Raw genomic sequence first — 243,793 nt, 5'->3', positions numbered from 1 at the left:
GTGAACACAAACCAGTCGAGCAGGGGGCACCCATGTTTTGGTTTGAGTATTGAGGGAGTGCCCTTTTTGAGGCCCCTGTGATATCAGTATCATACCCAGGCTAATGTGCATTGAAACCAGATTATGAAGTGTTAACTTTCCTGCAAACTTCTGCCTGTGTGTGTCTCTCTGTAACATTTTCCAACTTTTCTCATACCTGTTTGTCAGCTCTTGTTTATTCCTTCCTTCCAAGGCTAATGAAGCACACACATTCCAGAACAGTCCAAATTAGGGAGTTGAGCCTCATAAATCCTGGCTATGACCCATAGCTGCTTAACCATGTGTGCAAACTCTCAATATCGGTCAGCCATTCCAATTGCAAATCAAACACTGTTATCAAAGTAAGTTGTTCTTGTCTCTGCATGAGTCCACAACCCAGTGAAATACAACGGAGTCTTTAATAGTTGCCCAATGTGTCCTGTGCCAAATTCATTCACGTCTGGATGTCCTGAAGCGAGCAATTATCCTTCAGATTTCTACTACCCAATTAAAACTAATGTTGGGCCCTCTAATGGATCGGGGGCATTTTATATAAATAATTATTCCCTCCGGAGTGGAAACGGGCCCTTCAGCCCAATAAGTCCACACTGACGCTCCGAAGAGCAACCCACCCAGACCCATTCCCCTACATTCACCCCTGACGAATGCACCTACACTACAGGGCAATTAAGCATGGCAAATTCACCTAACCTGCAATTCTTTGGACTGTGGGAGGAAACCCGCTCAGACACTGGGAGAACGTGCAAATGCCGCACAGTTGCCCGAAGCGGGAATTGAACCCAAATCACTCCAAAAGTTACTGCTTCCAAAAATAGATTAAGTCTTTTCCCTGGGGTCGGGGAGTCCAGAACTAGAGGGCGTAGGTTTAGGGTGAGAGGGGAAAGATATAAAAGAGACCTAAGGGGAAACTTTTTTATGCAGAGGGCGGTACGTGTATGGAATGAGCTACCAGAGGAAGTGGTGGAGGCTGGTACAATTGCAACATTTAAAAGGCATTTGGATGAGTACATGAATAGGAAGGGTTTGGAGGGATATGGGCCAGGTGCTGGCAGATGGGTTTGGGTTGGGATATCTGGTCGGCATGGACAGGTTGGACCGAAGGGTCTGTTTCCATGCTTATGTCTCATGACACTCCAAAGGTTACTGCTTCCAGAGAAGCCTGTTGGACTACAACCTGGAGTTGTAATTTTAACTTTTATCCAAGTTAAGGTGGATTGGCCATGCTAAATTCCCCATAGTGCCCAGGGATGTGCAGGTTAGGGTGGAATGGCCATGCTAAATTCCCCATAGTGCCCAGGGATATGCAGGTTAGGGTGGAATGGCCGTGCTAAATTCCCCATAGTGCCCCAGGGATTAGATTAGATACCCTACAGTGTGGAAACAGGCCCTTCAGCCCAACCAGACCACACCAACCCTCCGAAGGGTAACCCACCCAGACCCATCTCCCTCTGACTAATGTACCTATGGGCAATTTAGCATGGCCAATTCATCTAATCTGCACATCTTTGGACTGTAGGAGGAAACCGGAGCACCCAGTGGAAACCCATGCAGACACTGGAAGAATGTCTGTATGGAGTTTGCACAGTCACTCAAGGCTGGAATTTGACATCCATCTTGGGTCAAATATTGTTTAACAAGGCTCCCGAGAAGTAATTTGGGATGGTTTATGTTAAAAGCACTACATAAATACAAGTTGGCCATGCTGTTGGCCCTCTTTAATGCACCAATGCTATTTACCTCAACTACAGAATGTTACATTCTAACCATAATCAGAGGAATAAGTTACTTCTATATTCCTCATGAGATTTATTAATGACATATTTACATCCTCCAGTTTTGGACTCCCTCATGAATAGAATCATCCCAATATCTAACCTATAAAATCACTTATTTGTTTTAAAGACCCAACCTATTCACCTACTTTTAAAAACCTGTGTCTGTGCAGGTTAGGGTGGAATGGCCGTGCTAAATTAGGCATAATGTACAGGTAAGATGCATGACTCAGGGTTAAATGTAGAGCAATGGGGATAGGGATGTGGGTGTGGGAGGGTCGGTGAGGCCGAGTGACCTGCTTCCACACTGTGGGGATTCTCTGAAGGGAGGGGGCTTTTGGAAAGTGTGTTCTCCTGCCCTACGCCCCAAGGAGCAGCGCATGCGCAGTGCAGCGTCCCGCAGTCGGTCTTGCCCCGCCCCCTCAAACTCCACTTTTCCTCGCCCCGCCTCCTGTACCGTAACGTTTCCTCGCCCCGCCCCTAGTTCCTTTGTGACGTCACAACGCGGAAGTGGCCCTGTCCGTTTCAAAGTGAATCTCCCTCCCTCTGGGCGACTCTTCATCCTGGGAGGGAGACAGAGATGGGAGGAGGGGAAATTGGTCACTTGTAGCAACTGGAGTGAATCCAGGGAGGGAGCAGACTCCGCAAACTCAGGTATGTGTCTTAGTTACCCGGGTGAGGAGGGACTGAAAGATAGAGATTGGGAAGGGGGAGGGCTGGATATCTTTTCTGTTTTGATGTTTAAAATGCACCCGATTCCCACCAGCAACTGCAACAGGTACAAGTACAGCACATGCAATATTCCTCATTGCAGCTTCAAGCCGGTTTTGCATCCTCTGTTCTTCCTCCACCCTGGCTCCAGCACATTCAGCTTCCTTCCCTCATTCCCATCCCCCCGCCCTGATGTTCCAAGCTGACCCGCAAAAGATCGGTTTATCCCTCCATTCTTTTTGTTGGTTTTGAAAACTTTCCCAATGCTCTTCTTATAAAAGTTGTGAAGTTATGTTGTAGCTGCACCAGACATTGGTTAGGCCACTTTTGGAATGTTGTGTGCAGTTCTGGTATCTCTGCTAGAGGAAGGATGTTGTGAAACTTGAAAGGATTCAGAGAATAAGGTCATTGAATATATCCAAGGCTGGTTTCATCTGATTTTTGAACAACAAAGAAGTGGATGTTTGTGGGGGAAGGCAAGAACACATCTGTCGTCTGCAAGGTGTTGGAAAGGATTCTGAGGGATAGGATTTATGACCATCTTGTGATTGTGAAGGCTGGACTTTCAGAGCATGTTTTGCCCTGACTGGAAGCAGAAGAGTTTGACTGAAGTGCGTCGGTGTTAATGCCTTGATGTCTCATTTTGCTCCCACCTTCCCGGGGTCATTAACCATTTTGTGTATGGTCCTTCCTCAAGAAGCTGCATTGCAGGTTCACCCTGAATTGACACTTTTTTTTTATGCTTCCCAAAATCAGACCTGCTCACTCTCAGCAGGATCCCAGTGTCGTGAAAGATATTCACATTCAGGTGGTATTATCCAAAATTCAGGGAGATGTCAGTCTTGGATGTTTTTGCTTTTTCTGCCCCTGTAAGATCCTGAATCAGCACCTTTAGGGGAATTAGTTATATCGGAGTGAGAACAGAGAGTGGGATGATGCTTTCAATTTTGTGGAGTAACAAAAGACCAGAATATTCCACAGAAAGTAGAATTGCTTGTTCTGAATTTTTACCCTGCCCTGGCAGTGATGACTTTTGTAATCTCTTTATAAACAGTGTACTTGAAGATTTGAAGATAGAAGCTTCAAAATCAACGCATGAAGTCCTTACACCCGAAACATTGACTCTCCTGCTCCTCGGATGCTGCCTGACCTGCGCTTTTTCAGTGCCACACATTTTGACACTGACTCTCCAGCGTCTGCAGTCCTCACTTTGACGTCAATGTCTGACAGTCGCTCAATCCATCGGGACAGGAAACAATTTTCAACTGAGTCTGTGAGAAGCAGCAAAGCGTTTTGGTTCCTGTTTGAGTACGTTTTCAGCATCAGTGGGACTGGATGAGAGACCCTACTGTTGCAGTGCACTGAGTGTGGGGTGTGTAGAAGCATCTACAGCCTGGAAAGAGGAATTGACGGCAGGGAGGGGCTGGAAACGTGTGTGTGTGCGCGCAGCTGAAACTTCGGCCATGGAGAAACCTGAGGAATCCTGCCCCGTGGAGAAACGGTGGAAGTGTGCTGATGGCGGAAAAAGCTTCCATTTCCCGTCTGCCCCGGAGATTCATCAGCGCATCCACACAGGGGAGGGGCCGTTCTCCTGCCCCGAGTGTGGGAAGGCCTTCAGCAAATGCTCCGACCTTCTGAGGCACCAGCGCTCCCACACGAGAGAGAGGCCCTTCAACTGCCCCAAGTGCGGGAAGAGATTTACCCGGGCCTCCCACCTGCTGAGACACCAGCTGGCCCACACAGGGGAGAGGCCGTTCTCCTGCCCTGAATGTGGGAAGAGATTTGCCCAGGCCTACAACCTGTTGACCCACCGGAGGGTCCACACCGGGGAGAGGCCCTTCAGCTGCCCCGAGTGCGGGAAGGCCTTCAGCAGTTCCCCCACCCTGCTGAGACACCAACGTGTTCACACGGGGGAGAGGCCCTTCAGCTGCCCCGAGTGCGGGAAGGCCTTCAACAATTCCTCTTCTCTGCTGACCCACCAGCGCGTCCACACGGGGGAGAGGCCCTTCAGCTGCCCCGAGTGCGGGAAGGCCTTCAGCAATTCCTCCAACCTGCTGACCCACCAGCGGATCCACACGGGGGAGAGGCCCTTCAGCTGCCCCGAGTGCGGGAAGGCCTTCAACAATTCCTCCACCCTGCTGAGACACCAACGTGTCCATACGGGGGACAGGCCCTTCAGCTGCCCCGAGTGCGGGAAGGCCTTCAACAATTCCTCCACCCTGCTGAGACACCAACGTGTCCACACGGGGGAGAGGCCGTTCCCCTGCGCTGACTGCGGGAAGGCCTTCAGCAATTCCTCCCACCTGCTGACCCATCGGCGGGTCCACACGGGGGAGAGGCCCTTCAGATGCCCCGAGTGCGGAAAGGACTTCACGCGCTCCTCCCACCTTCAGAGGCACCAGCGAGTTCACGTACCACCGCAGGGGGGATTGAAGGAATGATGGCTGAGTGCCATTATCAACTGGACTATTAACCCAATTCCAGGGATCCCGGGTTTGAATCCCGCTGCGGCAGATGGTGCGATACAGGGTATGGGTTGAAATTGTCGAGTGAGGCAATAATTCCTCCAGGTTAAGGCTGTACCAAGGATCCAGTTACAAAGGGACATCTTGATGGTGACCAACAGTAAAGAAAGTGATGGGGGATGGGGGGGGGGGGGGGGGGGGGGGTTGGGGGGGTGTGTGCGCTTTGACTTTGAGCTGTTTAAAAAGCAACTGCTTTTTCTCTGCCATTTTGCTGAGGGGGTTTGAAGCTGTAACAAAGTTGGGTCGCAATAAAGGTTACCTGAACTTGCTGCTGTGCTCAGACTCTTATTGAAAGCTTTGAGCTCCAAGAGTTTTTGTTTTAAAGCTGTCATTTCTTTCAGCCTCCTGCACTAAATTTCCAATGTCGCATATCAGTTGGAGTCGTGAATGAGCAGCCAGTATCGTGAGAACTTGTCAATTTTTCAGGAATGCAAAGTTTCCTGGAAGCATCAGGAGGTGTGGGCAGTGTTCACGAGAAATTATGTGGAGAGGCCGATGTTGGACTGGGCTGGATAAAGTTAAAAATCACACAACACCAGGTTATAGTCCGACAGGTTTATTTGGAAGGATGAGCTTTTGGAGCGCTGCTCCTTCATCATGTAACTGTGGAGCAGGATCATAAGACCCAAATTTTATAGCAAAAGATCAGTGTCATGTAACTGAAATGACATATTGAACACACCAAGATTGCTGTTCAGTCTTTCACCTTTTCGACTGAGTTTCAGGTTTCAGTTCATTAACCTGTAAATCCCAGAATTACTATTAATTCACATTCTCGAGATGACTTAAGGTTTTTTTTTAAAAAAGTGACATCTCAGCCCAGACAATGCATTAAAGGTGTGAGGTTCGAGTCTGTCATACCCCAATCTTGGATCAGACTGGTTCTATTTCCAAAGTAGGAATTTATAAAATATTACATGGATTGACTGCCTGCAGACTGTGCACTTTTTGAGCAAAGTAGAATGTGTCTGCAAACATATTTCTGCCAATACAAGTTTGCCCAAAAAGTGATGAGTTTGTGCATGAGAGTGCAAGTAAGTGTCTGCGCATGTTTGGTAAAGTGAGTGCGTGATGGAGTATACGCTGAGAGAGTGTTGGGGGCGTGTATGTGTGGGTGTCTGGAGAGAAAGCGTGTGTATGAGTGAGCTATCAAAAGCGAGGGCTTGCGTTTGGCTAAAACAAGGAAGGGAAGCCCATGAACAATTTAAGGGTCCAACCCTTTGTCGTGCTGTAAAAGAGAGACAGGGTGGGGTTCAGGTACACAGTTCTTTGAAAGTTGCATCGCTGCTCGACAGGGTGGTCAAGAAGACATTAAGCATACTTGCCTTCATTGTTCACCCCACTGAGTCTCGGAGTTGGGACATCATGTTGAGGTTGTACAGGATGTTGGTGAGGCCACTTGTAGAGTACGGAGTACGATTCTGGTGACCCTGTAAGAGAATTCTTCCGATGAGAGGGTTCGGTAAAGATTTACCAGGATGTTGCCAAGACTAGATGGTTTGAGTTATAAGAAGAGATTTGGACTTTATTTATTGGAGCACAGGAGGTTGAGGAGTGACATTATTGAGGTTGATAAAATCATGAGGAATGGAGGTAAGGTGAATAGCGAAGGGCTCTTCCTTAGTGTAGGGGAAGTCAAGGCTCAGGGGCATATATCTTTAAAGTGAGAGGAGAGAGATTTAAAAGGAACCTGAGGGACAATGTTTTGACAGAGGGTGGTTTGCATGTGGAATTTGGATGAGTATATGCATAGAAAGGTTTAGAGGGATATGGGCCAAACACAGGCAAGTGGGACTAGTTTAGTTTGGGAATCCTGATCGGCATGGATGAATTGAACCAATGGGTCTGTTTCTGTGCTGTCTACCTCTCTGAACCAGAAGTGATCTTATTGAAACCAGTAGAATTCTGAAAGGGGCTTGACAGGATAGATGCCGATAAAATGCTCCTTTGTTGGGATTCTATGACTCCCCCAACAATGTGGAAGCAGGCCATTCAGCCCATTTATTTTATTCTGGCCCTCTGAAGAGTTTCACCCATATCCATTCCCATCCTCTGTATTTCCCGTGGACAATCCACCCTAAATTGCGCATCCCTGGTCACTATGGGTAATTCAGCACAGCCAATCCACCCAAACCTCTACACCCTAATCTAGAAATTACCTCCTCAAAAATGAAATTTAAATGCAGAGCTTTTCTCTCAGATAAATGTCACTCTGAATCAATATTCAGACGCAGACAGAATTCACACCTATTGTTAGAAAAGCTCTACATTTGAATGATATTCTTGAGAAGGTAATTAAAATCAAATTCTGGGATTAACATAGCAAAGAACAGAAACCCATTCGAAAGGTGAAAGATTTAATCTAAAATTGGTTGATGTGTCATATTTCCGTGACGCTAGACTCCTTTGGATATAAATTGTGATCATGATCTCATTCTCCACAACCACCTGATGAAGGAGCGGTGCTCCGAAAGCTAGTGCTTCCAAACAAACCTGTTGAATTATAACCTGGTGTTGGGTGATGTTTAACTTTGTCCATGGGAAACACATGAGTTGTGGGACTGGTAACAGTTCTTATTTTGTGATCTATTCCAAGTGAAATTTCTCCTCTGTGCAGGCACGGGTGAACAGTTTGTTTTTTGTACTTTGTGCGAGATCGGGCGAGCAGCTTTTAAATCCTTACGTTAAGCAGTTCAAGTAAACTGTCAATCAGCAATTGTATTCAGAGAGTGGTACTTCCAGCTCTGGTAATCCTGTTGCATCAACACAGAGAGGGAGAGGATGTCACATCTAAAGAGCAGACAGAAAAGTTATTTCGCTTGTTCAGTCAGTTCCTCACTCAGATGAGACTGGATACTGCTTTTAATGGATCATAATTAAATGCTACAATGGAACACCTTAAATTCGAGGAATTTTGAAAGGGCAAACGAACAGTAACTTTGAAGAGAGATGTTCTTCTATTTTTAACCTTGGGTGACCTATATGAGGCATTTTTATTGATAGCTCCATAATCATCTTCCTGCTGGATATTTTTCAGGGCAAACAATTTCTGGTGGGAGAAATTCTGTATCCTGGGAAGGCAGGGAAATGAAAATAAAAACAGGCTGTTAAAAGCATGTGAACTATGGGTCCACGAGCTCTCGTGGGAGCAGTGCATTTGCCAAAAACATTTCTGAGGAATTCTGTCTTAACTGTTGGACTGAAAGTAGTTTCCCTACTGAACATTAAACAGGTATTGAGAACGTCGTGCATTATAGAGTGTGTTCCTGAGGACCGGAGGAGGATTGAACTTGCCAACGTGAACCATACTTTGCAGAGAGAGGAAATTTCTCCGGATGGAAGAGGTTGATGGAAGTCAACAATTGTCAGATTATTTCATGAAAATAACAGCTGGTATGGGGATTCCAGAAGAGGGGAGTCTGTAATGACACACAGAAACAAACCCTTCAGTCCAGGCCAACCAGATATCCTAAATTAATCTAGTGACCCATTTGGCCCATATCCCTCCTGAATGTTTCCTATTCATGTCCCCATCCAGATATATGTTTTTCTTCGAAGAATACTTAGGTGAGAGCCGAGATATGCTATTACTCAGCCTTTCCCCACTGAGCTTCACCTTTCCTTCGTGCTAATCGTAGCTGGAGAAGGCTGAAAGCTGTAAAGGATTTCCTGGGGAAAAAAAAACGTTTATTCCAGATTGGGCTCAGTGATGGATTTTCTAAAGCTTGGTTATTGTAGATTTCAATCAGACAAAAAAAAAACTTTCAGTTGTCCTTGTCCAAGGCAGAGTAGATATTCTTTTAAGGTACAATTGAGATATCTACATTCTTTACAATGTTTTTTCCATCATTACCAGTGATTGTCCATCATTTGGTTTATTGAGCATCATCTTCTTGTGATTCACCAGAGATGATTTGAAGTGAATTCTGTAAGATGCTTTTCTATTTTATTTAACTTTACTTGGCTCTTTAAGGCAAAGATTTCCTTTTCATGTGATTAGTATTAAAATATCTCAATGTATAATAATGAAGCAGCTCATTTATTCTGAAATTATTTCAATTAGGTGGTCAATTGCCAAATAATACCTGCACAACTGTTGTCAACATTGATACCCAGGAAAGCTATTTTGTTTAATATATTTCCTTTGTAAAGATCTTATCCAAATTATAAAATGATTGTATTTTCATATGAAATACAGTTTGCAGTGTTTTATTAAACAGTTGAAAGTAACTTTGCACTTAATTGCAATGTTTGGGATTAAACATTGTGACTTTGATAAAAGTGATCTTTCACAATTTATGGTGAGTCTATTAACAAACAAATGTTGCCATTTGCTCTTGAATTACCACAAATTCAATTTGAAATTCTTGAATGAGTTGGATAAGGGGTTAAAAAGTGAATATTTATTGCACTTTTTCTGAAATTCTCTGCACTGCCATTGTATTTGGTTAAGTGTATGTAACCCTCTTCATAACTTTGTATTTCTTTGATATTGCATTTGTCACTTTTACTGCCCAAATAGCCTAAAAAAAATGTTTTGGCAGTTGGTGAAGTTGTGAATTTTTAGTCTAGTAACATTGTTTCACAATTGAATAATCTGAAGATTAATTTAGGCACCTACAAGAACGTCAAAGAGATTGTGATGATAGAAAGTCAACATGTAGAATTGCCAAAGAAATGTCAACTGTGGCTGCTCTTAATTTGGTACAGACTAAGTAGAGATAATGGCATTGTACACAAACTGTGTGTCGTGTGAGTTCAGAATTTTTCTCTTCCTTTTAATTCTGGCACATGCAGTGATAGCAGCACCATAATCTGTTTTATTTGTTCGTGGAATGTGAGCATCACTGGCAGAGCCAGAATTTGACTGCTAAGAACACAGATATGAATATTCGGTGAGCTTGAGTTGCAAGGTCTACTATGGCAAAACAAATGGTACTGGCTTGCACTGTACTCTGAAAAGACAGAGACATTGATGCTCCTATTTATATCTCTCAAAAGGAGAGTGTTTGGTCCAAAAATATTAATAATGGCTCTTTTGTTGAATTATTTCCCTGCATCCGCATATATCTGGAATCGTTTTCTTTTCAAGAATTTTGCAATTACCTTTGCCATTTACTGGTTACATCACCCCTTCACGATCATTTCAAATCGTAATAATTTCCTATTTTCTTAAAAATTAACTATCTCAAGGTCACCTCAAACCCCTTTTTTCAAAGTGGCTGCACTATTTCCAATATGGTCATGCTTTGTAAATATTACCATATACCATTAATTATGTCCAAGTCTCCTTAGATTTCAATGTATCGTTTTAAATATAAAAATGCCCCGTTACTTGTAGCTCAGCCCTTTAAATGTGTTATGTGTTCTCCCCCCGCAGCTGCAGAGTGAGACAGGAGAGTTTGTTTTTGTGAATGAACAGTTGTAGCGCGAGGTGGCTGTGACTTGGTGACGGTGAGGCTCCCCGGCCCCGCACATCCCCAACCCCGGCCCCGCCCACACACACACCCCCCGGCCCCGCCCACCCCTCCCCCGGCCCCGCCCACACACACACCCCCCGGCCCCGCCCACCCCTCCCCCGGCCCCGCCCACACCCGTGTGGAGATCCTGTACAACCTGAACATGATGTCCCAACCCTTGTACTCAATGGTGTGAACAATGAAGGCAATGGTGCTAAATGCCTTCTTAACCACCCTGTCTACCAGTGATGCAACTTCCAAAGAACGATGTAACTGAACCCCCCCCCCCCCCCCCCCCCACACACACACACACACACACACACACCTCTCTATTGCACAACATGAGCCGGGGCCCTATCATTCTGTGCAAGTCCTGCCCTTCCCTGTTTTAGCAGAATACAACCCCTCGCTTTGATTCATACCTTGCTCATACACATCTGCTCTCTCGAACCACACACACACACCCACTCTCTCTCTGACACACACAGGCTCATACTCCATTACACTCATTGTACCAAGCATACACTCAACACATGCACACACATGCTCTCTCATGCATGCATGTGCACAGACACAACTCAATGGGGTGAGTTTGTATTGGCAGAATTGTATTTGCATATATATTCAACTTTGTGCACTTTTTGAGCAATCTGCAGAAAATCAATCCATGTAATGTTTTATAAATTCCTACTTTGGAAATAGAACTGGTCTGATTGAAGATTGGGATACAGATTCAATGTTCACACCTTTAATGCAACATCTGAACCCAGATGTCACCTATTTTAGAAGACCTTATGTCACCTTGAGAATGTGAATTTAAAAAAGCTCTGGGATTAAGTATTAATGTACCAAAACCCACAACTCATTCTAAAAGATGAAAGACTTAACAGCTATCTAGGTCTGTTCAATATATCATATCAGTTGAATGATACTGTGATCATTTGCTGTACATTTTGTTTTTATACAGCTACCCGATGAAGCAGTAGTGCACTGAAAGGTAGTGCTTCCAAATAAACCTGTTGGACTATAACCTGGTGTTGTATGATTTTTAACTTTGTCAACTCCAGTCCCACACTGGCACTCCACATCGTTTCCAGTCAACGCAGCACCGGGTGCTGCCAGTAAACTTTAAAAAGCCAATAAAACACAGTACCTGCATGCCTGAAAAACTTACAATTTCTATGATACGAGTATTCACTGCTCCATCTGATACATTACATTGGAAGCTTAGTGCAAGAGGCTGAAAGAAAGGAGCAGCTTTAAAACAAAAACCACTTGGAGCTCAAAGCTTTCAAATCAGAGTTTGAGCCTGGTGGTAAGTTCAGGTAACCTTTATTGTGACCTAACTTTGTTACAGCTTCAGATCCCCCCAGCAAAAAGGCAGAGAAAAAGTACCTGCTTTTTAAACAGCTCAAGGTCAAAGCGCGCACACTACCCTCCCACCTGACCTCACTTCCTTTACTATTGGTCAGCACCAAGTCGTCCCTTTGTAATTGGATCCTTGGTAAAGCCGTAATCCGGAGGAAGTATTGCCTCACTCAGCAATTTTAACCCATACCCTGTCTCCAAGTAAGTGTCTCCCTGCCCATCTGCCAGGAGGTGGGGGTTGGGGCATCTGTGTAGAGTCAACCACACTGATGTGGGTCTGGGGTCACACATAGGCCAGACTGGGATGACTGAGTCAATCTATTCACAAAATGGCAGTTTCCTTCCCTAAAAAAAAGACGTGAGTGAATCAGATGGGGGTTTTCCCACCCCCACCAAAAAATGGTTTCACCGTTAGATTCTGAACTCCAGATTTCTGACCCAATTCCAATTCCACCATCTGCCACAGCGGGATTCAAATCCGGGATCCCCGGAACTTGGTTGATAGTCCAGTCGATATTGGCACTCGGCCGTCGCTCCTACAATCCCCCTGCGATAGCTCATGAACTTGCTGGTGGCTCTGCAGGTGGGGGGAGTGGGTGAAGGTCTTGCCGCACTTGGAGGCAGGGGAATGGTCCCTCCCTCATGTGGACCCGCCAGTGCCTCAACAGGTTGGACGAATTGTTGAAGGCCTTCCCGCACTCAGGGCAGCTGAAAGGCCTCTCCCCCGTGTGGACCCGCTGGTGCCTCAACAGGGACGGTGAACTGTTGAAGGCCTTCCCCCACTCGGGGCAGGGGAATGGTCCCTCCCCCGTGTGGACCCATCGGTGCCTCAGCAGGGAAGAGGAATCGCTGAAGGCCTTCCTACATTCGGGGCAGCTGAAAGGCCTTTCCCCCATGTGGATCTTGCTGGTGGGTCAGCAGGGCAGAGGCCTGGGTAAAGCCTTTTCTGCACTTGGGGCAACTGAAGGGTCTTTCCCCCACCCCCCCCCCCCCCCAGTATGGCTACGCTGATGAGTCTCCAGGGCAGATGGAACACGAAAGCCTTTCCCACAGTTGGCACACTTCCACGGTTTCTCCAAAGAGTGGCATTCCTCTGGTTTCTCCATGGCCAAAACTTCAGTGACATACAAACGTGTGTACAGGCCCTCTCTGCCGTGAATTCCTCTTTCCAGGCCGAAAAGTTGTTACACGCTCCACACACACACACTGCACTGCAATGGTAGGGTCTCTCATCCAGTCCCACTGATACTGAAAATATACTTAAATGGGACCCAAAAACCTTTGCTCCTTCTCACAGATCATAGTTAAAAATTGTTGCGGTCCCGATGGATTGAGTGACTGTCAGATATTGATGTCAAAGTGAGAACTGCAGACGCTGGAGAGTCCATGTTTCCGGCGTAAGGTCTTCATCTGTTGGTTTCGAAGCTTCCTCCTTCAGATCCTCAAATATTCTGCAAAAACAGATTACAAACGTCCTCACTGTCAGCGCAGGGTAGAAATTCTGAACAAGCAATTCGACTTTCTGCAGAATATGCTTTTCTTTTGTTATTCCACAAAATTGAAAGCACCATCCCACTCTCTGTCCCCCTCTGTTCTCACTCCGCTCTAACTAATCCTCCTGCATGTTCTGATTCAGGATTGTACAGAAGCAGAAGAGCATTTTGGATAACTCTGCCTGAAAGTTAATATCACAGAATCATAGCTGAAAATCGTTACAGTCCCAATGAATTGAGTGACTCAGGCAGTGACCACTACAGACATTGGAGAGTCAGTGCTGAAAAGTGTAGCGCTGGAAAAGCACAGGAGGTCAGGCAGCATCCGAGGTGCAGAAGAGTCAACATTTTGGGCGTAGGCCTTTCATCTGTTGATTTTGAAACTTCAGTCTTCAGATCTTCAAGTACTCTTAAAAAGAGATCACAAAAGTCCTCCCTGTCTGTGCAGGGTAGAAATTCAGAACAAGCGATTCAGCGGAATGTTCTTTTGTTATTCCATGAAATTGAAAGCACCACTCCGCTCTCTCTCATTCTCTTGAAGGTGTTGATTCAGGATCTTATAGGGACAGAAAAGCAAAAATATCACTACTCTGAATGTTGAATATCTACATCTGAAAGTTAATATCTTTCACAGCATTCGGATACTGCCGAGAGAGTGAGCAGGTCAGATTTTGGGAAACAAAATAAACTGTTATTTCAGGGTGAGCCTGCGATGCAGCTTCTTGAGGAACAACTTTAGCATGAAATGGTTAACGTACATGGGAAGTTGGGGGAAAGGCACCATCAAGACATTACTTCCCTGGGCACGATGGGTAACTTAGCACGGTCAATCCATTCTCACCTGGACAAAGTTGAACAAGCCTGGTTGTTAAGTCTTTCATCGTTTAGTACAGGTTTCAGGTATCAATAATATGTAAATCCCAGAACTTGGTGTCAGCCATCTTCTCAAGATAAATTAAGGTTTTATAACAAAAAGTGACATCTCAGCTCAGAAAATGCATTAAAGGATTGAGGCCAGAGTCTGTCTGTATCCCAATCTTGAGTCAAACAGGATCCACTTCCAAAGTGGAATTTACAAAATATTACGTGTACCGACTGCTTACAGATTTTGCGCAAAAATGCACAATAAAATGTATCTGCAAACACGATTCTGCAAATACACATTCAACCCCTATTGAACATGTGTGCGCATGCGTGCGTGAGGGAGAGAAAATGTCTGTATTGGTGCTGTATATATCTACGTCTATTTGGTAACAGATGCTTCACTTCTGTTGGTGTAAATATTGTTGTAAATCATAGCTGGGTGCAAATGGTTAGATGTAAGGGAGAGATAATTCGTCAAGTAGAGCAGTCTTAAAATCCTGGGAGACCCCTATTTCTGCTTTGCTTCCTAATGAACAAACATTAAGCCTGAGCATCGATATGTTTTTAATTTTGTTTCATTTTTCTTGTTTGATTCCATGCTATGATTACGGTCTGTGCCTGGTCGGTTGACAGGCTGGGGGATTGTGGGTTGGGGCTTGATTGACTGAATGTTTTATTGTTCCGGAAGGTGTAAAGGGGGGGTCAAAGCTTCAGCAGAAATTCAGCAGAGCTGAGAACAGACCAACATCTTACTCTGTGGGAACAGGGAGATCAGAGGACAGAGAAATCAGGATCTGAAATCCGAGCTGACACCAGACTACCCTGTGATCAGTGCTTTGATTAGCAGTGCCAACTCTCTGCCTTTACCTAGCTTCCCATTTGACTATCCCCTCGATATTCAGGATCCAATCCTTGTCATCCTGAAACCATGTCTCTGTAAGGAGTCTCAGATCATAATTATTCACTTCAGTGTGTGCAGTCAATTCATTCACTTTAGTTACAATGCAGCACACAATCAGACAACGTTTTAGTTTCAACTTTTGTGCTCTTTAGAATCCAGTTTTGATCGCTGAAATATTTACTCTCCTCGTCCCTTTCTATCGTTCTCTGATGCTCATTTTCCACATCACGACATTGCTCACTGGCCTCGATTTGGATTGGCCAGTCATTCACTATGATCATGGCTGATCTATTCATCATCTGAGATCCTCCTCCTTGCATTCAAAGCAGCTTTCAAAGGTGTTTTGCCCTTACAGGAAGCAGAAGAAGTTACAATGAAAGCTTTCATTTGTGAGGCAGCAACTGAGTGAGTGAGTACGTCTTGGGAAGTGGGAATTCATTGCACTGTGGGGATGAAACCCTACCTTGTCCAGTCATTTCTGCTGGTGGATGAGACTAGGCCTTAAGATTAGGGGAAGAGTAGATTTAGGACAGAGATGAGGAGGAACTACTTTTCCTGGAGAGTAGTGAATCGACAGAATTTTCTGCCTAAGGAAGCAGTAGAGACAGCTTCATTAAGTATATTCAAGACACAGTTGGATGGGTTTTTGCATGGTAGGGGATTGAAGGGTAGTTGGGACAATGAAGGGAGGAGGAGCTGAGACAATGATAGATCAGCCATGACCTTAATGAATGGTGGAGCAGGCTGGATGGGCCAAATGGCCTCCTCCTGCTTCGATTACTATGAAACTATAACCCTGCATTTCCCATGACAAACCCACCTAACCTGCACATCCCTGGACACCATGGGCAATTTAACATGGCCAATCCAAATCAAGGCCAGCGAGCAATGTAGAAAATGAGCATCAGAGAATGATAGAAAGGGACAAGGAGAGTAAATATTTCAGCGATCAAAACTGGATTCTAAAGATCACGAAAGTTGAAACGAAAAATGTTGTCTGATTGTGTGCTGCATTGTAACAAAAGCGAGCGAATTGACTGCACACATTGAAGAGAATAATTATGATCTGAGACTCCTTACAGAGACATGCTGGATTTCTGCTGAAGCTTTAACACCCCCCCCCCTCCCCCTTTACACCTTCCAGAACAAAATATTCAGTCAATCAAGCCCCAACCCACAATCTCCCAGCCTGTCAACCGACCAGACACAGAGCTTAGACATAGCGGGGAATTAATCAAGAAAAATGAAACCAAATATTAAATTAATTGTTGCTCATGTTTAAATGTGAACGAGGAAGTAAACCAGAAATAGGGGTCTCCCAGGATTCTTATAGTGCCCAACTTGAGGAATTCTCTTTCCCTTACATCTAACTATTCATACCCAGCTATGATTTACAACAATATTTACACCAACAGAAATAAAGCATCTGTTATCGAATAGACAGAGATATACAGCACGGAAATAATCGTTTTCGCTATCTCATGCATGTAAGCACACACAAGTCCTTGGGGGTGAATTTGCATTTGCAGAATTATATTTTCAGATGCATTCTATTTTGCTCAAAAACACACAATCTGCAAGCAGTCAGAACATGTAGTATTTTATAAATTCATACTTTGGAAATGGAACCAGTTTGATTCAAGATTGGGATACTGACAGACTCTGACCTCACACCTTTAACACATTGTCTGAGCTGAGACGAGATTAGATTCCCTCCAGTATGGAAACAGGTCCTTTGGCCCAACAAGTCCACACCGACTCTCCGAAGAGCAACCCACCCAGATCCATTCCCCATATTTACCCCTGATGAATGCACCTCACACTACGGGCAATATAGCATAGCCAATTCACCTAACTTGCACATTTTTGGATTGAGAGAGGAAACTGGAGCACGGGGAGGAAACCCTTGCAGACACAGGGAGAAGGTGCAAACTCCACACAGGCATTCGTCCGAGACTGGACTCGAACCCAGGTCCCTGACGCTGTGAGGCAGCAGTGCGAAACAATGAGCCACTATCCTGCCCAGAGGTTATCTTTTGTGATAAAACCTTAAGTAATCTCAAGATTTCCATATGAATAATACCTGCAGCCCATTGTAAAAGATGAGAGAGGTAACAATCCAGGTTTGTTCAATATGTCATTTCAGTGGCAGGACACGGTCATGTCTTTCCCTTTGGTCCAATTCATCTGATCAGATATCCTAAACTAATTTAGTCTCATTTGTCTGCATGTACCCCATATCCCTCCGAACCCTTCCTATTCATATCCCCATCCGGATGCTTTTTAAATGTTGTAATTGTACCAACCACCACCACTCCCTCTGGCAGCTCGTTCCATACATGCACCACTCTCTGTGTGAAGTTGCCCCTCAGGTCCCTTTGAAATCATTCCCCTCTCACCTCAAACATCTGCCCTCGAGCTTTGGACTCCCTTACCCTGGGGAAAAGACCTTGGGTATTCACCATATCCATGCCTCTTACAAACGTTTATCAGGTCACCCCTCAGACTCTGATGCTTCAGGTGAGGATCTAAAATTTGAATTTAGGTTATCGTCAGACTCAACAAGTATATGTAGGTTTTTACTAACCACAAAATGGCTTTTCAATTTAAAATAATACACAAAATGGCTGAGAATAATGATTGAACTCTGTGAACTTGTCCTGCTGTTTTGCAGAATTAAGCTAAAATCCAAAGATAAGAGGACAATGGAGTTTGTTTAAAATGAACACGGACACATTAATTGACCATTTGAACTAACCTTGAGCTGCTACCATGGCATGATGATTTATGTAATTAAGACCCCTTCCCCAGGAAATATCATTGGATTAACCTGCTCTAAATCATGTCACCTTATTACATTTGATTGGTCTTTTCTTGTAATTAAGGCTGTACTGTCTCTTAAAAAACCTAAATAAATAACGTGTAATTTTCAAATGTAATTGCACAACTTCACCATGGAACACAGAAGCTTTAATCACTGTGTTGTTGGACAGAATTGGGTCAAGATGCCTTATTAAACTGATAACCTTGCTTTGTACAGACTGCATTTCATTGATTCTTTCGACCAATTGCGAACCGAAAGGGCCCTTAAGAGGGGTCTAGATCTTCACTCTGGATAGTTTGACCTGGCCAATTAACCCTAACCTGCACATTCCTGGGAACTATAGGTAATTTAGCATGGCCAATCCATTCTAAGCTGCGCATCTCTGGACACTATGTGTAATTTAGCACAGCCAATTCACACAAACCTGCACCTCCCTGGGCACTGTGAGCACTTTAGCATGGTCAATCCAACCTAACCTGGACAATGTTAAAAAAAAATCACACACACCCAGGTTATTGTCCAACAGGTTTATTTGGAAGGACCAGCATTTGGAGTGCTGCTCCTTCATCAGGTGGTTGTGGAGAAGAAGATCATAAGGTACAGAATTTATAGAAAAACATTACGGTGTCCTGCCACTGAAATGATATATTGAACAAACCTGGATTGTTAAGCCTTTCATATTTCAGAATGGGTTGCAGGTATCATTAATATGGAAATCCCAGAACTTCCTGTAAGACACTTTTTTGAGATAACAAGGTTTTATAACAAAAAGGTTCCAAACCATCCCGATTCCTGTACCCAGCCAGATGCATTTTAAATATAATCGTACCAGCCTCCACCAATTCCTCTGGCAGCTCGTTCCACGCATGTACAACTGTCTATGTGAAAATGTTGTCCTTCACGTCTCTTTTAAATCATTCCCCTCTTACCTCAAACATATGTCCTCTAGCTTTGGACTCCCCGACCCTGGGGAAATTCCTGATGAAGGGCTTTTGCCCGAAGCATCGATTTTCCTGCTCCTCGGATGCTGCCTGACCTGCTGTGCTTTTCCAGCACCACTCTGATCTAAACTCTGGTTTCCAGCATCTGCAGTCCTCCCTTTTGCCTAGGTTGAACCCTCTACCTGTCTACATCTATCCCCACTTCACCAACCAGCACACCCTTTATCTGCATCGCCCCCTACACCCATCCCCAATCCTGAAGAAGGGTTACACCCGAAACATTGACTTCTCCACCTCCTGATACTGCCTGACTTGTTGTGTTCTTCCAGCCTCCTACCTATGTATCTTGCCAATTGAGACACAGACCTGGAGCAACGTTTCCAGAGTCTGTCCCCATCCCGACACACTCCCTTTCCTTTTAGTTGCTGCAAGTCAACAACTGAATCCCAGAATGAAAAAAATAAATGGAAAAGGTGACAAGAGAAGAGAGTGCCGTACTCCCAGATAATGGACAGAGGGAGGAATTTGCAGTCTGGGATGAAGCTCAATGTTCATTCAGACACGAGCAGCAGCAGCTTCAGAACCTCATGGTCCAACTTCGGCATTCAGACAATGGGGTGACTCTGATTGGCAGGAGGACCAATGTCCTTTCGGTCCTCCTGTGCTCCCTATTGGTCAATCAAAAGAAGGTCCCGCGCCATATTTGCCGATAGCGATTATCATGCGCAGTATTTTTTGCTGACACCAGCGAGCATGCGCACCGCGTTGCTGACACCGGCAAACATGCGCAGTATGCTCTTTGAGGCTGCTGCTGTTATTGACAGATTTGAAGTGTCCAAATGCCAACAGGGAAAAAAGGGGTAGAGCCACAATTTTTTTTTCCCCTGTGGTTCGACATTTTATTGCTTCTGCGTTTTGTCTGGTTACTCCACTTTTGTATGTCTTTTGTCCTTGTTGAGAGAGAGTGTGCCCCAGTGAGCTGTCTGTGGGATCGAGCTGTAACCAGTTACACAGACTGAAGTAACATTATAGTCGTCGCAGCAGGGAGTAACTGCACACATTTCCTGAGTGTGATCACAGTTTCAATTGTTCATCAGAAACAGGGAGCCAAAAGGACACCAGAACGACAGAGAAGTCGTAGAAATGCGGGGACTGTGCTAACGGATTCCATTCCCTGTCGGTACATGAGATTTATCAGCTCAGTCACAGGTGGGAGAGGCAGTTCTTCAAAACATTATTACAACATTATTTCCCATTGACAAAAACACATTCACGCTGCCTGATTACCTTGAACTTGTACAAGTGTCCTGTCATCACATCTTTAATCATAGCTTTGAACATTTTCCCAATGGCATATGTTAAAGTAAATGGTCTGCAGTGTCCTGTTCTCGGTCTCCCTTTTTGAAGAAAGGAGTTTTCCAATCTACAGAAACCTTCCCTGAAACTAATGACGTTTGGAAAATTAAAACCAATGCATTAACTATATCACCAGTTAGTTTTTCTTTAAGGGTCTAGAATGAAATCCTTTGGACCCCTGGGACTTGTGAGCTTGTAGTTCCAACAGTTTACTCAGTACTACTTCCCTGGTCATTGTAATTGTCTTCAGTTCCTCCTTCCCTTTCAATTCCTGATTTCCAGCTAGTTCCGGGCTGTTACTTGTATCCTCTCTAGTGAAGACAGATTCAAGCTCTTTTTAATTCATCTGCCATCTCTTTATCCTCCGTTATTGAATCCCCAGACTCATTTTTTACAGAACCAACACTTAGCTTTTGATAAAAAAGTTAACAAAGTGATGAAACTTTCCTTCCTGTTTTTATATTTTTGGCTAACTTTCTAACTCTAATTGCTGTGCTCCTGCCTCCATTATTACTGATGTTTGCCCCAGCTCTCAACTCTCACATCAACCTTTCTGCATATTCTATAGAACTGACCTTGGTTAAATGTTGCAAAACACACAAGGGCAAATTTTTCATCTCCAGAAAGTCTTAATACTGAACACGATAACATTCACTTTGAAATATTGTTCATTCAAACTTCACAAGCACACCCTCCAGATTCAAAATCCCACAATGACACCCAGTTTTGTTATGATCTTTAATTTTGAAGAGAAATTTGAATATCCAGTGATTAACTGGAAGAACTGTTCACGAGGTTTTCACATTTTTAAACAAAAACAAATCAACTGGATTAATTTAGCAGAATAGCACGTATGGCTTTAAATTGTAAATTTAGTTTTGTTTTGAGTGACGGAGCAGGTCCACACCAGATGAGGATCTAATACCTAGATTTAGGCTGTTGTCAGGAGCTTTTCTTAACCACAAAATGGCATGTCAATGTAAAGTAATAGAACAACATGGCTTCAGGCTGCAAATTATCATTGTGTTTAAAATGGCTAAAAACTGCATTTCTGCATTCCTGAGCTAACTGAATTACAGATTAAGCAAACAATGCCTTCTTCATGGTATGGATTTAATTAAGCTAGATAGGACATTACTGACCATCCTAGCTAACCTTGAAGCACAGGTATGAGGAGATAATGCGTGTGAAACAACATTATTTCCCAGGAAATGTCATTGAGTTAACCTGTTTCCATTGTGTAATTTTATAACATTTTATTGGATTATTCTAGAATTAAGGCTGTATGGTCTCTTAAGAAACATATGAAAATTGATATTTTATTCCACATTAATCACACAGTTTCTCCAAGGAACACAGAATCTTTTAATATCTGTGTTGCTGGACAAATCTTTGCCCGGCCATTACAAATTAAAGTGTGAAACCTTGCTGAAGCAGACCATAATCCTAGTGTTCATTTGACCGATCTCGGAACTGAGAGACCCCTCCCGGGGGTTGAGCTCTTCAACTCTCACTGTGCTTTTGGTGTGACCCATGATTACAGAGACTTGTGGGAACGGAGAGGATTTTTAACCCCCATGGGGCAGACGAACAGTAATGCTGTTTTGTCCGATCAATCTGGCAGCTAGCAAGATGTTCAGCTCATGCTGAGGCAATGGACACAGTCTCCAAAGGAATGAGCAGATGGATGCTGCTGCCAAGCAGGCAGCCTGACACCCCAAACCTCTGGTCCCATTGGGTCCCCAGCAAAACCCCGACAGAGACAATATGGGGATAGAAATGCCAGGCCTGGGTATGGGACTGAAATCACAGGGTGCGCCCCCTGCTGAGCAGCACAAACTATGGCCTCAAATAGGGTACTCCCTCGATACTCAAACCGAAATGTGGGTGACCCCTGATGGACTACTTTGTGTTCCTTCTTTGCTGCTGCCTTTTTCAATTGATTATGTGCAGTATTGTACACACGTGGGCAAGGAGGGAATGGTTAATACTGTATTACAAACCTGGTGTCACCCAGATTTCCAGAAAGCAGATAGGAAAAGAGCTGAAGCATGTTTAATTTGTAAACAAACTAGATGCATGGTTTAAGAGGGATGCCCTAAGGTTGTTAACCACCTCCTGCCTGGTGGGCCTTTTTACTTGTCTACAACTTGCTTTTAGAGTCATAGAGATGTACAGCATAGAAACAGACCCTTTGGTCCAACCCGTCCATGCCGACCAGATATCCCAATCGAATCTAGTCCCACCTGCCAGCACCCGGCCCATATCCTTCCAAACCCTTCCTATTCATATACCCATCCAAATGCCTTTTAAATGTTGCAATTGTACCAGCCTCCACCACATCCTCTGGCAGCTCATTCCATACACGTACCACCCTCTGCATAAAAATGTAGCCCGTTAGGTCTCTTTTATATCTTTCCCCTCTCACCCTAAACCTATGCCCTCTAGTTCTGGACTCCCCGACCCCAGGGAAAAGACTTAGTTTATTTATCCTATCCATGCCCCTCATAATTTTATAAACCTCTATAAGGTCACCCCTCAGCCTCCGACGCTGCAGGGAAAACAGCCCCAGCCTGTTCAGCCTCTCCCTGTACCTCAGATCCTCCAACCCTGGCAACATCCTTGTAAATCTTTTCTGAACACTTTCAAGTTTCACAACATCTTTCCGATAGGAAGGAGACCAGAATTGCATGCAATATTCTAACAGTGGCCTACCAATGTCCTGTACAGCCGCAACATGACCTCTTGACTCCTGTACTCAATACTCTGACCAATAAAGGAAAGCATACCAAACGGTGCCTTCACAATCCTATCTATCTGCGACTCCACTTTCAAGGAGCTATGAACCTGCAGTCTGTGTTCAGCAATACTCCCTAGGACCTTACCATTAAGTGTATAAGTCCTGCTAAGATTTGCTTTCCCAAAATGCAGCACCTCGCATTTATCTGAATTAAACTCCATCTGCCACTTCTCAGCCCATTGGCCAATCTGGTCCAGGTCCTGTTGTAATCTGAGGTAACCCTCTTCACTGTCCACGACACCTCCAATTTTGGTGTCATCTGCAAATTTACTAACCGTACCTCTTAATGCTCGCATCCAAATCATTTATGTAAATGACAAAAAGTAGAGGGCCCAGCACCGATCCTTGTGACACTCCACTGGTCACAGGCCTCCAGTCTGAAAAACAACCCTCCCCCACCATCCTCTGTCTTCTACCTTTGAGCCAGTTCTGTATCCAAATGGCTAGTTCACCCTGTATTCCATGAGATCTAACCTAGCTAATCAGTCTCCCATGGGGAACCTTGTTGAATGCCTTACTGAAGTCCATATAGATCACATCTACAGTTCTGCCCTCATCTATCCTCTTTGTTCCTTCTTCAGAAAAACTCAATCAAGTTTGTGAGACATGATATCCCACGCACAGTGTCATGTTGACTATCCCGAATCAGTCCTTGCCTTTCCAAATACATGTACATCCTGTCCCTCAGGACTCCCTCCAACAACTTGCCCACCAATGCCATCAGGCTTACTGGACTACCACCCTTCTTAAACAGTGGAACCATGTTAGCCAAGCTCCAGTCTTCCGGCACCTCACCCGTGACTATTGATGATAATATCTCAGCAAGAGGCCCAGCAATCACTTCTCTAGCTTCCCACAGAGCTCTAGGCTACACCAGATCAGGTCCTGGGGATTTATCCACCTTTATGTTTCAAGACATCCAACACTTCCTCTTCTGTATTTTAGGGTGTAGCTTAGGGTGGATTGGCAGTGCTAACTTACCCATAGTGTCCTGGGATGTGCAAGTTAGGATAGATTAGCCATGGGAAATACAGAGAAAGGGGTTAGGTATGGGTGGGATGCTCTTCAGAGGGCCAGTGTGGAATAGATGGGCTGAATGGCCTGCTTCCACATTGTTGGGATTCTATGACCCTCCCCACAAAGGAGCATTTTATCGGCATCTATCCTGTCAAGCCCCTTTTAGAAATCTATTGGTTTCAATAAGATCACTTCTGGTTCAGAGAGGTAGACAGCACAGAAACAGACCCTTCGGTTCAACTCGTCCATGCCGACCAGGATTCCCAAACTAAACTAGCCCCACTTACTTATATTTGGCCCATATCCCTCTAAACCTTTCTATTCATGTACCCATCCGAATGTCGTTTCAATGTTGTAACTGTCCCCGCATCTACCACTTCCTCAGCAAGTTAATTCCATATGCAAACCACCCTGTACCAAAATGTTTGTCCCTCAGGCTCCTTTTAAATCTCTCTCCCCTCACTTTAAAAAAATATACCTCCTCGTTTTGAGCACCTCTACACTAAGGAAGAGCCCTTTGCTATTCACCTTACCTCCACTCTTCATGATTTTATAAATCTCAATGACATCACCACTCAACCTCCTGCACTTCAGTGAAAAGTGTCCCAGTCTCTCCTTATAACTCAAACCCTCCAGTCCTGGCAATGTCCTGGTAAATCTTTATTAAACCCTCTCTAATAGTATTCTTCCTATTACAGGGCCACCAGAACTGTACTCAGTCCTCTCCAAGTGGCCTCACCAACATCCTGTACAACCTGAACATGATGTCCCAACCCCGATACTCAATGGGGTGAACAATGAAGGCAAGTGTGTTAAACACCTTCTTGACCACCCTGTCTCCCAGTGATGCAGCTATGCACCTGAATCCTCCCATGTCTCTGTTCTCCAACAAGACTCAAGGCCCTACCACTACCTGTATAGGTCCACCCTTCCTTGTTTCAGCAAAATGCAACCCCTTGCTTTTATTCATACCTCTCTCATACATATACACACACATACACCCCCCCAACACTCTCACAGGCTTATACTCTTTACCAAGCATGCACACAAACTCACATGCACACACACAAGTAACTCTAAGAAGTGAATTTGAATTGGCAGAATTATTTGCAGATACATTCTACTTTGCTCAAAATGTGCAGAAACTGCAGGCAGTCAATCAGTGTAATATTTTATAAATTCCTACTTTGGAACTGGAACCAGTCTGATCCAAGATTGGGGTATGACAGGCTCGAACCTCACACCTTTAATGCATTGTCTGAGCTGTCAGCCTTTTTAAAAATAAAACCTTAAGTCATCTCAAGAACGTAACTTAAAAGATGTTCTGGGATTTACATATAAATGAACCAAAACCTGCAATCCATTCTCAAAGATGGAAGACTTAACAGCAATCTAGGTTTGTTCAATATATCCTATCAGTTGCATGACACTGTGAGCTTTTGCTATCAATTCTGTGTCTTTTGATCCGGCTCCACAGTTACCCGGTGAAGGAGCAGCGCTCCGAAAGCTAGTGCTTCCAAATAAACCTGTTGGACTATAACCTGGTGTTGTGGGATTTTTATCTTCATCCAGGCCAGTCCCCCACCGGCTCCTCCACCTCGTTTCCATTGAACACAGCCCACACCTCCCGATGCTGCCAGGAAACTTTACAATGACGATGAAATGATGCACTCTACAATCCTGAAAAACTTACAATTTCGAATGGTACTGGCTCCTCATTCACTGCTCCATCTGATAGACAGCATTGGAAGCTTAGTGCAGGAGGCTGAAAGAACTGATCAGCTTTAAAACAAAAACCTCTTGGAGCTCAAAGCTTTCAATGAGAGTCTGAGCCAGGGGGTAAATTCAGGTAACCTTTATTGCGACCCAACTTTGTTCCATCTTCAGATCCCCTCCTGCAAAAAGGCAGAGAGAAAGTAGCTGCTTTTTAAACATCTCAAGGTCAAAGTACATACACTCCCCCCGCCAAACCCCCCACACCACCTCACATTCTTTACTATTGGTTAGCCCCCAGTCGTCCCTTTGTAATTGGATCCTTGGTATAGCTGTAACCAGGAGGATGTGTTGCCTCACTCAGCAATTTCAATCCATACTCTGTCTCCAAGTAAGTTTCTCCCCTCTCATTTGCCGAGCAAGGAGGGTTGGGGCAGTGTAGAGTCAACCACACTGCTGTGGACCTGGAGTCATGTGTAGGCCAGACCGAGTAAAGGATGCAACTTGGCCATCACAGTTTCAATTCCCCTCCAGGTGAACTCGCTGGTGCCTCCGCAGGGCAGAGGAGCAGGTGTAAGCCTTCTTGCACTGACAGCAGGTGAACGGCCTCTCCCCTGTGTGGACCCGTTGGTAGGTCAGCAGGGCGGAGGAATTGCTGAAGGCCTTCCCGCACTCGGGGCAGGGGAATGGCCTCTCCCCGGTGTGGCTGCGCTGATGAGAGTCCAGGGTAGATGGGAAACAGAAGCTTTTCCCACAGTCATCACACTTCCATCGTTTCTCCAAAAGGTGGGATTCCTCGGGTTTCTCCATGGCCAACGCTTCAGTTACACACAAACTCGCATACAGCCCCACCCTGCCGTCAATTCCCCTTTCCAGGCTGTATAACGGTTACATGGTCCACACTCAGTGCGCTGCAACAGTAGGGTCTCTCATCCAGTCCCACTGACGCTGAAAACGTACCCAAACAGGAACCAAAAAGCTTTGCTCCTTCTCACAGAATCATAGTTGAAAATTGTTGCGGTCCGACTGCACTGAGTGACTGTCAGACATTGACTCAAAGTGAGGACTGCAGACACTGGAGAGTCAGTGTCGAAATGTGTGGCATTGGAGAAATCACAGCAGGTCAGGCAGCATCCGAGGAACGGGAGAGTCAACGTTTCGGGCATAAGGCCTTCATTTGTTGATTTTGAATCTTCTGACTTCAGATTTTCAAATACTCTGCAAAAAGAGATTACAAAAGTCATCACTATCAGTGCAGGATAGAAATTCAAAACAGGCAATTCTACTTTCTGCAGAATATTCTTTTGTTGTTCCACAAAATTGAAAGCACCATCCCACTCTCCCTTCCCCTCTGTTCTCATTCCGCTCTAACTAATTCCCCTGAAGTTGCTGATTCAGGATCTTACAGGGGCAGAAAAAGCAAAAACATCAAGACTGACATCTCTCTGAATTTTGGATACCTCCACCTGAAAGTTAATATCTTTCACAACACTGGGATCCTGCTGAGAATGAGCAGGTCTGATTTTGGGAAGCAAAAAGATAGTGTGTCAATTCAGGGTGAACCTGCAATGCAGCTTCTTGAGGAAGAACCAGACACAAAATGGTTAATGACCCCGGGAAGGTGGGAGCAAAATGAGACATCAAGGCATTAACACCGACACACTTCAGTCAAACTCTTCTGCTTCCAGTCAGTGCAGAACATGCTCTGAAAGTCCAGCCTTCACAACCACACTTCTGCTTTCACTGAAGACAATTTGAGTCACACAGCGCAGAAACAGACTCTTTGGCCCAACCTGCCCAGATATCCTAAATTAATCTAGTCACGTTTGCCATCACTTGGCCCCTATATGGGCAGGGTGCTGACAGCTGGGACTAAATTGGGTTGGCTCTCTTGTCAACAAGGACGGAGTTGGATCGAAGGGTCTGTTTCTGTGCTGTACATCTCTATGACGCCAGTCGCATTTACCATCACTTGGCCCTGACCCATCTGAACCCTTTGTATTCATACACCTATCCAGATGCCTTTTAACTGTTGGAATTCTACCAGCCCCCACCACTTCCTCTGGCAGCTCATTCCATAAAAGCACCACCCTCTTCATGATAAAGTTGCCCCTGAGGTCTCTTTGACATTTCCCCACTGCCCTCACCCTGAACCTATGACCCTCCAGTTCGGGACGCCCCCATCCCAATGGAAAGACCTTGTCTATTTACCCTATCCATACCCCTCATGATTTTATCAAAGTCTCAGACTCTGGCGCGATGGGGAAAACAGCTCCACCCCATCCTTCTATCCCTCCTCACCCGGGTATTTAAGACACATACCTGAGTTTGCAGAGTCTGCTGCCTCCTTGGATTCACTCCAGTTGGCACAAGTGAACAGATTCCCCCCACACACTCCCAGGACGAAGAATTGCCGAGAGGGAGGGAGTTTCATGCAAACTGACAGGGCCACTTCCGCGTTGTGACGCCTTCAATGGGTCAGGGGTGGGGTAGGGAATGGGAAAAGGGGCGAGAGGAAGGGGTGGGGCGCGGCCGGCCGGCTGGCTAGCCTGCACTGCCCTGCACAGTTTGCAGGAATTCCTTCCCTTCACAGAATCCCCACAGTGTGGAAGCAGGCCACTCGGCCCAACGAGTCCACACTGACCCTCTAAAGGGTAACCCACCCACATCCATTCCCCTGCACCTCTTGCTCTACTCTCTGACTATCACACCTAACCTGCACATCCCTGGGCACTATGGGTAATTTAGCATAGCAATTTCCCCCCCTAACCACTTTGCACCAAAACCTCACTCAGTTGCTGTCTCACAAATGCAAGATTTCGTTGTAACTTTTTCTGCTCCCATTAAGGGCAAACATCTTTGAAAGCTCCTCCTAAACTCCAACCTTCACAACCACACTTCTGCTCTCACCGAAGATGATTAGAGTCATACAGCACAGAATCAGACCCTTTGTCCATCCACACATCATTCCTGATGAAGTGCTCGGGACTAAAATGTCAACTCTCAAGGTCCCTCAGATGTTGCCTGACCTACTGCCTTTTTCTTGCACCACACTTTGCCTCTGATCTCCAGCATCTGCAGTTCTCACTTTCTCCACATCCCAAAGTATCACCATTTAAATAATACACTGTCTTTCTGCTTTTTTTTTCCATAGCAAAGGCTATAACTTCACATTGAGATACTGCATTTGCCACGTGTTTGTAAATTGTGGTCTTCTCGACTTCGGGGAGACTGAGCGTAAACTTGGGGAACGGATTGGTGAGCATCACAGCTGGGTCCGAGAGACTGACCAGACCTCCCAGTCACCATCGATTTTAATTCCCCTTCCCACTCCCTTTCTGACAAGAACATCTTAGCCTTCCTTTATTACCACAACGAACCAAAACGCAAATTAGGGAACAAACCCTATCTTCCGCCCGGGCAGCCTACAGCCTACAGGACCCAACATCGAGTTCTCCAATTTCAAATAACCTCCCTTTCCATCCCCCGACTCCCTTCTCAGCCCCGTGCCCCTCACTACCACTCCTTCCTGTCACCAACCTGATTTCTTCCACCCAATGATTAATCAGGCCGGACCCTCTCCCTATCTTCACCTATCCCCACTTTAGCCCCAGCCCCAGCCCCAGCCCCAGCACCAGCCCCAACCCCAGTCCTGAAGAAGGGTTACACCCGAAATATCGACTTCTACACCTCGTGATGCTGCCTGGTTTGCTGTGTCCTTCCAGCCTCCTGTCTGTCTATTTTGCCAATTGGGACACAGACCTGGACCACGTTTCCAGAGTCTGTTCCCTCCCTGGGTTCACCCCCTTTCCTTTCAGTTGCAGCAAGTCAACAATTGAACTCCGGAAAGAAGTAGAAATGGCAAAGGGGGCGAGAAAAGAGAGTGCCGTACTCACAGATCTGAGACAGAGGAAGGAATTTGCGGTCTGAGTGAAGCTCAATGTTGATTCAGAAAGAGAGGAGCAGGAGGAGCAGCTTCAGAAACTCATGGTCCAACTTCCGCATTCAGACAATGGGGTGGCTCTGATTGGCAGGAGGACCAGTTTTGTTCTGGTCCTCCACGGTTCCCTATTGGGCCATCAAAGCAAGGTCGCGCGCCTTTTTTTGCGGAAAGCAATGAGCATGCCCAGAGTTTTGCTGACACCGGTGGGCATGTGCACTGCGTTGATGACACCGGGAAACATGCGCAGTATGCTCATTGGGGGATGCTGGTGTTTCTTGGAGAAAGTGAGGACTGCAGATGCTGGAGACCAGAGTTGAAAATTCTGGCATAAAATTCCTGAAGAAGGGCTTATGCGCGAAACGTCGATTCTCCTGCTCCTCGGATGCTGCCTGGTCTACTGTGTTTTTCCAGCACCACACTTTTCAATGCTGGTGTTTCTGTCAGATGTTAAGTATCCAAATGCCAATAGGAAAAAAAAAGGGGGAGAGCCACAATTTGTTTTTCCCTGTGATTCGACATTGCATTCTGTCTGGCTTGTCCCCAGCTTTTCCCCGAGTCCAGAACTGGAGGGCATGGGTTTAGGGTGAGGGGGAAAGGTTTCTGAGGGGCAACCTTTTTGCACAGACGCTGGTGCTTGTCAGCCAGAGGGAGTGGTGGAGGCTAGTACAATGATAATATTTAAAATGCATCTGGATGGGGATACGAATAGGACAGATTCAGAGGGATAAGGAGCCAAATACTGGCAAATGGGTCACTAGATTAATTTAGGATATCTGGTCGGCATAGTCCGAAGGGTATGTTTCTGTGCTGTGTTATGCTATTTCTAGCTAGTTGGGACCAACTTCACAAGACTAGGACTAGGCCATTCACCCCTTACATTCAAGATCAGAGTGGTGTTGGAAATCACAGCAGGTCAGGCAGCATCCAAGGAGCAGGAACATTGACGTTTCAGACAAAAGTCTCGAATGCTGCCTGACCGGCTGTGCTTTTCCAGCACCACTCTAATCTTGACTCTAATCTCCTGTATCTGCAGTGCTCACTTTCGCCCATTCACCCCTTCCAGCCTGTCCTGAGCGGTGGCCTGACTGCGGTTATTTCAGTGAAAGAATCAGATAGATTTCAGCAGCTCTTTTAAAAAAACTTGAACGCGCTTTCTGACTTTAATGATGTTTCTGAAGATATTATTTTAGGTATTCTCAATTTTGAAGATCAGCCATTTCTCACCCCTCCCGACTCCCAGGTAGAGTCATCACCATCCATTATCTCTCTCTCTCTCTCTCTGTCCTTTGAAGGGCTTGATACAGCGGTCAAAAATGGTTCGAGGCTCTAGAAAGGACGGTGTGGTGGGGGCTGGGGAGAAAAGAGATAGAAAGGATGGGGACAGAGAGAGAAAATGGACGAGGGGGCAGAGTGTGGGGGTAGAGAGAGACTAGGTACAGAGAGAGAGAAAGAGAATGAGTGGGGTTGGTAGAGAAATTGAGCGGGGGAGAGAGAGTGGGCGTGGTGGAGAAGTGGGAGATGGCACAGGGCAGGGTGATACTGGGCACACAGACACACAAGATGGTCACTGAGCCATCAGTTGGCCAACTTGACACACAAGATGGCCTCTGGATCACAATATGGAGAGAAACAGCAGAGCAGATACAGACACTGTCTGGGGCCACCACAATGGACTCACAACCCAGGTGATTAGTTTAAGGCGGGTGGGGGAGAGAATATTCATGAGTAATGAACACTGCCCGCCGAAGTGTCTGGGTCCAGCCAACACCTCTTATAGAAGTGCCAACAGCATGATACAGACTCAATACCAAATGCTAATAGCCAGGGCTGCAGGAATCCTCCTTCTCAGGGAGAGCAATTAGCGCCCATTACAACAACAATGGATTTCCATGGAGACATTGAAATGGACAATGTCTGCACTGAAACTGACAACGACTGTGTGGAAATTAACAAAGGTTGTGCTGGAACTGACAATGATTGTATCAACTATCAACGATTCTGCAAGGATTACCATAAACAAATCATGTTACAAAAACAATAATCTCATCCCTGACCGATTGTATCACAAAATGTATAAAAGTTTCTTGACGTGTGCTCCGGGTCGAGAGAAGTCTCGGAGCTGACACTGTGCTGTTGGTGTCTTTCTCTCCCCGGAGCCCCGGTATTTCCTTGTGCAATAAACTCTGTCATTGAACCCCAATTCTGACTCCGAGCCTGGTGTATTTCAGGGGAGAGAGAATGGGGCGGGTGGCAGATGGTGGGGGGAGGGGAGAGAGAGAGAGAATGGATGGTGGGGGCTGGAAGAATGGACATGGGACAGAGGGTGGGATGAGAGAGAATAGATGGGTGTAGAAGGTGGGGAGACGGACTGGACAGGGCCTGAGGAATGAAACGACAGGGGTACAGAGGGTGGCGTGAGAGAGAGTGGACAGGGTGTTTGGAGTATAGAGGGAGAACGGGCAAGAACCTGGGGATGGAGAGAGAATGGACAAGGGGCGCTGTGGTTGGCGGTGGAATGGACAGTGGGAGCTGTGGGTGGTGGGAGGAAAGAACGGGGGTGCTGTGAGTGGTGAGGGAGAATGGATAGGGGGCGCTGGAGTGCCGGGGTAGAAATGGACAGGGAGCGCTGGAGTGGCGGGGGCTAATGGACAGGGGGCGCTGTGTGTGGCCAAGATCAAAAAGGTTGATGACAGTCAACACTTATCAGATGGTTTCCCGAACAGAAAACCTTGCACTGGAGACTCCCAGAAGAGGGGTGTTTCATCTGTATTCCTTCAATTAGTTTTGAAATATTGTTGTGTATCTGAATTGTTCAGGGATACCTGGGACAGAGAGAGATGGCTTTGGTTGTTGGAGGTCAGTCATCTCAGTTCCAGGACGTCTCTGCAGGAATTCATAGGGTCGTGACTTCTTAGGCTCAACCATCTTCATCAGTGACCTTCCTCCATCATAAGGTCAGAGGTGGAGATATTCACCAATAATTGCACAATGTTCGGCACGATTCACAACTCCTCACAAACTGAAGCAGTTCAGTTTGAAATGCAACAAGATCTTAACAATATCCAATGGGCTCAGGAGTGCAAGTGACATATATGCCATGCCAATGACAAACAATGACTCATCCCCAAAAGAGATAATCTGACCACTGCCCCGTGATATTCAACAGTGTTACTGTCACTAAACACCCCACTATCAACGTTCTTGGGGTTTATCATTGACCAGAAACTCAACTAGACTAATCACAAACACAATGGCAACAAGAGCAGGCAACAGGTCAGGCATACTGTGACTCCCCAAACCCTGTCCATCTTCTACAAATCACAAGTCAGCAGTGTAATGGAATACTCTCCCAACAGCTTGGATGGGTGCAGCTTCAACAGCATCCAAAAAGCTTGATACCATCCAGGACAAAGTCGCCTGCTTGATTGGCACCATCTCCACATACATCCACTCCCTCTACCCCACTGTTCAGAAGCAGGAATGTGTACGATCTACAAGATACAACACAGAAATTCACCAAAGATACTTAGAAAATACCTTCCAAACCAACAACCACTTCCTCTAGAACGACCAGGGCCACAGATACTTGGGAACACAACCTCTTGCAAGTACCCCTCCAATCCACTCACCATCTTGATTTGGAAACACATTGCTGTTCCTTCAGTGTTGCTGGGTCTAAATCCTGGAATTCTCTCCCTCAGGACATTGTGGGTCACCGTACAGCGTGTGGACTACAGCAGTTGAAGAAGGCGGGTCACCACCACCTTCTCAAGGGGAACTAAATGCTGGCCAGCCAGTGATGCCCATGTACCACGAGTAACTTTTAATAAATGATTGAAACGGAGGGTTGGAACCTGCAAACTAAACAAAAATCAACGTTCAGGTGGAACAGACGTCGTGCTTTAATTCGGTCCTTATGTGAGGACAGATAAAGAGCGATATACTGACACTGAACTGGAAATAGAGAGTTAAACCCCTGTAGGTGTATCAATTGAAAATCGATTCAAGATTAGCTCTTGATATATACGCCCCCAATACATGAAAAAGGACGGTTAAGAAGGCATATGGGACTCTTCCTTTCATCTCTTTAATGGCTGATGTAGTACCCACAATCCCATGCGATCCAGACACCGCTCTATTGGCCGTGAGCAGTGTTCATGGTGCGCATGTGTGAGATCGACATAGGGCCCCACCCCTCGTCGTTCTGATGGACGGGGAGACCAATCTTTGGGAAACCCTCTAGGACCGGAAGGGGCCTGGTCCTCCTGCCAATCAGAACCTCCGCCACTGTCTGAATGCGGAAGGTCGACCATGAGCTTCTGAAGTTGCTGTTGCTCCTCTCTCTCTGAATGAAGATTGAGCTTCAGTCCAGACTGTAACTTCCTTCCTCTGTTTAACATCTGGGAGGACCACACTCTCTTTTCTCGCCCTCTTTCCCATTTCTTTTCTCATCCTTGGGTTCAGCTGTTGGTTTGTAGGAGCTGAGGGGAAAAAGAAAGTCAATCGAGGTGAAGGGACAGACTATGGAAAAGGTTGGTCTAGATCTGTGCCTGTTAATGTTTGACAGGCTTTGTTTCCTGAGCTTGAGACATTTACTTGTCTGGCAAAAAAAGGATGGTGTCTTGATCCATGTTGGGGATGGAAGTGGATTATGCTGTGGGTGACTTGCTCGTAGTAGTCCAATAAGTATTAGATAAGTAATCATGACACACAAACCTTGGGTTATTGACTGTTTATTCGGAGCTCACGGGGAGAGCCAAGTCGACCTCATGGTCACAAGTCACTCTGACGAGAAACAGAGAGTTGTATGATTATATAGGTTACAATCATTTAACAATTAGCAAACTGTTAATTGCAGGAATTTGAGCAACCTAAGTCACTTTGCCCAACAACGCAGTGTCTGGATAGTGTTGGTTAGTAGCTGATAAGTATACAATAGGTCCTTGCAAAGAGAAGGATACTTCCATGCAAGACAAGAATTTGTTTATCAGGTAACAGTACAGCTGCAAGGCCGAGTGTCTCTGTTGAGTCTGGGAATTAAGGGTAGTTGGGACAAAGCAGGGAGGAGGAGCTCAGACAATGGATAGATCAGCCATGATCTTAATGTAGGCTGGAAGGGCCAAATGGCCTACTCCTGCTTCTATTACTATGAAACTATAACCCTGCATTTCCCATGCCTAACCCACCTAACCTGCACATCCCTGGGCACTGTAAGTAATTTAGCATGGCCAATCCAAATCAAGGCCGGTGAGCAGTGTAGTGATGTGGAAAATGAACATCAGAGAACAATAGAAAGGGACAAGGAGAGTAAATATACCAGCAATCAAAACTGGATTCTAAAGATCACAAAAATTGAAATGATACATGGTGAATCTGAATGTGTGCCACATTGTAACAAAAGTGAATGAATTCACTGCACTCATTGAAATGAATAATTATGGTCTGAGACTCCTCACAGAGACATGGCTTCAGGATGGCAAGAATTGGATCCTGAATATTGAGGGGGGAGTCAGATGGGAAGCGAGGTAAAGGCAGAGAGGGTTGGCACTGCTAATCAAAGCACTGATCACAGGGTAGTCTGGTGTCAGCTTGGGTTTCAGGGCCTGATCTCTCTGTCCTCTGATCTCCCTGTTCCCACAGAGTAAGATGTTGGTCTGTCCTCACCTTTGCTGGACTTCTGCTGAAGCTTTCACGCCTCTTTTACAGCTTCCAGAACAAGAAAACATTCAGTCAATCGAAAGCCAACCCACAATCTCAGCCTGTCACTTTTCCAGACACAGAGTGTAGTCATAGCAGGGAATCAAACAAGAAAAGTGAAACAAAATCAAAAATAAATAAATGCCTAATGTTTGTTCATTAGGAAGTAAACCAGAAATAGGGCTGTCCCAGGATTCTGATAGTGCCCTACTTGAGGAATTCTCTCTCCCTTCGATGTAACTATTAGTACTGTTGGAGCAAAGTAACTCGTGTGTCAAATTGTTTAAAGTAAAGTAGTCAGGAGAGGAGACCTTGAGCAATTAACTAGCTTTATTCGTTGCCATTGGGGAATACCTCTTAGTTCAAAATAAAGTCTGACGTAATCCAATAAAATACAGAATGTTACAAGTTTTATGTAAAACACAAGCCCCACTCTCCATTAATTATGCAACTGAGGGGCAGTCGTAAGGTTCACATACATTGTCCATACCTACATTTCTTCATGTCTACAAAACTGAATGTTATCTTATACTGCAGGTTCAGCTCGGCTCTAATTACTGATAAGGGACAGAGAGAACCAATCCATCATTTTATGAAGCAGCACAGTCTAATGGCCTGAGGAGCAGAGACAGCCTGCAGCTGCAAGGTCAGGCTATCAAAACAGAATTCCTTAGCCAGGGCTCAGACAGCATTCTGTTAACAGGCTACATTTTACTGCAAACATTGCTTTGTGACAATATGGCTTCCATGCAGTTTTGTCAATTTTGATCACATTCTCCCACAATCCCTCCTTTTTTATTAAAATGAGGAGATTGGGGGTGTCAGCAAAAGGGGGATTATACCCAGAGCCAGGGGGATTGTCAGGGGTTGGTGCCTGGAGATCGGACTGATAGTCCTCGGGTTCAGTAAGGACAGGGGCAGAAGGCGCCAGGGATTGGGAATCATCATCAGGGGTTTCATCAGGAATGGGAAATCTCGGCATCTGGGAGATCGCTGGAGAGGAGGGCCGCAACAGTGAACTGAGCCGAGCACAGGATTGTCTGCGGGGTGACTTTGATTTCCAGTCGAGCAGTTCCAAAGGCAGGGGGAAAGAAAGCTGCAAGTTGCTCAAACACCATAAGGGCTCGCTTTTGGTACGAGTTCAGGACGGATGGGGATATGGGCACATACCTAGCAGCTAGAGTGGTTGACATTCTGTGCAAAAAAAAATGTTTTAAACTGTAATTCCTGTTTATTAGAGGTTATCAGGCCAAATCAAACATAGTCAGTGAAAGAAAGATAAGGAAGAGTGCAGTGAAAGGCAGAATGATCAGGCTGAACCATTCACGATGAAGACTGAAGATGTCTCTCTGACGGGGGTCTTCTGGTGTTCCTCCAGGAGGTGGCGCTCGTTTTCATTGTGTTGTGTGTGTGTCCATGCGGCCTCCCCATGACCTTGACTGTTGACCGGGGAACCCCAGCAGGGACTAGGAACGGGCCTTTCCATCTCAGCCCCAATATGCCCCGGTCCTAATGCTGAGGCTTGGCGTTCCCGTGAATGTAAACTCTGAAGAGCTTTGGTTCACTGATGCAATTATTTCCCACTTGTCCAACACGAGAGTGTCCGCTGTTTCAGCCATTGGGGTGGTTTAGATTCATCTACTAAATACATCTACTCTTATTAGACAATATTCATAACAATGTACGTGAGGTGATTCTATAAAAGCAAGTTGTCGACAGGGAAAAAGGCTGACCAGGCAAGGAGGTGGTTAACAAACACACTCTCTCTGCCTGCACCCCTCTCTCTCTCTGTGTAACACTCTTCAACTTTCTACATGTCTCAGTTTGTCAGCTTTGATTATTCCTTCCTTCCAAGGGTAATGAGGCACTCACATACCAGAACAGCCCAAGTTAAGGAGTTGAGCCTCATAAATCCTGACACATTGCTGCTTAGCCAAGTGTGCAAACTCTAAATCCCTCTCAGCTGTTCCATTTGTAAGTTGAACACTATTTCCAAAGCAAGTTGTTCATGTCTCTGCATGAGTCCACAACTCGGGGGAAGTACAACGGAGTCTTTCATAGTTGCCCCAATGTGTCCTGTATGTCGAATTCATTCAAGTCAGGACATCCTGAAGCGAGCGATTATACTTACTGCAGATTTCTACTCACCAATTAAAACTAATATTGGGCACTCGAACAGATCGGGGGCAACTTGAAGCATGGCACGGACCTCAGTGTGGGTCCAGGGCTTATCAAATAGGGTTTCACCTCTCAAAGCCCTGGGGCAAGCAAATTCATTATTACTAACTTTGTAAAGCACAAGTGCTCTCAGCAACATTACGTCCAGACGCTAGGACCCTGTTGAGTTCTCTCACTAGTATCTTGTGGCTGAGTAGGGAGAATTGTATCAACATTTCTAACAGCATTTTTGTCCCTGGCCAGCTTTCCTCTTTATTTTGGACACAACAAAAGCAGCAACCACCCTCTATATTTCATCTCTCAAAGGATATCGGCCGGTGACCTGAGAGGACCAGGGTATCTCCTGCCTGACTCGCCAACTGTGGGGGATGGAAATAAAGCCCCATGTCAGAAAAGAATTTGTTTATCAGGAAGCAGTAAAGCTGCAAGGCCAACCGTCTCCGCTGAGCCTGGGAAACACAAGCTTTAGCAAGCAGGCACTAAGCTGAGATTCAAAATGGTTTCCAGGCTTTAATATGTGACAAAATGGCTGACCCAAATCTAATAATTGTCCCACATCATCGCAGGGAATTAAACAAGAGAAATGAAACAAAATGAGAAATAAACACATGTTTGTGTTTACTGTATGTTTATGAGGAAGAAAACCAGAAGGAGGGATCTCACAGGTTTCTCCTCATGCCCAACTTGAGGAATTCTCTCTCTCGCTTACATTTAACTATTCGTATGCAGCTTGGATTTACATCACTAGAAATAAAGCATCTGTTATCAAATACGCATAGAGATAGACAGCACTGATTTAGACTTTTTCTCTCCCTCATGCACATACACACACATAGAAGTCCATGCCAGTGAATGTGTATCTGCAGAATTATATTTGCAGATACATTCTATTTTGCTCAAAAAATGCAAAATCTGCAGGCACTCAATACGTGCAATATTTTCTGAATTCCACTTTGGAAATAGAATCAGTCTGACCCAAGATCGGGACACAGAAGACTCTGACCTCACACCTTTATTGCATTGTCTGAGCTGAGATGTCACATTTTGCTATGAAACCTTGAGTTATCTTGAGAAGGTGACAGACTACAAGATGTCATGATACCTGCAACCCATTCGAAAAGATAAAAACTTAACAATCCCAGGTTTGTTCAATATATCATTTCAGTGGCAGGACACGGGAATGTTTTGCTATAAATTCTGTGTCTTATGATATTATTCTCCACAACCACCTGATGGAGGAGCAGCACTCCGAAAGCTACTGGTTCCAAAGAAGCCTGTTGGACAAAACCTGGCGTTGTGTGGTTTTTAACTTTGTCCAGATTAGGGTGGGTTGACCATGTTAAATCACCCATTGTGCCCAGAGATGTGCACATCAGGGTGGATCGGTCCTGCTAAATTACCCATAGTGCCCAGGGATGTGCAGGTTCGGGTGGATTGGTCATGCTAAATTACCCATAGTGCCCAGAGATGTGCAGGTTCGGGTGGATTGGTCATGCTAAATTACCCATAGTGCCCAGAGATGTGCACATTAGGGTGGATTGGTCATGCTAAATTACCCATAGTGCCCAGAGATGTGCAGGTTCGGGTGGATTGGTCATGCTAAATTACCCATTGTGCCCAGGGATGTGCAGGTTAGGGTGGATTGGCCGTGCTAAATTACCCATAGTGCCCAGGGATGTGCAGGTTTGGGTGGATTGGTCATGCTAAATTACCCCTAGTGCCCAGAGATGTGCACATTAGGGTGGATTGGCCGTGCTAAATTACCCATAGTGCCCAGGGATGTGCAGGTTAAGGTAGATTGGCCATGCTAAATTACCCATAGTGCCCAGGGATGTGCAGGTTCGGGTAGATTGGTTATGCCAAATTCCGCATAATATCCAGGGATGTGCAGGTTCGGTGTATTATTCAGGGTTAAATGTAGAGCAGTGGGGGTGAGGGAATGGGTTACCCTTGGGAGGGTCAGTGGGGCAGTGTGGCCTGCTTCCACACTGTGGGGATTCCCTGAAGGGAAGGGATTCTCCTCCCCTTCTGCTGCAGGGCCGCGCAGGTGCAGTGAGGGGCCCCCGCTGTCCACCTCGCCCCGCCCCCTTCACTGTCACCTTACCCCGCCCCTTTAATGACGTCAGAATGCGGAAGTGGCCCCGTCAGTTTGAGTGACACTCCCTCCCTCTGCGCATCCCCTCATCCTGGGAGGGCCGGGGAGGCGGGGAAGTCTGTTCCCTTGGAGCAACTGGAGTGAATCCAGGGAGGGAGCAGTCTCCACAAACTCAGGTATGTGTCTTAGTTACCCGGGTGAGGAGGGACTGAAGGATAGAGATTGGGAAGGGGGAGGGCTGGATATCTTTTCTGTTTTGATGTTTAAAATGCACCCGATTCCCACCAGTAACTGCAACAGGTACAAGTACAGCACATGCAATATTCCTCATTGCAGCTTCAAGCCGGTTTTGCATCCTCTGTTCTTCCTCCACCTTGGCTCCAGCACATTCAGCTTCCTTCCCTCATTCCCATCCTCCCGCCCTGATGTTCCAAGCTGACCCGCAAAAGTTCCTCCAGTGTCTTTTGTGGGTTTTGAGAACTTTCTCAATCCTTTTAATTGAGTAGATGAGTTGGGAAGTTATGTTGTAGCTGCACCAGACATTGGTTAGGCCACTTTTGGAATGTTGTGTGCAATTCTGGTCTCTCTGCTAGAGGAAGGATGTTGTGAAACCTGAAAGGATTCAGAAAAGATTGACAAGGATGTTGTCAGGGTTTGAGCTGAACAGGGTTGGGCTGTTTTCCTTGGAGTGCTAGAGGCTGAGGGGTAACCCTACAGATTTCTATAAAATCATGAGGGGCATGGATAGGGTAAAAAGACAAGGTGTTTTCCCTGGGATGGGTGAGTCCAGAACTACAGGTTTAGGGTGAGAGTGGGGGGAAGATTTAAAAGGGACCTTTGGGGCAATTCCTATATTGAGGGCAGTGCATCTAAGGAATGAGCTGCCAGAGGAAGTGGTGGAGGCTGGTACAATTACAACATTTAAAAGGCATCTGGATGTATATATGACTAGGAAGGGTTTTACAGGGATATGGGCCAAGTGTTGGCAAATGGGACCAGATAGATTTAGGATATCTTGCCAACATGGACAAGTTGGACCAAAGGGCCTGTTTCTGTGCTGTACATCTGGTAGACAGTGGTCCTCAGAATTCTGTTCCCATTAAGCTCTCCCTTAACTCAATTGCAAGCGGTCTTGGTGACAGTATGAGATTCTGAAAAGAAAAAGGACCCCATAAAGGGAAGGATTCTGTCCTGGGTCCCTACATGGAGATGGGTATAGTTACTTATGCCGCGTAAGGCCTGCTGTATCCCAGCCAGTGGAACACAAGCTGTTTGTCTATACGGGCAGGAGGTATATGGCCCCTTTGTCTTACACGAGTGGGTGAGACAAGTCTCAAATAGGCAGGAGATGTTATGTAGAACATGAACAATTGCACACCCATAGCTGGTACCATTAAAGCAATTCTCATATGACCCGGCAGTAGAGTTAAAAGACTTCAGCAAACAGGTGGCAGGAGGAAAACCTATCCTTAACCATTTGACTAAAATGTTTAATTTTGAATAATATAACACATTTGCTGCACAATAGAAAATAGGCAGGGAGAGTAAGACAATTAAGAACGTTTGCCTGAACATCAGTGAACCTGTATAAACAGGACACCGAGTGATAACATTCACGGCTGTCCCTTTGTGAAATTAATAACAATGTTTGATTCTGACCTCAAAATGAAACTCGCTATCAATTGACTTCTCCCTTGAATTATTGTCCTTCACTATTATCTGTCTAGTTCAGAACATGCAGTGCTTTTGTTAACTTTTTTGTGTTTGTGACAGTATAGCCTTTGCAAACTTGTGGATAAAGATAGTCTGTTTGTGATAGTACAACAGAGTAGCCTGCCAGGGCTCTTGAAGGGAGAACAATGTCCTACTCTCCTGGGTTATTAGAATCCAGTTAGCCTGGCTTATAGGTATCAGTGTTAGGTTGTACTAATAGCATCACTGTTACATGAAGGGGATGATTAAAATTAAACTAAAACTGTCTGCAAGAGCTTTTTTTAAAATTCCAGACTACCAAAGGTACGATCTCCGGGATGAGCCAAGAGAGGCTTACAAGTTCATAAGGAATTCCTTAGGCCTTCTCAAATCTGTACTTTATCGAGAGTTCTTCATTACTATTACCAACAAAGTGCGGTCCATTGTCCGAGCGAATGCACGCAGGTATACCGAAGCGGGGGAGTCATTTCCTTAAGCAAAATCTTCACCACAGTCTCAGCAGTAGTGTTAGGAGTAGGGTAGGCTTCAATCCACTTAGAAAAGACATCAACAATAAGCGAAACATATTTATAGCACTGACATTTCTGCAACTCAATGAAGTCCAGTTGAAGTGTCTCAAAGGGACCCTCTGCCAAGGGAGTTCTACCCGGAGTACAAGGCAAGCCTTTTCCAGGGTTATGTTCCTGACAAATAAGACACCGGCCGCTAACCCTTTGAGCTCGTTGTTGGAGGCGGGGGACGCCACCAAGCCGTCAGGAGAAAGTCAGTGACCGAACGGGCACCACCGTGAGTTGCATAATGTACACAGTCAATAACCCATAGAGCAAGATCATCAGACATACAAGTTTTACCCACGGGAGGAGTCCAGAGTTGGAATTGTCCTCCTGCCTATCAGAGCCCCCCCATTGTCTAAATACAGAAGTTGGACCATGAGCTTCTGAAGCTCCTGCTCCTCTCTCTCTCTCTGAATGAAGATTAAGCTTCACCCCAGACCGCAATGCCCTTCCCTTGTCCAACATCTCTGAGTACGGTACTCTCTTTTCTCACCCCCTTTTTCCAGAGTGGTGAAGGGAGGTGATTTGAAATTGGAGAACTCCGTGTTGATCCTCAGGGCTGCAGGCTGCCCGGGCAGAAGGTGGGTTGTTCCTCCAATTTGCAGTGTGCTTTGTTGTGACAATGGAAGAGGCCAAAGATGGTCATATTGGGAAGGGGAATTAAAATGGGTGGTGACTGGGAGGTCCAGTCGGCTTCTGTGGACCCAGCTGCGATGCTCGGTGAACCGTTCCCCAAGTTTATGCTCAGGGTCCCCCATGTCGAGAAGACCACCATTGGCAAACACATGGCAAATGGAGTGCCACAATGTAAAGTTACAGCCTTTACTGTGGGGGGAAAGAAACGCAGAAAGGAGGTGAATTTCCGATGCTGGAGATCAGAGTCGAAAAGTGTGGTGCTGGAAAAGCACAGCTGCTCTGACATCATCCGAGGAGCAGGAGAGTTGATGTTTCGGGCACCAGCCCTTCATCAGGAATGATGTGTGGATGTGCAAAGGGGCCTCAGCGTCCTCCTACACCAGTCACTGCCAGTTGTCAGACAGGTGCAGCAAGCAGTCACCAAGGCAAGTGGTGTATTAGCAAGAGGAATTCAGATCGGAAGTGGGGATGTCTCCCTGCAGTTAGGGGGTCATTGAATATATTCAAGGCTGAGTTCATCTGATTTTTGACCAACAAAGAAGTGGATGTTTGTGGGGGAAGGCAAGGAAATGATTTCAAGACCAGTACAGAATAGTTAGTCAGACAGCACAGAAACAGACCCTTCAGTCCAACGAGTCCATGCTGACTATATTCAGAAACTAAGCTAGTCCCACCTAGATTGGTCCATATCCCTCCGAACCTTTCCTATTCATGTACTTCTCCAAATGTTAAGTTGGAGAACAAAGAGACCTTGGAGTGCAGGTTCATTGTTCCTCGAGATCGGAGTCTCGGGAAGATAGTGAAGAAAGTGTTTGGGATGCTTTCCTTTATTGGTCAGAACATTGAGTAAAGGGGTTGGGAGGTCATGTTGCAGCTGTACAGGACATTGGTGAGACCACTTTTGGAATACTGCATTCAGTTCTGGTCTCCCTGCTAGAGGAAAGATGTTGTGAAACTTTGAAAGGAGTTGGAAAAGATTTACAAGGCTGTTGCCAGGGTTGGAGGGTTTGAGCTACAGGGGGAGGCTGAATAGGCCAGGATATTTTCCCTGGCGCATAAGAGGCTGACGTTTAGCGGGAAGGATAAATTATACAAGAGGGGCGGGTTGCACCTTAATAGGTGGGGGACCAGCATTCTGGCAGGTAGGTTGTCCACTGCAACACAGCTGCATTTAAACTAAATAGTGAGGGGAGGGGACAAACCGGAAGTTTAAGAAGAAAGTTAGAACAAGAGAAGTCAAGAAAGACAACGGAATCAATGGAGCAGAAAACTCAAAAGAAAAGGATCATGCCGTAAGGTCAAGTGAAATAGGGATTGATGGGAAGGGTGAGGGGAGTAACAAATTAAAAATATGAATGCACCAAGCATTAGCAATAAGGTGGAGGAACTTGAGGCTCATTTGGAAATTGGCAGTTATGATGATGTGGGGATAACTGAGATGTGGCTTCAAGTGGATAGAGCCTGGGAAATGAATATTCCAAAGGTATACGTGCTATCGTAAGGACAGACTAACTGGCAGAGGGGGGTGGGGTGGCCCTGTTGGTAAGGAATGATATTCAGTCCCTTGCACGGGGGGACCTAGAATCAGGGGTTGGAGAGTCAGTATGGCTCGAACTGAGAAATTCGAAGGGTAGAAAGACCATAATGGGAGTTATCTACAGGCCCCCAAACAGTAGCCTGGATGTAGTGTGTAAGTTGAATAAGGAGCTGAAATTGGCCTGTCGCAAAGATATTAGTACATTGTTATGGGGGGATTTCAACATGCAGGTAGACTGGGAGAATCAGGATGGTACTGGACCCCAAGAAAGGGAGTTTGTGGAGTGTCTCCGAGATGGATTCTTAGAACAGCTTGTGCTGGAGCCGACCAGATGTTGTGCATCGAACCGGATTTGATCAGGAATCCCGAAGTAAAAGAGGCATTAGGAGGTAGTGACCACAATACAATAAACTTTAATCTGCAGTTTGAAAGGGAGAGGGTAGAATCGGAAGTGACAATATTTCAGTTGAATAAGGGAAACTATGGAGGTACGAGGGAGGAGCTGGCCAATGTTCAATGGTGCAATCCCCTCGCAGGGATGGCAGTGGAGGAACAATGGCAGGTATCTCTGGGTATAATGCAGAAGATGCAGGACCAGTTCATTCCAGAAAGGAAGAAAGATCCTAAGGAGAGGCAGGGGTGGCTGTGGCTGATGAGGGAAGTTAAGGACCATATAAAGACAAAAGGGAAAAAGTATAACATAGCAAAGATGAGTGGGAAATCGGAGGACTGGGAAGCTTGTAAAGAACAACAGAGGATAACTAAAAAGGAAATATGCGAAGAACAAATCAGGTACGAAGGTAAACTGGCCAAAATTGTAAAGGAGGATAGTAAAGGCTTTTTTTAGGTATGTGAAAAGAAAAAAAAATGATTAAGACTAAAATTGGGCCCTTGAAGACAGAAACAAATGAATTTATTGCGAGGAACAAAGAAATGGCAGAAGAGTTGAATTGGTACTTTGCTCGTGTCTTCCCCAGTGAAGACAGATCTAATCTCCCAGATGTAATAGTGGCTGAAGGACCTGAACTGAAGGGAATTTGAATTAGGCAGGAAATGGTGCTGGAGAGACTGTTAGGTCTGAAGGCCAATATGACCCCGGGACCTGATAGTCTGCATCACAGGGTACTGAAGGAGGTGGCTCTAGAAATCGTGGATGCATTGGTGATCATTTTCCAATGTTCTATAAATTCAGGATCAGTTCCTGCAGATTGGAGGGTGGCTAATGTTGTCCCACTTTTTAAGAAAGGAGGGAGAGAGAAAACAGAGGATTATAGTGGTGGGAAAAATGCTGAAGTCAATTATAAAGGACGAAATTATGACATATCTGGATAGCAGTAACAGGATAGGTCAGAGTCAGCATGGATTTATGAAGGGGAAATCATGCTTGACTAATCTTCTGGAATTTTTTGAGGATGTGGACAAGGGAGATCCAGTGGATGTAGTATACCTGGACTTTCAGAAAGCCTTTGATAAAGTCCCACTTAGGAGGTTAGTGAGCAAAATTAGGGCACATGGTATTGAGGGCAAAATACTGACATGGATTAAAAATTGGTTGGCTGACAGGAAACAAAGAGTAGTGATAAACGGCTCCATTTCGGAATGGCAGGCGGTGACCAGTGGGGTACCGCAGGGATCAGTGCTGGGACCGCAGCTTTTTACAATGTACATTAACGATATAGATGAAGGTATTAAAAGTAATATTAGCAAATTTGCTGATGACACAAAGCTGGGTGGCAGGGTGAAATGTGAGGAGGATGTTAGGAGAATACAGGGTGACCTGGATAGGCTCGGTGAGTGGATAGATGCATGGCAGATGCTGTTTAATGTGGATAAATGTGTGGTTATCCATTTTGGTGGCAAGAACAGGAAGGCAGATTGCTACCTAAATGGAGTCAAGTTAGGTAAAGGGGATCTAGGTGTTCTTGTACATCAGTCAATGAAAGTAAGCATGCAGGTACAGCAGGCAGTGAAGAAAGCTAATAGCATGCTGGCCTTCATAACAAGAGGAATTGAGTATAGAAGCAAAGAGGTCCTTCTGCAGCTGTACCTGGTGAGACTGGACCTGGAGTACTGTGTGCAGTTTTGGTCTCCAAATTTTGAGGAAAGACAATCTGGCTATTGAGGGAATGCAAGATAGGTTCACAAAGTCAATTCCCAGAATGGCGGGACTATCTTACGCTGAAAGATTGGAGCGACTGGGCTTGTGTACCCTTGAGTTTGGAAGGCTGAGAGGGGATCTGATTGAGACGTATAAGATTATTAAAGGATTGGACACTCGGGAGGCAGGAAGCATGTTTCTGCTGATGGGGGAGTGCCGAACCAGAGGGCACAGTTTAGATATAAGGGGTAGGCCATTTAGAACAGAGTTGAAGAGAAACTTCTTCACCCAGAGAGTGGTGGGTATATGGAATGCTCTTCCCCAGAGGGCAGTGGAGGCCAAGACTCTGGATACTTTCAAGAAAGAGTTGGATAGTGGGATCAAGGGTTATGGGGATAAGGCAGGAACAGGATACTGATTGTGGATGATCAGCCATGGTGGTGCTGGCTCGAAGGGCAGAATGGCCTACTCATGCACCTATTGTCTATTGTCTGATGAATGTTCATAAGGGGCATGGATTGGGTGAATATCCAAGGTCTTTTCCCCTGGGTATGGGAGTCCAGAACTAGAGGGCATATGTTTGAGCTGAGAGGGGAATGATTTAAAAGGGACCTGAGGGGCAGACCTACTCACTCTCCGCAGTATCCCAGTGTTGTGAAAGATATTCACTTTCAGGTGGATTTTTCTTGATGTTAGTCTTGACAGTTTTTGCTTTTCTGCCCCTGTAAGATCCTGAATCAGCATCTTCAGGGGAGTTAGTTAGAGCGGAGTGAGAACAGAGGGGGATGGTGCTTTCAATTTTGTGGAATTAGAAAAGAAAAGAATATTCCGCAGAAAGTTGAATTCCTAGTTCTGAATTTCTACCCTGCACTGACAATGATCACTTTTGTAATCTCTTTTTAACAGAGTATTGGACGATCTGAAGACAGAAGTTTCAAAATCAACAGATTGAAGGGCTCTCCATTGTCTGCAGTCCTCACTTTGACATCAATGTCTGACAGTCACTCAATCCATCGGGATGACAACAATTTTCCAACTGTGATTGTGTGAGAAGGAGCAAAGCTTTTTGGTTCCTGTTTGAGGATGTTTTCAGCGTCAGTGGGACTGGATGAGAGACCCCACTGTTGCAGTGCACTGACCGTGGAGCCTGAAACAGTTATACGGCCTGGGAAGGGGAATTCACGATGGGGAGGGGCTCCACACGCAGTTGTGTGTAACTGAAGCTTCGGCCATGGAGAGACCCGAGGAATCCTGCCCCGTGGAGAAACCGTGGAAGTGTGGCGACTGCGGGAAAGGTTTCCATGTCCCGTCTGTCCTGGAGACGCATCGGCGCAGCCACACCGGGGAGAAGCCGTTCTCCTGCTATGTCTGCGGGAAGGCCTTCAGTGATTCCTCCACCCTGCTGAGGCACCAGCGGATTCACACCAGGGAGAGGCCCTTCAGCTGCCCCGAGTGCGGGAAGGCCTTCAGCGATTCCTCTGCCCTGCTGACCCACCGGCGGGTCCACACGGGGGAGAGGCTGTTCAGATGTTCCAAGTGCGGGAAGGCCTTTACCCAGGCCTCTGCCCTGCTGAGGCACCAGTGGGTCCACATGGGGAAGAGGCCGTTCCCCTGCACCGAGTGTGGCAAGGCCTTCAGCAATTCCTCCAACCTGCTGACCCACCGGCGGGTCCACACGGGGGAGAGGCCATTCCCCTGTCCTGTCTGCAGGAAGGCCTTCAGCAGTTCCTCCAACCTGCTGACCCACCAGCGGGTCCACACGGGGGAGAGGCCCTTCAGCTGCCCCAAGTGCAGGAAGACCTTTACCCAGGCCTCCAACCTGCTGAGGCACCAGCAGGTCCACACGGGGGGAGAGGCCCTTCAGCTGCCCCGAGTGTGGGGAGGGGTTCTGTCAGGTGAGCAGCCTGCGGAGGCACGAGCAGCTCCACTAGGGGGAGAGGCCCTTCAGGGGGCCCCTGGTGCAGGAAGGGGTTCACCTGCTCGATTAAGCTGCTGACCCACCAGTGGCTCCACACCGGGGAGAGGCCGTTCACCTACTCTCTCAGTGCAGGAAGGGCTTCACCTGCTCCTCCCAACTGTGGACGCACTGAAGCAGCCACAGCCGAGTGCCATTATCAACTGGACTATCGACCCAGTTTCGGGGCTGCTGGGTTCGAATCCGGCCGCGGCAGATGGCGGAATTGGAATTTGTTCAGAAACTGCAGTTCAGAATCTAACGATTAAACCATTTTTTGTGTGGGGGGGGGGTGGAGCAAAAACCCCTATCTGATTCACTCACATCCTTTTTAGGGGAGGAAACTGCTGTTGTGGGAAAGGATTCACTCAGTCGTTCCAACTGCATCCTTTACCCAGGCTGGCCTACACGTGACTCCAGACCCACAGCGGTGTGGTTGACTCGACACTGCCCATCCAACTTACTTGGAATACAGGATACGGGTTGAAATTACTGAGTGAGGCAATACTTCCCACAGATTAAGGCTGTACCAAGGATCCAATTACAAAGGGACAACTTGGTGGTGACCAATACTAAGGAAAGTGTGGTTGTTGGGGGGAGGTGTGTGCACTTTGGTCTTGAGCTGTTTGAAAAGTAGCTACTTTTTCTCTGCCTTTTTGCTGGGGGGATCTGAAGCTGTAACAAAGTTGGGTTGCAATAAAGGTTACCTGAACTTAACACCGGGCTCAGACTCTCATTGAAGGCTTTGAGCTCCAAGAGGTTTTAGTTTTAAAGCTGCTCGTTTCTTTCAGCCTCCTGCACTAAGTTTAGAACATAGAACAATCCAGCGCTGGGGAACTCAAAACTAGGGGGGGGGGGGATTTTTATTTAAACATAAGGAGAGAGATTTAAAAGAAACCGGTTAGGTACATAGTTCTTTGAAAGTTATATCACTGGTAGACAGTGGTTTAGAGTACTGGGAACAGTTCTGGTGGCCCTGTAATAGGAAGAAGACTATTAGAGAGGGTTTGGTAAAGATTTACCAGGACATTGCCAGGACTGAATACCAAAGAGTTCTTCCTTCACTTCAGGGAGCTCAAAACTAGGGGGCATATTCTTTCAAGGTGAGAGGAGAGAGATTTAAAAGGAACGCGAGGGGCAACGTTTTGACAGAGGGTGGTTTGTGTGTGGAATGAACTTGCTGAGGAAGTGGTAGATTCAGGTACAATTACACCATTTAAATGACATTCAGATGGGTGCATGAATAGAAAGGTTTAGAGGGATATGGACGAAATGCAGGAAATGGGACTAGTTTAGTTTGGGAAACCTGGTCAGCATGGACGAGTTGGACCGAAGGGTCTGTTTCTGTGCTGTATGCCTCTACGAACCGGAAGCAATCTTATTGAAACCAGTAGAATTCTGAAAGCGGCTTGACAAGATCGTTGCCGATAAAATGCTCCTTTTTTTGGGGGGAGAGTCATAGAATCCTGACAATGTGGAAGCAGGCCATTCGGCCCATCTATTCCACACTGGCATTCTGAAAAGCATCTCACCCATACCCACCCCCTTACTCTGTATTTCCCATGGCTCATCCACCCTAACCTGCACATCCAGGGCACTATGGGTAATTTAGCATAGCCAATCCGCCCTAACCTACCCATCCCAGGGCACTATGGGTGATTTAGCATAGCCAATCCACTCTAACCTGCCCATCCCAGTGCACTATGGGTAATTTAGCATAGCCAATCCACCCTAACGTACCACTCCCAGTGCACTATGGGTAATTTAGCATAGCCAATCCGCCCTAACCTACCCATCCCAGTGCACTATGGGTAATTTAGCATAGCCAATCCACCCTAACGTACCACTCCCAGGGCACTATGGGTAATTTAGCATAGCGAATCTACCTTAATTTATAAATTAGATTAGTCCACAAAGGTGAAAAGTACAAGGAATTAAAAACAAACAGTGACGGTAAAAATCACAAGCCCAGTGACGGGTGTCTGCCCCCGGGGGGCCCGCACGGCGCCATTTTCCTAACGGCCGCCCTCCCGCCGCTTCCTCGCTCGAGCGACTTCTCCTCCCAACCGCCTTCGCCCCCGCGTGGCGTCTGCACGTGGGGATGGGCGGGGCCGGGGGGGGGATGGGCGGGGCCGGGGGGAGGGATGGGCGGGGTCGGGGGAGCCTCACCGTCACCGAGCAACAGCGTCACCAATGGACCAACAATCGAAACTGGATCCTCATGTCCCCAAACCTGAAACGATACATGGTGTGTCTGAATGTGCGCCGCATCGTAACAAAAGGTGATGACAGATATTAACTTTCACGGGGAGGTATCCAAAATGCAGGGAGATGTCAGTCTTGATGTTTTTGCTTTTCTGCCCCAGTAAGATCCTGAATCAGCACCTTCAGGGGAATTAGAGCGGGGTGAGAACACAGGGGGAGAGAGAGAGTGGGATGGTGCACTGAGTGTGGAGCCTGAAACAGCTATACGGCCTGGGAAGAGGAATTCAAGGTGGGGAGAGGCTCCTCACGCGTTTGTGTGCGGCTGAAGCGTTGGCCGTGGGGAAACCGTGGAAGTGTGGCGACTGTGGGAAAGGCTTCCGTGTCCCGTCTGTCCTGGAGACTCATCGGCGCAGTCACACCGAGCAGAGGCCGTTCCCCTGCACCGACTGCGGGAAGGCCTTCAGACGTTCCTCCCACCTGCTGACCTACCAGCGGATCCACACTGGGGACAGGTCCTTCAGCTGCACTGTGTGCGGGAAGGCCTTCAGCAAGTCCTCCAGCTTGCTGACCCACCAGCGGGTACACACAGGGGAGAGGCCATTTCCTTGCCCTGAGTGTGGGAAGGCCTTTACCCAGGCCCCCAATCTGCTGAGGCACCGATGGGCCCACAGATGGGAGAGGCCCTTCAGCTGCCCTGAATGCGGGAAGGCCTTCACCCGCTCCTCCTACCTGCGGAGCCACCAGCAAGTTCACGTACCATCGCAGGGGGATTGAAGGAATGACAGCCGAGTGCCATTATTGACTGGACTATCAAACCAATTCTGGGGATTCCCGGGTTTGAATCCCGCCGCGGCAGCTAGTGGAATTGGAATATGGTCAGAAATCTGGAGTGAAACCGTTGTTGGTGGGGTTGGGGGTGGAAGAAATCCCCATCTGATCCACTCAGCTCCTTTTTAGGGAAGGAAACTGTCGTTGTGGGAGAGGATTCACTCAGACATCCCAGCTGTCTCCTTTACCTAGTCTGGTCGACCTGTGACTCCAGACCCACAGCAGTGCAGCTGACTCTACACTGCCCATCCAACTTACTTGGATACAGGATACAGGTTGAAGTTCCTGAGTGAGACAATACTTTTTCCGGGTGAAGGCTGTAGTAAGGATCCAATTACAAAGGGACAACTTGGTGGTGACCAATAATGAAGAAAGTGAGGGGTTGGAGGGAGTGTTGTTTTTTTAAAAATTGCTACTTTTTCTGTGCCTTTCTGTTGCGAGATTCTGAAGCTGTAACAAAGTTGGGTCACAATAAAGATTACCTGTACTTCACATCAAGCTCAGACTCTCAATGAGAGCTTTGAACTCAACAGTTTTTGTTTTAAAACTGCTCATTTCTTGCAGGCGAAAGTGAAAACTGCTGATGCTGGAGATCAGAGTCAAGATTAGTGTGGTGCTGGCAAAGTACAGCAGGTCAGGCAACGTTGATTTTCCTGCTCCTCGGATGCTGCCTGACCTGCTGTGCTGATTTCTGACAGTCTCCTGTACTATGTTTCCAATATTGTGTATCGGTTGCAGCCGTGAATGAGTAGCCAGTATTGTTAGAAATTGTAAATTTTTCAGGAGTGCAGGTACTCCATCATCCCATTGTCATTGTCCAGTTTCCTGGCAGCACTGGGAGGTGTGGGCTGTGTCCATTGGAAACGATGTGGAGGTGTCGGTGTTGGACTGGGGTGGAGAAAGTTACAAATCACACAACACCAGGTTATAGTCCAACAGGTTTATTTGTAAGCATTAGCTTTCGGAGCGGTGCCCCTTCATCAGGTAGCTGTGAAGCAGGGTCATAAGACACAGAATTTATAGCAAAAGATCACACTGTCATGCAACAGACAGGACATATTGAACAAATCTAGATTGCGGATTAGTCTTTCATCTTTTACCATGGATTGCAGGTTTCAGTTCAGTAAACCCCAGAACTACTTTTAATTCACCTTCTTGAGATGATGTAAGGTTTTATAAAAATGGGTGACATCTCAGCTCAGATCCTGCACAAAGGTGTCTGTGTCCCAATCTTGAATCAGACTGGTTCTATTAATCAAAGTAGGAATTTATAAAATATTACATGGATTGACGGCCTGCAGTTTGTGTGCTTTTTGAGCAAAATTGAATATATCTGCAAATATAATTCTGCAAATGGAAATTCACCCCATTGACTTATGTGTGATTGTATCTGCACGAGTGTGTGTGTGTGCGTGCTAATGAAGTGTGTGTGAGGTGGAGTATAAGCCTGTGAGATGGTGTGAGTGTTAGGGTGTGTGTGTGTCTGAGAGAACGAGAGATAAAGGCAAGGGGTTGCATTTTGCTAAAACAAGGAAGGGCAGGACTTGTACAGTAGGGTCCTGCATCATGTTGTAGAACAGATTAATGGGGGGGGGGGTGCGTGGAGGGGTTCAGGTACATAAAGTTAAAAATCTCTCAACACCAGGTTATTGTCCAACTGGTTTATTTGGAAGCTCATTTGCAAGCATTAGCTTTTGGAGCACTGCTCCTTCATGGGGTGTTTGTGGAACAGGATCATAAGACACAACCACCTGATGAAGGAGCAGTACTCCAAAAGCTAATGCTTCCAAATGAGCCTGTTGGAGTATCCGCTGGTGTGGTGTGAATTTTAACTTCATACACCCCAGTCCAACACCGGCATCTCCAAGTCGGGGACATAGTTCTTTGGAAGTTGCATCATTGGTAGACAGGGTGGTGAAAGAGGCGTTTAGCACACTCTCCTTCATTGTTCACACCGTTCAGTGCAGGAGTTGGGACATCACGTTGAGGTTGTACAGGATATTGGTGAGACCATGTGTAGAGTACTGAGTACACTTCTGGTCGCCCTATCGACAACCACAAGTTGCCGGGTGACCTTATTTCGATTTATAAAATCATGGGGCGTGGAGGAAAGGTAAATATCACAGAGGGAAAAAAATGATGCATCTCCCCTTTTTTCCTTCTCTTGACATTCAGACACTTCAATCCTGTCACTAACAGCCTCATCGCCAGAGAGCAGACTGCGCGTGCTCCTCACTGCACACAAGGCACACGCCTCGCGACTTTCTTTTGGTGGGCCAATCAGGAGCGCTGGAGGACCGGAAGGTGACTGGTCCTCCTGCCAATCAGAGCCTTCCTATGGTCTGAATGCAGAAGCTGCTGCTCTGTGTCTCTGAATGGAGATTGAGTTTGCTCCAGACTCCCTTCTTACTTCTGCTAATCTAATCGTTTTACCACATCTGTCTGTGGCGTGCAACCCCCCACCCATCGATAGCTGGGTCTTATTACTTTTGCTGATGCAAGACAGATTCTTATTTGGTTATCTTGTTCATACTAACTCCCTATGTGCGTGGTAAAAACAATGACTGCAGATGCTGGAAACCAGATTCTGGATTAGTGGTGCTGGAAGAGCACAGCAGTTCAGGCAGCATCCAAGTAGCTTCGAAATCGACGTTTCGGGCAAAAGCCCTTCATCCAGAATCTCGATATGCGTGACCATTGCTACTGTCATGTCAATACATCTGCTTCTACCAGTCGACCACCCCCCTTTTCAGTGAGTTATTTCTTGGAATATACCCTCATGATTCTGCCTTGCGATTTTTGCAGAAGCAAGATGCAGCTACTTGTAACTGCTTGCAAGCATATCTAGCTTAACATATTCCCCCCCAGCACGGACGAGTTGGGCCGGAAGGTCTGTTTCTGTGCCGTAATACTGGAATTGTCTTCGGTGAATGCAGAAGTGTGGTTGGATTTTCAGAGCAGCTTTCCAAGATGTTGTGCCCCTACTGGGAGCAAAAGAATTTACAATGAAGTCTTTCGTTTGTGAGACAGCAACCGAGTGAGTGAGTACATCTGAGAGTTTGGTGGAAAGTGGAAATTCATTGCACTGTGGGGATGAAGCCCTACCCTATCCAGTCATTTCTGCTGGTGGATGAGACCAGGCCTCAAGTTGAGGGGAGTAGATTTAGGACAGAAATGAGGAGGAACTGCTTTTCCCAAAGAGCAGTCAATCGATGGAATTCTCTGCCCAATGAAGCAGTAGCAGCATCTTCATTAAGTATATTCAAAACACAGTTCGATGGTTACTTGCATGGTATGGGAATGAAGGGTAGTTGGGACAATGCAGTGAGGAGGATCTCAGACGACGGTTATATCAGCCATGATCATAATGAATGGTGGAGCAGGTTCGATGGGCCAAATGGCCAACTCTTACTTCTTTTACTATGAAACTATAACCCTGCATTTCCCATGGCTAACCCACCTAATCTACACATCTCTGGATATTATGGGCAATTTAGCATGGCCAATCAGCAATGTAGTGATGTGGAAAATGAACATCCGAGAATGATAGAAAGGCACAAGGGGAGAAAATGTACCAGCAATCAAAACTGGATTCTGAAGATCACAAAAACTTGAAACTAAAAACGATGTTTCTGAATGTGTGGTGCATTGTAACAAAATTGACTGCACACATTGAAGAGAATAATTATGATCTGAGACTCCTTACAGAGGCATGGCTTCAGGATGACAAGGATTGGATCCTGAATATCGAGGTGGTAGTCAAATGGGAAGCGAGGTGAAGGTAGAGGGTTGACGCTGCTCATCAAAGCACTAATCACAGGGAAGTCTGGTGTCAGCTTGGATTCAGGTCCTGATTTCTCTCTCCTCTGATGTCCCTGTTCCCACAGAGTAAGATATTGGTCTGTTCTCTGCTCTGCTGGATTTCTGCTGAAGCCTTGACCCCCCCCCCCCTCCCCCATCCCCACACCTTCTGGAGCAATAAAGCATTCAGTCAACCAAGACCCAAGCCACAGTCTCCCAGCCTGTCAACCATCCAGACACAGAGTGTAGTCCTAGCCAGGAATCAAACAAGAAAAACAGAACAAAATTAGAAATAAATAAATGCTCGTGCTTAATGTTTGTTCATGAGGAAGTAAACCAGAAATAGGGCTCTCCCAGGATTCTTATACTGCCCCTCTTAAGGCACTCTCTCACCCTAACATCTAACTATTCATACCCAGCTATGATTTACAACAATATTTACACCAGCAGAATTAAAGCATCTGTTATCAAGTAGACATCGGGATATACAGCACAGAATAGACTTTTCTCTGTCTCATTCACACACATATACACATATACATCCATGGGGGTGAATTTGTATTTGCAGAATTATTTTTGCAGATACATTCGATTTTTCTCAAAAAATGCACAATCTGCAGGCTGATCCATGTAATATTTTGTAAATTCCCCTTTGGAAATATAACCAGTCTGACTCAAGATTGTGATACAGACAGACCCTGATTTCACACCTTTAATGCATTGTCAGAGCTGAGATGTCACCTTTTCTTATAAAACTTTGAGTTAACTCAAGAAAATGTCTCTCAGGAAATTCTGGGATTTACAAATGAATGATACGAGCAGCCCATACTAAAAGATGAAAGACTTAACAATGCAGGATTTTTCAACATATGATATCAGTGCACAGTAATGTTTTTCCATCCATTCTGTGCCTTATGATTTTATTCTCCACAATTACCTGATGAAGGAGCCATGCTCCGAGTGCTAGTCATAGAGATGTACAGCATGGAAACAAACCCTTCGGTCCAACCCGCCCATGCTGACCAGATATCCCAACCCAATCTAATCCCACCTGCCAGCACCCAGCCCATATCCCTCCAAACCCTTCCTATTATATACCCATCCAAATGCCTCTTAAACGTTGGAATTGTACCCACCTCCACCACTTCCTCTGGCAGTTCATTCCATACATGCATAACCCTCTGCATGAAAAGTTGTCCCTTAGGCTCCTTTTCAATCTTTCCCTTCTCACCTTAAACCTATGCCTTCCAGTTTTTGACTGCCCCACCCTGGGGGGAAAAGACCTAGGCTATTTGCCCTATCTATGCCCCTCACAATTTTATAAACCTCTCTAAGGTCACCCCTCAGGCTCTGATGCTCCAGGGTAAAATAAATGCCCCAGCCCCTCTCTCAGTCTGTTCCAAAGTCAGTTCACTGGGACACATACACTCATTCTGTGTAACCAGTTAAAGGTCAGTTCACTGGTATGTTCCTCTCCGAGTGCTCCTCTGCTCACACTGATGTCCAGTACCTTTTGAAGCAGGTCAAATGGATTTCTCTTTCCAGACTCAACCCCCCCAACGATATTCAGTGACCCTGTCAGATCTTGTTATGGAATTTCTTCCAAGATTTCTGTCTGCAGATCCTCCCCTTCTGATACCCTGCTAGCAAGTTGAAACAAGTCATCACTGTCTGTACCGAATAGAAATTCTGATTATATTGTATGTGTCTGTGTGTTTAAAGTACTAACCCAGTAACATACAAACGGTATTATTGATTTAAAATACACAGGAGATGTGAGGAGGGAGGTGTCAGGACCTGGCACACTCTGAACCCTGACAGGGTGTTCCAAAATATTTCAAAATGAAGGGGATGGCCATAGAGCTGTACAGCACAGAAACAGTCCATCTCGTCCATGCTGACTAGATATCCGAAATTAATCTATCCTATTTACCAGCACTTGGCCCATATTCCTCTAAACCCTCCCTATTCACATACCCATCCAGCTGCCTTTTAAAAATTGTGTTTGTGCCAGCCTCCACCACTTCCTCTAGCAGCTCGTTGCACACATGCACCACCCTCTGTGTGAAAAAGTATAAATCGATGCCTTCCTCATCCCCCGTTTTACCTGTACTGATACCTTCGGGGATCTCTGAACTTGGACAGCAAGGACCCTTTGTTCCTCTGCACTCTGTAGGGATCTACTATTTATTGCTTACTTCCTTCCCTTATTAAATTTCCCAAATTGCCTGGAGATTAAATTCCACAGTTCTGCCCCATTTACGAGCTGATAGATATCAGAGTGTAGCCGGAGACCATCCTCCTCCCTATGAACAATCCCACCTTTCCAGCATTTACTCCTGGACAGAGGGGACAGCATTGTCTCCAGCTGAGCAGTGTGTTTGTTAGCTTATCAGCATGTCCAACTATATTAATCAAAAGTACCTCACGCTACCTACACAATAAACCAGTGATGTTAGTTCCCATTATCTCTTTAGTTGCACCCTTACAGTTTTTCCTACATTCTACTTAATATTATTCTAATGTCACGGTTAGAGATTTAGTGTCAGCATTCCAGACCCTACTTAATATTTTCCTAATGTCATGATTAGATATTTATTATCAATAGTCTCAAGCAGACTGACTCTACCAATCATTAATTAGATATTTAATGTCATGTCCCAAATATTTATTGTCCCAATCCTGTCAATCATATTTAGCAGGTGAGGCTAACTTTACTGACTGTTATCTCATCTTGCCATAGTGACCTTTCAGCCTCAACCTTACTCTGCTAATTGGTGTAAGAGCTTTCCACTATCCTTTGCAACAAACTGGCAGTGGTCTCCATGCTCTAACCCTTCCCATGCCTCCATGCTCTTTATTTTCCATACTATCTAAAAATAGACTCAGGGTTGTACAGCACAGAAACAAACCCTTCGGTCCACACCGACCAGATGTCCTAAATTAATCTAGTGACCCATTTGCCAGCATTTGCCCCCTACCCCTCTGAATCTTTCCTATTCATATCCGCATCCAGATGCATTTTAAATAATGTAATTGTTCCAGCCTCCACCACTTCCTCTGGCAGCTCATTCCATGTACATACCTCATCCTCTGTGCGAAAAGATCGCCCCTAAGGACCCCCAGAAATCTTTCCCCTCTCACCCTAAACCTATGCCCTCCAGTTCTGGTCTTGGGGGTCTTGCCCCCACAATAAGGGAAAAAAAACATACAAAAATTGAGCAGCCAGACAAAATGCAAAAGGAATAAAATATCGAGCCATAAGGGAAAAATATTGTGTCTCTATCTGTTTTCCCTCATTGGTATTTGGACCCTTACAATCTGTCAGTAACACCAACATCCCCGGAGAGCAGACTGGGCAAAACACTGGGCATGCTCATCGCTGTACGCGAAAAAAACGGCGCGAGGCCTTCTTTTGATTGACCAATAGGCAGCATTGGAGGACTGGAAGGAGACTGGTCCTCCTGCCAATCAGAGCCAGCCCATTGTCTGAATGCGGAAGTTGGACCATGAACTTCTCAAGCTGCGAGTCCTGATCCTCTCTCTCTCTCTGAATAAAGATTGAGCTTTACCCAGACTGCAAATTCCTTCCTCTGTCTCAGGTCTGTGAGGACGGCACTCTCTTATCTCGCCCCCTTTTCCACTTTTTTTTAACCATTCTGTGATTCAATTGTTGACTTTCAGCAACTGAAAGGAAAGAGAGTGAATTCGGCGGGGACAGACTCCGGAAACGTTGATCCAGGTCTGTGTCTCAATTGGCAAAATAGTTAGGCAGGAGTCATCAGATGGTGGAGAAGTCGATATATCAGGTGTAACCCTTCTTCAGGGCTGGGGCTGGGTGCAGAAACTGCAGATAAAAGGGGGTGGTGGAGAAGTGGGGATAGGTCGAGACAGTTAGAGGGTACGACCTGCTTGGTCAGTGGGAGGAATGAATCTGGTTGGTGGCAGGGAGGAGGTCGGGAATGTTTTCAAAACCTACAAAAGACAACCGGGAAAGAATGGAGGGACAAACCGAACCTTTGAGGGTCAGCTTGGAGGCATCAAGGTCTCAGGACAGGGGATGGGGATGACCCCAGCTATGGGCCACATACCAGCAAATGGGACTAGATTGATTTAGGATATCTGGTCAGTACAGTCGTGTTGGACAGAAGGGTCTGTTGCTGTGCTATATATCTCCATGACTCTGGCTTTCTACTAACTTTTGCCACATCAATATGTCCACTTTCTCTCTAATGTCGGTGTTAATGTCTTGATGTCTCATTTTGCTCCCACCTTCCTGGGGACGTTAACCATTTTGTGTCTGGTTGTTCCTCAAGAAGCTGCATTGCAGGTTAACCCTGAATTGACACTTTCTTTTTGCTTCCCAAAATCAGACCTGCTCACTCTCAGCAGGATCCCAGTGTTGTGAAAGATATTAGCTTTTCAGGTGGAGGTATCCAAAATTCAGAGAGATATCATATCATGTCTTGACATTTTTGCTTTTCTGCCCCTGTAAGATCCTGAATCAGCATCTTCAGGGGAATTAGTTAGAGCGGAGTGAGAACAGAAGGGAAGGGAGAGTGGGATGGTGCTTTCAATTTTGTGGAATACCAAAAGAAAAGAATATTCCACAGACAGTAGAAATGCTTGTTCAAAATTTCTACCCTGCACTGGCAGTGATGAGCTTTGTAATCTATTCTGACAGAGTTTTTGAAGATTTGAAGAGGGAAGTTTCAAAATCAACGGATGAAGGGCTTATGCCCGAAACATTGACCCTCCTGCTCCTCGGATGCTGCCTGACTCCCCTGTGCTTTTCCAGTGCCACATTTTTCCACTGACTCTCCAGCATCTCCGACCCTCACTTTGATGTTAATGTCTGACAGTCACTCAATCCACTGGGGCCAGCAAACATTTTCGACCGTGATTTCTGGGAGAGGGATCAAAGCTTTTTGGTTCCTGTCTGAGTATGTTTTCAACATCAGTGGGACTGGACGAGAGACCCCACTGTTACAGCGAACTGTGCGTGGAGACTGAAACAGTTATACGGCCTGGGAAGGGGACTTCACGGCAGGGAGAGGATCTACACGTGGTTGTGTGCAGCCGAAGCTGTGGCCATGGAGAAATCAGAGGAATCCCGCCCTGTGGAGAAACCGTGGAAGTGTGGTGACTGTGGGAAAGGCTTCCGTTTCCCGTCTGCCCTGGAGACTCATCGGCGCAGTCACACCGGGGAGAGGCCATTCCCCTGCACCGACTGCGGGAAGGCCTTCAGACATTCCTCCCACCTGCTGGCCCACCAGCAGGACCACACGGGGGAGAGGCCCTTCAGCTGTCCAGATTGTGGGAAGGCCTTCGTGTTTTTCTCTGCCCTGTTGGCCCACCAGCGGGTCCACACAGGAGAGAGGCCCTTCAGCTGCCCCGAGTGCGGGAAGGCCTTCAGGTATTCCTCCACCCTGTTGAGCCACCGGCGGGTCCACACGGGGGAAAGGCCCTTCAGCTGCCCCGAGTGTGGGAAGGCCTTCAGCGATTCCTCCACCCTGCGGAGTCACCGTCGTGTCCACACGGGGCAGAGGCCCTTCAGCTGCCCCGAGTGCGGGAAGGCCTTTACCCACGTCTCCTCCCTGATGAGGCACCAGCAGATCCACACGGGGGAGAGGCCCTTCAGCTGCCCCGAGTGTGGGAAGGCCTTTACCCAGGCCACCACCCTGCTGACCCACCAGCGGGTCCACACGGGGGAGAGGCCCTTCAGCTGCCCCAAGTGCGGGAAGGCCTTCAGCAGTTCCTCCACCCTGCTGACCCACCAGCGGGTCCACACGGGGGAGAGGCCATTCACCTGCTCTCAGTGCGGGAAGGGCTTCACGTGCTCCTCCAACCTGCGGAGCCACCAGCGTGTCCACACGGGGGAGAGGCCCTTCAGCTGCCCCGAGTGTGGGAAGGCCTTCAGCACATCCTCCTCCCTGCTGAGGCACCAACGGATCCACACCGGGGAGAGGCCATTCACCTGCTCTCAGTGCGGGAAGGCCTTCACCTACTCCTCCCACCTGCGGAAGCACCAGCGAGTTCACGTGCCATCGCAGGGGGATTGAAGGAGTGACGGCCAAGTGCCATTATCGATTGGACTATCAACCCGGTTCCGGGGACTCCTGGGTTTGAATCCCACTGTGGCAGATGGTGGAATTGGTATTTGGTCAGAAATGTGGAGTTCGGAATCTAACCATGAGACCGTTTCAGGGAGGGGGTGGTGCGGGGGAGAAAGCCCCCATCTGATTCCCTCTCTCCCTTGTTAGGGAAGGGAACCACCATTGTGGGAAAGGATTCACTCAGTCGTTCCAGCTGCATCCTTTACCCGGTCTGGCCTACACCTGACTCCAGACCCACAGCACTCTGGTTGACTCTACACTGCCCCTTCCTGGCAAATGAGCAGGGAGACACTTACTTGGAGACAGGGTATGGGTTAAAATTGCTGAGTGAGGCAATACTTCCTCCGGATTACGGCTGTACCAAGGATCCAATTACAAAGGGACAACTTGCTGCTGACCAATAGTAAAGACAGTGGGGTGTGTGTGGGCTTTGATCTTGAACTGTTTAAAAAGCTGCTACTTTGTCTATGCCTTTTTGCTGGGGGAATCTGAAGCTGTAACAAAGTCGGGTCACAATCAAGGTTACCTGAACTTACCGCCGGGCTCAGACTCTCATTGAAAGCTTTGAGCTCCGAGAGGTTTTTTGTTTTAAAGCTGCTCCTGTCTTTCAGCCTCTGCAGAGTTTCCAATGTCGTGTATCAGATGGAGCAGTGAATGAGTAGCTTGTATCATTAGAAATTGTACATCTTTCAGGTACTGCGTTGTTTCATCAGCATTGTCAAGTTTCCTGGCAGCACCAGGAGGTGGGGGCTGTGTTCAGTCGAAATGATATGGAGGGGTTGGTATTAGACTGGGGTGATAAAGTTTAAAAAATCACAATACCAGGTTATTGTTCAACAGGTTTATTTGGAAGCACTAGCTTTCTGAGTGCTGCTCCTTTATCGGGTAGCTGTGGAGCAGCATCGTAAGACACAGAACGTATATCAAAAGATCATGCAACTGATAGAATATATTGAACAAGCCTAGATTGCTGTTAAGCCTTTCATCTCTTAGAATGGGTGCAGGTTTTGGTTCATTAATGTGTAACTGCCAGAACATCTTTTAAGTCACATTCTTGAGATGACTTAAGGTTTTATAAAAAAGATAACATCTCAGCTCAGACCATGCATTAAAGGTGTGAGGTCAGAGTCTGTCAGTATTCCAATCTTGAATCAGACTGGTTCTATTTCCAAAGGAGGAATTCATAAAATATTACATGGATTGACTGCCTGGACATTGTGTGCTTTTTGACCAAAATTGAATGTATCTGCAAATATAATTCTGCCAATACAAATTCACCCCAAAGAATTGTGTGTGCGTGCATGTGAGTTTGTGCATGAGAGTGTGTGCATGCTTGGTAAAGTGTGAGTGTGATGGTGTATAAGCCTGTGAGAGTATTGGGGGGAGGAGGAGTGTGTGTGTGTGTGTCTGAGTCTGAGGGGGAGCATATGTGTGAGAGGTATTAAGACAAGCAAGGGGTTGCATTTTGCTAAAACAAGGAAGGGCAGCACTTGTCCAGATAATGATAGGGCCCTGGGTCATGTTATAGAACAGACAGACATGGGGAGGGTGGTGTTCAGGTACATAGTTCTTTGGAAGTTGCATCACAGGTAGCCAGGGCAGTTAAGAAGGCATTTAGCAGCATAGCATTCATTGTTCACCCCATTGAGTATCGGGGATGGGACATCATGTTGAGGTTGTACAGGATGTTGGTGAGGGCACTTTCAGAGTACGGAGTACAGTTCTGATGGCCCAGTATTCTTCCAATTACAATCAGAGAGGGTTCGGTAAAGATTTACCAGGATGTTGGAAGGACTGGAGGGTTTGAGTTATGAGGAGAGGCTGGGACTTTATTCACTGGAGCACAGGAAGTTGGGGGTGACCTCATTGAGATTGATAAAATCATGAAGAGTGGAGGTAAGGTGAATAGCAAATGGCTCTTGCTTAGCGTAGGGGAAATCAAAACTAGGGGGCTTTTTTTAATGTGAGGAGAGAGATTTAAAAGGAACCGGAGGGGCAACATTTTGAAAGAGGGTGATTTGCATGTGGAATGAACTTGCTGAGGATGTGGTAGATGCAGGTACGGTTACAACATTGAAACAGCATTCAGATGGATACATGAGTAGAAAGGTTTAGAGGGATATGGGCCAAATGCAGGCAAGTGGGACTGGTTTAGTTTGGAATCCTGGTCAACATGGACGAATTGGACCGAAGTGTCTGTTTCTGTGCTGTCATCCTTTATTGAAACCAGTAGATTTCTGAAAGGGGCTTGACAGGATAGATGCAGATAAAATGCTCCTTTTGTGGGGAGGGACATCGAATTCCGACAAGGTGGAAGCGGGCCATTCAGCCCATCTATTTCACTCTGGCCCTCTGAACAGTATCCTACCCATAACCCAACCCCTGACTCCGTATTTCCCATGGCCAAGCCACCCTAACCTGTACATCCCTGGTCACTATGGGTAACTTAGCACGGCCAATTCTCCCTAACCTCTACACCCTAATCTATAAATTACCTTCTCAAGAATGTAATTTAAATGCAGAGCTTTTCTAAGACTCAACATTGGGACACAGACAGAATTCACACCTATTGTCTGTACTTATAAATAGGGCAACGTCCCTTTGAAATGTAGATTCATTTAGATATAACTGAGTCACTTTACATATGAAGATATCCCTTTGAATGTGCTCACATCCCTTATAAATGTAATCTTGTCCATTTAAACCTCTTTATTTGCAGAAATACCCGTTAAAATGTCCACGTCCCTTTAAAATGCAGATTTCCCCCTTTAGATATGACGCCGTTCCGTTCGATGTCGGAATATCTGTTGAAATTGAGCCGTGAGCTTTCCCAATGTAGACAGGGCTCCTCGAAACGTGGCAGTGTCCCCGCCCCCCGCAGCTGCAGAGTGAGACAGGAGAGTTTGTTTTTGTGAATGAACAGTTGTAGCGCGAGGTGGCTGTGACTTGGTGACGGGGAGGCTCCCCGGGCCCCGCCCATCTCCCCCGGGCCCCGCCCATCTCCCCCGGCCCCGCCCATCCCCCACGTGCAGACGTCACGCGGGGGTGAAGGCGGTTGGGAGGAGAAGTCGCTCGAGCGAGGAAGCGGCGGGAGGGCGGCCGTTAGGAAAATCCCTGTTTAATCCTCGGGCTGTTTACCCCCCTCACTGTCTGTTTAATCCTCGGGCTGTTTACCCCCCTCACTGTCTGTTTACCCCCCTCACTGTCTGTTTAATCCTTGGGCTGTTTACCCCCCTCACTGTCTGTTTACCCCCCTCACTGTCTGTTTAATCCTTGGGCTGTTTACCCCCCTCACTGTCTGTTTAATCCTTGGGCTGTTTACCCCCCTCACTGTCTGTTTAATCCTTGGGCTGTTTACCCCCCTCACTGTCTGTTTAATCCTCGGGCTGTTTACCCCCCTCACTGTCTGTTTACCCCCCTCACTGTCTGTTTACCCCCCTCACTGTCTGTTTACCCCCCTCACTGTCTGTTTACCCCCCTCACTGTCTGTTTACCCCCCTCACTGTCTGTTTACCCCCCTCACTGTCTGTTTACCCCCCTCACTGTCTGTTTACCCCCCTCACTGTCTGTTTACCCCCCTCACTGTCTGTTTAATCCTCGGGCTGTTTACCCCCCTCACTGTTTAATCCTTGGGCTGTTTACCCCCCTCACTGTCTGTTTAATCCTTGGGCTGTTTACCCCCCTCACTGTCTGTTTAATCCTCGGGCTGTTTACCCCCCTCACTGTCTGTTTAATCCTCGGGCTGTTTACCCCCCTCACTGTCTGTTTAATCCTCGGGCTGTTTACCCCCCTCACTGTCTGTTTAATCCTCGGGCTGTTTACCCCCCTCACTGTCTGTTTAATCCTCGGGCTGTTTACCCCCCTCACTGTCTGTTTAATCCTCGGGCTGTTTACCCCCCTCACTGTCTGTTTAATCCTTGGGCTGTTTACCCCCCTCACTGTCTGTTTAATCCTCGGGCTGTTTACCCCCCTCACTGTTCCTTGTGCAATTGCTGAGGGTAGTGTGTAAATCCTAGTGAAGGAGATTATACACCAGCATGTATATGTTCCTCAGTTATTGAAGGGGCAGGACCTGTTGAGAATGGTTAGTAAATGTGGTGCACTAAGCCTTGTTAATATGGATATAGTTTATTATTTGGAAAAGTAGACTTTATTATTTAGAGTCATAGAGATGGAAACAGACCCATTCGGTCCAACCTGTCCATGCCAACCAGGCCTGTGTCTCAATTGGCAAAATAGACAGACAGGAGACTGGAAGAGCAAGCCAGGCAGTATCAGGAGGTGGCGAACGTGGTGCCACTGTTTAAGAAGGGTGGTAAGGACAAGCCAGGGAACTATAGACCAATGAGCCTGACATCAGTGGTGGGCACATTGTTGGAGGGAATCCTGAGGGAGAGGACGTACATGTATTTGAAAAGGCAAAGACTAATTAGGGATAGTCAACATGGTTGTGTGTGTGGGAAATCATGTCTCACAAACTTGATTGAGTTTTTTGAGGAAGGTAGAGCAGTAATGTGATCTATATGGACTTCACTAAGGCACACTTGACATAACCGTGCAGGCTCCTCGCTATTTTTGATGTTCATGTTACCTCGAACCCTCATGATTATATTAATCTCAATGAGGTCACCCCTCAACCTCCTGTGCTCCAGTGAAGAGAGTCTCAGCCTCTCCTTATAACTTAAACCCTCCAGTCCTGGCAACATCCTGGTAAGTCTTTACTGAACCCTCTATAATAGTATTCTTCCTGTTACAGGGCCACCAGAAGCGTTCTCAGTACTCTACAAGTGGCTTCACCAACATCCTGTACAACTTCTAAATGATGTCCCAACTCCTTTATTCAATGGTGTGAACAAATAAGGTAAGTGTGCTGAATGCCTTCTGAACCACTCTTCCAACCAGTGATGCAACTTTCAATGAAGTATGTACCTGATCCCACCCCCACCCCCACCCCACCTCCCCCACCCCCACCCCACCTCCCCCACCCCTCCCCCACCCCCACCCCACCTCCCCCACCCCACCTCCCCCACCCCCACGCCCACGCCCACCCCCACCCCCACGTACAAGCCCTGCCCTTCCTTATTTTAGGAAAATGCAACCCCTCACTTATCTATACCTCTCTCATACACACGTTCTTTCTCAGATGTACACACACACCCCCAACACCCTCTCACAGGCTTCTCCTCCGTCACACTCCCTTTACAAAGCATGTGCACACATTCTCTCTCTCACACACACACATAACGATGGGGTGCATTTGCAGAAGTATATTTGCAGATATATTCAATTTTGCACAAAAAGCACACAACACACAGGTAGTCAATCCATGTAATATCTTATAAATTCCTAGTTTGGAAATAGAACCAGTCCGATTTAAGGTTGGGATACTGACACACCTTTCCTGCATTCTAGCAGAACGTTCAGGTAATCTTTATTGCATCCCAACATTGTTACAGCTTCAGATCCCCCCAGCAAAAAGGCAGAGAAAGAGTAGTTGTTTTTTAGACAGCTCAACAACAGGGGGAGGAGCAAGGGGCGGGGCAAGGCCAACAGCAGGTCCCCGCACAACGCCTGCATTACCTTGCACAGTTTACAAAAATCCCTTCCCCTTCAGAGACTCCCCACAGTGTGGGAGCAGGCCACTCGGCCCAAAGACTACACACCGATCCTCCGAAGGGTAACCCACCCACACAATTCCCCTAACCCTATTGCTCAACATTTACCCCTGACTAATGCACCAAACCTGCACATCCCTGTGCACGATATCCCAACCCAATCTTGTCCCACCTTCCAGCAGGGGGCCCATATCCCTCCAGTTGCCTTTTAAATGTTGCAATTGTACCAGCCTCCACCACTTCCTCTGGCAGCTCATTCCATACACGTACCACCTTCTAAATGAAAAGGTTGCCTCTTATGTCTCTTTCATATCTTTCCCCTCTCACTGTAAACCTATGCCCTCTAGTTCTGGACTCCCCCACCCCAGGGAAAAGACTTTGTCTCTCTATCCTATATATGCCCCTCATGGTTTTATAATCCTACAGAAGGTCAGCCCCCAGCCTCTGACGCTCCAGGGAAAACAGCCCCAGCCTGTTCTGTCTCTCCCTATAGCTCGAATCCTCCAGCCTTGGTAACATTCTTGTAAATCTTTTCTGAACCCTTAAGTTTCACAACATCTTTCTGATAGGAAGGGAACCAGAATTGCACGCAATATTCCAACTGTACAGCAGTAACATGACCTCCCAACTCCTGTACTCAATATTCTGACCAATAAAGAAAAGCATACAAAACACCATCTTCACTATCCTGTCAACCTGCGATTCCACTTTCAAGGAGCTATGAACTTGCACTCCAAGGTCTCTTTGTTCAGCAACACTCCCTAAGACTTTACCATTAAATGTATAAGTCCTGCTAGGATTTGCTTTCCCAAAGTGCAGCACCTCTCATTTACCTAAATTAAACTCCATTTCCCACTTCTCAGCCCATTGGCCCATCTGATCAAGATCCCATTGTAATCTGAGGTAACCTCCTTCGTTGTCCACTACACCTCCGATTTTGGTGTCATCTGCAAACTTACTTACTATACCACTTATGCTCACATCCAAAACGTAGTGGGCCCATTATCTATTTTCAAAGTGGAATTTACAATATATTACATGTATTGACTGCCTGCAGATTGTGCAGTCTTTCAGCAAAGTAGAATGTTTAGGGTGCAGGTTTGCTCGCTGAGCTGTAGGTTTGATATCCAGACATTTCATTACCTGGCTAGGTAACATCATCAGTGGTGACCTCCAAGTGAAGTGAAGCTGTTGTCTCCTACTTTCTATTTATATCTTTCTCCTGGGTGGGGTTCCGGGGGGGGTTTGCAAGGACTGCCACAAACACTACGTCAGACAAACAGGAAGAAAGTTAGCCACCAGGATACACTAACACCAGCTAGCCACAAAAAGACCCGACCCTCTATCCCTCGTAGCCCTCGTACGGATGAAAATAACCCCACAATTTCGACTGGGGCAAGCTAAGCAAAGACATGCCAGAGAATTCCTCGAGGCCTGGCACTCCAACCACAACGCCAGAAACAAACACATAGATCTAGATGCCATCTATCAACCCCTCAGAAAATGAACAGGAAATGACATCACCACAAACCCCAGGAACCCTATCCAGGACAAACATATAAATAGAAAGCAGGAGACAACAGCTTCGCTTCACTTGGGGGTCACCACTGATGATGTTACCTAGCCAGGTAATGAAACGTCTGGATATCAAACCTACAGCTCAGCGAGCAAACCTCCACCCTAAACATCATGCTGCAAATACAAACTCACCCCCACGGATGATCTATCTTGTGTGTGTATGAGACAGAAAAAAAGTCTACGTCCGTGCTGTATATCTCTATGTCTATTTGATAACTGATGCTTTATTTCTGATGGTGTAAATGTTGTTGTAATTCATAGCTGGGTACTAATAGATGCAAGGGTGACAGAATTCCTCAAGTAGGGCACTGTAAGATTCCTAAGAGATTCCTGGTTTACTTCCTCATGAACAAACATTAAGCACGTGCGCCTATTTATGATTGTTTCATTTTTCTTATTTGATTCCCTGCTGTGACTGCACCTTTTATCAGGATGGTTGACAGGCTGGGAGATTGTGGGTTGGGTCTGGATTGAATATTTTATCGTTCCCGAAGTTATAAAGGAGAGGGGGGAGGGGGAGGGGGAGGGAGGTCAACGCTTTAGCAGAAATCCAGCCGTGCTGAGAACAGACCGACATTTTAGTCTGTGGGAATAGGAGGATCAACAGAGGACAGAGAAATCAGGGCCTGAAACCCGAGCTGACACCATTCCACCCTGTGATCAGTGCTTTGATTAGCAGCATCCTTTTACATCAGTCAATGCCAGTTGTCAGACAGGTTCAGCAAGGTAAGTGGTATATTAGCAGGTTGAACTGAGATTAGAAGTGGGGATGTCTTCCTGCAGTTAGGGGGTCATTGAATTTACTCAAGGCGGAGTTCATCTGATTTTTGAACAATAAAGTGTGGATTTTTTTGTGCGCGGGAGGTGGGTTTTTCTTTTGAATGGCTTATGTGTTGGATGCAGGTCCAGTATCCACGTTGAAAGTGGAAGGCAAGAAAATAGTTTTAAGACCACGACAGAACAGTTACTGTTAGACAGCACAGAAACGGACCCTTCAATCCAACTAGTCCACGTTGACTACGTTCTCAAACTAAACTAGGGCCACGTGCCAGTGCTTGGCCCATATCCCTGTGCACCGTGCCTCTTCATATACTTATCCAAATGTCTTTTAAACGTTGCATCTGAATGTGCATCCACCACTTCCTCTTTACATTCACTCCACACATGAACCGCTCTGTTTATAAACAAACTTTTCCTGATTCTGTCCACTCCTTGAATTCATTCCCTTTCCTTGCGGTTGCTGCAAGTCGTAAATTGAAGCCCAGAATGAAAAAAATGGAAAAGGAGTTGGGAAGAGAGTACCCTACTCACAGATGGTTGACAGAGTAAAGAGGTTGCAGTCTGGAGCAAACTCGATCTTCACTCAGAGACAGAGCAGCAGCAGCTTCCGAAGCTCATGTTCCAACATCTGCATTCAGACAATAGGAAGGCTCTGATTGGCAGGAGGACCAGTCACCTTCCAGTCCTCCAGGGCTCCTGACTGGCCTCTTTCACCACCCTATCTCCCAATGATGCAACTTTCAAAGAACTATCTACCTGATTTGGAGATGCTGGTGTTGGACTGTGGTGTATGAAGTTAAATTTCACACAATACCAGGTGATACTCCAACAGGCTCATTTGTAAGCACTAGCTTTTGGAGTACTGCTCCTTCATCAGGTGGCTGTGTCTTATGATCCTGTACCACAAACACCCCATGAAGAAGCTCGTGCTTCCAAATAAGCCAGTTGGACGATAACCTGGTGTTGAGTTTGAACTTTATCCACCCCAGTCCAACACGGGCACCTCCACATCGTTTCCAATGAACCAAGCCCACCCTTCTCAGTGCTGCCAGGAAACGACAATGCTGATGACATTGCGCTCCTGAAAACTTTACAATTTCTAACACTACTGGCTACTCATTCACTGCTGCAACCGATACACAACATTGGAAACATAGTACAGGAGACTGTCAGAAATGAGCACAGCAGGTCAGGCAGCACCTGAGGAAGAGCTTTTACCCGAAACATCGATTTTCCTGCTCCTCGGCCGCTGCCTGACCTGCTGTGCTTTTCCAGCACCACACTAATCTAGACTATTCCAAAGATTCACAACCCTCTGGGAAAAGCAGTTCCTCATCTCTGTCTGAAAGCTACTCCCTCTAACCTTGAGGCCTAGTCTCACCCACCAGCAGAAATTACCGGACAGGGTAGGGCTTCATCCCCACAGTGCAATGACATTTGGAAGCTGTTTCCATTGGTAGGAGAGACTAGTACCAGAGGGCACAGCTTTAAGAATAAAAGGAAGACCTTTAGGAACAGAGATAAGCGATGTCGCCTTTTCTGCCGACAGCGAGGAGCATGGACAATGTGTTGGTGACACCAGCGAGCAGGTGCGTTGTTGTTCACACCGAGGAGCAGACACAATATGCTCTGTGGCGATGCTGGTGTTATTGACAGATGTTAAGTGTTCAAATGCCAAGAGGAGAAACAAAGGGTAGAGCCACAGTTCTTTTTTCCCCAAGTGGCTCAACGTTTTATAGCTTTTGCATTTTGTCTGGCTGCTCAACTTTTTTTTAAAATGTCTTTTTGTCAGTGTAGGGGTGAGGTTCACAACTAGAGAGCACAGGTTTAGGGTGAGAGCAGAAAGATATTAAAAGGTACCTAAGGGGCAACTTTTCCATGTAGAGGGTGGTGCATGTATGGAATGAACTGCCAGAGGAAGTAGTGGAGGCCGGTATAATTACAGCATTTAAAACACATCTGGATGGGTATATGAACAGGAAGGGATTAGAGGGATGGGGGGGGGGGGAGACACTGCCACGTTTCGAGGAGCCCTGTCTACATTGGGAAAGCTCACGGCTCAATTTAAACAGATATTCCGACATCTAACGGAACGGCGTCATATCTAAAGGGGGAAATCTGCATTTTAAAGGGACGTGGACATTTTAGCGGGTATTTCTGCAAATAAAGAGGTTTAAATGGACAAGATTATATTTCAAAGGGATGTGAGCACATTCAAAGGGATATCTTCATATGTAAAGTGACGCAGTTATATCTAAATGAATCTACATTTCAAAGGGACGTTGCCCTATTTATAAGTAGAGACAATCTGTGTCCCAATGTTGAGTCTTAGAAAAGCTCTGCATTTAAATTACATTCTTGAGAAGGTAATTTATAGATTAGGGTGTAGAGGTTAGGGAGAATTGGCCGTGCTAAATTACCCAAAGTGACCAGGGATATACAGGTTAAGGTGGCTTGGCCATGGGAAATACAGAGTAAGGGGTTGGGTTATGGGTGGGATACTGTTCAGAGGGCCAGAGTGAAATAGATGGGCTGAATGGCCTGCTTCCACCTTGTCGGAATTCGATGACCCTCCCCACAAAGGAGCATTTTATCTGCATCTATCCTGTCAAGCCCCTTTCAGAAATCTACTGGTTTCAATAAAGTTATACAGCACAGAAACAGACACTTTGGTCCAATTTGTCCATGTTGACCAGGATTCCCAATCTAAACCAGTCCCACTTGCCTGCATTTGGCCCATATCCCTCTAAACCTTTCTACTCATGTATCCATCCGAATGCTGTTTCAATGTTGTAACCGTACCTGCATCTACCACATCCTCAGCAAGTTCATTCCACATGCAAATCACCCTCTTTCAAAATGTTGCCCCTCCGGTTCCTTTTAAATCTCTCTCCTCACATTAAAAAAAGCCCCCTAGTTTTGATTTCCCCTACGCTAAGGAAGAGCCATTTGCTATTCACCTTCCCTCCACTCTTCATGATTTTATCAATCTCAATGAGGTCCCCCCCAACTTCCTGTGCTCCTGTGAATAAAGTCCCAGCCTCTCCTTATAACTCAAACCCTCCAGTCCTTCCAACATCCTGGTAAATCTTTATTAAACCCTCTCTAATAGTGTTCTTCCTATTACAGGGCCACCAGAACTGTACTCCGTACTCTGAAAGTGCCCTCACCAACATCCTGTACAACCACAACATGATGTCCCAACCCCGATACTCAATGGGGTGAACAATGAAGGCAATGTTGCGAAATGCCACCTTAACCACCCTGTCTAGCAGTAATGAAACTATCAAAGAACTATGTACCCGAACACCACCCCCACCCCACCCCCCCCCCCCCCCCCCCCCCCCACACACACACACACACACACTCATACACAAACTCACATGCACACAGATACACACACACTACTCTATGGGGTGAAATTGTATTGGCAGAATTATATTTGCAGATACATTCAAGTTTGTTCAAAAAGCACACAATCTGCAGGCAGTCAATGCATGTAATATTTTACAAATTCAGACTTTGGAAACAGAACCAGTCTGATTCAAGATTGGAATACCAACAGACTGAAATCTCACCTTTAATGCATTGTCTGAGCAGACATGTCTTTTTTTTATAAAACCTGAAGTCATCTCAAGAACATTGTTACACATTAATGAACCAAAGCCCACACCCATTCTAAGAGATGAAGACTATCTAAGTTTGTTCAATATATTCTATCAGTTGCATGACACTGATCTTTTGATGTAAGTTCTGTGTCTTATGATGCTGTTCTATGAGGCTTATGTGTCGATGAGGCAGGATGGTACAGATGAGGCGATTGAGAATTACAGATCACCGAGGAAGGATTGAAAGAGAGAGTTAAGAAGAGCAAAGAGAGGACACGAGCAGTCTTTAGCAAACAGAATAAAGGAGAACCCGAAAGCTTTCTATAGGTATGTGAGGAATAAAAGGATGATTAGGGTAGGAATAGGGCCAATCAAAGACAGAAGTGGGAAGTGGAGTGTGGGCCCTGTAGAGTTCGGAGAGAGGCTAAATGAACACTTCTCATCAGTTTTCACTCAGGAAAAGAAGGAGGTACGAGATATTAGACTCGAAAGGATCGAGGTTGGTTACACACAGGTGTTATCAATTCAAGGAGGAGTGAAAGTGGACAAGTCCCCTGGGCTAGATGGGATTTATACAAGGATTCTCTGGGAAGCGAGGGAGGAGATAGCAGAGCCTTTGGCTTTGATATTTGAGTCGTCATTGTCTACGGGTTTAGTACCTGAGGACTAATTAGATTAGATTAGATTAGATTACTTACAGTGTGGAAACAGGCCCTTCAGCCCAACAAGTCCACACCGCCCTGCCGAAGCGCAACCCACCCATACCCCTACATTTTCCCCTTACCTAACACTACGGTCAATTTTGCATGGCCAATTCACCTGACCTGCACATCTTTGGACTGTGGGAGGAAACCGGAGCACCCGGAGGAAACCCACGCAGACACGGGGAGAACGTGCAAACTCCACACAGTCAGTCGCCTGAGGCGGGAATTGAACCCGGATCTCTGGCACTGTGAGGCAGCAGTGCTAACCACTGTGCCACCGTGCCGCCCACGGTGTTGTGCCCTTGTTCAAGAAGGGCAGCAGAGATGACCCAGGTAATTATAGACCAGTGAGTCTTACATCTATTGTAGGAAAGATTTTGGAAAGGATTGGAAGAGAAGATTTAAAATCGAGTAAGCAACAATTTGATTTCAGATAGTCAACATGGTTTCATCGAGGGCAGGTCGTGTCTCACAAACCTCATTGAGTTTTTTGAGAAGGTGACCAAGCATGTAGATGAGGGTAGGACAGTTGACGTGGTATAGTTGGACTTCAGTAAAGCCTTTGATGAGGTTCCACATGGTAGGCTGATGGAGAAAATGCAGAGGCTTGGAATTGAGGGTGATTTAACAGCTTGGATTAGAAACTGGAAGAAGGCAGCGAGTGGTGGTTGATGGAAAATATTCAGCCTGGAGTCCAGTTACTAGTGGTGTTCCACAAGGATGTTTTGGGACCACTGCTGTTTGTCATTTTTATAACTGACTTAGACACAGGCATAGGTGGATGGATTAGTAAGTTTGCAGATGAGACTAAAATCGGTGGAGTACTGGACAGTTTGGAAGAATGTTATAGGGTGCAGGGGGACTTGGATAAACTGCAGAATTGGGCTGAGAGGTGGCAAATGGAGTTCAATGCAGCTAAATGTGAGGTGATGCACTTCGGGAAGAATAACAGGAAGGCAGTGATCTTGGAGTCCATGTACATAGATCCCTGAAAGTTGCCAACCAGGTGGATAGTGCTATGAAGAAGGCATACGGTGTGTTAGGTTTCATTCATAGAGGGATTGAGTTCCGGAACTGCAATATCATGCTGCAACTATACAAAATGCTGGTGCGGCCACACTTGGAATATTGTGTATAGTTCTGGTCCCCATATTTCAGGAAGGATGTGGAAGCATTGGAAACGGTGCAGAGGAGATTTACCAGGTTGTTGCCTGGTCTGGAGGGAGGGTCTTATGAGGAAAGGCTGAGACACTTGGGTCTGTTCTCATTGGAAAGAAGGCGGCTAAGAGGGGATTTGATAGAGACATATAAGTTGATCAGAGGATTAGATAGGGTAGACAGTGAAAGACTCTTTCCGAGGATGGTGACGTCAGCTTGTACGAGAGCGCATAACTACAAATTGAGGGGTGATAGATTTAAGACAGATGTCAGAGGCAAGTTCTTTATGCAGAGAGTGGTAAGGGGGTGGAATGCCCTCCCTGCTAAGGTAGTCAACTCAGCCACATTAGGGAGATTTAAACAATCCTTAGATAAGCACATGGTTCATTTTGGGATAGTGTAGGGGGACAAGCTGAGAACAGTTCAAAGGTTGGCGCAACATCGAGGGCTGAAAGGCCTGTTCTGCACTGTACTGTTCTATGTTCCATGTTCTAAACTTAGTGCAGGAGGCTGAAAGAAATGAGCAGCTTTAAAACAAAAACCTCTTGGAGCTCAAAGCTTTCAATGAGAGTCTGAGCCCGGCAGCAAGTTCAGGTAACCTTTATTGTGACCCAACTTTGTTACAGCATCAGATCCCCCCAGCAAAAAGGCAGAGAAAAAATGCAGTTGCTAGTTGAACAGCTCAAGGTCAAAGTGCACACACCACACGTCCCCTGTCCCACCCCCCCCTTCACTGTCTTTGCTATTGGCCAGCACCAAGTTGTCCCTTTGTAATTGGATCCTTGGTACAGCCGTAACCCGGAGGAATTATTGCCTCACTCAGCAATTTTAACCCATACCCTGTCTCCAAGTAAGTTTCTCCCCGCTCATTTGCCAGGAAGGGGCAGTGTAGAGTCAACCAGACTGCTGTGGGTCTGGAGTCAGGTGTAGACCAGACCGGGTAAAGGATGCAGCTGGAACGACTGAGTGAATCCTTTCCCCCAATGGTGGTTCCCTTCCCTAACAAGGGAGAGAGGGAATCAGATGGGGGCTTTCTCCCCTGCACCACCCCCTCCCTGAAACAGTCTCATCGTTGGATTCCGAACTCCACATTTCTGACCGAATACCGATTCTGCCGTCTGTCTTGGCGGGATTCAAACCCGGGACTCCCCGGAACCGGGTTGATAGTCCAATCGATATTGGCACTCGGCCGTCACTCCTTCAATCCCCGTGTTGGCACGTGAACTCGCTGGTGGGTCAGCAGTTGGGAGGAGCGGGTGAAGCCCTTCCCGCACTGAGAGCAGGTGAACGGCCTCTCCCCCGTGTGGATCCGTTGGTGGGCCAGCAGGTTCGAGGAATCGCTAAAGGCCTTCCCACACTCGGGGCAGCTGAAGGGCCTCTCTCCCGTGTGGACGCGCCGGTGGCTCCGCAGGTTGGAGGAGCTGGTGAAGCCCTTCCCGCACTGAGAGCAGGTGAAGGGCCTCTCCCCCGTGTGGATCCGCTGGTGCCTCATCAGGGAGGAGACTTCGGTAAAGGCCTTCCCACACTCTGGGCAGCTGAAGGGCCTCTCCCCCGTGTGGGCCCGCTGGTGCCTCATCAGGGAGGAGATGTCAGTATAGGCCTTCCCACACTCGGGGCAGCTGAAGGGCCTCTCCCCCGTGTGGACACGCTGGTGTCTCCGCAGGGCGGAGCCGTGGGTAAAGGCCTTCCCACACTCGGGGCAGCTGAAGGGCCTTTCCCCCGTGTGGATACGCTGATGCTTCTGCAGGGTGGAGACGTCTGTGAAGGCCTTCCCACATTCAGGACAGCTGAAGGGCTTCTCCCCCGTGTGGATGCGCCGGTGGTTCCGCAGGGCAGAGGAATAACTGAAGGCCTTCCCACACTCGGGGCAGCTGAAGGGCCTCTCCCCAGTGTGGGCACGCTGGTGCCTCATCAGGGAGGAGATGTCGGTATAGGCCTTCCCGCACTCGGGGCAGCTGAAGGGCCTCTCCCCAGTGTGGGCACGCCGGTGCCTCATCAGGGAGGAGATGTCGGTATACGCTTTCCCGCACTCGGGGCAGCTGAAGGGCCTCTCCCCCGTGTGGACACGCTGGTGCCTCATCAGGGAGGAGGAATATCTGAAGGCCTTCCCACAATCTGGACAGCTGAAGGGCCTCTCCCCCGTGTGGTCCCGCTGGTGGGCCAACAGGTGAGAGGAATGTCTGAAGGCCATCCCACAGTCGGTGCAGGGGAATGGCTTCTCCCCGGTGTGACTGCGCTGATGAGTCTCCAGGGCAGACGGGACACGGAAGGCTTTCCCACAGTCACCACACTTCCACGGTTTCTCCACGGGGCGGGATTCCTCAGGTTTCTCCATGGCCACAGCTTCAGCTGCACACAAACACGTGTAGAGCCCCTCCCTGCCGTGAAGTCCCCTTCCCAGGCCGTATAACTGTTTCAGGCTCCACACACAGTGCGCTGAAACAGAGGGGTCTCTCGTCCAGTCCCACTGATGCTGAAAACGTCCTCAAACAGGAACCAAAAAGTGTAGATCCCTCTCACAGAAATCACAGTAAAAAATAGTTGCGGTCCCAATGGATTCAGAGACTGTCAGACATTGACATCAAAGTGAGGACTGCAGACACTGGAGAGTCAGTCAAAAAGCACAGCAGGTCAGGCAGCATTTGGAGAGCAGGAGAGTCAATGTTTCGGGTGTAAGCCCTTCATTCGTTGATTTTGAAACTTCAGTCTTCAGATTTTCAAATACTCTGCAAAAAGGGATTACAAAAGGGATGATCAGTGCAGGGTAGAAATTCTGAACAATCAATTCTACTTTCTGTGGAATATCCTTTCCTTTTGTTATTCCACAAAATTGAAAGCACCATCCCACTCTCCCTTCCCCTCTGTTCTCACTCTGCTCTAACTAATTCCCCTGAAGATTCAGGATCTTACAGGGGCAGAAAAAGCAAAAACATCAAGACTGACATCTCTCTGAATTTTGGATACCTTCACCTGAAAGTTAATATCTTTCACAACACTGGGATCCTGCTGAGAGTGAGCAGGTCTGATTTTGGGAAGCAATAAAAGTGTCAATTCAGGGTGAACCTGCAATGCAGCTTCTTGAGGAAGGACCAGACACAAAATGGTTAACGTCCCTGGGAAGGTGGGAGCAAAATGAGACATCAAGACATTAACACCGACACACTTCAGTCCAACTCTTTTGCTTCCAGTCAGGAGAAAGTGAGGCCTGCAGATGCTAGAGATGAGAGCTGAAAATATGTTGCTGGAAAAACACAACAGGTCAGGCAGCATACAAGGAGCAGGAGAATCGACGCTTCGGGCATGAGCCCTTCTTCAGGGCTCACGCCCGGTTCGTCAATTCTCCTGCTCCTTGGATGCTGCTTGACCTGCTGCGCTTTTCCAACAACACATTTTCAGCTGCTTCCAGTCAGGGCAAAACATGCTCTGAAAGTCCAGCCTTCACAACCACACTTCTGCTTTCACTGAAGACAATTAGAGTCACACAGCACGGAAACAGAACCTTTGGCCCAACCTGCCCAGATATCCTAAATTAATCTAGTCAAATTTGCCATCACTTGCCCCCTATATTTGCCGGGTGCTGACAGCTGGGACTAAATTGGGTTGGCTCTCTTGTCAGCAAGGACGGAGTTGGACCGAAGGGTCTGTTTCTGTGCTGTACATCTCTATGACTCCAGTCACATTTGCCATCACTTGGCCCTGACCCACCTGAACCCTTCATATTCAGATGCCCATCCAGAAGCCTTTTAACTTGTCATCGTACCAGCACCCACCACTTCCTCTGGCAGCTCACTCCATCGCTCAAGCGACTCCACGTTGAAAGCGTCTGGTCTGGTGCACCAGATGACACCAGGATAATCTCAGATCGTTCCAGATCGCATCGATACTCAGTCAGTGACTTTCCCGATCAGGATGTTGTACGTGATCAAACAGGTCAGTGAGTAGGCGATCCCCCACCTCTTAGTTCAAGTATCTCTACGAGAACTCCCTTGCTGGAGGGTCCCTTGAAGACACTTCAACTGGATTTCATTGAGTTGGAGAAATGAGTTGAGTTGCTATAAATATGTTTTGCTTATTGCTGATGTCTTTTCGAAGTGGATTGAAGCCTACCCTCCTCCTAACGCTACTGCTGAGACTGTGATAAAGATTTTGCTTAAGGAAAGAATTCCCCCCTTCAGTATACCTGCATGCATTAGCTCAGACAATGGACCACACTTTGCATGTAATATTAACGGAGAACTCTGTTCCCAGCTTTGTATTTGTCGGGAACTGCACGGTGCTTATCATCCTCAGGTGACCAGCCTTGTTGAATGTTTTAACCAGACTCAAGACTAACCTTGCCAAATTAATGGCCGAATCTGGCCTCTCCTGGTTATGTTAATCCCTGTGGCCTTATTCCAGATGTGATCCATGTCTGCGGGCAAGACACGACTGTCTCCAGCTGAGAGTCTCTCTGGTCACCCCCTCGGAACGGTTCGGCTCCCTTCTCAGTCCACGTCCACCACGTGACCGAAGCAATCATTGGTTATGTTCTTGCTCTAACTAGTGTTATGCGTGCCTTTCACTCCCAGGAGCATGCGGCCTACAGCGATGTTCCCTCCCTTTCAGCCTCATCACGGGTAGAGCCCAGTTCGTTGGTGCTCGTCAAGAACTGGACTGGCAAAGGTCTCCAACCTCGTTGGGATAGCCCCTTCCAGGTTCTACTTCCAACCCCTATGGCGGTCACAGTCGCTGGGCACTCAGCTTGGGTCCAACTGCACCATAGTAAATTGATTGACCGCACCAATCAAAAGGGGGAAAGACGAGGAGAGAATTCTGGAATCCCAACAAAAGGAGTGGACCCTGTCCATTTGGGTTTTTGAATCTTGCTGTTGTTCTAATGTTAATCTTATTACAGATACTTGAACTAAGAGGAGGGACATGTGGGGGATCACTTATCTCCTCACCTCTCTGATCACGTACAACATCCTGATGGGGAAAGCCACTAAGTATGGATGGGACCAGGAATGATCAGAGATTACCCCCCACCCATACTGAGGAGATGTCGTCCAGTGCACCGGACCAGACGCCTTTGACGTGTGGAACGTGATGAAGATTGATTATTGTAATGGACTCTTCCATCAGAAAGACCAGATGGTCCATCTGGACAGTAGAAATCAGGGGGAGTTACCATGGCGTTACCGAACCTGTCTTTTTGATCTTACCTGCAGACGCAAGCCTAGTGAGGATAAAAATGATCAACCCCGTCATTATGGTAAATATTTTAAGGATGCCCAGGAACACCATCCCTTTTTGTAGGATGGGCCGACTCGAGAAAAGGGAAGCCTGATAGGGGAAACTCCTCAATCCACAAGGAACTTATTTATACAGGCCCACAGAACACCCTTCACCCCAGAGGCAGTAGTATGTTACTCCTCTCTATCGGGAGATGACTGACTTGCCCCGTTCCCAGTCCCCGAATCCAATCTATTCGTCAGACTCCTTCCTGCCGACCCTCCGCGGTAATTAACTCCCATCCCTGAGCTGACAGGGTCTGCTCCCGCCCTGGAGTCACTCCCATTGCTCCGAGTGAACAGATTTTTCCGCCCCACCATTTGCCCAGACGGAGGGATTTTCATTCATTCAGTGTCACTTCCGCGTTGTGACGCCACAATAGGAGCGGGTGGGCGGGGCCAAGCCGGGCGCACGCATTGCGCCTGCGCTGTCCTGCCCCGCACCGTTTGCAAGCATCCCTTCGCTTCAGAGAATCCCCACAGTGTGGGAGCAGGCCACTCGGCCCAATGAGTCCACACCTAACCCTCTGAAGGGGAACCCACCCATACTGCTCTATATTACCCTGACAAATACACCTAACCTGCACATCCCTGGGCACTGTGGGTAATTTCGCACGGCCAATCCCAATCAAGGCCAGTGAGCAATGTAGTGATGTGGGAAATGAACATCACAGAATGATGGAGACAAGGAGAGGAAATGTACCAGCAATTAAATCTGGATTGCAAAGATCTAAACCGAAAACAGGGTGTCTGCATGTGTGCTGCACTGTTACAAAAGTGAATGAATTGACTGCACACATTGAAGAGAATAATTATGGTCTGAGACTCCTTACAGAGACGTGGCTTCAGGACGACAAGGATTAGTCCTTGAACATAGAGGGGGTAGTCAAACGGGAAGCTAGGTGAAGGTAGAGGGTTGGCATTGCAAATCAAAACACTGATCACAGTAATCCGGTGTCAGGTCGGATTTCAGGTCCTGGCTTCTCTGTCCTCTGTTGATCTCCCTGTTCTCACACAGCAAGATGTTCAGCTCTGCTGAAGTTTTGATTCCCCGAAACCCCACCCCTCAGCCCCTTTACACCTTCCAGAACAATACAACATTCAGTCAATCGAAACCCAATCCACTATCTCCCAGCCTGACAACCGACCAGTCACAGAGTGTAGTCGTACCAGGGAATCAAACAAGAAAAGTGAAACAAAAAAAAATAGAAATAAATACGTGCTCATGCTTAATGTTTGTCAATTGGAAGTAAACCAGAAATAGGGGTCTCCCAGGATTCCGATAGTGCCCTACTTGAGGAATTCTCTTTCCCTTACATGTAACTGTTAGTACGTAGCTATGATTTACAACAATATTTACACCAACAGAAATAAAGCATCTGTTACCAAATAGACAGAGATACACAGCACGGAAATAAACTTTTTTGCTGTAAGTATACACAAGTCCTTGGGGGTGAATTTGCATTTGCAGAATTATATTTTCAGATAAATTCTATTTTGCTCAAAAATGCACAATCTGCAAGCTGTCAGAACATATTGTATTTTATAAATTCCTACTTTAGAAACAGAACTAGTCAGATTCAAGGTGGGGATAAAGACAGACTCTGACTTTTAACGCATTGTCTGAGCTGAGATTGGATTAGATTCCCTAGAGTACGGAAACAGGCCCTTTGGCCCAACAGGTCCACACTAACCTTCCAAAGAGTAACCCACCAGGCCCCATTCCCCATATTTACCCCCTGACCAATGCATGTAACACACCGGGCAATTTAAGCATGGCCAATTCACCTCACCTGCATATTTTTGGATTGTGGGAGGAAACCGGAGCACCTGGAGAAATCTCATGCAGACACGGGGAGAATGTGCAAACTCCACACAGACTGTGGCCAGTGGCTGGAATTGAACCTGGGTCCCAAGCGCTGTGAGGCAGAATTAACCACTGAGCCACCGTGCCGCCCAGATGTTGTTACCTTTTGTTATAAAACCTTATGTTATCGAGATTTACATATGAATGGTCGTTGCAACCCACGGTAAAAGATGAGAGAGGTAACAATCCAGATTTGTTCAATATATCATTTCAGTAGCAGGACATTGTCATGTTTTCCCATAAATTCTGTGCGTTCTGATCTTATTCTCCACAACCACCTGATGATGGAGCAGTGCTCCGAAAGCTAGTACTTCCAAATAAACCTGTCGGGCTATAACCTGGTGTTATGTGATAGACAATAGACAATAGACAATAGACAATAGATGCAGGAGTAGGCCATTCTGCCCTTCGAGCCTGCACCGCCATTCAATATGATCATGGCTGATCATTCCTAATTAGTATCCTGTTCCAGCCTTATCTCCATACCCCTTGACTCCACTATCTTTAAGAGCTCTATCCAATTCTTTCTTAAAAGAATCCAGAGACTGGGCCTCCACTGCCCTCTGGGGCAGAGCATTCCACACAGCCACCACTCTCTGTGTGAAGTAGTTTCTCCTCATCTCTGTCCTAAATGGTCTACCCCGTATTTTTAAGTTGTGTCCTCTGGTTCGGCACTCCCCCATCAACGGAAATATGTTCCCTCCTGCCAGAGTGTCCAATCCTTTCATAAGCCTATACGTTTCAATCAGATCCCCTCTCAGTCTTCTAAACTCAAGGGTATACAGGCCCAGTCGCTTCAGTCTTTCCGTGTAAGGCAATCCTGCCATTCCAGGAATTGACCTCGTGAACCTACGCTGCACTCCCTCAATAGCCAGAATGTCTTTCCTCAAATTTGGAGACCAGAACTGTACACAGTACTCCAGGTGTGGTCTCACCAGGGCCCTGTACAGCTGCAGAAGCACCTCTTTGCTTCTATACTCAATCCCTCTTGTTATGAAGGCCAGCATGCTATTAGCCTTCTTCACGACCTGCTGTACCTGCATGCTTGCCTTCATTGACTGGTGGACAAGAACACCCAGATCTCTCTGAACAGCCCCTTTACCTAATTTGATACCATTGAGGTAGTAATCTGCCTTCCTGTTCTTGCCACCAAAGTGGATAACCAGACATTTATCCACATTAAACTGCATCTGCCATGCATCTGCCCACTCACCTAACTTGTCCAGGTCACCCTGTAATCCCCTAACATCCTCATCACATTTCACCCTACCACCTAGCTTTGTGTCATCAGCAAATTTGCTAATGTTATTGCTGATACCATCTTCTATATCATTTACATATATTGTAAAAAGCTGCGGTCCCAGCACGGATCCCTGCGGTACCCCACTGGTCACTGCCTGCCATTTCGAAATGGAGCCGTTAATCACTACCCTTTGTTTCCTATTAGCCAACCAATTCTCTATCCAATCTAGTACTTTGCCCCCAATCCCGTGCGCCCTAATTTTACTCACTAACCTCTTGTGTGGGACTTTATCAAAAGCTTTCTGAAAGTCCAGGTACACTACATCCACTGGATCTCCCTCGTCCATCTTCCGAGTTACATCCTCAAAAAATTCAAGAAGATTAGTCAAGCATGATTTCCCCTTCATAAATCCATGCTGACTCTGTCCTATCCTGTTACTATTATCCAGATGTGCCGTAATTTCATCCTTTATAATAGACTCCAGCATCTTTCCCACCACTGAGGTCAGACTAACTGGTCTATAATTTCCTGCTTTCTCCCGCCCACCCTTCTTAAAAAGTGGCACAACATTAGCCGCCCTCCAATCCTCAGGAACCGACCCCGATTCTATTGAACTCTGGAAAATAATCACCAGCGCATCCACGATTTCCCGAGCCACCTCCTTCAGTACCCTGGGATGCAGGCCATCAGGTCCCGGAGACTTATCAACCTTCAGACCTAACAGTCTCTCCAACACCAAATCCTGGCAAATAGAAATTCCCTTAAGTTCAGGTCCTTCAGCCACTGTTACCTCAGGGAGATTGCTTGTGTCTTCCCCAGTGAACACAGATCTGAAGTACCCATTTAATTCCTCTGCCATTTCTTCGTTCCCAGTAATATATTCCCCTGCTTCTGTCTTCAAGGGCCCAATTTTTGTCCTAACCATTTTTTTGCCTTGGACATACCTAAAAAAGCTTTTACTATCCTCCTTTATATTCTTGGCCAGTTTACCTTCGTACCTCATTTTTTCTCTGCGTATTTCCTTCTTACTAATCCTCTGTTGTTCTTTAAAAGCTTCCCCGTCCTCCGTTTTCCCGCTTATCTTCGCTAAGTTATACTTTTTCTCTTTTAACCTTATATGTTTCTTTACTTCCCTTGTCAGCCACGGCCGCCCATGTCTCCTCCTGGGATCTTTCTTCCTTTTAGGAATGAACTGATCCTGCATCTTCTGCATTATACACAGAAATATCTGCCATTGTTCCTCCACGGTCTTCCCTGTTAAGGTATTAAACCATTGAACTTTGGCCAGTTGCTCCCTCATAGCTCCATATTTCCCTTTATTCAACTGAAATATTGTCACTTCAGATTGTACCCACTCCCTCTCAAATTGCAGATTGAAGCTTATTGTATTATGGTCACTACTTCCCAATGGCTCCTTCACTTCGAGGTCACTGACCAATTCTGGTTCGTTACACAATACCAGATCCAGAATCGCCTTATCCCTGGTCGGCTCCAGCACCAGCTGCACTAAAAATCCATCTCTGAGGCACTCCACAAAGTCTCTTTCTTGAGGCCCGATACCATCCTGATTCTCCCAGTCTACCTGCATGTTAAAATCCCCCATAACAACTGTAGTTGTTTAACTTTGTCCAGGTTCAGGTGGATTGACCATGCTAAATTACCCAGTGTTCAGTGTTGTGCGGATTCGGTTGGATTGGCTGTGCTAAATTACCCATAATGCCCAGTAACGTGCAGATTAGGTGGGTTAGCCATGGGAAATAGTTTCACAGTAATAAAAGCAGGAGTCAGCCATTTGGCCCATCCAGCCTGCCCCGTTCTTCATTACGATCATGGCCGATCTATCCATCGTCTCAGCTCCTCCTAGCAGCATTGCCCCAACTACCCTTAATTCCCCAACCATGCAAAAGCCCATTTTGAATATACTTAATGAAGACAATTCCATAGATTCACTATAGTCCAGGAAGAGCAGTAGTCCTCACTTTCTCCTCCTCATCTCGGTCCTAAATCTACTCCCCCTAGTCTTGAGGTCTGGTCTTACCCACCAGCAGAAATGACTGGATAGGGTCCGGCTTCATCCCCACAGTGTAATGAATTCCCACTTTCCACCAAAATCTGGGATGTACTCACTCACTTAGTCGATGTCTCACAAATGCAAGATTTCATTGTAACTTCTTCTGCTCCCAGTAAAGACAAAACACCTTTGAAAGCTGCTCTGAAAGTCCAGTCTTCACAACCACACTTCTGCTTTCGCCAAAGACGATTAGTGTCGTACAGCACAGAAACAGACCCTTTGGTCCAATTCATCTGATCAGATATCCTAAACTAATTTAGTCTCATTTGTCTGCATGTGCCCTATATCCCTCCGAACCCTTCCTATTCATATCCCCATCCGGATGCTTTTTAAATGTTGTAATTGTACCAGCCGTCACCACTCCCTCTGGCAGCTCGTTCCATACATGCACCACTCTCTGTGTGAAGTTGCCCCTCAGGTCCCTTCGAAATCATTCCCCTCTCACCTCAAACATATGGCCTCGAGCTTTGGACTCCCTTACCCTGGGGAAAAGACCTTGGGTATTCACCATATCCATGCCTCTTACAAACGTTTATCAGGTCACCCCTCAGACTCTGATGCTTCAGGTGAGGATCTAAAATTTGAATTTAGGTTATTGTCAGATGCAACAAGTATATGTAGGTTTTTTACGAACCACAAAATGGCTTTTCAATTTAAAATAATACAACAAAATGGCTGAGAATAATGATTGAACTCTGTGAACTTGTCCTGCTGTTTTGCAGAATTAAGCTAAAATCCAAAGATAAGAGGACAATGGAGTTTGTTTAAAATGAACACTGACACATTAATTGACCATTTGAACTAACCTTGAGCTGCTACCATGGCATGATGATTTACGTAATTAAGACCCCTTTCCCAGGAAATATCATTGGATTAACCTGCTCTAAATCATGTCACCTTATTACATTTGATTGGTCTTTTCTTGTAATTAAGGCTGTACTGTCTCTTAAAAAAACCTAAATAAATAACGTGTCATTTTCAAATGTAATTGCACAACTTCGCCATGGAACACAGAAGCTTTAATCACTGTGTTGCTGGACAGAATTGGGTCAAGATGCCTTATTAAACTGATAACCTTGCTTTGTACAGACTGCATTTCATTGATTCTTTAGACCAATCGCGAACCAAAAGGGCCCTTAAGAGGGGTCTAGATCTTCACTCTGGATAGTTTGACCTGGCCAATTAACCCTAACCTGCACATTCCTGGGAACTATAGGTAATTTAGCGTGGCCAATCCATTCTAAGCTGCGCATCCCTGGACACTATGTGTAATTTAGCACAGCCAATTTACACAAACCTGCACCTCCCTGGGCACTGTGAGTACTTTAGCATGATCAATCCAACCTAACCTGGACAATGTTTAAAAAAACAATCACACACACCCAGGTTATTGTCCAACAGGTTTATTTGGAAGGACCAGCATTTGGAGTGCTGCTCCTTCATCAGGTGGTTGTGGAGAATAAGATCATAAGGCACAGAATTTATAGAAAAACATTACGGTGTCCTGCCACTGAAATGATATATTGAACAAACCTGGATTGTTAAGCCTTTCATATTTCAGAATGGGTTGCAGGTATCATTAATATGGAAATCCCAGAACTTCCTGTAAGACACTTTCTTGAGATAACAAGGTTTTATAACAAAAAGGTGTCATATCAGCTTAGACAATGCATTAAAGGTGTGAGGTCAGAGTCTGCCTGTATCCCAATCTTGAATCAGACTGGTTCTATTTCCAAAGTGGAATTTACAAAATATTACTGGATTGACTGCCTGTGTGAACTACCGAGTCTCATCCACGTGCTGAAATAACTGGATAGTGTAGGGCTTCATCCCCACAGTGCAATGAATTCCCATTTTCCACCAAAATCGCAGATGTACTCCCTTTACTCAGTTGCTCTCTCACAAATGCAAGATTTCATTGTATTCTTCTGCTCCCAGTAAGGGCAAAACATCTTCGAAAGCTGCTCTGAAACTCTAGTCTTCACAACCACACTTCTGCTTTCACCAAAGATGATTAAGAGTCATACAGCATGGAAACAGACCCTTTGGCCCAACTTGTCCGTGATGACCAGATATCCAAAATTAATCTAATCCCGTTTGCCAGCATGTGACCCACACGGCTCCAAACCATCCCGATTCATGTACCCAGCCAGATGCATTTTAAATATAATCGTACCAGCCTCCACCAATTCCTCTGGCTGCTCGTTCCACGCATGTACAACTGTCTATGTGAAAAGGTTGTCCTTCATGTCTCTTTTAAATCATTCCCCTCTCACCTCAAACATATGTCCTCTAGCTTTGGACTCCCCAACCCTGGGGAAATTCCTGATGAAGGGCTTTTGCCCGAAGCATCGATTTTCCTGCTCCTCGGATGCTGCCTGACCTGCTGTGCTTTTCCAGCACCACTCTGATCTAAACTCTGGTTTCCAGCATCTGCAGTCCTCCCTTCTGCCTAGATCGAACCCTCTACCTGTCTACATCTATCCCCACTTCACCAACCAGCACACCCTTTATCTGCATCGCCCCCTACACCCATCCCCAATCCTGAAGAAGGGTTACACCCGAAACGTTGACTTCTCCACCTCCTGATACTGCCTGACTTGTTGTGTTCTTCCAGCCTCCTACCTGTGTATTTTGCCAATTGAGACACTGACCTGGAGCAACGTTTCCAGAGTCTGTCCCCATCCCTACACACTCCCTTTCCTTTTAGCTGCTGCAAGTCAACAACTGAATCCCAGAATGAAAAAATAAATGGAAAAGGTGACAAGAGAAGAGTGCCGTACTCCCAGATAATGGACAGAGGGAGGAATTTGCAGTCTGGGATGAAGCTCAATGTTCATTCAGACACGAGCAGCAGCAGCTTCAGAACCGCATAGTCCAACTTCCGCATTCAGACAGTGGGGTGACTCTGATTGGCAGGGGGACCAACGTCCTTCCGGTCCTCCTGTGCTCCCTATTGGTCAATCAAAAGAAGGTCTCGCGTCTTATTTGCCGATAGCGATTAGCATGCGCACCAGTTTTTGCTGACACCGGCGAGCATGCGTACTGCGTTGCTGACACCGGCAAACATGCGCAGTATGCTCTTTGAGGCTGCTGCTGTTATTGACAGGTTTGACGTGTCCAAATGCCAACAGGGAAAAAAGGGGTAGAGCCACAATTTTTTTTTCCCTGTGGTTCGACATTTTATTGCTTCTGCGTTTTGTCTCGTTACTCCACTTTTGTATGTCTTTTGTCCTTGTTGAGAGAGAGTGTGCCCCAGTGAGCTGTCTATGGGCTGGAGCTGTAACCAGTTACACAGACTGAAGTAACATTATAGTATTCGCAGCAGGGAGTAACTGCACACATTTCCTGAGTATGATCACAGTTTCAATTGTTCATCAGAAACAGGGAGCCAAAAGGACACCAGAACGACAGAGAAGTCGTAGAAATGCGGGGACTGTGCTAACGGATTCCATTCCCTGTCGGTCCATGAGATTTGTCAGCTCAGTCACAGGTGGGAGAGGCAGTTCTTCAAAACATTATTACAACATTATTTCCCATTGACAAAAACACATTCACGCTGCCTGATTACCTTGAACTTGTACAAGTGCCCTGTCATCACATCTTTAATCATAGCTTTGAACATTTTCCCGATGGCATATGTTAAAGTAAATGGTCTGCAGTTTCCTGTTCTCGGTCTCCCATTTTGAAGAAAGGAGTTTTCCAATCTACAGAAACCTTCCCTGAAACTAATGACGTTTGGAAAATTAAAACCAATGCATTAACTATATCACCAGCTAGTTTTTCTTTAAGGATCTAGAATGAAATCCTTTGGACCCCTGGGACTTGTGAGCTTGTAGTTCCAACAGTTTACTCAGTACTACTTCCCTGGTAATTGTAATTGTCTTCAGTTCCTCCTTCCCTTTCAATTCCTGATTTCCAGCTAGTTCCAGGCTGTTACTTGTATCCTCTCTAGTGACGACAGATTCAAGCTCTTTTCAATTCACCGACCATCTCTTTATCCTCCGTTATTGAATCCCCAGACTCATTTTTTACAGAACCAACACTTAGCTTTTCTTTAAAAAGTTAACAAAGTGACGAAACTTTCCTTCCTGTTTTTATATTTTTGGCTAACTTTCTAACTCTAATTGCTGTGCTCCTGCCTCCATTATTTCTGATGTTTGCCCCAGCTCTCAAACTCTCACATCAACCTGTCTGCATATTCTATAGAACTGACCTTGGTTAAGTGTTGCAAAACACACAAGGGCAAATTTTTCATCTCCAGAAAGTCTTAATAATGAACACGATAACATTCACTTTGAAATATTGTTCATTCAAACTTCACAAGCACACCCTCCAGATTCAAAATCCCACAATGACACCCAGTTTTGTTATGATCTTTAATTTTGAAGAGAAATTTGAATATCCAGTGATTATCTGGAAGAACTGTTCACGAGGTTTTCACATTTTTAAACAAAAACAAATCAACTGGATTAATTTAGCAGAATACCACGTATGGCTTTAAATTGTAAATTTAGTTTTGCTTTGAGTGACGGAGCAGGTCCACACCAGATGAGGATCTAATAGCTAGATTTAGGCTGTTGTCAGGAGCTTTTATTCATCACAAAATGGCATCTCAATATAAAGTAATAGAACAACATGGCTTCAGGCTGCAAATTAACATTGTGTTTAAAATGGCTCAAAGCTGCATTTCTGCATTCCTGAGCTAACTGAATTACAGATTAAGCAAACAATGCCTTCTTCATTGTATGGATCTAATTAAGCTAGATAGGACATTACTGACCATCCTAGCTAACCTTGAAGCACAGGTATGAGGAGATAATGCGTGTGAAACAACATTATTTCCCAGGAAATATCATTGAGTTAACCTGTTTCCATTATGTAATTTTATTACATTTTATTGGAATATTCTGTAATTAAGGCTGTATGGTCTCTTAAGAAACATATGAAAATTGATATTTTATTCCAAGTTAATCTCACAGTTTCTCCAAGGAACACAGAATCTTTTAATATCTGTGTTGCTGGACAAATCTTTGCCCGGCCGTTCCAAATTAAAGTGTGAAACCTTGCTGAAGCAGACCATAATCCTAGTGTTCATTTGACCGATCTCGGAACTGAGAGACCCCTCCCGGGGGTTGAGATCTTCAACTCTCACTGTGCTTTTGGTGTGACCCATGATTACAGAGACTTGTGGGAACGGAGAGGATTTTTAACCCCCATGGGGCAGACGAACAGTAATGCTGTTTTGTCCAATCAATCTGGCAGCTATCAAGATGTTCAGCTCATGCTGAGGCAATGGATACAGTCTCCAAAGGAATGAGCAGATGGATGCTGCTGCCAAGCGGGCAGCCTGACACCCCAAACCTCTGGTCCCATTGGGTCCCCAGCAAAACCCCGACAGAGACAATATGGGGATAGAAATGCCAGGCCTGGGTATGGGACTGAAATCACAGAGTGCTCCCCCTGCTGAGCAGCACAAACTATGGCTTCAAACAGGGTATTCCCTCGATACTCAGACTGAAATGTGGGTGACCCCTGATGGACTACTTTGTGTTCCTTCTTTGCTGCTGCCTTTTTCAATTGATTATGTGCAGTATTGTACACACGTGGGCAAGGAGGGAATGGTTAATACTGTATTACAAACCTGGTGTCACCCAGATTTCCAGAAAGCAGATAGGAAAAGAGCTGAAGCATGTTTAATTTGTAAACAAACTAGATGCATGGTTTAAGAGGGATGCCCTAAGGTTGTTAACCACCTCCTTGCCTGGTTGGGCCTTTTTACTTGTCTCCAACTTGCTTTTAGAGTCATAGAGAAGTACAGCATAGAAACAGACCCTTTGGTCCAACCCGTCCATGCCGACCAGATATCCCAATCCAATCTAGTCCCACCTGCCAGCACCCGGCCCATATCCTTCCAAACCCTTCCTATTCATATCCCCATCCAAATGCCTTTTAAATGTTGCAATTGTACCAGCCTCCACCACATCCTCTGGCAGCTCATTCCATACACGTACCACCCTCTGCATAAAAAAGTTGCCCCTTAGGTCTCTTTTATATCTTTCCCCTCTCACCCAAAAGCTATGCCCTCTAGTTCTGGACTCCCTGACCCTAGGGAAAAGACTTAGTCTATTTATCGTTTCCATGCCCCTCCTAATTTTGTAAACCTCGATAAGGTCACCCCTCAGCCTCCAATGCTCCAGGGAAAACAGCCCCAGCCTGTTCAGTATCTCCCTTTAGCTCAGATCCTCCAACCCTGGCAACATTCTTGTAAATCTTTTCTGAACCCTTTCAAGTTTCACAACATCTTTCCGATAGAAAGGAGACCAGAATTGCATGCAACATTCCAACAGTGGCCTACCAATGTCCTGTACAGCCACAACATGACCTCCCAACTCCTGTACTCAATACTCTGACCAATAAAGGAAAACATACCAAATGCCTTCTTCACTATCCTATCTACCTGCGACTCCACTTTCGAGGAGCTATGAACCTGCACTCCAAGGTCTCTTTGTTCAGCAACACTCCCTAGGACCTTACCCTAATCAGTCCTTGCCTTTCCAAATACATGTCCATCCTGTCCCTCAGGACTCCCTCCAACAACTTGCCCACCAATGACACCAGGCTTACTGGACTCCCACCCTTCTTAAACAGTGGAACCATGTTAGCCAAGCTCCAGTCTTTCGGCACCTCACCTGTGACTATTGATGATAATATCTCAGCAAGAGGCCCAGCAATCACTTCTCTAGCTTCCCACGGAGCTCTAGGCTACACCGGATCAGGTCCTGGGGATTTATCCACCTTTATGTTTGAAGACATCCAACACTTCCTCTTCTGTATTTTAGGGTGTAGCTTAGGGTGGATTGGCAGTGCTAAATTACCCATAGTGCCCTGGGATGTGCAAGTTAGGATAGATTAGCCATGGGAAATACAGAGAAAGGGGTTAGGAATGGGTGGGATGCTCTTCAGAGGGCCAGTGTGGAATAGATGGGCTGAATGGCCTGCTTCCACATTGTTGGGATTCTATGACCCTCCCCACAAAGGAGCATTTTATCGGCATCTATCCAGTCAAGCCCCTTTCAGAAATCTATTGGTTTCAATAAGATCACTTCTGGTTCATAGAGGTAGACAGCACAGAAACAGACCCTTCGGTCCAACTCGTCCATGCTGACCAGGATTCCCAAACTAAACTAGTCCCACTTACTTACATTGGCCCATAATCCTCTAAACCTTTCTATTCATGTACCCACCCACACAAACTCGCATGCACACAAACTCACATGCACACACACAAATAACTCTGAATTTGAATTGGCAGAATTATGTTTGCAGACACATTCTACTTTGCTCAAAAAGTGCGGAAACTGCAGGCAGTCAATCCATGTAATATTTTATAAATTCCTACTTTGGAAATAGAACCAGTCTGATCCAAACCAACTTTGTTACATCTTCAGATCCCCCTGCAAAAAGGCAGAGAAAAAGTAGCTGCTTTTTAAACAGCTCAAGGTCAAAGTACATACACTCCACCATCCCCCCCAAGTTCTTTACTATTGGTTAGCACCCAGTCGTCCCTTTGTAATTGGATCCTTGGTACAGCTGTAACCCAGAGGATGTGTTGCCTCACTCAGCAATTTCAATCCATTCTCTGTCTCCAGTAAGTTTCTCCCCTCTCATTTGCCGAGCGAGGAGGGGTGGGGCAGTGTAGAGTCAACCACACTGCTGTGGACCTGGAGTCATGTGTAGGCCAGACCGGGTAAAGGATGCAACTTGGCCATCACAGTTTCAATTCTCCTCCAGGTGAACTCGCTGGTGCCTCCGCAGGCCGGAGGAGCAGGTGTAAGCCTTCTTGCACTGACAGCAGGTGAACGGCCTCTCCCCTGTGTGGACCCGCCGGTGGGTCAGCAGGGTGGAGACCTGGGTAAAGCACTTCCCGCACTCGGGGCAGCTGAAGGGCCTCTCCCCTGTGTGGACCCGTTGGTGGGTCAGCAGGGCGGAGGAATTGCTGAAGGCCTTCCCGCACTCGGGGCAGGGGAACGGCCTCTCCCCGGTGCGGCTGCGCCGATGAGAGTCCAGGGTAGATGGGAAACAGAAGCTTTTCCCACAGTCATCACACTTCCATCGTTTCTCCAAAAGGTGGGATTTCTCTGGTTTGTCCATGACTAAAGCTTCAGTTACACACAAACACACATACAGCCCCCCTTGCCGTCAATTCCCCTTCCCAGGCTGTATAGCGGTTACATGCTCCACACTCAGTGCACTGCAACAGTAGGGTCTCTCATCCAGTCCCACTGACGCTGAAAACGTACCCAAACAGGAACCAAAAAGCTTTGCTCCTTCTCACAGAATCTTAGTTGAAAATTGTTGCGGTCCGAATGCACTGAGTGACTGTCAGACATTGACTCAAAGTGAGGACTGCAGACGCTGGAGAGTCAGTGTCGAAATGTGTGGCATTGGAAAAATCACAGCAGGTCAGGCAGCATCCGAGGAACGGGAGAGTCAACGTTTCGGGCATAAGCCCTTCATTTGTTGATTTTGAATCTTCTGACTTCAGATTTTCAAATACTCTGCAAAAAGAGATTACAAAAGTCATCACTATCAGTGCAGGGTAGAAATTCAAAACAGGCAATTCTACTTTCTGTGGAATATTCTTTTGTTATTCCACAAAGTTGAAAGTACCATCCCACTCTTCCCTTCCCCTCTGTTCTCACTCCGCTCTAACTAATTCCCCTGAAGGTGCTGATTCAGGATCTTACAGGGGCGGAAAAGCAAAAACATCAAGACTGACATCTCTCTGAATTTTGGATACCTCCACCTGAAAGTTAATATCTTTCACAACACTGGGATCCTGCTGAGAGTGAGCAGGTCTGATTTTGGGAAGCAAAAAAAAAAGTGTCAATTCAGGGTGAACCTGCAATGCAGCTTCTTGAGGAAGGACCAGACACAAAATGGTTAATGACCCCGAGAAGGTGGAGCAAAATGAGACATCAAGGCATTAACACCGACACACTTCAGTCAAACCCTTCTGCTCCCAGTCAGGGCAAAACATGCTCTGAAAGTCCAGCCTTCACAACCACACTTCTGCTTTCACTGAGGACAATTAGGGTCACACAACGCAGAAACAGACTCTTTGGTCCAACCTGCCCAAGCTGCCCAGATATCCTAAATTAATCTGGTCACATTTGCCATCACTTGGCCCCTATATGGGCCGGGTGCTGGCAGCTGGGACTAAATTGGGTTGGCTATCTTGTCAGCAAGGACGGGTTGGATCAAAGGGTCTGTTTCTGTGCTGCACATCTCTATGACACCAGTCGCATTTACCATCACTTGGCCCCTCTATATCTGAAACCTTTGTATTCATCCATCCATCCAGATGCCTTTTAACTGTTGGAATTGTACCAGCCCCCACAACTTCCTCTGGCAGCTCATTCCATAAAAGCACCACCCTCTTCATGATAAAGTTGCCCCTGAGGTCTCTTTGACATCTCCCCACTGCCCTCACCCTGAACCTATGACCCTCTAGTTTGGGACTCTCCCATCCTAAGGGAAAGACCTTGTCCATTTACCCTATCCATACCCCTCATGATTTTATAAAAGTCTCAGACTCTAGCGCGATGGGGAAAACAGCTCCACCCCATCCTTCTGTCCCTCCACACCCGGGTAATTAAGACACATACCTGAGTTTGCAGAGTCTGCTGCCTCCTTGGATTCACTCCAGTTGGCACAAGTGAACATATTCCCCTCCTCCCCCATCCCACCCCCCACACACACACCACACGATGAAGAATTGCCCAGAGGGAGGGAGTTTCATGCAAACTGACAGGGCCACTTCCGCGTTGTGACGCCTTCAATGGGTCAGGGGTGGGGTAGGGAATGGGAAAAGGGGCGAGGAAGGGGTGGGGCGCGGCCAACCGGCTGGCTAGCCTGCACTGCCCTGCACAGTTTGCAGGAATTCCTTCCCTTCACAGAATCCCCACAGTGTGGGAATAGGCCACTCGGCCCGACGAGTCCACACCGACCCTCCGAAGGGTAACCCACCCACATCCATTCCCCTGCACCTATTGCTCTACTCCCTGACTATCACACCTAACCTGCACATCCCTGGGCACTATGGGTAATTTAGCATAGCAATTTCCCCCCCTAACCTGGACAAAGTTAAAAATCACAACACCGTGTTATAGTCCAACAGGTTTAATTAGAAGCACTAGCTTTTGGAGCACTGTTCCTTCATCAAGTGGTTATGGAGAATAAGATAATAAGACACAGAATTTATAGAAAAACATGACAGTGTCCTGTCACTGAAATGATCCATTGAACAAACCTGGATTGTTAAGGCTTTCATCTTTACAAATGAGTTGCAGGTATCATTAATATGCAAATCCCATAAATCCCTGGAAAGCACCTTATCAAGCAAACTTAAAGTTTTATAACAAAAAGTGACACTTGAGCACAGCTCTGCAAATGTGCATTCACTCCTGTGTGTGTGTGTGTGTGTGTGTGTGTGTGTGTGTGTGTGTGTGTGTGTGTGTGTGTGTGTGTGTGTGTGTGTGTGTGTGTGTGTGTATGTGTGTGCGCATGAGAGATCGTGTATGTGCGCATCTTGTATATCTCGCTGTCTATTTGAGAACAGGTGCCTTACTTCTGTTGGCATAAATATTGTTGTAAATCATAGCTGGGTTCTCAGAGTTAGATGTAAGGGAGAGAGAATTCCTCAAGTAGGATAGTATAAGAATCCTGGGAGAGCCCCATTTGTGGTTTACTTTCTCATGAACAAACAATAAACACGAGCACCTCGTCATTTCGAATTTGGTTTCCTTTTTCTTGTGAGATCCCCTGCTGTGATTACACTGTGCCTGGGTGGCTGACAGACTGGGAGATGGTGGGTTGGGGCTTGATTGACTGAATGCTTTATTGTTCCAGAAGGTGAAAAAGGGGACAAAGCTTCAGCAGAAATCCAGCAGAGCTGAGCACAGACCGACATCATACTCCTTGGGGACAGGGAGATCAACAGAGGACAGAGAAACCAGGCCCTAAAACCCGAGCTGACATCAGACTACCATGTGATCAGTGCTTTGATGAGCAGTGCCAACCCTCTACCTTTACCAAGCTTCCCATTAGACAACACCCTCAATATACAGAATCTAATCCTTGCCATCCAAAAGCCATGTCTCTGTAAGGACTCTCAGACCATAATTATTCACTTCAATGTGTGCAGTTAATGCATTCAATTTTGTTACAATGCAGCACACATTCAGACTCACCGTTTCAGTTTTTGTGACCTTTAGAATCCAGTTTTGATTGCTGGTACATTTACTCTCCCTGTCCCTTTCTCTAATATTCATTTCCCACATCACCTCACTGCTCACCGGCCTTGATTTGGATTGGCCATGCTAAATTGCCTATAATGATGACGGATGTGCAGGTTAGGTGGGTTAGCCGTGGGAAATGCAGGGTTACAGTTACATTGTAATAGAAGCAGGAGAAGGCCATTTGGCCCATCCAACCTGCTCCGCCATTCATTAAGATCATGGCTGATCTATTCATCATCTGAGATCCTCCTCCCTGCATTGTCCCAACTACCTTTAAATTCCCCTACCATGCAAAAACCCATCCAACTGTGTCTTGAATATACTTAATGAAGCTGCCTCCACTGCTTCCTGGGGCAGAGAATTCCATAGATTCACTCGAATTCCATAGATTCACTCGACTCCAGGAAAAGCAGTTCCTCCTCATCCCTGTCCTAAATTTACTCCTCCTAATCTCCAGCCTGGTTTCATTCACCAGCAGAAATGACTCAATAGGTAAGGCTTCATCCTCACAGTGCAATGAATTCCCACTTTGCACCAAAACCTCGGATTTACTCACTCACTCAGTTGCTGTCTCACAAATGCAAGATTTCATTGTAACTTCTTCTGCTCCCATTAAGGGCAAACATCTTTGAAAGCTCCTCTTAAACTCCAACCTTCACAATCACCCTTCTGCTCTCCCCGAAGATGATTCGAGTCATACAGCACAGAATCAGACCCTTTGTCCATCCACACATCATTCCTGATGAAGTGCTCGGGACCGAAATGTCAACTCTCAAGGTCCTCAGATGCTGCCTGACCTACTGTCTTTTTCTAGCACCACACTTTGCCTCTGATCTCCAGCATCTGCAGTTCTCACTTTCTCCACATCCCAAAGTATCACCATTTAAATAATACACTGCCTTTCTGCTTTTTTTTTCCCACAGCAAAGACTATAACTTCACATTGACTTACTGCATTTGCCACGTGTTTGTAAATTGTGGTCTTCTCGACTTTGGGGAGACTGAGCGTAAACTTGGGGAACGGATTGGTGAGCATCACAGCTGGGTCCGAGAGGCTGACCAGACCTCCCAGTCACCATCGATTTTAATTCCCCTTCCCACTCCCTTTCTGACAAGAACATCTTAGCCTTCCTTTATTGCCACAACGAACCAAACTGCAAATTGGGGGAACAACACCCCATCTTCCACCCGGGCAGCCTACAGCCTGCAGGACCCAACATCAAGTTCTCCAATTTCAAATAACCTCCCTTTCCATCCCCCGACTCCCTTCTCAGCCCCGTGCCCCTCACTCCCACTCCTTCCTGTCACCAACCTGATTTCTTCCACCCAACGATTAATCAGGCCGGACCCTCTCCCTGTCTTCACCTATCCCCACTTTAGCCCCAGCCCCAGCCATGAAGGGCTACACCCGAAATATCGACTTCTACACCCCGTGATGCTGCCTGATTTGCTGTGTCCTTCCAGCCTCCTGCCTGTCTATTTTGCCAATTGAGACACAGACCTCGATCACTTTTCCATAGTCCGTCCCCTCTCTGGGTTAAATCCCTTTCCTTTCAGTTGCTGTAAGTCAACAATTGAACTCCGGAAAGAAATAGAAATGGCAAAGGGAGCGAGAAAAGAGAGTACCGTACTCACAGATCTGAGACAGAGGAAGGAATTTGCGGTCTGAGTGAAGCTCAATGTTGATTCAGAAAGAGAGGAGCAGGAGGAGCAGCTTCAGAAATTCATGGTCCAACTTCCGCATTCAGACAATGGGGTGGCTCTGATTGGCAGGAGGACCAGTTTTGTTCTGGTCCTCCACGGTTCCCTATTGGGCCATCAAAGGAAGGTCGCGCGCCTTTTTTTTGCGGAAAGCAATGAGCATGCCCAGAGTTTTGCTGACACCGGTGGGCATGTGCACTGCGTTGATGACACCGGAAAACATGCGCAGTATGCTCATTGGGGGATGCTGGTGTTTCTTGGAGAAAGTGAGGACTGCAGATGCTGGAGACCAGAGTTGAAAATTCTGGCATAAAATTCCTGAAGAAGGGCTTATGCCCGAAACGTCGATTCTCCTGCTCCTCGGATGCTGCCTGGCCTGCTGTGTTTTTCCAGCATCACACTTTTCAATGCTGGTGTTTCTGTCAGATGTTAAGAGTCCAAATGTCAATAGGAAAAAAAGGGGTAGAGCCACAATTTGTTTTTCCCTGTGATTCGACATTGTATTACTTTTGCATTCTGTCTGGCTTTTCCCCGAGTCCAGAACTGGAGGGCATGGGTTTAGGGTGAGAGGGGAAAGATTTCTGAGGGGCAACCTTTTTGCACAGATGTTGGTGTGTGTCAGCCAGAGGAAGTGGTGGAGGCTAGTACAATGATAATAGTTAAAATGCATCTGGATGGGGATATAAATAGGACAGATTCAGGGGGATAAGGAGCCAAATACTGGCAAATGGGTCACGAGATTAATTTAGGATATCTGGTCGGCATAGACCCAAGGGTATGTTTCTGTGCTCTGTGATGCTATTTCTAGATAGTTGGAACCAACTTCACAAGACTAGGACTAGGCCATTCACCCCTTACATTCAAGATCAGAGTGGTGTTGGAAATCACAGCAGGTCAGGCAGCATCCAAGGAGCAGGAACATTGACGTTTCCGACAAAAGTCTCGAGTGCTGCCTGACCGGCTGTGCTTTTCCAGCACCACTCTAATCTTGACTCTAATCTCCTGCATCTGCAGTGCTCACTTTCGCCCATTCACCCCTTCCAGCCTGTCCTGAGCGGTGGCCTGACTGCGTTTATTTCAGTGAAAGAATCAGATAGATTTCAGCAGCTCTTTTAAAAAAAACTTGAAAGCGCTTTCTGGCTTTAATGATGTTTCTGAAGATATTATTTTAGGTATTCTCAATTTTGAAGATCAGCCATTTCTCACCCCTCCCGACTCCCAGGTAGAGTCATCACCATCCATTATCTCTCTCTCTCTCTCTCTCTCTGTCCTTTGAAGGGTTTGATGCAGAGGTCAAAGATGGTTCGAGGCTCGAGAAAGGACGGGTGTGGTGGGGGCTGGGGAGAAAAGAGACAGAATGGATGGGGGACAGAGAGAGAGAAAATGGACGGGGGGGCAGAGTGTGGGGGTAGAGAGAGACTAGGGGGTACAGAGAGAGAGAGAATGAGTGGGGTTGATAGAGAAATTGGGCGGGGGAGAGAGAGTGGGCGTGGTGGAGAAGTGGGAGATGGCACAGGGCAGGGTGATACTAGGCACACAGACACACAAGATGGTCACTGAGCCATCAGTTGGCCAACTTGACACACAAGATGGCCACTGGATCACAATATGGAGAGAAACAGCAGAGCAGATACAGACACTGCCTGGGGCCACCAGAATGTTAGCACAATGGACTCACAACCCAGGTGATTCGTTTAAGGCGGGTGGGGGAGAGAATATTCATGAGTAATGAACACTGCCCGCCGAAGTGTCTGGGTCCAGCCAACACCTCTTATAGAAGTGCCAACAGCATGATACAGACTAAATACCAAATGCTAATAGCCAGGGCTGCAGGAATCCTCCTTCTCAGGGAGAGCAATTAGCGCCCATTACAACAACAATGGATTTCCATGCAGACATTGAAATGGACAATGTCTGCACTGAAACTGACAACGACTGTGTGGAAATTAACAAAGGTTGTGTTGGAACTGACAATGATTGTATCAACTATCAACGATTCTACAAGGATTACCATAAACAAATCATGTTACAAAGACAATAATCTCATCCCTGACCGATTGTATCACAAAATGTATAAAAGTCTCTTGACGTGTGCTCCGGGTCGAGAGAAGTCTCGCAGCTGACACTGTGCTGTTGGTGTCTTTCTCTCCCTGGAGCCCCGGTATTTCCTTGTGCAATAAACTCTGTCATTGAAACCCAATTCTGACTCCGAGCCTGGTGTATTTCAGGGGAGAGAGAATGGGGCGGGTGGCGGGTGGGGGGAGGGGAGAGAGAGAAAATGGATGGTGGGGGCTGGAAGAATGGACGTGTGACAGAGGGTGGGGTGAGAGAGAATAGATGGGTGTAGAAGGTGGGGAGACGGACTGGACAGGGCCTGAGGAATGAAACGACAGGGGTACAGAGGGTGGTGTGAGAGAGAATGGACAGGGTGTTTGGAGTATAGAGGGAGAACGGGCAAGAACCTGGGGATGGAGAGAGAATGGACAAGGGGCGCTGTGGTTGGCGGTGGAATGGACAGTGGGAGCTGTGGGTGGTGGGAGGAAAGAACGGGGGTGCTGTGAGTGGTGAGGGAGAATGGATAGGGGGCGCTGGAGTGCCGGGGTAGAAATGGACAGGGAGCGCTGGAGTGGCGGGGGCTAATGGACAGGGGGCGCTGTGTGTGGCCAAGATCAAAAAGGTTGATGACAGTCAACACTTATCAGATGGTTTCCCGAACAGAAAACCTTGCACTGGAGACTCCCAGAAGAGGGGTGTTTCATCTGTATTCCTTCAATTAGTTTTGAAATATTGTTGTGTATCTGAATTGTTCAGGGATACCTGGGACAGAGAGAGATGGCTTTGGTTGTTGGAGGTCAGTCATCTCAGTTCCAGGACGTCTCTGCAGGAATTCATAGGGTCGTGTCTTCTTAGGCTCAACCATCTTCATCAGTGACCTTCCTCCATCATAAGGTCAGAGGTGGAGATATTCACCAATAATTGTACAATGTTCGGCACGATTCACAACTCCTCACAAACTGAAGCAGTTCAGTTTGAAATGCAACAAGATCTTAACAATATCCAATGGGCTCAGGAGTGGCAAGTAACATGTATGCCATGCCAATGACTCATCCCCAAAAGAGATAATCTGACCACTGCCCCGTGATATTCAACAGTGTTACTGTCACTAAACACCCCACTATCAACATCCTTGGGGTTTACCATTGACCAGAAACTCAGCTAGACTAATCACAGACACAATGGCAATAAGAGCAGGCAACAGGTCAGGAATACTATTGCGAGTAACTCGCCTCCTGACTCCCCAAACTCTGTCCATCTTCGACAAGGCACAAGTCAGCAGTGTAATGGAATACTCTCGCACCAGCTTGGATGGGTGCAGCTTCAACACCATCCAAAAAGCTTGATACCATCCAGGACAAAGTCGCCTGCTTGATTGGGACCATCTCCACATACATCCATTCCCTCTGTCCCACTGTTCAGAAGCAGGAATGTGTATGGTGTACAAGATGCAACAGAGAAATTCACCAAAGCTACTTAGAAAATACCTTCCAAACCAACAACCACTTCCACCTACAAGGACCAAGGCAACAGATGCTTGGGAACACAACCTGTTGACTTGGAAACACATTGCTGTTCCTTCAGTGTTGCTGGGTCTAAATCCTGGAATTCTCTCCCTCAGGACATTGTGGGTCACCGTACAGCGTGTGGACCACAGAAGGTCACCACCACCTTCTCAAGGGGAACTAAATGCTGGCTAGCCAGCGATGCACATGTACCACGAGTAACTTTTAATAAATGATTGAAACGGAGGGCTGGAACCTGCAAACTAAAAAAAAAATCGGCGTTCAGGTGGAACAGACGTCGGGCTTTGATTCGGTCCTTATTTGAGGACAGATAAAGAGCGATATACTGACACTGAACTGGAAATAGAGAATTAAACCCCTGTAGTGATTCTCTCAGTCTATCAATTGAAAATCGATTAAAGATTAGCTCTTGACGTGTTCGTCATTAACACGTAAAAAAGGACGGTTAAGAAGGCATATGGGACACCGGCTTTCCTCTCTTTAATGGCTGATGTAATACCCACAATCCCATGCGGTCCAGACACCGCTGTATTGGCCGTGAGCAGTGTTCATGGTGCGCATGTGTGAGATCGACATAGGGCCCCTCCCCTCGTCGTTCTGATGGACGGGGAGACCAATCTTTGGGAAACCCTCTCGGACCGGAAGGGGCCTGGGTCCTCCTGCCAATCAGAACCTCCGCCACTGTCTGAATGCGGAAGGTCGATCATGAGCTTCTGAAGTTGCTGTTGCTCCTCTCTCTCTGAATGAAGATTGAGCTTCAGTCCAGACTGTAACTTCCTTCCTCTGTTTAACATCTGGGAGGACCGCACTCTCTTTTCTCACCCTCTTTCCCATTTCTTTTCTCATCCTTGGGTTCAGCTGTTGGTTTGTAGGAGCTGAGGGGAAAAAGAAAGTCAATCGAGGTGAAGGGACAGACTCTGGAAAAGGTTGGTCTAGATCTGTGCCTGTTAATGTTTGACAGGCTTTGTTTCCTGAGCTTGATACATTTACTTGTCTGGCCAAAAAAGGATGGTGTCTTGATCCATGTTGGGGATGGAAGTGGATTATGCTGTGGGTGACTTGCTCGTAGTAGTCCAATAAGTATTAGATAAGTAATCATGACACACAAACCTTGGGTTATTGACTGTTTATTCGGAGCTCACGGGGAGAGCCAAGTCGACCTCATGGTCACAAGTCACTCTGACGAGAAACAGAGAGTTGTATGATTATATAGGTTACAATCATTTAACAATTAGCAAACTGTTAATTGCAGGATATTGAGCAAACTGAGGCACTTTGCCCAGTCACGTAGTGCCTGGACAGTTTTGGTTAGAATCTGATCAGTATACAATAGGTCCTTGCAAAGAGAAGGATATTCCCACGCAAGGAAAGAATTTGTTTATCAGGTAGCAGTACAGCTGCAAGGCCGAGTGTCTCTATTGAGCCTGGGAAACACAATCTTAGCCTGGGAAACATAAGGTTTGGCAAGCAGGCACTAAGCTGAGATTGAAAGTGGTTTCCAGGTTTTTAATATGCGACTAAATGGCTGACCAGAATATAATAATTCTCCCACAATTCCTTCCTTCTTTCCTTTCACCAAATCAGGAGGTCAGTTCAGAGGAACCGGCAAAAGGAGGGATGTAGCGGACCCAGTGGGGCTTGTTGGCGATGGGGGTTTAGAGTCGCCAAGGTAACCGTCATAGTCCAGGTCACCAGGATCAGGAGAGAGAGTGTCAGTGACACCATCCATTGGTGCGGAAATGTCAGAAATGAGAAGCGGCACAAGTTGGGAAGATGCTGGGATATTCGGCATCAGAAGGCAGCTGAAATGGGCACAGCACTGTTTCTGGAAAATAATGCTAAGTGCTCGCAGAACGAAACCAGCAATGAGAAGCACAAGGCCCTGGAAGAGAGCGGGAGCCCAAAAGCCAAGCCAGCCACCCATCCATGACCTAAGGTCCCAACGGGGAGTAGTGTCATGGAGGGAGGAGGCCGCCTCGCCAATGTGGGCGGCAATGTTAGTAATGTTGTCACTGGAGTCGGGGATGTAGATACAGCAGTCAGAGCCGATAAGGGCACAAGTGCCTCCTTTCTCAGCTAACAGGGCGTCGAGGGCCATGTGACTTTGGAGAGCAATGGTGCAGACAGTGACCATCCCTGCACTGAGCAGGTCAAAGGCTGAAGGTGTGGCATTGGCAATCTCTTCCAGAGTGGTAGCAATTCGCTAACCTTCACCCTCAAGGTGGAGGGCAGCATAGGGAGGGGAGAAGGTAGAGAAAAGGTGCTGTAAAGTTGTCAGCGCTCTCTTGATTTGCGGTTTGGAAGTCTCAAAAGGCAAAGTGTGGGAGTGGTAAAGGAAAGGTACAACACAACCTAAATACCAGCTGCCAGTCCAGGAGGTAGGCAGCCAGGGGTAAGCCGTATGGCCACAAATGAAATCAGTGCCGTTGGAGGGCAACAAATGATTGCATTGGGTTCCAATCCAAAAGGTGGGAAGTGAGGAATTGATGGCGGTCTTGTTGGGACCCCTGAGGTTAAGTATGCTCCTGTCTGCAGTGGGCTGGTAAGCAGTTGAAGTAAGGAGTAGGGAGTGCAGACACTTACTGAAACCAGCCTGTCATCCTGAGGGATGCTTGCTCTTGATGCAAGTACTTCCTAGATGTGGAGTCATGGCAGTGAGATTGGTGAGGAACAGGGAGGGGGGTGTTCGGGCAGGGTTGTATTTTTTTTCTCTTCTCTACCCCCACACTACCACCTTGCTGCAGGAGTGCTTATATTTCCCCCCGCACCCATGAGGCGTGTGTAGGTGTGAGACACAGTGAAAGACAATAAGTGCACAAATCTTTATTCCACTTTCACCACCAGGAAGAAAGGAAACACCTGAGTGGCCAGTGACGAGCAGTGCCCTTCTCAGAGGGCAATGCTGCGTGATCAAACAGTGAGGGGGAGGGCAGGGATCAAATCAAAATAGAGTTGGAGGGGGAAATAATACACTCCATTCCCTGCGGTGCCCACCTCTCTCTGAACAGCCCAAAGGTGTTGGTGGGCACCGCGTGCTCCTTCTCCAGAGACACCCCGGCTCTGACATACCCACAGAGGAGGGGCAGGCAGTCGCCCTAACGACCCCCTCCATGGCCTGCTGCCTGGACCTGTCTATGGCCAGTTTGGCCAGGCCTAGGAGCAGAGGAGGTCCTGTGACCTGTCCTCCCCACATCGCATTGGGTGCCCAAACATGACAGGAGTGATAGTATTGAGGCTGGAACCAACCCTTGAATGTATCCATTGTATATCCCACTGATTGCCAGCGGAGGTGGGTATTATCCCCGTCAGAGTTTGGGGTGTTCACCCACTTAGGAAACCAGGGGGATGTGAAAAGTTGTGACAGCAGCAGAGCGAGCCTGATGGCAGCCCCCCATTCAGCAGGGTCAGATTCATTAAAAGGTATAGATCTCAGGGGGAATCCCTCCCTTGGAGTGGATGGGAACATGGGCACAAACCCAGCAGCTCGAGCGGCTGTCCTTTTCTGCATAAAGGTATGTCCTGTAAAGAAAAGTATGACACTGTAATTCCCATTTACTACAGATCACCAGGTTATCCATTGTGGCCCAATCAAACATAGTCAGTGAAAGAAAGATAAGGAAGAGTGCAGTGAAAGGCAGAATGATCAGGCTGAACCATTCACGATGAAGACTGAAGATGTGTCTCTGACGGGGGTCTTCTGGTGTTCCTCCAGGAGGTGGCGCTCGTTTTCATTGTGTTGTGTGTGTCCATGCGGCCTCCCCATGACCTTGACTGTTGACCGGGGAACCCCAGCAGGGACTAGGAACGGGCCTTTCCATCTCAGCCCCAATATGCCCCGGTCCTACAGGCAGGGAGGATTGGAAATGAGGGATCGGGGCTGGGGAGGGAGTTGGGGATGGGAAGTGAGGGTTATTTGAAATTGGAGAACCCAATCCTGAGTCCTCCGAGCTGTAGGCTGCACAGGCAGGAGATGAGGTGTTGTTCCTCCAGGTTGTGGTTTGGTGTGGTGTGGTAACGGAGGAGGCCAAAGGTGGTCATGCCAGGAATGGAGTGGGGGAGGGGGATTAAAATGGGTGGTGACTGGGAGGTCCGGTCGGCCTCTGTGGACCCGGCTGCGATGCTCGGCGAACCGTTCCCCAAGTTTATGCTCGGTCTCCCTGATGTAGAGAAGACCACCATTGGCAAACACATGGCAAATGGAGTGCCACAATGTGAAGTGAGAGCCTTTCTGTAGAAATTAAAAGCAGAAAGGAGGTGTATTGTTTAAATGGTGATGGATTGGGATGTGGAGAAAGTGAGAACTGCAGATGGTGGAGATCAGAGTCAAAGTGTGGTACTGGAAAAGCACACTAGGTCAGGTAGCATCCAAGGAGTGGCAGAGTCGACATTTTGGGCACGGGCCCTTTATTAGGAATGATGTGTGGACATACCAAGGGGCCTCAGCATCCTCCTACACCAGTCACTGCCAGTTGTCAGACAGGTACAGCAAGCAGTCAGCAAGGCAAGTGTTATATTAGCAAGAGGAATTGAGCTCAGAAGTGAGAATGTCTCTCTGCAGTTAGGGGATCATTGAATATATTCGAGGCTGAGCTCATCTGATTTTAGAACAACCATGAAGTGGATGTTTATGGGGGAAGGCAAGAAAATGATTTTAAGACCAGTACAGAACAGTTACTGGGTCATACAGCACAGAAACAGACCCTTCAGCCCAACTAGTCCATGCTGACTATATTCACAAACTAAACAAGTCCCATCTAGATTGGCCCAATTCCCTCTGAACCTTTCCTATTCATGTACTTATCCAAATGTCTTTTAAATATTGTTACTGTACCTGCATCCACCACTTCCTTTGGACATTTATTCCACACACAAACCACTCTCTGTGTTGAAAAAAAGGTGCCCCTCCTGCCTTTTTGAAATCTTTCTCCTCTCACCTTCAAATTTGCTGCCTAATCTTGAACCACCCACCCTAGGGAAACAATACCTGGCAGTCACCTCATCGGGGTCGGTTCCTGAGGATTGGAGGGTGGCTAATTTTATACCACTTTTTAAGAAAGGTGGGAGAGAGAAAGCAGGAAATTATAGACCAGTTAGTCTGACCTCAGTGGTGGGAACGATGCTGGAGTCTATTATAAAGGATGAAATTACAACACATCTGGATAGCAGTAACAGGATAGGACAGAGTCAGCATGGATTTATTGAGGGGAAATCATGCTTGACTAATCTTTTTGAATTTTTTGAGGATGTAACTCTGAAGATGGACGAGGGAGATCCAGTAGATGTAGTGTACCTGGACTTTCAGAAAGCTTTTGATAAAGTCCCACACAGGAGATTAGTGAGTAAAATTAGGGCGCATGGTATTGGGGCAAAGTCCTAGATTGGATTGAAAATTGGTTGGCTGATAGGAAACAAAGGGTAGTGATAAACGGCTCCATTTCGGAATGGCAGGCAGTGACCAGTGGGGTACCGCAGGGATCCGTGCTGGGACCGCAGCTTTTTACAATATATGTTAATGATATAGAAGATGGTATCAGCAATAACATTAGCAAATTTGCTGATGATACAAAGCTAGGTGGCAGGGTGAAATGTGATGAGGATGTTAGGAGATTACAGGGTGACCTGGACAAGTTAGGTGAGTGGGCAGATGCATGGCAGATGCAGTTTAATGTGGATAAATGTATGGTTATTCACTTTAGTGGCAAGAACAGGAAGGCAGATTACTACCTCAATGGAATCAATTTAGGTAAAGGGGCAGTACAGAGAGATCTGGGTGTTCTTGTACACCAGCCAATGAAGGCAAGCATGCAGGTACAGCAGGTAGTGAAGAAGGCTAATAGCATGCTGGCCTTCATAACAAGAGGAATTGAGTATAGAAGCAAAGAGCTGCTTTTGCAGCTGTACAGGGCCCTGGTGAGACCACACCTGGAGTACTGTGTGCAGTTCTGGTCTCCAAATTTGAGGAAAGACATTGTGGCTATTGAGGGAGTGCAGCGTAGGTTCACGAGGTCAATTCCTGGAATGGCGGGACTACCTTACACTGAAAGACTGAAGCGACTGGGCTTTTATACCCTTGAGTTTAGAAGACTGAGAGGGGATCTGATTGAGACAGATAAGATTATGAAAGGATTGGACACTCTGGCAGCCGGAAAATGTTTCTGCTGATGGGTGAGTGCCGAACCAGAGGACACAGCTTAAAAATACGGAGTAGACCATTTAGGACAGAGATGAGGAGGAACTTCTTCACCCAGAGAGTGGTGGCTGTGTGGAATGCTCTGCCCCAGAGGGCAGTGGAGGCCCAGTCTCTGGATTCATTTAAGAAAGAGTTGGATAGAGCTCTCAAAGATAGTGGAATCAAGGGTTATGGAGATAAGGCAGGAAGAGGATACTGATTAGGAATGATCAGCCATGATTGGCAGTGCAGGTTCGAAGGGCTGAATTGCCTACTCCTGCACCTATTGTCTATTGTCTATTGTGTTATTCCCCTCATGATTTTATAAACCTCTGTACGGTCACCTCTCAACCTCCTGTGGTCCATTGAACAAGTCCCAACCTATTCATCTCGATGTCGGCAGAATCACAACTAATCCGTTGAATGTAGGTCCAGGTTTGTAAGCCCAGATGGCCTTCTCCTGCTTCCAATTCTCTCACTATCCAGGACAGCAAGAGAACATAAGACATGGGAGCAGAAATTTAGGCCATTCAGCCCATCAGGTCTGTTCCATCATTCAATCATGACTGATAAGTTTCTCAATCACATTCTCCCACTTTGTCTCCATAACCCTCCATCGCCTTGATACTCAAGAACGTCTCTATCTCAGTCTTAAATATCCTCGGTGACCTGGCCTCTACAGCCTACTGTGGTAGTGAATTCCATAGATTCACCACTCTCTGGCTGAAGAAGTTTCTCCTTACCTCCATTCTGAAAGGTCTTCCCTTTACTCTAAGGCTGTGCCCACTGGTTCCAGTCCCTCCAGCAATGGAAACATCTTCCTAACTTCCACTCTGTCCAGGCTGTTCAAGATTCTGTATGTTTCAATTAGACCTTCCCCCACCTCCCGAGTGTAGGCCTGTTAATCAGCATGAACCAGACCCTTCAGGATGAGGTACAGCAGGGATTAGGGTCAGCAAAGTGAGAATGGACGGAGTGTGTGTGGGATGGAGATTTTCAGCATCTAGGGAATAAGAGAGGAAAGAGAGTTCACTATAAATTAGAATTGTCCGGATGGGCTGATGGGCCAAGGAGGAACAGATGGAGTTGAATTTGGAGAAATGTCAGGTTTGCATTTTGGTCAAGTAATCCAGGCAGGACTGACATAGTTAAGGGAAGTGTTGCAGAACAAAGAGACCTTGGAGTGCAGGTTCATAGTTCCTTGAGAGTGGAGTCACGTGTAGACAGGATAATGAAGAAGGCATTTGGGATGCTTTCTTTTATTGGTCAAAGCATTGAGTAGATGGGTTGGGAGGTCATGTTGCGGCTGTACAGGACATTGTTTGGACCATCTTTGGAATACTGCATTCAGTTCTGGTCTCCCTGCTACAGGAAATGTGTTGTGAAACTTTGAAAGGGATTGATAAAGATTTGCGAAGCTGTTGCCAGAGTAGGAGGGTTTGAGCTATAGGGAGAGTCTGAATGGACCAGGATATATTCTTGGTGCATTGGAGGCTGAGTGGTGACCTAACATGTTTATAAGGGGCATGCATAGGGTGAATACCCAAGGTCTTTTCCCCAGGGTATGGGAGTCCAGAACTAAGAGGGGCATAGGTTTAAGGTGAATGGGGAAAGGGAAGTGAGGGGCAACTTCTTCACACACAGGGTGGTGAATGTATGGAACATGCTGCCAGAGGAAGTGGTGGAGGCTGGGGCAATGACAACATTTAAAAGGCATCTGGCTGGCTCCATGAATAGGAAGGATTTGGAGGGAGATGGCCCAAATGCTGGCAAATGGGACGCGATTAATTTAGGAATTCTGGTCAGCATAGACGAATTGGGATGACTGGTCTGTTTCTGTGCTGTATGACTCTAATCGTCTTCGGTGAAAGCAGAAATGTGGTTGTGAAGACTGGATTTGCAGAGCAGCTTTCAAGGATATTTTGCCCTTAATGGGATCAGAAGAAGTTAAAATGAAATCTTTCATTTGTGAGCCAGCAACTGAGTGAGTGAGGACATCTGGGATTTTGTTGGAAAGTGGGAATTGATTGCACTGTGGGGATGAAGCCCTACCCTATCCAGTCATTTCTGCTGGTGGGTGAGTCTAGGCCTCAAGGTTAGGGGGAGTGGATTTCGGACAGAGATGAGGACAAATTGCTTATCCCAGACAGTAGTGAATCTATGGAATTCTCTGTTCAAGGAAGCAGTAGATGCAGCTTCATTAAATATATTCAAGACACAGTTGGATGGGTTTTTGCACGGTACGGGAATTAAGGGTCGTTGGGATAATACAGGGAGGATGAGTTAAGACGATGGATAGATCGACCATGATCTTAATGAATGGTGGAGCAAGCTGGATGGGCCAAATGGCCTACTCCTGCTTCTATTACTCCAAAACTATAACCCTGCATTTCCCATGGCTAACCCACCTAACCTGCACATCCCTGGATGCTCTGGTCAATTTAGCATGGCCTATCGAAATCAGGCCTGGTGAGCAGTGAGGTGATGTGGAAAATGAACATCAGAGAATGATAGAAAGGGATAAGGAGAGTAAATGTACCAGCAATCGAAACTGGACTTTAAAGATCACAAAAATTGAAACTAAAAATGGTGTCTCAATGTTTGCTGCATTGTAACAAAAGTGAATGAATTAACTGCACACACTGAAGTGAATAATTATGATCTGAGACTCCTTACAGAGACATGGCTTCAGGATGATAAGGATTGGATCCTCAATAGCGAGGGAGTAATCAAATGGGAAGCTAGGTAAAGGTAGAGGGTTGGCACTGCTAATCCAAACACTGATCACAGGGTAGTCTGGTGTCAGCTCAGGTTTCAGGTCCTGATTTCTTTGTCCTCTGATCTCCCTGTTCCCCCAGAGTATGATGTCGGTCTGTTCTCAGCTCTGCTGAATCTCTGCTGAAGTTTTAACCCCCCTTTTACACCTTCCGGAAGAGTAAAACATTGAGACCCAACCCACAATCTCCCAGCCAATCTCTGTGTCAACCATCCAGACACAGAGTGTCGTCATAGCAAGGAATCAAACAAGAAAAATGAAACCAAATTCAAAATAAATATGTGCTCGTGTTTAATGTTTGTTCATGAGGAAGTAAACCAGAAATAGGACTCTCCCAGTATTCTTATGGTGCCCTACTTGAGGAATTCTCTGTCCCTTCCATCTAACTATTAGTACCCAGCTAAGATGTACAACAATATTTACATCAACAAAAATAAACTATCTGTTACAAAATATTCATAGAAATATACAGCATGGAAATAGATTTTTTCTCTCATGCACACACGAGTCCATAGGGATGAATTTGTATTTGCAGAATTATATTTACAAATACATTGTATTGTGCATTTTTTTTTGGAGCAAAATCTGCAGGCAGTCAATCCATGTCATATTTTGTAAATTCCACTTTGGAAATAGAACCAGTCTGACTCAAGATTGGGATACAGACAGATCCTCACCTCACACCTTTAATGCATTGTCTGAGCGGAGATGTCACCTTTTATAAAACTTTTAAGTTCTCTCGAGAAGGTGCCTTACAGGACGTTCTGGGATTTACATATTAATGACACCTGCAACCCATTCTGAAAAATGGAAGCCTTAACAATCCAGGTTAGTTCAATATATCATTTCAGTGGCAGGACATTGTCATGTTTTTCCATAAATTCTGTGCGTTCTGATCTTATACTCCACAACCACCTGATGATGGAGCAGTGCTCCGAAAGCTAGTACTTCCAGATAAACCTGTTGAGCTATAACCTGGTGTTATGTGATGTTTAACTTTGTCCAGGTTAGGGTGGATTGGCCATGCTAAATTACCCATAGTGCCCAGCGATGTGCCAAGGAAGCTGGATTAGCCATGCCAAATTACCCATAGGGCCCATGGATGGGTGGATTGATTGTGCTAAATTACCCATAGTACCCAGGGATGTGCAGGTTAGGGTGGATTGGCCGTGCTAAATTACCCATAGTGCCTAGGGATGTGCAGGTTAGGGTGGATTGGCCATGCTAAATTACCCATAGTGCCCCAGGGATGTGCAAGTAAGGTTAAATGTAGAGCAATAGGGGTAGGGGAATGGGTGTGGGTGGGTTACCCTTCGGAGGGTCGGTGTGGACTCGTTGGGCCGAGTGGCCTGCTTCCACACTTTGGGGATTCTCTAAAGAGAAGGGCTTTGTCCTAACTGTACAGTGCAGCGCAGGCACAGCGTTGGGCGGGCCGGACAGTGGCCGGAGCAGGCGCAGTGTGGTGTGACCTGCTGTCGACTTCGCTCCGCCCCCTCTCACGCCCCCTTGGCTCGCCCCGCCCCCTTGGCTCGCTCCGCCCCCTCGCACGCCCCCTTGACTCGCACCGCCCCCTCGGCTCGCCCCGCCCCCTCGCTCCTTTCACGTCATGACGGGGAAGTGTCCCTGTCAGGTTTGAGTGGAACTTTTTCCCTCTGGGCACCTCTTCACCCTGGGAGGGGGGGGAGGGGGAGGGGAGGGGGGGAGAAGGGGAAGGGGGAGGGGAATCTGGTCACTTGTAGCAACTGGAGTGAATCCAGGGAGGGAGGAGACTCTGCAAACTCAGGTTTGTGTCTTAGTTACCCGGGTGAGGGGTGAGGTGAGGAGGGACTGAAGGATAGAGATTGGGAAGGGGGAGGGCTGGGTATCTTTTCTTCCCTGGACTGACAGTGGTGACCTTTAAAATCTCTTTTTACAGAGTATTTGAAGATCTGAAGTTGGAAGTTTCAAAATCAACACATGAAGGGCTTATGCCCGAAACATTGACTCTCCTGCTCCTCAGATGCTGCCTGACCTGCTGTGTTTTTCCAGCGCCACACTTTCTGACTCTGACTCTCCAGTGTCTGCAGTCCTCACTTTGACGTCAATGTCTCACAGTCTCTCAATCCATCGGGACCGCAACGGGTTTCAACTCTGATTCTGTGAGAAGGAGCAAAGCTTTTTGGTTCCTGTTTGAGCACGTTTTCAGCATCAGTGGGACTGGATGAGAGACCCTCCTGTCACAGCGCACTGAGTGTGGAGCCTGAAACCGTTATACGGCCTGGGAAGGGGACTTCACGGTGGGGAGGGGCTCCACATGTGTTTGTGTGTGGCTGAAGCTTAGACCATGAAAGTGGGGGGACTGCGGGAAAGGCTTCTGTTTCCCATCTGCCCTGGAGACTCAGAGGCGCAGTCACACCGGGGAGAGGCTGTTCCCCTGCCCTGAGTGCGGGAAGGGCTTCATCAATTCCTCCCACCTGCTGACACAGCAGCAGATTCACACTGGGGAGAGGCCATTCACCTACCCCGTATGTGGGAAACATTCAGTCAGGTGGGCAACTTGCACAAACACCAGCGGGTCCACACCAGAGAGAAGCCCTTCAGCTGCCCCAAGTGAGGGAAGAGCTTCACCTGCTCCTCCCACCTGCAGAGGCACCAGCGAATTCACGTGCCATCGCAGGGGGATTGAAGGAGCAACGGTTCAGTGCCATTATCGATTGGACTATCAACCCGGTTCCAGGGACTCCTGGGTTTGAATCCCACTGTGGCAGATGGTGGAATTGGAATTCGGTCAGAAATCTGGAGTTCAGAATCTAACGGTGAAACCACTTTCAGGGGGTGGGGGTGGAGAAACCCCCATCTGATTCACTCACGTCCTTTTTTTTGGGAAGGAAACTGTCGTTGTGGGAAATAATTCACTCAGTCGTTCCAGCTGCATCCTTTATCCGGTCTGGCCTACACCTGACTCCAGACCCACAGCAGTCTGGTTGATTCTACAATGCCCCTTCCTGGCGAATGAGCGGGGAGAAAATTACTTGGAAACAGGGTCTGGGTTGAAATTGCTGAGTGAGGCAACACTTCCCACAGGTTAAGGCTGTACCAAGGATCCAATTACAAAGGGACAACTTGGTGGTGACCAATATTAAAGGAGTTGGGGGGAGTGTGTGCACTTTGAGCTTGAGCTGTTTAAAAAATATAACCGACTTTTTCTACACCTTTTTGCTGGGGGGATCTGAAGCTGTAACTTACCGCCGGGCTCAGATTCTTATTGAAAGCTTTGAGCTCCAAGAGGTTTTTGTTTTAAAGCTGCTCATTTCTTACAGCCTCCTGCACTAAGTTTCCAGTGCAGTGTATCAGATGGAGCAGTGAATGAGAAGCTAGTATTGTTAGAAATGGTAAATTGTTTTGTGAGTGCAGGTACTGCATCATTTCGTTAGCATTGTAAAGTTTACTGGCAGCACCAGGAGCTGTGGGCTGTGTTCACTAGAAACGATGTGGAAGTGCCGGTATTGGACTGGGGTGGATAAAGTTTAAAAATCTCTCAACACCAGGTTATAGTCCAACAGGTTTGTTTGGAAGCACGAGCTTTCAAGTGCTGCTCCTTCATTCGGTGGTTGTGGAGAATAAGTTCATGATCATAGAATTTATAGTCAAAGCAGTCGAGTGTCATGGAGATGTGATTCATTAAACAATTTTAGATTTAAATACTTCATGGTTTAGAATTGGCTTCTGTTCTTTGGTATGTTAATCCCAGAATGTAGTTTAACTGCAGAGCTTTTCTAACAAGCATGTCAGTCTGACTCGACATTGGGACCCAGACAGAATTCACACCTACTGTCAGAAAACCTCTGCATTTAAATGACGTTCTGAAATGGCTGATCTTAAACATTGAGAATAGCTACAATGATATATTCAGAAACATCATTGAAGTCTGAAAGCATGTTCAATTTTTTTTTACAGGAGCTGCTGAAATCTTTCTGAAACTTGCACTAAATAAGTGTGCAGTGAGGCCACAGCTCGGGACAGGCTGGAAGGGGTGTATGGCTTATTCCTTGTTTTGTGAAATTGGTTCCAACTATGTAGAAATAGTCACAGAGCGGGAAACAAACCCTTCAGTCTATGCCAACCAGATATCCTAAATTAATGTAGTGACGCATTTGTCCCATACCCTATAAATTCTTCCTTTTCATATACCCATCCCGATGCCTTTTAAATGTTGTAATTGTACCAGCCATCACCACTTCCTTTGGCAGCTCATTCCATACACACACCACACTCTGTGTTAAAGGGTTGCCCCTTAGGTCCCTCAAATCTTTCTCGTCTCACCCTAAATCTATGCCCTCTAGTTCTGAACTCTCCCTACCCTGGGGAAAAGACATACAAAAGTTGAGTAGCCATTAAAATGCAAAAAGAATACAATATTGAGCCACAGAGGGAATAAAAAATTGTGACTTTTGAACTCCTATTGGCATTTGGACACTTAAAATCTGTCAGTAACACGAGCATCTCCACAGGGAATACTGCGCATGATCCTCGGTGTCAGCAAGCACTGCACATGCTTCTCGCTGACCACAGAAAGCGCGCGTGACCTTCTTTTGACGAACCAATAGGACGCCCTGGAGGACCAGAAGGGGACGGGTCCTCCTGCCAATCAGAGCCGCCGTATTGTCTGAATACGGAAGTTGGACCTTGAGCTTCTGCTGTTGCTCGTCTCTCTCTCTCTCTGAATGAAGATTGAACTTTACTCCCAGACTGCAACCTTTTTCCTCCATACAATATCTGAGAGTATGGCCCTCTTTTCTCGCCCAATGTTTCCATTCTGGGGTTCAATTGTTGACCTGCAGCAACTGAAAGGAAAGAGTGAATTCAGGGAGGGGACACTTGGGCAATGTTGGTCCAGGTCTGTGTCTCAATTGGCAAACATATGGCAACTGCAGTACCACCGTGTGAAGTTATAGACTTTGTTGTGATTTTTAAAAAATGCACAAAGGAGGTGCATTATTTAAATGGTGATACATTGGGATGTGGAGAAAGTGAGGACCGCAGATCAGTCGAAAAGTGTGGTGCTGGAAAAGCACAGCAGGTCAGGCAGCATCCGAGGAGCAAGAGAGTTGATGTTTCAGGCAGGAGCCCTTCTTCAGGAATGATGTGTGGATGGACAAATGGGTCTCAGCGTCCTTCTACACCGGTCACTGCCAGTTGTCAGACAGGTGCAGCAAACAATCAGCAAGGCAAGTGGTATATTAGCAAAAGGAATTAAGTTCAGAAGTGGGGATGCCTTCCTGCAGTTAGATTAGATTACTTACAGTATGGAAACAGGCCCTTCAGCCCAATAAGTCCACTCTGACCCTTTGAAGCGCAACCCACCCAGACCCATTCTCCTATATTTACCCCTTCACCTAACACTACAGGCAGTTTATCATGGCCAATTCACCTAATCAGCACAGTTTTGGATTGTGGGAGGAAACCCATGCAGACACGGGGAGAACGTGCAAACTCCACACAGTCACCTGAGGTGGGAATTGAGCCTGGATCTCTGGCACTGTGAGACAGCAGTGCTAACCACTGTGCTGCCCACGTTAAGGGGTCATTGAATGTATTCAAGGCTGAGTTCATCTGATTTCTGAACAGCAATGAAGTGGATGGTAACGGGGGAAGGCAAGAAAATGATTTTAAGACAAGTACATAACTGTTCAAGTCAGACAGCACAGAAACACGATTAGAGTGGTGCTGGAAAAGCACAGCAGGTCAAGCAGCATCCGAGGAGCAGGAAAATTTACGCTTTGGGCAGGAGCCCCTCCTGCCCAAAATGTTGATTTTCCTGCCCCTCGGATGCTGCCTGACCTGCTGTGCTTTTCCAGCACCACACTAATCGTGGCTCTGATCTCCAGCATGTGCAGTTCTCACTTTCGCCGAGCACAGAAACAGACCCTTCAGCCCAACTAGTCCAAGCTGACTATATTCACAAACTAAACCAATCCCACCTGCCTGTCTTTGGCCCGTATCCCTCCGAACCTTTCCTATTCATGTACTTCTCCAAATGTATTTTAAATGTTCACCTCACCTATACCCCTCATGATTTTATAAACCTCTGAAAGGTCACCTGTGCTCCAGTGAGAGTAGTCCCAGCCTCTGCACCCCTATGTAGGGAGATCCATATCCATTTATAATCTGTTCAATGCTGGTGCAGGCTTGAAAGACCAAATGGCCTACTCCTGCTCCCAATTCTCACTCTGTGTCCAGGACAGCAAGAGACCATCAGACAGAGGAGCAGAAACACGACCTCCCAACTCCTGTACTCCTGGAGGGCAAAAAGAAGACGTAGCTTTGGCAAATATGGTGAAGGAGAATCCAAAGGGTTTTTACAAATACATTAAGGGCAAAAGGGTAACTAGGGAGAGAATAGAGCCCCTCCAAGATCAGCAAGGTGGCCTTTCTGTGCAGCCGCAAGAGATAGGGGAGATACTAAATGAGTATTTTGCATCAGTGTTTACTGTGGAGAAGGACATGGAAGATATAGAATGTAGTCAAATAGATGGTGACATCTTGAAAAATGTTCATATTACAGAGGATGTGGTGCTGGATGTCTTGAAATGCATAAATCCCCAGGACCTGATCATGTGTAACCTAGAACTCTGTGGGAAGTGAGGGAAGTTGCTGAGATATTTGTATCATTGATAGTCACAGGTGAGGTGCCAGAAGACTGAGGTTGGCTAACGTGGTGCCACTGTTTAAGAAGGGCAGTAAGGACAAGCCAGGGAACTATAGACCAATAAGCCTGATATCGGTGGTGGGCACGTTGTTGGAGGGAATCCTGAGGGTCAGTATTTATACATTTGGAAAGGCAAGGACTGATTAGGGATAGTCAACATGGCTTTGCGCGTGGGAAATCCTGTCTCATGAACTTGATTGAGTTTTTTTGAAGAGGTAACAAAGAGGATTGATGAGGATAGAGTGGTGGACGTAATCTATGTGGACTTCAGTAAGGTGTTCGAGGTTAGATCTTGTGGAACACAAGGAGAACTTGCTCAAAGGTAGAAGACAGAGGGTGGTGGTGGAGGGTAGATTTTCAGACTTGAGGACTGTGACCAGTGGAGTGCCACAAGGATCGGTGCTGGATTCACTACTTTTCATAATTTACGTAAATTATTTTGATGTGAACATAGGAGGTATAGTTAGTGAGTTTGCAGATGACACCAAAATTCCAGGTGCAGTGTTCAGCAAGCAAGGTTACCTTAGATTTACAACAGGATCTTGATCAGATGGGCCAGTGGCTGAGGAGTGGCAGATGGAGTTCAATTTAGATAAATGTGAGGGGCTGCATTTTGGAAAAGCAAATCAGAGCAGGACATGTACATTCAATGGGAAGGTCCAGGGGAGTGTTTAGATTAGATTAGATTAGATTAGATTACTTACAGTGTGGAAACAGGCCCTTCGGCCCAACAAGTCCACACCGACCCGCCGAAGCGCAACCCACCCATACCCCTACATCTGCCCCTTACCTAACACTACGGGCAATTTAGCATGGCCAATCCACCTGACCTGCACACTTTTGGACTGTGGGAGGAAACCGGAGCGCCCGGAGGAAACCCACGCAGACACGGGGAGAATTTGCAAACTCCACACAGTCAGTCGCCTGAGGCGGGAAATGAACCCGGGTCTCTGGCGCTGTGAGGCAGCAGTGCTAACCACTGTGCCACCGTGCCGCCCACTGTTGCTGAACAAAGAGACCTTGGAGTGCAGGTTCATAGCTCCTTTAAAAGTGGAGTTGCAGGTAGATAGGATAGTGAAGAAGGTTTGCTTTCCTTTATTGGCCAGAGCGTTGAGTACAGGAGTTGGGAGGTCATGTTTCAGCTGTATCACACCTCGGTTAGGTCACTTGTAGAATATTGCGTGCAGTTCTGGTCTCCTTCCTTTTGGAAGGATGTTGTGAAACTTGAAAGGGTTCTGAAAAGATGAACAAGGATATTGCCAGAGTTGGAGGGTTTGAGCTATAGGGAGAGGCTGAAGAGGATGGAGCTATTTTCTCTGAAGCATCAGAGGCTAAGGGGTAACTGTGCAGAAGTTTATAAAATCATGGACAGGGTAAATTAGACAAAGTCTTTTCCTGGGCCAGGGGAGTCGAGAACTAGAGGATATTAGTTTAGTGTGAGGGGGCAAAGATGTAAAGTCCCCCACCATAACCACCGTATTATTCTTACTGATAACTGAAATCTCCTTACAAATCTGTTTCTCAATTTCCTGCTGACTCTTAGGGGGGTATATAATACCATCCCAATAAGGTGATTATCCCTCTCTTATTTCAGTTCCACCCAAATAACTTTCCTGGATGTATTCCCAAGAATATCCTGCTTAAATACAGCTGTAATACCAACCCTTATCAAAACACCACTCCCCACCTCGCTTGCCCCCTTTTCTACCCTTCCTGTAGCATTTGTATTGTGGAACATTAAGCTGCCAGTCCTGTCCATCCCTGAGCCATGTTTCTGTGATTGCTGTCATATCCCATGCCCTGACTTCATCTGCATTTCATGTTCGGCCTCTTGCATTGAAGTAAATTCAGTTTAATTTACCAATCCTAACTTGCTCTCTGCTTTGTCCCTGCCTACCCTGACTGCTTGACTCACTCCTTTTCCCAATTGTACCCATCTCAGATTGATCTCTTTCCTCACTATTCCCACCTTACTAGTTTAAAACCTCCTGAGCAGCTCTCGCAAATCTCCCTGTCAGTATATTAGTCCCCTTCCAATTCAGGTGCAATCCGTCCTCCTTGTACAGGTCACTTCTACCCCAGAAGAGATTCCAACAATCCAAAAATGTGAGCCCTTCTCCCCTGCACAAGCTCCTCAGTCATACATTCATCTTCTCTATCCTCCTATTCCTACCTTCACTAGCTTATAGCACCGACAGTAACCCAGATATTATGATCCTTGAGGACCTTCTTATTTCAATTCCTGCCTAATTTTCTTTGACACCAGAATCTCATCTTTTTCCCTTCCGATGTCATTGGTTCCAGTGTGTACAATGACCACCTGCTTGTCCCTCTCCCCTTTTGGAACATTCTGCACCCTCTCTGAAACACCCTTGATCCTGGCACGAGGGAGGCAACACACCATTCTGATTATTCGCTGCTGGCTGCAGAAATGTCTGTCTGTGCATCTGACTAGAGGGTCCCCTGTCTCAATCGAACACTTGGACACCAGCATACCCCTCATCACATTAGAGCCTCTCTCAATACCAGAAACTTGGCTGTTCATGCTACGTTCCCCTGGGAGTCCATCACCCCATACATTTTCCAAAACAGCATACTTGTTTGAATTGGGGATAGCCACAGAAGATTCCTGCACTACCTGTTTACCTCTCCTACCTTTCCTGGTGTTACTCCATCTATCTGATTGTATCTGCAGCTTTTCTCCCTTCCTATAACTATCTATCACACCCCCTAGCTCTTGTAAATTCCTCATTGTCGCTCCAACAGTTCCAGTCGATCTGATAGGATTCGTGACCAAGGACACTTGCTGCAGGTAATCCTCAGTAAGGTGGAAACTCTCCCTAATCTCCCATTTCCGACAGGAAGGGCGTATCTCTATATTAAAGGTCATCTTTGCTCAACCAAAATCTACAGACCCAGAAAATAACACTGTCTTTTTGCTCTTAAAAAGAAGTGCTCCAGGCTAAGTTAGCACTTATCACTTATACTTTTAAAATTTTAATCAAGAGATATTTTAATAAAACATTATAATCAAGAAAGAACCCATTCTGCTCACTTCTGAACAGGCTGAAAATTGAATAAAAAAAACTACATTCGAACCCAAAAGAAACTCAACTTTGAGGTGGCTGGGGGCGGGGCAAAACCATCGCCCCGCCCCCTATTGTTTCCGAATCCTTGGAGGACTCCTCCAACCACGCCCCCTGAGCTGAAGATGACGTCACTCACCAGGACCCCGCCCCCTCTCCGAACTCGCGCACGCGCAGTGTAGCTCCCGCAGCGGGATGGGCGGCCGAAGGAACAAGGACAGAAACCGCTGGGAAAGGCTGAGCGGGTCCGCGGGGGAATCCTTCTTCAGAACACGGACAGGTCTCAGAAACATCCCGGGGGGAGGTCGCCAAGTGAGACAGGGTAGGATTGGGAACCGCGGGGGGAGGGAGGCTGGGGAGGGGGAGGTTTATAAACTCCTCGGGGGAGGCCTGAGGCCTCCAATAAAAGCCCCACAGGCCCAGTGTTTACTTCACCAGCGAAGGACCCCTCGGGTTGCCTGGGCAACTGGCGGCCACCTTTGTGCAGGGATGGCGGAAGTTACCTTCGGGCCTGGTGCGCCCGGCGGCCATCTTTGTGAAGGTCAGGCGGAAGTTGCCTTCGGGCCTGGAGCGCCCGGCGGCCATCTTTGTGAAGGTCAGGCGGAGGTTTTCTTTGGGCCGGCGTCGCGGGCGGCCATCTTGGTGAAGGCATCGTCTGCTGTCATTTCCGGGAGAGGATTCCAACCTCGGGGGCAGCCTTTGTGTCAACTAGAATTTCCTGATTTCACTCTGGGAGACCTGGCCCTGAGCTTGGTCTGTGTGTGCCCTTAAAACAGGAAAAGGAAGTGGGAGAGAGAGGTCCAGGGGAGAAAAAAAAACACTTAGATGGGCTGTGAATTTGAGGTGAATTAATGTGATAATCTGTGGCACTGGAACAGAATGTGGGTCCTTCCAAGGTGGCAGTGACCAGGAGAGCATTGACATGTTGATGTTAGTTACAGTTTGTAGACAAGAGAAAAGGGCGAACACCAGGAGTGGAGGAAAGACATGAGGATGGATTTGAACTTCAATACAGGGGGAGGGATCATGTGTAGGATTCAAATTGAATACATTCAGTGAGCAGATAGGAAAAGTGTTCTGTAGGAAGTCGAACTGTCCCCTCAGTTGTTTTTTTAATCTCTTTTTTATATTAGATTAGATTACTTACAGTGTGGAAACAGGCCCTTCGGCCCAACAAGTCCACACCGCCCCGCCGAAGCGTAACCCACCCATACCCATACCCCTACATCTACCCCTTACCTAACACTACGGGCAATTTAGCATGACCAATTCACCTGACCTGCACATCTTTGGAGTGTGGGAGGAAACCGGAGCACCCGGAGGAAACCCACGCAGACACGGGGAGAACGTGCAAACTCCACACATTCAGTTGGGGAATTGAACCCGGGTCTCTGGCGCTGTGAGGCAGCAGTGCTAACCACTGTGCCACCGTGACGCCCTAATCTTTTGCTCACAGTGATGTCTTTTGTACATTTCTTTTCAGGATGACGCAAGTTTCAGATGGGAAACTCAAGACAAACATCATAGCATGGAAACAGACCCTTCAGTCCAACTCATCCATGGTGACCAGATATCCCAACCTAATTTAAATCCACTTGCCAGCAACTAGCCCATATCCCTCTGAACCCTTCCTATTCATACACCCATCCAGATGCCTTTTACATGTTGCAATTGTACTAGCCTCTACCACTTCCTCTGGCAGCTCATTCCACACACGCACCATACTCTGAGTGAAAAGGGTGTCCCTTGGGTCTCTTTTATATCTTTCCCCTCTCACCCTAAGCCTATGCCCTTTAGTTCTGGACGTCCCCCACCCCAGGGAAAAGACTTTGTCTATTTATCCTATCCATGCCCCTTATGATTTTATAAACCTCTATAAGGTCATCCTCCAACGCTTCAGAGAAAACAGCCCCAGCCTATTCAACTTCTCCCTATAGCTCAAATCCTCCAACCCTGGCAACATTTTTGTAAACCTTTTCTGAACCCTTTCAAGTTTCACAACATCCTTCCGATAGGAAGGAGACCAGAATTGCATGCGATATTCCAACAGTGGCCTAACCAGTGTCCTGTACGGCCACAACATGACGTCCTACACCATTAATTAATATTCCGACTAATAAAGGAAAGCATACCAAACACCCTCACTATCCTATCTACCTGCAACTCCACTTTCAAGGAGCTAAGCACCTGAACTCCAAGGTCACTTTGTTCAGCAACACTCCCTGGGACCTTACCATTACGTGTATAAGTCCTGCTAAGGTCAGCTCAAGATTTGACATTTGGATGACTTGGGCCATAGCCTGGGGTTTGGATCACCAGGTGCTGGGGATTTGTAAACTTTTAATCCCATCAATTTCCCCAACACCATTAGTTAGAGGGGAGTGAGATGGTGCTTTCAGTTTTGGGGAATAAAAAGAAAGGATTCCGTAGAAAGTAGAATTTCTACTCTGCCCTGACAGTGATGACCTTTGTAATCTCTTTTTACAGAGTATTTGAGGATCTGAAGACGGAAATTTCAAGATCAACAGATGAAGGGCTTATGCCCGAAACGTTGACTCTCCTGCTCCTCGGATGCTGCCTGACCTGCTGTGCTTTTCCAGCGCCACACATTTCGACTCTGACTCTCCAGCGTCTGCAGTCCTCACTTTGACTTCAATGTCTGACAGTCACTCAGTCCATCGGAACCGCAACAGTTTTCAACTGAGTCTGTGAGAAGAAGGAAAGCATTTTGGTTCCTGTTTGGGTAGGTTTTCAGCATCAGTGGGACTGGATGAGAGACCCTACTGTCGAAGCACATTGAGTGTGGGGCGTGTAGCAGTTATACGGCCTGGGAAGAGGAATTCACGACGTGGAGAGCGTCTACACGTGTTTGTGCGCGGCTGAAGCTTCGGCCATGGAGAAACCCGAGGAATCCTGCCCCGTGGAGAAACCGTGGAAGTGTGGTGACTGTGGGAAAGGCTTCCGTGCTCCGTCTGCCCTGGAGATTCATCGGCGCAGTCACACCGGAGAGAGGCCGTTCTCCTGCCCTGAGTGTGGGAAGGCCTTCAGCAACTCCTCCGCCCTACAGGCCCACCAGCAGGTCCACACGGGGGAGAGGCCGTTCCCCTGCACCGAGTGCGGGAAGATCTTTAGCAATTCCTCCATCCTGCTGAAGCACCGGCGGGTCCACACGGGGGAGAGACCCTTCAGCTGCACTGAGTGCGGCAAGACCTTTACACAGGCATCTATCCTGGTGACCCACCAGCGGATCCACACTGGGGAGAGGCCCTTCTCCTGCCCCGAGTGCGGGAAGGGATTCAGTCAGGTGGGCAACTTGCGTACGCACCAGCGGGTCCACACGGGGGAGAAGCCCTTCACCTGCCCTGAATGTGGCAAGGCCTTCAGCTATTCCTCGGACCTGCTGAAGCATCAGCGCGTCCACACCGGGGAGAGGCCCTTCAGTTGCCCCGAGTGCGGGAAGGGCTTCAGCGATTCCTCCGACCTGCAGAAGCACCAAAGGGTCCACACGGGGCAGAAGCCCTTCAGCTGCCCCGAGTGCGGGAAGGCCTTCAGCGATTCCTCTGCCCTGGTGAAGCACCGGCGAGTCCACACGGGGGAGAGGCCCTTCAGCTGCCCCGAGTGTGGGAAAAGCTTTGCCCGAGCCTCCAACCTGCTGACCCACCGGCGGATCCACACGGGGGAGAGGCCCTTCAGCTGCCCCGAGTGTGGGAAGGGCTTCACCCGCTCCTCCCATCTCCGGAGCCACCAGCGCGTTCACGTACCATCACAGGGGGAATTGAAGGAGTGACGGCCGAGTGCCATTATCGATTGGACTATCAACCCAGTTCCAGGGATCCCGGCTTCACTTCCCATCGTGACAGATGGTGGAATTGGAATTTGGTCAGAAATCTGGAGTTCAGAATCTAACGGTGAAACCATTTTATGGGGGGTGTGGGGGTGGAGAAACCCCCATTTGATTCACTCAGTCGTCCCAGCTGCATCCTTTACCCGATCTGTCCTGTACGTGACTCCAGACCCACAGCAAATGGGTGAGGAGGAACTTACTTGGATACAGGGTATGGGTTGAAATTGCTGAGTGAGGCAACACTTCCTCTGGGTTATGGTTGGACCGAGGATCCAATTACAAAGAGACAACTCCGTGCTGACCAATATTAAAGGGGGGGGGGGGGATGTCTGTGTGCACTTTGATCTTGAGGTGTTTTTTTAAAAATCTGCTATGTTTTCTCTGTCTGTTTGCTGGGGAGAATCTGAAGCTGTAACAAAGTTGGGTCACAATAAAGGTTACCTGAGCTTACCCCCCCCCCAGCTCAGACTCTCATTGAAGGCTTTGAGCTCCAAGAGGTTTTTGTTTTAAAGCTGCTCATTTCTTTCAGCCTCCTGCACTAAGTTTCCAATGTCGTGTATCAGGTGGAGCAGTGAATGAGCAGCCAGTATCGTGAGAATTTTTTCAGGAGTGCAGAGTGTGCGCCATGTCATCAGCATTGTAAGGTTTCCTGGCAGCACCAGGAGCTGTGGGCTGTGTTCACTGGAAACGATGTGGAAGTGCCAGTGTTGGACTGGAGTGGATAAAGTGAAAAAATCTCACAGCACCAGGTTATCATCTAACAGATTTCTTTGGAAGCACTAGCTTTCAGACTGCTGCTCCTTCATCGGGTAGCGATGGAGCAGGAACATATAGCAACCGATCACAGTGTTATACTACTGATAGGATATATTGAACAAATCAAGATTCTGGTTTAGTCTTTCATCTTCTAGAATGGGTTGCGGGTTTTGGTTCATTAATATGTAAAGCTTAGAAGTACTTTTGAGTCACATTCTTGAGATGACTTAAGGTTTTATGGAAATCAGTGACATCTCAGCTCAGTATATGAAGGCTGTGAGGTTTGACTCTGTCTGTATCCCAATCTTGAATCAGACTGGTTCCATTTCCAAAGTAGGAATTTATAAAATATTACATGGATTGGCTGCCTACAGACTGTGTGCTTTTTGGATCAAAATTGAATGTATCTGCGAATGCAAATTTACCCCATAGACCTGTGTGTGTCTGTGCACGTGACTGTGTGTGAGAGTTTGCCTCAGAGTATATGTTTGCCTGTGTGCATGCTTGGTCATGTATGAGTGTGATGGAGTATAAGCCTGTGAGAGTGTTGGGTGGTGTGTGTCTGTGTCCGAGAGAGAGCGTGTGCACAAGAGAAGTTTAGATGAAAGTGAGGAATTGCATTTTGCTTAAAAAAAAGGGGGAGGACTTGTCGCAGTTAGTGGCAGGGCCCTGAGTTATGTTGTAGAACAGAGACATGGGGGTGTGGTTCAGGTACATAGTTCTTTGAAAGTTGCATCACCGGTAGACAAAGTGGTTAAGAGTTGTTTAGCCCACTTACCTTCATTGTTCACACCGTTGAATGTTGGAGTTGGGACATCATTTTGAAATTGTACAGGATGTTGGTGAGGCCACTTTTAGAACACTGAGTACAGTTCTGGTCGCCCTGTTATAGGAAGATTACAATTAGAGAAGATTCGGTAAAGATTTACCAGGATGTTCCAGGTCTGAAGGGTTTGAGTTATAAGGAGAGGCTGAGACTTTATTCGCTGGAGTGGAGGAGGTTGAGGGGTGACCTTATTGAGATTTGTAAAATCATCAGGGGTGTAGGCAAAGTGACTAGCAAAAATAGTGAGGAGCATGTTTGGTTAGGTCGAGTCACGGGGAAAAATAAATATTGGCTCTACCGTCTCTTTTTCTCCTATTGGCATTTGGACACTTAAATTTGTCAGTAATCGCAGCATTGCCACAGAGTGTACAGCGCATGCTCCTCGGTGTCAGCAAGAACGGCGGAAGCCTTGGAGGACCGGAAGTAGGGTAGTCCTCCTGCCAATGAGAACGTCCACTATTGTCTGAATGCGGAAGTTGTCCTTTGAGCTTCTGATGCTGCTGCTGCACCTATGTCTCTGAATGAAGATTGAGCTTCACTCCAGACTGCAACTTCCTTCCTCTGTTTAACATTGTGAGTACGGGACTCTCTTTTCTCACCCTCTTTTCCATTTCTTTATTTCATTGTGGGATTCAATTCTTGACTCGCAGCAACTGAATGTGTAAAGGCAGTGAATCCAGGGAGGAGCAGACTCAGAGGAATTGAGTTCAGAAGTGGGGATGCCTTCCTGCAGTTCGGGGGGTCATTGAATATATTCAAGGCTGAACTCATCTGATTTTTGAACAACAAAGAGGTGGATGTTTCTGAGGGAGGGCAAGAAAATGGTTTCAAGACCAGTATAGAACAGTTACAGAGTCGGACAGCACAGAACAGACCCTTCAGCCCAACTAGTCCGTGCTGACTATGTTCACAAACTAAACTCATTCCACCTGCCTGTGTTTGGCCCATATCTCTCCAAACCTTTCCTATTCATGTCCTTATCCAAACATCTTTTAAATGTTGTTACTGTACCTGCATCCACCATTTCCTCTGGACATTCATTCCACACAAACCACTCTCTCAAAGGAAAAAGGTGCTCCTCATATCTTTTTTAAAATCTTTCTCCTCTCACCTTAAAAATTTGCTCCTAATCTTGAAACGACACCTGCCATTCACCTCATCTATGCCCCTCATGATTTTATAATTCTCTATAATGTCGCATCTCAACCTCCTGTGTTCCATTGAAAACATCCCAGCCTATCCACCGAGATGTAGGTAGATTAATATCCAGTTATGATCTGTTCAAAGCTGGTGCAGGCTCGAAAGACCAACTGACCTACTCCTGCTCCCAACTCTCTCACTATGTCCAGGACAGTAAGAGACCATAAGACAGGAGCAGACATTTTGGCCATTCACCACATCAGGTCTGCCCCTACCATTTCAGTTGTGGCTGATCAGTTTGTCAACCCCATTCACCTGCTTTCTCCCAATACCTCTCGATCCCCTTGATACTCAAGAACCTATCTATCTCCGTTTTAAATCTCCTCAGTGACCTGGCCTCCACAGCCTCCTGTGTCAAGGAATTACATAGATTCACCGCTCTCTGGCTGAAGTTTTTCCTTTTCTCCATTCTAAAAGGTCCTCTTTTCCTAGTCTGTCTTACCAATTGAAATATCTTCCCAATGTCCAGGTCGTTCAGTATTATGTATGTTTCAATAAGATTCCCCCCCCCCCCCCCCCCCTGCTGTGAGTGTGGGCCTATTAATCAGCATGAACCAGACCTTTCAGGATGAGGTACAGCAGGGATTAGGGTCAGCAAACTGAGAATGGAGGGAGAGTGTGTGGGGTGGAGATTTTCAGCTTCTCTGGAATAAGGGAGGAAAGAGATATAAATCAGAATTGATCGGATGGGCTGATCGGCCTAAGAGTGGCAGGTGGAGTTTAATTCAGAGAAATATGAGGTTTGCATTTTGGTCAAGCAATCCAGGCAGGACTGACACAGTTAAGGGGAGTGCTGCAGAACAAAGAGACCTTGGTATGCTTTCCTTTATTGGTCAGAGCATTGAGTACAGGATTTGGGAAGTCCTGTTGCGGCTGTGCAGGACATGTGGTTAGGCCACTTTTGGAATCCTGCATTCAGTTCTGGTCTCCCTGCAATAGGAAAGATGTTGTGAAACTTTGAAAGGGGTGGGAAAACTTGTATAAGGCTTGTTGGCAGAGTTGGAATGTTTTGAGGTACAGGGAGAGGCTGATAGGCCAGGGAGCATCAGAGGCTGAGGGGTGACCTTATAAAAGTACAGAAGGGGCATGGATCAGGGCAAGGTCTTTTCCCCAGGGTAGGGGAGTCTAGAACTAGAAGAACATAGGTTTAAGGTGAATGGGGAAAGGGAAGTGTGCAGAAACTTTTTCACGCAGAGGGTGGCGGATGTATGGAACGTGCTGCCAGAGGAAATGGTGGAGCCTGCCATAATGACACAATATAAAAGGCATCTGGGTATATGAATAGCAAGGGTTTAGAGGGATATGGGCCAAATGCTGGCAAGTGGAATTTAGGATTAATTTAGGATGTCTGGCTGGCGTCTGTCTAGGTTAGGGTGGACTAGCCATAGGATGTGCAGGTTAGGTGCATTAGTAAGGGTTAAATGCAGAGCAATAGGGGTTGGGGAATGGGTGTGGGTGGGTTACCCTTCGGAGGGTCAGTGTGGACTCCCTGGGCCGAGTGGCCTGCTTCCACACTATGAAGCTTCTCCAAAGGGAAGATGGGTTTGGAGACTGCGCAGGCGCACCGCGGAGCAGGCGCAATGTGGGGGCCCCCCTCGATCCATTGATGACGTCACAACGCGGAAGTGGCCATGTCAGTTTCAGAGTGTAACTCCCTTCACTATGGGGAACTCTTCATCCAGGGAGGGAGGGGGGAATCTGTTCACTTGGAGCAACTGGAGTGAATCCAGGGAGGGAACAGACTCTGCAAACTCAAGGTGAGGAGAGACGGATAGATGGGGGGGGGGGGGTAGGGTAATGAAGAGGTGAGGGGGGAGAGGGTAATTAGACAAGGTCTTTTCCTTGGGATGTGGGAGTTAAGGGTAAGGACCGGGGGTGGGGGCGGTGGTGATTTAAGCGACCTAAAGGGGTATTGTTTTCATGCAGAGGATGGTGCATGTATGGAATGAGCTGCCAGAGGAAGTGGCTCAGGCTGGTTACAATTGCAGTATTTTAAAAGTCATCTGGTTGGGGATATGAATAGGAAGGGCTCGGAGGGATATGGGCCAAGGGCTGGCAAATGGGACTAGATTAATTTCGGATGTCTGGTCAGCACCAAAGAGTTTGATCCAAGTGTCTGTTTCTGTGCTGTATATCTGTGACTCTGGCTTTCCACAAACATTTGCGACATCTTTACGTTCAGTTTCTCTCTAATGTCGGTGTTAATACCTTGATGTCTCACTTTGCTCCCCCCCTCAACCTTCCTGGAGACATTAACCATTTTCTGTCCGGTTCTTCCTCAAGAAGCTGCATTGCAGGTTCACCCTGAATTGACACTTTTTTTTTGCTTCTCAAAATCAGACCTGCTCACTCTCAGCAGGATCCCAGTGTTGTGAAAGATATTAACTTTCAGATGGAGGTATCCAAAATTCAGAGAGATGTCAGTCTTGATGTTTTTGCTTTTCTGCCCCTGTAAGATCCTGAATCAGCACCTTCAGGGGAATTAGTTAGAGTGGAGTGAGAACAGAAGGGAAGGGAAGAGTGGGATGGTGCTTTCAATTTTGTGGAATAACAAAAGAATATTCCGCAGAAAGTAGAATTGCTTGTTCTGAATTTCTACCCTGCACTGACAGTGATGACATTTTGTAATCTCTTTTTACATTTTGAAGATCTGAAGAGGGAAGTTTCAAAATCAACAGATGAAGGCTTTATGCCCAAAACGTCGACTCTCCTGCTCCTCATGCTGCCTGACCTGCTGTGCTTTTCCAGCGCTGTAATTTCTGACTCTGACTCTCCAGCGTCTGCAGTCCTCACTTTGACGTCAATGTTTGACAGTCACTCAATCCATCGGGACCGCAACGGTTTTCAACTCTGATTCTGTGAGAAGGAGCAAAGCTTTTTGGTTCCTGTTTGGGTACATTTTCAGCATCAGTGGGACTGGATGAGAGACCCTACCATTGCAGTGCACTCAATGAGGAGCGTGTAACAGCTATACGGTCTGGGAAGGGGAATTCATGTTGGGAAGGGTCTCCACACGTGTTTGTGTGCAGCTAAAGCTTCGGCCATGGAGAAACCCGAGGAATTCCGCCCCGTGGAGAAACGGTGGAAGTGTGGCGACTGCGGGAAAGGCTTCCGTGCTCCGTCTGCCCTGGAGGTTCATCGGCACATCCACACGGGGGAGAGGCCGTACTCCTGCCCCGAATGCGGTAAGGGCTTTAGCCAGGACTCTACCATGCTGACCCACTGGCGTATCCACACAGGGGAGCGGCCCTTCAACTGCCCCGAGTGCAGGAAAGCCTTCAGGAATTCCTCGAACCTGCTCAGGCACCAGCGGCTCCACACTGGGGAAAGGCCCTTCAGCTGCCCCGAGTGCGGGAAGGCCTTTGTCCGGGCCTCCCACCTCCTGACCCACCGGCGGGTCCACACGGGGCAGAGGCCCTTCAGCTGCCCTGAGTGTGGGAAGAGATTTACCCAGGCCTCCAACTTGGTGACCCACCGGCGGGTCCACACAGAGGAAAGGCCCTTCAGCTGCCCCGAGTGCTGGAAAGGCTTCATCCACTCCTCCCACCTGCGGAGGCACCAGCGAGTTCACCTGCCACCGCAGGGGGATTGAAGGAGCGACGGCCAAGTGCCATTATCGACTGGACTATCAACCCGGTTCTGGGGACTCCCGGGTTTGAATTCCACCGCGGCAGATGGCGGAATTGGAATTTGGTCAGAAATCTGGAGTTCAGAATCTAACGGTGAAACCATTTTAGGGGTGTGGGGGTGGAGAAACCCCCATCTGATTCACTCACGTCCTTTTGAGGGAAGGAAACTGTCGCGGTGGGAGAGGATTCACTCAGTCGTTCCAGCTATCTCCTTTACCCAGTGTGGCGTACACGTGACTCCAGACCCACAACAGTCTGGTTGACTCGACACTGCTGACACCCCCGCCCCCCCAACTGGCAAATGCGTGGAGAGAAACTTACTACCACACTCACCAATTTCAACCCATACCTTGTCTCCAAGTATTTCCTATGGGTTACGGCTGTAGCAAGGACCCAATTACAAAGGGACAACTCGGTGCTGACCAATAGTAAAGGAGAGAGGTGGAGGGGGGTGGCAGTGTGTGCGCTTTGACCTTGAGCTGCTTATTTGAAAAAACCAGCAACTTTTTCCACGCCTTTTTGGTGAGGGGGGTGCGGGGGTGGAATCTGAAGCTGTAACAAAGTTGGGTCACAATAAATGTTACTTGAACTTACTTACTGCCAGACTCAGACTCTCATTGAAAGTTTTGAGCTCCAAGAGGTTTTTGTTTTAAAGCTGCTCTTTTTTTTTTGCAGCCTCCTGCACCGAGTTTCCAATGTCGTGTATCAGATGGAGCAGTGAATGAGGAGCTAATATCGTTAGAAATTGTAAATTTTTTGTGCGTGCAGGTACTGCATTGTTTCATCAGCATTGTAAAGTTTCCTGGCAGCACCAGGAGGTGTGGGTTGTGTTCTCTAGATACGCGTATCTTTACAATTAAGAATACCTAAAATGATATATTGAGAAACATAGTTGAAGTCTGAAAGCATGTTAAATTTTTAAAAAGAGCTGTTGAAACCTTTTCTGAAACTTGCACTGAATTATATGCAGTTTAACCACGGCTCAGGACAGGTTAGAAGGGGTGAACGGCCTGTTCCTGGTCTTGTGAAATTGGTTCTGACTATGTAGAAATAGTCAGAGTTGTACAGCATGGACAAACCCTTCAGTCCACACCGACCAGCTATTCTAAACTGAAGGGCTTTTGCCCGAAACGTTGATTTCGCTGCTCCTTGGATGCTGCCTGAACTGCTGTGCTCTTCCAGCACCACTAATCCAGATATCCTAAATTAACCTAGTGACCCATTTGCCAGAATTTGGCCAATGTCCCTCTAAACCCTTCCTATTCATATCCCCATACAGATGCCTTTTAAATGCTGTAATTATATCGGCCTTCACCACTTCCTCTGGCAGCTCATTCCGTAAATGCAGCACCCTCCGCATGAAAAGGTTGCCCCTTAGGTCCCTCACAAATCTTTCACCCCCCCACCCTAAATCTATGCCCTCTAGTTCTGGACCCCTCCCTTACCCCCAAACCTGGGGAAAAGAGATACAAAAGTTCATTTACTCTCCCCACAGGATAAAGAGTTGCCCAGAGGGAGGGGGTCTCACTCTGAACCTCACAAGACCAGTTCTGCGCAGTGACATCAACAATGGAGCGAGGGGGTGGGGCCAGGTGTCTGGGTAATGGGGGTGGGGTTAGGGTGTCTGGGTAATGGGGGCGGGGTCAGGGTGTCTGGGTAATGGGGGGGGTGGGGTCAGGGTGTCTGGGTAATGGGGGGGGCAGGTGTCTGGGTAATGGGGTGGGGTCAGGGTGTCTGGGTAATGGGGTGGGGTCAGGGTGTCTGGGTAATGGGGGGGGTCAAGGTGTCTGTGTAATGGGGGGGGGGCCAAGCCGAATGCAGTCCCTGCACCATTTTCAAAAATCCCAATCCGAGGAATCCGCCCGAGGCAGATGGGAAACGGAAGCCTTTCCCACAGTTGCCAAATTTCCACCATTTCTCCATGGGGTGGGATTCCTCGGGTTTCTCCATGGCCGGAGCTTCAGCCACACACAAACGTGTGCAGAGCCCCTCCCCACCCTGAATTCCCCTTCCCAGGCTGTATAACTGTTTCAGGCTCCACACTCAGTGCGCTGCAACAGTGGGGTCTCTCATCCAGTCCCACTGATGCTGAAAACATCCTCAAACAGGAACCAAAAAGCTTTGCTCCTTCTCACAGAATCAGAGTTGAAAACCGTTGCGGTCCCGATGGATTGAGTGACTGTCAAAGTGAGGACTGCAGACGCTGGAGAGTCAGAGTCGAAAAGTGTGGCGCTGGAAAAGCACAGCAGGTCAGGCAGCATCCGAGGAGCAGGAGAGTCAATGTTTTGGGCATAAGCCCTTCATCCGTTGATTTTGAAACTTCTGTCTTCAGATCTTCAAATACTCTGTAAAGAGAGATTACAAAGGTCATCACTCAGTCCAGGGTAGAAATTCAGAACAAGCAACTTTACTTTCTATGGAATATTCTTGTGTTCTGTTATTCCACAAAATTGAAAGCACCATCCCACTCTCCCTTCCCCTCTATTCTCACTCCGCTCTAACTAATTCCCCTGAAGGTGCTGATTCAGGATCTTACAGTGGCGGAAAAGCAAAAATATCAAGACTGACATCTCTCTGAATTTTGGATACCTCCACCTGAAAGTTAATATCTTTCACAACACTGAGATCCTGCTGAGTGTGAGCAGGTCTGATTTTGGGAAGCAAAAAAAAAGTGTCAATTCAGGGTGAACCTGCAATGCAGCTTCTTGAGGAAGGACCAGACACGAAATGGTTAACGTCCCCAGGAAGGTGGGAGCAAACGGAGACACCAAGACATTAACACTGACATTAGAGAGAAAGTGGACCTACTGACGTGGCAAATGTTAGTGGAAAGCCAGAGTCATCGAGATGTCCGGCACAGAAACAGACCCTTCTATCCAACTCATCAGTACCACTCAGATATTCTAAATTAATCCAGTCCCATTTGTCAGCACTTGGCCTCTGTCCTCTAAACCCTTCCTATTCATATCCCCATCCAGATACCTTTAAAATGCTGTACTTGTACCATCCATCACCACTTCCTTTGGCAGCTCAATCCCTACATGCAGCAGCCTCTGAATATCGGAGTTGCCCCTTAGGTTCCTTTTAAATCTCACCCTCGCCCTGAGCCTATGACCCATCCTGGGAAAAGACCTTGCCTATTTACCCTCTCTATGCCTCTCATGATTTTATAAACGTTTGTAGGGTCACCCTCAGCCTTTGGCACTCGACAGAAAAGAGCTCCACTCTGTTCAGCTCAAACCCTGACGACGTCCTTGTCAATCTTCTCTGAATCCTTTCAGGTTTCACAACATCCTTCCTCGAGCAGAGAGACCAGAACTGCACACAATATTCCAAAAGTAGCCAAACAAATGTCCTGGAGAGTGCACAACGTAACCTTCCAACTCCAATACTCAGAGGACGGGGAAAGTTTTCAAAACCCACCAAGGACAACTGGGAAAGAATGGAGGGACAAACCGAACCTTCGAGGGTCAGCTTGGAACATCAGGGCGGGGGGATGGGAATGAGGGAAGGAAGCTGAATGTGCTGGAGCCAAGGTGCAGGAAGAACAGAGGATGCAAAACCGGCTTGAAGCTGTAATGAGGAATATTGCATGTGCTGTACTTGTACCTGTTGCAGTTACTGGTGGGAATCGGGTGCATTTTAAACATCAAAACAGAAAAGATATCCAGCCCTCCCCCCTCCCAATCTCTATCCTTCAGTCCCTCCTCACCCGGGTAACTAAGACACATACCTGAGTTTGCGGAGTCTGCTCCTTCCCTGGATTCACTCCAGTTGCTGCAAGTGACCAATTTCCCCTCCTCCCATCTCTGTCTCCCTCCCAGGATGAAGAGTTGCCCAGAGGGAGGGAGATTCACTCAAACGGACAGGGCCATTTCCCTGCTGTGACATCAACATATCAAGAGGCGAGTCACAGTTTGCAAAACCCCTTCCCTTCAGAGAATCCTGACAGTGTGGAAGCAGGCCACTGGGCCCAAAGACTCCATACCGACCCTCTGAAGGTTAACCCACCCACACCCGTTCCCATACACCTGTTGCTCTACCTTTACCCTGACTAACCTGCACATCCCTGGGCACTATGGGTAATTTGGCATAGCCAATCCCCCTGAACCTGCAAATACAAATTCACCCCCATGGACGTGTGTGTGTGTGTGTGTTTGCATGAAAGAGAAAAAAAAATCTACATCAGTATATCTCTGCTGGGTGCTAATAGTTCGATGGAAGGGAGACAACATTCCCCATGTTGGGCACCATGAGAATCCTGGGAGAGCCCTAATTCTGGTTTACTTCGGAATGAACAAACATTCAGCAGAAGCACCTATTTATTTCTAATGTTGTTTCATTTTTCTTGTTTGATTCCCTGTTATGACTACACTCTGTGCCTGGATGGTTGACAGGCTGGGAGATTGTTGGTTGGGGCTTGATTACTGAATGTTTTATTGTTCCAGAAGGTGTAATAGGGAACAGGGAGAACAACAGAGGACAGAGAGATCAGGACCTGAAATCCAAGGTGACACCAGATTACCTTGTGATCAGTGCTTTGATAAGCACAGCCAACCCTCTACCTTTACCTCGCTTCCCATTTGACTATCCCCTCGATATTCAGGATCCAATCCTTGTCATCCTGAAGCCATGTGTCTGTGAGGAGTCTCAGATCATAATTATTCACTTCAGTGTGTGCAGTTAATTCATTCACTTTTGTTACAATGCGGCACACATTCAGACACACTGTTTTTAGTTTCAATTTTTGTGATCTTTAGTATCCAGTTTCGATTGCTGGTATAGTTACTCCCCTTGTCCCTTTCTATTGTTCTCTGATGTTCATTTTCCACATCACTACACTGCTCACCGGCCTTGATTTGGATTGGCCATGCTAAATTGGCCACAGTGCCCAGGGATGTGCAGGTTAGGTGGGTTAGCCATGGGAAATGCAGGGTTATAGTTTCATAGTAATAGAAGCAGGAGGAGGCCATTTGGCCCATCCAGCCTGCTCCACCATTCATTAAGATCATGGTCGATCTATCCATTGTCTCAGCTCCTCCTCCCTGCATTGTCCCAACTACCCTTCATTCCCCTACCATTGCAAAAACCCATCCAACTGTGTTTTGAGTTTAGAGTCATAGCGATGTACAGCTTGAAAACAGACCCTTTGGTCCAACCCTTCCATGCCGAAACAGATATCCCAACCCAATCTTGTCCCACCTGCCAGCACCCAAACCATATCCCTCCAAACCCTTCCTATTCATATACCCATCCAAATGCCTCTTAAATGTTGCGATTGCACCAGCCTCCACCACATCCTCTGGCAGGTAATTCCATGCACACACCAGCCTCTGTGTGAAAAAGTTGCCCCTTTGGTCTCTATTATATCTTTCCCTTCTCACCCTAAACCTATGCCCTCTAGTTCTGGGCTCCCCCACCCCAGGGAAAAGATTTTGTCTATTTATCCTATCCATGCCCTTTATGATTTTTATAAACCACTATACGGTCACCCTTCAGCCTCTGACGCTCCAGGGAAAACAGCCCCAGCCTGTTCAGCCTCTCCCTGTAGCTCAGATCCTCCAACCCTGGCAACATCCTTGTACAACTTTTCTGAACCCTTTCAAGTTTCACAACATCTTTCCGATAGGAAGGAGACCAGAATTGCATGCAATATTCCAACAGTGGCCTAACCAATGTCCTGTACAGTCACAAATGACCTCTCGACTCCTGTACTCAATACTCTGACCAATAAATGAAAGCATACCAAATACCATATTCACTATTCTATTGACCTGTGACTCCACTTTCAAGGAGCTATGAATCTGCACTCCAAGGTCTCTCTTAGTGAAAATGCCTCTACTGCTTCCATGGGCAGGGAATTCCATAGATTCACTCCTGTCTGGGAAAAGCAGTTCCTCCTCATCTCGGTCCTAAATCTGCTCCTCCTAATCTTGAGGCCTGGTCTCATCCAGCAGCAAAAATGACTCGATAGGGTAGGGCTTCATCCCCACAGTGCAACAAATTCCCACCTTCCATCAAAATCCTGGATGTACTCACTTACTCACTCAGTTGCTGTCTCACAAATGCAAGATTTCATTGTAACTTCTGCTCCCATTAAAGGCAAAACATCTTTGAAAGCTGCTCTGAAACTCCAGCCTTCACAATCACACCTCTGCTTTCACTGAAGAAGATTAGAGTCATACAGCACGGAAACAGACCCTTTGGTACAACTCGTCCAGGCTGACCAGATATCCGAAACTAATCTTGTGCCATTTGCTAGCATTTGGCCCACATCCCTCTGCGTCTGGATGAGTACATGAATAGGAAGGGTTTTGAGGAATATGGGCCACATGCTGGCAAATGGAATAGATTGATTTCGGATATATGGTTGGCATAGACGAGTTGGGCTGAAGGATCTGTTTGTGTGGTGTATGACTCTAACTGTCTTCGGTGAAAGCAGAAGTGTGGTTGTGAAGGCAGGGCTTTCCGAGCAGCTTTCAAAGATGTTTTGCCCTTCTTAGGACCAGAAGAAGTTAGAATGAAATCTTTCATTTGTGAGACAGCAACCACGAAGTGAGTACATCTGGGATTTTGGTGGCAAGTGGGAATTCATTGCACTGAGAGGATGAAGCCCTACCCTATCCAGTCATTTCTGCTGGTGGCTGAGACTAGGCCTCAAGCTTTGGGGGGAGTAGGTTTAGGACTGAGATGAGGAGGACGAAGTGAGGGCTGCTGGTTTTCCCAGAGAGTAGTGTATCTGCAGAATTCTCTGCCCGAGGAAGCAGGCTCCAAAATGCCCCGGTCCTAATTCTTCAGCTTGACATACCCGTGACTGTAAACTTTGAAGTTAACTTTGGTTAACTGATGGAAATATTTCCCACTTGTCCAACAATACAGTGTCAGCTGTTTCAGTCATTGAGATGGTTTTGATTCATCTACTAAATACATATACTCTTATTAGACAATATTCATGACAATGTATGGGAGGTGATACTATATATGCAAGTTGTAGACCAGTAGAAAAGACCGACCAGGCAAGGAAGTGGTTAACAAACACAGGGCATCCCTTTTTTTTTTCTTTTTTCTTTTTTTCTTCTTCTTTAACCCCCACACTATCGCCTAACTGCGGTAGTGCTTATTTAGGGCATCCCTCTTAGAGTATGCACCTTGTTTGTTCACAAATTAAACACGCTTCAGATCTTTTCCTAGCTGCTTTCCCAAAATCTGGGTGCCACCAGGTTTGTGAGCATGTACAATAATGTACATCATCAACTGAAATAGGCAGCAGCAAAGAGTGAACACAAACCAGTCCAGCAGGGGGCACCCATGTTTTGGTTTGAGTATTGAGGGAGTGCCCTTTTTGAGGCCCCTGTGATATCAGTATCATACCCAGGCTAATGTGCATTGAAACCAGATTATGAAGTGTTAACTTTCCTGCAAACTTCTGCCTGTGTGCGTCTCTCTGTAACATTTTCCAACTTGCTTCATATCTCAATTTGTCAGCTTTTGTTTATTCCTTCCTTCCAGGGTTAATGAGGCACTCATATTCCAGAACAGTCCAAATTAGGGAGTTGAGCCTCCTAAATCCTGGCTGTGACACTTTGCTGCTTAACCAAGTGTGCAAACTCTCAGCTGTTCCATTTGCAAATCGAACACTGTTTTCAACACAAGTTGTTAGTGTCTCTGCATGAGTCCACAACCTGGGGGAAGTACAACGGAGTCTTTAATTGTTGCCCAATGTGTCCTGTATGTCGAATTCATTCAAATCTGGACATCCTGAACTGAGCAATTATACTTCAGATTTCTACTCGCCATTTAAGACTAATATTGGGCACTCGAACAGATCAGGGGCATCTTGAAGGATGGCATGGACCTCAGACAGAATCTTACATGGATTCATGCAATTTTTGAGCGAAGTAAGGCATAATTCTGCAAGTGCGAATTCACCCAACAAACTTGTGTGTGTATGTGTGTGCACGTGTTGGGGGGAGGGGGAGGGGATGTATATTTGCAGATACATTCTATGTGCAATTTTTAAAGCAAAACTCTGCAGGCAGTCAATACATGTAATAGTTTGTAAGTTTGACTTTGGAAATAGAACCAGTCTGACTCAAGATTGGGATACAGGCAGACTCTGACCTCACACCTTTAATGCATTGTCTGAGCTGAGATGTGAGCTTTTGCTATAAAACCGTGTATTCTCAAAGGTGACAACAAGAAAGTCTGGGATTCACATTGTAATGAGACCTGCAAACTATTTGAAAAGGTGGAAGACTTAACAATCCAGGTTTGTTCAATATACCATTTCAGTGGCAGGACACTGGAATGTTTTGCTCTAAATTGTGTCTTAGGATCTTATCCTCCACAACCACCTGATGATGAGGCAGCACTCCAAAAGTTACTGCTTCCAAAGAAGCCTGTTGGACTACAACGTGGAGTTGTGTGATTCTAGAATCTGGTCTCCAGCATCTGCAGTCCTTGTTTTTACCTTGTTGATTTTAACCCTACAGCGAATCCTCTTGCAAGGATGCCTGCCTTGAAGAAGTTTTCCTCCTCTCTCTACAAGAATCTCAGGGAGTCCCTCTCCCACTGCAACTCCCAGGTCATTTCCTCTGCCCTGAAGCTTTTCAACCATGTCCTGAAACAGACTCGCAACCACAGCCACATTTGCTTCCTCAGTGCCTGCCTCCGTAACCAACTCATCCTACACCGAATCTGGACCACCTTTAACCAAACAGAGCTCGGATCCAAACAGGCCACTCCACCCTCCTGTCTGACCTATCACCTTCATCCCCACCCCTATTCACCTATTGTATTCGATATTACTTTCTCCCCACCCCCCTCTCATTTATCTCACCACCTTGCAGGCACACTGCCTCTATTGCTGATGAAGGGCTTTTGCCCGAAATGTCGATTTTCCTGCTCCTCAGATGCTGCCTGAACTGCTGTGCTTTTCCAGTACCTAATCTAAAGTGGATTGGCTATGCTGAATTACCCATAGTGTCTAAGGATGTGTAGGTTAGGGTGGATTGGCCGTGCTAAACTACCCATAGTGCCCAGGGATGTGCAGGTTGGGGTGGATTGGCCATGCTAAATTACCCATAGTGCCCAGGGATGTGCAGGTTAGGGTGGATTGGCCATGCTAAATTACCCATAGTGTCTAAGGATGTGCAGGTTGGGGTGGATTGGCCATGCTAAATTACCCATAGTGCCCAGGGATGTGCAGGTTAGGGTGGATTGGCCATGCTAAATTACCCATAGTGCCCAGGGATGTGCAGGTTAGGGTGGATGGGCCATGCTAAATTACCCATAGTGCCCAGGGATGTGCAGGTTAGGGTGGATTGGCCAGGCTAAATTACCCATAGTGCCCAGGGATGTGCAGGTTAGTTTGAATTGGCCATGCTAAATTAGGCATAAGGTGCAGGTAAGGTGCATGACTCAGCGTTAAATCTAGAGCAATGGGGACAGGGGTAATGGGTGTGGGTGGGTGACCCTTGGGAGGGTCGGTGAGGCCGAGTGGCCTGCTTCCAAACTGTGGGGATTCTCTGAAGGGAGGGGGTTTGGAAAGTGAGTTGTCCTCCCCGTCTGCTGCTGGGGCCGAGCATGCGCGGTGCGGCGGCCCGCTGAAGGCCTCGCCCCGCCCCTAGTTTCTTTGTGACGTCACAACGCGGAAGTGGCCCTGTCAGTTTCAAAGTGAATCTCCCTCCCTCTGGGCGACTCTTCATCCTGGGAGGGAGACAGAGATGGGAGGAGGGGAAATTGGTCACTTGGAGCAACTGGAGTGAATCCAGGGAGGGAGCAGACTCCACAAACTCAGGTATGTGTCTTAGTTACCCGGGTGAGGAGGGACTGAAGGATAGAGATTGGGAAGGGGGAGGGCTGGATATCTTTTCTGTTTTGATGTTTAAAATGCACCCGATTCCCACCAGTAACTGCAACAGGTACAAGTACAGCACATGCAATATTCCTCATTGCAGCTTCAAGCCGGTTTTGCATCCTCTGTTCTTCCTCCACCTTCGTTCCTGCACATTTAGCCTCTTTCCCTCATTCCCAACCCCCCGCCCTGATGTTCCAAGCTCCATTCTTTCCCGGTGGCGCCCATTACTCTTGTCTATTTCTTGCCTTATCCGGCCTTGTGTGTGAACAAAGTGTTAACGTATATCCTCTTTCACTGCTAGCTGCTTCCTTGTTTGCGAAAGCAACATTTCCTCCCATTTTCCGCCGACACTGAGCCTTCTGACCTCCTTGATTGTGTTTTTTTGTTTTTGCAGAAGCAGGAAATAGATGGTTATAACTGTTTGTACGAGCACATCTAGTTTCATCTACACCCCCTCCCCTCACAGCACCTTTATCTGTTTGTCTGTAACATTGTTTGCAGGCACATTTCATGTATGCACATTTTAGCTAATACAAAAGCAATTATATATTTCCTTCACATAGCTTTCATTCTTGTTAACTCCACTGTTAGCTGAAACAATTATACCCTGATGTTAGTTCATTTACTTTGCAGAAGCAATTATGGTTGCAGAAGTAACACCACTTTACCTTTTTCCCACAGGGGTGACCCTACAACCTTGTATAAATAATGTGGGGCATGGTGAGGGTAAACAGACAAGATCTTTGATCTGGGGTTGCTCATAGGTTTAGGGTGAGATTTTAAAGAAACCTAAGGAGCAACTCCTATGTACAGAGGGTGGTGTGTGTAAATGTTGGGAAGCATTTAGAGGGACATGGGTCAAGTGCTGGCAAATGGGACTAGATTGATTTAGGATATCTGGTCAGCATGGACTGAAGGGACTGTTTCTGTGCTGTACATCTGTGATTCTGGCTTGCCACTAATGTTTGTCACGTCTGTCTGTTCAAGTTCTCCCTGGTGTTCGTGTTAACGCCTTGGTGTCTTATTTTGCTCCCCACATCCTGGGGACATTAACCATTTCCTATCTGGTTGTTCTGATCTGGACTGCTGTCCGGATCTTTGGATTTCTGGGATTGGTCAATAAGCACACCTGGAAGTGACTTTGTCAATCATACAAGCAATAGTTTATTCTTTGATACGGCCGGGTCGGTAGACTCTGATCAGCCCAGAAGGATTAGATTAGATTCCCAACAGTATGGAAACAGGCCCTTCGGCCCAACCAGTCCACACCGACTCTCTGAAGAGTAGCCCACCCAGACCCATCTCCCTCTAACAAATTCACCTATCATCACGGGCAGTTTAGCATGGCCAATTCACCAAACCTGCACATCTTTGGATTGTGGGAGGAAACCCACGCAGACATGGGGACAATGTGCAAACTCCACACAGCCAGTCCCCCGAGGCTGGACTCGAACCTGGGACTCTGGTGTTGTGAGGCAGCAGTGCTAACCACTGAGCCACCGATGAGTACTCCTAGAGTGCCAAAAGAATCCGCCGACTTTTACAGAGTTTGGATAGAACTTATGTACATTGTTCAGAGTCAGACATTGAGCATGATCACATAGTAACAACCAATCAGATCCCGCAAGGTCCTCGTGCATTTTTGACTTAGCCTAGGCTGGCATGGTGGCTCAGTGGTTCGCTACTGCTGCCTCACAGCACCAGGGTCCCAGGTTCGATTCCAGCCTTGGGTGACCGTCTGTGTGGAGTTTGCACATTCTCCCTGTGTCTGCGTGGGTTTCCTCCGGGTGCTCCGGTTTCCTCCCAGAGTCCAAAGATGTGCAGGTCAGGTGGATTGGCCATGCTAAATTGCCCATAGTGTTAGGTGCATTAGTCAGAGGGAAAATGGTTCTGGGTGGGTTACTCTTCAGAGGGTCAGTGTGGACTGGTTGGGCCGAAGGGCCTGTTTCCAAACTGTAGGGAATCTAATCTAATCTATCATAATTTCTTGTAGACAACCTGTTCTTGGAATCGTATTTGTCCTGGCTAGTGGTGAGGATTAAACGTTACTTCTGCGATTGATGGTTAGGTTCAGATTTGTTACTTCTGCATTTGCAATTTTTTTCACTGGATTTACATCCGTCTGTGGATTCTTGTTTGTTCTGAGTCGTATCTGCCTGACTCAGTCCCACCGAGTTAGCCAAGCAGAAGCTATTTTGTCCTACCTCCCATGTTAAAGTGGAGATTTGAGGTGGCCCAGGGAATCCTTTGAGAACTCAGACCTGTAAAGCCTCACTCTTGGTTTGTCCTGGAAATCATTCTCTTTGGAAGCCTGGAATAAAAATCTCTCATCATAAAGCCCCAAAATGCAATTCAATTCAATCCATAGCAGATAAGCACTAAGAGTTAATTTTCTACGGGTTTCAACAGTCTCAGCACTAAAATGGTCTCACAAGGGAACGGCTGTGAATGTTATCACTTGGTGTCCTGTTCACACAGATTCACCGATGCTGAGGCAAACGTTCTTAATTGCCTTACAGCATCCTGTTATCACTTGGTGAGCCCAGGTATCCCTATCTTTAAGTTCTCTCCTCATTCTGAGCCTTCCTGCCTGTTTATTTTCTAGTGCAGTAAATGTATTCAATGATTCAGCATTACATTTTAGTCTGAATGTTTAAAGACAAGTTTTAAGGCTATAGACTTCATCACCCAGATGCCCACACCCTCATTCCTCCCTTTGATTGCACCGCGATCACTGAAAGAGAAGGCTAGTCCAAACGAATGCCCTTCAAGGTGGTCCAGCCATCAACATCCTGTAGAGAGGCACTACCATCTTCACAGCTCATCTGGTCATATTTATCATCACCATTGACACATGTGGGTGAGCCATCAGATCGTAAAAGGAGCATCTTCTGGGGCAAATCTATATCACTAAGGGTCCTCATAAGCCTAGCAATTAAATACCTAACAATACCAATACCGACAAACAGACATAGCTAAATTGATAAGCCAATTGTACTATCAGCCCAATCTGCAGTTTCCCCAACTGGTCCCTTCAGTCATTCTGTCACGGACTACTTGAATCTCTTCTTGTATCTTAGTCATATTGCTAGTGAGATTGGGAATGCCCATAGTGCGTTTATCTTGGACAATGGTGCAGACCTCACCCTCCCGGGCGAGTATATAGTCTAAGGCATACCGATTCTGCATAGAGTAAAGACACAAGTCTGATAATCCCAGTTTACTCTGTTCCAGAGCCTCTTTACTCTTATTTCCTCAAATGGTCAGGCCACAAAAGAGGGAATTGCGTTTCTGTTGACTTGTCACCCCTGCCGATCCTTCCAACCTCAGGGTACTCTGGATTCCCCAGCCTATCGGGTGTCCTGTATTGTCACCCAGTCCATTGGGATCCTTCCAGTTGGAGCAAGGTTGGCTGGGAGTGACCGCTGCATCCTCCGCAGATGGAGATTCCATCGACTTGTCCACTGGCCTGGACAAGGTACTGTTGTGGGAACAAGGGCTCCGGTAGTGACGTTATGAGAGACATCTTTGCCATCCAGGACAAGGAAATTGGTAGCTTTACCTTAGCTGAAGAAATAATAGTCTGGTTTGGTGTATATTAGGGAGAGTTTGTCAAAAGAGGTTACTGAAATGTTACAGCAGGGGGTCTGGTCAGGTCTACAGGAGTATAGGGTCAACGTTTTGCAAGAGGAGTCGCTTGAGCGCTGTAAAAAATGGGCCAAGTGACTCGAGCACTTGCAGTGTATGGGAGACAATGGTCCTCAGAATGCTGTTCCCGTTGGGCTCTCCCTTCGCTCTATTGTACATGGTCTTGGTGACAGTATCAGGTTCTGAAAAGAGAAAAGGCCTATAAATCCGCAAGGATCTGTTTTGGGACCATTGCTGTTTGTCATTTTTATAAATGACCTGGAGGAAGGGTTAGAAGGTTGGGTGAGCAAGTTTGCGGATGATACGAAAGTCGGAGGAGTTGTAGATAGTGAGGAAGGATGTGGCAGGTTACAGCGGGATATAGAGAAGCTGCAGAGCTGGGCAGAAAGGTGGCAAATGGAGTTCAATGTAGCTAAGTGTGAGGTGATTCACTTTGGTAGGAGTAATAAAAAGATGGATTACTGGGCTAATGGTAGACTACTTGGTAGTGTGGAAGAGCAGAGGGATCTTGGTGTCCATGTACACAGATCTCTGAGAGTTGCCACCCAGGTAAATAGTGCAGTGAAGAAGGCATATGGCGTACTGGCTTTTATTGGTAGAGGAATTGAGTTCCGCAGTCCTGAGGTCATGCTGCAGTTGTATAAGACTCTGGTGCGGCCGCATCTGGAATATTGTGTGCAGTTTTGGTCGCCATACTATAGGAAGGATGTGGAGGCACTGGAACAGGTGCAGAGGAAGTTTACCAGGATGTTGCCTGGTATGGTAGGAAGATCCTATGAGGAAAGGCTGAGGCACTTGGGGTTGTTTTCATTGGAGAAAAGAAGGTTTAGGGGTGACTTGATAGAGGTGTACAAGATGATTAGGGGGTTAGATAGGGTTGACAGTGAGAACCTTTTTCCACGTATGGAGTCAGCGATTACAAGGGGGCATAGCTTTAAATTAAGGGGGGGGTAGATATAGGACTGATGTTAGGGGTAGGTTCTTCACTCAGCGAGTCGTAAGTTCATGGAATGCCCTGTCAGTAGCAGTAGTGGACTCTCCCTCTTTATGGGTATTTAAGCGGGCATTGGATAGGTATATGGAGGATAGTGGGTTAGTGTAGGTTAGGTGGGCTTTGATCGGCGCAACATCGAGGGCCGAAGGGCCTGTACTGCGCTGTATTCTTCTATGTTCTATGTTAAATGCACAAGGGAAGGGTTCCATTCCAGGTCTATGTGCCACATAAGGCCTGCTGTACCCCAGGCAGTGTTACACCAGCTGTTTGTATACACAGACCGGAGGTATTGGAAAGTGATATTTCTCTTCACAGGATCAGCAGTAGGGAGTCTGACAAATAGAATGGAATCGGGGACTGGGGACGGGGCAAGTAAGTCATCTCCCGATAGAGAGGAGTAACATACTACTGCCTCTGGGGTGAAGAGCGTTCTGTGGGCCTGTATAAATAAGTTCCTTGTGGATTGAGGAGTTTCCCCTATCAGGCTTCCCTTTTCTCGAGTCGGCCCGTCCTACAAAAAGGGATGGTGTTCCTGGGCGCCCTTGAAATATTTACCATAATGACAGGGTTGATCATTTTTATCCTCACTAGGCTTGCGTCTGCAGGTAAGATCAAAAAGACAGGTTCGGTAACGCCATGGTAACTCCCCCTGATTTCTACTGTCCAGATGGACCATCTGGTCTTTCTGATGTAAGAGTCCATTACAATAATCAATCTTCATCACGTTCCACACGTCAAAGGGGTCTGGTCCGGTGCACTGGACGACATCTCCTCAGTATGGGTGGTGGATAACCTCTGATCATTCCCGGTCCCATCCATACTTAGAGCCTTTCCCCATCAGGATGTTGTACGTGATCAGAAAGGTGAGGAGATAAGTGATCCCCCACATGTCCCTCCTCTTAGTTCAAGTATCTGTAATAAGATTAACATTAGAACAACAGCAGGATTCAAAAACCCAAATGGACAGGGTCCACTCCTTTTGTTCAGATTCCAGGATTCTCTCCTCGTCTTTCCCCCTTTTGATTGGTGCGGTCAATCAATTTACAATGGTGCCGTTGGACCCAAGCTGAGCGCCCAGCAACTTTGGCCGACGGAGGGGTGGGAAGTAAAACCTGGAAGGGGCCATCCCAATGAGGTTGGAGACCTTTGCCAGTCCAGTCCTTGACGAGCACCAACGAACCAGGGTCTACCCGTGACGAGGCTGAAAGGGAGGGAACATCGCTGTAGGCCGCACGCTCCTGGGAGTAAAAGGCAGACATAACATTCATTAGAGCAAGAACATAACCAATCATTGCTTCGGTCACGTGGTGGACGTGGACTGAGAAGGGAGCTGAATCGTTCCAAAGGGTACGGAGGGGGTGACCAGAGAGACTCTCAGCTGGAGACAGTCGTGTCTTGCCCGCAGACATGGATCGCATCTGGAATAAGGCCACAGGGATTAACATAAACAGGAGGGGCCAGACTCTGCCATTAATTTGGCAAGTTTAGTCGTGAGTCTGGTTAAAACATTCAACAAGGCCGGCCGCCTGAGGATGATAAGTACCATGCAGTTGCCGACAAATACAAAGCTGGGAACAGAGTTCTCCGTTAATATTACCTACAAATGTGACTGGAGTCATAGAGATGTACAGCACAGAAACAGACCCTTCGGTCCAACTCGTCCTTGCTGACAAGAGAGCCAACCCAATTTCGTCCCAGCTGTCAGCACCCGGCCCATATAGGGGCCAAGTGATGGCAAACGTGACTAGATTAATTTAGGATATCTGGGCAGGTTGGGCCAAAGGGTCTGTTTCCGTGCTGCGTGACTCTAATTGTCTTCAGTGAAAGCAGAAGTGTGGTTGTGAAGGCTGGACTTTCAGAGCATGTTTTGCCCTGACTGGGAGCAGAAGAGTTTGACTGAAGTGTGTCGGTGTTAATGCCTTGATGTCTCATTTTGCTTCACCTTCTCGGTGTCATTAACCATTTTGTGTCTGGTCCTTCCTCAAGAAGCTGCATTGCAGGTTCACCCTGAATTGACACACTTTTTTTTTATGCTTCCCAAAATCAGACCTGCTCACTCTCAGCAGGATCCCAGTGTTGTGAAAGATATTAACTTTCAGGTGGAGGTATCCAAAATTCAGAGAGATGTCAGTCTTGATGTTTTTGCTTTTTCTGGCCCTGGAAGATCCTGAATCAGCACCTTCAGGAGAATTAGTTAGAGTGGAGTGAGAACAGAGGGGAACGGAGAGTGGGATGGTACTTTCAGTTTTGTGGAACAACAAAAGAATATTCCACAGAAAGTAGAATTGCTTGTTCTGAATTTCTACCCTGCACTGATAGTGATGACTTTTGTAATCTCTTTTTGCAGAGTATTTGAAAATCTGAAGACTGAAGTTTCAAAATCAATGGATGAAGGGCTTATTCCCGAAACATTGAGTCTTCTGCTCCTCGGATACTACCTGACCTGCTGTGCTTTTCCAGCGCCACATTTTTTGACTGACTCTCCAGTGTCTGCAGTCCTCACTTTGATGTCAATGTCTGACAGTCTCTCAATCCATCAGGACCACAACGATTTTTGACTGTGATTTCTGTGAGAGGGATCAACGCTTTTTGGTTCCTCTTTGAGGAAGTTTTCAGCATCAGTGGGACTGGACGAGAGACCCCACTGTTACAGCGCACTGTGTGTGGAGCCTGAAACAGTTATACGGCCTGGGAAGGGGACTTCACGGCAGGGAGGGGCTCTACACGTGTTTGTGTGCAGCTGAAGCTGTGGCCATGGAGAAACCTGAGGAATCCCGCCCTGTGGAGGAACCGTGGAAGTGTGGCGACTGTGGGAAAGGCTACCATTTCCCGTCTGCCCTGGAGACTCATCGGCGCAGTCACACCGGGGAGAGGCCATTCCCCTGCCCTGTCTGCGGAAAGGCCTTCAGACATTCCTCTAACCTGCAGGCCCACCAGCGGATCCACACGGGGGAAAGGCCCTTCCGCTGTCCCGAGTGCGGGAAGGCCTTCGGCACATCCTCCCACCTGCTGACCCACCAGCGGATCCACACAGGAGAGAGGCCATTCACCTGCTCTCAGTGCGGGAAGGGCTTCAGGTATACCTCCCACCTGCTGATCCACCAGCGTATCCACACGGGGGAGAGGCCCTTCAGCTGCCCCGAGTGCGGGAAGGGCTTCAGCACTTCCTGCAACCTGCTGACCCACCAGCGGATCCACACCGGGGAGAGGCCCTTCAGCTGCCCCGAGTGCGGGAAGGGCTTCACCTGCTCCTCCAACCTGCGGAACCACCAGCGTGTCCACACGGGGGAGAGGCCCTTCAGCTGCCCCGAGTGTGGCAAGGGCTTTGCCCAGGTCTCCTCCCTGCTGACCCACCAGTGGGTCCACACCGGGGAGAAGCCAGTCACCTGCTCTCAGTGCGGGAAGGGCTTCACCAGCTCCTCCAACCTGCTGGCCCACCAGCGGATCCACACCGGGGAAAGGCCCTTCACCTGCTCTCAGTGCGGGAAGGGCTTCACCTACTCCTCCCACCTGCGGAAGCACCAGCGAGTTCACGTGCCATCGCAGGGGGATTGAAGGAGTGACGGCCGAGTGCCAATATCAATTGAACTGTGGACCTGTTTCTGGGGAGTCCCGGGTTTGAATCCCGCCACGACAGATGGCAGAATTGGTATTCGGTCAGAAATGTGGAGTTCGGAATCTGACGATGAGACCGTTTCAGGGAGGGGGTGGTGCGGGGGAGAAAGCCCCCATCTGATTCCCTCTGTCCCTTGTTAGGGAAGGGAACCGCCATTGTGGGAAAGGATTCACTCAGTCGTTCCAGCTGCATCCTTTACCCGGTCTGGCCTACACCTGACTCCAGACCCACAGCAGTCTGGTTGACTCTACACTGCCCCTTCCTGGCAAATGAGCAGGGAGACACTTACTTGGAGACAGGGTATGGGTTAAAATTGCTGAGTGAGGCAATACTTCCTCCGGGTTACGGATGTACCAAGGATCCAATTACAAAGGGACAACTTGGTGCTCGCCAATAGTGAAGACAGTGAGGGAGGTGGGACAGGGGAGGTGTGGTGTGTGCAGGCAGTCAATACAGGTAATAGCTTGTAACTTTGACTTTGGAAACAGAACCAGTCTGACTCAAGATTGGGATACAGGCCGACTCTGACCTCACACCTTTAATGAGCTGAGATGTGAGCTTTTGCTATCAAACCTTGTTATCTCGATTCTGGGATTCACATTGTAATGAGACCTGCAACCTATTTGAAAAGGTGGAAGACTTAACAATCTAGGTTTGTTGAATATACCATTTCAGTGGCAGGACGCTGGAATGTTTTGCTCTAAATTGTGTCTCAGGATCTTATCCTCCACAACCACCTGATGATGAGGCAGCACTCCAAAAGTTACTGCTTCCAAAGAAGCCTGTTGGACTCCAACCTGGAGTTGTGTGATTCTAGAATCTGGTCTCCAGCATCTGCAGTCCTTGTTTTTACCTCGTTGATTTTAACCCTACAGCGGATCCTCTTGCAAGGATGCCTGCCTTGAAGAAGTTTTCCTCCTCTCTCTCTACAAGAATCTCAGGGAGTCCCTCTCCCACTGCAACTCCCAGGTCATTTCCTCTGCCCTGAGGCTCTTCAACCATATCCTGAAACAGACTCGCTACCACAGCCCCATTCGCTTCCTCAGTGCCTGCCTCCGTAACCAACTCATCCTACACAGACTCTGGACCACCTTTAAACCAGCAGAGTTCGGATCCGAACAGGACAAACAGTACAGACTACAGATTCAAAAACACCAGCAACGGTTCTCCTTCAGGATCCTCCGCTCCACGCTTGCAGCAATGCGCCGTCACCTAACCTCTCTCCAGTCAGCCCTGCCTCAGCTGAGGGCCACACTCTCTCAGAATTACAAAGGACCCCCTCTGTACTACATCCTCAGGAGAATTCATACTCTCAACAAACAGTATTTCAACTCCATCTTAAACATCAAAAACTGTAAGTACAACAAACCTTTATCCACCCACCTCCATAACCAGCGCTCCTCAAACATTCCAGAAGATTCCCCCGGCCTCTGAAATTGCTCGGACGCCATTAGCCATGCGGCTGGTGCAGCTGCCGCCCCCACGCTGATTGATGTCACTTCCGCCCCCATCATGGCTACTCCCACAGCCACTTCCGCCCCTCACAATTCCTCATGCATCACATGTGACATCATTTCTGCCCCTCACATCATCGCTGATGTCACACGCTCAGTGACTTCCGCCACCCTTACTGCTGTGGTCACCCCCACTTCCACCCCCACCAACGCCACTCACCTGCATTCTGCTGACATGCCCCCCACAGATCCCACCGTCACCATTCCTGGCCTACAGAACCCTGAGGGGAACACCACCCCAGCTCATGACTCCACCCCCCATTCCCCCCCACCATCACACCCACTCCAGTTACCGGCTCCGCCCCCACTCCCAGCTCCACACCCACACCAGATCCCAGCTCCCAGCCCTGCCGCGTTTTCACCATCCCCCCAGACCTCCCCCTCACTGAGGATGAACGATTAGTCCTCAGCAAAGGACTCATCTTCATCCCCCTCCGTCCACGCATCAATGAATTTAATACACGCCGTGATGTCGAACACTTCCTCCGCCTCCGAGCTTACTTTCACAATCTGGACTCCCGCCCACCTTCCGAGGACCCCTTCACCCACCTCCAACACACTGCATCCACCTGGACACCCCGCGCTGGCCTATTACCTGCCCTCGACCTCTTCATTTCCAACTGCCGCCGGGACATTAACCGCCTCAACCTGTCTACCCACCCTCCCCCACTCCAACCTCTCACCCTCACAACGCGCAGCCCTCCAATCCCTCTGCTCCAATCCTGACCTCACCATTAAGCCAGCGGATAAAGGGGGCGCAGTGGGAGTCTGGCGCACTGACCTCTACGCCGCTGAAGCCAAACGCCAACTCGAAGACACCTCTTCCTACTGCCCCCTCGACCATGACCCAACCCCCATCACCAACCCATCATCTCCCAGACCATACAGAACCTCATCACCTCAGGAGATCTCCCAACCACAGCTTCCAACCTCAGTCCGGGAACCCCGCACTGCCCGGTTCTACCTCCTTCCCAAGATCCACAAGCCTGACCACCCTGGCTGACCCATTGTCTCAGCGTGCTCCTGCCCCACTGAACTCATCTCTACCTACCTCGACACTGTCCTATTCCCCCTAGTCCAGAAACTCCCCACATACGTTCGAGACACCACCCACGCCCTCCACCTCCTCCAAGACTTCCGTTTCCCCGGCCCCCAACACCTCATCTTCACCATGGATATCCAATCCCTCTACACCTCCATCCGCAATGTCCAGGGCCTCCAAGCCCTCCGTTTTTTCCTCTCCAGACGTCCCCAACAGTACCCTTCCACCGACACTCTCATTCATTTGGCTAAACTGGTCCTCACCCTTAACAATTTCTCCTTCGAATCCTCCCACTTCCTCCAGACCAAAGGGGTAGCCCATGGGCACACGTATGGGCCCCAGCTATGTTTGTCTCTTTGTTGGCTACGTAGAACAGTTGATCTTCTGTAATTACACCGGCACCACTCCCCACCTCTTCTTCCGCTACATTGATGACTGCATTGGCACCACCTCGTGCTCCCGCGAGGAGGTTGAGCAATTCATCAACTTCACCAACACATTCCACCATGACCTTAAAGTTAACTGGACCATCTCTGACACCTCCCTCCCCTTCCTCGACCTCTCCATCTCCATTAATGATGACCGACTTGACACCGACATTTTCTACAAACCCACCGACTCCCACAGCTACCTGGATTACACCTCTTCCCACACTACCTCTTGCAAAAATGCCATCCCGTATTCCCAATTCCTCCGCTCCCGCCGGATCTGCTCCCAGGAGGACCAGTTCCACCACAGAACACACCAGATGCCCCCCTTCTTTAGAGACCGCAATTTCCCTTCCCACGTGGTTAAAGGTGCCCTCCAAGGCATCTCGTCCACATCCCGCACTCCTGCCCTCAGACCCCACCCCTCCAACCGTAACAAGGACAGAACGCCCCTGGTGCTCACCTTCCACCCTACCAACCTTCGCATAAACCAAATCGTCTGCCGACATTTCCGCCACCTCCAAAAAGACCCCACCACCAGGGATATATTTCCCTCCCCACCCCTTTTCCGCCTTGCATATCTACTTGGTTAGGTCCACCCCCCGCCCCCCCCCCACAACCCATTAGGAAGACTGGGTGCCTCCTACCAGAGCGCTTTAGGGAACATCTCCAGGACACCTGCACCAATCAACCACACCGCCCTATGGCCCAACATTTCAACCGCCCTTCCCTCACCACCAGACGCCTGGAGGAAGAACGCCTCATCTTCTGCCTCGGAACACTTCAACCCCAAGGCATCGATGTGGACTTCAACAGTTTCCTCATTTCCTCTTCCCCCACCTCACCCTAGTTCCAAACTTCCAGCTCAGCACTGTCCCCCTGACTTGTCCTAACTTTCTATTTTCTTTTCCACCTATCCACTCCACCCTCCGCCTTGACCTATCACCTTCATCCCCTCCCCCACTCGCCTATTGTACTCTATGCTATTTTCTCCACTCCCCCACCCTCCTCTCACTAGTCTCTCCACGCTTCAGGCTCTCTGCCTTTATTCCTGATGAAGGGCTTTTGCCCGAAACGTCGATTTCGAAGCTACTTGGATGCTGCCTGAACTGCTGTGCTCTTCCAGCACCACTAATCCCGAATCTGGTTTCCAGCATCTGCAGTCATTGTTTTTACCCAATAGTAAAGACAGGGTGGGGGGGGTGAGGAGGAGGGGAGGTGTGGGGTTCAAAAAGCAACTGCTTTTTCTCTGCCTTTTTGCTGGGGGGATCTGAAGCTGTAACAAAGTTGGTTTGCAATAAAGGTTACCTGAACTTACCGCCGGGCTCAGACTCTCATTGAAAGCTTTGAGCTCCAAGAGGTTTTTGTTTTAAAGCTGCTCATTTCTTTCAGCCTCCTGCACTAAGTTTAGAACATAGAACAATCCAGCGCTGGGGAACTCAAAACTAGGGAGGGGGAGGGGGAGGGGGAGGGGGGGGGCATTTTTACTTAAATATAAGGAGAGAGATTTAAAAGAAACCGGCGGGGCAATATTTTGAAAGAGGGTGAATTGCATGTGGAATGAACTTGCTGAGGATGTGGTAGATGCAGGTACAGTGACAACATTGAAACAGCATTCGGATGGATACATGAGTAGAAAGGTTTAGAGGGATATGGGCCAAATGCAGGCAAGTGGGACTGGTTTAGATTGGAATCCTGGTCAACATGGACAAATTGGACCGAAGTGTCTGTTTCTGTGCTGTATACCTTTATCGAAACCAGTAGATTTCTGAAAGGGGCTTGACAGGATAGATGCAGATAAAATGCTCCTTTGTGGGGAGGGTCATCGAATTCCGACAAGGTGGAAGCAGGCCATTCAGCCCATCTATTTCACTCTGGCCCTCTGAACAGTATCCCACCCATACCCTCCCCCCCCCCCCCCCCCCCCCCCCGCCATGGGTGAGTGGGGGAGGAGATGAAGGTGATCGGTGAAGGAGAGGGTGGAGTGGAGAGGTGGAAAAGGAGATAGGCAGGTCGGACAAGTCAAGGAGACAGTTACTGAGCTGGAAGTTTGAAACTAGGTTGAGGTGGGGGAAGGGGAAATGAGGAAGCTGTTGAAGTCCACATTGATGCCCTGGGGTTGAAGTGTTCCGAAGCGGAAGAGGAGACGTTCTTCCTCCAGGCGTCTGGTGGTGAGGGAGCGGCGGTGAAGGAGGCCCAGGACCTCCATGTCCTCGGCAGAGTGGGAGGGGGAGTTGAAATGTTGGGCCACGGGGCGGTTTGGTTGATTGGTGCGGGTGTCCCGGAGATGTTCCCTAAAGCGCTCTGCTAGGAGGCGCCCAGTCTCCCCAATGTAGCACAACATGGTTGAAGAGCTTCAGAGCAGAGGAAATGTCCTGGGAACCTGTCAGAATTGGGAACAGGAGTCGGCCATTTGGTCTTTTAAGCCTGCACCAGCAGTGCTTGGGAGCCTCCTGTGAAGCGCTTCTGTGATGTTTCCTCCGGCATTTATAGTGGCCTGTCTCTGCCGCTTCCGGTTGTCAGTTCCAGCTGTCCACTGTAGTGGCCGGTATATTGGGTCCAGGTCGATGTGGCCACACACGCAGAAGACAAGCAACATGAATTCGACTGGGACAACACTACCATTATAGGGCAAGCCAAACAGAGAACAGCCAGGGAATTCCTAGAGGCATGGCACTCATCCACAGACTCTATCAACAAACACATCGACCTGGACCCAATATACCAGCTGCTACAGCGGACAGCTCGAACTGACAACCGGAAGTGGCAGAGACTGGCCACTATAAATGCCGGAGGAAACAGCACAGAAGCGCTTCACAGGAGGCTCCCGAGCACTGAGGATGTCACCTAGACAGGGGACGAAACGTTTGCGAGACAAATTCCCAGCTCGGCGAACAGAACCACAACAATGAGCACCCGAGCTACAAATCTTCTCCCAAACTTTGAACACCTGCACCAGCATTGAACAGATCACAAATGGATATGGATCTCCCTACATCAAGCAGAGGCTGGGACTTTATTCACTGGAGCATTGGACGTTAGAAGGTGACCTTAGACAGGTTTAAAAGATCATGAGGTGAATGGAAGGTGTCATTTCAAGATTAGGCAGCAAACGTTTAAGGTGAGAGTAGAACGATTGTAAAGACTTGAGGAGCTCCTTTCTTTTTAAAAAAAAAAGGAGTGGTTTGTGTGTGGAATGAAGTCTAGAGGAAGTGGTAGGTGCAGGTACATTAATGTTTAAAAGATGTTTGGATAAGTACATGAAAAGGAAAGGTTCGGAGGGATAGGACCAAACACAGGCAGATGGGATTAGTTTAATTTGTGAATCTAGTCAGCATGGACTAGTTGGACTGAAGGGTCTGTTTCTATGCTGTATGACTGTCACTGTTCTGTACTGGTCTTAAAACTATTTTCTTGCCCAGGTTAAGTCTGGCAATGAAAAGCACAGTAGGTCAAGCAGCATCTGAGCAGTAGGACAGTCGAAGTTTGGGGCACGAGCCCTTCATCAGGAATGATGCGTGGATGTTCAGAGGGGCATCAGTGTCCTTCTGTGCCAGTTGTCAGACAGGTGCAGCAGGCAATGAGCAAGGCAAGTGGTGTATTAGCAAGAGGAATTGAGTTCAGAAGTGGGGATGTCTTCCTGCAGTTAGGGGGTCATTGAATATATTCAAGGCTGAGTTCATCTGATTTTTGAACAAGAAAGGAGTGGATGTTTATAGAGGAAGGCCATGCTGACTGTGTGCACAAACTAAACCAGTCTCACTTGCCTGTGTTTGGCCCATATCTCTCTGAACCTTTCCTATTCATGTACTTATCCAAATGTCTTTTAAACCTTGTTACTGTACCTGCATCCAACCACCGTGTCTGGACATTGATTCCACACACAAATTACTCTTTTTAAACAAAAAGTGCTACTCAAGTCTTTTGATAATCTTTCTCCACTCACCTTCCTCACTTGCTCCCAAATCTTGAAACCACATCCTAGGGAAAGGACACCTGCGGTTCACCTCGTCTACCCTCCCCATGATTTAATGAACCTCTTTAAGGTCACCTCTCAACCTCCTGTGTTCCGGTGGAAAAACTCCCAGCCTATCCACCTAGATGTAGGTATATTCATATTCAATTATGAACTGTTCAATACTGGTGTAAACTCGAAAGGCCGAATGGCCTAGTCCTGCTCCCAACTCTCTCTCTCTCCCTATATCCAGGACAGCAAGAGGCCCTAATACATAGGAGCAGAAATGAGGCCCTTTCGCCCATCAGGTCTGTTCACCCCATTCAATTGTGGCTGCTCGGTTTCTCAACCCCATTCTCCCCATAACCCTCGATCCTCTTCATACTTAAAACTGTCTCCGTTTTAAGTATCCTCAGTGACCTGGCCTCCACAGCCTGCTGTGGAAATAGATTCCACAGATTCACCGCTCTCTGGCTGAAGGAGTTTCTCCTTATCTTCGTTCGAAAAGGCTGTGCCCTCTGGCCCTTGGGTCCGAGTCAGTCCCACCAATGGAAACCTCTTCGCAATCAGCATGAACCAGACCCTTCAGGATGAGGTATAGCAGGGATTAGGGTCAGCAAAGTGAGAATGGATGGAGAGTGTGTGGGATGGAGATTTTCAGCTTCTAGGGAATAAGAGAGGAAAGAGAATTGATCGGATGGGCCAAAGAGTGGTAGAAGGAATGAAATTTTGAGAAATGTGAGTTGTTGCATTTTGGTCAAGCAATCCAGACAGGACTGACACAGTTAAGGGGAATGTTGCAGAACAAAGAGTCCTTGGAGTGCAGGTTCCATAGTTCTCAGGTAGCCAGGATAGTGAATGAGGCATTTGGTAGGATGGCCTTGATTGGTCAGAGCATTGAGTAGCTGAGTTGGGAAGTCATGTTGTGGCTGTCCAGGATATTGGTCAAACCACTTTTGGAATACTGCATTCGGTTCTGGTCTCCCTGCTGCAGGAAAGATGTTATGAAACTTTGAAATGTGTCAGAAAAGATTTGAGCCAAAGGGAGAGGCTGAATAGGCCAGGGACATTTCCATGGATCATCAGAGGCTGAGGGGTAAACTTATAGACCTTTGTAAGGGCCATGGATAGAGGGGAAACCCCAAGGTCTTTTCCCCAGGGTAGGGCAGTCCAAGACTAGAAGGCATTTGTCTGAGGTGAGAGTGAAATGATTTAAAAGGGATCTGGGGGGGAAACCTTTTCACACAGAGGGTGGTGCATGTATGGAACGAACTGCCAGAGGAGGTGGTGGAAACTGGCACAATTACAACATTTAAAAGGCATGTGGATGTCAGTCTGTTCTCAGCTCTGCTGGATTTCTGTTGAAGCTTTGGACCCCCCCCACCCCCCACTTTTACACCTTCTGGGACAATCAAACATTCAGTCAATCAAGCCCCAACCCACAATCTCCCAGTCAGTTAACCATCCAGGCACAGTGTAGTCACAGCAGGGAATCAAACAAGAAAAATGAAACAACATTCGAAATAAATAGGTGCTCGTGTCCTAATGTTTATTCATTAGGAAGTAAACCAGAAATAGGGCGCTCCCAGGATTCGTGTTGTGCCCTACTTGAGGAATTCTTTCTCTCTTACATCGAGCTGTTAGTATGCAGCTCTGATTTACAACAATAGTTACATCAACAGGACTAAAGCATCTGTTATCAAATTGGCATAGAGCTATACAGCACAGAAAGAGTCTCTCTCATGCACACATGCACATAACAAGGCCATGGGGGTGAATTTGTATTTGCAGAATGATATTTGCAGATACATTCTGTTTTGTTCAAAAAGTACACAATCTGCAGGCAGTCAATCTATGTAATATTGTGTAAATTCCCCTTTGGAAATAGAACCAGTCTGACTCCAGATCAGGATACAGACAGACTCTGACCTCACACCTTTAATGCATTGTCTGAGCTGAGATGTCACATTTTGCTATAAAACTTCGAGTTATCTTGATAAGGTGCCTTGCAGGAAGGTCTGGGATTTACATGTTAATGATAGCTGCAACCCAGTCTAAAAGCTGAAAGACTTGACAATCCAGGTTTGTTCAATGTATCATTTCAAGGGCAGGATACTATAATGTTTTTCTATAAATTGTGTCTATGGTCTTATTCTCCAGAACCACCTGATGAAGGATCAGCGCTCTGAAAGCAAGTGCTTCCAAATAAACCTGTTGAACACTCACCCGGTGTTGTGATTTTTAACTTTGTCCAGGTTAGGATGGATTGACCGTGCCCAGGGATGTGCAGGTTGGGTGCAATAATCAGGGGGTAAATGATGAGCAATAGGGGTAGGTCTGTTACCCTTCAGAGGGTCGGTGTGGATTTGTGGGGCCGGGTGGCCTGCTTCCACACTCTGAAGGGAAGAGATTGGCACAAACTCTTTTTTTTTGCTTCCCAAAATCAGACCTGCTCCCCTCTCAGTAGTATCCCAATGTTGTGGAAGATATTAACTTTCAGGTGGAATTATCCAAAGTTCAGAGAGATGTCAGTCTTGATGTTTTTGCTTTTCAGCCCCTGTAAGATCCTGAATCAGCACCTTCAGGGGAATTAGTCAGAGCGGAGTGAGAACAGAGGGGAAGGGAGAGTGGGATGGTGCTTTCAATTTTGTGGAACAACAAAAGAAAAGAATATTCCGCAGAAAGTAGAATTCCTTGTTCAGAATTTCTACCCTGCACTGACAGTGATGACATTTTGTAATCTCTTTTTACATTTGAGGATCTGAAGACGGAAGTTTCAAAATCAACAGATGAAGGGCTTATACCTGAAACGTTGACTCTCCTGCTCCTCAGATGCTGCCTGACCTGCTGTGCTTTTTCAGTGCTGTAATTTCTGACTCTGACTGTCCAGTGTCTGCAGTCCTCACTTTGACGTCAATGTCTGACAGTCACTCAATCCATCGGGACCACAAAGATTTTCAACTATGATTCTGTGAGAAGGAGCAAAGCTTTTTGGTTCCTGTTTGAGTACATTTTCAGCATCAGTGGGACTGGATGAGAGACCCTACCATTGCAGTGCACTGAGTGAGGAGCGTGTAACAGCTATACGGTCTGGAAAGGGGAATTCACGGTGGAGAGAGGCTCCACATGCATTTGTGTGGGCTGAAGCTTCAGCCATGGAGAAACCTGAGGAATCCTGCCCAGTGGAGAAACCATGAAAGTGTGGTGACTGCGGGAAAGGCTTCCGTTTCCCATCTGCCCTGGAGACTCATTGGTGCAGTCACACTGGGGAGAGTCCGTTCCCCTGCCCTGACTGCGGGAAGAGCTTCAGCGATTCCTCCAACCTCCAGACCCACCAGCGGATCCACACCGGGGAGAGGCCTTTTCAACTGCCCCAAGTGCAGGAAGGCCTTTACCCAGGCCGCCTCCTTGCTGACCCACCAGCGGGATCACGTGGTATTGCAGGGGGATTGAAAGAATGACGGCCGAGTGCCTTTATTAACTGGACTATCAACCCAGTTCCAGTGGCTCCCAAGTTCGATTCCCACTGTGACAGATGGTGGAATTGGAATTTGGTCAAAAATCTGGAGTTCAGAATCTGACGTGAAACCATTGTTGGTGGGGTGGGGGTGGAAGAAAACCCCCACCGGATTCACTCAGTTCTTTTTTTTTAGGGAAGACTTGAGCAGTTATTAGAGCAAGTCGTCCCAGCTGCATCCTTTACCCGGTCTGGCCTACACGTGACTCCAGCCCCACAGCAGTCTGGTTGACTCTATGCTGCTCATCCAACTTTCTTACATACAGGTTGAAATTGCTGAGTGAGGCAATACTTCCTCCAGGTTAAGGCTGTACCAAGGATGCAATTACTCAGTGGTGACCAATAATGAAGAAAGTGAGGGGTTGCACTTTGACCTTGAGCTGTTTTTAAAAAATTGCTACTTTTTCTACACCTTTCTGCTGGGAGATTCTGAAGCTGTAACAAAGTTGGGTCACAATAAAGATTACCTGAACTTCACACTGAGCTCAGACTCTCAATGAGAGCTTTAAACTGCAACAGGTTTTTGTTTTAAAACTGCTCATTTCTTACAGGCGAAAGTGAGAACTGCTGATACTGGAGATCAGAGTCAAGATTAGAGTGGTGCTGGCAACGCACAGAAGGTCAGGCAGCGGCCGAGGAGCTGGAAAATCGACATTTCGGGTAAAAGCTCTTCCTCAGGTGCTGCCAGACCTGCTGTGCTCATTTCTGACAGTCTCCTGTACTATGTTTCCAATGTTGTGTATCGATTGCAGCAGTGAATGAGTAGCCAGTAGTGTTAGAAATTGTAAAGTTTTCAGGAGTGCAATGTCATCAGCATTGTCGTTTCCTGGCAGCACTGAGAAGGGTGGGCTTGGTTCATTGGAAATGATGTGGAGGTGCCCGTGTTGGACTGGGGTGGATAAAGTTCAAACTCAACACCAGGTTATCGTCCAACTGGCTTATTTGGAAGCACGAGCTTCTTCATGGGGTGTTTGTGGTACAGGATCATAAGACACAGCCACCTGATGAAGGAGCAGTACTCCAAAAGCTAGTGCTTACAAATGAGCCTGTTGGAGTATCAGCTGGTGTGGTGTGAAATTTAACTTCATACACCCCAGTCCAACACCGGCATCTCCAAATCAGGTACATAGTTCTTTGAAAGTTGAATCATTGGGAGACAGGGTGGTGAAAGAGGCCAGTCAGGAGCCCTGGAGGACTGGAAGGTGACTGGTCCTCCTGCCAATCAGAGCCTTCCTATTGTCTGAATGCAAACGTTGGAACATGAGCCTCGGAAGCTGCTGCTGCTCTGTCTCTGAGTGAAGATTGAGTTTGCTCCAGACTGCAACCTCCTTACTCTGTCAACCATCTGTGAGTAGGGTACTCTCTTCCCAACTCCTTTTCCATTTTTTTCATTCTGGGCTTCAATTTACGACTTGCAGCAACCGAAAGGAAAGGGAATGAATTCAAGGAGTGGACAGAATCAGGAAAAGTTTGTTTATAAACAGAGCGGTTCATGTGTGGAGTGAATGTAAAGAGGAAGTGGTGGATGCACATTCAGATGCAACGTTTAAAAGACATTTGGATAAGTATATGAAGAGGCACGGTGCACAGGGATATGGGCCAAGCACTGGCACGTGGCCCTAGTTTAGTTTGAGAACGTAGTCAACGTGGACTAGTTGGATTGAAGGGTCCGTTTCTGTGCTGTCTAACAGTAACTGTTCTGTCGTGGTCTTAAAACCATTTTCTTGCCTTCCACTTTCAACGTGGATACTGGACCTGCATCCAACACATAAACCATTCAAAAGAAAAACCCACCTCCTGCGCACAAAAAAATCCACACTTTATTGTTCAAAAATCCGAGGAACTCAGCCTTAAATATATTCAATGACCCCCCCAACTGCAGGAAGACATCCCCACTTCTAATCTCAGTTCAACCTGCTAATATACCACTTACCTTGCTGAACCTGTCTGACAACTGGCATTGACTGATGTAAAAGGATGCTGCTAATCAAAGCACTGATCACAGGGTGGAATGGTGTCAGCTCGGGTTTCAGGCCCTGATTTCTCTGTCCTCTGTTGATCCTCCTATTCCCACAGACTAAGATGTTGGTCTGTTCTCAGCACGGCTGGATTTCTGCTAAAGCTTTGACCTCCCTCCCCCCCCCTCGCCCCTTTTATAACTTCTGGAACAATAAAATATTCAATCCAGACCCAACCCACAATCTCCCAGCCTGTCAACCATCCTGATAAAAGGTGCAGTCACAGCAGGGAATCAAATAAGAAAAATGAAACAATCATAAATAGGCGCACGTGCTTAATGTTTGTTCATGAGGAAGTAAACCAGGAATCTCTTAGGAATCTTACAGTGCCCTACTTGAGGAATTCTGTCACCCTTGCATCTATTAGTACCCAGCTATGAATTACAACAACATTTACACCATCAGAAATAAAGCATCTGTTATCAAATAGACATAGAGATATACAGCACGGGCGTAGACTTTTTTCTGTCTCATACACACACAAGATAGATCATCCATGGGGGTGAGTTTGTATTTGCAGCATGATGTTTAGGGTGTAGGTTTGCTCGCTGAGCTGTAGGTTTGATATCCAGACGTTTTGTTACCTGGCTAGGTAACATCATCAGTGGCAACCTCCAAGTGAAGCAAAGCTGTTGTCTCCTGCTTTCTATTTATGTTTGTCCTGGATAGGGTTCCTGGGGTTTGTGGTGATGTCATTTCCTGTTCATTTTCTGAGGGGTTGATAGATGGCATCTAGATCTATGTGTTTGTTTCTGGCGTTGTAGTTGGAGTGCCAGGCCTCTAGGAATTCTCTGGCATGTCTTTGCTTAGCTTGCCCCAGTCGAAATTGTGGGGTTATTTTCATCCGTACGTGGGGCTACGAGGGATAGAGGGTCGGGTCTTTTTGTGGCTAGCTGGTGTTAGTGTATCCTGGTGGCTAACTTTCTTCCTGTTTGTCTGACGTAGTGTTTGTGGCAGTCCTTGCAAACCCCCCCTGGAACCCCACCCAGGAGAAAGATATAAATAGAAAGTAGGAGACAACAGCTTCGCTTCACTTGGAAGTCGCCACTGATGATGTTACCTAGCCAGGTAATGAAATGTCTGGATATCAAACCTACAGCTCAACGAGCAAACCTGCACCCTAAACATTCTACTTTGCTGAAAGACTGCACAATCTGCAGGCAGTCAATACATGTAATATATTGTAAATTCCACTTTGAAAATAGATAATGGGCCCACTACATTTTGGATGTGAGCATAAGTGGTATAGTAAGTAAGTTTGCAGATGACACCAAAATCGGAGGTGTAGTGGACAGCGAAGGAGGTTACCTCAGATTACAATGGGATCTTGATCAGATGGGCCAATGGGCTGAGAAGTGGCAAATGGAATTTAATTTAGGTAAATGCGAGATGCTGCACTTTGGGAAAGCAAATCTTAGCAGGACTTATACATTTAATGGTAAAGTCTTAGGGAGTGTTGCTGAACAAAGGGACCTTGGAGTGCAAGCTCATAACTCCTTGAAAGTGGAATCGCAGGTTGACAGGATAGTGAAGATGGGGTTTTGTATGCTTTCCTTTATTGGTCAGAGTATTGAGTACAGGAGTTGGGAGGTCATGTTACTGCTGTACAGTTGGAATATTGCGTGCAATTCTGGTTCCCTTCCGATCAGAAAGATGTTGTGAAACTTAAGGGTTCAGAAAAGATTTACAAGAATGTTACCAAGACTGGAGGATTTGAGCTATAGGGAGAGACAGAACAGGCTGGGGCTGTTTTCCCTGGAGCGTCAGAGACTGGGGGGTGATTTTCTATAGGATTATAAAATCATGAGGGGCATGGATAGGATAGAGAGACAAAGTCTTTTCCCTGGGGTGGGAGAGTCTAGAACTAGAGGGCATAGGTTTACACCGAGAGGGGAAAGATACGAAAGAGACCTAAGAGGCAACCTTTTCATTTAGAGGGTAGTACGTGTATGGAATGAGCTGCCAGAGGAAGTGGTGGAGGCTGGTACAATTGCAACATTTAAAAGGCAACTGGAGGGATATGGGCCCCCTGCTGGCAGGTGGGACAAGATTGGGTTGGGATATTGTGCACAGGGATGTGCAGGTTCGGTGCATTAGTCAGGGGTAAATGTTGAGCAATAGGGGTAGGGGAATTGTGTGGGTGGGTTACCCTTCGGAGGATCAGTGTGTAGTCTTTGGGCCGAGTAGCCTGCTCCCACACTGTGGGGAGTCTCTAAAGGGGAAGGGATTTTTGTAAACTGTGCAAGGTAACGCAGGCGTAGTGCGGGGACCTGCTGTTGGCCTTGCCCCGCCCCTTGATCCTCCCCCCTGTTGTTGAGCTGTCATAAAAAACAGCTACTTTTTCTCTGCCTTTTTGCTGGGGGCATCTGAAGCTGTAACAATGTTGGGATGCAATAAAGGTTACCTGAACGTTCTGCCGGGCTCAGGCTCTCATTGAAAGCTTAGAGCTTCAAACGGTTTTTGTTTCTTGCAGCTTCCTGCATGTGTTTGCTCCTCATGTGTTTTTCAAATCTTTCTCCTCTCCCCTTAATTTGCAGCCTAATCTTGAAAGGACACATGCCATTCACCTTATCTAGGCCCCTCATGGTTTTGGAAACCTCTATAAAGAGAACAAAGAACCCTACAGCACAGGAACAGGCCCTTCAGCCCTCCAAGGTTATGCTGATCGAGATACTCTATCTAAACCTGCCGCCTATTTTCTAAGGATCTGTATCCCTCTGCTCCTTGCCCATTCATGTATCTGTCTAGATACATCTTAAATGACACTATCGATCTCACCCCGACTGCCTCCCCTGGTGATGCATTCGAGGCACCCACCACCCTCTGTGTAAAGAACTTTCCATGTATATCTCCCTCAAACCTTTCCCCTCTCACTTTGAACTCGTAACCCTGAGTAATTAAGTCTTCTCCTCTGGGAAAATAATTCTTCCTATCCACCCCGTTTACACCCCTCATGGTTTTTCGGCCTCAATCAGGAACCCCCCCCACCCCGCCTCGACCTCCTTATTTCCAATGAAAATAATCCTAATTTACTCAACCTCTCCTCATAGCTAGCGCTCTCCATAACAGGCAACATCCTGGTGAACCCCCTCTGCACTCTCTCCAAACGTATCCACATCCTTTTGGAAATCTGGCGACCGGAATTGTACGCAGTATTCCAAATGTGTCTGAACCAAAATCTTATATAACTTTAACATGACCTGCCAGCTCTTTTCCTCAACCCGTCCGATGATGGAACGTGTGTTGTATGCTGCCTTGACCACTCTACTAACACGCATTTGCCACCTTCAGAGAACAATAGACCTGAACACCCAGCTCTCTCTGTACATCAATTTCCCCCAGGACCTTTCCATTTACTGTATAGCTCGCTCTTGAATTGCATCTTCCAAAATGCATCACCTCACATTTGTCTGGGTTGAACTCCATCTGTCATTTCTCTTCCCAACTCTCCGATCTATATTCTGCTGAAGCGTCTGACAGTCCCCTTCACTATCTGATTTTCCATCAATCTGAATGTCATCTGCACTTGCTAATGAGGCACTCGATACCTTCACCTTTCAACCTCCTGTGCTCCAGTGAAAAAAGTCCCAGCCTACCCACCAATAGGGTCGAATTCTGTCTTGGTCCCAATGTCGATTCAGCCTGACATTTTTGATAGAAAAGCTATGCATTTAAATTACGTTCTTGAGAAAGTTACTGAAAACAGATTCTGGGATTAACATACCAAAGAACAGAACTCCATTCTAAAAGATGGAAGATTTAATCTAAATTGTTTAATGTATCATATCTCCAGGACACTGGACTCCGTTGGCTATAAATAGTCTAATCATGACCTTATTGTCCACAACCACCTGAAGCAGCAGCAGCACTTCAGAGCGCCAGATATCCGGGTTCAATTCCCACCTCGGGCAACTGTCAGTGTGGAGTTTGCACATTCTCCCCGTGTCTGCGTGGGTTTCCTCCCACAGTCCAAAGATGTGCAGGTTAGGTGAAGTGGCCACGCTAATTTGCCTGTAGTGTTAGTAGAAGGGGTAAATGTTGGGGAATGGCTCTGGGTGGGTAGCTCTTCAAAGGGTCGGTTGAGGTTGAAGGACCTGTTTCCACACTGTAAGTAATAAAATCTAAAATAAATCTAATCACTCCGAAAGCTAGGGCTTCCAAACAAACCATGTTATGGCAGCAGCGGGAGGTGTGGATTATATTCACTAAAAACAGTTAAGCAGGTAGATAACACGTTCGAGTGGGAAGTTTGTATAACATGATCTCACAACTTCTATCCTCAATGCTATGACCAATGAAGGAAAGCAAACCAAACGCTGCCTTCACTACTCTATCCACCTGAGACTCCAGCACTCCCAAGGTCTCTTTATTCTGCAACACTCCCCTTAACTGTGTCAGTCCTGCCTGGATTGCTTGACCAAAATACAAACCTCTGATTTCTCTAAATTAAACTCCAACTGACACTCCTCGGCTCATCAGCCGATCCCATAAATTCTAATTTATAGTGAACTCTTTCCTCTCTTATTCCCTGGAAACCGAAAATCTCCATCCCACACTCACTCCCTCCATTTTCACTTTGCTTATAGCGGAAGAATGTAACTGAGAAACATATCAGCCATGATTGAATGGAATGAGCAGACCTGGTGGCCTAATTTCTGCTCCTGTGTCTTGTGGTCTCTTGCTGTCCTGGACACCGTGAGAGAGAATTGGGACCAGCATTGAACCGATCATGACTGGATATGGATCTACCTGCATCTCGGTGGATGGGCTGGGACCTTTTCACTGGCGCATAGGAAAAGGAGATGTAACCTTATCAAGGTTTATAAAATCATGAGGAGAGAGATGAGGTGAACGACGGGTGTCCTTCCCCTAGGGTTGGGGCTTCAAGATTAGGGAACAAATTTTGACAGTGACAGGAGAAAGAGATTTTAAAAAGACTTGAAGGGCACAATTTTTTTTATAGAGTGGTTCACGTGTGGACTAAATGTCTAGAGGAAGTGGTGGATGCAGGTACAGTAACGACGTTTAAAAGACATTTGGATAAGTTCATGAATAGGAAAGGTTTGGAAGGATTTGGGCCAAAACGCTGGCAGGTGGGACTGGTTTAGTTTGAGAACATAGTCAGCATGGACTAGTTGGACTGAAGGATCTGTTTCTGTGCGGTATGGCTCTGTAACTTGGTTCTATACTAGTCTTTCAACCATTTTCTTGCCTTCGCCATAAACATCCACATAAGAATCAGATGAACTCAGCCTTGAATATATTCAATGACCCCCTAACTGCAGGAAGACATCCCCACTTCTGAACTCAATTCCTCTTGTTAATACACCACTTGCCTTGCTCATTGCCTGCTGCACCTGTCTGACAATGGCACAGAAGGACACTGATGCCCCTCTGAACACCCACGCATCATTCCTGATAAAGAGCTCGTGCCCCAAACTACGACTGTCCTACTGCTCAGATGCTGCTTGACCTGCTGTGCTTTGTCAATTGTGGTCTTCTCCACATCGGGGAAACCGAGCGTAAACTTGGGGAACGGTTTGCTGAGCATCACAGCCGGGTCCGCAGAGGCTGAGCGGACTTCCCAGTCTCCACCCATTTTAATGCCCCTTCCCACTCCCCTTCTGACATGACTATCTTTGGCTTCCTCCATTACCACAACAAACCAAACCACAAATTGGAGGAACAAAACCTCATCTTGTCTGAGCAGTCCACAGCCCGGAGGACTCAACACACAGTTCTCCAATTTCCAATAATCTCCCATCCCATCCCCCAACTCATTTCCCAGCCCCTTCCACTCTTCCCTGCCAACTAGATTCCTTCCTCCCATTCACCAACCAGGTCGTACCAGGTTATGACGATAAGGCAGCAACAGGATACTGATTGAGGATGATCAGCCATTATCACAATGAATGGTGGTGCTGACTCGAAGGGCAGAACAGCCTACTCCTGCACCTATTGTCTACTGTACCCTCTACCTGTCTCCACCTATCCCCACTTCAATACCCTGCCCCCAGCACACCCTTGTTCCACAGCTCTCCCTATACCCACCCCAAGTCCTGAACAAGGGTTACACCAGATACCTCGACTTCTCCACCTCCTGATACTGCCTGGCTTGCTCTTCCAGTCTCCTGTCTGTCTATTTTGCCAATTGAGACACAGGCCTGGACTAACTTTTCCAGAGTCTGTCCCCTCGCTGGATTCACTCCTATTCCTTTCAGTTGCTCCAAGTCAACCCTTGATCCCCAGAATGAAACGTAAATGGAAAAGGGGGTGAGAAAAGAGAGTGCTGTACTCACATGTTGGACGGAGGAAAGAAGTTGCAGTCTGAGGTGAAGCTCAATCTTCATTCAGAGAGAGGAGGAGCAGGACCTTAAGAAGCTCATGCTCCAACTTCCACATTCACCAATAGGGGAGCTCCGAATGGCAGAAGGACAAGTCTCCCCCCGGTCCTCCAGTGCTCCTTATTCGTCCATCAAAAGTAGGTTTCGCAACTTTTCTGCCGACAGTGAGGAACATGCCCAATGTTTTGGTGACATTGGCAAACACGTGCCCTGCTTGTTGAGACTGAGGAGTGTACACAACATGCACTGTAGCAATGCTGATGTTATTGACAGATTTTAAGTTTCCAAATACCTATCGGAGAATAAATAGGGTAGAGACATAATTCCCCACCCCAATGTGGTTCGATATTTGATTGAGCAGCCAGAAAAATGCAAAAGCAATGTTTTTAAGTCTTTTCCTCAACGTTGGGGTGAGACTCACAACTAGAGGGAATAGTTTTAGGGTGAGGCCACAAAGATATAAAAGGTACCTGAAGGGCAACGTTTCCATGTAGAGGGTGGTGCAGGTATGGAATGAGCTGCCAGAGGAAGTGGAGGAGGCTGGTATAATTACAGCCTTTAAAAGGTATCTGGATGGGTATATGAATAGGAAGGGTTTAGAGGGATATAGCGCTGGCAAAGGGGACTAGATTAATTCAGGATATCTGGGGGATGGGCGGGGCCGAGGGAGGAGGGATGGGCGGGGCCGAGGGAGGAGGGATGGGCGGGGCCGGGGTGGGGGGGATGGGCGGGGCCGGGGAGGGATAGGCGGGGCCGGGGGATCCCCACCGTCACCAAGTCACAGCCACCTCGCGCTACAACTGTTCATTCACAAAAACAAACTCTCCTGTCTCACTCTGCAGCTGCGGGGGGCGGGGGCACTGCCACGTTTCGAGGAGCCCTGTCTACATTGGGAAAGCTCACGGCTCAATTTAAACAGATATTCCGACATCGAACGGAACGGCGTCATATCTAAAGGGGGAAATCTGCATTTTAAAGGGACGTGGACATTTTAACGGGTATTTCTGCAAATAAAGAGGTTTAAATGGACAAGATTATATTTCAAAGGGATGTGGGCACATTCAAAGGGATATCTTCATATGTAAAGTGACGCAGTTATATCTAAATGAATCTACATTTCAAAGAGACGTTGCCCTATTTATCAGTCGAGACAATAGGTGTGAATTCTGTCTGTGTCCCAATTGTTAGAAACAAACTTAATAAAATTTAGACGAGACCACCACAACTGGAAACAAGACAATTTATTACGAATTTGCAAGTAAGGGTTTCAATTGCAGAAGCAAATGAGCAAATTAGAATCAGGTTAGTGGACAGTTATACCCTTTGAGCTGAGTGAGCTCATCTCTCCAGACTCCTAATGACCCAATCTCTCTCACTGTACCAGACCAGTGCCCAGCTGCGCTCCACCCTTATTACTTCCCCCTTCCCCAAGTTGGCAACCTTCCTCTCTGTAAGTGCTGAACTCAACACTATTTTGTCAAGATCTGGTTTAACATTTTGTATCAATTCTGCGAGTACATTCCATCCTCGGACATTTCATTAACTTGTATCGTTTTGTATCGCTCAAGCATTTTGGTTATCTCAGCTTTTTTGCTGAAAGCACAATTTTTCAAAAAGGACTTTTTGCTATAATAATTACACACCAAAGTTGGTGTTTACTTAACCACAATTATACACTGAAAAGTAAAGATACTCTTCTCTAAATACCTGCAGGGTTAATAGTTCTCTTGCTGTACCCCTTTTCTGTATGCTTTTTCTATATCTGCAAAAACAACACTTTACCCCATTTCTCACGATTCCCCCATTTCTTTTCTTTAACCATTTGTTGTTTTTGCAATCTTATTTTCTGCCCTCTTTTCACCCTGTGGTGTCGAGGTTCACAATCTAGTCATTTCTGTCCTTCTAAGTTTGTCTTTTTTTAAACTCTAGGAGTAATCTGTTACTCTCTCTTTCTTGCGTTTGTGCTATTGTCATGACCGTTATTGGTTGTTGTCCTCCCAAAGACATTACCAGCTTCGTCATTATCCACTTTAACACATTAAACCCTATCAGTAAACCTACAATTATTAGTAGCACATAAATGCCTAAATTCACGAACCATTTTCCCCACTCGGTCAATCTCCAGTTACCCCATCCCCATCCTTCATCTTTTCGGAGTTCATCTCCAATTTGTCTTATATCGTTTATCTTTTACTTTACTATTTCCACTTTATCTTCCACTATGGAAGAGGTGTCTGGGATGAAGGTGCAGCATTCTTTACCAATCAGAGCACAAGTTCCCCCTTTTTCGGCCAAAAGATAGTCTAAAGCCATTCGATTCTGTAAAGCTGTCGGTCTCGTGGCAATCATTTCAGTGGTTATGGCCGATATTTGGGATTGAGATTCCCCATCGTGCCGGTGTTATCATTAATTAAATTTTCAAGGGCGGCCGCCATTTCTGTATTTCCACCCCTGCCCTTGTGGTGCCGTAGTTTGGGAGCAGTGTCCACAGTAGACGGTCTCCTTCAGAGACCTCTCGGGTCTTACATCTTATCCCCCCCCCCTCCATTCTCAGGTTGGGCTCATGCTTTTCTATTCGGAGGTGAGGGTCTATATAAGCGAGGGAACAGCAGCCACTCCAACCTTTCTGGTTTTGAGGAAGTGTTTCGTCAACTTCATAACGTGACCCATTCGATCACACAAACATATTTTTCCCCGGGAATAAATGGATAGGCCTTCAGACCGCATCCCCAACACGTTCCGTTTAATATTTGGGGAGTGGTCGTGGCAGTGGCCTGACTGGTGTGGACACAAGATGATTTTCCTAGTTGGAAAGGTGCAGCATCATTCTGATGACAGAAACAGGTGGTATTCACTGCTCCTTTCGGTGGGGAAATTCGAAGACTGTCAATAGCGCCCTGATTTTTCAGGGCTGGCCTTGGGAACCATCCCGCAAAGTTATATTTGCTCCTTTCAGATCTCCACTTTGTATTATTTGAACCCACATCAAATTATTGTACATCGTATTTTTTTTTAGTGAGCGGAATTACTGAGGTGGGGATTCCAAGATTCTCGATGGTGTGGGACCTCTGCACAGACCCAACAGTCGGTAAGTCCCTCTTGTTCAGCATAATTCTGGCACAGCGTAGTGAAGTGATTTTTCCCACTTCCTTGAATAGTTAGTACTACTAACATTACAATACTATACCAGTATCTACCCATCTCTGAACTCTGCCCACCATCCTGTCTTAACATTTTAGATGTCACACAGCCCTTACAATCAATAACAATATATATATATATCAGAAAACGTTAAAAGAGTCTTTTGTTTCAGTTCATTCTTTCTTTCTTTAACTTTCAGAGGGTTGTCTGTAGGATGAGTGTGCCACTCTGCCTTTGGGGCGTTCACAGGACCTTTAACGGGAGTGTGATGACTCCACCCTTCCTCAGCAGTCCGAATAGCTGTTTCACTAGTTAGGAGGGTTAGGAATGGTCCCTCCCAGCTCGGGTACAGTTTGGTATCTTTCCAGGTCTTGATCAGGACCCAATCACCCGGTTGTATTCGATGTACTGTAAACTCGAGTGGCAGTGTCTGTACCAACAGGCCTTTATTCCTAAGAATAGACAAAGAAGAGCTGAGTGCCACTATATAGTTCGTTAAAAACTTATCATTGAACTCTGACCAGACGTTAGGCAGTTTTTCAGCCTTGATAATGCTTCCCTCTATCCTGTCTACAACAGTATATTCATTGTGCTTTTTACCCTCAATCATCCGGGAGGACCCGTCGATAAACAACCGAGCTCTCTCATGCAACGGTACGTCTCTTAAGTTCATTCGCACTTTAGTCTGATATTCGGTAATATCAAGGCAGTCATGTTCTGGATTGACCGGGGTCACCCCCCTCTCTCCGCCACAGAAATGCAGCTGGATTCAAGCAACTGTCTGTGACTAACACAAGGTCATCCTGTTCTATTAAGATTGTCTCATATTTCAAGATCCTAGAGTCTGTGAGCCATTGTCCTGCATTCTGATTTAAGAATTCTTTGCCTTTTACTCCAGAAACCTTGAGATCTTTGTTAGTTAATTTAACACCGCTAGGTCTAAAGCTTAGGGATGATCGTGCTGCTCCCGTATCCACTAAAAATACTGTTTCCTCTCCTTCAGGTGCCACCTTTAACTTTATCAAGGGTTCCCGGTGGGTCTCAGGAGGAGGGAACCCCTGACTCCCCTAATCTTCATCAAAAATCATCAATGATACCGCTTCTCTTTGTCGTCCTAACCTTGGACATCGTCTATCGTAATTTCTTCAACTGCTGCAACCATTATTTTAGCTTTTTGTTTTTGTTTCTCCTCTTCCCTTCTCACACACACTTTCTGTGCCTCATATAACAGAACTTCTATCTGTTTTTCACTCCGGCCTTCTAACTTCTGTAACTTCTTTTGTACGTCCGGCCATGATTTAGTCACAAATTGGACCTTTAAAAGTCCCTGTGCTACCGGATCATCGGGATTCATTCCCGAATATTTTCTAGTGGCTTCTTTTAATCCCTGTACGAAAGGCTGACGGGGCTTCCTCCTTTTCCTGTCTACCTTCAAAAGCTTTAAAAAAATTCTTGAGATTTAGGTGCTGCTTCTTTAATACCCAAAATGACCGTTTCTTGTAAGTCCCTCATTTTTCCTCTATCGTGTTCATCCATCCCCTTCCAATGTGGGTCCACATTGGGGAATTTGTTTTTGGCTGGTATCACTCCCTCACCCACCGGATGTCTCTTTTCCGTTCCCTCAGAGTAGCTCTTCCCATCGTGCCCCTTTCGTCTCCTGACCGTACCTGATGGCGGCTGCTGACTGCGAAGGCTCCCCTAACAGTAAGTTTCTGACTCTCCTCTACCAATCAGGCTGTTGCTGCCACTGCCTGCACACACTCTGGCCAGTAATGTAGCTTTCCATTCTTTAATTAACAATGAATGAATGCAGTCACGTTTTGAATTAACCATGAATCAATAATAACAGGTCACTGAGAATGTATGAAGGAATCCTGCCAATTAATATTGATTCAGGCTAACGCATTTGAATTATTATAAGTATTAATTATTGGTTATATATTTTTGCTCAAGCACATTCATGTTTAAGAACCTCGACAGATTCCATAGCACCTTTTGCAGTTAATTAAATCCCCAATTTGGTGGCAATACTTCGTCATGAACGCAAGACTGATTCTTCCTGCCTCTCATCACAAAGCTGTTGCCATAATCCAATTAACTTTTGTTTTGGTTCCCACTCCCTTGGGCTTAAAATTGAAGGATGACCTTGCTGCCCCCGTATCGACTCGGAAAACTACGTCCTCTTTGTAAGGTCCCACCTTTAAATTTATTGAGGGTTCCTGGTGGGTCCCCGGGGGCAGGAACTCCTGACACCCCTAGTTTTCATCAAGGCTCATAAATGGCACTGCCTTTACTTCCTTTGTCGGATCAGGACACTCTCTCTTAAAGTGACCTGTCTTTCCACAGTAATAACATCCCGCCTGTGGGGATTTCCACTTTGATCCTTGTTCCTGTCTCCCAGACCCCTTCACATCTCCTCCCCGATCCTTTCTCCTCCCTTTATTTTCAACATGCTGCCTGCCACCATTCCGGTTTCCTTCTCCTTTTAGTTTTGTCCTTTTCTTTAATACCTCATTCACCGTGGCTTATCATTATTTTTGCTTTCTGTTTCTGCTCCTCATGTTACGTTGCCAGATCAATGGCTGAGCCGATTTAACCAACTGAACAGCTTTAGGGCCACCTCATGGCCATTCCTCGTCACCCAATGTTTTGTTTAGACCTTGATTCTTTTCAAGAAATATTGCAATTTTTCTTGCTCCCTGTAATCTCAAATACAATTCATCAATTGATGCTTGCTTTTCTTTAAAGCCTGTTCCTAACTATATATTTTGGAATCTTACTTGTAAATATATATTTATCTATTATAAATTCATTTATTCAGTGTTTAATATTCAAAATGCACAATGCACACAGTTCCCAACTCTGAAATCCACCACAATCACCCGGTTCCAGTCCCCTGATTCAAATCCAAAACTAGTCCTCCCAACTAGTCCTGACCAGTCATTGCTCAATTACAATGCTATAGGTCGTGAAATAACCAGAGCTGCCTTAAAAGGATTTGTCTATTCAAGTTAAAACTTCAACTGTCCTCCATAAATCGCTTTTATGTAAGGATAAAAGAGATTAATTCGTAACTGATAGTAAGGCAGTCATGACCTGTAAAAAGAACATTTTATTTCATAATCTTGCAAAATCCTTAACCTTAAAAGAAATCATGTTAAAATTTCCATAGTAGAAATCAGATTCAAAACAGTCCTGGATCTCAAGCTCCAGGGAACATTCGATCACCAACAAACAAATGTGCATTCAGACTGAATCACACAGGGATAAACTTTCTACTAACTGTACGGCTCTTTTCTCTCTCTCTCTCTCTCACACACACACACACACACACACACACACGTTTCCCACAATGACTCCTCAAGCTTTTGAATATTTTTCTGGGCGTCTGGCCATAAGTTAGTTCCAAAGTGCACCCCCAGTAGCCCTTCAGCTACTACCCCTTCTGACATGAAGCATAATCTGATTCCTCCTGACTATAAGGCTGTTTTTCTTTGACATTTTATCATTTGTTTTTTATCCTTTCCTCGTGTCCGAGGATTGTCCTTCCAATCTCTTAACATTTTTCCTAAAGGACTGTCCATTGGGATGTGGTCCTCGAACGTCCCTCTCATGTCCCCTTCTACATCTAAATTGCTATTCTTATTTCCCATTTTAATACTCGGCCGTTTTCTTTCTATAATTTCAATTAACCTCTCTGAAGTTCGGTGTTACCTTCTTCCACACCCCCTTCAGGGTCCTAATCTCCGCGTGGGGGTTTCCCTTCTTAATAACCGGTCTAAGGCTGGGTGATCGAATCAGTTAGACACATTACTTGTTAGATTAATCTAGCCAATTAAAGACCTTTATTCTCTATTTTTTAAGTTGCCAATTCCCCCGTACTTCTCGTACGGAACCGACCACCAAGGTAATACCTAAAGGTCAATTTTCATACCTTGGTCTGTGCACAAAAGTTACCTGGTCAAATGCGCGCCCCTTCCCACGGCAATACCAGACAGCAAAATACGTTGTCCATCTAGGTCGCCTGAAATTTACCTTTACCTGGGTCTTATGTACACAAGAGTAACCCGACCGAACCACCACATCTTAGTGTCCTTCGCACCGCGGCGAAACAGCAAGTACTGCTGCAAATCCTGGCCGCCCGCGAATGCGGGTCTTAAGTCCATAAGTGTTACCTGACCAACCCGCCAGGTCTTAGTGCACCTCGCTCGTGGCAAAGACTGACAACAAAACAAAACCCGCTGCCTACCCCAGTCGTCCGGACAATACTTATTTAAGACCTTTTTCTTACCCGGGTCTTGTGCACAAGAGTTACCCGACCGGACCCGCTGCGTCGCCTCTGCCCGTCCTGTCTCCAGGGTCTCCCAGTCCGGATCATCCTCACCCAGAGCTGCCTCGGCAACGAGGGGAAACTAGAGATTGCCGAAATCAGCGAGGTACACCTTCTCCGTTTCTCCAAGAACATCGAGCGACCGGAGCTTGGGATCCAGGAACGAGCCCCCAAATCTTTTAGAAACAAGTTTAATAAAATTTAGAGGAGACCACCGAAACTGGAAACAAGACAATTTATTCTACGATCTTGCAAGAAAGGGCATCAAATGCAGAAGCAAATGAGCAAATTAGAATCAGGTTAGTGTATAGTTATACCCTTTGAGCTGAGTGAGGTCATCTCTCCAGACTCCTAATGACCCAATCTCTCTCACTGTACCAGACCACTGCCCAGCTGCACTCCACCCTTATTACTTCCCCCTTCCCCAGGTTGGCAACCTTCCTCTCTGTAAATGCTGACACATACATTTATTTTGTCAAGATCTGGTTGAACATTTTGTATCAGTTCTGCTGGTACATTCCATCCTCGGACATTTCATTAACTTGTATCGTTTTGTATCACTCAAGTATTTCGGTTATCTCAGCTTTTTGCTGAAAGCATAATTTTACAAAAAGAATTTTTTGTTATAATAATTACACACCAACGTTAGTATTTAATTAACCACAATTAAACACTGAAAAGTCCCGAAATACCTGCAGGGTGAATAGTTCTCTTGCTGTACCCCTTTTCTTTATGCTTTTTCTATATCTGCAAAAACAACACTTTACCCCATTTCTAACAGTATTGAGCAATACGGCTAGGGGAATGGTTGAGGGTGAGTTACCCTTTGGAGGGTCGGTGTGGACTCGTTGGGCCGAGTGGCCTGCTTCTACACTGGGGATTCTCTGAAGGGAAGGAATTTCTGCAAACTGTGCAGGGCAGCGCAGGCCCTCCCCCACCCCCGACCCATCGATGGTGTCACAATGCGCGGAAGTGGCCCTGTCAGGTTCAGAGTGAAACTCCCTCCCTCTGGACAACTGTTCATCCTGGGGAGGCAAGAGAGGGGAGGGGTGGAAATCTGTTCACTTGTAGCAGCCGGAGTGAATCCAGGGAGGGAGCAGATTCTGCAAACTCAGGTATGTGTCTTAATTGGTGGAGAAAGTGAGGACTGCAGATGCTGGAGATCAGAGCTGAAAATGTGTTGCTGGAAAAGCGCAGCAGGTCAGGCAGCATCCAAGGAGCAGGAGAATCGACGTTTCGGGCACAAGACCTTCTTCAGGAATGAGGAAAGTGTGTCCAGCAGGCTAAGATAAAAGTAGGGAGGAGGGACTTGGGGGAGGGGCGTTGGGAATGCGATAGGTGGAGGGAGGTCAAGGTGAGGGTGATAGGCCGGAGTGGGGTGGGGGCAGAGAGGTCAGGAAGAAGATTGCAGGTTAGGAAGGCGGTGCTGAGTTCGAGGGATTTGACTGAGGCAAGGTGGGGGGAGGGGAAATGAGGAAACTGGAGAAATCTGAGTTCATCCCTTGTGGTTGGAGGGTTCCCAGGCGGAAGATGAGACGCTCTTCCTCCAACCGTCATGTTGCCATGGTCTGGCGATGGAGGAGTCTAAGGACCTGCATGTCCTTGGTGGAGTGGGAGGGGGAGTTGAAGTGTTGGGCTACAGGGTGGTTGGGTTGGTTGGTCTGGGTGTCCCAGAGGTGTTCTCTGAAACGTTCTGCAAGTAGGCGGCCTGTCTCCCCAATATAGAGGAGGCCACATCGGGTGCAGCGGATGCAATAGATGATGTGTGTGGATCTATTGCCAAGTGATGGCAAATGTGTCTAGATTAATTTAGGATATCTGGTCAGCTCGGACAAGTTGGGCTAAAGGGTCTTCTTCCGTGCTGTATGAGTCTAATTGTCTTTGGTGAAAGCAGAAGTGTGGTTGTGAAGACTGGACTTTCAGAGCAGCTTTCAAAGATGTTTTGCCCTGACTGGGAGCAGAAGAGTTTGACTGAAGTGTGTCGGTGTTAATACCTTGATGTCTCATTTTGCTTCCACCTTCCTGGGGACCTTAACCATTTTATTCCACAAATAGCTGCATTGCAGGTTACCCCATGAATTGACACACTTATGTTTGCTTCTCAGAATCAGACCTGCTCACTGTCAACTGTAGCCAGTGTTGTGGGGTTATCCAAAATGCAGAGAGGTGTCAGTCTTGACGTTTCTGCTTTTCTGCCCCTTTAAGATCCTGAATCAGCACCTTCAGGGAATTAGAGTGGAGTGAGAACAGAGGGGGAGAGAAAGTGGGATGGTGCTTTCAATTTTGTGGAATAACAAAAGAAAAGAATATTTCGCAGAAAGTAGAATTCCTTGTTCAGAATTTCTACCCTGCACTGACAATGATGCCTTTTGTCATCTCTTTTTACAGAGTATTTGAAGATCTGAAGACAGAAGTTTCAAAATCAACAGGTGAAAGCCTTATGCCCAAAACGTTGACTCTCCTGCTCCTCAGATCTGCCTGACCTGCTGTGCTTTTCCAGCGCCACACTTTCTGACTCTGACTCTCCAGTGTCTGCAGTCCTCACTTTGACGTCAATGTCTGACAGTCACTCAATCCATTGGGACCGCAACGGTTTTTGACTGTGATTTCTGTGAGAAGGAGCAAAGCGTTTTGGTTCCTGTTTGAGTACGTTTTCAGCATCAGTGGGACTGGATGAGAGACTCTACTGTCGCAGCGCACTGAGTGTGCAGCCTGAAACAGTTATACGGCCTGGGAAGAGGAATTCACGGTGGGGATAGGCTCTGCACACGTTTGTGTGTGGCTGAAGCTCCGGCCATGGAGAAACCAGAGGAATCCCGCTCCGTGGAGAAACCGTGGAAGTGTGGCAACTGCAAAAAAGGCTTCCGTTTCCCGTCTGCCCTGGAGACTCATCGGCACAGCCACACTGGGGAGAGGCGATTCCCCTGCCCTGTCTGTGGGAAGGGCTTCAGCGATTCCACCAACCTCCACACTCACCAGCGGGTCCACATGGGGGAAAGGCCCTTCAGGTGCCACGAGTGTGGGAAGGCCTTTACCCAGGCCTCCAACCTCCAAACCCACCGGCGAGTCCACACAGGGGAGAGGCCCTTCAGCTGCCCAGAGTGCGGGAAGGCCTTTTCCCAGGCCTCCAACCTCCAGACCCACCAACGTGTCCACACGGGGGAGAGGCCCTTCAGCTGCCCCGAGTGTGGGCAGGCCTTCAGCAATTCCTCCCACCTGCTGACCCACCAGCGGGTCCACACGGGGGAGAGGCCCTTCAGCTGCCTCAAGTGCGGGAAGGACTTCAGGAATTCCTCCCACTTGCTGACCCACCAGCGGGTCCACACGGGGGAGAAGCCCTTCGGCTGCCCTGAATGTGGGAAGGCCTTCAGCAATTCCTCCCACCTGCGGAGCCACCAGTGGGTCCACACGGGGGACAGGCCCTTCAGCTGCTCCGAGTGCGGGAAGGCCTTCAGCAATTCCTCCCACCTACTGAGGCACCAGCGGGTCCACACGGGGGAGAGGCCCTTCAGCTGCCCTGAGTGCAGGAAGGCCTTCAGTAATTCCTCCACCCTGCTGACCCACCAGCGGGTCCACACGGGGGAGAGGCCCTTCAGCTGCCCTGAGTGCGGGAAGGCCTTCACCAATTCTTCTAACCTGCTAAGCCACCAGCAGGTCCACACTGGGGAGAGGCTGTTCCCTTGCACAGAGTGTGGGAAGGCCTTCAGGTATTCTTCTCACTTGCTGACCCACTGGCGGGTCCACACGGGGGAGAGGCCCTTCAGCTGCCCCGAGTGTGGGAAGGCCTTCAGGCATTCCACTAACCTGCTGACCCACCGGCGGGTCCACACCGGGGAGAGGCCGTTCCCGTGCAACGAGTGCGGGAAGGCCTTCAGCAATTCCTCTAACCTGCTGAGGCACCAGCGGGTCCACACGGGGGAGAGGCCCTTCAGCTGCCCCGAGTGTGGGAAGGCCTTCACCCGCTCCTCCTACCTGCGGAGCCACCAGCGAGTTCATGTACCATCGCAGGGCGATTGAAGGAATGACGGCCGAGTGCCATTTATTGACTGGACTATCAACCCGGTTCCAGGGACTCCCGGGTTCGATTCCCACCACAGCAGATGGGGGAATTGGAATTTAGTCAGAAATCTGGAGTTCAGAATCTAACGGTGAAACCATTGTCGGTGGGGTGGGGATGGAAGAAAACCCCCACCCTGATTCACTCCGTTCTTTTTTAGGGAAAGAAACTGTCGTTGTGGGAGAGGATTCACTCAATCGTCCCAGCTGCATCCTTTACCCGGTCTGGCCTACACGTGACTCCAGACCCAAAGCAGTATGATTGACTCTACACTGCCCATCCAACTTACTTGGATACAGGATACGAGTTGAAAATGCTGAGTGAGGCAGTACTTTCTCCGGGTTAAGGCTGTACCAAGGATCCAATTACAAAGGGGCAACTGGGTAATGACCAATAATGAAGAAAGTGAGGGGTTGGAGGGGGTGTGTGCACTTTGACTGTGAGCTGTTTTTAAAACATTGCTACTTTTTCTACACCTTTCTGCTGGGAGATTCTGAAGCTGTAACAAAGTTGGGTCACAATAAAGATTACCTGAACTTCACGCCGAGCTCAGACTCTCATTGAGAGCTTTGAATTGCATTTTGTTCTAAAACTGCTCATTTCTTACAGGTGAAAGTGAGAACTGCTGATGCTGGAGATCAGAATCGAGCTTAGAGTGGTGCTGGCAACGCACAGCAGGTCAAGCAGCATCCAAGGAGCAGGAAAATCGACATTTTTTGGGCAATATTGATTTTCCTGCTCCTCAGATGCTGCCTGACCTTCTGTGCTCATTTCTGACAGTCTCCTGTACTATGTTTCCAATGTTGTGTATTGGTTGCAGCAGTGAATGAGTAGCCAGTATTGTTAGAAATTGTGAATTTTTCAGGAGTGCAGGTACTCCATCATCCCATTGTCATTGTCCAGTTTCCTGGCAGCACTGGGAGGTGTGGGCTGTGTCCACTGGAAACGATGTGGAGGTGCCAGTGTTGGACTGGGGTGGAGAAAGTTACAAATCACACAACACCAGGTTATCTTCCTTCTGGTTTATTTGGAAGCACTGGCTTTTGGAGTGCAGCTCCTTCATCAGGTAGCTGTGGAGCAGGATCATAAGACACAAAATTTATAGCAAAAGCTGACGGTGTCATGCAACTGATAAGATATTGAACAAATCTAGATTGCGGATGAGTCTTTCATCTTTTACCATGGGTTGCAGGTTTCAGTTCAGTAAACCCCAGAACTACTTTTAATTCAACTTCTTGAGATGGTTTAAGGTTTTATAAAAATAGGTGGCATCTCAGCTCCGATACTGCATAAAAGTTGTGAGGTTCGAGTCTGTATCCCAATCTTGAATCAGATTGGTTCGATTAACCAAAGTAGGAATTTATAAAATATTACATGCAGTTTGTGTGCTTTTTGAGCAAAATTGAATATATCTGCAAATATAATTCTGCAATTGCAAATTCACCCCATAGACTTGTGTGACTGTGTGTGCATGAGAGTGTGTGCATATATGCTAATGAAGTGTGTGTGAGTTGGAGTATCAGCCTGTGAGATGGGGTGAGTGTTAGGGTGTGTGTGTGTCTGAGAGAGCGAGAGATAAAGGCAAGGGGTTGCACTTTGCTAAACCAAGGAAGGGCAGGACTTGTACAGTTAATGGTAGGGCCCTGCAATGTGTTCTAGAACAGATTCATGGGGGGGGGGGCGCGTGGAGGGGTTCAGGGACATAAAGTTAAAAATCCACTGCTGCCTCACAGCGCCAGAGACCTGGGTTCAATTCCTGCCTCAGGCGACTGACTGTGTGGAGATTGCACATTCTCCCCGTGTCTGCGTGGGTTTCCTCCGGGTGCTCCGGTTTCCTCCCACAGTCCAAAGATGTGCAGGTTAGGTGAATTGGCCATGCTAAATTGCCCGTAGTGTTAGGTAAGGGGTAGATGTAAGGGTATGGGTGGGTTGCGCTTCGGCGGGGCGGTGTGGACTTGTTGGGCCGAAGGGCCTGTTTCCACACTGTAAGTAATCTAATCTAATCTAAAAACCAGGTCATTGTCCAACTGGTTTATTTGGAAACACAAGCTTTTGGAGCACTGCTCCTTCATGGGATGTTTGTGGAACAGGATCATAAGACACAACCACCTGATGAAGGAGCAGCGCTCCAAAAGCTAGTGATGCATCTCCCCTTTTTAACTTCTCTTGACATTCAGACACTTCAATCCTGTCAGGAACAGCCTCATCACCAGAGAGCAGACTGCGCATGCTCCTCACTGCACACAAGGCACACGCCTCGCGACTTTCTTTTGGTGGGCCAATCAGGAGCGCTGGAGGACCGGAAGGTGACTGGTCCTCCTGCCAATCAGAGCCTTCCTATTGTCTGAATGCAGAAGCTGCTGCTCTGTGTCTCTGAATGGAGATTGAGTTTGTTCCAGACTCCCTTCTTACTTCTGCTAATCTAATCGTTTTACCACATCTGTCTGTGGCGTGCAACCCTCCCCACCGATAGCTGGGTCTTATTACTTTTGCTGATGCAAGACATGAGCTTATCTTGTTCATACTAACTTCCTATGTGCGTGACCATTGCTACTGTCATGTCAATACATCTGCTTCTCCCAGTCGACCACCTCCCTTTTCAGTGAGTTATTTCTTGGAATATACCCTCATGATTCTGCCTTGCGATTTTCACAAGGGCCTCTCACAGTTACTGTACCTGCATCCAATGCATAAACCATTCTGAACAAAAGAAACCACTTCATCCACACCACATAAAAATCCGCACTGTGTTCAAAAAACAGATGAACTCAATTTGAATATATTCAATGGGCCCTTAAATGCAGGAAGACATCCCCACTTCTAATCCCAGTTCATCTTCCAAATACACCACTTTGCCTTGCTGATTGCTTGCTGCATCTGTCTGAGGACTGGTGGAGAAGAACACTGAGGCCCCTTTGTACACCCATGCATCATTCCTGATGAAGGGCTCGGGCCTGAAATGTCAACTCTCCTCGTCTTCAGGTGCTGCCTGTCCTGGCTGTGCTTTTTCAGCCCCACACTTTTAGACTCTGATTCCAGCATCTGCAGGTCTCACTTTCTGTACATCGGACGCTGAGCGTTAAGCTTTATAAGGTGCATGGAGAGTCAATACCCAAGGGTCTTTTCCTCAGGGTAGGTGAGTGGGGAAAGGGACATGAGGGGCAACCTTTTCAAACACACGATGGTGCATGGATGGAACGAACTGCTAGAGGAAGTGGTGGAGGCTGGAACAGGTACAACATTTAAAACCCATTTTGATGGGTCCATGAATAGGAAGAGCTTAGAGGGATATGGGCCAAATGTGGGCAAATGAGACCAGGTTAATTTAGGATATTTGGTCAGCACGGTCGAATTGGGGCCAGAGGGTCTGTTTCCGGGCTGTATTTGTCTCCGGTGAATGCAGAAGTGTGGTTGGACTTTCAGAGCAGCTTTCCAAGATGTTGTTCCCGTACCGGGAGCAAAAGAAGTTACAACGAAGTCTTTCGTTTGTGAGACAGCAACCGAGTGAGTGAGTACATTTGAGAGTTCGGTGGCAAGTGGGAATTAATTGCACTGTGGGGATGAAGTCCTACCCTATGCAGTCATTTCTGCTGGTGGATGAGACCAGGCCTCAAGTTGAGGGGAGTAGACTTAGGACAGAGATGAGGAGGAACTGCTTTGCCCGGAGAGTAGTCAATCTATGGAATTCTCTGCCCAAGGAAGCAGTGGAGGCACCTTTATTAAGTATAGTTGGATGGGTACTTGCATGGTATGGGACTTAAGGGTCGTCGGGACAATGCAGGGAGGAGGATCTCAGACGATGGATATATCAGCCATGATCATAATGAATGGTGGAGCAGGTTCGATGGGCCAAATGGCCAACTCTTACTTCTTTTACTATGAAACTATAACCCTGCATTTCCCATGGCTAACCCACCTAACGTTCACTTGCCTGGACATTATAGGCAATTTAGCATGGCCAATCCAAATCAAGGCCGGTGAGCAGTGTAGTGACGTGGAAAATGAACATCCGAGAATGATAGAAAGGGACAAGGTGAGTAAATGTACCAGCAATCAAAACTGGATTCTGAAGATCACAAAAACTTGTAACTAAAAACGATGTTTCTGAATGTGTGGTGTATTGTAACAAAATTGACTGCACACATTGAAGAGAATAATTATGATCTGAGACTCCTTACAGAGGCATGGCTTCAGGATGACAAGGATTGGATCCTGAATATCGAGGTGGTAGTCAAATGGGAAGCTAGGTGAAGGTAGAGGGTTGACGCTGGTTGTCAAAGCACTAATCACAGGGAAGTCTGGTGTCAGCTTGGATTCAGGTCCTGATTTCTCTGTCCTCTGATGTCCCTGTTCTCACAGAGTAAGATATTGGTCTGTTCTCTGCTCTGCTGGATTTCTGCTGAAGCTTTGAACCCCCCCCACGCTTACACCTTCTGGAACAATAAAGCATTCAGTCAACCAAGACCCAAGCCACAGTCTCCCAGCCTGTCAACCATCCAGACACAGAGTGTAGTCCTAGCCAGGAATCAAACAAGAAAAACAGAACAAAATTAGAAATAAATAAATGCTCGTGCTTAATGTTTGTTCATGAGGAAGTAAACCAGAAATAGGGCTCTCCCACGATTCTTATAGTGCCCCTCTTGAGGCACTCTCTCACCCTAACATCTAACTATTCATACCCAGCTATGATTTACAACAATATTTATACCAGCAGAATTAAAGCATCTGTTATCAAGTAGACATCGGGATATACAGCACGAAATAGACTTTTCTCTGTCTCATTCACACACATATACACATATACACATATACATCCATGGGGGTGAATTTGTATTTGCAGAATTATTTTTGCAGATACATTCGATTTTTCTCAAAAAATGCTCAATCTGCAGGCTGATCCATGTAATATTTTGTAAATTCCCCTTTGGAAATATAACCAGTCTGACTCAAGATTGTGATACAGACAGACCCTGATTTCACACCTTTAATGCATTGTCAGAGCTGAGATGTCACCTTTTCTTATAAAACTTTGAGTTATCTCAAGAAAATGTCTCTCAGGAAATTCCGGGATTTACAAATGAATGATACGAGCAGCCCATAGTAAAAGATGAAAGACTTAACTATCCAGGCTTTTTCAACATATGATTTCAGTGCACAGTAATGTTTTTCCATCCATTCTGTGCCTTATGATTTTATTCTCCACAATTACCTGATGAAGGAGCCACGCTCCGAGTGCTAGTCATAGAGATGTACAGCATGGAAACAGACCCTTCGGTCCAACCCGCCCATGCCGACCAGATATCCCAACCCAATCTAATCCCACCTGCCAGTACCCGGCCCATATCCCTCCAAACCCTTCCTATTCATATACCCATCCAAATGCCTCTTAAACGTTGCAATTGTACCCACCTCCACCACTTCCTCTGGCAGTTCATTCCATACATGCACCACCCTCTGCATGAAAAGTTGTCCCTTAGGCCCCTTTTAAATCTTTCCCTTCTCACCTTAAACCTATGCCTTCTAGTTTTTGACTGCCCCACCCTGGGGGGAAAAGACCTAGGCTATTTGCCCTATCTATGTCCCTCACAATTTTATAAACCTCTCTAAGGTCACCCCTCAGGCACTGATGCTCCAGGGTAAAATAAATGCCCCAGCCCCCCTCTCAGTCTGTTCCAAAGTCGGCTCACTGGGACACATACACTCATTCTGTGTAACCAGTTAAAGCTCAGTTCACTGGTATGTTCCTCTCCGAATGCTCCTCTGCTCACACTGATGTCCAGTACCTTTTGAAGCAGGTCAAATGGATTTCTCTTTCCAGACTCAACCCCCCCAACGATATTGAGTGACCCTGTCAGATCTTGTTATGGAATGTCTTCCAAGATTTCTGTCTGCAGATCCTCCCCTTCTGATACCCCGTTAGCAAAGTTGAAACAAGTCATCACTGTCTGTACCAAATAGAAATTCTGATTATATTCTGTGTGTTTAAAGTACTAACCCAGTAACATACAAACGGTATTATTGATTTAAAATACACAGGAGACGTGAGGAGGGAGGTGTCAGGACCTGGCACACTCTGAACCCTAACAGGGTGTTCCAAAATATTTCAAAATGAAGGGGATGGCCATAGAGCTGTACAGCACAGAAACAGTCCATCTCATCCCTGCTGACTAGATATCCGAAATTAATCTATCCTATTTACCAGCACTTGGCCCATATTCCTCTAAACCCTACCTATTCACATACCCATCCAGCTGCCTTTTAAAAATTGTATTTGTGCCAGCCTCCACCACTTCCTCTAGCAGCTCGTTGCACACACGCACCACCCTCTGTGTGAAAATGTACAAATCGATGCCTTCCTCATCCCCCGTTTTACCTGTACTGATACCTTCGGGGATCTCTGAACTTGGACAGCAAGGACCCTTTGTTCCTCTGCACTCTGTAGGGATCTACTATTTATTGCTTACTTCCTTCCCTTATTAAATTTCCCAAACTGCCTGGAGATTAAATTCCACAGTTCTGCCCCATTTACGAGCTGATAGAGTGTAGCCGGAGACCATCCTCCTCCCTATGAACAATCCCACCTTTCCAGCATTTACTCCTGGACAGAGGGGACAGCATTGTCTCCAGCTCAGCAGTGTGTTTGTTAGCTTATCAGCATGTCCAACTATATTAATCAAAAGTACCTCACGCTACCTACACAATAAACCATGATGTTAGTTCCCATTATCTCTTTAGTTGCACCCTTATAGTTTTTCCTACATTCTACTTAATGTTATTCTAATGTCACGGTTAGAGATTTAGTGTCAGCATTCCAGACCCTACTTAATATTTTCCTAATGTCATGATTAGATATTTATTATCAATAGTCTCAAGCAGACTGACTCTACTAATCATTAATTAGATATTTAATGTCATATCCCAAATATTTATTGTCCCAATCCTGTCAATCATATTTAGCAGGTGAGGCTAACTTTACTGACTGTTATCTCATCTTGCCATAGTGACCTTTCAGCCTCAACCTTACTCTGCTAATTGGTGTAAGAGCTTTCCACTATCCTTTGCAACAAACTGGCAGTGGGCTCCATGCTCTAACGCTTCCCATGCCTTCATGCTCTTTATTTTCCATACTATCTAAAAATAGACTCAGGGTTGTAGAGCACAGAAACAAACCCTTCTGTCCACACCGACCAGATGTCCTAAATTAATCTAGTGACCCATTTGCCAGCATTTGCCCCCTACCCCTCTGAATCTTTCCTATTCATATCCGCATCCAGATGCATTTTAAATAATGTAATTGTACCAGCCTCCACCACTTCCTCTGGCAGCTCATTCCATGTACATACCTCATCCTCTGCGCGAAAAGATCGCCCCTAAGGACCCCCAGAAATCTTTCCCCTCTCACCCTAAACCTATGCCCTCCAGTTCTGGTCTTGGGGTCTTGCCCCCACAATAAGGGGAAAAAAACATACAAAAATTGAGCAGCCAGACAAAATGCAAAAGGAATAAAATATCGAGCCATAAGGGGAAAAAAATTGTGTCTCTATCTTGTTTCCCCCATTGGTATTTGGACCCTTACAATCTGTCAGTAACACCAACATCCCCGGAGAGCAGACTGGGCAAAACACTGGGCATGCTCATCGCTGTCCGCAAAAACGGCGCGAGACCTTCTTTTGATTGACCAATAGGCAGCATTGGAGGACTGGAAGGAGACTGGTCCTCCTGCCAATCAGAGCCAGCCCATTGTCTGAATGCGGAAGTTGGACCATGAACTTCTCAAGCTGCGAGTCCTGATCCTCTCTCTCTCTGAATAAAGATTGAGCTTTACCCAGACTGCAAATTCCTTCCTCTGTCTCAGGTCTGTGAGGACGGCACTCTCTTATCTCGCCCCCTTTTCCACTTTTTTTAACCATTCTGTGATTCAATTGTTGACTTTCAGCAACTGAAAGGAAAGAGAGTGAATTCGGCGGGGATAGACTCCGGAAACGTTGATCCAGGTCTGTATCTCAATTGGCAAAAATAGTTAGGCAGGAGTCATCAGATGGTGGAGAAGTCGATATATCAGGTGTAACCCTTCTTCAGGGCTGGGGCTGGGTGCAGAAACTGCAGATAAAAAGGGGGTGGTGGGGAAGTGGGGATAGGTCGAGACAGTTAGAGGGTACGACCTGGTTGGTCAGTGGGAGGAATGAATCTGGTTGGTGGCAGGGAGGAGGTCGGGGATGGGAATGGAGTCAGGGAATGGAGGGGTGGGGGGCTTGAAATTGGAAAACTCAACGTTGAGTCCTTTGGGCTGCAGGCTGCCCGGATGATGAGGTGATGTTCCTCCAATTTGCGGTTAGATTCGTTGTGGCAATGGAGGAGGCCAAAGATGGTCATGTCAGAAAGGGGGTGGGAAGGGAAATTGGAATGGGTGGTTACTGAGAGGTCTGGTCGCCCTCTGCAGACACAGCTGCGATGCTTGGCGAATCGTTCCCCAAGTTTGCACTCGCTCTCCGATATAGAGAAGACCACAATTGGTAAACACATGGCAAATGCAGTACCACAATATGAAGTTATAGCCTTGGCTGTGGAAAAAAACGCAGAAAGGAGGTGTATTGTTTAACTGGAGATGTATTTGAATGTGGAGAAAGTGAGAACTGCAGATGCTGGAGATCAGAGTCAAAAAGTGGGGTTACTGGAAGAGCACAGTAGGTTAGGCAGCATCCGAGGAGTAGGGAGAAAGTGAGGACTGCAGATGCTGGAGATCAGAGCTTAAAAATGTGTTGCTGGAAAAGCGCAGCAGGTCAGGCAGCATCAAAGGAGAAGGAGAATCATTCCTGAAGAAGGGCTTATGCCCGAAACGTCGATTCTCCTCCTTTACTGCCTGACCTGCTGCGCTTTTCCAGCAACGCATTTTTAAGCATCCGAGGAGCAGGAGAGTTGACGTTTTGGACATGAGCCCTTTATCAGGAATGATGTGTGGATGGACAAAGAGGCCTCAGCATCCTTCTACACCAGTCACTGTCATTTGTCAGACAGGTGTAGCAAGCAATCAACAAGGCAAGTGTATATTAGCAAGAGGAATTGAGTTTAGAAAGGGGGATGTCTTCCTGCAGTTAGGGGGTCATTGTATATGTTCAAGGCTGAGTTCATCTGATTTTTGAGCAACACAGCGGTGGATTTGTGGGGGAAGGCAAGAAAGTGGTTTTAAGGCCAGTTCCAAAGTCATACTGCACAGAAACAGATCCTTTAGTCCAACTAGTCATAGAGATATACAGCATAGAAACAGACCCTTCGGTTCAACCCGTTTATGCCAACCGGATATCCCCACCCAATCTAGTCCCACCTGCCAGTATTTGGCCCATATCCCTCCAAACCCTTCCTATTCATATACCTGTCAAGCTGTCTTTTTAAATGTTGCAATTGGACTAGCCTCCACCATTTCCTCTGGCAGCTAATTCCATACACGTAATACCCTCTGTGTGAAAAAGTTGCCCCTCAGATCTCCTTTGTATCTTTTCCCCTCACCCCAAACATATGCCCTCTAGTTTTGGACTTTTCCCCCCGACCCCCTTCCACAGATAAGGCTTTGTCTATTTATCCTATCCATGCCCTTCATGATTTTAGAGGTTGCTCCTTGGCCTCCAATGCTCAGGGCAAACAGCCCTAGCCTCCCTCTAGATCAAATCCCCCAACCCTGGCAACATCCTTGTAAATCCTTTCTGAACACTTTGAAGTTTCACAACATCTTACCGATAGTAAGGAAACCAGAATTGCACACAATATTCCAAATGTGGCCTAACCAATGTCCTGTACGGCTACAACATAACTTTCCAAATCCTATACTCAGAGGATTGGGAAAGTTTTCAGAACCTACAAAAGACAACTGGGAAAGAATGGAGGGAGAAACCGAACCTTTGAGGGTCAGCTTGGAGGCATCGAGGTCTCAGGACAGGGGGTGGGGATGACCCCAGCTATGAGCCACATACCAGCAAATGGGACTAGATTGATTTAGGATATCTGGTCAGTACAGTCATGTTGGACAGAAGGGTCTGTTTCTGTGCTATATATCTCGATGACTCTGGCTTTCTACTAACTTTTGCCATGTCAGTAGGTTCACTTTCTCTCTAATGTCGGTGTTAATGCCTTGATGTTCTCACTTTCCTCCCACCTTCCCGGGGACGTTAACCATTTTGTGTATGGGTGTTCCTCAAGAAGCTGCGTGGCAGGTTCACCCTGAATTGACACACTTTTTTTTTGCTTCCCAAAATCAGACCTGCTCTCTCTCAGCAGGATCCCAATGTTGTGAAAGATATTAGCTTTTCAGGTGGAGGTATCCAAAATTCAGAGAGATATCATATCATGTCTTGACATTTTTGCTTTTCTGCCCCTGTAAGATCCTGAAGCAGCATCTTCAGGGGAATTAGTCAGAGCGGAGTGAGAACAGAGGGGGAGAGAGAGTGGGATGGTGCTTTCAATTTTGTGGAATAACAAAAGAAAAGAATATTCCACAGACAGTAGAATTGCTTGTTCAAAATTTCTACCCTGCACTGGCAGTGATGAGCTTTGTAATCTATTCTGACAGAGTTTTTGAAGATTTGAAGAGGGAAGTTTCAAAATCAACGGATGAAGGGCTTATGCCCGAAACATTGACCCTCCTGCTCCTCGGATGCTGCCTGACTCCCCTGTGCTTTTCCAGTGCCACATTTTTCCACTGACTCTCCAGCATCTCTGACCCTCACTTTGATGTCAATGTCTGACAGTCACTCAATCCACTGGGGCCAGCAAACATTTTCGACCGTGATTTCTGGGAGAGGGATCAAAGCTTTTTGGCTCCTGTCTGAGTATGTTTTCAGCATCAGTGGGACTGGACGAGAGACGCCACTGTTGCAGCGCACTGTGCGTGGAGACTGAAACAGTTATACGGCCTGGAAAAGGGATTTCACAGCAGGGAGGGGCTCTACACGTGTTTGTGTGCAGCCGAAGCTTTGGCCATGGAGAAACCTGAGGAATCCCGCCCTGTGGAGAAACCGTGGAAGTGTGGTGACTGTGGGAAAGGCTTCCGTTTCCCGTCTGCCCTGGAGACTCATCGGCGCAGTCACACCGGGGAGAGGCCATTCCCCTGCACCGACTGCGGGAAGGCCTTCAGACATTCCTCCCACCTGCTGGCCCACCAGCAGGACCACACGGGGGAGAGGCCCTTCAGCTGTCCAGATTGTGGGAAGGCCTTCGTGTTTTTCTCTGCCCTGTTGGCCCACCAGCGGGTCCACACAGGAGAGAGGCCGTTCAGCTGCTCCGAGTGCGGGAAGGCCTTCAGGTATTCCTCCACCCTGTTGAGCCACCGGCGGGTCCACACGGGGGAAAGGCCCTTCAGCTGCCCCGAGTGTGGGAAGGCCTTCAGCGATTCCTCCACCCTGCGGAGTCACCGTCGTGTCCACACGGGGCAGAGGCCCTTCAGCTGCCCCGAGTGCGGGAAGGCCTTTACCCACGTCTCCTCCCTGATGAGGCACCAGCAGATCCACACGGGGGAGAGGCCCTTCAGCTGCCCCGAGTGTGGGAAGGCCTTTACCCAGGCCACCACCCTGCTGACCCACCAGCGGGTCCACACGGGGGAGAGGCCCTTCAGCTGCCCCAAGTGTGGGAAGGCCTTCAGCAGTTCCTCCACCCTGCTGACCCACCAGCATGTCCACATGGGGGAGAGACCGTTCACCTGCTCTCAGTGCGGGAAGGCCTTCACGTGCTCCTCCAACCTGCGGAGCCACCAGCGTATCCACACGGGGGAGAGGCCCTTCAGCTGCCCAGAGTGTGGGAAGGCCTTCAGCACGTCTTCCACCCTGCTGAGACACCAACAGATCCACACGGGGGAGAGGCCCTTCACCTGCTCTCAGTGTGGGAAGGCCTTCACCTACTCCTCCCACCTGCGGAAGCACCAGCGAGTTCACGTGCCATCGCAGGGGGATTGAAGGAGTGACGGCCGAGTGCCATTATCGATTCGACTATCAACCAGGTTCTGGGGACTCCTGGGTTTGAATCCCACTGTGGCAGATGGTGGAATTGGTATTTGGTCAGAAATGTGGAGTTCGGAATCTAACCATGAGACCGTTTCAGGGAGGGGGTGGTGTGGGAGAGAAAGCCCCCATGTGATTCCCTCTCTCCCTTGTTCGGGAAGGGAACCACCATTGTGGGAAAGGATTCACTCAGTCGTTCCAGCTGCATCCTTTACCCGGTCTGGCCTACACCTGACTCCAGACCCACAGCAGTCTGGTTGACTCTACACTGCCCCTTCCTGGCAAATGAGCAGGGAGAAACTTACTTGGAGACAGGGTATGGGTTAAAATTGCTGAGTGAGGCAATACTTCCTCCGGATTACGGCTGTTCCAAGGATCCAATTACAAAGGGACAACTTGGTGCTGACCAATAGTAAAGACAGTGGGGTGTGTGTGGGCTTTGATCTTGAACTGTTTAAAAAGCTGCTACTTTGTCTATGCCTTTTTGCTGGGGGAATCTGAAGCTGTAACAAAGTCGGGTCACAATCAAGGTTACCTGAACTTACCGCCGGGCTCAGACTCTCATTGAAAGCTTTGAGCTCCGAGAGGTTTTTGTTTTAAAGCTGCTCCTGTCTTTCAGCCTCTGCAGAGTTTCCAATGTCGTGTATCAGATGGAGCAGTGAGTGAGTAGCTTGTATCATTAGAAATTGTACATCTTTCAGGTACTGCGTTGTTTCATCAGCATTGTCAAGTTTACTGGCAGCACCAGCAGGTGGGGGCTGTGTTCAGTCGAAATGATATGGAGGGGTTGGTATTAGACTGGGGTGATAAAGTTTAAAAAATCACAATACCAGGTTATTGTTCAACAGGTTTATTTGGAAGCACTAGCTTTCTGAGTGCTGCTCCTTTATCGGGTAGCTGTGGAGCAGACACAGAACGTATATCAAAAGATCATGCAACTGATAGAATATATTGAACAAGCCTAGATTGCTGTTAAGCCTTTCATCTCTTAGAATGGGTGCAGGTTTTGGTTCATTAATGTGTCACTGCCAGAACATCTTTTAAGTCACATTCTTGAGATGACTTAAGGTTTTATGAAAAAGATAACATCTCAGCTCAGACCATGCATTAAAGCTGTGAGGTCAGAGTCTGTCTGTACCCCAACCTTGAATCAGACTGGTTCTATTTCCAAAGGAGGAATTCATAAAATATTACATGGATTGACTGCCTGGACATTGTGTGCTTTTTGACCAAAATTGAATGTATCTGCAAATATAATTCTGCCAATACAAATTCACCCCACAAAGAATTGTGTGTGCGTGCATGTGAGTTTGTGCGTGAGAGTGTGTACATGCTTGGTAAAGTGTGAGTGTGATGGTGTATAAGCCTGTGAGAGTATTGAGGGGAGGAGGAACGTGTGTGTGTGTGTGTGTGATGGAGCATATGTGTGAGAGGTATTAATGCAAGCAAGGGGTTGCATTTTGCTAAAACAAGGAAGGGCAGCACTTGTCCAGATACTGATAGGGCCCTGGGTCATGTTATAGAACAGACAGACATGGGGGGGGTTGGTGTTCAGGTACATGGTTCTTTGGAAGTTGCATCACAGGTAGCCAGGGCAGTTAAGAAGGCATTTAGCAGCATAGCATTCATTGTTCACACCATTGAGTATCGGGGATGGGACATCATGTTGAGGTTGTACAGGATGTTGGTGAGGCCACTTGCAGAGTACTGAGTACAGTTCTGGTGGCCCTGTAATAGGAAGAATACTATCAGAGAGGGTTTAATAAAGATTTACCAGGATGTTGTAAGGACTGGAGGGTTTGAGTTATAAGGAGAGAGGCTGGGACTTTATTCACTGCAGCACAAGAATGTAGTTTAAATGCAGAGCTTTTCTAAGAAAAATGTCAGTCTGACTCAACATTGGGACACAGACAGAATTCACACCGATTGTCTCTACTTATAAATAGGGCAACGTCTCTTTGAAATGTAGATTCATTTGGATATAACTGTGTGACTTTACATATGAAGATATCCCTTTGAATGTGCTCACATCCCTTTGAAATATAATCTTGTCCATTTAAACCTCTTTATTTGCAGATTCGTGCACTTTGTGTCTTTCACTGTGTCTTACATTTGAACACACACACACCATGGGTGCTGGGGGAAAAATAAGCACTACCGTAGTGGGTGGGTGGGTGGGGGGGTTAAGAAAAAAAATAATAAGCAATGGATTCCAGCATAAAAAAATGCAGATATGACGCCGTTCCGTTAGATGTCGGAATATCTGTTTAAATTGAGCCGTGAGCTTTCCCAATGTAGACAGGGCTCCTCGAAACGTGGCAGTGTCCCCGCCCCCCGCAGCTGCAGAGTGAGACAGGAGAGTTTGTTTTTGTGAATGAACAGTTGGAGCGCGAGGTGGCTGTGACTTGGTGACGGGGAGGCTCCCCGGCCCCGCCCATCCCCCCACCCCCCGACCCCGCCCATCCCTCCCCGGGCCCCGCCCATCTCCCACGTGCAGACGTCACGCGGGGGTGAAGGCGGTTGGGAGGAGAAGTCGCTCGAGCGAGGAAGCGGCGGGAGGGCGGCCGTTAGGAAAATGGCGCCGTGCGGGCCCTGGGGACAGACCCCCGTCACTGGGCACCGCCGCCTTCCTGGGGCAGCTGCTGGGTCACGGGCCCCACCGCCCCCCCCCCCCCCCCCCCGGGCTGTACAGCAGGTAGGAGCCGGTGATCATTGTGGAGGAGGATGGGGGTTAAGGATCTGTTTGGGAACATGGTCGGCCGCCTGGGGGGTGGAGTTCACCTGGTCGGGGGGCGGGGCCTGTGACAACGATGGGGCCACGTGGGAGGGACTGGGCCCGGGGGGAGGGGCCAGGGGCCGGGGGAGGGACTGGGCCCGGGGGGAGGGGGAGGGGCTGGGACTGGGGGGGGGGGGGACTGCGGACTGGGGACTGGGGGGGGGGGGGGGGGGGACTGGGGACCGGGGGGGGGGGGGGGGGGGGGACTGGGGACCGGGGGGGGGGGGGGGGGGGGGAGACTGGGGACTGGGGGGGGGACTGGGGACTGGGGGGGGGGGGGGGAGACTGGGGACTGGGGGGGGGGGGGGGGACTGGGACTGGGACTGGGACTGGGACTGGGGGGGGGGGGGGACTGGGACTGGGACTGGGGGAGGACTAGGACTGGGACTGGGGGGGGGGGGGAAGACTGGGACTGGGGGGGGGGGGACTGGGACTGGGCCTCCTTCACCACCGCTCCCTCACCACCAGACGCCTGGAGGAAGAACGTCTCATCTTCCACCTTGGAACACTTCAACCCCAGGGCATCAATGTGGACTTCAACAGCTTCCTCATTTCCCCTTCCCCCACCTCATCCTAGTTTCAAACTTCCAGCTCAGTAACTGTCTCCTTGACTTGTCCGGACTTGTCCGACCTGCCTATCTCCTTTTCCACCTCTCCACTCCACCCTCTCCTCCTTGACCGATCACCTTCATCTCCTCCCCCACTCACCCATGGCGGGGGGGGGGGGGGATGGGTATGGGTGGGATACTGTTCAGAGGGCCAGAGTGAAATAGATGGGCTGAATGGCCCGCTTCCACCTTGTCGGAATTCGATGACCCTCCCCACGAAGGAGCATTTTATCTGCATCTATCCTGTCAAGCCCCTTTCAGAAATCTACTGGTTTCAATAGAGGTATACAGCACAGAAACAGACACTTCGGTCCAATTTGTCCATGTTGACCAGGATTCCAATCTAAACTAGTCCCACTTGCCTGCATTTGGCCCATATCCCTCTAAACCTTTCTACTCATGTATCCATCCGAATGCTGTTTCAATGTTGTCACTGTACCTGCATCTACCACATCCTCAGCAAGTTCATTCCACATGCAATTCACCCTCTTTCAAAATATTGCCCCGCCGGTTTCTTTTAAATCTCTCTCCTTATATTTAAATAAAAATGCCCCCCCCTCCCCCTCCCCTAGTTTTGAGTTCCCCAGCGCTGGATTGTTCTATGTTCTAAACTTAGTGCAGGAGGCTGAAAGAAATGAGCAGCTTTAAAACAAAAACCTCTCGGAGCTGAAAGCTTTCAATGAGAGTCTGAGCCCGGTGTTAAGTTCAGGTAACCTTTATTGCAAACCAACTTTGTTACAGCTTCAGATCCCCCGAGCAAAAAGGCAGAGAAAAAGCAGTTGCTTTTTAAACCCCACACCTCCCCTCCTCCTCACCACCCCCACCCGGTCTTTACTATTGGGTAAAAACAATGACTGCAGATGCTGGAAACCAGATTCTGGATTAGTGGTGTTGGAAGAGCACAGCAGTTCAGGCAGCATCCAAGTAGCTTCGAAATCGACGTTTCGGGCAAAAGCCCTTCATCAGGAATAAAGGCAGAGAGCCTGAAGCGTGGAGAGACTAGTGAGAGGAGGGTGGGGGAGTGGAGAAAGTAGCATAGAGTACAATAGGCGAGTGGGGGAGGGGATGAAGGTGATAGGTCAAGGCGGAGGGTGGAGTGGATAGGTGGAAAAGAAAATAGAAAGTTAGGACAAGTCAGGGGGACAGTGCTGAGCTGGAAGGTTGGAACGAGGGTGAGGTGGGGGAAGAGGAAATGAGGAAACTGTTGAAGTCCACATTGATGTCCTGGGTTGAATGGTTCAGAGGCAGAAGATGAGGCGTTCTTCCTCCAGGCGTCTGGTGGTGAGGGAGCAGCGATTGAAATGTTGGGCCATAGGACGGTGTGGTTGATTGGTGCAGGTGTCCTGGAGATGTTCCCTAAAGCGCTCTGGTTGGATGCCTCCAGTCTCCCCAATGTAGAGGAGACCACATCGGGAGCAACGGATACAATAAAATGATATTGGTGGATGTGCAGGTAAAACTTTGATGGATGTGGAAGGCTCCTTTGGGGCCTTGGACGGAGGTGAGGGAAGAGGTGTGGGCGCAGGTTTTGCAATTCCTGCGGTGGTAGGGGAAGGTGCCAGGATGGGAGGGTGAGTTGTGGGGGGGCGTGGACCTAACCAAGTAGATACGGAAGGCGGAAAAGGGGTGGGAGGGAAATATATCCCTGGTGGTGGGGTCTTTTTGGAGGTGGTGGAAATGTCGGCAGACGATTTGGTTTATGCGAAGGTTGGTAGGGTGGAAGGTGAGCACCAGGGGCGTTCTGTCCTTGTTACGGTTGGAGGGGTGGGGTCTGAGGGCAAGAGTGCAGGATGTGGACGAGATGCGTTGGAGGGCACCTTTAACCACGTGGGAAGGGAAATTGTGGTCTCTAAAGAAGGGGGGCATCTGGTGTGTTCTCTGGTGGAACTGGTCCTCTTGGGAGCAGATCCAGCGGAGGCGGAGGAATTGGGAATACGGGATGGCATTTTTGCAAGAGGTAGTGTGGGAAGAGGTGTAATCCAGGTAGCTGTGGGAGTCGGTGGGTTTGTAGAAAATGTCGGTGTCAAGTCAGTCATCATTAATGGAGATGGAGAGGTCGAGGAAGGGGAGGGAGGTGTCAGAGATGTCCAGTTAATTTTAAGGTCATGGTGGAATGTGTTGGTGAAGTTGATGAATTGCTCAACCTCTTCACGGGAGCACGAGGTGGTGCCAATGCAGTTATCAATGTAGCGGAAGAAGAGGTGGGGAGTGGTGCCGGTGTAATTACAGAAGATCAACTGTTCTACGTAGCCAACAAAGAGACAAACATAGCTGGGGCCCACACGTGTGCCCATGGGCTACCCCTTTGGTCTGGAGGAAGTGGGAGGATTCGAAGGAGAAATTGTTAAGGGTGAGGACCAGTTCAGCCAAATGAATGAGTGAAGAACTGGACTGGCAAAGGTCTCCAACCTCGTTGGGATGGCCCCTTCCAGGTTTTACTTCCCACCCCTACGGCGGTCACAGTCGCTGGGCGCTCAGCTTGGGTCCAACTGCACCATTGTAAATTGATTGACCGCACCAATCAAAAGGGGGAAAGACGAGGAGAGAATCCTGGAATCCCAACAAAAGGAGTGGACCCTGTCCAGTTGGGTTTTTGAATCCTGCTGTTGTTCTAATGTTAATCTTATTACAGACACTTGAACTAAGAGGAGGGACATGTGGGGGATCACTTATCTCCTCACCTCTCTGATCACGTACAACATCCTGATGGGGAAAGCCACTAAGTATGGGGACCGGGAATGATCAGAGGTTATCACCACCCATACTGAGGAGATGTCGTCCAGTGCACCGGACCAGACACCTTTGACGTGTGGAACGTGATGAAGATTGATTATTGTAATGGACTCTTCCATCAGAAAGACCAGATGGTCCATCTGGACAGTAGAAATCAGGGGGAGTTACCATGTCTTTACCGAACCTGTCTTTTTGATCTTACCTGCAGATGCAAGCCTAGTGAGGATAAAAATGATCAACCCCGTCATTATGGTAAATATTTTAAGGACGCCCAGGAACACCATCCCTTTTTGTAGGACGGGCCGACTCGAGAAAAGGGAAGCCTGATTGGGGAAACTCCTCAATCCACAAGGAACTTATTTATACAGGCCCACAGAACGCTCTTCACCCCAGAGGCAGTAGTATGTTACTCCTCTCTAGCGGGAGATGACTTACTTGCCCCGTCCCCAGTCCCCGATTCCAGACTTCCTACTGCCGATCCTGTGAAGAGAAATATCACTTTCCAATACCTCCGGTCTGTGTATACAAACAGCTGGTGTAACACTGCCTGGGGTACAGCAGGCCTGATGTGGCACATGGACCTGGAACGGAACCCTTCCCTTGTGCATTTATAGGCCTTTTCTCTTTTCAGAACCTGATACTGTCACCAAGACCATGTACAATAGAGCGAAGGGAGAGCCCAATGGGAACAGCATTCTGAGGACCATTGTCTCCCATACAGTGCGAGTGCTCGAGTCACTTGGCCCATTTCTTACAGCGCTCAAGCGACTCCTCTTGCAAAACGTTGACCCTATACTCCTGTAGACCTGACCAGACCCCCTGCTGTAACATTTCAGTAACCTCTTTTGACAAACTCTCCCTAATATACACCAAACCAGACTATTATTTCTTCAGCTAAGGTAAAGCTACCAATTTCCTTGTCCTGGATGGCAAAGATGTCCCTCATAAGGTCACTATCGGAGCCCTTGTTCCCACAACAGTACCTTGTCCAGGCCAGTGGACAAGTCGATGGAACCTCCCTCTGAGGAGGATGCAGCGGTCGGTCTCAGCCAACCTTGCTCCAACTGGAAGGATCCCAATGGACTGGGTGACAATAGAGGACACCCGATAGGCTGGGGAATCCAGAGTACCCTGAGGTTGGAAGGATCGGCAGGGATGACAAGTCAACAGAAACGCAATTCCCTCTTTTGTGGCCTGACCATTTGAGGAAATAAGAGTAAAGAGGCTCTGGAACAGAGTAAACTGGGATTATCAGACCTGTGTCTTTACTCTGTGCAGAATCGATATGCCTTAGACTATATACTCGCCCGGGAGGGTGAGGTCTGCACCATTGTCCAAGATAAACGTACTATGGGCATTCCCAATCTCACTAGCAATATTACTAAGATACAAGAAGAGATTCAGGTATTCCGTGACAGAATGACTGAAGGGACCAGTTGGGGAAACTGCAGATCGGGCTGATGATACAATTGGCTTATCAATGTAGCGATGTCTGTTTGTCAGTATTGGTATTGTTAGGTATTTAATTGCTAGGCTTATGAGGGCCCTTAGTGATATAGATTTGCCCCAGAAGATGTTCCTTTCGCGATCTGATGGCTCACCCACACGTGTCGATGGCGATGATAAATATGACCAGATGAGCTGTGAAGATGGTGGTGCTGCTCTACAGGATGTTGATGGCTGGACCACCTTGAAGGGCATTCGTTTGGACTAGCCTTCTCTTTCAGTGATCGCGGTGCAATCAAAGGGAGGAATGAGAGTGTGGGCATCTGGGTGATAAAGTCTATAGCCTTAAAACTTGTCTTTAAACATTCAGACTAAAATGTAATGCTGAATTATTGAATATATTTACTGCACTAGAAAATAAACAGGCAGGAAGGCTCAGAATGAGGAGAGAACTTAAAGATAGGGACACCTGGGCTCACCAAGTGATAACAGGATGCTGTAAGGCAATGAAGAACGTTTGCCTCAGCATCGGTGAATCTGTGTGAACAGGACACCAAGTGATAACATTCACAGCCGTTCCCTTGTGAGACCATTTTAGTGCTGAGACTGTTGAATCCTGTAGAAAATTAACTCTTAGTGCTTATCTGCAATGGATTGAAATGAATTGCATTTTGGGACTTTATGATGATATTGAGTATCCATTACTGGTTATTAAATACAAACTCTGTAAAAGGAAATATTGATAAAGCTTTACCTTACTTGCTGCAGGCGAGGCTCCAGCGGAGGAAACAGGCCGCGGGCACACTTCCGGCTTCGGGATGGCCACGCCCACTTATCCAGGTACTAGTCCCGCCCCCTCCTCCGCCCAGGGGACACGTCGACCCCGCCCCTTCCGAACGCAGCTCGTAAACCCCGCCCCTTCCAGGATTGACTCGTAAACCCCGCCCCTTCGGAACAAAGGAGAGTCAGTCGAAAAATGTGGCACTGGAAAAGCACAGGGGAGTCAGGGAGCATCCGAGGAACAGGAGAGTCAATGTTTCGGGAATACGCCCTTCATCCGTTGATTTTGAAACTTCAGTCTTCAGATTTTCATATACTCTGCAAAAAGAGATTACAAAAGTCATCACTATCAGTACAGGGTAGAAATTCAGAACAAGCAATTCTACTTTCTGTGGAATATTCTTTTCTTTTGTTGTTCCACAAAATTGAAAGCACCATCCCACTCTCCCTTCACCTCTGTTCTCACTCCGCTCTGACTAATTCCCCTGAAGGTGCTGATTCAGGATCTTACAGGGGCAGAAAAAGCAAAAACATCAAGACTGACATCTCTCTGAATTTTGGATACCTCCACCTGAAAGTTAATATCTTTCACAACACTGGGATCCTGCTGAGAGTGAGCAGGTCTGAGTTTGGGAAGCAAAAAAAAAGTGTCAATTCAGGGTGAACCTGCAATGCAGCTTCTTGAGGAAGGACCAGACACAAAATGGTTAATGACCCCAGGAAGGTGGGAGCAAAATGAGACATCAAGGCATTAACACCGACATTAGAGAGAAAGTGAACCTATTGACGTGGCAAAAGTTAGTAGAAAGCCAGAGTCATGGAGATATATAGCACAGCAACAGGCCCTTCTGTCCAACACGACTGTACTGACCAGATATCCTAAATCAATCTAGTCCCATTTGCTGGTATGTGGCCCATAGCTGGGTTCATCCCCACCCCCTGTCCTGAGACCTTGATGCCTCCAAGCTGACCCTCAAAGGTTCGGTTTGTCCCTCCATTCTTTCCCGGTTGTCTTTTGTAGGTTTTGAAAACTTTCCCAATCCTCTGAGTATAGGATTTGGAAAGTTATGTTGTGGCCGTACAGGACATTGGTTAGGCCACATTTGGAATATTGTGTGCAATTCTGGTTTCCTTACCATCGGTAAGATGTTGTGAAACTTCAAAGTGTTCAGAAAAGATTTACAAGGATGTTGCCAGGATTGTAGGATTTGATCAAAGGGAGGCTAGGGCTGTTTCCTCTGAGCATTGGAGGCCAAGGAGTAACCTATAAAATCATGAAGGGCATGGATAGAATAAATAGACAAAGCCTTATCTGTGGAAGGGAGTCAGGGGGAAAGAGTCCAAAACTAGAGGGCATATGTTTGGGGTGAGGGGAAAAGATACAAAAGAGATCTGAGGGGCAACTTTTTCACACAGAGGGTATTACGTGTATGGAATGAGCTGCCAGAGGAAATGGTGGAGGCTAGTACAATTGCAACATTTAAAAAGACAGCTGGATAGGTATATGAATAGGAAGGGTTTGGAGGGATATGGGCCAAATACTGGCAGGTGGGAATAGATTGGGTTGAGATATCTGGTTGGCATGAACGGGTTGAACCGAAGGGTCTGTTTCTATGCCGTATATCTCTACGACTAGTTGGACTAAAGGGTCTGTTTCCGTGCTGTATGACTCTGGAATTGGTCTTAAAACCACTTTCTTGCCTTCCCCCACAAAATCCACTGCTGTGTTACTCAAAAATCAGATGAACTCAGCCTTGAACATATTCAATGACCCCCTAACTGCAGGAAGATATCCCCCTTTCTAAACTCAATTCCTCTTGCTAATATACACTTGCCTTGCTGATTGTTTGCTACACCTGTCTGACAAATGACAGTGACTGGTGTAGAAGGACGCTGAGGCCTCTTTGTCCATCCACACATCATTCCAAAAAAGGGCTCGTGTCCAAAACGTCAACTCTCCTGCTCCTCGGATGCTTAAAAATGTGTTGCTGGAAAAGCGCAGCAGGTCAGGCAGCATCAAAGGAGGAGAATCGACGTTTCGGGCATAAGCCCATCTTCAGGAATGATTCTCCTTCTCCTTTGATGCTGCCTGACCTGCTGCGCTTTTCCAGCAACACATTTTTAAGCTCTGATCTCCAGCATCTGCAGTTCTTACTTTCTCCACATTCAAATACATCTCCATTTAAACAATACACCTACTTTCTGCGTTTTTTTTCCACAGCCAAGGCTATAACCTCATATTGTGGTACTGCATTTGCCATGTGTTTACCAATTGTGGTCTTCTCTATATCGGAGAGCGAGTGCAAACTTGGGGAACGATTCGCCAAGCATCACAGCGGTGTCTGCAGAGGGCGACCAGACCTCTCAGTAACCACCCATTCCAATTTCCCTTCCCACCCCCTTTCTGACAGGACCATCTTTGGCCTCCTCCATTGCCACAACGAATCTAACAGCAAATTGGAGGAACAACACCTCATCATCCGGGCAGCCTGCAGCCCGAAGGACTCAACGTTGAGTTTTCCAATTTCAAGCCCCCCACCCCTCCCTTCCCTGACTCCATTCCCATCCCCGACCTCCTCCCTGCCACCAACCAGATTCATTCCTCCCACTGACCAACCAGGTCGTACCCTCTAACTGTCTCGACCTATCCCCACTTCTCCACCACCCCCTTTTATCTGCAGTTTCTGCACCCAGCCCCAGCCCTGAAGAAGGGTTACACCTGATATATCGACTTCTCCACCATCTGATGACTCCTGCCCAACTATTTTGCCAATTGAGATACAGACCTGGATCAACGTTTCCGGAGTCTGTCCCCGCCGAATTCACTCTCTTTCCTTTCAGTTGCTGAAAGTCAACAATTGAATCACAGAATGGTTAAAAAAAGTGGAAAAGGGGGCGAGATAAGAGAGTGCCGTCCTCACAGACCTGAGACAGAGGAAGGAATTTGCAGTCGGGGTAAAGCTCAATCTTTATTCAGAGAGAGAGAGGATCAGGACTCGCAGCTTGAGAAGTTCATGGTCCAACTTCCGCATTCAGACAATGGGCTGCCTCTGATTGGCAGGAGGACCAGTCTCCTTCCAGTCCTCCAATGCTGCCTATTGGTCAATCAAAAGAAGGTCTCGCGCCGTTTTTTTTTGCGGACAGCGATGAGCATGCCCAGTGTTTTGCCCAGTCTGCTCTCCGGGGAGGTTGGTGTGACTGACAGATTGTAAGGGTCCAAATACCAATGGGGCAAAAAAGATAGAGACACAATTTTTTTTCCCTTATGGCTCGATATTTTATTCCTTTTGCATTTTGTCTGGCTGCTCAATTTTTGTATGTTTTTTTCCGCTTATTGTGGGGGGCAAGACCCCAAGACCAGAACTGGAGGGCATAGGTTTATGGTGAGAGGGGAAAGATTTCTGGGGGTCCTTAGGGGCGATCCTTTCGCGCAGAGGATGAGGTATGTACATGGAATGAGCTGCCAGAGGAAGTGGTGGAGGCTGGAACAATTACATTATTTAAAATGCATCTGGATGCGGATATGAATAGGAAAGATTCAGAGGGGTAGGGGGCAAATGCTGGCAAATGGGTCACTAGATTAATTTAGGATATCTGGTCGGTGTGGACCGAAGGGTTTGTTTCTGTGCTCTCCAACCCTGAGTCTATTTTTAGATAGTATGGAAAATAAAGACCATGAAAGCATGGGAAGGGTTAGAGCATGGAGACCACTGCCAGTTTGTTGCAAAGGATAGTGGAAAGCTCTTACACCAATTAGCAGAGTAAGGTTGAGGCTGAAAGGTCACTATGGCAAGATGAGATAACAGTCAGTAAAGTTAGCTTCACCTGCTAAATATGATTGACAGGATTGGGACAATAAATATTTGGGACATGACATTAAATATCTAATTAATGATTAGTAGAGTCAGCTTGCTTGAGACTATTGATAATAAATATCTAATCATGACATTAGGAAAATATTAAGTAGGGTCTGGAATGCTGACACTAAATCTCTAACCGTGACATTAGAATAACATTAAGTAGAATGTAGGAAAAACTATGAGGGTGCAACTAAAGAGATAATGGGAACTAACATCATGGTTTATTGTGTAGGTAGCGTGAGGTACTTTTGATTAATATAGTTGGACATGCTGATAAGCTAACAAACACACTGCTGAGCTGGAGACAATGCTGTCCCCTCTGTCCAGGAGTAAATGCTGGAAAGGTGGGATTGTTCATAGGGAGGAGGATGGTCTCCGGCTACACTCTGGTATCTATCAGCTCGTAAATGGGGCAGAACTGTGGAATTTAATCTCCAGGCAGTTTGGGAAATTTAATAAGGGAAGGAAGTAAGCAATAAATAGTAGATCCCTACAGAGTGCAGAGGAACAAAGGGTCCTTGCTGTCCAAGTTCAGAGATCCCCGAAGGTATCAGTACAGGTAAAACGGGGGATGAGGAAGGCATCGATTTGTACTTTTTCACACAGAGGGTGGTGCGTGTGTGCAATGAGCTGCGAGAGGAAGTGGTATAGGCTGGCACAAATACAATTTTTAAAAGGCAGCTGGATGGGTATGTGAATAGGTAGGGTTTAGAGGAATATGGGCCAAGTGCTGGTAAATAGGATAGATTAATTTCGGATATCTAGTCAGCGGGATGAGATGGACTGTTTCTGTGCTGTACAGCTCTATGGCCATCCCCTTCATTTTGAAATATTTTGGAACACCCTGTCAGGGTTCAGAGTGTGCCAGGTCCTGACACCTCCCTCCTCATTTCTCCTGTGCATTTTAAATCAATAATACCGTTTGTATGTTACTGGGTTAGTACTTTAAACACACAGACACGTACAATATAATCAGAATTTCTATTCGGTACGGAAAGTGATGACTTGTTTCAACTTTGCTAACAGGGTATCAGAAGGGGAAGATCTGCAGACAGAAATCTTGGAAGAAATTCCATAACAAGATCTGACAGGGTCACTGAATATCGTTGGGGGGGTTGAGTCTGGAAAGAGAAATCCATTTGACCTGCTTCAAAAGGTACTGGACATCAGTGTGAGCAGAGGAGCATTCAGAGAGGAACACACCAGTGAACTGAGCTTTAACTGGTTACACAGAATGAGTGTATGTGTCCCAGTGAGCTGACTTTGGAACAGACTGAGAGGGGGGCTGGGGCATTTATTTTACCCTGGAGCATCAGAGCCTGAGGGGTGACCTTAGAGAGGTTTATAAAATAGTGCCCAGGGATGTGCAGGTTGGGGTGGATTGGCTATGCTAAATTACCCATAGTGCCCAGGGATGTGCAGGTTAGGGTGGATTGGCCATGCTAAATTACCCATAGTGTCTACGGATGTGCAGGTTGGGGTGGATTGGCCATGCTAAATTACCCATCGTGCCCAGGGATGTGCAGGTTAGGGTGGATTGGCCATGCTAAATTACCCATAGTGCCCAGGGATGTGCAGGTTGGGGTGGATGGGCCATGCTAAATTACCCATAGTGCCCAGGGATGTGCAGGTTAGTTTGAATGGGCCATGCTAAATTAGGCATAATGTGCAGGTAAGGTGCATGACTCAGGGTTAAATGTAGAGCAATGGGGACAGGGGGAATGGGTGTGGGTGGGTGACCCTTGGGAGGGTCGGTGAGGCCGAGTGGCCTGCTTCCACACTGTGGGGATTCTCTGAAGGGAGGGGGTTTGGAAAGTGAGTTGTCCTCCCCGTCTGCTGCAGGTGCTGCGCATGCGCGGTGCGGCGGCCCGCTGAAGGCCTCGCCCCGCCTCCTGTTCCGTCACGTTTCCTCGCCCCGCCCCTAGTTCCTTTGTGACGTCACAACGCGGAAGTGGCCCTGTCAGTTTCAAAGTGAATCTCCCTCCCTCTGGGCAACTCTTCATCCTGGGAGGGAGACAGAGATGGGAGGAGGGGAAATTGGTCACTTGGAGCAACTGGAGTGAATTCAGGGAGGGAGCAGACTCCACAAACTCAGGTATGTGTCTTAGTTACCCGGGTGAGGAGGGACTGAAGGATAGAGATTGGGAAGGGGGAGGGCTGGATATCTTTTCTGTTTTGATGTTTAAAATGCACCCGATTCCCACCAGTAACTGCAACAGGTACAAGTACAGCACATGCAATATTCCTCATTGCAGCTTCAAGCCGGTTTTGCATCCTCTGTTCTTGCTCCACCTTGGCTCCAGCACATTCAGCTTCCTTCCCTCATTCCCATCCCCCCGCCCTGATGTTCCAAGCTGACCCTCAAAAGATCGGTTTATCCCTCCATTGTTTTTTGTGGGTTTTGCAAACTTTCCCAATGCTCTGATTATAAGAGTTGTGAAGTTATGTTGTAGCTGCACCAGACATTGGTTAGGCCACTTTTGGAATGTTGTGTGCAGTTCTGGTGTCCATGCGAGAGGATGGATGTTGTGAAACTTGAAAGGATTCAGGGAATAAGGTCATTGAATATATCCAAGGCTGGTTTCATCTGATTTTTGAACAACAAAGAAGTGGATGTTTGTGGGGGAAGGCAAGAACACATCTGTCGTCTGCAAGGTGTTAGAAAGGATTCTGAGGGATAGGATTTATGACCATCTTGTGATTGTGAAGGCTGGACTTTCAGAGCATGTTTTGCCCTGACTGGGAGCAGAAGAGTTTGACTGAAGTGCGTCGGTGTTAATGCCTTGATGTCTCATTTTGCTCCCACCTTCTCAGGGTCAATAACCATTTTGTGTCTGGTCCTTCCTCAAGAAGCTGCATTGCAGGTTCACCCTGAATTGACACTTTTTTTTATGCTTCCCAAAATCAGACCTGCTCACTCTCAGCAGGATCCCAGTGTTGTGAAAGATATTAATTTTCAGGTGGTATTATCCAAAATTCGGAGAGATGTCAGTCTTGATGTTTTTGCTTTTTCTGCCCCTGTAAGATCCTGAATCAGCACCTTCAGGGGAATTAGTTATATCGGAGTGAGAACAGAGAGTGGGATGGTGCTTTCAATTTTGTGGAGTAACAAAAGACCAGAATATTCCACAGAAAGTAGAATTGCTTGTTCTGAATTTTTACCCTGCCCTGGCAGTGATGACTTTTGTAATCTCTTTTTAAACAGTGTACTTGAAGATTTGAAGATAGAAGCTTCAAAATCAACGCATGAAGTCCTTACACCCGAAACATTGACTCTCCTGCTCCTCGGATGCTGCCTGACCTGCGCTTTTTCAGTACCACACATTTTGACACTGACTCTCCAGCGTCTGCAGACCTCACTTTGACGTCAATGTCTGACAGTCGCTCAATCCATTGGGACAGGAAACAATTTTCAATTGAGTCTGTGAGAAGCAGCAAAGCGTTTTGGTTCCTGTTTGAGTACGTTTTCAGCATCAGTGGGACTGGATGAGAGACCCTACTGTTGCAGCGCATTGAGTGTGGGGCGTGGAGAAGCATCTACAGCCTGGAAAGAGGAATTGACGGCAGGGAGGGGCTGGAAACGTGTGTGTGCGCGCAGCTGAAGCTTCGGCCATGGCGAAACCTGAGGAATCCCGCCCCGAGGAGAAACGGTGGAAGTGTGCTGATGGCGGAAAAAGCTTCCATTTCCCGTCTGCCCCGGAGATTCATCAGCGCCTCCACACAGGGGAGAGGCCGTTCTCCTGCCCCGAGTGTGGGAAGGCCTTCAGCAAATGCTCCGACCTGCTGAGGCACCAGCGCTCCCACACGGGAGAGAGGCCCTTCAACTGCCCCAAGTGCGGGAAGAGATTTACCCGGGCCTCCCACCTGCTGAGACACCAGCTGGCCCACACGGGGGAGAGACCGTTCTCCTGCCCTGACTGTGGGAAGAGATTTGCCCAGGCCTCCAACCTGCTGACCCACCGGAGGGTCCACACGGGGGAGAGGCCCTTCAGCTGCCCCAAGTGTGGGAAGGCCTTCAGCAGTTCCCCCAACCTGCTGAGACACCAGCGGGTCCACACGGGGGAGAGGCCCTTCAGCTGCCCCGAGTGTGGGCAGGCCTTCAGCGATTTCGCTTCCCTGCTGACCCATCGGCGGGTCCACACGGGGGAGAGGCCCTTCAGCTGCCCCGAGTGCGGGAAGGCCTTCAACAATTCCTCTTCTCTGCTGACCCACCAGCGGATCCACACCGGGGAGAGGCCCTTCAGCTGCCCCGAGTGTGGGAAGGCCTTCAGGCATTCCCCCAACCTGCTGAGACATCGGCGGGTCCACACGGGGGAGAGGCCCTTCAGCTGCACCGACTGCGGGAAGGCCTTCAGCAATTCCTCCAACCTGCTGACCCACCAGCGGGTCCACACGGGAGAGAGGCCCTTCAGCTGCCCCGAGTGTGGGAAGGCCTTCAGCAATTCCTTCAACCTGCTGACCCATCGGCGGGTCCACACGGGGGAGAGGCCCTTCAGCTGCCCCCTGTGCGGAAAGGACTTCACCCGCTCCTCCCTCCTCCAGAGGCACCAGCGAGTTCACATACCAACGCAGGGGGGATTGAAGGAATGATGGCTGAGTGCCATTATCGACTGGACTATTAACCCAGTTCCAGGGATCCCAGGTTTGAATCCCGCTGCGGCAGATGGCGCTATACAGGGTATGGGTTGAAATTGCTGAGTGAGGCAATAATTCCTCCAGGTTAAGGCTGTACCAAGGATCCAATTACAAAGGGACATCTTGGTGCTGACCAATAGTAAAGAAAGTGATGGGGGATGGGTGGGGGAGAATGGGGGTGGGGGGTGTGTGCGCTTTGACTTTGAGCTGTTTAAAAAGCAACTGCTTTTTCTCTGCCATTTTGCTGAGGGGGTTTGAAGTTGTAACAAAGTTGGGTCGCAATAAAGGTTACCTGAACTTGCTGCTGTGCTCAGACTCTCATTGAAAGCTTTGAGCTCTGAGGTTTTTGTTTTAAAGCTGCTCATTTCTTTCAGCCTCCTGCACTAAGCTTCCAATGTCGCATATCAGATGGAGTCGTGAATGAGCAGCCAGTATCGTGAGTACTCGTCAATTTTTCAGGAATGCAGAGTGTGCCATTTCATCGGCGTTGTAAAGTTTCCTGGCAGCATCAGGAGGTGTGGGCAGTGTTCACGAGAAATTATGTGGAGAGGCTGATGTTGGACTGGGCTGGATAAAGTTAAAAATCACACAACACCAGGTTCTCGTCCGACAGGTTTATTTGGAAGGATGAGCTTTTGGAGCGCTGCTCCTTCATCGTGTAACTGTGGAGCAGGATCATAACACCCAGATTTTATAGCAAAAGATCACAGTGTCATGTAACTGAAATGACATATTGAACACACCAAGATTGCTGTTCAGTCTTTCACCTTTTAGACTGAGTTTCAGGTTTCAGTTCATTAACCTGTAAATCCCAGAATTACTATTAATTCACATTCTCGAGATGACTTAAGGTTTTTTTTTAAAAAAGTGACATCTCAGCCCAGACAATGCATTAAAGGTGTGAGGTTCGAGACTGTCAGTATCCCAAATTTGGAACTAGAACCAGTCTGATTCAAACTGGGAATTTATAAAATATTACACTGATTGACTGCCTGCAGTTTCTGCACATTTTTGAGCAAAGTAGAATGTGTCTGCAAACATATTTCTGCCAATACAAGTTTGCCCAAAAAGTGATGAGTTTGTGCATGAGAGTGCACGTAAGTGTCTGCGCATGTTTGGTAAAGTGAGTGCGTGATGGAGTATACGCTGAGAGAGTGTTGGGGGTGTGTATGTGTGGGTGTCTGGAGAGAAAGCGTGTGTATGAGTGAGCTATCAAAAGCGAGGGCTTGCGTTTGGCTAAAACAAGGAAGGGAAGCCCATGAACAATTTAAGGGTCCAACCCTTTGTCGTGCTGTAAAAGAGAGACAGGGTGGGGTTCAGGTACACAGTTCTTTGAAAGTTGCATCGCTGCTCGACAGGGTGGTCAAGAAGACATTAAGCATACTTGCCTTCATTGTTCACCCCACTGAGTCTCGGAGTTGGGACATCATGTTGAGGTTGTACAGGATGTTGGTGAGGCCACTTGGAGAGTACGGAGTACGATTCTGGTGACCCTGTAAGAGAAGTCTTCCTATGAGAGAGGGTTCGGTAAAGATTTACCAGGAGGTTGCCAAGACTAGATGGTTTGAGTTATAAGAAGAGATTTGGACTTTATTTATTGGAGCACAGGAGGTTGAGGAGTGACATTATTGAGGTTGATAAAATCATGAGGAATGGAGGGAAGGTGAATAGCGAAGGGCTCTTCCTTAGTGTAGGGGAAGTCAAGGCTCAGGGACATATATCTTTAAAGTGAGAGGAGAGAGATTTAAAAGGAACCTGAGGGACAATGTTTTGACAGAGGGTGGTTTGCACGTGGAATTTGGATGAGTATATGCATAGAAAGGTTTAGAGGGATATGGGCCAAACACAGGCAAGTGGGACTAGTTTAGTTTGGGAATCCTGGTCGGCATGGATGAATTGAACCGAAGGGTCTGTTTCTGTGCTGTCTACCTCTCTGAACCAGAAGTGATCGTATTGAAACCAGTAGAATTCTGAAAGGGGCTTGACAGGATAGATGCCGATAAAATGCTCCTTTGTTGGGATTCTATGCCTCCCCCGACAATGTGGAAGCAGGCCATTCAGCCCATTTATTTTACTCTGGCCCTCCGAAGAGTTTCACCCATATCCATTCCCATCCTCCGTATTTCCCATGGACAATCCACCCTAAATTGCACATCCCTGGTCATTATGGGTAATTCGAAAGCTAGTGCTTCCAAACAAACCTGTTGGACTATAACCTGGTGTTGGGTGATGTTTAACTTTGTCCGTGGGAAACACATGAGTTATGGAACTGGTAACAGTTCTTATTTTGTGATCTATTCCAAGTGCAGGCACGGGTCAACAGTTTGTTTTTTGTACTTTGTGCGAGATCGGGCGAGCAGCTTTTAAATCCTTACGTTAAGCAGTTCAAGTAAACTGTCAATCGGCAATTGTATTCAGAGAGTGGTACTTCCAGCTCTGGTAATCCTGTTGCATCAACACAGAGAGGGGGAGGATGTCACATCTAAAGAGCAGACAGAAAAGTTATTTCGCTTGTTCAGTCAGTTCCTCACTCAGATGAGACTGGATACTGCTTTTAATGGATCATAATTAAATGCTACAATGGAACACCTTAAATTCGAGGAATTTTGAAAGGGCAAACGAACAGTAACTTTGAAGAGAGATGTTCTTCCATTTTTAACCTTGGGTGACCCATATGAGGCATTTTTATTGATAGCTCCATAATCGTCTTCCTGCTGGATTTTTTTCAGGGCAAACAATTTCTGGTGGGAGAAATTCTGCATCCTGGGGAGGCAGGGACATGAAAATAAAAACAGGTTGTTAAAAGCATTTGAACTATGGGCCCACGAGCTCTCGTGGGAGCGGTGCATTTGCCAAAAACATTTCTGAGGAATTCTGTCCAACTGTTGGACTGAAAGTAGTTTCCACACTGAACATTAAACAGGTATTGAGAACATTGTGCATTATAGAGTGTGTTCCTGAGGACCGGAGGAGGATTGAACTTGCCAACGTGAACCACACTTTGCAGAGAGAGGAAATTTCTCCGGATGGAATAGGTTGATGGAAGTCAACAATTGTCAGATTATTCCATGAAAATAACAGCTGGTATGGGGATCCCAGAAGAGGGGCGTCTGTAATGACACACAGAAACAAACCCTTCAGTCCAGGCCAACCAGATATCCTAAATTAATCTAGTGACCCATTTGCCAGCATTTGGCCCATATCCCTCCTGAATGCTTCCTATTCATGTCCCCATCCAGATGTATGTTTTTCTTCGGAGAATACTTAGGTGAGAGCCTAGATATGCTATTACTCAGCCTTTCCCCATTGAGCTTCACCTTTCCTTCGTGCTAATTGTAGCTGGAGAAGGCTGAAAGCTGAAAAGGATTTCCTGGGGGGAAAAAAACTTTTATTCCAGATTGGGCTCAGTGATGGATTTTCTAAAGCTTGGTTATTGTAGATTTCAATCAGACAAAAAAAACCTTTCAGTTGTCCTTGTCCAAGGCAGAGTAGATATTCTTTTAAGGTACAATTGAGATATCTACATTCTTTACAATGTTTTTCCATCATTTGGTTTATTGAGCATCATCTTCTTGTGATTCACCAGAGATGATTTGAAGTGAATTCTGTAAGATGCTTTTCTATTTTATTTAACTTTACTTGGTTCTTTACGGCAAAGATTTCCTTTTCATGTGATTGGTATTAAAATATCTCAATGTATAATAATGAAGCAGCTCATTTATTCTGAAACTATTTCAATTAGTTGGTCAATTGCCAATAATAGCTGCACAACTGTTGTCAATATTGATACCCCGGAAAGCTATTTTGTTTAATATATTTCCTTTGTAAAGATCTTATAATAATTTGGATATGAAATAAAGTTTGCAGTGTCTTATTAAATAGTTGAAAGTAACTTTGTACTTAATTGCTCCGTTTGGGATTCAACATTGTGACTTTGATAAAAGTGATCTTTCACAATTTATGGTGAGTCTATTAACAAACAAATGTTGCCATTTGCTCTTGAATTACCACAAATTCACTTTGAAATTCTTGAATGAGTTGAATAAGGGGTTAAAAAGTGAATATTTATTGCACTTTTTCTGAAATTCTCTGCACTGCCATTGTATTTGGTTAAGTGTATGTAACCCTCTTCATAACTTTGTATTTCTTTGATATTGCATTTGTCACTGCTACTGCCCGAATAGCCTAAAAAAATGTTTTGGCAGTTGGTGAAGTTGTGAATTTTTAGTCTAGTAACATTATTCAATTGTGAAACAATCTGAAGATTAATTTAGGCACATACAAGAACGTCAAAGAGATTGTGATGAGAGAAAGTCAGCATGTAGAATTCCCAAAGAAATGTCAACTGTGGCTGCTCTTAATTTGGTACAGACTAAGTAGAGATAATGGCATTGTACACAAACTGTGTGTGGTGTGAGTTCAGAATTTTTCTCATCCTTTTAATTCTGGCACATGCAGTGATAGCAGCACCATAATCTGTTTTATTTGTTCGTGGAATGTAAGCATCACTGGCAGAGCCAGGATTTGACTGCTAAGAACACAGATATGAATATTCGGTGAGGTTGAGTTGCAAGGTCTACTATGGCAAAACAAATGGTACTGGCTTGCACTGTACTCTGACAAGACAGAGACTTTGGGAGGAGAACAAAAATAGGAATTTCTACTTCAATATTGATGCTCCTATTTATATCTCTCAAAAGGGGAGTGTTTGGTCCCAAAAAATTAATAATGGCTGTTTTGTTGAATTATTTCCCTGCATCCGCATATATCTGGAATCGTTTTCTTTTCAAGAATTTTGCAATTACCTTTGCCATTTACTGGTTACATTACCCCTTCACGATCATTTCAAATCGTAATAACTTGCTTATTTTCTTTAAAATTAACTATCTCAAGGTCACCTCAAACCCCTTTTTCAAAGTGGCTGCACTATTTCCAATATGGTCATGCTTTGTAAATATTACCATATACCATTAATTATGTCCAAGTCTCCTTAGATTTCAATGTATCGTTTTAAATATAAAAATGCCCCGTTACTTGTAGCTCAGCCCTTTAAATGTGTTATGTGTTCTCCCCCCGCAGCTGCAGAGTGAGACAGGAGAGTTTGTTTTTGTGAATGAACAGTTGTAGCGCGAGGTGGCTGTGACTTGGTGAAGGTGAGGCTCCCCGGCCCCGCCCACCCCTCCCCCGGCCCCGCCCACACACACACCCCCCGGCCCCGCCCACCCCTCCCCGGCCCCGCCCACCCCTCCCCGGCCCCGCCCACACCCGTGTGGAGATCCTGTACAACCTGAACATGATGTCCCAACCCTTGTACTCAATGGTGTGAACAATGAAGGCAATGGTGCTAAATGCCTTCTTAACCACCCTGTCTACCAGTGATGCAACTTCCAAAGAACGATGTACCTGAAACCCCCCTCCCCCCCCACACACACACACACACACACACACACACACACACCTCTCTATTGCACAACATGAGCTGGGGCCCTATCATTCTGTGCAAGTCCTGCCCTTCCCTGTTTTAGCAGAATACAACCCCTCGCTTTGATTCATACCTTGCTCATACACATCTGCTCTCTCGAACCACACACACACACCCACTCTCTCTGACACACACAGGCTCATACTCCATTACACTCATTGTACCAAGCAAACACTCAACACATGCACACACACACATGCTCTCTCATGCATGCATGTGCACATACACAACTCAATGGGGTGAATTTGTATTGGCAGAATTGTATTTGCATATATATTCAACTTTGTGCACTTTTTGAGCAATCTGCAGAAAATCAATCCATGTAATATTTTATAAATTCCTACTTTGGAAATAGAACTGGTCTGATTGAAGATTGGGATACAGATTCAATGTTCACACCTTTAATGCAATATCTGAACCCAGCTGTCACCTATTTTAGAAGACCTTATGTCACCTTGAGAATGTGAATTTAAAAAAGCTCTGGGATTAAGTATTAATGTACCAAAACCCGCAACTGCCTCACTCAGCAATTTCAGCCCACACCCTGTCTCCAAGTAAGTGTCTCCCTGCCCATCTGCCAGGAGGTGGGGGTTGGGGCATCTGTGTAGAGTCAACCACACTGATGTGGGTCTGGAGTCACGTATAGGCCAGACTGGGATGACTGAGTGAATCAGATGGGGGTTTTCTCACCACCCCCCCCCCCCCCCCACCAAAAAATGGTTTCACTGTTAGATTCCAAACTCCAGATTTCTGACCAAATTCCAATTCCACCATCTGCCACAGCGGGATTCAAATCCGGGATCCCTGGAACTTGGTTGATAGTCCAGTCGATATTGGTACTCGGCCGTCGCTCCTACAATCCCCCTGCGATAGCTCCTGAACTTGCTGGTGGCTTTGCACGTGGAGGGAGTGGGTGAAGGTCTTGCCGCACTTGGGGGCAGGGGAATGGCCTCTTCCCCCGTGTGGACCCGCCAGTGCCTCAACAGGTTGGACGAATTGTTGAAGGCCTTCCCGCACTCAGGGCAGCTGAAAGGCCTCTCCCCCGTGTGGACCCGTCGGTGCCTCAGCAGGGACGGTGAACTGTTGAAGGCCTTCCCCCTCTCGGGGCAGGGGAATGGTCCCTCCCCCGTGTGGACCCATCGGTGCCTCAGCAGGGAAGAGGAATCGCTGAAGGCCTTCCCACATTCGGGGCAGCTGAAAGGCCTCTCCCCCGTGTGGATCTTGCTGGTGGGTCAGCAGTGCAGAGGCCTGGGTAAAGCCTTTTCTGCACTTGGGGCAACTGAAGGGTCTTTCCCCCCCCCAGTGTGGCTACGCTGATGAGTCTCCAGGGCAAATGGGACACGAAAGCCTTTCCCACAGTTGGCACACTTCCACGGTTTCTCCAAAGAGTGGCATTCCTCTGGTTTCTCCATGGCCAAAACTTCAGTGACATACAAACGTGTGTACAGGCCCTCTCTGCCGTGAATTCCTCTTTCCAGGCCGTATAGTTGTTACACGCTCCACACACACACACACACTGCACTGCAATGGTAGGGTCTCTCATCCCAGTCCCACTGATACTGAAAATATACTTAAATGGGACCCAAAAACCTTTGCTCCTTCTCACAGAATCATAGTTGAAAATTGTTGCCTGTCCCGATGGATTGAGTGACTGTCAAGACATTGATGTCAAAGTGAGAACTGCAGACGCTGGAGAGTCAATGTTTCCGGTATAAGGCTTTCATCTGTTGGTTTCGAAGCTTCCTCCTTCAGATCTTCAAATATTCTGCAAAAACAGATTACAAAAGTCCTCACTGTCAGCGCAGGGTAGAAATTCTGAACAAGCAATTCAACTTTCTGCGGAATATGCTTTTCTTTTGTTGTTCCACAAAATTGAAAGCACCATCCCACTCTCTCTCCCCCTCTGTTCTCACTCCACTCTAACTAATCCTCCTGCATGTTCTGATTCAGGATTGTACAGAAACAGAAGAGCATTTTGGATAACTCTGCCTGAAAGTTAATATCACAGAATCATAGCTGAAAATCGTTGCAGTCCCAACGAATTGAGTGACTCAGGCAGTGACCACTACAGACATTGGAGAGTCAGTGCTGAAAAGTGTAGCGCTGGAAAAGCACAGGAGGTCAGGCAGCATCCGAGGTGCAGAAGAGTCAACGTTTTGGGCGTAGGCCTTTCATCTGTTGATTTTGAAACTTCAGTCTTCAGATCTTCAATTACTCTGATAAAAAGAGATCACAAAAGTCCTCCCTGTCAGTGCAGGGTAGAAATTCAGAACAAGCGATTCAGCGGAATGTTCTTTTGTTATTCCATGAAATTGAAAGCACCACTCCGCTCTCACTCATTCTCCTGAAGGTGTTGATTCAGGATTTTATAGGGACAGAAAAGCAAAAATATCACTACTCTGAATTTTGAATACCTCCATCTGAAAGTTAATATCTTTCACAGCATTCGGATACTGCCGAGAGAGTGAGCAGGTCAGATTTTGGGAAACAAAATAAACTGTCATTTCAGGGTGAGCCTGCAATGCAGCTTCTTGAGGAACAACTTTAGCATGAAATGGTTAACGTACATGGGAAGTTGGGGGAAAGGCACCATCAAGACATTACTTCCCTGGGCACGATGGGTAACTTAGCACGGTCAATCCACTCTCACCTGGACAAAGTTGAACAAGCCTGGTTGTTAAGTCTTTCATCGTTTAGTACAGGTTTCAGGTATCAATAATATGTAAATCCCAGAACTTGGTGTCAGCCATCTTCTCAAGATAAATTAAGGTTTTATAACAAAAAGTGACATCTCAGCTCAGAAAATGCATTAAAAGGATTGAGGCCAGAGTCTGTCTGTATCCCAATCTTGAGTCAAACTGGTTCCACTTCCAAAGTGGAATTTAAAAAATATTACGTGTACCGACTGCTTGCAGATTTTGCGCAAAAATGCACAATAAAATGTATCTGCAAACATGATTCTGCAAATACACATTCAACCCCCATTGGACATGTGTGCGCATGCGTGCGTGAGGGAGAGAAAATGTCTGTATCGGTGCTGTATATCTCTACGTCTATTTGATAACAGATGCTTCGCTTCTGTTGGTGTAAATATTGTTGTAAATCATAGCTGGGTGCAAATGGTTAGATGTAAGGGAGAGATAATTCGTCAAGTAGAGCAGTATAAAAATCCTGGGAGACCCCTATTTCTGCTTTGCTTCCTAATGAACAAACATTAAGCCTGAGCACCGATAAGTTTTTAATTTTGTTTCATTTTTCTTGTTTGATTCCATGCTATGATTATGGTCTGTGCCTGGTCGGTTGACAGGCTGGGGGATTGTGGGTTGGGGCTTGATTGACTGAATGTTTTATTGTTCCGGAAGGTGTAAAGGTGGGGTCAAAGCTTCAGCAGAAATTCAGCAGAGCTGAGAACAGACCAACATCTTACTCTGTGGGAACAGGGAGATCAGAGGACAGAGAAATCAGGACCTGAAACCCGAGCTGACACCAGACTACCCTGTGATCAGTGCTTTGATTAGCAGTGCCAACTCTCTGCCTTTACCTAGCTTCCCATTTGACTATCCCCTCAATATTCAGGATCCAATCCTTGTCATCATGAAGCCATGTCTCTGTAAGGAGTCTTTGATCATAATTATTCACTTCAATGTGTGCAGTCAATTCATTCACTTTAGTTACAATGCAGCACACAATCAGACAACATTTGATTAATCTAGTCTAATTTGTTTGCATGTGCCCCATATCCCTCCGAACCCTTCTTATTCATATCCCCATCCAGATGCTTTTTAAAATGTTGTAATTGTACCAACCACCACCACTCCCTCTGGCAGCTCGTTCCATACATGCACCACTCTCTGTGTGAAGTTGCCCCTCAGGTCCCTTTGAAATCATTCCCCTCTCACCTCAAACATATGCCCTCGAGCTTTGGACTCCCTTACCCTGGGGAAAAGACCTTGGGTATTCACCATATCCATGCCTCTTCCAAACGTTTATCAGGTCACCCCTCAGACTCTGATGCTTCAGGTGAGGATCTAAAATTTGAATTTAGGTTATTGTCAGATGCAACAAGTATATGTAGGTTTTTACTAACCACAAAATGGCTTTTCAATTTAAAATAATACACAAAATGGCTGAGAATAATGATTGAACTCTGTGAACTTGTCCTGCTGTTTTGCAGAATTAAGCTAAAATCCAAAGATAAGAGGACAATGGAGTTTGTTTAAAATGAACACGGACACATTAATTGACCATTTGAACTAACCTTGAGCTGCTACCATGGCATGATGATTTATGTAATTAAGACCCCTTCCCCAGGAAATATCATTGGATTAACCTGCTCTAAAGCATGTCACCTTATTACATTTGATTGGTCTTTTCTTGTAATTAAGGCTGTACTGTCTCTTAAAAAACCTAAATAAATAACGTGTCATTTTCAAATGTAATTGCACAACTTCGCCATGGAACACAGAAGCTTTAATCACTGTGTTGTTGGACAGAATTGGGTCAAGATGCCTTATTAAACTGATAACCTTGCTTTGTACAGACTGCATTTCATTGATTCTTTAGACCAATTGCGAACCAAAAGGGCCCTTAAGAGGGGTCTAGATCTTCACTCTGGATAGTTTGACCTGGCCAATTAACCCAAACCTGCACATTCCTGGGAACTATAGGTAATTTCGCGTGGCCAATCCATTCTAAGCTGCGCATCCCTGGACACTGTGTAACTTAGCACAGCTAATTCACACAATCCTGCACCTCCCTGGGCACTGAGAGTACTTTAGCATGATCAATCCAACCTAACGTGGACAAAGTTTTAAAAAAATCACACACAGCCAGGTTATTGTCCAACAGGTTTATTTGGAAGGACCAGCATTTGGAGTGCTGCTCCTTCATCAGGTGGTTGTGGAGAATAAGATCATAAGGTACAGAATTTATAGAAAAACATTACGGTGTCCTGCCACTGAAATGATATATTGAACAAACCTGGATTGTTAAGCCTTTCACATTTCAGAATGGGTTGCAGGTATCATTAATATGTAAATCCCAGAACTTCCTGTAAGACACTTTCTTGAGATAACAAGGTTTTATAACAAAAGGTGTCATCTCAGCTTAGACAATGCATTAAAGGTGTGAGGTTAGAGTCTGTCTGTACCCCAATCTTGAATCAGACTGGTTCTATTTCCAAAGTGGAATTTACAAAATATTACTGGATTGACTGCCTGTGTGAACTGCCGAGTCTCATCCACCAGCTGAAATAACTGGATAGGGTAGGGCTTCATCCCCACAGTGCAAAAAATTCCCATTTTCCACCAAAATCGCAGATGTACTCCCTTTACTCAGTTGCTCTCTCACAAATGCAAGATTTCATTGTATTCTTCTGCTCCCAGTAAGGGCAAAACATCTTCGAAAGCTGCTCTGAAACTCTAGTCTTCACAACCACACTTCTGCTTTCACCAAAGACGATTAAGAGTCATACAGCATGGAAACAGACCCTTTGGCCCAACTTGTCCATGATGACCAGATATCCAAAATTAATCTAATCCCGTTTGCCAGCATGTGACCCACACGGCTCCAAACCATCCCGATTCATGTACCCAGCCAGATGCATTTTAAATATAATCGTACCAGCCTCCACCAATTCCTCTGGCAGCTTGTTCCACGCATGTACAACTGTCTATGTGAAAAGGTTGTCCTTCACGTCTCTTTTAAATCATTCCCCTCTCACCTCAAACATATGTCCTCTAGCTTTGGACTCCCCACCCCTGGGAAAATTCCTGATGAAGGGCTTTTGCCCGAAGCATCGACTTTCCTGCTCCTCGGATGCTGCCTGACCTGCTGTGCTTTTCCAGCACCACTCTGATCTAAACTCTGGTTTCCAGCATCTGCAGTCCTCCCTTTTGCCTAGGTTGAACCCTCTACCTGTCTACATCTATCCCCACTTCACCAACCAGCACACCCTTTATCTGCATCGCCCCCTACACCCATCCCCAATCCTGAAGAAGGGTTACACCCGAAACGTTGACTTCTCCACCTCCTGATACTGCCTGACTTGGTGTGTTCTTCCAGCCTCCTACCTATGTATCTTGCCAATTGAGACACAGACCTGGAGCACCGTTTCCAGAGTCTGTCCCCATCCCGACACACTCCCTTTCCTTTTAGCTGCTGCAAGTCAACAACTGAATCCCAGAATGAAAAAAATAAATGGAAAAGGTGACAAGAGAAGAGTGCGCCGTACTCCCAGATAATGGACAGAAGGAGGAATTTGCAGTCTGGGATGAAGCTCAATGTTCATTCAGACACGAGCAGCAGCAGCTTCAGAACCTCATGGTCCAACTTCCGCATTCAGACAATGGGGTGACTCTGATTGGCAGGAGGACCAACGTCCTTCCGGTCCTCCTATGCTCCCTATTGGTCAATCAAAAGAAGGTCTCGCGTCTTATTTGCCGATAGCGATTAGCATGCGCACCAGTTTTTGCTGACACCGGCGAGCATGCGTACTGCGTTGCTGACACCGGCAAACATGCGCAGTATGCTCTTTGAGGTTGTTGCTGTTATTGACAGATTTGAAGTGTCCAAATGCCAACAGGGAAAAAAGGGGTAGAGCCACAATTTTTTTTCCCCCTGTGGTTCGACATTTTATTGCTTCTGCGTTTTGTCTGGTTACTCAACTTTTGTAGGTCTTTTGTCCTTGTTGAGAGAGAGTGTGCCCCAGTGAGCTGTCTATGGGATGGAGCTGTAACCAGTTACACAGACTGAAGTAACATTATAGTAGTCGCAGCAGGGAGTAACTGCACACATTTCCTGAGTGTGATCACAGTTTCAATTGTTCATCAGAAAAAGGGAGCCAAAAGGACACCAGAACGACAGAGAAGTCGTAGAAATGCGGGGACTGCGCTCACGGATTCCATTCCCTGTCGGTCCATGAGATTTATCAGCTCAGTCACAGGTGGGAGAGGCAGTTCTTCAAAACATTATTACAACATTATTTCCCATTGACAAAAACACATTCACGCTGCCTGATTACCTTGAACTTGTACAAGTGCCCTGTCATCACATCTTTAATCATAGCATTGAACATTTTCCCAATGGCATATGTTAAGGTAAATTGTCTGCAGTGTCCTGTTCTCGGTCTCCCTTTTTGAAGAAAGGAGTTTTCCAATCTACAGAAACCTTCCCTGAAACTAATGACGTTTGGAAAATTAAAACCAATGCATTAACAAAGTGATGAAACTTTCCTTCCTGTTTTTATATTTTTGGCTAACTTTCTAACTCTAATTGCTGTGCTCCTGCCTCCATTATTTCTGATGTTTGCCCCAGCTCTCAACTCTCGCATTAACCTGTCTGCATATTCTATAGAACTGACCTTGGTTAAGTGTTGCAAAACACACAAGGGCAAATTTTTCATCTCCAGAAAGTCTTAATACTGAACACGATAACATTCACTTTGAAATATTGTTCATTCAAACTTCACAAGCACACCCTTCAGATTCAAAATCCCACAATGACACCCAGTTTTGTTATGATCTTTAATTTTGAAGAGAAATTTGAATATCCAGTGATTAACTGGAAGAACTGTTCACGAGGTTTTCACATTTATAAACAGAAAAAAATCAACTGGATTAATTTAGCAGAATAGCACATATGGCCTGAAATTGTAAATTGAGTTTTGTTTTGAGTGACGGAGCAGGTCCACACCAGATGAGGATCTAATACCTAGATTTAGGCTGTTGTCAGGAGCTTTTCTTAACCACAAAATGACATCTCAATATAAAGTAATAGAACAACATGGCTTCAGGCTGCAAATTAACATTGTGTTTAAAATGGCTAAAAGCTGCATTTCTGCATTCCTGAGCTAACTGAATTACAGATTAAGCAAACAATGCCTTCTTCATTGTATGGACCTAATTAAGCTAGATAGGACATTACTGACCATCCTTGCTAACCTTGAAGCACAGGTATGAGGAGATAATGCGTGTGAAACAACATTATTTCCCAGGAAATGTCATTGAGTTAACCTGTTTCCATTATGTAATTTTATTACATTTTATTGGATTATTCTGGAATTAAGGCTGTATGGTCTCTTAAGAAACATATGAAAATTGATATTTTATTCCACGTTAATCACACAGTTTCTCGAAGGAACACAATCTTTTAATATCTGTGATGCTGGACAAATCTTTGCCCGGCCGTTACAAATTAAAGTGTGAAACCTTGCTGAAGCAGACCATAATCCTAGTGTTCATTTGACCGATCTCGGAACTGAGAGACCCCTCCCGGGGGTTGAGCTCTTCAACTCTCACTGTGCTTTTGGTGTGACCCATGATTACAGAGACTTGTGGGAACGGAGAGGATTTTTAACCCCCATGGGGCAGACGAACAGTAATGCTGTTTTGTCCAATCAATCTGGCAGCTATCAAGATGTTCAGCTCATGCTGAGGCAATGGATACAGTCTCCAAAGGAATGAGCAGATGGATGCTGCTGCCAAGCAGGCAGCCTGACACCCCAAACCTCTGGTCCCATTGGGTCCCCAGCAAAACCCCGACAGAGACAATATGGGGAGAGAAATGCCAGGCCTGGGTCTGGGACTGAAATCACAGGGTGCGCCCCCTGCTGAGCAGCACAAACTATGGCCTCAAACAGGGTACTCCCTCGATACTCAAACCGAAATGTGGGTGACCCCTGATGGACTACTTTGTGTTCCTTCTTTGCTGCTGCCTTTTTCAATTGATTATGTGCATTATTGTACACATGTGGGTAAGGAGGGAATGGTTAATACTGTATTACAAACCTGGTGTCACCCAGATTTCCAGAAAGCAGATAGGAAAAGAGCTGAAGCATGTTTAATTTGTAAACAAACAAGATGCATGGTTTAAGAGGGATGCCCTAAGGTTGTTAACCACCTCCTTGCCTGGTTGGGCCTTTTTACTTGTCTCCAACTTGCTTTTAGAGTCATAGAGATGTACAGCATAGAAACAGACCCTTTGGTCCAACCCGTCCATGCCGACCAGATATCCCAATCGAATCTAGTCCCACCTGCCAGCACCCGGCCCATATCCTTCCAAACCCTTCCTATTCATATACCCATCCAAATGCCTTTTAAATGTTGCAATTGTACCAGCCTCCACCACATCCTCTGGCAGCTCATTCCACACACGTACCACCCTCTGCATAAAAATGTAGCCCCTTAGGTCTCTTTTATATCTTTCCCCTCTCACCCTAAACCTATGCCCTCTAGTTCTGGACTCCCCGACCCCAGGGAAAAGACTTAGTTTATTTATCCTATCCATGCCCCTCATAATTTTGTAAACCTCTATAATGTCACCCCTCAGCCTCCAACGCTCCAGGGAAAACAGCCCCAGACTGTTCAGCCTCTCCCTGTACCTCAGATCCTCCAACCCTGGCAACATCCTTGTAAATCTTTTCTGAACCCTTTCAAGTTTCACAACATCTTTCCAATAGGAAGGAGACCAGAATTGCATGCAATATTCTAACAGTGGCCTACCAATGTCCTGTACAGCCGCAACATGACCTTTTGACTCCTGTACTCAACACTCTGACCAATAAAGGAAAGCATACCAAACGCTGCCTTCACAATCCTATCGACCTGCGACTCCACTTTCAAGGAGCTATGAACCTGCACTCCTAGGTCTCTTTGTTCAGCAATACTCCAGAGGACCTTACCATTAAGTGTATAAGTCCTGCTAAGATTTGCTTTCCCAAAATGCAGCACCTCGCATTTATCTGAATTAAACTCCATCTGCCACTTCTCAGCCTATTGGCCAATCTGGTCCAGGTCCTGTTGTAATCTGAGGTAACCCTCTTCACTGTCCACGACACCTCCAATTTTGGTGTCATCTGCAAATTTACGAACCATACCTCTTAATGCTCGCATCCAAATCATTTATGTAAATGACAAAAAGTAGAGGGCCCAGCACCGATCCTTGTGACACTCCACTGGTCACAGGCCTCCAGTCTGAAAAACAACCCTCCACCACCACCCTCTGTCTTCTACCTTTGAGCCAGTTCTGTATCCAAATGGCTAGTTCACCCTGTATTCCATGAGATCTAACCTTGCTAATCAGTCTCCCATGGGGAACCTTGTTGAATGCCTTACTGAAGTCCATATAGATCACATCTACAGTTCTGCCCTCATCTATCCTCTTTGTTCCTTCTTCAGAAAAACTCAATCAAGTTTGTGAGACATGATATCCCACACACAGTGTCATGTTGACTATCCCGAATCAGTCGTTGCCTTTCCAAATACATGTACATCCTGTCCCTCAGGACTCCCTCCAACAACTTGCCCACCAATGACATCAGGCTTACTGGACTACCACCCTTCTTAAACAGTGGAACCATGTTAGCCAAGCTCCAGTCTTCCGGCACCTCACCTGTGACTATTGATGATAATATCTCAGCAAGAGGCCCAGCAATCACTTCTCTAGCTTCCCACGGAGCTCTAGGCTACACCAGATCAGGTCCTGGGGATTTATCCACCTTTATGTTTCAAGACATCCAACACTTCCTCATCTGTATTTTAGGGTGTAGGTTAGGGTGGATTGGCAGTGCTAAATTACCCATAGTGCCCTGGGATGTGCAAGTTAGGATAGATTAGCCATGGGAAATACGGGGAAAGGGGTTAGGAATGGGTGGGATGCTCTTCAGAGGGCCAGTGTAGAATATATGGGCCAAATGGCCTGCTTCCACATTGTTGAGATTCTATGACCCTCCCCACAAAGGAGCATTTTATCAGCATCTATCCTGTCAAGCCCCTTTCAGAATTCTACTGGTTTCAATAAGATCACTTCTGGTTCAGAGAGGTAGACAGCACAGAAACAGACCCTTCGGTCCAACTCGTCCATGCTGACCAGGATTCCCAAACTAAACTAGTCCCACTTACTTACATTTGGCCCATATCCCTCTAAACCTTTCTATTCATGTACCCATCCGAATGTCGTTTCAATGTTGTAACTGTCCCCGCATCTACCACTTCCTCAGCAGGTTAATTCCATATGCAAACCACCCTGTACCAAAATGTTGTCCCTCAGGCTCCTTTTAAATCTCTCTCCCCTCACTTTTAAAAATATACCTCCTAGTTTTGAGCACCTCTACACTAAGGAAGAGCCCTTTGCTATTCACCTTACCTCCACTCTTCATGATTTTATAAATCTCAATGACATCACCACTCAACCTCCTGCACTTCAGTGAAAAGTGTCCCAGTCTCTCCTTATAACTCAAACCCTCCAGTCTTGGCAATGTCCTGGTAAATCTTTATTAAACCCTCTCTAATAGTATTCTTCCTATTACAGGGCCACCAGAACCATACTCAGTACTCTACAAGTGGCCTCACCAACATCCTGTACAAGCTCAACATGATGTCCCAACTCCTATACTCAATGGGGTGAACAATGAAGGCAAGTGTGCTAAACACCTTCTTGACCACCCTGTCTCCCAGTGATGCAGCTATGCACCTGAATCCTCCCATGTCTCTGTTCTCCAACGAGACTCAAGGCCCTACCACTACCTGTATAGGTCCACCCTTCCTTGTTTCAGCAAAATGCAACCCTTTGCTTTTATTCATACCTCTCTCATACATATACACACACATACACCCCCCAACACTCTCACAGGCTTATACTCTTTACCAAGCATGCACACAAACTCACATGCACACACACAAATAACTCTAAGAAGTGAATTTGAATTGGCAGAATTATTTGCAGATACATTCTACTTTGCTCAAAATGTGCAGAAACTGCAGGCAGTCAATCAGTGTAATATTTTATAAATTCCTACTTTGGAAATAGAACCAGTCTGATCCAAGCTTGGGGTATGACAGACTCGAACCTCACACCTTTAATGCATTGTCTGAGCTGTCAGCCTTTTTAAGAATAAAACCTTAAGTCATCTCAAGAACGTAACTTAAAAGATGTTCTGGGATTTACATATAAATGAACCAAAACCTGCAATCCATTCTCAAAGATGGAAGACTTAACAGCAATCTAGGTTTGTTCAATATATCCTTTCAGTTGCATGACACTGTGAGCTTTTGCTATCAATTCTGTGACTTTTGATCGGGCTCCACAGCTACCCGGTGAAGGAGCAGCACTCCGAAAGCTAGTGCTTCCAAATAAACCTGTTGGACTATAACCTGGTGTTGTGGGATTTTTAACTTCATCCAGGCCAGTCCCCCACCTGCTCCTCCACCTCGTTTCCATTGAACACAGCCCACACCTCCCGATGCTGCCAGGAAACTTTACAATGCCGAGGAAATGATGCACTCTACAATCCTGAAAAACTTACAATTTCTAATGATACTGGCTCCTCATTCACTGCTCCATCTGACAGACAACATTGGAAGCTTAGTGCAGGAGGCTGAAAGAACTGATCAGCTTTAAAACAAAAACCGCTTGGAGCTCAAAGCTTTCAATGAGAGTCTGAGCCAGGGGGTAAATTCAGGTAACCTTTATTGCAACGCAACTTTGTTACAGCTTCAGATCCCCCTGCAAAAAGGCAGAGAGAAAGTAGCTGCTTTTTAAACAGCTCAAGTTGAAAGTACATACACTCCCCCCGCCAAACCCCCCACACCACCCCACGTTCTTTACTATTGGTTAGCACCCAGTCGTCCCTTTGTAATTGGATCCTTGGTACAGCTGTAACCAGGAGGATGTGTTGCCTCCTCACTCAGCAATTTCAATCCATACTCTGTCCCCAAGTAAGTTTCTCCCCTCTCATTTGCCGAGTGAGGAGGGGTGGGGCAGTGTAGAGTCAACCACACTGCTGTGGACCTGGAGTCATGTGTAGGCCAGACCGGGTAAAGGATGCAACTTGGCCATCACAGTTTCAATTCCCCTCCAGGTGAACTCGCTGGTGCCTCCGCAGGGCGGAGGAGCAGGTGGAAGCCTTCTTGCACTGACAGCAGGTGAACGGCCTCTCCCCCGTGTGAACCCGTTGGTGGGTCAGCAGGGCGGAGGAATTGCTGAAGGCCTTCCCACACTCGGGGCAGGGGAACGGCCTCTCCCCGTGTGGCTGCGCCGATGAGAGTCCAGGGTAGATGGGAAACAGAAGCTTTTCCCATAGTCATCACACTTCCATCGTTTCTCCAAAAGGTGGGATTCCTCGGGTTTCTCCATGGCCAATGCTTCAGTTACACACAAACATGCATACAGCCCCACCCTGCCGTCAATTCCTCTTTCCAGGCTGCATAACGGTTACATGCTCCACACTCAGTGCGCTGCAACAGTTGGGTCTCTCATCCAGTCCCACTGACGCTGAAAATGTACCCAAACAGGAACCAAAAAGCTTTGCTCCTTCTCACAGAATCATAGTTGAAAATTGTTGTGGTCCGAATGCACTGAGTGACTGTCAGACATTGACTCAAAGTGAGGACTGCAGACGCTGGAGAGTCAGTGTCGAAATGTGTGGCATTGGAAAAATCACAGCAGGTCAGGCAGCATCCGAGGAACAGGAGAGTCAATGTTTCGGGCATAAGCCCTTCATTTGTTGATTTTGAATCTTCTGACTTCAGATTTTCAAATACTCTGCAAAAAGAGATTACAAAAGTCATCACTATCAGTGCAGGGTAGAAATTCAATACAGGCAATTCTACTTTCTGCAGAATATTCTTTTTTTGTTCCACAAAATTGAAAGTACCATCCCACTCTCCCTTCACCTCTGTTCTCACTCCGCTCTAACTAATTCCCCTGAATGTGCTGATTCAGGATCTTACAGGGGCAGAAAAGCAAAAACATCAAGACTGACATCTCTCTGAATTTTGGATACCTCCACCTGAAAGTTAATATCTTTCACAACACTGGGATCCTGCTGAGAGTGAGCAGGTCTGATTTTGGGAAGCAATAAAAAAGTGTCAATTCAGGGTGAACCTGCAATGCAGCTTCTTGAGGAAGGACCAGACACAAAATGGTTAATGACCCCGAGAAGGTGGGAGCAAAATGAGACATCAAGTCATTAACACCGACACACTTCAGTCAAACTCTTCTGCTTCCAGTCAGGGCAAAACATGCTCTGAAAGTCCAGCCTTCACAACCATACTTCTGCTTTCACTGAAGACAATTAGGGTCACACAGCGCAGAAACAGACCCTTTGGTCCAACCTGCCCAGATATCCTAAATTAATCTAGTCACTTTTGCCATCACTTGTCCCCTATATGGGCCGGGTGCTGACAGCTGGGATTAAATTGGGTTGGCTCTCTTGTCAGCAAGGACGAGTTGGACCGAAGGGTCTGTTTCTGTGCTGTACATCTCTATGACTCCAGTCGCATTTACCATCACTTGGCCCCGATCCACTGAACCCTTTGTATTCATACACCTATCCAGAAGCCTTTTAACTGTTGGAATTCTACCAGCCCCCACCACGTCCTCTGGCAGCTCATTCCATAAACGTACCACCCTCTTCATGATAAAGTTGCCCCTGAGGTCTCTTTTACATTTCCCCACTGCCCTCACCCTGAACCTATGACCCTCCAGTTTGGGACTCTCCCATCCCAAGGGAAAGACCTTGTCCATTTACCCTATCCATACCCCTCATGATTTTATAAAAGTCTCAGACTCTGGCGCGATGGGGAAAACAGCTCCACCCCATCCTTCTGTCCCTCCTCACCCGGGTAATTAAGACACATACCTGAGTTTGCAGAGTCTGCTGCCTCCCTGGATTCACTCCAGTTGCCACAAATGAACAGATTCCCCCCACACACTCCCAGGATGAAGAATTGCCCAGAGGGAGGGAGTCTCATGCAAACTGACAGGGCCACTACCACGTTGTGACACCTTCAATGGGTCAGGGGTGGGGTAGGGAATGGGAAAAGGGGAGAGAGGAAGGGGTGGGGCGCGGCCGGCCGGCTGGCTAGCCTGCACTGCCCTGCACAGTTTGCAGGAATTCCTTCCCTTCACAGAATCCCCACAGTGTGGAAGCAGGCCACTCGGCCCGACAAGTCCACACTGACCCTCCGAAGGGTAACCCACCCACATCCATTCCCCTACACCTGTTGCTCTACTCCCTGACTATCACACCTAACCTGCACGTCCCTGGGCACTATGGGTAATTTAGCAGAGCAATTTCCCCCACTAACCTGGACAAAGTTAAAAATCACAACACCACGTTATAGTCCAAGAGATTTATTTAGAACCACTAGCTTTTGGAGCACTGTTCCTTCATTAGGTGGTTATGGAGAATAAGATAATAAGACACAGAATTTATAGAAAAACATGACAGTGTCCTGTCACTGAAATGATCCATTGAACAAACCTGGATTGTTAAGGCTTTCATTTTTACAAATGGGTTGCAGGTTTCATTAATATGCAAATCCCAGAAATCCCTGGAAAGCACCTTATCAAGCGAACTTAAAGTTTTATAACAAAAAGTGACACTTGAGCTCAGCTCTGCAAATGCGCATTCACTCCTGTGTGTGTGTGTGCGCGCGCGCGTGTGCATGAGAGATCTTGTCGATCTCTCTGTCTATTTGAGAACAGGTGCCTTACTTCTGTTGGTGTAAATATTGTTGTAAATCATAGCTGGGTTCTCAGAGTTAGATGTAAGGGAGAGAGAATTCCTCAAGTAGGATAGTATAAGAATCCTGGGAGACCCCCATTTATGGTTTACTTCCTAATGCATAAACATTAAACAACAGCACATATTTCTTCCAAATTTGGTTTCATTTTTCTTGTTTGATTCCCTGCTAAGATTTAAGGGAGACAAAATTCCCCATGAGAATTCTGGGGGAGCCCTATTTGTGGTTTACTTTCTCATGAACAAACATTAAACATGAGCACCTCGTCATTTCGAATTTGGTTTCCTTTTTCTTGTGAGATCCCCTGCTGTGATTACACTGTGCCTGGGTGGCTGACAGACTGGGAGATGGTGGGTTGGGGCTTGATTGACTGAATGCTTTATTGTTCCAGAAGGTGAAAAAGGGGACAAAGCTTCAACAGACATCCAGCAGAGCTGAGCACAGACCGACATCATACTCCTTGGGGACAGGGAGATCAACAGAGGACAGAGAAACCAGGCCCTAAAACCCGAGCTGACATCAGACTACCATGTGATCAGAGCTTTGATGAGCAGTGCCAACCCTCTACCTTTACCAAGCTTCCCATTAGACAACACCCTCAATATACAGAATCTAATCCTTGCCATCCTAAAGCCATGTCTCTGTAAGGAGTCTCAGACCATAATTATTCACTTCAATGTGTGCAGTTAATTCATTCAATTTTGTTACAATGCAGCACACATTCAGACTCACCGTTTCAGTTTTTGTGATCTTTAGAATCCAGTTTTGATTGCTGGTACATTTACTCTCCTTGTCCCTTTCTCTAATATTCATTTCCCACATCACCTCACTGCTCACCGGCCTTGATTTGGATTGGCCATGCTAAATTGCCTATAACGATGACGGATGTGCAGGTTAGGTGGGTTAGCCGTGGGAAATGCAGGGTTACAGTTACACAGTGATAGAAGCAGGAGAAGGCCATTTGGCCCATCCATCCTGCTCCGCCATTCATTAAGATCATGGCTGATCTATTCATCATCTGAGATCCTCCTCCCTGCATTGTCCCAACTACCTTTAATTCCCCTACCATGCAAAAACTCATCCAAATGTGTCTTGAATATACATAATGAAGCTGCCTCCACTGCTTCCTGGGGCAGAGAATTCCATAGATTCACTACACTCCAGGAAAAGCAGTTCCCCCTCATCCCTGTCCTAAATTTACTCTTCCTAATCTTCAGCCTGGTTTCATTCAGCAGCAGAAATGACTCAATAGGTAGGGCTTCATCCTCACAGTGCAATGAATTCCCACTTTGCACCAAAACCTTGGATTTACTCACTCACTCAGTTGCTGTCTCACAAATGCAAGATTTCATTGTAACTTCTTCTGCTCCCATTAAGGGCAAACATCTTTGAAAGCTCCTCTTAAACTCCAACCTTCACAATCACCCTTCTGCTCTCCCCGAAGATGATTAGAGTCATACAGCACAGAATCAGACCCTTTGTCCATCCACACATCATTCCTGATGAAGTGCTCGGGACCGAAATGTCGACTCTCAAGGTCCTCAGATGTTGCCTGACCTACTGCCTTTTTCTAGCACCACACTTTGCCTCTGATCTGCAGCATCTGCAGTTCTCACTTTCTCCACATCCCAAAGTATCACCATTTAAATAATACACTGTCTTTCTGCTTTTTTTTTCCCATAGCAAAGACTATAACTTCACATTGAGATACTGCATTTGCCACGTGTTTGCAAATTGTGGTCTTCTCGACTTCGGGGAGACTGAGCGTAAACTTGGGGAACGGATTGGTGAGCATCACAGCCGGGTCCATAGAGGCTGACCAGACCTCCCAGTCACCATCGATTTTAATTCCCCTTCCCACTCCCTTTCTGACAAGAACATCTTAGCCTTCCTCTATTGCCACAACGAACAAAACTGCAAATTAGGGAACAAACCCCATCTTCCACCCTGGCAGCCTACAGCCTGCAGGACCCAACATCGAGTTCTCCAATTTCAAATAACCTCCCTTTCCATCCCCCGACTCCCTTCTCAGCCCCGTGCCCCTCACTATCACTCCTTCCTGCCACCAACCTGATTTCTTCCACCCAATGATTAATCAGGCCGGACCCTCTCCCTATCTTCACCTATCCCCACTTTAGCCCCAGTCCTGAAGAAGGGTTACACCCGAATTATCGACTTCTACACCTCTTGATGCTGCCTGATTTGCTGTGTCCTTCCAGCCTCCTGTCTGTCTATTTTGCCAATTGAGACACAGACCTCGATCACTTTTCCATAGTCCGTCCCCTCCCTGGGTTAAATCCCTTTCCTTTCAGTTGGTGTAAGTCAACAATTGAACTCCGGAAAGAAACAGAAATGGCAAAGGGGGCGAGAAAAGAGAGTGCCGTACTCACAGATCTGAGACAGAGGAAGGAATTTGCGGTCTGAGTGAAGCTCAATGTTGATTCAGAAAGAGAGGAGCAAGAGGAGCAGCTTCAGAAACTCATGGTCCAACTTCCGCATTCAGACAATAGGGTGGCTCTGATTGGCAGGAGGACCAGTTTTGTTCTGGTCCTCCACGGTTCCCTATTGGGCCATCAAAGGAAGGTCGCGCGCCTTTTTTTTTGCGGAAAGCAATGAGCATGCCCAGTGTTTTGCTGACACCGGTGGGCATGTGCACTGCGTTAATGACACCGGAAAACATGCGCAGTATGCTCATTGGGGGGATGCTGGTGTTTCTTGGAGAAAGTGAGGACTGCAGATGCTGGAGACCAGAGTTGAAAATTCTGGCATAAAATTCCTGAAGAAGGGCTTATGCCCGAAACGTCGATTCTCCTGCTCCTCGGATGCTGCCTGGCCTGCTGTGTTTTTCCAGCACCACACTTTTCAATGCTGGTGTTTCTGTCATATGTTAAGAGTCCAAATGCCAACAGGAAAAAAAGGGTAGAACCACAATTTGTTTTTCCCTGTGATTCGACATTGTATTACTTTTGCATTCTGTCTGGCTGCTCAACTTTTGTATGTCTTTTCCCCAGCTTTTCCCCGAGTCCAGAACTGGAGGGCATGGGTTTAGGGTGAGGGGGGAAAGGTTTCTGAGGGGCAACCTTTTTGCACAGACGCTAGTGTGTGTCAGCCAGAGGGAGTGATGGAGGCTAGTACAATGATAATATTTAAAATGCATCTGGATGGGGAGATGAATAGGACAGATTCAGAGGGATAAGGGGCCAAATACTGGCAAATGGGTCACTAGATTAATTTAGGATATCCGGTCGGCATAGACCGAAGGGTATGTTTCTGTGCTATGTGATGCTATTTCTAGATAGTTGGAACCAACTTCACAAGACTAGGACTAGGCCATTCACCCCTTACATTCAAGATCAGAGTGGTGTTGGAAATGACAGCAGGTCAGGCAGCATCCAAGGAGCAGGAACATTGACGTTTCAGACAAAAGTCTCGAATGCTGCCTGACCAGCTGTGCTTTTCCAGCACCACTCTAATCTTGACTCTAATCTCCTGCATCTGCAGTGCTCACTTTCGCCCATTCACCCCTTCCAGCCTGTCCTGAGCGGTGGCCTGACTGCGTTTATTTCAGTGAACGAATCAGATAGATTTCAGCAGCTCTTTTAAAAAAACTTGAACGCGCTTTCTGGCTTTAATGATGTTTCTGAAGATATCATTTTAGGTATTCTCAATTTTGAAGATCAGCCATTTCTCACCCCTCCCGACTCCCAGGTAGAGTCAACACCATCCATTATCTCTCTCTCTCTCTCTCTCTCTCTCTCTCTCTCTGTCCTTTGAAGGGTTTGATACAGAGGTCAAAGATGGTTCGAGGCTCGAGAAAGGACGGTGTGGTGGGGGCTGGGGAGAAAAGAGACAGACTGGATGGGGGACAGAGAGAGAGAAAATGGACGGGGGGCAGAGTGTGGGGGTAGAGAGAGACTAGGGGGTACAGAGAGAGAGAATGGGTGGGGTTGATGGAGAAATTGGGCGGGGGAGAGAGAGTGGGCGTGGCGGAGAAGTGGGAGATGGCACAGGGCAGGGTGATACTGGGCACACAGACACACAAGATGGCCACTGAGCCATCAGTTGGCCAACTTGACACACAAGATGGACGCTGGATCACAATATGGAGAGAAACAGCAGAGCAGATACAGACACTGTCTGGGGCCACCAGAATGTAGCACAATGGACTCACAACCCAGGTGATTAGTTTAAGGAGGGTGGGGGAGAGAATATTCATGAGTAATGAACACTGCCCGCTGAAGTTTAAGGGTCCAGCCAACACCTCTTATAGAAGTGCTAACAGCATGATACAGACTCAATACCAAATGCTAATAGCCAGGGCTGCAGGAATCCTCCTTCTCAGGGAGAGCAATTAGCGCCCATTACAACAACAATGGATTTCCATGGAGACATTGAAATGGACAATGTCTGCACTGAAACTGACAACGACTGTGTGGAAATTAACAAAGGTTGTGTGGGAACTGACAATGAGTGTATCAACTATCAACGATTCTGCAAGAATTACCATAAACAAATCATGTTACAAAGACAATAATCTCATCCCTGACCGATTGTGTCACAAAATGTATAAAAGTTTCTTGACGTGTGCTCCGGGTCGAGAGAAGTCTCGCAGCTGACACTGTGCTGTTGGTGTCTTTCTCTCCCTGGAGCCCCGGTATTTCCTTGTGCAATAAACTCTGTCATTGAACCCCAATTCTCACTCCGAGCCTGGTGTATTTCAGGGGAGAGAGAATGGGTGGGGTGGCAGATGGTGGGGGGAGATGAGAGAGAGAGAATATGGATGGTGGGGGCTGGAAGAATGGACGTGTGACAGAGGGTGGGATGAGAGGGAATAGATGGGTGTAGAAGGTGGGGAGACGGACTGGACAGGGCCTGAGGATTGAAACGACAGGGGTACAGAGGGTGGCGAGAGAGAGAGTGGACAGGGTGTTTGGAGTATAGAGGGAGAACGGGCAAGAACCTGGGGATGGAGAGAGAATGGACAAGGGGCGCTGTGGTTGGCGGTGGAATGGACAGTGGGAGCTGTGGGTGGTGGGAGGAAAGAACGGGGGTGCTGTGAGTGGTGAGGGAGAATGGATAGGGGGCGCTGGAGTGCCGGGGTAGAAATGGACAGGGAGCGCTGGAGTGGCGGGGGCTAATGGACAGGGGGCGCTGTGTGTGGCCAAGATCAAAAAGGTTGATGACAGTCAACACTTATCAGATGGTTTCCCGAACAGAAAACCTTGAACTGGAGACTCCCAGAAGAGGGGTGTTTCATCTGTATTCCTTCAATTAGTTTTGAAATATTGTTGTGTATCTGAATTGTTCAGGGATACCTGGGACAGAGAGAGATGGCTTTGGTTGTTGGAGGTCAGTCATCTCAGTTCCAGGACGTCTCTGCAGGAATTCATAGGGTCGTGTCTTCTTAGGCTCAACCATCTTAATCAGTGACCTTCCTCCATCATAAGGTCAGAGGTGGAGATATTCACCAATAATTGCACAATGTTCGGCACGATTCACAACTCCTCACAAACTGAAGCAGTTCAGTTTGAAATGCAACAAGATCTTAACAATATCCAATGGGCTCAGGAGTGGCAAGTAACATATATGCCATGCCAATGACAAACAATGACTCATCCCCAAAAGAGATAATCTGACCACTGCCCCGTGATATTCAACAGTGTTACTGTCACTAAACACCCCACTATCAACATCCTTGGGGTTTACCATTGACCAGAAACTCAACTAGACTAATCACAGACACAATGGCAACAAGAGCAGGCAACAGGTCAGGCATACTGTGACTCCCCAAACCCTGTCCATCTTCTACAAATCACAAGTCAGCAGTGTAATGGAATACTCTCCCACCAGCTTGGATGGGTGCAGCTTCAACAGCATCCAAAAAGCTTGATACCATCCAGGACAAAGTCGCCTGCTTGATTGGCACCATCTCCACATACATCCACTCCCTCTGTCCCACTGTTCAGAAGCAGTAATGTGTACGGTGTCCAAGATACAACACAGAAATTCACCAAATATCCTTAGAAAATACCTTCCAAACCAACAACCACTTCCATCTACAAGGACCAGGGCAACAGATGCTTGGGAACACAACCTCTTGCAAGTACCCCTCCAATCCACTCACCGTCTTGACTTGGAAACACATTGCTGTTCCTTCAGTGTTGCTGGGTCTAAATCCTGGAATTCTCTCCCTCAGGACATTGTGGGTCACCGTACAGCGTGTGGACCACAGAAGGTCACCACCACCTTCTCAAGGGGAACTAAATGCTGGCCAGCCAGCGAAGCCCATGTAACACGAATAACTTTTAATAAATGATTGAAACGGAGGGTTGGAACCTGCAAATTAAACAAAAATCAACGTTCAGGTGGAACAGACGTCGGGCTTTGATTCGGTCCTTATTTGAGGACAGAAAAAGAGCGATATACTGACACTGAACTGGAAATAGAGAGTTAAACCCCTGTCGTGATTCACTCAGTCTATCAATTGAAAATCGATTAAAGATTAGCTCTTGACGTGTACGTCCCCAATACATGAAAAAGGACGGTTAAGAAGGCTTATGGGACTCTTCATTTCATGTCTTTAATGGCTGATGTAGTACCCACAATCCTATGCGATCCAGACACCGCTCTATCGGTCGTGAGCAGTGTTCATGGTGCGCATGTGTGAGACCGACTTAGGGCCCCGCCCCTCGCCTTACTGTTGGATGGGGAAACCAATGTTTGGGAAACCCTCTAGGACCGGAAGGGGCCTGGTCCTCCTGCCAATCAGAACCTCCGCCACTGTCTGAATGCGGAAGGTCGACCATGAGCTTCTGAAGTTGCTGTTGCTCCTCTCTCTCTGAATGAAGATTGAGCTTCAGTCCAGACTGTAACTTCCTTCCTCTGTTTAACATCTGGGAGGACCGCACTCTCTTTTCTCGCCCTCTTTCCCATTTCTTTTCTCATCCTTGGGTTCAGCTGTTGGTTTGTAGGAGCTGAGGGGAAAAAGAAAGTCAATCGAGGTGAAGGGACAGACTCTGGAAAAGGTTGGTCTAGATCTGTGCCTGTTAATGTTTGACAGGCTTTGTTTCCTGAGCTTGAGACATTTACTTGTCTGGCAAAAAAGGATGGTGTCTTGATCCATGTTGGGGATGGAAGTGGATTATGCTGTGGGTGACTTGCTCGTAGTAGTCCAATAAGTATTAGATAAGTAATCATGACACACAAACCTTGGGTTATTGACTGTTTATTCGGAGCTCACGGGGAGAGCCAAGTCGACCTCATGGTCACAAGTCACTCCGACGAGAAACAGAGAGTTGTATGATTATATAGGTTACAATCATTTAACAATTAGCAAACTGTTAATTGCAGGAATTTGAGCAACCTAAGTCACTTTGCCCAGCAACGCAGTGTCTGGATAGTGTTGGTTAGTAGCTGATAAGTATACAATAGGTCCTTGCAAAGAGAAGGATACTCCCATGCAAGGAAAGAATTTGTTTATCAGGTAACAGTACAGCTGCAAGGCCGAGTGTCTCTGTTGAGTCTGGGAATTAAGGGTAGTTGGGACAATGCAGGGAAGAGGAGCTCAGACAATGGATAGATCAGCCATGATCTTAATGTAGGCTGGAAGGGCCAAATGGCCTACTCCTGCTTCTATTACTATGAAACTATAACCCTGCATTTCCCATGGCTAACCCACCTAACCTGCACATCCCTGGGCACTGTAGGCAATTTAGCATGGCCAATCCAAATCAAGGCCGGTGAGCAGTGTAGTGATGTGGAAAATGAACATCAGAGAATGATAGAAAGGGACAAGGAGAGTAACTATACCAGTAATCAAAACTGGATTCTGAAGATCACAAAAATTGAAATGACACATGGTGAATCTGAATGTGTGCCACATTGTAACAAAAGTGAATGAATTAACTGCACTCATTGAAATGAATAATTATGGTCTGAGAGTCCTTACAGGCACATGGCTTCAGGATGGCAAGAATTGGATCCTGAATATTGAGGGGGGAGTCAGATAGGAAGCGAGGTAAAGGCAGAGGGTTGTCACTGCTAATCAAAGCACTGATCACAGGGTAGTCTGGTGTTAGCTCGGGTTTCAGGCCCTGATTTCTCTGTCCTCTGATCTCCCTGTTCCCACAGAGTAAGATGTTGGTCTGTCCTCACCTTTGCTGGACTTCTGCTGAAGCTTTCACGCCTCTTTTACAGCTTCCAGAACAAGAAAACATTCAGTCAATCGAAAGCCAACCCACAATCTCAGCCTGTCACCATTCCAGAGACAGAGTGTAGTCACAGCAGGGAATCAAACAAGAAAAATGAAACAAAATCAGAAATAAATAAATGCCTAATGTTTGTTCATTAGGAAGTAAACCAGAAATAGGGCTGTCCCAGGATTCTGATAGTGCCCTACTTGAGGAATTCTCTCTCCCTTCGATGTAACTATTAGTACTGTTGGAGCAAAGTAACTCGTGTGTCAAATCGTTTAAAGTAAAGTAGTCAGGAGAGGAGACCTTGAGCAATTAACTAGCTTTATTCGTTGCCATTGGGGAATACCTCTTAGTTCAAAATAAAGTCTGACGTATTCCAATAAAATACAGAATGTTACAAGTTTTATGTAAAACACAAGCCCCACTCTCCATTAATTATGCAACTGAGGGGCAGTCGTAAGGTTCACATACATTGTCCATACCTACATTTCTTCATGTCTACAAAACTGAATGTTATCTTATACTGCAGGTTCAGCTAGGCTCTAATTACTGATAAGGGACAGAGAGAACCAATCCATCATTCTATGAAGCAGCACAGTCTAATGGCCTGAGGAGCAGAGACAGCCTGCAGCTGCAAGGTCAGGCTATCAAAACAGAATTCCTTAGCCAGGGCTCAGACAGCATTCTGTTAACAGGCTACATTTTACTGCAAACATTGCTTTGTGACAATATGGCTTCCATGCAGTTTTGTCAATTTTGATCACATTCTCCCACAATCCCTCCTGTTTTATTAAAAAGAGGAGTTTGGGGGTGTCAGCAAAAGGGGGATTATACCCAGAGCCAGGGGGATTGTCAGGGGTTGGTGCCTGGAGATTGTCAGGGGTTGGTGCCCTGGGGCAGAAGGCGCCAGGGATTGGGAATCATCATCAGGGGTTTCATCGGGAATGGGAAATCTCGGCATCTGGGAGATCGCTGGAGAGGAGGGCCACAACAGTGAACTGAGCCGAGCACAGGATTGTCTGCGGGGTGACTTTGATTTCCAGTCGAGCAGTTCCAAAGGCAGGGGAAAAGAAAGCTGCAAGTTGCTCAAACACCATAAGGGCTCGCTTGGTACGAGTTCAGGATGGATGGGGATATGGGCACATACCTAGCAGCTAGAGTGGTTGACCTTCTATGCATAAAAAAAGTATTAAACTGTAATTCCTGTTTATTAGAGGTTATCAGGCCCAATCAAACATAGTTAGTGAAAGAAAGATAAGGAAGAGTGCAGTGAAAGGCAGAATGATCAGGCTGAACCATTCACGATGAAGACTGAAGATGTGTCTCTGACGGGGGTCTTCTGATGTTCCTCCAGGAGGTGGCGCTCGTTTTCATTGTGTTGTGTGTGTCCATGCGGCCTCCCCATGACCTTGACTGTTGACCGGGGACTAGGAACGGGCCTTTCCATCTCAGCCCCAATATGCCCCGGTCCTAATGCTGAGGCTTGGCCTTCCCGTGAATGTAAACTCTGAAGAGTTTTGGTTCACTGATGCAATTATTTCCCACTTGTCCAACACGAGAGTGTCCGCTGTTTCAGCCATTGGGATGGTTTTGATTCATCTACTAAATACATCTACTCTTATTAGACAATATTCATAACAATGTACGTGAGGTGATTCTATAAAAGCAAGTTGTCGACAGGGAAAAAGGCTGACCAGGCAAGGAGGTGGTTAACAAACACACTCTCTCTGCCTGCACCCCTCTCTCTCCCTCTCTCTCTCTCTCTCTCTGTGTAACACTCTTCAACTTTCGACATGTCTCAGTTTGTCAGCTTTGATTATTCCTTCCTTCCAAGGGTAATGAGGCACTCACATTCCAGAACAGCCCAAGTTAAGGAGTTGAGCCTCATAAATCCTGACACATTGCTGCTTAGCCAAGTGTGCAAACTCTAAATCCCTCTCAGCTGTTCCATTTGTAAATTGAACACTATTTCCAAAGCAAGTTGTTCATGTCTCTGCATGAGTCCACAACTCGGGGGAAGTACAACGGAGTCTTTCATAGTTGCCCAATGTGTCCTGTATGTCGAATTCATTCAAGTCAGGACATCCTGAAGCGAGCGATTATACTTACTGCAGATTTCTACTCCCCAATTAAAAGTAATGTTGGGCACTCGAACAGATCGGGGGCATCTTGAAGGATGGCACGGACCTCAGTGTGGGTCCAGGGCTTATCAAATAGGGGTTCACCTCTCAAAACCCTGGGGCAAGCAAATTCATTATTACTAACTTTGTAAAGCACAAGTGCTCTCAGTAACATTACGTCCAGACGCTAGGACCCTGTTGAGTTCTCTCACTAGTATCTTGTGGCTGAGTAGGGAGAATTGTATCAACATTTCTAACAGCATTTTTGTCCCTGGCCAGCTTTCCTCTTTATTTTGGACACAACAAAAGCAGCAACCACCCTCTATATTTCATCTCTCAAAGGATATCGGCCGGTGACCTGAGAGGACCAGGGTATCTTCTGCCTGACTCGCCAACTGTGGGGGATGGAAATAAAGTCCCATGTCAGGAAAGAATTTGTTTATCAGGAAGCAGTACAGCTGCAAGGCCAACCGTCTCCGCTGAGCCTGGGAAACACAAGCTTTAGCAAGCAGGCACTAAGCTGAGATTCAAAATGGTTTCCAGGCTTTAATATGTGACAAAATGGCTGACCCAAATCTAATAATTCTCCCACATCATCGCAGGGAATTAAACAAGAAAAATGAAACACAATGAGAAATAAACACATGTTTGTGTTTACTGTATGTTTATGAGGAAGAAAACCAGAAGGAGGGATCTCACAGGTTTCTCCTCATGCCCAACTTGAGGAATTCTCTCTCTCGCTGACATTTAACTATTCGTATGCAGCTTGGATTTACATCACTAGAAATAAAGCATCTGTTATCAAATACGCATAGAGATAGACAGCACTGATGTAGACTTTTTCTCTCCCTCATGCACATACGCACACATAGAAGTCCATGCCAGTGAATGTGTATCTGCAGAATTATATTTGCTCAAAAAATGCAAAATCTGCAGGCACTCAATACGTGCAATATTTTGTGAATTCCACTTTGGAAATACAATCAGTCTGACCCAAGATCGGGACACAGAAGACTCTGACCTCACACCTTTATTGCATTGTCTGAGCTGAGATGTCACATTTTGCTATGAAACTTAGAAACGAAAATCGCTTCTTAATAATTGCTCTAGACAAATTCAGGAAAACAAAGTTTTATTAGAAAGTCTGCAGAGTTGGGCACCCTTCTGAGTAAAAGGCGCGCTGAGGCTTACAAAGTTTCTCATTATATACAGCACAAGTCCCTCCCCTCCTTGGTTCTAATGAGCCATGAGGTTCACATTCTTAAAAACATCATTATTCTCCAATTCGCACCCTTATCACAAAGTCTGCAACAAATGTCTCCAGACCCTCCCCTTCCTGGCTCTTAACGAGCCATGAGGTTCACATTCTTAAACCGTCATTATTCTCCAACTTGCATCCTTATCACAAAGTCTGCAATAAATGTTTCCAATGTTCCGAGAGGTGTTGTCTTTCTCCCCCTGTAGTCTTATCAGTCAAAGACTGTCTGTGCTAGCGGTCTTATCAATCTGTAGCAGATGTCTCTCGAGTCGTTTCCCTGTCCTGCAGTCTTTATCAGTCAAGGACTCATCCTTCCCTGCCTGTGTTTATGGTTTCATCAATCAAGGGCCTGTTTGTTTTTACTCTGCTCACAAACTGCATGCACAATTTTAAACTATTCTACTTTTTAGTATACAAAATGTTTTAGAAAAGAAGCAAAAGTTTTGTCTTTTATTATAGATCAGTCTGTGGTCTAGGCACATCTTAAAGTTTGAACCGAAATTACCTCTCACACTTATCTTGGTCAGGCACATCTTAAAAAGAGAAAGGGTGGAATTGTGAGGCAATTTCGGTTCAAACAATTAAGATGTGCCTGAACCAACAGGCTGCTCTATAATAAAAGACAAGACTTTTGCTTCTTTTCTAAAACATTTTGTATACTCAAAAGTAGGATAATTTAAATTGTGCAAATGCTGACATTTTGTGAGCAGAGTAACTTCTTTTCTAAAACATTTTGTATACTCAAAAGTAGGATAATTTAAATTGAGCAAATGCTGACATTTTGTGAGCAGAGTAAAAACAAGTCCTTGATTGATGAAACCATTAACACAGACAGGGAAGAATGAGTCCTTGACTGATAAGACTGCAGGATAGAAAAACGACTCGAGAGACATCTGCTACAGATTGACACAGAGACATCTGCTACAGATTGATAAGACCGCTAGCACAGACAGAGAAGAATAAGTCTTTGACTGATAAGACTACAGGGTAAAAAAACAACAACTCTGGAGACATTTGTTGCAGACTTTGTGATAAGGGTGCAAATTGGAGAATAATGACGGTTTAAGAATGTGAACCTCGTGGCTGGTTAGAGCCAAGGAGGGGAGGGACTTGTGCTGTATATAATGAGAAACTTTGTAAGCCTCGGGGCGCCTTTTTCTCAGAAGGGTGCCCAACTCTGCAGACTTGGAAATAAACCTTTGTTTTCCTGAATTTGTCTCGAGCGATTATTAGGAAGCGATTTTCGTTTCTAACAATTCCTCAGGGTTCAATGTGGGGGAATGGGTGTGGGTGGGTGACCCTTGGGAGGGTCGGTGAGGCCGAGTGGCCTGCTTCCACACTGTGGGGATTCTCTGAAGGGAGGGGGTTTGGAAAGTGAGTTGTCCTCCCCGTCTGCTGCAGGGGCCGCGCATGCGCGGTGCGGCGGCCCGCTGAAGGACTCGCCCCGCCTCCTGCACCGTCACATTTACTCGCCCCGCCCCTAGTTCCTTTGTGACGTCACAACGCGGAAGTGGCCCTGTCAGTTTCAAAGTGAATCTCCCTCCCTCTGGGCAACTCTTCATCCTGGGAGGGAGACAGAGATGGGAGGAGGGGAAATTGGTCACTTGTAGCAACTGGAGTGAATCCAGGGAGGGAGCAGACTCCACAAACTCAGGTATGTGTCTTAGTTACCCGGGTGAGCAGGGACTGAAGGATAGAGATTGGGAAGGGGGGAGGGCTGGATATCTTTTCTGTTTTGATGTTTAAAATGCACCCGATTCCCACCAGTAACTGCAACAGGTACAAGCACAGCACATGCAATATTCCTCATTGCAGCTTCAAGCCGGTTTTGCATCCTCTGTTCTTGCTCCACTTTGGCTCCAGCACATTCAGCTTCTTTCCCTCATTCACATTCCTCCACCCCCCTCGTCCTGATGTTCCAAGCTGACCCGTGAAAGATCGGTTTGTCCCTCCATTCTTTCCCGGTGGCGCCCATTACTCTTGTCTATTTCTTGCCTTATCTGGCCTTGTGTGTGAACAAAGTGTTAGCGTATATCCTCTTTCACTGCCAGCTGCTTCCTTGTTTGCGAAAGCAACGTTTCCTCCCATTTTCCGCCGACACTGAGCTCTCTAACCTCCTTGATTGTGTGTTTTTTGTTTTTGCAGAAGCAGGAAATAGATGGTTATAACTGTTTGTACGAGCACATCTAGTTTAATCTACACCCCCTCCCCTCACAGCACCTTTATCTGTTTGTCTGTAACATTGTTTGCAGGCACATTTCATGTATGCACATTTTAGCTAATACAAAAGCAATTATATATTTCCTTCACATAGCTTTCATTCTTGTTAACTCCACTGTTGGCTGAAACAATTATACCCTGATGTTAGTTCATTTACCATGCAGAAGCAATTATGGTTGCAGAAGTAACACTGCTTTACCTATATCCCACAGGGGTGACCCTACAACCTTGTATAAATAATGTGGGGCATGGCGAGGGTAAACAGACAAGATCTTTGATCTGGGGTTGCTCATAGGTTTAGGGTGAGATTTAAAAGAAACCTAAGGAGAAACTCCTATGTACAGAGGGTGGTGTGTGTAAAGAATGAGCTGCCAGAGGAAGTGGTGGCTACAATTATAACCTTTAAAAGGTATCTGGATGGGTATATGTTGGGAAACATTTAGAGGGACATGGGTCAAGTGCTGGCAAATGGGACTAGGTTGATTTAGGATATCTGGTCAGCATGGACTGAAGGGACTGTTTCTGTGCTGTACATCTGTGATTCTGGCTTGCCACTAATGTTTGTCACGTCTGTATGTTCAGGTTCTCCCTGGTGTTGGTGTTAACGCCTTGGTGTCTTATTTTGCTCCCCACATCCTGGGGACATTAACCATTTCCTATCTGGTTGTTCTGATCTGGACTGCTGTCCGGATCTTTGGATTTCTGGGATTGGTCAATAAACACACCTGGAAATGACTCTTTGTCAATCATACAAGCAATAGTTTATTCTTTGATACGGCTGGGTTGGTAGACTCTGATCAGCCCAGAAGGATTAGATTAGATTCCCAACAGTGTGGAAACAGGCCCTTCGGCCCAACCAGTCCACACCGACCCTCTGAAGAGTAGCCCACCCAGACCCATCTCCCTCTAACTAATTCACCTAACATTACGGGCAGTTTAGCATGGCCAATTCACCAAACCTGCACATCTTTGGATTGTGGGAGGAAACCCACGCAGACATGGGGACAATGTGCAAACTCCACACAGCCAGTCCCCCGAGGCTGGACTCGAACCTGGGACTCTGGTGTTGTGAGGCAGCAGTGCTAACCACTGAGCCACCGATGAGTACTCCTAGAGTGC

The 243,793-nt window shown here is 46.9% G+C and overlaps 4 protein-coding genes and 3 long non-coding RNA genes across 10 annotated transcripts in view; 4 read left to right on the top strand and 3 right to left on the bottom strand.

Annotated features, from left to right (window-relative positions):
- Positions 1-2,320: 2,320 nt before the first annotated feature.
- On the top strand, positions 2,321-124,629 carry LOC140460009 (uncharacterized). The gene is made up of 8 exons (XM_072554414.1): positions 2,321-2,465; positions 3,577-4,962; positions 28,938-29,041; positions 59,967-61,069; positions 63,858-63,958; positions 97,259-97,362; positions 120,478-121,088; positions 123,151-124,629. Exons 2-8 carry the CDS (start codon positions 3,986-3,988, stop codon positions 124,120-124,122), a joined length of 3,972 nt encoding a protein of 1,323 aa, XP_072410515.1. The 5' UTR covers positions 2,321-2,465; positions 3,577-3,985; the 3' UTR covers positions 124,123-124,629.
- LOC140460828 (uncharacterized) lies at positions 7,858-17,656 on the bottom strand. The gene is made up of 2 exons (XR_011954369.1): positions 17,568-17,656; positions 7,858-8,466 (listed from the first exon to the last, which is right to left on the bottom strand). It is a non-coding gene; the product is annotated as an uncharacterized lncRNA (long non-coding RNA).
- On the top strand, positions 39,765-48,905 carry LOC140460773 (uncharacterized). The gene is made up of 2 exons (XM_072555451.1): positions 39,765-39,872; positions 47,141-48,905. The coding sequence occupies exon 2, from the start codon at positions 47,466-47,468 to the stop codon at positions 48,228-48,230; it is 765 nt and encodes a 254-aa protein (XP_072411552.1). The 5' UTR covers positions 39,765-39,872; positions 47,141-47,465; the 3' UTR covers positions 48,231-48,905.
- On the bottom strand, positions 75,312-87,710 carry LOC140460749 (uncharacterized). 4 transcript variants are annotated; one of them, XM_072555407.1, is made up of 3 exons: positions 87,687-87,710; positions 85,478-85,606; positions 75,312-77,307 (listed from the first exon to the last, which is right to left on the bottom strand). In XM_072555407.1, the coding sequence occupies exon 3, from the start codon at positions 76,914-76,916 to the stop codon at positions 75,774-75,776; it is 1,143 nt and encodes a 380-aa protein (XP_072411508.1). In that variant the 5' UTR covers positions 76,917-77,307; positions 85,478-85,606; positions 87,687-87,710; the 3' UTR covers positions 75,312-75,773. The 4 variants fall into 4 exon arrangements, with proteins under 4 accessions (XP_072411508.1, XP_072411506.1, XP_072411505.1 ...); XM_072555405.1 differs by lacking the exon at positions 87,687-87,710 and having other exon boundaries at positions 85,478-85,781; XM_072555404.1 differs by lacking the exons at positions 85,478-85,606; positions 87,687-87,710 and adding an exon at positions 78,915-80,273.
- A 69,072-nt stretch (positions 124,630-193,701) lies between the features above and the next one.
- Positions 193,702-204,552, top strand: LOC140460825 (uncharacterized). Its single transcript, XR_011954366.1, has 3 exons — positions 193,702-193,732; positions 199,369-199,440; positions 204,267-204,552. It is a non-coding gene; the product is annotated as an uncharacterized lncRNA (long non-coding RNA).
- A 21,388-nt stretch (positions 204,553-225,940) lies between these two features.
- Positions 225,941-231,372, bottom strand: LOC140460819 (uncharacterized). Its single transcript, XR_011954359.1, has 3 exons — positions 231,272-231,372; positions 229,614-229,751; positions 225,941-226,896 (listed from the first exon to the last, which is right to left on the bottom strand). It is a non-coding gene; the product is annotated as an uncharacterized lncRNA (long non-coding RNA).
- Positions 231,373-241,973: 10,601 nt separating this feature from the next.
- LOC140460780 (uncharacterized) overlaps positions 241,974-243,793 on the top strand; it is an 11,185-nt gene continuing 9,365 nt past the window's right edge. Inside the window, exon 1 of the mRNA XM_072555459.1 lies at positions 241,974-242,108. The gene's annotated coding sequence lies outside the window, so the exon portion shown is untranslated. The remainder of the gene's footprint in view (positions 242,109-243,793) is intronic.

Source organism: Chiloscyllium punctatum, chromosome 36 (genome assembly GCF_047496795.1).
Source record: "Chiloscyllium punctatum isolate Juve2018m chromosome 36, sChiPun1.3, whole genome shotgun sequence".
Taxonomy (NCBI): Eukaryota; Metazoa; Chordata; class Chondrichthyes; order Orectolobiformes; family Hemiscylliidae; genus Chiloscyllium; species Chiloscyllium punctatum.
This window is presented reverse-complemented; position numbering and strand designations above follow the sequence as displayed.

Excerpts from the sequence above, each read along its gene's own strand:
- LOC140460009 (XM_072554414.1), top strand. The coding sequence starts at position 3,986 with ATGGAGAAACCTGAGGAATCCTGCCCCGTGGAGAAACGGTGGAAGTGT. Across the intron at positions 29,042-59,966 it reads TAAACTTGGGGAACGGATTG|TATGTTTTCAACATCAGTGG; the intron begins GTGAGCATCACA and ends TTCCTGTCTGAG. Across the intron at positions 97,363-120,477 it reads TAAACTTGGGGAACGGATTG|GACCCCGCCCCCTCTCCGAA; the intron begins GTGAGCATCACA and ends GTCACTCACCAG.
- LOC140460773 (XM_072555451.1), top strand. The coding sequence starts at position 47,466 with ATGGAGAGACCCGAGGAATCCTGCCCCGTGGAGAAACCGTGGAAGTGT.
- LOC140460749 (XM_072555407.1), bottom strand. The coding sequence starts at position 76,916 with ATGGAGAAACCTGAGGAATCCCGCCCCGTGGAGAAACCGTGGAAGTGT.